Source organism: Cryptomeria japonica, chromosome 7 (genome assembly GCF_030272615.1).
Source record: "Cryptomeria japonica chromosome 7, Sugi_1.0, whole genome shotgun sequence".
NCBI classification, from domain to species: domain Eukaryota; kingdom Viridiplantae; phylum Streptophyta; class Pinopsida; order Cupressales; family Cupressaceae; genus Cryptomeria; species Cryptomeria japonica.
The window spans coordinates 20032095-20320452 of NC_081411.1; the positions used below are offsets into that span (position 1 = coordinate 20032095).

The following is a 288358-nucleotide window of genomic DNA, read 5'->3' on the forward strand; positions in this document are numbered from 1 at the left end:
GCTCAGGAGGTTATTCACTCAATACAAAACAACAAAGTACCAAGCATGTTGATTAAATTGGACATCAAGAAGGCATATGATAAAGTGGATTGGCACTTTCTTTGTAAATGTCTAGATGCTTTTGGGTTTAATAAGCAATGGATTAATTTAGTATTCGAATGTATCGCTACTCCGAGGATCTCAATCCTTGTCAACGGGGCTTCAGAGGGCTTCTTTGAAATTTCCAGAGGCCTCAGACAAGGGGATCCCCTCTCCCCCTTCCTCTTCATTATAATGGCTGAATCTCTTGTAAGAATGATTAACTGGGCCCGAGAAAAGGGTCAGCTTGTTGGTATCAAAATCACCTCTAACATGGAGCCTATAACCCATCAACAATTTGTGGATGATACCATGTTGTTTGGGTCAAGCAACCATATGGAGGCTAAAAGAATTAAAAAAATCTTGAATAACTACAATAGCATCTCTAGTCAAGAAATTAACACTATGAAGTCTAATATAACTTTCTTTAACACAAACAATGAACTTCGAACAAGAATTCTGAAAATCCTTAAATTTAGAGCAGGAGAATTGCCATGTAAATATTTGGGTCTCCCCATAGACAAAGGCACTAGATCATCCAGTCTCTGGAACCAGGTTGTGACCAAGATTACAAACAGAATATCCTCTTGGAAAGGTAAATGGCTTTCCTTTGCAGGGAAGGCCACTTTGATCAAGGCGGTCCTCTCGGCCATGCCTATTTACCAACTCTCATGTATGGACCTTCCTGCTTCCAAGAGGAAGGAAATTACTAGTCACGCAAGGACTTTTTCTGGCAAGGTTCAGAAGACAAGGCTAGACTTCTGTTGATTGCCTAGGACAAGATTTGCTTACCCAAGGAAATGGGTGGTTTAGGCATCAAAGACCTTCTTATCCAGAGCAAAGCGTTGGGTTCCAAGTTAGTTTGGCGGATGTATTCCAACCCCAATGCTAAATGGGCCCGTACCCTTTTTAACAAATATCTGCACAACCTAGATCCTATAAGCATCTTCAGGATCACTCACCCTCCTAAGGGCTCTAGAATCTGGAACTTCATGCTAGAATGCAGAAGCATCATATCTGACAAGTTAACTTGGTCCATTGGCAATGGGCAGGATGCCATGTTTTGGAGAGACTCCTGGGGAGCCTTCCCCCCCCCTCATCACTCTTCCTAATTTCAAGTCAATTATTCCCACCCTTGAAGGACTCTGGGGTTCTCATGTAAAAGATTACATTGAAGAATTCAGCGTAGGGCGTCTGAAAAAATGGAGATGGAAATCAATGAAGCATCTTGATATTCTAACCCAGGAGATATCCTTCCTATCTCAGATCCTAGCATCTAGAAATATTGCCCTTACTCCTGATTCTGACAAATTGATATGGGCTGGCTCTAAAAAGGGAAGATATGAATCAAAGGAGGGATACAAACAAATGCTTAATAAAAAACATATCCCTCGCTCCAACCTACCCTTATCTTTGTGTTGGGATAAAAGGTGCCTTCCGAAAGCAGGTCTGTTTGCATGGCTGGCTATTCAGAACTAAATCCTCACTTCTGAGACTTTTAAGAAACTTGGATATGAAGGGCCGAGTAGATGCCCTTTATGTGAGAAGGATGAGGAGTCCTCTAATCACCTTTTGGTGACATGCGATTATGCTCATAATTGCTGGGGCTGGTTAAGAAAGCAGATGATCTGGTATTCCCCCATTCCTAATAATATTTTGGATCTTTTTCACGCGTGGCCAATCCGGAATATTGGCTGCATGTTTGAACAGTTATAGATCATTGCCCCATCTATCATGATTTGGGAAATTTGGAAGGAGAGAAATAGGAGGATTTTCAAAGATAGCAAAATGCAATGGTATCAACTAGTCAATAAAATTGAAGCTACCATAGTTGAAATAGTAAATAACCAAACCCTAAATCTTTAGAAAGACATCAATATGTCATACTAGGATGAAAAAATGAGACTAAGATGGAAAGGTCTAAAAATTCCTCCCTTCATTGGTAAAGGTTCCCCAGCAAATGAGCTATCTCGCAAAGAATGTAAATGGATCCCTCCTATCAAGGGTTGGTTTAAATTGAACTTTGATGGTGCCTTGCGAGGTAACCCTGGGAGGGCAGGTCTGGGCTGTTGCCTCCACAATTCAAATGGGGTCGAGGTGGCCTTTATGCTCTCCCCTACGGATCATGTACAAATAATGTTGCAGAAATGCAAGCATTGGATGTAGGAATAAACTTAGGCATTTTACTTAATATTAAGAAGATTGTCATTGAAGGTGATTCGGCTATTATAATCAATGCCCTTAAAAAAGGGTCTATGCCTGATTGGAGACTAAATGCTTCCTTGACAAAATTTTTGACAAACATAAAAACATTTGATAGGGTCATCTTTAACCACATTTACAGGGAAGGCAATAGGAGAGCTGACTCCCTTGCCAATATGGGAGCTGATGGCAAGACATCGATTCATGTAGCTCCCAACAACAACCCTTAACCAATAAGTTGTTATATTAGTAGATACTGTATATAAGCCTCTATAACTAAGTTGAGTCATCAAAACACACCTATACAGCTCCACTTTTATATAGAATCACTAATATATATTGACACATAACTGAAATCATATATTCTTGTATCCACATATAAACATAACCCACATTAATATTAAGGATCGAATAACCCACAGTTATGGTTTAATTAATATTATAAAATGGCAAGATCCCCATGTTGTCTTAATAATCATGATATGTCAGAGCTTTAGAATGTTGCGTTCGCGCTTGCTCTTCTATCAAAATTATTTCGAGCTCCTCCACACGATTTTACCTCAGTCGGCGCATCATTCTAGGTTATGTGTTATCTTGCAACCAATGAAATCCTTCCAAAGTGGAGTTCCAGAATGCATGTTTTCAGAATGAGCTAACTTGGAGTGTTAAAATCACTTAGCTACCAACCTAAGCTTAAGGTCTTACAAGTTGATGCTCTACAATTTTCCTGAGATCCCGTGTTGTGAATTTTCAGGCGATGGACACCCCAATTAAACTTTGCAGTTCTAAGAGACAAATGGCCTTTGAAGGGGCCATCACTCGTGACCGCCTCAAGCGCATTATGCGTCTCCCTCGCACCTTGGTGTTTGATGCAATTAAGAACATCCTGGGCCCGAATTTCCTCACAAATTCGGATAGAACCAGGGCCAACACGGACGTGGCCGCAATGTTTCTCGTTGTTACTATGAGTTCCACCAAAAATCGTGAAGATACTAGTGCTCTGTGCAAAGAGGTCTTCACTGCCTCTATTCTGGGTGATCTTGAGAGGGTTTTAGTCAATATAGACAATGAAGGGACTATTTCGAGGCCGAGGAATTATGACATTCTCATTCAGAATAACAGGCCAGTGCCTCGATTCTCTATCATTTCCACGGATGGAATGCCTGTATCAGCGGAAAGGATCGAGGTAATTAACTGAAATGTTAACTTTCTACTTTTCTTATTCCATGTGAGACACCCCCCTAAGCCTACATGGTTTGAGGACTTCCTCAAAGCCGAGGGTCTGGTTCTGGAAGAGGAAAAGGCTTATTTTGCATCCTCTGGGGAGGATTGAGGTGGCACTGCTTTCAGGGGGAGCCTGGTTCCATTTTTTGATATTAATAAAGAGCTATAGGGGTTGGTTTAAACGTTAACTTGAGGTAAAATAGGATACAATTTACAGTTATCAGAAACTGGGGTTGAGATAGCAAACAGTATCGTAGCTTTAAAAAACAAACTCAAGTATCATATAAAATATTAAATTAGTATGATATCAATCCTACAAATTACTGTGACTTAATGGGCATGAAGGAATATCTACTATACAGATATACATCATCATTTTGCTATTAAAACAGTTAAATATATAATCTAGATAGTATCTGAATGCATAATACTTGGGGTATCTACTTTGATTTATTTCGAAGGACATCTGCTGAAGTTTTAATGCCATATGTTGATGTTTTCCATATTTTGATATCTCCATGTCATTTTTTAAGACGGTGAACTTTATGTGGCTAACATGCAAACTGTGAATAGACATCCATCCAGTCATCTCCTTTTGCTATAAAACTTCAGGGCAAGGCAGGATGGATTGACTGAATCTCCCCTTTCCTACTCTTGTTGTTGCAGCCTGGATTTTACCCTTATTAAGGATAACATCTAGGAGCATAAACAAGAGTTGGAAAACTAAGGTTTTATGGTTGGTAGGATCTCTGGGCAATCTTGTTCTATCCTAATCGTATTTGGTACTTCAAATTCTGTCTCTTAAATTTTATTATTTTATAACCTTAGGGGATATGTTTGCTTTGGAAATGACTCAAGGTTTTTTATCAAGCAATAAACTGTTGAATGATATAAATGGTAGGATGATACTAACAAAATTACCAAGTGTTTGAATAACTGACAATACAGGCCAATCAAGATGATACTAACAAAATTGCCAAGTGTTTGAGTAACTGACAATGCAGGCCAAACAGGTGATCATGGACAATTATGGAGCGACTCTAAATAACTAAAGAACTACTCCTGAATCAAAGAGGAAAATGATCATAAGGTTACTGAAAACATTTATTTTGGGCTTGTAAGGGAAGGAAATATAAAAATCCTTCCCACCTGATTACCCTGGCCCAGGGTTTTCATGTATCAATACTGTAATTTTTCAAGAGATATGCTGGACTTAGGTCCCGAGCAAGGCCGGAGGTTTTCTCGACTCCACTCTTTCCTACCGGCGCCCGCATGAGTGGAGTTATGTATAATTTCATAAATGAATAATAAAATTTTTGGCTTCGGCCTCTTACCGATAAAAAATAAATAAAAAATTTAATAAGACAAAAATACAAGTTAGATTAATTTTAATATCTTTTAATTATTATTTGTAATTCCATAAGAAGACATAAATAATTAAAATTAAATTTTAACTTAATAAATAAGTAATCTTGAAAAAAAAGAATTAGAAGAATTAAAATAAATTAAAAAATAGAATATCTAATAAAAGAAGGTAACATTAAAAATATTCTCATCAAATTAAGGAATATTTTAAATCAAATTAAGGAATATTTTAAGTCTAAATATGATACTAATGTTTTCATCTCTTCAAATTAATAGTATTAGTCTACTTTGAAAATTGTGTAAGAATGAAAAAGTTAAGTCTATCCAAAAGTTTTATTTTCTTTTTTATTAAACTGTTTTAAAATTCATTAATTTTCTTATCTATCATTGGATGATTGATTTTTTCCCGGGGTTTATTTTATTTTATTTTTATCAAAAAATATTTATAATTGTATGAGTGATGGGTACAAAATGTACAAAATGCTAAATTCGATATCTTTAAAAATGTTTATGCATTTATTAATTCGAGATGAACAGTTGTAAAATCCGTAAAAATCTTTTGGCATTTAATGCCATTGAATGAGTATTGTTCAAGTTGGCTTTATTTTAAGCTTTTTTACATTCTGGATTCTTCGGTGCGCCATCTCTTTCAGCCCTCTTGCATTTCGTTCAGTGCATCATATTCTATTATCCTTCTGGAAGACAGAGAAGGCAACATTTTGTTCAATGTATCATCGTCTATTATCCTCCTGGAATACGAAGAACGCAAAATTAGTGAGAAAGCGTGGTGAGTACATTTTCATCTTCGTAATACAATTATTCAAGTAACAAATTTCTATTTGTTTAGGTTAAACAGACATTAAACTTCCTATTTGAATAAATATTTGATACTGACAAATGTGTAGAGAAAACTCACGGTATACGCATCTGATGTGATTTATTTCCAGCATACATAGGAAAGCATTTTTTTCCATTGGCACGGACATTGGAATTCTGACAGGGAGCTTGTTTATGAGGTTTGGAACGCTACTCTTTTCCTATGGTAATGATTCCACATTAACACTCAACCAAACCCAATATTTTTGCATCAAATTTAAAATTAGTTTGATTTCCTTTTTCTGAAGCTATTTATATTTGTTTACAGACTTAAAGAACATAATCCTGAAACCCTAGAAACTATAATCTTTAACATTCCCTAAAAAAAATTACTTTCTTTATAACACAACTCATTTCATTAGATTGATAAAAAAAATTTCAAAGCCCTGAATCATACCCACATGAAGTAGAATATCTGCAACGGCTGTGAGAACCAACTCCTTGTCATTGTTTCTTTTCATTTCTCTAAGAACACTCCAGTTTTTTCCAACCCTAAATTCTGACACAACCAAATTTCGTGAAACTTTCGTGAATGAATTGCATAGAATTTAGTCAAGTTGTTATCTTGAATAACCCAACTTAGTCAATTACTTAACTAGGGTCATGCAATGGCTCTTATCAACTGTCCAGGGTATCAAATTTCTCATACTGTGATCCGAATGTCTGACCTTTCGTCCACCGTTAGCGTAATCAGCTAAATGGAGACATTAAACTTCTAGTAAAGGCATATACTCGTCCAATCAAGACAAGATAAGCTGTGTAGAATTAACTATCGAGTTTCGAAGCTTGAGGTAAATTTACTCAAACTAATCCACCTGTGCGAAGGAATAGTATTACACTTGTCATGTTGCATGTATTGACTTGTGTATTACTCAAATATGTATTCGCTTGTGTATTACATGTTTTTCTCCTCTCTTGCACGTGTTAATTACCCTGACAAAATTTATTCAGCAGATGTACAACTCATTCTTGAAGATTTTAAAATGCTGCTGATCTGTTTCATCCCCAATTGTTTTGCCATTCCCAATACTGAAATATTTTTGAATAGATATGATATGATATGCATATTTATTTTTCCTTTCTATACTTTTTCCGGTGGTTAAAAATATATCATTGGCTTTATCGATTGAAGTAAAATCTTTCACTTTATCAAAATATTTATTATAATTTTTTATACAAATTCTGTTAAATGCCAAAATATGTAGTAAGACTGTCATAATCTATATTTTATGATTTTTTTGTCATTTGAAATTATTTTAAAAATTTAGGTGAGCTGTCAATAGTGGTAAAAAATAAACATATTTTAATTTGTTGATGTTTTGTATTTTAGTTATAAATTATTTTAATACGAAAGAGTTTAATTACCCATATTCAAATTACTATATAAAAAAATATATTAATTTAATCAGTTTAATTGTTTAGAATTATCAGATTTCCACAATCCATAATGATAAATCTATTGTTACTTCTGGATTTGATTGTATGACTTTATTTGCATCAACGTTTGGGATCACACTCTCTGATCCATCATTAGGATGTTTAGAGAATGTACCAAACACGTGCACCAAGGACTGGGATAATAAAAATACAAAAAATAAAAAAGATAAAATACAATAAAAACAATGAAATAATAAGACAAGGAGACTAAGAACACTAAAAAGACAATAAAAACCAAATACAAAGGACAAACCAAAAAATAATAAGAAAATACCAAAAAGAGAAACCTATCACAAAATACATATTAGAATTCACTAAGTGGATTCTAAATTACAATAATAATAACAAGAATAATATTCGTAATTTTGAATTACTTAAATTATAAGTTGAAAATTGTACTTAGATTTCTTTTTTATTATTCTTTCTATAATATAAGGAGGATTCCAATCATAATTAAAGGTTAGAATTTTATTTTATATTACACGTATCTAATTTTCACAAAATAAGATTGATGTTTTTTACAATTTATTTTAAAGTAGATATTGTAAGGAATTGTTAAAATGAAAGTTAAATAAGAGACATCTAAAATTTTTGTTGAAACATTCACCTTATAGTAGATGAAGTGAATATTTTATGTTTATTTTATAGTACACATCTGATTTTCACAAAATAAGATTGATGTTTTTTACAATTTATTTTAAAGTAGATATTGTAAGGAATTGTTAAAATGAAAGTTAAATAAGAGACATCTGAATTTTTTGTTGAAACATTCACGTTATAGTATATTAAGTCAATATTTTATGTTTTGAAAATTATTTTCTTACATATGCTCAATTCATAGATATTTTTATTGAATGAAATAACTAATAAGTAAAACATATTTTTATGGAATGAAATAACTAATAAGTAAAACATTTAATCTTTGCAGGATTTCATTGACAAATATATCTATTTGAATTGACCATATTCCAGGTATGTGCATCATCCACGATTCTTCCAATTTGTTTTAAATAAAGTCTATGAGTTAAAACTTAAAAGAAAAAAATATGTTTACTAGTATCTAGAAACATTTATTATTTAATTATTATATAATTATAATTATATGCACTGTTTCTATTTATCAAGATTTCTCTCAAGTCATTTGCTTGTGTTTAACTCTTAATGTTCCTTCATAACCTTTTATTTTCCCTGTTTTGAGTGTTTTAGGATACCTTAGTTTTCATTGAACTACATTCCATGAAGTCCCCTGTTTCTCATTTAATGATAGCTCCATAAGCCCTTGACCCTTTTCCTCTGAGAATCCATCCAAAGTACCTGTACCTTTTTCGTTTTGCTGGACCGAAGGTGTCTGAGAATTGAACCTGTGCCTTTCATGTTGGTAAAAAGATAACAGAATAAAAGATGAAATTCGTAGTATGAAATAGAGATTCATTGACTTTAAAATAGATAAGATCAATTACCATTGAAATATTATCACTAATCAAGATATACGCAGAGACATTGAAGGAGAAGAAAGAAAACCATGTTGGCAATTTTTCCAATTTCTCTTTTTTGAAACAAAACCATAAGAAGAAAACACATTTTTACAAATATTTATTTGCATTAATTTGCATTAAGAAGAAAGAGGTCCATTCATAGCAGTTGCTTGAACCATCCTCTCAGTCTTCTATTTTAATCATGAAATAGATTTTTTTGGAAAAGTTAAAAATCAGAAGAGTAAAATTGTACATTTCTTTAGTTGTTAAACTATCATACCAAGTAAACATCATATCTAGAGAATGTAAATACCATAGTTGTAAGACTTGGACTGAGCTCAGATTCATTTGATTGATTTTTTATTCTGAACCAAACATAGAATAAAATTATGATATTTTAACTTTAAAGAATAGTGCTAATATTAGCACATAGACAAACTATCATGCCTTTTTATTTATGTTGGTTTTTTTAACATATTTGTCTTGTTGTTAGTTATTTACATATTGTTTACATCTGGTCAATAAACCTTAACTGACTTGATGCACGTTTTTAAAAATAAATTATTTCAATAAAACATGATTAATAAAACAAAATCCTCTTATGAACAAAGTTGTATTTCCGATTATGGGTGTTTGCAGCGATTGTAAAAGCTACAGTAAGAGTTCTAAAGATATAATTCAACATTTCTTTCCATCCATAGATATATTCTAAAACCCAAATAATTTTACAGACATGATAGTGAATTTCCGCCATTGTCTGTGTCTTTGAATGAACGGGATGTGTTAAGTTCCTTGGAAATGGAGAGTACATAGATTGTTGTATGGAAAGAGTTCTTGACAAAAATTTAGAGCTATTTTGACCTTTATCCATTCATACATTCTGAAGTTTGTAGCCTTACTGGTCCAGGACAAAGACTCCAGTTTGATTGGCATTGTTTTCTTTACAAAAAGATAACCTTTCCTTTGGAAATCTAAGCAAAGATTATACTTATAAAACATTATAGTACAACAGAAGTGTGCAACATGAACTAAGGGATGATACATGATTGACACTAAAAAGAAATCAATGTATTTTGTAATTGTTGTCTTCGATAGACCTGACTTGAAATTTTGGCCTTACCTTCTAATTCAGGCAAAGTTAAGAACGTGTTTTACTAGTGCTCAACATTTAGTTTTGTAGTTGCTTACTTCATTATTAGTTGATAGCATGCCTAAAAATACTTTTGAAACTTATGTCAAGTTTTTAATTTGCATTATCCTCCAGCACATCTATACTTGTTGTTTTCATTCTTTCATAGAGCTCATTATGATCGGGAGATATAGCTTCTCCTCTTGAGAGATTTTTCTTTACTCTTTATCAAATGTAATATGATATCAAATACAAGCAACATCTTAAGAATTCTCTAATGTTTCAGTTGGAAGGTTCTAGTCAGTGTTGTTTGGGCTTTAATATGTACAATAATGCAATCATGGCAAGGAAAATGAATACCTTGAATACCTCAAATGCTGCAACAATGCTCTCAAAAGTATGAATGATTTAGAAATTTTTCATAAAGAAGTTCATCTTGTGGTTTCTAAGGAATTATGACCATGGATCTATTTCTTTACCGTTCTCTAGGGTTTCGGGTTTCAATCTAATGGTTATTTCTTTACCATTCTCTAGGGTTCAGGTTTCAATCCAATGGTAAATCACCTTGGTTGGATACACAAATTGATTTTTTTTTTAAGCTACTACAAACAGAATGGCATTTCTTATCACACAAATATAACGAAAAGTTGCCCCATTACCGGTGTAGAGTGCAGAGTACACCATTAAAGGTACACAAATGACAACCCTAGAGCAAGTATAAATTACCGGCTAAAGATACCAAATTTAGTTCAGTAGGAGACCATAGAGTCTAGTAGAACACAGGCAAGTGTTTTTTCCTTTATTGGTTTTCTCTCTGTTTTCATTATCACTTTTGCCATTGTAGGGTTGGAGACGACAACACTATCAATGCCAAAAGTTTTTCAGAAAGTGAATGATTAATCTAAGCAAATTTCCTGAAAAGGGAGGTGGAGTAATGCCTAGTTGCGGTGCAAGTAATGCATGGTGGATAATCCCTTCTAAATCCTATAACTGGTATACAATTTCAATTAAAATAATACCATTTCAATTCATTCATTTTCACAATTTGAATTTAAATCTGCATCGTTTTCACACAGCCCAGTTCCCTCTATGATTTGTTACTAAAATTACATTACCCTCTGTACATTTGGAGGCCCCAAATCTTCTTCAGCACCATAGGCTCATTTTACTTTCTCCTCTTCCCATGCTCTAGAAGACGCAAATCTCCATTTTATCTCCTATTTGTCAATTGTTCATTCGTCTGTTTTCTAATCAAATACAAAACAATTCATGCATTCCATTCCTCTTTTTTGCAATGCTTTTCCCTCTTTTTCATCATGTCCTTCACTTTAACCCTTCCACACAGCCTCTCAAGAGGTATTTTTCTTTTCTTTATTCACCTCGTGAGCTTGAGCTTTTGCCTTCTCCACCCACTCTTCCTTTCTCTGGCACCTGAATTCTTTCTTAACGCTTGCTACCACTCCTAAAACTCTCATAAATATTAGTTCGAACTCTTCACCTTTTGGCATTAAAGAACGTCAAATGCCTATCTTAATTTCTGCTCTTTTATGTGCATTTTTCATCTTTTATCTTAACTTTGCACCCTTCTCATTTCTCTTCATTCTCCACGTATTCCCCTTTGGCTTTTTAATTTCCCCTCTTTTGTCTTCAGCTACCAAGCATATTCCTCTTGATTTCCTGGAGGATAATGATTTTCAAAATGCAATAAATGTTTATGCTAGACTAATTTTTAAGTAAGGGAGTTCCTTCACTATTCTCAAATCTTCGTCCTTTATATGAGCATCGACGTGAAGCAGATAGTTTGGAGAGCACAATAACTCATGGGAATGCTAAAAATTTAAGCATTTACAACCTTCCTAGTTGCTGCTTAATGTTCCATAAGTTTAAATACTCTGAGTTGCAAGCTTAATGTAGGACAAATAACCATGGACCTCGAACTTGACATGTACTAAACATCAAATTAAATCAAAAAAATATTGCTAGTATCCATGCTTTTCATGTAATTTCACACCTAGGCAATAATCTCCTAAGCCTTAACAACTTAACCTTCACAACTTAGCACAGAGAAGTGTATCTAACACTTTCAGGTCAGTTGAATGCTCTGTCCATATAATTTCTCAATGTTCAGCCTATTGCTTGTAGTCATATTCTAAGTAACCTTTTGTGTAAAATGATGGAATAGTGTTGTCCTCGATTTCGGTTTGGCCAAAATTATGAGGCAACCCTACGAAACTGGTCCGTTTCGTATCTTATGGTCTTCGGGAGAGCTTAATCGACTTGGTCGGTTAGTTCGTTTCGTTCTTCGCTTTTCTTTTTTGTTATTTTTCTTTGCTTTTTAAAGTTTGCATTTTAACCTGCAGTTCAAACTTTGAAGTCCGAACTGCAGGGGTCTTGGTAAATAATTACACTTCGGACTTGAAAGTCCGAAGTGTATTTGGGTTTTGTTGTAGTCAGTAGTTCGGACTTTAAAGTCCGAACTGCATTTGGTTTTGACTGCAGTTCGGACTTTAAAGTCCGAACTGCTGTTTGCTTAAGATTGCAGTTCGGACTTTAAAGTCCGAACTGCAGTTAGTTTTGGATTGCAGTTCGGACTTTTTTCTCCGAACTGCATTTGATTTTTATGTTAGTTGCATATCGGGTTTTAAAGTCCGATATGCAAGTACTCCTCGGTCGCATGTCTGACTTTAAAACCCGACATGCAACTACGAGTTGTATTAATTAGCATTTATTGCTAATTAGGGTTTTTGTTTAAAGTTGTTTTTAAATGATAATCTTGCTTCTTAATCCACATTCCTGGTTTTTATCATGCGCCTCCACATCCTTTTTCCTCGTTGCAACCCGGATTTATTCTCTTTGTTGTTTGATCAAATCACCCATATCCGGATTTCACAAATCTCCACGGCGAAATAGGTATGTGCTCGTTTTCGGGTTTTTATTGTTTAATGTTTTTACTTTCATTTTTTCATTTTTGTTTGTCTTTCTTTTTCGCTTTAGGAGAATAATCGGGTTTTGAACTTCGATTGCCTCCTTAGCTTTGGAGAAACAATCGGATTTCAAAACCCGATCGTTCTCCAAAACCTCCCCTTTTCTAAGCTGCATATTGGAGTTTAAACTCCGGTATACAGTTGAACAGTTGTATCCTCCGCATATCGGACTTTAAAGTCCGATATGTGACCTATTAACCTTCACATATCGGACTTTAAAGTCTGATATGCGGAGAGGTATAGGTTGGCATGTCGGGTTTTAAAACCCGACATGCAAACCTGGCTGTCCTTCCCCTTAGAAGCACATTGGACTTTAAAGTCCGATGTGCCTCTAATTTTTTCCAGTCAGCACATCGGACTTTAAAGTCCAATGTGCTCATGTGAAGTCTTTTCTTTTACATTTCGGACTTTAAAGTCCGATATGTAAATGTTTTTCCCCAAACTTGCACTTCGGACTTTAAAGTTCGATGTGCAAATTTTTGTTGGTAAAGAAGCAGGTCGGACTTTTTTCTTTGACCTGCTATTTTAGCAGTTTTTACTCCTTGGCTTGTTTTGAGTCCTGTTTTTCGATCCGTTTAAGAAAAAATTGATTTTCGATAATGATGAATGGCTAATCATTAGTGTTGAATGCAGTCATTGTGCACGAATGTCAAAACTCTCCCACAGAAAGCCTGAGTCTTCTTTAGGACAACCTTCTCCGAGTAAGGCATCATAAAAAAAGATGAAATACAAGTATGATAGGTACTTGAATATGTACCCTGAAAGTTTAGTGGATTCTAACATTAAAGAGATCAAGGACATTGAAATTGGCCACGTTGACATGCAAGAATTTCTTGATTGGGTTCAGAAGGCTCCTGCACACCTAACCAGTTTGATCAAATCTGAGCTGCATAAGTATGCATCCTTCCCAGTTGCGGCTCGTGATCCTGAATTTGTACTAGCAATGGCTGATCATTTCGATCCAAGCACAAGACAGGTAAGGGATGATGATCAGAAGGTCATAATGACTTTAGACAACGTATTTTTCAATAGTATCTTCAAAGGCTCATTGGCAGAAGAAGTGGCTGATATTTCTCAAGAGAGTGCTCAAGAGTACTACGAGAAACACGAAGATAAATGCAAAAAGGTGATCAATACTATTTATATTTCAACTGCTAGATCCTCCCTCACTTCTCAGTGGCCTAAGTCTTTTCATAGGAGTGATTTTAATGAAGAATATAATGACATGGTCACCATGTTATCCAGAGTGAGAGGATTAAAAGACTCTCATTATTTCCAAAGTTGGATGATTTACTATATGAATATAATCAGAAAGGGAGCTGCAAGAATTGATTGGGGAGAACAAATCAGTGATGCGCTTTACACCCAACTGAAAGAGGTCAAGGTAACACTAAAGTTTTATATGACCTCATACCTGGTTTACGTAGCTGCCTCTATGAGGCAATATCCAGGCTTGTCAACTAAGGGTGACAGAAGAATAGTGCCTGTTTGGGAATACTATGATCAACTCACTATCAAAAATCAAGGTAATCATTACAGGAGGGTTAATGATGCTTTCTTTTCTGTTTGGAAGTGTTAGTGTAGGTTTTTTTTTTCCTTATGTTAGGGGATATTTATTTTTTCCTACACATATATTATTTAAGCTTGCTTAGGTTAATAGGAGTGGTTTATATGAGGACATGTGGCGAAATACTTCAGCTACATGTGTAACTCTCCACCTCACATGGGTAGTTGAGTTACACACCCTTTTTTGGCTTGTTGTGCCACCTCTCATAACCACTATTTTGTCATTTCCTAAGTGGGTTATGGGGTAGTTGGGTTTCACACCCTCTTTTGGCCTTATGTGCCAACTTTCTCAACTCCTTTTTTGTCTTCATGTAAGGAGGTTATGCCACATGTTTTGGCATTTACCAAGAAGGTAAAACGTCCCACCTTTTATGGGGAATAGGAGTTAATGCACCCCTTGGATGTATATGTTTATATTTTTCTATATAATAAGCACTATACTCTCACCTTCACTAGTCAAGCAGGTGAAGTGATAGCTCGGTGAGAGTCTTCTCCAAATTCTCTTCTTTGTCTCTATTTCTCTCTCATATCGAAATTATCTTCGTTCAGCTATTTTGATCTTTGATCATCTGTTGCGTGAGGAGTTGCATGTGATCTACGACCGACATAAGATCTTGGCTCGGTTCTCACTTCTTGTAGAATCTCACAGGAAGTGCATTTTTGATAAAGGCCTGTATAAGAGAAGAATATCAGAGGCTTCTTACAACAGGGTTTCCCACTTTGGTTGTGTCTTCCTTCAATTCCCCACATTCACATATATCTGGATTGGATGCTTCTCAGGTGAGCCCTTTATTCTTCCAAGGTTTCCTTCAGATAAAATTATCCTTATGGAGTTGTACAGACAATTGATTAGTGTACATGAGAAACAATCACAAGCACACAAGACTGGGCTAAAATTCCTAGAGTCAATTGGTAGGTATTCCGTGCTAACTAACCCCAAAGCCAAAAATATGGAGGAGGAGATGTAGTGGAATACCATGTGAAGATTCAAAGCCCGAATCGATTTTGATTTTCGGGGCATAAAGAGCAAGCTCAAAAGGACATACACTCATGTCTATAGGTTTGAAGATGTTTGGGCAGACTGTCAGGATGAGGAAGATATAAGGAGGATGGACTTCAGCCGCCTTACTCTGGAACAAATTAAGAATCTGGATCTAGCTAAGATCCCAATGACTATGGAAGACACAAATGACATAGTGGATCCTATTTACTATGAGAAGAAGATTGCTGACTCCCCACTCCCACTTATGCAATGGTCGAAGAAGGAAAGCAAGTTCATTACTCAAAGGATCTCTCCTATTATAGCAAACACCAATGCTTGGTTGCTAAAGAATCATCTCAGGATGAAACAGTTTCTCACCAGTTCGGGAGATGATGACAACAGTGATGGTCCATTGGGCAAGACAGCGACAGCTGAAACTAGAACCAAAAATAGTGTAGATTCACAAGCACTATCTTCAGCTCCAGTGGTACAATCAAAAGGTAAAGGGCCTAAAATCAAATTTATAGTTAAAGGGTCAAAACAAGGTGAATCATCATCAGTATCACAAGAGGCAGCGACAAAAGAGCCAGAACAACCACCTATCAGTGAAGCTAGAAAGGGTAAAGAGGTCGAAGAAGGCGAAATTCCTCAACAAGAGGAAGTTTAGGTAGAAGAAGTACCACATTCAGTTGAGGTAGATACGAAAACTACTTCACAAGTAATCGTTCACTCTATTGATTCTGACTCTGATTATGATCAAGAAGATGAAGATGTTCATGAAGATGGAGATCTAAGTATGGGCATGCCGCAATCAGAGATTGCTGGTCAATTTTTTACAATAACCAACTTCTCTACTTTAGATGATATCCCTTCATCTACTTTTGAATCTACCATGATGGATTTTAATGAAACTTTGCAAGATGCACTTGCATAATAGGTGTCGGTGGATTTACTAGTCATTACTATCACCGTCACAACCATCCCTTCATTGGTGAGCTCTAAAGTTACACTGATGACACCCTCAACCCTTCCACCAATAATTGAAGAGGTACCAGCAAGATATGTTCCATTAGATGCTTCAATATCAGCACCATCAGTTACACTTGCAACTGCTCCAAGTTCTAGTCAACCTATTCTAGAATCTTCGACCCCAAGTCAGTAAGGAGCCACTACTCCATCATCCAATCCAGAACTACCCCCTTGGATGGAAGTAGTGGCCCCTAAAAGAAAGAAACAGGTAATATCTCCTGATGAATTTGATTTTGAACTTTTGGTTCCTCCAAAGCCTAAGGGAACAAAGAAGCCAAAGACAGTATCTCGGGTGGTAGTAGACCCGGCTTCCAAGAGAAAATATGCTGAAGTTATGGTGCCATCGTCAGATAAGGACAAAGGCAGCATACGATCAGAAGATTATACCATGCAGGTTGTGGAGCTCGGAGTAGAGACACATGAAAGTGTGAAATTAGATTCTCAAACAGCCCTTAATTCTTTGTTAAGAAGACTGGATTAGGAAAGGGATAAGAAAAATATCCTGAAGTAGAAGTGTGAGCAGTTGACCAGCATCCTCCTAAAGGTAACACAATCTTCTCAAGAGGTTGAACCTATAGGATCATCAATAGACACTTAAGCTATCAAAAAGATTGAGCAGGTAGGAGCTAAGGGCCGAGTGATGGACGAGTGGATCTCGCGGCTAAGGTTAGAAGGCTCTCATCTTCTGAGTTCAACGGTGGAGTTATTATCTGATTATGAAGTGATCCAAAGTCGGATGCAAGGACTCAAAACCTCTTTATCCCAGGAAATTGAGGAAGTTGTGAAAAGCACCACCCTTTGGAGCAAAATGGAGGATTTCAGGATAGATGTCCTGGTTGAAAACAAGGTAATTCCCACAAGAGAAAAGTATATTCAGATATTATCCTTATTGTCTCATAAACAAGAGACGATGAAATTAATGATTGCAGAACTGGATTGTGAAAAGAAAGAAGGTGATGATGAGGTTGACCTTATTTTTGCTAAAGTAGGCGATCTCCCTTGCTATTTGTATGATGGTGATCAAAATCTCGTCACTGCTGAGGTCATCACCCAAGAATTTCTTTCCTTAATTGACCAGTGCACGAGACAAGATTTCTCCCTTGATACATTTGACAAATTGTTGGAAATTCAAGTTAGCTTTGAAGTACTCGCATCCATGCTAAAGGATGTTAAGAAGAAGCAAGTGAAGATCCAAGATGCGATATCCTGCGTTCAAATCATCACGAGTTCTACCTTGATGCCGAATGAAGAAGAGGTCAAAGCTATCCTCGCCAAGCTCGAAGGTTTTCAGAAATCTAACGAAGAAGAAAATCAAGAATGAAGTTCCCCCTTTTGACACTCTTCCTTCATGTAGCTACACTAATAAATGTTGTAAATTTTTGTGCAGCTGCACGTTTTCTTTATGTAGTAGTTGTAGTAAAGAAAGACTGTGCGGTTGAATAAGTCAACTGTGCCCACCTTTTTCTCAACTTCTTTTCCTATATAAGGAGGACCTTTTTGTAAATATTTTATCATCTTTTTCATGCTTAGCAAAACTCTGTTGGATTTTTATCCCAATAAAGACTTTGAGCTTTTGTGATGAGAATTCAATCAAATAAATAAAGAAAACGGTTTTGTTGATTGCAAACTTTGTGTTGTATCAATAAATTTGTTTATATTATTTAATGTTCCTATGTCCATTGAATACATATTATCTTTACGTATTTGATCTTAAGATATTGCTACATGGTTAAAGAGCTCTCAAATCTTGCCAATAGACTTTGTGCTCTTAGCATGCTTGAGAAATTTGCTGATAAAGGAAGTAACTTGTAGTAAGCTTTGTATTGCTGCGGTTATTAGTAGTTTAATTGATTAGAAATTTACACTTAAAGACTTTGAGCTTTAAGCTAATTTTCTACTTGTTTAATTTGTAACGATCAGTGTAAATCAGTGTTACCATAAAGGAGACTTTGTGCTACTTAAAAGTAACTCTTAGTATAGTTTATTAGATTAATAGTTCTTTCCTTTGAATATCTGAAGAGGTAGAGAAATTGTAACTAGGCGAAGGGAGAATACATAAACTCTGAAAAAAGAGAGTTATATGCCCAACGCCAACCCACCATTTTAATTTCTTGATTAATTAGAGGAGAAATTTTATAGGGAACCTCCCCTTGATGAGAGGAGAGATTAATTTCTTAGCATAGCATTGTGTGAATTTTATGTTTTGTCATTAGTACGCTGGTGACAAAATATTCACCCAACAAATAGCTATTATTTTATAGCTTTTGGCATTACCACTACAGAAAATTCTTTAACAAAAAACACATCTTGCAAAGCAGTTAGCGTGTAGGTATTAGTTTTTCCTTTTGGCAAACAAAACTATTTCTGTGCTGTAGATTTCTGCCATGGTCTCTTTCCAGGACAAAAAAATGTTGAAACCTGTGACAAGCATAAAACAAAGTAAACACAAACAGGTCAGAAAAACTAGAAGAAGCCAAGCATAACATCTATTGTAATGTTTGTTTGCGACTCATGTACAATGTTTGAAGACTACTTAATAATAACTTTTTTGCACAAGTTCAATAGCAATTACTTTAAATTACAGGTACTTGCTTCTTATGTATCTGAATTCAAATTTAGTTTAGTAAAGGAATCAAGAATTCAGAGCTTTATCTTTGAATGTATTTAAATTGCAGAAGAAATAAGCCAGCTACAGGTTGTTTTTGATTGAATTTTTTTAATTTTAATTTTAATCGGAGTACTTTAATTGTATTTACTAGTTGTCAATTAAATGTCGTTCTTGTTTTTTTTAATTCTATTTTTCTTTTTCTAGATTTTTCCTCATCATTTCCTTACACTACTCTCAAACTTCTACAATTAACATTTTAATTTTCTTCATTCTACAGGTTCCTAAAAGAGAAGCTGAAAACAATCAAAAGCTGGTTCAACTACTTGACAACTCAAAATACTATTCACATACCTATAATTTTCAAAACAACATTGATTTTATTTTTGTTTTGTAAATAACTAATTAACTGTCTTTCAAACATTCGATATTATCCTTACTATTTGTAAATGTAAATTTTGTGCACTCTTCAGATACATTCAGAACACACATTATATTAGACATCATACTTTCCAAACTACCACTGTATACTAGTTTTGAAAATTTGTTCTTAGAACACTACAACTAGTTATCATTTTTGCAACGAGTTTCACTAATAAACTATTTTTTGAAATTATATTATATGAAAAGAAAAAGTTTATCATGTTTCTGTGCCGTGTTGAAAATGTATATTTGTTCACTGGACATTTATTGTGTTTGGCTGATCAAAATGTTTAAATTAGTCAATTATTTTACAAATGCTATAAAATTTTACTATCTACCTACTACAATGCATCATTCCTCGCATTCCTTGCACAAGGCAGGGACTCTTGCTCCAACAGAGCTCTTGTTCTACAACAACTAACATTAACTAACATTTTTTTTGGCTCAGAACAACAACTAACATTTTGATAAGACAAATAATTATAAATTAAATTAATTTTAATAATTCTTTAATTCTTATTTATAATTTCATAAAAAAAACATAAATAATTAAAATAAATTTTACACTTAATCAATAAAACAAAAAGGAAAAGATGAATTAGAACAAAGCTAATTACTTTTTTTAATATTATTTTTTTCTTTGTAGAAACTTAATAATATATTTATTTTTCTACTTTTAGCTTTACTTTTTTTTATTAATAATACATTTATTTTCCTACTTTTTCTTTTTTAGAAAATTAGAAAACAAGATAGAAAATCTTAATAAAATAAACAAGTGCATCTATATTATAGAAAAAAGTTGAAAATATAAAACAAAAAAAATATTTTGTTTTCATTGGTCTAAATAATTTTATTTAATAACCATTTAAACATGACAAATGAGTTTTCATTACAATAGTATTGCCTAAGTACTAAAAAGAGAAAAAAGAAATAACATATTAAATAAACCTCTCTTATTTAAAATGAAAGGTATGACTTTTTCCTTTTGTGAATATATAAGATTTTGATTATTATTAATAATTTGTATTATTTTTTTTATCAATAAAAGGCCGAAGCCAAATTTTATTTCTTTTGTAAATTTTTTACATCTCCATTCAGTGTGGGCACCGGTAGGAAAGAATGGAGATAAGAAAACCTCCGGTCTAGCCCAGATCCCTTAAGGGATCAGATAACAACTGAAAGATTTTTACAATTCCTCATCTGAGGGAGATGACTGTCTTAATAAGACATTTTAGTTTCTTTTTGTACATAAAAGCTTGCACCAATTTCTGGATGGACCCATCTTCACAAAAATGGAGAATCCATTAATACTTCGAGCTTTAACTTTAAGACCTGTATCCCGTATCTGCAAAAACCTTAATGCAACTTACATTGCCAAACTGTTAGTAGCATAGTAAACATGATAATTTGTAAAAAATCATTCAATGAATAATAACATCTTTCCTGTTTTGTGTAAGAGGATTGTAGCCTGGATATCCCTTAGCTTGAAACCAATTTTAACCTTTTAGGCTTCAATTTAAGAGATTATCCAGGCTACAATTCTGCCTACACTAATGGGAAGGATCAATTTCTAACAGTTCCTTAATCACTTTTATCTCAGCAAGCATCTGATACTCCATAGCATAAATGAATTCATATGTCTATGTATGCACATTAAAATGTCAATATGCGAGAATATCATAGAGTCTGCCAGGGTCATGAATATAAACAAATATCCACAGTAAAATATATGTCTGTATATAGGAGTAAAACAACAAAAGAGCAAAGGACCTGTACAGAGGCTAATTCAATAGGACCTACTACAGATCTGAAACAATGATTAAGTCTGGGCTGATCTCAACTTCCCTCCACAAAACCACTAAAAAACATTCCATTATTTTGCAAAAGATAGTAATAACCCGAATGAACCCCACTCGATAGAGAAAAGTCCAATACCACAACTTATACCACTATAACTGCAACAGATACCAGTGCAATCTGTCCCCTATATAAAACAGGGCTAGAGTCAATCACATCCGAAGCAATGAATCAAGATTATCAGAAAACAAAGCCAGAAACCTTAGCATGAATACACATAGCCTGGCAGACACAAATTGTCATAAGAAGACATCATATCTGCCATATTGAAGACTACACCCGTGCTGCCCAGGGCATACTAAACACAGATATCATGCAATGGAGTGGAAACCTGCATGTGCCAAAACATGAATAACCGGCATCAACCAATCTCCTTGCAACACTCCTGAAACACCCCTTTACCCACAAACAGGGTCAGGAGATGAGAGGATGATACAAGCATATGTGAAGGTTTGAATAAGGATATCTATGAGTTAATTTTTGAACTTATATACACATACTCATATATATATAGTCTCTGTATTTATATATATGTATATATGTGTGTATGTAATTTTATGAATATCTACTCACACACACACACACACACACACACACACACACACACACACACACACACACACACACACATATATATATATATATTTGTTAGATTGTATATATATTCATATATATGCAACACCACTGTTATCTAAAACCAAGGAAAGTCCAATACCACTGCATAACCACTATAAATGCAACAGAAACCATTTCTAATAGTCTCCAATATAACTCAAGGCTATCAATCGATGCAATGAATCAAGAATATCAGACAACAAAAAACCAGAAAGCCTTAGCTTGAATACACATAGCACGACAGACTCAAATTTGTCATAAAAGACATCAAATCTGCCATTGAAGACTATACCCACGCTGCCCAGGGCTTTCTATACACAGATAACATGCATTGGAGGGGAGACCTGCATATTCCTATCCCCAATTGTAATTGTATGAATATCTACTTACACCCACACACACACACACACACACACACACACACACACACACACACACACACACACATATATATATATATATATATATATTTGTTAGGTTGTATGTATATTCATATAAATGCAACACCACTGTAAACTAAAACCAAGAAAAGTCCAATACCACTGCTTTACCTCTATAAATGCAACAGAAACCAGTTCTAACTGTCCCCAATATAATTAATAATTTGTATTATTAAAATAATATATTTTTTTAATTTTATTTTTTAAGTTGTAAAAATAAACTTTGAATAATTTATTTGTTTGGAAAAAAAATTAAAAATAAACTAATATAATTTTTTTTTTAATAAATTAATAAATTAAAAAATGTCATTAAAATTTTTATAACTTATATTACATGTGAATAAACTCATGATTTATATTATTATATTATAATACAATGAATATTTTAGATCATTTTTTTTTGTTGCTTAAGATTTTTTAGTTTATTTTGATTATAAATTAAAGAACATTTTAAATATAATACATATTTTTAAAATATATATATATATATATATATATATATATATATATATATATATATATATATATATATTTTATCTTGTTCATAGGTTAACTTAAAAGAACTACTTATTAAAAGAACTACCTATTACAACAAACAAATAATGAAGTTAACTCAAATTAAAGAAAGTAAATAATTTTAAAATGCGTGGTGATTAATATATTTAAATGTGTATTTTCTAATTGTTTATCATATAATATATCCTTTTAAAATTTAATGTAAATTTAAATAAGTGGTTGTGATTAATTCTATAGTCTTGCGTCCTTATTCTCAAATTTCACAATATGAATAGAAAATTAATCTCCACATATTGAAAAATAAAATAAAATAAAATCTGAATATAATATTAAAAAGAAAAAATCTTAAAAAAGGACACGATCTCACCTATTTAAAAAAAAAAAAAACAACTGCACACCTTGATGCGTGCATAGACGTTGCACGTTTTGGGGTTCATTAAATTTCGGATCATTCATCCGAAAGAGTAGTCCGCGGGCCATATTGTCAAAAATAACTTCAAATTTCAACTTTCATTGGGTATCAGTCTAGGCAGTGCATTGTAGAAAATAAGGATCAAAGCAACGACCGAGTGAATTAGAAACATTGTAGGATTGATTTTTCAACATGCAAGCGAAAAGCACAAAAGCAATGTTCAGGGAAAAAAAGAAAGAAAAAGAAGAGAAGCCGATTGATTCTCCTCTCGTAAGGTAAATAATTGAGACCAATGTTTTCACTCTCAACAATAAATACAATTAATTTGTTTATTGATAAATTAGGTTATGGTTTGAGGTTAATGTCTTATAAAAAGATTTTTAGTCCCTGCCTCCTTAACCAGGGAACTAATGTTTTCAACTTCTTCCAAAAAAGACATTAGCACATTTTGATAATCGTGTACTAATGTTTTCAACTTCCCCCAAAAAAGACATTAGCACGTTTTGATAATCGTGTAAGGTAAAAAATTTAAGCTTATTATAAAGTTTCATTTTTGTTTCTATCAAAACTGTTTTGAAATTTATTAATTTTTTGACTTATGATTGGATGTTTGATTTTTCGGTGGGGTTTATTATTATTTTTTTTCAAAAAATAATTTATGATTTTGTAACTTGCGAAGACAGGCATTTGTACAGGTTTTTCAATGACTCCAGTTGGCATTCGTGGCAGTTTTAATATTTGTGTCATTCATTAAAAAAACTACACAGTGCGTTCATTGCTTCTACAATTTTGTTGCATTCTCATTTGGCAGGGGTGAAAGATTTAAGGAAGCAGAACATTTTGTTTGCAAAAAGTTTCCTAAGAAGACTGCATAAATTCAGATATGATTTGTCAGCAATTCTTAGTTGCAGAAAGCTACCATTATTTCTCGGTTTTTGTTAGTAAAAAATTTCATTATTTGTTTTTTAATTAAAACCCCAATTTTTTTATTGCTCAACTTCATTGTTATTACTAATGTGGGTATTTTACAGAATCGCTGATTATTGCCTGAGACTTTCATTCATTTTTTTATGCACTGACAGGGGTTTTAGAGAACAGTATCCAGACTTTTTTGCAGGAGCTTTGTTTACTGTGACTTAATTTGAAGAATTTTCATTTAGCTTCATTTTCATTTTCAAGACTTTTGGCTCTATGGCCAATGCATAGGCTAATGCTAATGATATCCTTCTGTACAGACACTTTGTCTTGAATGTCGTCCTTGTGTTGAGAAAAATTCTCCTTACAAAATCATAGATTTCTCGCTTGAAAAGAAGCAGAAGAGGGGGAATGTTTTTTTTTTAATATTCTGTTGTCCACAAAATTCGCCACAACAATGGCAGGAATTTAAGTCGTTTCTGTAATGCATATGAATATTTTTATCCAGCAAATCAACATCAGATTGGACAGTTTTGTTGTCCACTTGCATTAGGGATCTTTATGAATTTTGAAAGCCGCGATTAAGAGGAATTTTTTAAGTCTGCACACCACTACAGGCTGGTCTTGTTACCCATCAACTACTCTTTGATCCCAACAAACAATTTCGAGGGGCAAACCATCCTCCCACCAAGTCAGCCATTCGCCTATCAAATATTTGTAGGGAAAATTCTATAATCCTATTCAATTTGACCCTTCCATTGGTGTGCACTTAATAGGCTAAAGCTCGGGACTCTTTTTCGCAAATGTAGATAGAAATCTGCATAATACCAATTCCATTCTTATTTCCCTGCAACTGGTAGGGGTTTCACCTTCAAGGCTGTTTGTGCAGTTGCAACAAATAACTCAGACAAAATTTGTGTGTATATTACAACCATTGCATTTCATTGCAGTTACAAAACCTGGGCATGCTCCATTTTTTCCGTTTGCATAATAGTATTACAGTATCAGCATGGCCCGTAGCCTTCTTACATTGCCTATTGGTGCACTAGGCCTATCCTATGCATTCCCTGTTTATTTTTCAAATTCATTTTGTACTGACATTTTGCATTTCTAATTGAATTTGAGGTCTTGTATCGAATATTGAATGAAGTATTCTTTAAATGAAACCCGTGTGAATTTGATAGGGATAATAGCTATCCTTGTTGAATGGAATCATAGGATTATAAATTTATAAATTTAAGCAGAATACAAGGGCACTAGGGCTCATTTAGATTGAAGTTGTGTAATTATTTTGCAAGTGGGTATGATAAAAAATTCACAATGGATTAAAGTGGATTCTTGAACCTTCCTCTTTTTCCTTTTTCCTTTTTCCTTTTTCCAGCTTGCTAAAACTTGAGTGAGCATACATCTGGCTTTACCATTCATGGAATTTGATAGGGATATTCAGTATTTTAATAGTTTTATTATGCAACGCTTTTTGAATGGATTCGGGGGCATATAAATTTTAGCAGAATATAGGGAAACTGGGGTTCGCTTTCCTTGAAGTTGTGTTATTTTTTTTTTCTTTATTATTTGACAAGTGGGTTAGGTAAGAAACACCCAATAGAGAAAATGGATTCCCAAACTCAGCTTTTCTTCATTTTATTTCAAGCATTGTGAATTTTTCCATTCTTAGTAAAGGATAATATTATGATATGAATTGCCAATATAAATGTGTTTTTGTCTTGCACGGTATCCTTTGCACAACACAGTCTTCCAAATTTCACATGCTTACTGCTCAAGGTAAGTAACTATTTCTTAAAGTTGTTTCTTTTGATTTGTTCTTCAAACATATATGACCAAAATATTAGGCTTTGGTTGTTTTTCCATCTAGCCTAGGTAACAATTCACTGAGATGGAGTTTATTCATCTGTAAATCTTAGAGTTCTTGTATTCTGTAAGAGAGAGAGATTGTTGAACAAGTGTAGTGTAATTCTTTTAATTTTAATAAAGAAATAGATACAGTTTTTAAAGTGATATCTGAATAATAGTAAATTTCTCTATGTCTTTTGAAATTACCTTAAGGTCATATCTTTGCTTCTACCAGTGTTGATAAGTTAGAGAGATGTATTTTTCCATGCTAATTTGATAGGTGATGTGACACTTCTGAGGTATCAATAACAGTATACAATAGTTTTCTCCCTCAAAGATAGTTCAATATTAATGTGAGCTCTTCAACATTTAAAGTTGTTTGAAGACAATAACAATACACAATGGTTTGCTCTCTTAAAGATAGTTTAGTATTAATGTGAAGCTCTTCAACATTTAAAGATGCTTGAAGACAATTGTAGGCTTCAGCTAGCTCATCTTGTAGTGTACTCTAGTTCATTTCATGTCATGTTGCTTTCTTTGCCAAGTTAATTGGTTTAGATAAGAAACATTTTCTTATTTATATTTTACCTTTTGCTACGATTTTCACCAATTGAACGATTTCATTCAATCAAGAGCATTAGCATAATTTCAATGTTCTTTTCCAAATAAAAGATAAGATATTACATAGTTGTTAGACCATGTATCCCAAATTAGATTTCTAGGAATATATGGTTTTCCTTCTTTGTAAGCATCGAAATCACCTTAAGGTTCCATACACAATAGAACACTGACTAGTTGTACGTGTTGGTAGTATACATTTATTAGTTATACTTTTTATTTCTATGGCATTTGTATATAAATGTTGTCCCAAAAAATTGTAGCTTAGTACTTATACTTTTTATATCTATGAGATCCCTGTATAAATGTTCTTTGCAGCTATGTGCACATTCTCATGCTAGATTTCCCTAGTAACTATTCTTAATTATTATAGGACCAGCAACCATTTAGAGAAATTCATGGGACATATCTAAAGTACCTATTTGATGGTCTACATTCCATTGCTATTACTAGTTTAACCAAAAACCAAAAATTTTAATAGAAAAGAAGTTATTGTGATTTTTCTATTGTTTTTGAAATGAAACCATGTGGTATTGATTTATGAGATTATTCAGGTCTTATGGCACTGTTTAAAAACTGCATCATTGATTTAGATTTTAAAGATAAATGCAATGTTCATGTCTACAACCTATTGCTCATATTTTTAATCTTAGCAACTATGCTTTGAAAGTTAGTGTAAAAAATCCTTAACATTTAGGGGAACAAATGAAATCTAAGCAGTAAGCATTATTGATGTTCATGCCTATAATATAGTCTAGTTATTGTGATATATCTATTGCTTTTGAAATGAAATCAAATGGTATTGATTTATGAGATTATTGAAATCTTATGGTATTATTTGAAAAGTTCATAGTTAGCCAAATGAATCAGCACAACAACTTGTCATAGCTATATGTTCCTCCATAGAACTGAAAGTTTGGCAAATAAGTGCTTTTTAGAAACACTCTTGTTTTTGTTTTAAAAAATTCTGATTTTGATACGGATTGACAATGTGATTGTGGTTTTGTCTTGCAGAGTATCTTTTGCACGGGACAATCTTCTAGCTTCGACATGCTGGCTGCTCAAGGTCAGTAATGAGTTCTTAAAGTTGCTCCTTCTTCAGTTCTTCAAACATAAACTGCTTTCCTCTTTGTCTATATTCGATATTTCTAAGTGGGCACCACTATAGATAAAAATCTTCTTAGTCTAAGTAAGTAATCGAGTAAAATGGTTATAAACAGTAGTTCAAACAAACAAAATACATCAGAAAACCCAATTATAGTAGAAACATACAAATCACATGACCAACCACTTATGATATCAATTGATGAGGCTCTAGACAAGGTAAATTGTTTACGAACTGACTCATTCAACTACATAGTTGGTGATTGCTCATTTGACACAGTCCATGGTTTGCTCCATTGTAAATATACACCTAATGAACTACGTAATGGTCTTATAGATCATTTCTTACATTGTCTTCACAATGGTTGTCCTGCAGCATTGAGCTCTTTTGAACATGAATTACATCCAACAATATTTTATGATTTGCATAATATACATGATAAAAATATATATCTACGTGGAATGAGACTTTCAGCAACAAAAATCAATGCCAACGGTGAAGTTGGACTTTGGGGTGACATATTTTGCGTGCAATGGTTAGCACGCTGGTTATATATACCCATATTCATTTGGTCTCTGACATGCAAAAAAACATATTTGCATTTCAATAGAGATGCACGTCATCCTACAATATTAATTCTTTTCCATGATACAAATCCAACTACTGGATATTATGAACCTATCTTTTCAAGGATAAGCACATACAATTGCCTTCAAAGCATGTAATCACAATTGTCTATTGCATGTTACGAATACGACAACGTCTGGAGTACAGTTGCAAATGCATTTGATACACTTGGACTTTGCTGACTTGCTACATCTGTTACTCCATGTGGTGAAAGCATGTTTGCTATTATTGCTTTACTAACTGAAGAATGATTTGATGCAATTGCTTTACGATTGTATATGGCCCAATATTTAGCCAATGCATTGAAAGTGCAAAACAAATTTGCATTGGCATGTGTTGACATGTATGAGAAACCTACTATAACAAAGAACAATTGTCTATTGCAATTGCAATCACTCATTTCTAAGATTGGAATACCATATGCAGAAAGCAAACTTGAAGGTTCTGAATTTTGTTTGTTATAGCTTTCGCACATATTTCATGCAACTATATACGTATGGCAAGCAACTGAACAAGCCAAAGATAAGGTATATTGCAATCGCACATAACAGAAAAAAATATAAACTTGATTTGCTTTCAACACAACTCACGTCATTGTCATTATGAACCACTTTACAAAAACAACAACTAATAGCTAATATGCATAGGAGGCAACCTATTTTGATACAAGTTAATGCAGCTACATCTGCATCTACACTACCTCCTACACTTCAACGAAACCTAGACTTGTTACCGGATGCACCGACTTTTGAACCAAGTAATTATGGTCAACGAAATTGGATTGGTTCATAGAATGTTGCAACAAACAATACAGTTACTTTGCCTATGACAAGCTCAGCAGCCCAAAGAACTACATCTTTACCTAGCTCAAACTTGAAAACCGCTCGCTCATTGCGATGTCACAAAGTTGCAATACGTAATAAAGATAAGCCAAAACAAGACATAGCCAACAAACAAATGGTTGAAACAATAGACATTGCAAAGAAGAAGTCTACTGTTCCACCAGACCACCACTCTTACAATCTCATGGCACACTACTTCACTTAGCATTCAGCCACATTGATGTACTGTATATGACTGTTGACATGCTACCTCTTACTGGTAGATCACATTACCCATTGCCCATTGCACATAAATAAACTTTAATCTGTTCACTTGTTAGGAATTTCTATTTGTTCATATTTGCATAAAAGCAAGAGTTTCTACTTGTCCACCTACATTTAAATTCCATGCAGATATACTATGTTCAGACAATGCTTTCCTGGAAAAGTTGAGCAGTGGGCCAGAATTTGAACCTTATAGAAGAGATTGAAAATAGTTTCAAGTCATTGGGGTTTGGCAAAATACTGCATGCACTACATAAGTGATTGAAAAAGTTTTCCAGTCATTTGTGTTTAAGAAATAAATGCAATACTAGCTAAGTGATGATAAATAATATCCATTAGCTTATTAATACAAAATTGCAATTGGAAGGCTTCTTAGAATTTACAATAAAAAGTATTGGATGAAAACAATATTGTTGTAGTAAGGAGTTGAGGAGCTGAAATACAAAAAAAAATAGTTTCGGTAATATTTAGTCTATATTTTGGATCAAAATAAAAGTTTTTGTTTCTTTTTATTAGAAAATATATTAAGAAATGCGAGCAATTGTTGAAGATCAAACCTTTTTATTCAAGAATGCATGATTTTTTTTCAGAATGTTCGTTGATAGCTCTATATTATAATCTTTGCAAGTTATTGTCTTACGTATCTAAAAACCCGATTCACAAAAGTGTACGTTTTCATATTTCAACTACTGTCAAACTTCTTAATTAACATTTTAATTTGCTTAATTTCGCAAGTTCACAAAAGAGAAGTTGAAAACAATCAAAAGCCGCTTGCTTCAACTACTAGACGGCTCAAAATACTATTCACATACCTATAATATTCAAAGCAACATCTATCTTATTTTTGTTTTGTAAATAACTAGTTAATTGTCTTTCACAACAAACTTTTGATATTATGCTTAGTTTTTGTAAATCCAAATCTTTTGCACTATTCAGTTGCATTCAGAACCCGCATAGTATTAGACACCATACTTTCCAAACTGCCACTTTATACTAGTTTTGAAAACTAGTTCTTAGAACACTACAACCAGTTATCATTTTTGCACCAAATATCAGTTGTAAATTGTTCTTAAAATCATATTATATATGCATTTTTTCTAACAAAGATTCCTACAAGCAATAAAATGAGAAAAGTCATTACCTTTTCATATGTAGTATTATTTATTTTTATACATTTTTTACATGCTCAAAGTAAATACTAGAAAATTGTTCTTAACCTTTGACAGTTCTCATGACAACTTATATTTGGATATGATTTTTTTTGTTGTCCACTGATACATGTCTGTAGCTTTCTGTGACACATCACTACAACTAAAGTCAATAGCATTTTGTGCTATGCCTATTTATTTATTTATGCCTCAAAGACTATATAAAGATAGATTTCAGTAAGAGAATTAAAAATCTTTTCTTCTCGTATTCATACAGTTTTTCTTATTTTGATGCCTTCAGTTTAACACGTCAATCTTAATCCACCTAAGCACAAAAAATACGGAGTTGAATAATCTGGATGTTAAGCTCTAAATCATGAGAAAGTTTGAGCAATCTCAATTCGACTATGATTTTACAGCATAGTACTGATATTTCTTCATTTCCCATATTTCATTTTCTCCTAGTGACCACAATCTCTACCTTTCCCTCACCAGATTTAGCATAGGGCAGGGACTCTAGCTGTATATCACAGCTCTTGTTAAAATAATTTTTCTATTAGTTTTGGTAATTTATCATTGGCTGCTGACATTTTGCTGGGGTTTTAAAGGAATTTAAAGTAAAATAAAATAAAAGAATGACGAGACAATCTTCTGCATAACTTTAATTTGTTTTTAATATCATTTATTGCTAACAGCTGGCATTGGGAGCTGGCATTGGGATCGCAGGACATGGAGTAAATGCACAACACATATGTAATTGAAGGCTCTTTGCTGCTGCTCAGAAAACACATCCTGTTCTCTTCTAAATACCCACTTTTGCACTCTCCGATAAATGGTTGCAAGGGAAAATGGCTACCTCTCACACGATCTATGCTGGGTATTTTTTTCCTTGCTTTATCAAGTTTTGTGCATTCTCATTTCTTAGGGTTCAAAATTTTTTTCATGGTTTTGAGGTAAGTTTCTCGATTTTTCTTCAAGCTGCTACATAGATCAGAAAATATAGAACCAGCGGCTACTTTGCGATGCTTGATTCTTGGCCAGGTGACTTTTGACAAAATTCGAGGTTAGAAATTCAAATCGACCTAACTCTCTGCAAATTAAAATTTAGTCACAATTTCTATTGGAGGAGTTTTTATGTTCAGTGAGATTAGTGTTTCCCGTAGAGGCGGGAAATGTTCATATCAAACAATCAAATTTGTTAATTTTAGTAGCTTTTGCAGAGAAAAAATGGCTTTTTAGGGTTTTTCCATGGTGAAAAAGCACATTTGTTTTGATTTCATTTAGTTTTTGCAAAAATCATAGACAGAAGTTCCTTCCACTTGAATGGAACAGGCTCTTCAACATTTTAAATGTTTGGAATTGTTAATGATGGACCTGTTTTTTAAACAATTTTTGGACGTAGGATTTTCAAATTTCCACTAATTGATGTATTTTTTCCAAACAATTTATTTTGATATTTCGATTCAATTATGTCAGATTTGACCCTTATTGAGAGCAATAAGAAATAGTACTGTAATGGTATTTAGCTAAGAAATAAAAGACTGTGTACAACAAATATGTCTTGTCTTAGATCATTTGCAACATTCTTGGAGCTACGAGTACTTTTTGCACCATTTTAGATCAACCCACAAAGAAAATGCACAGAACTTAGGAATTGCAGAGGCCAAACTTATATTTTTGGGGGCAAGCACCCATTTTTAGTATCTGAATTTTTGGCATACATTGACGGAGATAGATATTTTCTCTTTCCAAGATCCTACTGACTCTGTGTTACAAGCTCACGAGGATAACAGTAAAGTAAAGTAAAGTAGCCTTCGAAAATTTTGTAGCAGATCATTTGCAATAACCTCATAAAATCTTTCAGTTGGATAACAGTCCCGAAACACAAAGGTTGATACATCAATTTGTTGCACATGGGCATTGGCACCAACATAGCCTGTATATAATTAAAAAAATGTACTTATGCCAATTTACAGCATTAAAAACCTATTTAAAAATTAACCAGTATTAATGAAGAGCTAAAAGTTTCTTCTAAATACGATTAAACCCATTTCCAAAATAGGCCTCACAGGACCCTGCTTTAGCTTTCATGGGGTTGTGCCAGGGCATATAGGTTGGTTTGGTACGATACAGATATTAAAACTTACATAATGCTTATTGAGTCTTTTTGCTAGGAAAATAAACTCACATTGCTTTTTCAAAGTTGATGAGACGACTGCTAAGTTGCCAGATTCTTCTGGAAAATCGCTGGGTCCTGGTTCTGTTCTGTCCAAATTCTGGTCCTCTAGAAATTCTCTCCAAATTTGTCTAGGGTCCTGAATTTGTCCTGTGGGTTCGCTGAGAAGGACCCGGGGTGAATTGTGGGGAATTTCCAGCGAATTTGAAATTCAGTGGCAGAACCCAGATCGAATTTTGGCAATTAAACATGTTTTTTCAAATTTTTCAAATTTTTTTATTGCCTATTTGGTCAACTTGACCCTCCAACCCTAAAATAGACCACTAAAAAGGCTGAAAAAGTAAAACATATTTCATTTGGTGATGAGACATTTGATTGTGGTGTATTATGAATTTATTTGCATATATGTATATATTTTTTATTTTTTATTTTTATATGTTATTGTAAGGACGAACCCAAAGCCCGAATCCATTCTGGAACAAGAATCCGAATCCGAACCGGGACAGGCCACAAGAGCAAAGGACTTGATTTAAAATGTCATTACTTATAACATATTCTTTTATGTTGCCTCTGCAATAAAGATGCATTAATAAAATCTTATTTGGCGATGGATCAAATGAAGGGAAAAATACTTTGCTTCAGATTTTACAAATGGTTGGCTAGTTGGCAATAGGCTGTTTGAGTCAATGGTTATTCTTTTATGATCTTCTAAGTTCTAATGAAGTTAGTTCTTATACCTGGTTATTGTTAGACATACACATAATTCACGAAAATGGATTCACTTATTCTACCAAATAGATTTTAAGTTGACATGTTATAGAGTGGTCACATCAATTTCGAGTCTTTATAGTTGACACATTATATTTAGATGCTTACTTCTCTTTGTTTTAATACTTTATACTTTCATAAATGCTTCTCATACATGATAGTTAGGAATGGAGCCTATTTGAATCCTTAATGAGTATTTTTTAAATTGGCTGCTGCTCTTGGTAAAGCGTCCCAAAGGCACGCAATACCAAGATCACATTAAAAAATGAAAATACAATAAGAATTATTTCCTTATCTTAATATATATTATAAAATAGTTCAGGTTCAGAATAACTAATACTGTTCTTTTTGTGTAGGTGTTTGTATAGGCATTAGATTATGTTCAGAAATGCCGCGTAAGGTGAATTCTAACTAAAAGTCTCTTGAAACAACGCTTGTTGTTTCTGCTTGAATTAACTTCAAATGGAATTGATTCAAAGGATTGTTTAGAGTAGTAGATTGTGAATTGTTGATTAAACAATAACAAAATAGTAAATAAGTAATAGGGAATAAGCAAACCATGCAAGGGATTTTACTTTAGGAACCTCAATGTTGGGAAAACCAGTTGGTAGTGTGAATTAATCACAACCTCCTTCCTTCAATGATGGGGCTTTTATAACTCAGTGGAGCATGAAATCCCTGTTATAATGCTAATTATTATCTCATCTCTTTTCTACCTCCTTTTCTTCCTTATTGGTGGTCTAAGGCAAGCTCAATGGAGTAATCAATTAGTATCATACTGCTGATTATTTCTGTCAACTCTCTACTTGCTAAATCTCTTACTAATCCATCCCACAATATCCTACACTCGATTTATTAACCTATGATGTTTGCCTTATATAAGTGTTAAGAGGTATCCACTTGTACACCAAAGGAGTTTGCGTTGTCCAGAAGTTTTAAGAGACAATGTTTTGCAATTATTATTGATTTATATTGTTGCATTTAGGTAGGTCACTGTTGACATTTGCACAAATGCAAGTGAAAATTGAGTGATTGCCATGGACAATTATGCATCATCTGCATTGTGCAGGACCACTGATGACTTGCTCGTTTGCAGAGCAGGACCTTCCTTGGTAGCCATGTCACTGTATTGACATTTTCCCTGTTTCAGTTAGAAAATGATGATTCAAGTATGACTGTTTTTCTGATCCCATACAGATTACGGAAATAGAAAAATGAACAAGCAAAATGTAAGTCTTTTCCACTTATCTCCTGTTAAATTACAAGCAATTTGAGAAAAGGGTACTTAAAAGTCAATGCCATAAATATATTTAAGCATTATAACACTATCCAATCTCTAGGTTGGGTTCCAAACATGTGAAATAATCAATTGAAATTCCCCAATGAGTTCACCATAATTTCAATAATGAATTTTTTATGGCACTTAGGATCAAATTTGGTAGGTAGGAGGACAAACTTCTAAAGTTGATGAGACAAGATGTACAACTAAATAGAGTTTGTGGCCTTATTTAATAGGCAATTTTGTTTATAGGAAAGAATGACAAGAATCCATATATGTTTAGTCATTGACCAGATTTAAAATTAGAACTAAGAATTTGATCAGGCCATTTGCAATCTAATATATCACTAACACTGCAGAAATGGAATTACTTTAGGCAAACCACCTGGAATAGATACCTGTTTCTTTGCTTACACCACTTAAATGTGCATGACAAAACCAAAATACTCACAGTGAAAAGACCAATTAAGGCTATCAGCTCTCAACAGACATCGCAGATAAGTGATAACATGGCCAGAGTTGGTCTATGATTTGTATCTTCATCATAAGGCTCCATGGTTTGTAACAATGTGAAAAGAGCTTTTGAAATATTATTTCATGTCTATTTTAGTGGCTCATAGTCTACTGAACAGATAGAGTCACAATATTTTACAACCATTACAAAACAAATCCCATTGATGCTATAGTTGGAAATCATCAAAATGTCCCTGTAACATAATGTCAGATAACAATGGCAGACTCTTAATAATCTTGGAATTATGGGAAAATGAACTCTATATGATCGAAATGCCCACGTCAGAAATACTAACTATTTTGTGCATAGCAAAAATTTCAACATTTGTATGATCCTACGAGGCTCTATCTGCAGCCACGCTTTCTGGTTGGATGCACTGTTTACTTCATTTAATCATAGTTTTAGTTAAGAGTTTGAAAAAAGATAACTTAATTGCATGTCAGGATGCTTTGAACTAGTGTAATTAGATCTACAGGACTGAATTATCTGCGAACCTTTAATTTTGTATGTTTGATGATGAAGTTTTTGTTTTGCATTTCAATTTTATAATTTAATTTCTTACAAGATTTTAGCTCTTCTAAAACGTTATTTTTATCATTTAGAGAAAATAATTAATGATCATCTGTACGAAAGTCATACCCAATCCAGTAAAGAAGCCTTGAAGAGGAATCAACAAGAATCAACATTAAAATCTTGTAAATGTTCACCGGGCCTTTGTTATAGCAAGGCAATGTTAGGTTGACTGATTACTAGTTGATTTATTTGTAGAAAGTTTTGTTTAGTTATTTATCGTAACGTACATACAAATTGTTTGTTCTTTACTGAAATCTATCATTTCAATTTTATAATTTAATTTCTAAGAAGATTCCAGCTATTTCAAAATGTTATTTTTATTATTTAGAGCAAATAATTAATGAATGTCTCTCTGAAATTCATACCCAATGCAGTAAATATGTTAGTTATTAACCATAATTTACATACAAAGTGTTTCTTCTTTACTGAAATAATTTACACACAAATCATTGCATAAAAAAAGGTGCAACTACTAGCTGAAAACCACTCTTTAAAAAAAGATTATTATTACAATCAATATTGACTTTGAATTTATTGTTTTGGGTAAATTGCAGTGTGTATTAAAGAAGGATGCCATTTGCACAAAATTTTTGCAGGACTGCATGCATCTCATCAAGGTAATCCAAACTTTTGAGAGAATTAATAAACCCAATTCAGCATGGAGATTAATTGCGACAATATCTTACTTTACATTAGAAAGCATCGTGCATTTTCTTAGCCATCTTTTAAATTGAAAAAAAGGATATCGGAATATTTTTTGCCCTTGAGATTGATAAATTCCTTCCTTGCTATTAATGGTTCTGGATGTGTTGTGATTGTAATCAAACTTTTGATATCCATAGTGTTTACTTGACTTTTGGTTTATTATTATTTTTCTAGTTGAAAAAATGACTTGGCAATAACTTGGCTGACCCAACAATTTTAGTCCATTGGGACTAGACAAAAACTTAGGGAGAAGTTAAATTGTTGGGATTAGATAAAAACTAAGGGAGAAGTTCTGCAGTAACCTGGAAATTTTTTTAAACATTGAAAACACATAATTTTATAAAAATATTCTTCAAAAACATGCATATGACTAAATTTAGGGAGCACACTATGAATGTGATTCTTCATATATAGATCAAAATTAGAGTTCTTTGTAAATTATAGACTAAAACAATGAACTCAATAGATATCAAATTTAAGTTTCAATACAAATAAAAATTAAAAATTATTGAATGTTTATAATTTACTTATAGATGACATTTACTTTTATGAAAAAAGGAAATTAACTAGAACCCCAGAAAAATGGAAAAAGAAGAAATAAATCAAACAAAAACCTAGTAGCCTGACAATAAATAAATTATTTAGAAACTCTAATAAAAAACTTATTACTAAAACCAACCCTTAGTTGTTGTGTGACAAGTTTTCTACTGCTACATAGCAGTCTTTAGTTGTCTCAGTTGTTGTGTAAGAAGTTGATTACAATTCTAATTGAAGTTATCAGCATGTCAAAGCAGTTCTTATGTATTTCAATAGTGATGGATTCTGGCTGGGGCAGACTTTCTAAGCATCCCTATACAAGGGTTGATGCTTAGATTGCTGATAATATTTTTTATTTTTTATACAAGGCAGTGGAACCCAGTCCACATTTAACATATCCACCAAAAGACCCTTATAAAACAAAAAATGAAAAAAAAATCTGAGACTTGAAAAAAAAAATAGTAAACAAAAAGAAAAAACTTACCAGGCTACTACCAAACTATTTCAAACTATGCTCTTTAACACTAGCAAACCTTAGAATGCCTAGAAAACCCTAGCCACATGCCTACATACCCTAAACCAACATAGAGCTCAAAAACATAGTATTTTTCAGGTGGACAGAGTTATAAATTTGCTGCATCAGAGTTTCTCTCCAAAAATTTTAAGTTTTTGCTAAGTAATCGGCAAGCAATTGGCAAGTCAACGTTGATTTAATAATGTCAAGAACATGAGGTCTAATAAATGTTTGCATTTTCCTTTGACAAATTTGTTGACAATTTGCAACTATGGCTGTGTTCATGTCCACAACATGAGATCTAATAAATGTTTAACTATCTTGGTTTGATAAACCTGCTGACACAAAACGTTCGCTAGCTACACTATGCTGGAGGGTCCCATCTTATTTGACGCATTTGCAAGAAGCACAAACTAGAAAAATGCATACTTAATTTTAATCACCTCTCTATAGGTTTCGAATAAAAAAAAATAGCAAAGGACAGATGCTATGGCTTGTTTCTATTCCTCATAATTATTTCTTGGAAGAGATAAAACAAAAAAGTTAAGAGCAATGCACATGCAACAAATCGAGTATAATGGTTCAACAAATGTCTAGTATTAAAAACCTCCAAGAGGCAGAAATGCTAGAGAAAAGCCCTGTGCTTATAGGGAAAGCAACTAAAAAAACCATTTGCAAATTTATCAAACAACACTGTTACAGACCAACGAATAGCAGCAACATCACATACATTATACATTATCTTTTGCATATTTAAAATTTAAAATTTATTTTATCCATTTATAATTGTCTTAATAATCAATTATATATTACCTTTTTTTTTTACGTTAAATTTACGTACTGTGATATGGCTACCTGAAACTCCCTCCTCCCAATTTCCAATTATTAATGTTCTTGAATCACTTAAAATCAAAATAACATTATCATTATACTAATATCAGTCTAGGCAGTGCATTGTAGAAAATAAGGATCAAAGCAACGACCGAGTGAATTAGAAACATTGCAGGATTGATTTTTCAACATGGACGCAAAAAGCAGAAAAGCTATGTTCAGGGAAAAAAAGAAAGAAAAAGGAGAGAAGCGGATCGATTCTCCTCTCGTAAGGTAAATAATTGTTATTTCAGTTTTCTAAGGTCTTAAGGTTCAGAAACCCTTTGGTTTATCAGGGTTTGAATTTTTGTGCAAATAGATGAATGTAAGCGTACAAACCTTTTTGATGAGTGCAGGTATAATGAGCTTGACCAGGCAGTGTGCAGGGTCTGCAATGTTGTTATAAAATCGGAACCCCTATGGCCTGCCCACCAGGCTTCACGCAAGCACAAAGAAGTATGCGTCAAATACTTTAAATCCTGTTTTTTTGGAGAAACATGGTACAGCAAAATTCAAACCTTAGCCTTCAAATCTTGGAAGATTTGGGAATTTTTTAGGACAATTCATGTAGAAAATATGGGCTCACTGTTCACGACTCATTTAATGGTGGGATTGGACTGTCAGTATTGTTACTTTACCCTTTTAAACAGTTTACTGCATGGGGTTATGCCAAAATAGATAAAATTAATTATGTACAGTATTTAAAAAAGAAAATCTTAAGGGCGGGACGTAACATATCACAGGCAATTGTGGACGCAGACACGCCTCAAACCCTGTGTTGATGCTATTAATATGGCTGATTCTTAGATCTGCACCAGGACATCACCATAGTTTTGTGTCCTTCACATGATTGTACTCAATACCAGTACCACACCTCTTTCGACTGCACACTATGTATTTCAGGCTATCTAATTAATCAGATGACAGAATACGAAAGTTATATAGAATGCATTTTTTTTTTTGGCAAACGATATATTGTATAAATTCTGGTATTACAAGTGGGTGTTCAGGATCCCAAAAAGTAGAGATTAGTGGCTTTTATCCAAGGTAACATTATCATGGGTTGAGGCAGGATGTAGAGTGGTGTGGGGCCCAGAACTTGCATATGGCGGTGAGAATACATGTAAATGTACATGTCACTTAATTAAAAATCGAAGGCACTGGAAAATTAAAAAATAATGGTAGCAATGATAATGAAGGTCATAGGAGATGCAAAATATTGATTTGTGAGCCTCTAGCAATGATTTGGCTTTATGGTGCTTACATTGTTAAAAACACATCATTTAACAAAAAAATGATAATATTATAAAGTAATTGTACTAAACGTAAAGAAAATTGTTGGAAAATTGAAGCAATGGACTTTTCAATCTTTAGTGATGATTTCAATTTATTTTTTGCATATATTGTTTATATAAATGAGGGTTAAATTGGGATCTTTCTCTTTAGTTTGACAAGAATGGAAAACCTGGCAGTACCCATTATAAAACAATGGCATGCAATCACATGTGTGTAATAGTCATGGCCATATTGGGCGTAGAAGCCAGGACAACGAGTCAACCATCTGAAATGCTCAAAGTTGTTTATATGAGAGCTTTTAATTGCAGAGCTCACCATCACCCAATGTATGGTCAAAAGGATTGGACGAGGATTTCAAGACATGGATTTCCAAAAGCAAAGATGAGGACTAGCTCAAACATGAAGAAAACTTCACCATGATGGTGAACAAATGAGGGAAAGACAAATCTAAGACATGAGCATAGGGGATTCCACATTATGAAGTAGGAATACATCAAGGGTATCTCAAAGTCAAAGAACGTTAAGGAGGAAATTGTTCAAGGAATTCCCTGACATCAAGATGAAATGCAAATTATGACAAGGAATTCCAAACATCATGAAGAATGTTCTAGAGTCAATCAAGTCTACAAGGCAAGATGAGGTGGCATCTCAGTCACCATTTGTTCAATCAAAGGGGTTCTGAGTCAACATTCAATCAAGGATGGAATAAGTGACACATGGTGCTACATCAAATATTATTTATCCTACCTATCCTCATCTCTCACTGGCCAATGTAATGGTGGTTGTAACAAACCCTAATTAGGGTTTTATCTTGTAATCTTGGCCATCGATTGTGAAGCAATCTCAGTCATTCATTGTAATGGGACTTCTATAAAAGGGCTCAACTCTCTCATTTATAAAGGTTAATGTTAGAAGAGTAGAAGAATAGTTGCTAGAGTAGAAGTAGATTAGGAAAGAAGGTAAAGATTGTTGTCAAGATCTTATTGCAAAAGACTTATTGCTCTTCATTGAAGTTATGGTGAATTTCGCTTGTTGATTCAACATGTTGCATGGTCTCTACTTCTCATTTGTTTTAATGTTGGTTGATTGAATGAAAGATCTTGTGGATGATTAATGGTGAAATTCACATATCCATACGACTAGCGGTTTGCTAATTGTAAACTTACCTTGCATGGTCAATTGGAATCCTTATTCAAGCTTAACTTCAATTGCTATTGACACATTGATATGCATTCTCTTGATGGTGTCTATGTTGTTGGTGGTAATTTGAACATCATATATTTACCTTAGAAGATTGCACTAGCTTTGTGGAGTTGTTCATTGATGCCAAAGCAAAGTCTATTAGAGTTTCACTAAGTCATTCACTATATCCTACATTCCTAGGATTAGATTAAACTCTCTAAACCCTTTCCTTTTGTTCTTTCTTTGTTAGATGAGTTAGTCCCAAGTTCAAACATTCAAGCATTCATGTACAATGCGAGTCCCCTTGGTTTACTAGCAAACACATTCCCAATTGAGTTGCCCACATGTCAAGACTTGACATTAGGAACCTTGGAGTCGTCTTGGTTGATCATATATTTAGCATCGAAGATGATTTTGTGCAAGAGGGGGTAAAATATTTTGGTATTTTATTTTGTGTTTGAGGTGTCTAAAAACACATCAACAAGTTCCCATTCAGCCATATGCTTGGAACTCAAAGCTTCTTCCTTCAAAAGCTCCATAGTTATGCCTTCCTCTTTGATCTGGAATGTGACCCTCTCAAGTTGCTTTTGAAGAGCCAACTTCTCCTCAAAAACAATTTCAAAAGAAGTTTAGTTCCATTTCTTGAGATTATATTTCACAAATTGAAACCTTTTAAAAAAGGAATACATTGTAGTCCCATAATCAGGCTTCTCTTCAAACCACCAATCCCTTGATTAGGTTAAAATGACTCGAGTCTCGAAAAACACATAAGTTGAAACTTGAAAGGACCATTCTTTGGGGGATGTTGGAAGATAGATCGGTCCTTATAAAATATTTATTAGTGTTAACTTTATTTGCTCGATTGATAAAGGCAAATGTTGGTGTTGGAAATAAGCCACACCCGGACCGACGATGGACTGGTCCAAGAGGGGCCAGTAGCTCAGTGGTAGAGCACTCTAGCACCGTATGGAAGGTCCTAGGTTCGAGCCCTAGCTGGTCTATGTCTCAACATGGTATTAGAGCCAGGTTCAGGCTAGGAGCCCCAAGCACACGAGATGTGTGGCTTAAGGGGGGGTGTTGGTGTTGGAAATAAGCCACACCCGGACTGACGATGGACTGGTCCAAGAGGGGCCAATAGCTCAGTGGTAGAGCACTCCAGCAGCATATGGAAGGTCCTAGGTTCGAGTCCTAGCTGGTCGATGTCTCAATAGCAAATGCCACCAACAATTGGGTAAGTTGAATTAGTTATCAACTTCCCTCTAATTATCAACACAAGGTTGATAACCAGAAATAAATTGAAGCACATAGACTCGTAATAGATTTCAATATATAAGCATTCAAACTTGCAAGCACACAGACTCACAATATCATCTCAAGGAAGGACCATTTTTTTTATATTATCTCTCTCTTAATCATTCATCAAAAACAATGATAATCAACCCTTCAATAGTCTTTTGGTTACATTGAAGAAAACTTACATAACCACTCAACCGAATCTTTTAAAAGTCTCATTTAAAATAATTACAAGTGCAACATAATAAAATATTAATGTTCCCAAATAACATCATTGAGCAAATAAAATCATGGTTGTGGTGGCACGTTTGATTGGTCCATGTTAACACCATCTCCTTGTGTTGACTGGGCTGCACACCTAGCTTTTTAGTCCTTTAGCACTTGTGTCATCATTGGAATCTTTGAATGTTGGGGAATAATAACATTCTTTGTTCTCAACTTCGACTATAACTTTGATGCTATCCAATTTGGCGGTGAAGGTTGTTGGGTGGCTTTCACATTGATCTAGAGTATAGTTGATCAGTGCCATTTTCCTCATATTCTCCATGCAAAATGATTGTTCATTGAATAGCTCTTCAATTATTTTTTCAAATACATCCTTCTATTCCTTTGTTGTTGCATCTTTGGAATTATCCTTGTTCCTCAAGTGGATGCCTATGCTAGAGAGCTCTTTTTGAATACCAGATTTGATCTGATTACATTTCTTTAGTAGTTTGTTTTGCTTTAAAAATGTGGCCCTTTGCTCTATTCTTTTTCTCCACATGGTACAACTTGTATCATTAGCAATAGGGAGAATTTGTTCAGCCATAGCTTTATCTGCCCCAAGGTCAAGGATCTCTTTTAGCTCGCTATCTGCTTGCTGTCATATGGACTCTTCTTGTTGGTTCTCACAAGTTCTTGTCAATGGCCTTCTTTAGTGGTCTATATCATCTTATACATTTGATAAATATTGCTTCTTTGATTTTAATATCTTTCACCCATTCTTTCGTGACTTTGCCATAAGCTCTATACTTATGCACTTTACCAATCATTTCTTTCCCAATAGTTGAGCTTGGGTCAAATGAGGAGCTAGCTTGACTCATTGGTTGAGATGGATCAATTAGACATTTCAAGCAATCAGTTAGAAATTGCACATATTTTTTTAGCTCATCTTTATCTTGCTTGTCCTTCACTATCCTCTCGACTAGCTTGGAGGTTATATCACTTGAAAGTGATGCATGTCTCCATCCTTGCTTGATGGCCCCAAGTTGATTATAGTTATGTTGTAGTCCCCTAGGGTATCTTGGCTTGGCTACCTTTTGTGCAGAGAGGTGAGCTACCCCTAGTGTTGCTATTTTCCATTAGTTTAGATCATAGTTGACAATCTCGGACTCGCCTCGGACTTGGCAAACCAAAAATTTGGACTCGGGCTCGGACTCGTGAAAGACTCGCAAAAGACTCGGCAAAAAAAAAAACCATAGTTTTACAAAAAAAACATAAAGAAATTAATGCATTTAGAGAACATAAGTGCCATAATTGAAACATTACACATGTCATATGATCTACAAACATGAAATATTTGAAATTTCATCATTCATGGCAGCATATTCAAGTTTTGCAGCATATTCAAGTTTCAAGTTTCAACTCTAAAATGTATAATGGCAGCATAAGTATATAAATGTTCACAAAATTACATATAATGATATGTCCAAGTCCAACTCCAAATGTGAAAAACAACAATGTGAATGAACAAACCAAAGAGAAGACTACATCTTCCTCTGTGTATTTTTCCTAATATAGCTCAATTTTTCAGGCCTTGAGCTAGAAGTAGTAGCAGTGGGTGTTGTGGTATCTAAATGGTGAGATGATTCTTCTTCAAAGTCAAAGTCCTCATCATCGTCCTCATCTTCGTCCTCCATTTCATCCAATCTTGCTCCTTTTGCATCTTGTGTTGCTCCTCTCTCTATTTCTGCAATTTCTTCTTCGGTAAGGAGGACATCGTCACCATCATTTTGTTCATGCATGGTCCAATCACCATATGGATCAATTTCATCCAAGTCAATGGCCTCATGTGAAACACCCTCCACCTGTCTAACTTGAAGGCGAAGGTTGTACCGAACAATACTAGATCATTGAGCTGCTTTTGTGACAATCTATTTCTCTTCTTTGTGTGAATGCTCTCAAATACACTCCAATTTCGTTCACACCCAGAAGCACTGCATGGCTAAGACAAAACACGGATAGCTATATTTTGAAGATTAGGCGTGCCAACACCATAATTCTCCCACCATAAATCTACAAAAAACATTTAGAAATATTAGAATTGAGAAAAAAATGTAACAATCAAGTTTGTAGGTTTTTTCTTGCACTATTGAAACTAAGCTACTAAATTTTTTACCTGGTTGTTGTGTTCCTCTCCTATCAATTGCTAGTTGTGATGAGAAGAGTATCCCCTTTGCACTTTTGTAGATCTTTAATAATGAACATTTCCAAATTTTGAAATAGATAGTCAAAGTGTCAAACTCAAATTCAATAAAGAACATTTCCGAATTCATAAATAAAGATAGAGCAATTGCAAATTTCAAATCTCACCTCCAACTCATCAAGAACCTTGTCTCTCAACTTAGGATCAGGTGTCATCTTATCAATGCATGTAATAACACCTGCCATGACCTCCTCATTAGCCCTAAATGAATCAGAGAAGTAGAATTTCGGGTTCAAAAAGTAGGCGAAGGCATGTATCGGTTGGTGGAGTTGGTTTGTCCACCTACGATCAATGATGTGCCAAAGGATTTCACATTTTCTTGTATTTCCACGATAGTAATGTGAAATGGCCTCTTTGGCCCTATCCATGGCCTCATAAATGAAACCCATTGGCATGCCCTCCATCCACCATATGAAGAACCCTTACCAAAGGTTTTGTCACCTAAAAAAATGAAAACAAATTTTAAATTAGTACAAAATCAACCCCTAAAAAATAAAATCAGCAAATAGACAAGATTGTATAAACTTTACTTTTGTGTTGGTTACTTACTGCAGTCAACTCCTCTCCACTTTTATTGAACCCTTCATCAAAAACAATGCTCACAATCTTCTCTGCTTCAGGTCTTTTGGAGTATGCAGACCCCAACCAAGCATTTGACACAAACATCTGCTTAAGATGAGGAATGGCACTAAGAATGCTCTGCAAAGTGATGAAGTGGCTAGCAAATCATGTCACTCCAGGTCACACAAGGTCCTTGCCGTTTGTGTGTTTTCTCATCAAAGCAAGCACCCAAGTATGGTTGTAGATGAATTTGGTGACACTTCTTGCATCTTCAACCACCTTCTTCACCCATCCAATCTTCCCAATGTCCTCTAGCACCAAGTCCAAGCAATGTGTAGCACAAGGACTCCATGTAATCGAAGGATGCCTCTACATAAGCATTCTACCTGCAGATACATATGCAACTGTGTTGTCCGTGATAATTTGGACAACATTCTGAACTCCAACTTCCTAAACCACACCATCCAACAGATTACACAAAGTCTCTGCATTTTTTATTTCATTTGAGGCATCAACAGACTTTATGAATACCATTGCACCATTTGAAGCCACCAAGAAGTTAAGAAGAGTCCTATTCCGTCCATCTGTCCATCCATCATATAAAATGCTGCATCCTTTTCTCTTCCAATACCTTTTTTTATCATCAACCACACCTTGTGTATTTTGCACAGCTTTCTCTAGCAATGGCCCACTGAAATCATGACCTGTTGGGGCCTTAAACCCCTTACCCGCAATTGTTACTGCATTAACAAAACCTTCCCAATACACACTATTTGCTGCATTGAAAGATAGATTATTGTAAAACCAAAAGTTTGAAGCTGCTATCTGTGCTTGTTCATGCTTCTCTTTGTTCCATCCTATACCTTCAAGTGAAGGTTGTGCACCTGGAACATTGCGTGGTACAAAAAAATTAGGGTCTGATATAACAAGAGTGCCACTAGCCTCACCCTCATTGTCACCAAAAGATGAAAGTGACTGACAACCCCGAGTGTGACCAATGGGACCCGAAGTGGACAATGTGGGATTCATTGCAGCTGCCATGACTTCTCTTGTTTTTTGCCTTTATTCCTTATGCATATCATTCTCAGCAAGAATGGCCTTCATCTCTCTAATAATTTTAGGAGTTGATTTGGGGCATGCCTCAACACCATATCCAGATATTTGTGCAAGGTGGTATTTTAATCTATTGATTCCACCAGTCATCCATTTTGTACATTCAGTGCAAGTGACCTTCCCCTTTTTGCTTCCTGCAATCCCATATTTCCATGCTTTATCTCTTTGTCTTCCTGACCTAGGGGTTGCCCTTGGAGTTGAACTTGCTATTGCTGATTTAACATGAAAAAAAAAAAATCAGCAGGGTTTTATGGAAAATCAACAAAAAAAATGACAATGAATCATTTGGGAAAAATAGCATTCAAAAACAAGAAAAAAAATTGAGGAAATAACTTAGGAAAGAAAATAGAAAAAAATCTGGCAGCATATCCCCTTGTTTTTCAAGATTTTTTTGAGTTTCAAAACATTGAAATGATTCAAATTAAAAAAAAAGAAAGAGAAAAAATCCTTACCTAGATCTCTCTTGCTGATTTTTTCTTCTTCCCTCTACTCCTTCAAACCCTACAAACCTGCTATAACCAAAGAAAAACAAAAATGAAGTGAAAAATTAAAAAAAACTCTGTTTTAACCCTTTACAGGCGTATTTTCATAGGGACTCGCCTCGAGAGTCCTTGGCGAGTCGACTCGCGGCTCCCAAGGACTCGCGAGTCCGTGGCGAGTCTGCGGCAAGTCCGCGAGTTTTAAAACTATGGTTTAGATGTAGTCTTCAACTTTTTGGCCTTGAGAGTCCTTTGCAACAATTTCCCTACAACATCTCTATTTGGTAAATTAACTTGCGCTGCTTTCCTCTTCTTAGAAATGGTCTCTTCAAGCTATAAGGAAGAGGAAGGGGTTTTCATTGTTTTTGTTGTAGACTTAGAGCTAGGGGAAAAACAAAGTACAAAGCTCTCCGATAAGGAGGTTTCCTAGTGACTTCATTTTTTGGAGAGGAGGGAGGAGTAGAACCAATGTTGGGCGGAGGCCTTTGTGGAGGGTTGGGAGAATCATGGGGAGGGAGACTCGCTTGTCTGAGACTTAGATGAATCATCTGCAACTTCTTCTACATCTATCTCTTTCTCCTTCTCCTTTCCTTTCTTTGCTTCTGTATCCTTTGGAGGGGCATCTCCATATGTCATTTTTGGAATTCTCTTATTCGGAGGCTCTTCACCATCACCACCTCCACCAGGGGAAGCCATTTGCTGGGGAACAGGGGGAGATGTGCTTGATGTAGAGGCAGTTTAAGTTTGGCCTTTGCTACACTACCCTAGGATCCTTGTGGCTGCACTTTAGATTTCTCTTCTTTCTTCTTGGCTACTCGCTCATGAGTTCTCTTCATCACAACAACAGTCTTGACCCCAATGTACTCTGCCTCCTTGACGCTCTAGTCCACGTGTATTAGTGGTTGCATTTGTATATGATTGATGAAGATTGGATCCACTAGGTCAGATTCATCATCATCTACTTCAGAGATATCCCAATCGAGTTTGAAAGTAATAATTTGTCTTATTGTCATCCTCATCCAACTCCTCCTTAGTTCATACTCATCTATAGTAACAACATAGCTAGTAGTCTTCTAGTTGTGGGATATGATAAAAGGTCGGGCCCAATTGCAAATTGTTTTTCACAAAATCTTTACCATCAAATGGGAACCCGTTGATGTGTTTTTTATGCACATGCCAACACAGAATAAAATACCAAGGTATCTTATCTTCTCTTGAACAAAGTTATTCAAATGCTGAAGATTTGCCTAAGGATCAATCGAAATAACTCCAAGGTTCTTATATGTAGGGTCTCTACATGTGGATAAGCTTTGTTGGTGTGATGTGATTTTGCTGGAATCACAAGGGGACTTACATTTGTATGCCTGAAAGCTTGATTTGCTGGAACTTGAGTCCTAACTACTCATCGGGATAATAAAGAAATAGCAAAAGGTGAAAGGCTCAGAAAGTCTACTCTTAAGGCCTAGAATGCAAGATGGATGAATGACTAGCTGGAGTCCTACTGGGCTAGGTCTCACCATTAAATTAAACAATTTGACATCGGCTCAGTGCAATATTCTAAGGGAATTTTGAAGATGTTCAAATCGTTGCACTATCAGACACTGATCACCATTCAAGTTAATGCATGAACAATAGACGCATAACAATTCGAAATTAAGCTCATTCAATGCCAGTTGACCACGTAGGGCACCCTTACAATCAGTAAGAGGCTAGTGGTTTGGACTAGGCGGATTCCAAGCGAGTGCATTCAACAATTTTTCTCCATTCAATCTAATTATCTACCATCTAATATGAAGACTCAACAAGAAACCATGCACATTGCAAAGAAACAACATATTTCACCATATCTTCAATGAAAATGGAGTCTTTTTACAACCAAGGCATCAATTTCTTGCCTTCTCTTCCTACTCTATTCTAATTACTATCTAAGCTTCTATTCTTCTATCTTATTCACAATTAACCACTATTAACTATTGACTCCCTATTAACCTTTACACATGAAGAGCTAGAGCCTTATATAGAGAGCTCCTTACATTTCAATGGCTCTGATTGATTTAGAATGAATGGCTAGGATTACAAGATAGAAAACCCTAATTAGGGTTTGTTACAATAAACTCCTTTAGTCAATGAGAAAATTACATTTAATGCATGAGAACCAATGGGAAACAGGGGTAGGTACATCGAAGTTTGTGCCTTCGTGTATAAGCGTGGTTCACTGAATCTGGACACTCTGATGTGGAGTCTTCTGATTGGAGGATTAGTGATTGGGATGCCACCTTGTTTGGTACTCGCTCTGTGATGACCTTGGTAGATCCTCCTTCGTCCTTGATGTGCTTGAGGAACGATGTACCTTTCCTTGGCTCTCCTGTGCTTGATGAGGCCTCTTCACGGTCAAGTCACTCCTCCTCTGGTGTTATTTCTCTCTTTGAAGTGTTTGTAGGATCCTTCTTTCGAGATCTTGCGATTTCTCCGTTTGAGGTCTTTGAGGATGGTTAGCTCCATTGCTTACAACTCCTTGAACACTTGAAGTCTTTAGCACTTTGAGTCTTCTTTTATGCGCTCAAGGGGTCCTTAATGTGAATGAAGCTTGAAGAAGTCCTTCTTGTCCTCAAGTGATCTTCCTCTAACTTGGTCTTGTTGATCTGCAAAACAAACAAAAGATGATTAAGTATACATAATATATTCATTCTAACATAGCATTTCTTACCTTAAATCATCAGCAAGAAGGCATTAGGATTAATTTCACTTTGGACCCTCTCCAAGGATAGGACTTATAATGAGATTTTTTCTCCGGACCCTCTCCAAGGACAGGACCTATAATGAGATTTTTGCTCTAGACCAGACCCTATAATGAAATTCGCTCTGGACCCTCTCCAAGGACATGCCCTATAATGAAATTCGCTCTGGACCCTCTCCAAAGACATGCCCTATAATGAAATTCGCTCTAGACCCTCTCCAAGGACAGGACCTATAATGAGATTTTCGCTCTAAACCCTCTCCAAGGACAGGCCCTATAATGAAATTCGCTCTGGACCCTCTCCAAGGACAAGCCCTATAATGAAATTTGCTCTGGATCCTCTGAGAGGTACAGGAGTGAATTTAGCAATTTCACTTAATTCCCTAATGATAACTCATTCTTCAAGGCATTTGACTTCATAATTGTGCTCCTTTTATGTATAGACAAGTCCCTTGCTCCCAAAAATTGCTTAGGAACGGGGTCACTCAAGGGCCTAGGCAAAACAAAAGACATCCTAGGAATTTTGCTTTGGACCCTCTGAGAGGTTCAGGAGCGAATTTGGCATTTTTGGACAAATTCTTCACATTTTGTGACCACAACTCACTCAAATTCATGCTTAAGGATGCCTCAAGTTCAGTCTGTTGGGTCTCAAATCAACAGATTGGATAGGTTCTAAGGAAATGCCAACTTCTATGCTCAAACCTTCCAATTGTCTTGGCCAACTTATAGAGTGAACCTATTTGGTTACTAACTCTCTCACTTCAGGCTCTGCAGGACCTAGGCGGGTATACCTACTCACTAGTTGTTTTCAATGACTAATGCTTTTTATGGCAGATTAAGTATTTTGATCTGATTTCCTCCTATCTTAGAATGGCGTAAATTCCTAGGATGGAGATATAGCAGATGAGTTCAAGATTGTTGTTGTAGAAGCTATTCGATCTTTGTGCTTGAAATTTATATGTATACACTATTTCTAGTTTACTCTATATTTCTTAGTCAGCTACTCCTATTACTTTTTAAAGTGAAATATGAATTGATGAGTGGTATCTTATAGATGACCAATGCCTTTCTTTGCTGTTTGGGCTACAGAGTCTTTATATTTCTTTGGGACTTATTGTGTAAACTTATGAGACAATTTTTAAACCCACCCCCTCTCGATGAGTCTGTCAGTTATTGTTTCTTATGAGGTCTACTTCAATGTCTATATTGTAAACTGCTTGAATGAATTTAACCCTAACTTTTAAGAGACCATCCAAGGAAGAAATACAGGGAACAATTACAATTCGCGAGTAAATCTTTTTGATCCAAATCTACAATATAAAACACAAAATTTTACTGGAAGAACACGAATAGCCTTATCTCCTTTAGATAATATCATAAGCAATTGCCTGCAGAAAATGCAATAATCCACAACACATACGCAAAGGAAAAATGACTGATTATATTATATATATTCACCAAAATAATACAATGGTAAGCCTGAGGCTATAATCTACTCCTTTTTCTAATAATTATTCTTCTATATTACAAAAGTTCCCTCATTTATATGAGAGTATACATCATCACCAAGCATCGCGGCTCTTCATTACATAACTATCAACTAATCACTTTTGTCAACAAACTGGAAGATAAACAAGTTCAGCACCCCTATGTGCTCAATGTACTTGTCGCCTTTATACATTATGATATCATTGTTCAACTTATTCATATCGTTCTCTGTCAGGAAATAGTTGGATAGGATACGATTCACACAAAGTGACAAGTCTTTGTCCCAATCTAGTTTCGCCACTGCTCGATCCTTATCATTAATGAACCCATGTTTCCATTGTTCTATCGACACCAATTCACCATCGCTGTAAAAAGAGGGCACCCTAGGGGTATTCCCATCATCCAATATCTGAAGCTCCTTTCTCAATTGGGTTGCAAACTCATCATGGGATTTCAAGTAAGTCTCAGCTTCAGCTTTCTTACTGGGAATCATCAAACTGTTATCATTCATTATTTCCTGCAACCGTGACTTGAGCCTTTCGTGCTCCCTCAATGCTTTAGTTGTCCTAGTATATGTCTTCCAGTAATTCTCTGCAACCTGCAACATACTTCTAAATCTATGGTCAATGATCTCAAGAATTAACTTTTCCATTTTTTGCTGTATCCTTTCTACTTGTCGAGATGTCTTTTCGGCCTTGTTCCTCCAATATATTGCATCTGTCAAAGCATCCATGGCATCTCTGTCAACACCATATGTCATCCCTGTTTGACTAGTGCTTGTATCAATCTGAAGTAGTCTCTCTTGCAGCCTCTGTTTTCCTTCATCAGCCTTTTCATACAGACTTATGTATGTAGAGTTCTCCCTGACAAGAAACTCTATTTGATCCATGTTCAGTTTAGCCACATCCAAGTTCAGTTTGGTAGTGATCCTAGGGTTAGTCTTCCCAACTTGTTGTACCATCAAATGCCCGAAAGCTTCTTCTGTGTCAACCAATATAGGTCTTTTATCTTTGGGATAAATAGCCCACTGTAGAAGAGCTTTTTGATCTAGATCATATCCTGACCCCCTGAAGAGTTTATCAATATCATTTGGCATCATCTGCTTATTTGGATTCTGTTTCTTAAGGAAGCCATCAAACAATAAGGCAGACTTCTTATCCCATCCAGAATACAATAACACACCAGCTTCCTTAATCAATTGTCTTCCCTTTTCAGGTGTCATTTCTGTCATTACAATATCCATCTCTTCTTGCAGCCTTTGAACTTGCTGCTCTTCACTGTTATCTTTCATGTTATTTCTGATTTGCGATCCTTTATGTTGATAGAGGAATGCAGTAAACTCTTTAGAAGTAATAAAGTCACTGTCAGCAATGAAATCCTCATGTTCCAGGAATCTGATATTAGCAACCTCTCGGACATTCAATTGTCCTGTTGACAAATCTATTTGTGTATCCTCTCTATAACCAGGAGGGTAATCCTCTCGAGGAGTGAATGGAACAATGCCAGATGTAGAAGCAGGAGACATATGAGCTAAAGGCTCTGTACTTCTAACAGTATCAATATACTCCCCAAAGATATGAGGTGGAACTCCTTCAAGTATTTCCAATTCATGCTCCATGAGTTTTTTGGCTAACTCCAAGGGGTCTTCAATCCTCTGTAATACATTCTTATCCATTTTCCTTCTGAAAAGATTCCATTTATAGGCCTGCATTACTTTCTCAAACTTTATTCTTTTTACTCTGGCCTCTTCTCTGCCAATGTTCTTAATGAGATCATCAGGCAAGTAAGATTTATGCTCTCCAGCCTTTAGCTTTTGTGATGACTGAGCTGTCCTTATGTATCCTTTAGGATCAAAGTTGGGCCTTGGATCCCCCATAGCCATGCCATAATAATCCATCTTTGACTGTAGCAAGCTATAGCTCTTGGAACTTTTCACAATGAAATCTGAAAAGACTAACAACCCAGGTACAATTGATTGTTTCCCATGGCTTTTCAGATGTTCTGTACTCACTATGGACAGTTGCCTCGCAATCTCCAGACAAGCTACTCTATTAGGGACTGTAAGTGGCAATAGGTATGGTCTCCCTTCAAACCCGTATACCCTCACTTGTGTGCAGTCTGAAAAACAATACCAATCTCCCCAATTGTGTTCAATTGAGGAATCTTAAGCAAAATCTTTTGGTCTCAAGAACCTTTGAATCTCTGGTGCAAGGGCATGATCACACGGGCAACCCAAGAGTTTATACAATGGCTTGACAAAGAATTCCTCAAAGTGCCAATATTGATTATTCGCATACCTCTGGTCCCATGAAGAAACCCATAGCTGCACTAGCTTTCTCATCCCAGCATTGTCATATGTCCTGACACATAACTCTTCTGGCCATAATCCTTCATCTTGGCCCACATATAATAGCATATGCATAAGCAAGGAATAATGCTTGAAATGCACATTAATGACATCCCCTTTTAACTTTTCTAACCCATGATTTAAAACTTAAACCAAATAAGAAGCAAAATCAAAGAAGTGGGGGTCCTTAGATTGCAAATCGGCACAAATGACCATGGCTGCAATATCCATCAAAGGATGGGCTTTTATCCCTAAAACCTAAGCAACACAGTAATAAGTATATTTGAAGTATGGATGGAAAGAGTTGACATCATAGGGGGCTTTGTCATCCTGACCTAGTGGCACTAAGGACCCTGCATTTCTAGGTCTGTGTATGGGGAGTCTCCATGTTTTGTAAATGTGCTCTAGGTTAAAATATTCACTTGTCAATTTCTTGAGGTCAATCAATTCCTCGAACCCCCAGTCCAATTCAAACACAGTGTCAATAACCTCTTTTGTAATTGCAAGAATTGACTCACCCATATAGTTATATATGGTCTTGGTTTTAGGGTCATAGTTGTTTGCCAATGCCTTCATGAGCTCCACATTTACAAAGACATTAGCCACAGGTAACTTGCCTAAGTTCAATCGCCATAGATTATTTATAGGCTGAGGGTCAACTCTTCTGTTGTATCTGTATATGAATAATTCATACCCTCTCAACTCGGTCCATGTGTCTCCAAGATCCTCAAACCGGTCCTCCAGGCCTTCCTCGTCAGCTCTGATTTTCTTGGACCTTAAACTCGATGATGGCCACTGGTCAATCAGGTCTTGGACCAAAGAACGCCCTTCCCTTTTCTGTCTCTTGGGTTTTTCTTCTGCAGCAAGAGGTTCCTTTCCCTTTCTGGTCTTACTAGTTTTAGAGGATGATTCCATTTGAATTCACAAAGGGGTTTGTGTGTAGATAACTTGGGATCATTGAGCTTTATCAGTGAATCCGCCCAATTTCTGCTTCTAGTTCGTCGCCTGTGAATTCCTTAATGCTGTGTCCGTTGGCGTCAATTCATTACTTATGGCATATTTAATCAGTTAATAATGGTGGTTCTAACAATGGTTACTTGGGCACACGTTTGAATTTAATGGCGATGTGACCTCCCCTGGGATTTGTTTCTGATGTTCGCGGCAATCAATAATCATTTCGATGCGAACATGTCTCTCGATCACTTATTTTTTAGTCCATCGATCTCTTTGTTTCTATCGACAACACTTTTGTTTCGAATATTACTTCGATTAGGTATTTTCTCCCTTCATCGAAATGCTGCATTGGGTCATTATGGCCACCTCCTCATCGATATATATTTGATGTCCATCGGATTTTATGTCGAAGAAACCTCGGGCTTCGGAGACTTCCTTCACCTTTCCATCGACATCATTGCACCCTGTTGATGAATGAGTCTATCGTCTCATCGAAGCCTTCTTTACTTTGATGGCTTGCTTCCGTTGTCATCTTTCATCGATGAGCTCATTAGTAATTTTTATCGATAAAGTTGTATCAGCAAAATCACACATATCGGTAACATGCCTTTTAGCTTCCTCGAAACTCATATCCTTATCGACATCTTTTATCAATGTAGCTTCATGGATATCATTCTTTCGATAAGAACGTGTCTTTCGGTAAGTCTTTCTTCTTGTTGCACCGATGGTATTGTTTTCTCGAAAGCCTTTTCCCGTCGATGAGAACCATCTTTGCTTTCTTCGATATCCTCTGTCGATGGAGTTATTGCTTTCGGTGGGTCCTTTCTAGAGTTCATCAGTGTTCCCTTTCTTCGATAGCCTTTCTATATCGATGAGATATCGCTGGGTCTCATCGATACCATCTGAATTCGGATATTTCTATAGGATGCCATTACACTTGCTCAATAACTTATGGGTATTTGTGGTATCAATGAAAATGATGATTTCTTCTAAAGATAAATGGCTTCTATGATTTAATTCCACAAATCGAGATATTTTACTTAACTCAGATTTAATGCTAAACACAGTCCACCTTAATCAATGCTAGGCTTGATACAAAATTGGGAGCAAAAGGAGGTTTCAAGAAAATTCGCTTTGGACCGTCTGGAAGGGTCAGGAGCAATCTTTGTCTTTTAGCCTCAAATTCATCATTTCCTTTGCTTCAAATCACTTCTCAAGGCAAGTATACATCAATCTTCTCTCAACCATGCCTTAGGAACCAAGATTTCGACACCAAACACGGAGCAAATAGAGGTTTAGGAAATTTCGCTCTGGACCCTTTGGAAGGGTCAAGAGCGAAATAGCTATTTTGCTCAATTTTCCTTCATAATACTTCATTTCTCATCCTTTTCTCATCAAAAACAAGTCTTTTGCCCTAAAAAATGCTTAGGAATAGGTTACTTCAAAGGTTTGAGCAAAGTACAAGGCTTCTTGAAGAAATTTGCTTTGGACCCTTTGGAAGGGTCAGTAGTGAATTTTGCATTTTTAGGCTTAATTCACATCCCTTTTCACTTAGCTTTGTCTTAGACTTGAACTTTGATCCTTTTCTCTCCACGATCTTGCAAATTTGCCCTTACTTTTGCTCAAAATGACAACCATTCAATGACTTTCTTGAAGAATTATGTCTCCTCAAGGATTTCGCTTTGGTACCTTTGGAAGGTACATGACCCTTTGAGAAAATTCGCTCTGGACCCTTTGGAAGGGTCAGAAGTGAAATTTGCTTCTCCAAACTCAACTTGCCTTGGACTTGTCTTTTCCACCTTTCTTCTATCACAACTAAGTCAATTCACCCTCAAATCTACTTGAAATGGAATTCATTCAATTGTTTGAGTGAGATAGGAGGTCCCTTGAAGGATTTCGCTCTGGACCCTTTGGAAGGGTTAGGAGCTTAGATGAAATTCGCTCTGGACCCTTTGGAAGGGTTAGGAGTGAAATTCATATTTTCACTCAATTTATCCTTCAGTTTACTTTTGTTTTGACCTTGGTCTATGCTAGGAAGGCATCCTAAGGGTTTTCCTTGCTCAAATTTGGGATCAAAGCACAATCCTTGGCAAATTCGCTTAGGTACATTTGGAAGGTACATGATCTCAAGAGGAATTCGCTCTAGACCCTTTGGAAGGGTCAGGAGCGAAATTTGACATGTTAGTCTCTCCGTCAGGATTCATGTATGGAATATAACATTTAAGTATAAGTTCTTATACTTTAAGTTATATTCCATATATATTGTCAGGATGTTTGAAAGTGGTTTGGGACCTCCAGGAGTTATAATGCAAAATCTAGTTTTTGGAGGATTCTTCAATTTTCCAGATAGTCAAATTTCAGGATCAGGATGACATTCCAGACTTTTAGCCAAATTTCTGGACATTAGAGGATCAGGATGACATTCCAGACTCCTTAAGGCGAATTCGCTCTGTCCTTGATGTAAGGGATGGGACCTAGGAGGACATTATGCATTCAACCAAGGTTTGATTTAGCAACTTGAAGTGCGACCAGATAGTACACAAAAAAACACCCTAGGAACGATCTAAATAACCCCTAATAACTCAATTGACCTGACCTCTTGAGGAGATCCACCATACTCAATCCCTTCAATGCAAAGGCTAAGACACTAAAACGACTAACAACCAAACCAAAAGGGCTAACCCCAGAAAGCAAAAAGTGGGGGTCCCCATTTGCAATGGGGCGATGTGTGAATACGTCACAACAGAACCTCATCTCATAAAACTCCATGGAATATTTAACCAAGTCTCTCTCAATGTTGGGAGCATCAGATTGTGACTTTTAAGAATAGTAACCTAGGCCAATGGGGAATTGTATGCCTGCTTTCTTTCTCTCTTGCAATCTCTTATTTACTTCAGCCACTCGTCTACATATCCCTGTGAGAACAAACTTATCTTTTGCATACTTTTGGTAGCTTGTATGGTAAGCCATCAAAATCTCCTACTTTGATGTAGGTGTACCTTTGGAATTCAGTAAAGTGGCTACCATAATTATTTATCAGCTGAATGGCCTCATGAGAGATCCTTGAACTCATATCACCTTGTATCTCGCTCACCAGCTTCACTGTACATGTATCATTCACCCTTGTGCACCTTTTGTAGCTGTTCTGCAATTGTAGCCGGTTCTAGTAATGATATGTCTGAATGGTGTCATCATATGCCTTTGAAGGGCATAGAATTGGCCATTGCCTTCTACAAGATAGTGCATAGAATGAATAGGATGACATATAAAAGAATTTATTCAAAGGGAAATTATCATTGATTGTAATTGTTCAGTGATTTTATTTGCCCGATTAATGTATTGTTCTCCAACTATGATTACTTGAATGAAAAAGTACATCCAATCCTCAAAGTCATGGGCATTCTGGTTGCCTTTCAATCTATTATGTAGGGGGACTATCATATCATAGATTTATTCCACAAAATGAGACTTGTGCAACCTCTTAGGCAATTGTGACTTTCCCTTTTTAGGGGTAGCAAACCATTATGTGGCAATTACATTTATTTATAGACTCTTCTTCTCATGGAAATGTTGGTAAGAGATCAGGAAATTGAAGTCTGTATATTTCTCTCTCAAGCAGACACAAAAGCCACTAATTGTGTCCCTGTTGATGGTGATGAGCAAATTGTTCTCATTTGTTCTAATCTCCATGGTCTCTGAGTCACAATGTTTTATGAATTTCAATAGCAGGTCTGTGCATTGAAAAACTCCTGGGAAACCAACTGCTTGTAAAAGCCCATTTCTGTCATTCCCTGAGTGATCAGAGGTCGATTGTCTTTATTAATGTGCTCCTAGGAGTCATCTAAATTTATATCCCCAAATTTAGTCTCTGATTTCAGGCATGGTGCTACTTAGACTAGACAAATGTTCATATGCCAAATACTTATACTTCATGATGATTGAATTTGATTGAAAACATGATAATTTGAATCCTAAAGAAAAGTCGCTAGAGTTTTGGCACAACAGACACGTTTTCCTCCCTTGGAAATGATAAAACCCTTATTAATTGGTTTATTGCAATAAACCAAACTTGAGAGACTATAACTTACTATGTTTTATCTAAATTGTTGTGCTAGTGCTTCAAATTTTCTCCTTCAACTACTGCCCATTAAATTGCCCTCTTGTGCTCCATGAATTCCACTAAGAATGCTCGTTACAATGAATAACTTTTGAATGCTTTTGGTCTTTTAATTGTAGTAGGTGAGATCTCTTTTGATACCAAGCTTTTGAAAACTTATAGTCCGATAATGATGGGTGGTGTTTTCATAGGTTTTGAAAATTTTGTTGGGCTTCGAAAGGGGTTTTAAAAGTTCTCTCCATTGCCGCTGTTAATCTTTACATGTCTTCGAGAATGATTTTTGTAAAAAGATAGGCACTTTTGAAGTTATGGGTTTCATGTTGGACTTTGACAATTTTTTGAAAGTCTAATCGGGGCCAAAGGTGGTTTTGAAACTCATTCACATCCCTGATGACAAGTTTGGCAAATCTCTTGAGAAATTCCTCAATGAAAAGTTGAGCACCTTTTCAAGTTGTATTTTCTAAGTCAAGATCCAACAAGATTGTGGAAATCTTGTCGAGCCTTGACAATAGTTTCAAAACCATTTGCAAAAACGAATCTTGACATTTTGAGAACCTTGTCAGAGGCTGACGGGGTTGTGAAAACCAAGTTGGGTCTTGACATGGTTTTGAGAACTAATTTAAAAGCCAACACAAAGGGTCAGACTTAAAAAGTTCTCAAAGGCAAAGGTTTTGGCTGAGCTTATGGTAGTTTTGATTACCTTGTTGGAGGCCAAAGGGGATATGGCAACCTAATTGACTCTCGACAATGGTTTCAAAACCAAAGGGGAATGTTGGATAAAGGCAAAGGAATAAAATTCCTAAGTGTGAGAAGTATGTAGGGGTTTAAGGGAGTTTTGAGAACTTAGTTGTAGGTTGACATTGTTTTGAGCACCTTAGGAATGCCCACTTTGACCAATAAACACATTTTATAAATGGGACAACAAAACATATTTAGTCCTAAATGTATAGTTGGTGAATAATCAGATAACACAGTAGTTCCTACACGTACCAAGCATTCATGGAACAGAACAATTGTACATCATAACATAAATGACAAATGATAATAATTAGACCAGAAAGTTGTATCTTTATTCCAATGTCCAGAATTGTCCATACATCCTCTCCCCCTGCCAAGGTTCCAACCAAACAATATATAGACCTGATGGTTGGCCAAGATGTCAATCGTCACCAACTCCCAACTACCCGACAGGAACCTCTCGGCAACAACAAAACATTACCACACATAACACACTTATAATTATTATTCATACTAACATACAATTTTACCCCTAACATTAGCCCCCCCCAAAACATAGTTGTCTTCCAGATGACTCAGACAAGAGAAACTGAAATGAAAAACATAGCTAAGACTGAGAAGAGGGAGGAGGCGTCCTTGTAGTGTTTGCTGTGGGAGGCTGCTGACCGGCTTGGAGTTTTAGGTTCTTTTCTGCCATCAATTGCCGTTTGCGAGATTTCTTTACCATGTGAGCAGCTTCCAGTAGCTTTTTGTCCTTTTGTTCCAGCTGTGAAGTGAGTGTTGCCACCTGGGTTGCTAATGCCTGTGCCTCCTTCTCCTGTATGCTGCAACAGGGCTCAAAAGTAGTCATCTTCATTTCCATCTCCTTCCTCAAACTCCTCTCTACTGTGGCCAACTCTGCCTGTTTCTTACCCTCCTTTTCCTGGGTTGTTATGTACATTTGTTGAGCCTCTTTCTCCACTTGATGCTGCCGCATCTATAAGTACACCTCTCGGAAAGACCCCTCCATGCTGCAGAAGGTGGTGTTTAAGGTGCCTGTACCTCCTATCAGGTGCCTGTGGGTCCAATGCCGAACCATCTCGGGCGTACTATGGTCCGGCCACCCCTGCTGCCCAAAGTGCTGTGTGAACTCATCCTTGCACCCCTCGGTCATGAAGTGACACAGCTGTGTAGCGTCGGCTGAATTGACGGCCTCCATTTGTCTAGTAAACTGAGCCATGTTGCGTGCAACGTCAGAGAGCCCTTGTAGCTCCTCTAAGAATCGTCCGAGTGAGCTTGCTGGGTCATTTAGGTCGAGTGGTGTGATATGAAGTCCCGTGAAAGCTCCTGCCGTTCCTGATTAGTGGACTTCTCTCCTGCCAGGTCTGGGATAGAGGTCTCTCTATTTGTGGTCATGCTTGGCCCAATGGCCATGTTATGTGGTGCAGGGGAGGGGGGAAGGTGTGGGGCGAGTGCGAACTGCCGTAGCCATCCATCCAGCGAGGCATCTATATCCCCATCTGTCATAGTATCCAAGGCAGCCTCTAAGGTAGTTGACACTGTACCGGTTCCTGCTGACACCGTACCCGTTTCTACTACCGCTGTACCAGTTCCTGTCGCCGCCATACCAGTTTCTATTCCTGCTGCCAGTATGGCCAAACTGATCTGTGGCAACAATACTCGTCGCTGTGCCGGCGGTTCCCCCTCTCCAATCTTCTGGAATAGTACCCCCACTAGTCATACATATCCGACTGGGCTAGCTACTGCAAGCGCATCTTGAGGTACCAGGTGTGCCGAGGCTAGTTTCGAGGGTGTAAATTTTACCCTCGTACTCTTCCATTGCACCCTCAATCCTCCTTGTTGCTCCTCTTCTTCATCTTCTTGTTGTTGCCATGACTCTGTTTCCTCTTCCTCCTCTACCGCAGTGTGTCCTGACAGGTGGAAACCCTTCTGTTGATGTGTTTTTTATGACCGCGTCTAACACAGAATAAAGTCACCAACGGTCACCTTATCCTCTCTTGATCAAGATTAGTCCGTATGCTAGGATCACTTAAAGTTCAAACGGCTAATTCCCAAGGTTCCTTCAGTGTGTGGATGTGACTCAGTTGTTTGATGGGTTTGCGGATAACCCAAGGGGCCTTACGTATGTTGAAGAAACTTATGCAAGCTCAAGGATTTTTTATACGGATGATTTGCAATAAAAGCTCTTAGTTTTGGATCTTTCGGATTTTGAATTATGCGGAAAGTAAATAGGAATAGGGCAGAGAAAAACTAGACTAGAAGTAATCTAATCCTATGAACAAGGAGACAGGGTAACTTGCGCAAAATCCAACCACGCTTCGCTTTGCCAGCAATGCACAACTACATGAAGGCGGTGCAATCTTCAGAGGGTGTGTTAAATATTTTCAATTCATCAAGAGAAACCATCAAATCGAACAATCTCTTCTGATAATCGAAGTTAAACATACACATATAACGGAGGCTCAGGCTAACTTTGCATGGTATGCAACGATCAGCTGCACACCAAAAGTATGAGCATGAATTTTGCAACAAGCAATCCTATCAAATCCAGTTCGTCTAACAGCATGAAAGCAAATCTAATCTATGAAGAGAATGAGACCATGCGAGCTTCGAAACAACACAAGAACACACCAACAATTGAACAATGTATTAAGTGTTTGCTTCAAAAACTCTTAGCAACAATCTCTGACGATAGTCTCTCCTGATTACAAATGAGGGGGTCACCCCCTTTTATAGGCCTCAAGCCGTGATTACATGCAAAAACCCTAATTAGGGTTTGCCCTAAAGATTCCCCACTCAAGGTGTAACAAGGTGGGAATCGGCAATTAATAACCCATTATGCCCATTTACAGTAAATTTAAAAGAGCCTAAGATAGCACCCATTAGCACATTAAATGTGCCCCATGATGATGATTATGCCTAGAATATAATTGATGCCATCATAAATGCCCATCATTCTCCAAGTGACGGCGACATGCACGAAGAATCTGTTATAAAACCATAATGAGAATGCGACATCCAAGAAGATTCCCAATCCGGTGGTGGCATGTGTTGACTGGTCCCATGCCTAGTCAATATTCCTTCAGCAATAAGTTCACCATCACTATTCAGTCAAAAGACTTTCGTCCAAAAATGGATGACCATTATCTCGTTCATTTATGGCATATGCAATGAATCTACCGACGACAGCCTCTAGTTCTTCGATGGAGACACTTGGCACATTCTCAATGTTGAACTCCATCAAGGCGATTTCTTCTTCGCTTTTGGAAAAGAAGCTTTCCCACTCTGCCATGACTTCCTACGCTTTCTTCATCATACCATAGAATGAAGAAACATTTGCAAAATGTTCCTTAGGGAACGAGTCGACGAAGAAGAAATCGTGCAACTGGGATTTCAGGGAGTTCACCGTTATTCCTTCATCACTGAATTTCCTTGCAAACAAAGCTTCCATGGCAGTAAGGATTTCTTCCTGTATCCCCCTTATAGACTCCTTCAAGGTGACAGAGTCAATGCTGAATTTGTCATGGTGTTCTTTCCTGAACAGATAGCGTAGAACCATTGGGGGAAATCATAAGCTTCATTCTCTTGGATCACTTTCCCGTCCACTAGAGTTTGCCTTGGAGTCTTCGTCAGAGCCCTGAGTCGGGAAATGGTTAAGTCTTGGTAAACATATACATCCTCCCATAGTCCTTTTGTAGTCTCTAATCTGCTTAGGAGGGCCACGAACTTCGAATGAAGCTGAGCTAGATCCTCAACAAATTTTCCTGCCTCAGCATAGACATCCTCTACCCATTCTCGGGAATTTTGTGCCATTGCTCTAATAAGTTCTGCATCATCAACTACTTCCTTGGGAAGAAAGGGAGGAGGAGTGGATGAAGGACCTACTTCCCTGAGGGGTCTTTTGAAACTCCTGACATATTCGCATAGGAATCTATTTTCCTCCCTCAGCCGCTTACATTTTGCCTTTGATTTCAGCAACTTCTCCTTCATGGCTAAGGAGGAATCCTCAAAATCTCCCACAACTTGACTGATGGAAGCATGGCCAAGATCAACTTGTCTGATGACGTAATCCTCTTGTCTAATCTCACTCCTATCCTTATCCATTGCAGGTTCAGCAATGTGCAAGGTCCGGGATCCAGATTCTTCCTTGACCACCTTGGAAAACTTCCGGGGGGCCTTTCTTTCCGGAGGCCGATCCATCCTCTTCAATAATTCTTCTAACTCCTGAGACAGATTGGTTCCTCCTTCTGCTTCATTCCCCAATCTGCCTATCAACCAATTTGGCGCGGGGATGGAATGGCTATGATCGTCTGCATGCTCCTGTTCCTGAGATTCCTCCTCCATTTCACCAAGGATAGTCTCCACGAAGCTATCCTGGTGAACTTCTTCCTGGTGTGAGGGACTTTCTTGCCTCTGACTTCTTGGTTGATGATGGCCCTACGAAGCATTGATGCTGAGTATATCAGGCATTGGAACGTTCCCTGGAAGTGGGCCTGTGGGATGTGGGAACATCTCCACTTCTCGTACGCTCGAGGAGCTAACTAGTGAATGCTCCCTTCCTGTCCTTGTTCTCTTTTGTGGAGGTTCCTCTTGCTGGGCTTCCTGTTGAACCTTGTGTGGGATTTCCTGCTGGATATCCTTCATCTTTGTTGCCCTTGGCCTCTTTGGGGCATTTTTTCCTTTGTCCATCCGAGCTTCTCTTCCTGCCTGAACCTGTGAAGAGCCTTTAGTTGCCTCACTGTGGGAATCCAGATTTCCCATTAGCTGGTATGTCAGATGGACATTGTCTTCCACCAACTTTCTTGTCTGCCTGTCAATCCAGTGCTTAGTGAATTTTAGCACTGGTCTAGCTAAGATGTTCAAATCATCTACCTGAGGCTCTGACCAATCTGGCAACTAGATAGGTTGATCCTTTACCCTCTCGAATTCGAGTTGCGTCAAATTTGAATCTTCCTTCACCTGATCCGATACCTGATGAATTTCACTTATTCTGATGGTGTCGAGGGGCAGCCTGTAGTGCATCCTTCTCCAGACCTCAAGGTCATCCTCGACACTTGCCTGGTAATCCTCCAAGTGAAATCTGTGTATGAATTTGACACCGACAACCTTCCTAATCTGGTTGTAAGGATCATATTGGGCCCTAGATGTGTAAAATGGTAGGCGATAGAATGCCAATTCCCTTGCTACACTTTCAGCGACCTCCGAACCTGGGCATATCTCCATGAAATCCCCCAAGACAATTGGAAATTCAATAGATTGCTTCTTCTTCTTCTTCTGCAGCTGATCATAGGCAGTTAACTGCCTCATGAGCTCGAGCAATATAAGCTTGTCTGACGGATATCTGGGCAATTTGTAAGACTGGAAGGAGAACACTTGCGTCCTTATGTAGGTGAATTTGGGGAATTGCAGGAATGCAGCGCCATACCTCTGTACCAAGGCACTTGCTTGTGGAGACAACCTCATGTGTAACTTATTTTGCATAAGTCGTGTCAGGTACATACTAAAGGTGTCATTCGCCAACCTGTAAGAGCTAACATTGGAGAGATGTAACTGAGGATGACACTCATGCACTTTTAACTGAGCTGGTCCGCAGCCCATGATTCCTCTTGCTGGCAGCCCATCGAATCCTCCCCTTCGTGCAAGCATATAGAACAGGTAGGAGCTCATGAAAAAGGACTGAGACCTTTTCTCTTTCAGGTTCTTCAATTGTTCATGCAAGTAGTGGCTGATCAATCTAGCCCAGTCGATCAGTGTATTTGAATTCATGATCTTGCCTATGTAGAAGAACATCCAGGCCTCGAAGTTCACCGAATGTGGGCATCCCATTACTCTGCTCAACATCTTTATCAGGTCCACATACTCCTACTTGAACTCAAAGACTGTGAGAGTTTTGGGCATCTTGGAAGTGTGCACTCTAGGCTTCAACAACCACTGCTCATTGATCAAATCAGCACACCTGGCGGGGCCTACTTCATATACTGCCTGAGCTCCGCTGCTGGTCCTGTACGTCATGGAATAATGTGAAGGGATTCCGAAAGCTTCACCAATTGACTCTAGAGTCAATGTTGCCAGTAACTTGCCATCTGGCGTTGAGATTGTTTTCCGCTTGAGATTGTAATGTGCTACATATTCCAAGACCAGATCTGGGCATTGAATAGTGGGAGGAAAACCAGCTACTGCAACTATTCCGCTTCTCACAATTCTGATAGCTGTTGGGGATGGATTATGCCCTGCTATTCCGAACATTGGGATCTTGAATGCAGCCAAGTTGAACGTGCCAAGGTTAGTATCGCTGATTTCATCCCATCTTGAATTCAACCGAGAATGAGGAAGAAAACCCTTCATCTCCGCTTTGATCAATGCTTGCCTGGAGATAGTAGCTGCCTTGCTTGGTTCCGCCATCTTGGAAGCACTTCAAAATGATGAAAATAGAGGCTAAGTATGAATATTCTTCACTTCTCCACTTCTTCTTTCCTGAATCTTGCACGTGAGAAATGAAATGCCTTTCTCAAGTTATATAGAACTCTCACGAGGCATTAATTTAGTAATTGCATTCATGATGCGTCATACTTTCCTCAATTACTACGCCATGCAAAGACAACTTCCCATGCGTATGAGTTCAAATTTTGAATGTTCCTTAAATACTCCAAGTCATGCGTCATACTTGGAAGATTCCTTCTGCCAACTCATTGATTTCATTCTTTCCAATTTTGGAGGGAAATCAAAGGACTTTTCTCAGGATTTGCTCGATTCCACTCCAACTTGTCGTCTCCTGCTTTCGAAGGAATTTTCACCCCTTTTCTCTACATCCCTATTTTTTAGGGATCTTCCTAAAATTTAGGAGTCAGGTTCATTGGATGGGGAATTTCATCCCGATTCTGAATCTATAAAAATTTTCCACACTTGGTCAAGATTTGGTGTCTAAGAATAGCATATTCGAAAATTAGCCAGAGGGTAATTTTGCTTTTTATTCCTCCTTGACTCCTTGGATTCCATGCCTTAAGCAAAATTTCAATTTTTTAGCTTGGGTGAAATTTTCACCATGCGAAGGATTCATGGATTTTCCTTCTCTCCTTGGGAATCCTATTTTAGCGCCTGACTCCAGACTTGGGCGCATTTTGGCTCTGTTCGTGGACTCATGGATTTTTCCTCCTGTGAATGCCTTATTCATTTTGGCGCCCTAGTCCAGTCTTGGGTGCATTTTGGCCATGTCCATGGATTTTTCCTCTTGTGAATGCCTTCTTCATTTTGGCGCCCCAGTCTAGTCTTGGGCGCATTTTGGCCATGTCCATGGATTCATGGATTTTCAGTACTTGACCTATTTCTTGCCTTCTCTGTCGACTCTCGGACTTTCTGGAATTAGAATTGTCTGTGAATGCCCGATCCTTGTCGCCATGTTTGACTGACCCTGCCAGTACTGACTTTCCAAAAATAGAAACTTTCCAGGTGTCAGCTTTAGATCCCTAAACAGGGTGCAATAATGACTTACTATAAATAGAAACTTACTAAAAATAGAAATTACTAAAAATAGTAAGTTTGATTTTTGGCAAAATGGCGACATTCCGAGACTCGAAAAAATCCATAAAAAATAGGGACTTTCTAAATATAGAAAGTTTCTCCGTTTGGGCTCAAATTTTACTGGGAGGTCCCTTGAAGGGTCTTGATTCCAGTCGTATGCTTAGTTTTCCCGAAACCCTAACAGGAACCCCTAAAATCTAGGACAAAAGGCTAAACCCTAGAAAAAGGACAAAATAGGCCCTAGACTTCATAGAATTCGCTCGACAAAGAAGCATATTAACTCTAACTGAGCCTCGAACATCCGCAACACAGAGAGATTGAAGAGACTGCTACCAACACACACAAAAACCAAGACCAAGCGACCAAAAGGGCCTAAAAGCTAAGGGGTCCTTATCTGGGATGGGGTGATGTGTGATTAGGTCACAACACCTTCATCCGCACTTTCCTGTTCTTCTGTTTCTTCCACCTCCTCCGAATCCTCGACATTGCTAACCTCTTCGATTTCTACAGATGTGTCTAGTTTCCTCCTCTTCCGTGTGGGTTGCGCTGTGTCGCCAAGGATGTCCAGGTGAATGTAGTAGTATATGGGTTTATTTGGTTCAACCCGTCTGCAAGGTTCAAATGTCCCTCAAACCTCTAGCGGTACCTGCAAGCATACGACATCTAGGAACAAGCTGATAGCATGATGACATAGGAGAACGCTTTGTGTTCCAATCTCAAGAAGTCGTGGATGCATTCTGCCAGGAGTTGCCCCCAATTGTACACCTTCCCGCATCTGATCCCGTTCATTAATCCAATCATCCATATGGCGATGTCAGAGGCGCGGTTGGCCCCTGTAAGGTGGCTTTTGACTAGGTCCATTAACATCCTCCATTCTCCCGGTGCGATAAAAGTACGCTTCATTCCTCTGCTGTCAGCCCAGGCGCTCTTCCACTGTTCTTTTGTGAGGTCATCTCTGCACACCAAGTCCATCACCATTTTTTCTTTTCTCTGGTGAGTTTTTTGGTTGGCTTGGTAGCAGATGCTCCTTTCTCCGGTATGCCAAATACTCGCTTGAAATCCTCAGGTTTGAATGAAACCCACACTGTGTGCCCTTGAAACTAGATGATAGAAGCTCGTTCGTGCAGATTATAGCCGGATACCATGGTCTGCAGGACTGGCTCGAACTCTTTAATGTTAAATGTAGACATTTGCACAGCGTGGTCAACTTGTGCCCTCCTGAGAGATTCCTTCATCACATGGTCTGGAGGGTTTTCCTCCCACCAGGTACGACATTCATTGCCAGTCACACTCTCGAATGCTACATTTGCTGCCGTGAGTTTCTTTGAGTCCTTTGTTGCCTTCGGTCTGCTCTTGGTTTTCTTGCTGCTGGCGGGCTCTGTGGTAGCCTTGTCTGTGGCTGCACTGCAGCTGCCTTTCTTCGTTCTTCTTCCCATACTCCTTCCCGAGTCGTTATTATAACTGCCTGACAGATTGTCTCGCCAGTTTGTACGACCCATTATATCCTACTCAGTTTTCCTGCTGTATGGCTTCTTGCTTGTGTTGTGCCAAACAAGCCCTTTACCTTTTATACTTGCGTGCTGTCTGTTCCCGCCGTACGGATATCCCTAATTGCCTTTCTGGAACCGTACGCTGTACAAATTTCACCCTTTTTTTTCCCTTGCGTGGACTCCGCTGCACGTGCTCGTACGGTTATGCTGTACAACGTACGACGTTGTTACCGTGCCTTGCTTCGTATGGTAATGCCGTACGCTGCATGCTGGAATTCACCCGCCTGGTTCCGTACGGTGATCTCTTCCCGTTGTAATCCATACGTGCCTCGTACAGATTTTGTCCTCTTGAGTCCATATGCAGTACGGTGCAGGCTGTTGCCAGTCCATACGCCGTACGGTGTAATTGCCAGACACTTTGTATGCCGTACAGTGGGGTTTGCTACCAATCCGTACGATGTACGGTATCATGTTATGCCTCCCTGTGATCCGTACGTCGTACAGTAAGACTTTGACGCACTTTCCCTTTTGTTCGATCTGTACACCGTACGGAATTATCTGCGTGTCTGTCCGTACGGTATGTGCCTTCCTTTTCTTCGCTCAGTTCCGACTGGCTGCCAGGTTCATCCTCCTGAGTTGTGTCTAATGGGGTCTCGTGGGGGTTTTTATAAGCCTTTTCTTTTGCCAGGGTTAGGAAAAAATACTTTATCAACTTAACATAAAACAATTGTTTCCTCAATAGTCTTAACTTTTTCTTTATTGTTTTTACTTGTACTTGCCTGATATTTTAATTTTTTAATACCTGCCGATTCGGACGGACTTGCTTTTTCCAGTATTTCTCCTCCTCGCCCCTTAGGACCCCTTGTTTTGCCAGTCATCTTACTTCTTTTGTCTAGCACAGCTTTTTCAATATTAGTTTCCTTGCCTTTAATTTACCCCGGTACCCCTTGGCCTGATTGTGCCCTCTAGCTGGCCTTCTGTAGGCCACTGGCGAGTTTATTGTGTTTGTTTTTGCACGCAAGAATTTTCTCTGTCTCCTTTGTTTTCTTCTCACTGGCCTTTTACTTTGCTTCTTCCTCCATTTCTTCTCAGGTTTGTCGTTCCTTGCCTTGTCCTCCTTCCATTTCTTGTTTGGTTCCTGTTCAGAGTCTCCATCCCCATTGCTCCTCCTTTTTACTCCTGAGGTATTGTTGGGTGTCCTCATTCTTATTTCCGAGTCGTGCAACCACATACACACATGTGGTAGTCTTCTGTAGCATTCTTGTGCACAACACGTCCCTATGTATTCCAGGTCCCATATCTTGTCCACCAGTGGGGCGGGTCCCACACCCTTGTAGTGGTTGTCAATGTACCGGTCCTCGTATTGGTGGTACCATTTTACTCTTTCTCCGTCGATGATCTCCAATGGTCGAGGTGGGTTGGGGATAACCTGATACAATGAGTTAGGTCCGGCCTCTACTTCGCCTGCTTCAGAAGCGATGACGAATAGGTCCTCTGTCTTCAGTACCATTTTTAAACATGGGCCTAGGGTTGCCCCATATTCTTCCAGGTTGAGCTCTTCCTCCAGGTCCACCGGTTCCTCCTCTTTAATTATGTTCTCAACTCTCCTCCTGGCTTTTGCTTCTTCATCAATGTCATATGCTACGTATCCCTCCCAAGCTCCTTCGTATGGGGCCTGTTTTTTCCAATATCCGGAAACTTGTACGCACATAGCTGGGTCCCCGAAGTACGCATTCGTAAGATGTTTGTGAATCCTAGGAACCGCCACACCTTCCACCCTTTTTGGTACAAGTCATTCTTCCATGGCCGCCCAGGGCTTTGCCCAGTCGTCATCCCTTCGATAGGGTTCTCCCTTTACCACCAGGTCTTCTTCGACCTCCTTGCTTCGACTAATGGTCCAGTGCCCTTTCATGGTGTATCATAGCATGTTGATCCCAATCACAGGTTTATTTCTTTCCTTGTAGATTTTTAGCTTGGAACTGTTCACGGGGTCCCTGATCGGATTGTTATCCAACGTCGCGAGCTTTACTGCTCCGTTCCTACCGACTTTTCTGATTTTATAGGGTCCAAGCCCATGGACCTTGAACTTCCTTGGTCGAAGTTCGTTCCGACCATTATACTTCAAAACTAATTGTCCCGGCCGGAAGTTGGCCTTCCGCAGATGTTGAACGTGCCAATGCTTTCGCTGGCGTTGTGCCACCTTAGTTGCCCATTGTGCCATCAGCGTTCGTTCATCCAACTTTATCAAATCATCAAGCCTTGCATTCATGCTTTCTATGCCGCCCAGTCGATTTTCCACCGCCACTCGAAGACTTGGTACAGTGTACTCTGTTGGTACCATTGCCTTCTGTCCGTACATGAGCTGAAACGGTGCATGCCCGGTAGTGACTTTGTATGTTGTTCGGTAGGCCCATAGCATGGCTGGTAGTCTTTCCTCCCAGTCTTCGTGTTCCACCCCACACGATTTGTAGATTATTGATACCAACACCTTGTTGGTTGCTTCTGCCTGACCATTGGCACGGGGATAGTATGGACTGGATAGGTTATGGAATATTTTAAATTCCACGCTCATGGTACGGATTACCTAATTGACAAAGTGCACTCCTCTGTCCCTGGTTATTTGGAGTGGTATCCCGTACCTGGTGACAATCTGTTCGTACAGGAACCATGCCGTACTCAGAGCCTTGTTATCTGGCAAGGCCCTAGCTTCTCCCCACTTGGTGAGATATTCTGTGGCAACTACAATATATTTGCATCGGTGTAGGTTACTTGGCTTGAGAGGTCCCACAAAGTCCAAACCCCATCGTTCGAATAGTTCCTGTGGCTGCGAAGGAAAGAGAGGCATGAAGTCCCTTTTGAGAGGTTTTCTCGCTCGTTGGCAAGTGTCGCATCCGATCACCCACTCTCAGGCGTCGGTGTGTAGGGTTGGCCACCATAGACCTGCCAGAAGCACTTTGCTGGCAGTTGCATCTGGTCCCATATGTCCGCTTGCCAATCCGTCGTGTGCCTCCTTTAGTACACCGCGAATTTCCTCCTCCATGACACACCTCCTCAAGATCTGGTTAGGACCCATCTTATATAAAAGCCCATTGATTAGTTGGAAGGTTTTGCTCTTTAGTGCCAACTTTCTCCGTTCACCTGAAGGCATCTCGCTTGGAAATGTGGAGGTAGATAGGTACTGGCCTATCTTTTCATACCAGGTTGGTAGTATTGCAATTTGAAACAAGTGTGCATTTGGAAAGTCTTCATTTACCCCCTCAGCCGGTTCCCCTGATCTGATCCTTGATAGTTGGTCGGCTATTACATGGGACTTCCGCGACCGTACGACAATGGTGAAGGTGATTTCCTATAAGAGCAGTAGCCACCGGCTTACCCTCCCTTGAATGATTGGTTTATTCACTAGGTACATTAGTGCCTGATGGTCCACATAAAATGTGAACGGCGTAGCCAACAAGTAGTGCCGGAACTCCTATACTGCGTACACCATCCCCAGTGCTTCTCACTCCATTGTGCTATAGTTCCATTTGGCCTTTGACAGAAGTCGGCTTGCAAAGAAGATGAAATGGTCTAGTCCTTGTGCCCCTACCTGGGCGAGAGTAGAACCAATTGCAAAGTTGGAGGCGTCGACATGTACGTGAAATTCTTTGTTTCAGTCTGGGTACACTAATATCGGTGCACTCACCAGCCGGTCTTTCAATTCCTTGAAGGCTTCTTCTTGCTCCCTATCCCACACAAACGGCTCTCCCTTCCTTGTCAACTTATCTAATGGCCAAGACACCTGTGCAAAGCCTTTGATGAATCTCTGGTAGTAGCCAACATGGCCGAGGAATGATTTCACCCCTGTTACATTCGTTGGGCTTTCCATGTTGACGATTACTCCTATCTTGTCTGGGTCTGTCTCCAATCCTTCTTTATAGATGATGTAGCCTAGGAGTTTCCCTTGTGGTACCATAAACCTGCACTTCTTTGGATTCAGGGCTAACCTAGCCTTTCGACATCTTTCCATACATTCTCCCAAAGGCTTCAAATGGGTGTCTTGATCGCTAAAAATCGACCAATCATCTAGAAATGCTCTGAAATTTCCTACTGACATCTTGTCAAAAATATGCAAAATTATTCGTTGGAAGGTCGCGAGCGCACCGCATAGCCCAAAGGGCATGTGATTATAGGCATACACTCCTTTCCTCCAACACGAATGTGGTCTTCAACTTATCTTCTTCCGCAATACTTATCTGGTTGTACTCGGAGAATCCATCCAGAAATATGTATATTTCATGCCCGATGACTTCTTCGAGGATACTGTTAGTGAATAGGATCGGAAATGGATCCTTGATGGTTACTGCATTTAGGTACCTGAAATCCACACATATCCTTATCTGATTAGCCTCTTTTTTAAGGGAGATGACTATTGGAGAAACCCAGTCACTTGTTTCCACTTTGAATATAATCCCTGCTTCCAACATTTTATTGATCTCCTCATTTACTTTGCCTTCATAGTTTTTGTTCATCCTCTACGGCCTCCTTTGTATGAGTTGGGCTCCTAGTACGAGGGTTATGCGATGCACGCATAGCTCCGACGGTACCCCCTTCAAGTCTTTGTAGGTCTAGGCAAAGACATCTTTATATTCCAGAAATATCTTGAAGGTTGGTGCCTTCAGCACAAGGTTCCAGTCATCTACTAGTATCACCTGTGGTTTTGCTTCGTTGCCCAGATTAATATTCTCCACATCTCGTTCCTCGTACTTGATGGGTTTATCCCTTTCGAATTGGTGTGTTGGCGTGTCATCCACTCTTTCCATTCCCTCTTGATATCTACCGTACTCTAGGGGAAAGGATTGTTCTTTCGTCTCGCCACTTGATTCTCCTATCTCACATATTTGTAGCATGTGACATTCTGGGTGGAAGACCTCATAGTCCTCCATTTGCCAATGAAAAAGTCCCGCCAGTGAACTAGCTCCATCCTGCAAATACCCGTCCAATTCCAACACTCCTTCCTCGTCGGGCTCTTTCCCTCCTCTGTCTCCTTCAGAGCTCCACTCCTATCGATTGGAATCTTCTGAGTCTTAGTTCGATGATGCGAGCTCTTCGTTGACGGACTAGTTCTTGAGATCAATTACATACTTATGGCCGTCATTCTCGATTGAGAGCGTATTCCTTTTCTAGTTGTGGTTAGCTTTGGCCATGATCAGCCACCCCCTTCCTAGAAGAGTGTCGTACGCTTTCCTTTCCAGAGGAATGACCACAAAATCGATAAGGAATTGCTACGTCCCAATTATCACTTTTTTTGCCATGGGGGTGCCAAGGGGTTTGATAACGTGCTGATCCACCCCGACCAGGTGGAAGGTTGGTGGCCATAGTGTTGGTTTGCCGAGGCTTCCCCAAGTTTCCTTCGACAGTATGTTGACTCTGGACCCACCATCAACAATGGTGTTTTCAGCTTTTGTCCCAATATATCCATCTCTACCACTGCGGGTTTTTGTCCGACGCCCACTGCTAGTAGCATAGGGTTCATGGCATCTGTACTAGGTCCCTTCACCGGGTCTGTACCAGGCTTTGTCATCGTTTGGTGTTCCTGGCCGATGGTAGTGTCCTTGGTTACATTTGTTAGAGCCATCCTTAACTGTGGCATGGTCTATAGAAGGTCAGACACTCGTACGGGTATTGTGGTTTGTAACATCTGCTTGATGATAGTCTTCTCTGGTTCCAACCGGAGTGGTGTATCGGCAGCCAGGTGCGAGGCCCTCCGCTCTCCAGCCATCGCCCGCTGGATATCCGCACTTGCCTCCTAGAGTCTTTCTTTTTCTGTGCTAGGGTCTGGGTACATGGCTTTCTTGTTTTGCAACCTTGTGATTGCCAATACGTCTTCTCTTGATCCCTCCACATCGAGCATGTTCACCCCTTTTTGTTTTGGACAATCTATGTCCTCTGTGATTTCTTGGACCGCACCATTTGCACAACAAACTTCCTACATCACCTCCGTTTTGGCATTCTTGGGCAAAGTGATCCCATTCATTGCACTTCCTGCACTGAATCATGGGTCGCCCCTTCCCGTCGTATTGAATTCTGCTCCTCGGTGTGTTATTATTGGATCTGTTGTTACCCTGCCGATTGTTTTTGTACCCTCCAGGTGAGGCGTCAGAGTTTGCTGTTGGCTTCGGCGGTGTGGCTTGGTCGGGTTGGGCATAGAGCACTTGTTTGCTCCATGCCTTCAAGTTGTACGGGCATTCCTTAGTGGAATGTCCCATTACTTGGCAAGATGTCACAGAAAACTTTACGGGTACAACTTCCTTTAGTGTGTCCTTCAGTCTTGCAGTCAGTACACCAAAGTTCTTTTCCTTCCCTACCACTTTCTTTGTCACCTTTTAACTCCATCATCCTCATCATATCCTTCTGGAGTGCTTGCACGGTTTTGGATCCCCCGTCATTGTCTTCGTTCATGCTGTCACCATTATTGGGCCATCGCTTCCCCCAAGATGTCTTGTTTTCACTTTCAATATCCATGGCGCGGTTGTATGATTCATTGTACGATGGTGGAGGGACTACTTTCATCGTCCTTCTCAGGGATGGTACCAATCCTTCCACGAACCACCGCTTCTTGAGGCCATCTGTCGGCTGGTTCTCCATTTTGTTAAGCAGTTCCCTCAGCCTTCTGTTATATGCTCACACACTTCTGTTTTTTCCTTGTTTGGTGTTGTAACTTTCCGCCACAATCTCGTTGTCATCCTGTAGGAGTTTGAATTCTTCCTCGAAGGCCTTCTTCAGATTGCTCCAGGATGTTTTATGCTGAGCATCAAGGTCTGTGTACTAGTCAATAGATATTCCTCGCAGAGTGGCCGGAAATGCCTTCACCCAATAGTCCCGATCGTCTTGGCCATTTGCTTCCCAGATGGTGACGCATGTCTTGCAATGCCGTACAGGGTCCTCTGACCCATCGCCCATGAATTTTGGAAGTTTTTGTTTCTCCGGGGTGTGTGCCATCATTCTTTTCTTTGCGGTTTTATGCAATGCCTGGAAATGGCTATATGCCGGGAAGGTACTATGTGTCCGGAGGGTACTGCATGCTCCTGGTCTAGTTGGGCCCCTGCTAACCGGGCTTTGGTCACCTTCACTTCTATAGTCCCTCCTTTTCGGGGTTTCCGGATCCGATCTTCCTATTTTGATGCCCTTTGACAAGGACAAGTTTTTAATGCCGGACAACGTTGCTTTGAAAATAGTGGCGATTTCCTCGTGCAGGTCTCGTACCGCCTCCTATCCTTAAAATTCCGATTGGGTGCTTTGTGATTCGGTTCTGGATTCTTCTTCACTTGACATTGAGTGTGGGGCCTGGTTGGCGAGATCTTCCTCCACTACGTCTGGAAGTGGTAGGTTCCTGGCGACCTCGGCCAACTCCTTCCACGTACACGGTTTTTGCCTCTCTCGACTATGACTCCGACTCTCACTCCAACTTCTGCTATGTTTATCCAGACTCCTCGAGTCGGCAACCTCTCTTAGTCGCTGTCTCCTGTCAGCCTGTTCTTTTATGCGGAAAGATCTCCGTACAGTTCCTTCGTTTACCTCTTCAGTAGCAGCGGTATGTCTGTCTTTGTTCGGCCGTAGGGGCATCAAGTTCCAGAGGTACAACGCCGACTGGCCTCCCTCTCCCCTTCCTCCCTATGACTCCGTTCCTCCTATCATCGGAGAACTTGTTGCCGCCGAAGTTCCTTTGCCGTTTCCTCCCTTTGGTCTTGGTGTGCAATCAAATTTCTGGCGAGTAACTTTGGAATACTCTCAAGTAGGTCAAAGATGAGGGTGCTGACAGTGAGTTCACCACGTACTGTGCCTTCCGAGACAACTCTCTCCTGAGCCTATCGCTACACATACTGCGTGACCGACACATCCCACAACTCCAACAAGTCTGCCGTCAACTGAGCCTCTCGTTCCTCTTCCGTGGTACTCTCTTCGTGCATGTCGCTGTCCACGACAATTAATTGCTAGTTAAATGGTCGGCCCATTAATTGCTTTTGCTTGCCGCCATAGTTATCTCCAGGTTTGTTCAGGCAACGATGCCAAAATGTTTAGTCCTAAATGTATAGTTGGTGAATAATCAGATAACACAGTAGTTCCTGCACGTACCAAGCATTCATGGAACATAACAATTGTACATCATAACATAAATGACAAATGATAATAATTAGACCAGAAAGTTATATCTTTATTCCAATGTCCAGAATTGTCCATACATCCTCTCCCCCTGCTGAGGTTCCAACCAAACAATATATAGACCCGACGGTTGGCCAAGCTGCCAACCGTCACCAACTCCCAACTACCCAACAGGAACCTCTCGGCAACAGCAAAACATAACCACACATAACACACATAATTATTATTCATACTAACATACGCTTTTACCCCTAACAATAGGCAACAAGGGACAAAAAGTTGAAGAGGAGAATTTAATTGGCTAATGGTCTTAACCCTTCTACCCTAAAATTTCAAAGAAAGAAGCTCTTCTATCACCACTCCATTGAGCAGACACGAGGAGTCTATCTAGATTTTCAGAAATTGAGTTTGATCCATATTTTTTGTTAATCCATGTGAAATTACCATTCCTTGGAACCACATCAACCAAGTCAAGAAAATAAATATTCTCTCTTAGTAGGGAAGATGAAGGTCCAAGACAATCAATACCTTCTTTTTCTCATTCAAGATGGCTATAGCATGAAAGTTTCTAGCTAAAATCCAAGGAAAGGATGGAACAAGAGATCTAACAAATCTAACACGAGTCTAAAGTAAAGACTTACTGACAAGCTGAAAGTATGCATAAACTTTTGAGACTAAAATTGTTTCCCTAAGTCAAAAGAGGAACCTGTTGTGACCTTTTTCACACATTGCCCCATTGCAAATGGGGACCCTCTCCTTTCCTGTTTTCTAGGATTTTTGTTAGTGTCCCGTGGCCTTCTGCTTCAATTTTGCCAAGCCTTGCTTAGTTTTGAACAGTGTGATTCCTAAGGATTGAAAGTCAGTTTTTTGCGAGCCAAGTAATAATAGAGTCCGGATACTGTCAAAGTGCCTAGAAAGGCCAAAGGACGAAGATTGCAATTGATTTGGATGAATTTGAACAAAGTTTTCTTTTTTGCTTTTTCCTATTTTTTAGGAAGTTCTGTTTTTGGCATTTTTAGCCCAATTCCCGATATGGCTATTTTTAGAAAGTTTTCCCTATTTTTTAGGGATGCTTGCTTTTTGCTTTTTTGGAGTGGGGACTTAGGGTTTGCACTGATACCACTAACCTGCTTCGATTGCGATTGAAAATTTTCAAGTTTTGACCTAAAAAGCTAAGTTCCTACATTTTAGGTGTCATGATGCTTCAGATGGTTTGCTTGAGTATGGATTTCAAATTTCAAGTTAATCTGGTTAAAATTGGAGAAGTTGTGGAATTTGGAAAATTTTCCAAATATTTTTGTAAGTCTAGCTAATGAGTGATGTTGAGTGTTATGGCAGGTGATAAAAACTCCGCCCAAGGTGCTAATGATGGAGGTGATTTCAAACTTTGCCAACCTTGGTGAAGGCACAAAAACTCCACCCTATGCTTCAAGATGATAGCTCAAAAGTCCGCCATGCTTGATAATGCTTCAAAAGTCCGCCTTGGGAAGCCTTTCAAAGTCCGCCCTCCAACCAAGGTCAAGTCATGAAAGTTCGCCCTTGCAACAAGCCTCCAAAGGTCCGCCCATGGTGAAGTGAAGAAAGTCCGCCTTCTTGAGGTTTTCCAAAAGTCCGCCATACTCAAACATGAAAGAGGTAGCCTAAAACTCTGCCCAAGCATGCTGATTGGAGAGGCTCAAAAGTCCGCCTAGCCAAGGTATGATGGTGCCATGCTTCCAAACTCCACCTTGAGGGAAATGAATAAAGTCCACCCTACTTGGCACCCAAGTTAAAGAAAAGTCCGCCCTCCATGGAGATGCTTCAAAAGTCCGCCTTGGTGAAGTCCTCAACCTTTGCTCTCTTGGTGAAGTCTCAAAAGTCTGCCCAAGGTCACTAGAAAAGTCCGCCTTGATGACCTCTCAAAGCTTTGCCTCAGAAGACATGCAAAGTGAAGAAACTCCGCCATACTTGGACATGCAAGATGATTTATAAGTAAAGAAAGTCCACCCATGATGCCAAGTCTACAAAGTCTGCCTTGGTAGTGCTTTCAAAGCAACACTTAAACTTTGCCCTTGGTGGTACTTCAAAAGTCCGCCTTGAAAAGTATGATGATGGAAGTTCGTCCAACATTGCAACAAGTTAGATCCATGATCTAGAAAGCCTGCCCTACACTTGGAGGTCAAGCCATGTCAACAGCAAGTTCGAATATTCCTTGGTGATGTCATCCAAATCTTCATGAAATTCGAACCAAGTTCCAAACTAGAAAGTTTTAGAAAGAGATATTTGAAGATCAAGTTCGAATATGAGCTGGAAAATCAAAATAGAAACTTGAGTTTGTGAGAGATTCGAACCATGAATCAAAATTAGAAAGAGGATACTACAGATTGAGGAAATTTTGTCTTCAATCCTACTATTCAAATTTTCAATTTCCCCCCTTTTACCCAAAATTCAAATTGTAAAATTAAGTGGTTAGGTCATAAAACCTTAATTTTTCAGATTTAATTCGATTTTGTGCAAATTTCAAATCAATTTCATTTTCAATTTAGATTTCTAAACATTGTCTAAGGTGTCCCTATCCATTAGGTTTGACCTTTTTCAAAATTGCAATTCAATTCCTCTTTTTTTTCAAAACCCAAATAGGGTCCTATTTTTACATTTGCGCCCTCATTTCGCCCATCTAGAGGTCGTAAAATTCATCATTTTTTTGGGGGTTAGCTTTAAAATCATCGTAATATCCATCCTTGAAAATTTTGAAAAAAGTTGGTTGGACCATGTGCGTTCCCACCACGGTCCCTGACTCTTTTCCCCAAAATTTTGGGAGACTGTTATGACTGTATTTAATAGCCTAAATCTAGAAGATTGGCTGATTTTGTCGATTTTTGATCCCTCTAGAATTAGAAATACCTTCAAAATTCAACATTTCAAATTTCAAGAATTTTTTTAAAATTAGGAGGTTAATTATAGTTTGCCCTGATTTTAAAATTAAGTGGTATTCACTTGGCCCTAATTTGAAAATTTCAATTTCCTTTCATTTGTGGAAATTGTGTCATCCTCTTCCCCCAACAAAGTTCAAAATTGTGTAATCATTATTTCCTTAAATTTTGCATTAATCAATTTTGTAAGGTTTGTTCCAAAATTCAAAATTCAAATTTTTACTCTAGTGCATGAGTTTTATCACTATTAGTCCTACTTATCCTATCCCCATTAGACGAAGCATTAGAATTAAGGCTTCCAAGGTTTAATTACCGATGAGATGGAGCCTAATTTGGGTGACTTCTTTAATGAGGATCATGCTAATTCTTCCCATCCTAATCATGTCCCTATTCACCCCATTGATGAATCCCATGATGAAGAAGAAGCTTTAACTAGGGTTTCTTTAGATCAACTTTCCACATTGGACAATCAATTTGATAACTATCAACAATGGATGTCCCAAGAATACCCTAATAATGAAGCTCTCCCATTAATTGAAGGCCTTAAGCGAATTATTCAAAGTGATAAGAATGGAATTGATATATTGCGTGGCATTGCACATATTGTTGATTTTAATATCATGCCTATCAAGAGTTGTGCCAAAACCCTAGGTTATTCACAACCTTCGACACAAGTCAATCCTTCTATTCCTGCGACTACTCTTATGACTAGTATTCCTACCTTCACCTCCAACATCATGGCTACTTCAACTCAAAATGTTATTCCTACAAACATTGGACATGGGGGCAATCTCTCTTCTTCATTTAATCCTCCATCTTTACCTATGTCTTCCATGAGTGTTGCTATTATTTCTCAACGAATCAGTGTGACACAAGGGGACAATTCCTTCAACAACTTTGTTCCTCCTTTAAGTGTCCCTTTTCCTACCCAATCATCACCCATGGCTACTTATCATAATGTCCCACCACCTTATTCTCAGTCCATGCCTTCTTTCAATAACATCACACCACCTTCTCAATCAACTGTCTAACATTAATTCTTCTACCGAAATGACAATTAATAATCTTGCTCAAACCGTGTCTTCCTTACAACAACAAATTGCTTCTATGAGGCAATCCAAGTTTAGTGTGCCCACCTTTGATGTCGTGAGCCCACTTTCTCTTGATGTTGTTAAAGCCGTGCCACCTAAACATGTTGAGATCCCTCAATTAGAACTCTATAATAGAAAAAGTGATCCTCTTACGCATGTCAAAACATTTCAAACCTTGTGTATTGATTTTGCTTATGATCAAAGATTGCTTGCAAAATTGTTTACAAGAACCCATAGAGAAAAGGATTTACAATGGTATTGCTCTTTTCCTTCTTATTCTATCACTTCTTTTCAACAATTGGCAAATGCTTTCATCCAACACTTTCAAAACAACATTCATCCAAAAATCACTTTGACTGATTTAGTGCATTGTAAACAAGGTGTTAAAAAAAAGTGACTGATTTCATTGGTAGATATAAGCATTTGTATGCTCAAATTTCTTTTCATGTACCTAATAATGATATTCAAAGAATTTTTCATTTCTAATTTACAAAAAGATATCAGGGAAAAGCTCCTTTTGTCTGAGTTTACTTCCTCTCCGCATTTGTGCGACACTCCACAATTATCAACTGGCTGTGAGTCAAATGGAGCAATCCACTCTTATGGCTCCGAGTGATAAGGGGGAGAGTGTTCAACAACCGTTTACGAAGTTCAAACCAACAAAAAGCTTCATCAAGTACAATGATACAATCAACAACCACAATGTGAATGCTACAACAGGTGTGCCTCCTATTTCTAAATTTTTTTCTAAAGAGAAAGATAGTTTACTTCTTTGAATGAATCTTTACATAGTATTATGTCTCAGTTGTTGCATAGAATTGTTATCAAACTTCCTCCTATAAAACAAATTGATCCTTCTAAACTTGCATCCCCTTATTTTGATAACAATTCTTTTTTGCCAATTTCATCGTCAGCCTAGTCAGGATACTGAGAAATGTTTCGCATTGAAGAATAAGATTCAATATTTGATTGATAATAATACTATATCTGTGGCAGGTTTGAATGATAAAGGGGATAAATCAATAGCTTCTCCTAATCAAAATCTTAAGATTTTCACTGATCCCTTACTTTCTCATACCTCTAATGTTATTGAGATTGTGCCTAATTCTTTCTCTTCTGAAGAATTCACCTCTATGGCTCCAAAATTGGTTAATATGGTAGAAACACAAGATACGCCCAAGGATCCTTCTATTACATTTGACCCTAGAGAGACCATTAGAGCACCCGATGGCCCTTTATACATAGTTGCGAAGGTTAAGGATATTCTTTGCCGTGGTGCTCTTATTGATCCCTCTTGCATGGTTAATGTCATAACAGAAGAGTATCTTTTCACTTTATGATTGCATAAACCAATATTTGATGTTTCTAATGTGGTTGTGAAGTTATTTGATGGCTTCTCTTGTCCTACCATTGACTCTATCACCCTTCCTGTTGAAGTTCATGCTAAATCCATGGATGTTGACTTTGTTATCATACCATCTTTTGAGCAATTCCGTGTGAAGTTGGGCTATCCTTGGCTATCTTCCATGAAGGCTATTGCTTCTCCAATCCACAAGTATCTTGAATTTCCTCACAATGGAAAAATCATAACCGTGAAGCATAGCTTATTTCGTCCATCCGAAAGAAGCCCTGGTGTTCCTATTGATCTCTTTTGGGCTAACCAATTTTAATCTCTCTTCCATCAAGGAGCGATGCTCTTTTTCAATCTTATAAAAAATGGAAGAATGATATGATTTTATCCTTAAGTCAACCTAGATCCCCAACACTTGACATTCCTATTATTCTTCAAGATAAGGTTCTTCCCCTCACAAACAAAACTAATCTCCCTCCTAAGGAAGATCGTCAACCTATAGCTTCTCTTAAGGAGAACAACAATATTCTTCCTAAGGTAAGACCTATACCTCCTCCTCATGAGGGACCCGGTCTCCTTCCTACACCTAATATTCCTCCTTTCTATGGCTTCTCCTATTGTTCAACCAAAAAGATCTCAACCTAAACCTTCCACTACCAAGGAGAAAAACATTCCTACTTTTTCAAGTATTCCTCCTCCTTCTCAACCTTCTACTAAGACTGGACGGAATCATTGTGCGAGAGAACGCCAACGAAGACGTCGTGTTCGAGCTCATGAAGCTATCCCTCAAATTACTCAATCTCCTCAGACTTCGACAATTGACATGATTCCCTTTTCTCCTAAGCAAGATGTTCAACCTACATCTCCAAATCATAAGTTGCACAAAACATGTGATGGTTTTACTTCTATTTGTGTTCTTGCTCCTCTTTCTCTAAACTTTGATGAAGAAATGGGTGAAAATGTTATTCATGATGGCAATACAACTTCTAATGCTTCTGATAGTGAGTATGAGTATGTTGATGTGGACAAGCATTTATCAGATGAATTTTCACAAACCCTAATCCTAGCTCTTAGAATCAAACAAAGTGACTTACCACATGAGCATAGTCCTTGTTTGGATCATGTGATAGCTCCATCTGCTGTTCTCGATGTCGCTTGTTTGCCATGTTGCTCACCTTCCCGAAATAGTGATCAGCAAGATTGGGAGGCGGATGTCGTGCTAGATTAGCAATATTAGCACTGCAGATCTTTCCCCCTCTCCTTTCTTTCTCTTTTGTAACTATTCTTCTATGTGTCTCCCTGTTCTTCTATTATTCCCTTAATGTCTACTTGGGGACGATGCAAAGCATTGAGATATTTTCTTGGTCTCTTTTATGTTGACTCAAAAGACATCATCTCTTCCCTTTCTTCTAAGGTAGTGTCCTTCTTTGGGGAATGAATATTATTATATGTACATACATATATGATATACATGAGTTATCATACAACATACTGACCTCGAGGAAAGCGACACTGCCTCGTGTTTTGTGTTTATTATCCTTGGGTTTATTCCTCGATTGGGGGCTAAATTATTGTGATAACGTGCTCCCTCCTCTCTCTTTTGGGTGTATCCTACCTTAAAGCAATCACTCTCGATAAGGCGCGCGCGATCGCTAGCGATTGCTTTAACGTGGGGGCATACACTTCGCTCATATTTTTCTTCTTGGATACTTAGAATTACTTAGTGAACCTTGTTTTGCTTTGTAATCTTTGGTATCCTTTCTTTCATGACTCATAGTGAAGGGAACTTTGCTACTTGCAGTCATGATTCTCCCCTTCTCAATCTTCCATTTTACTTTGTCAATCGAAGTTGTAAGATCCTAAGTCCACTGGGGGCTTGGCGCATCTTGCCTCCTTGACATGCTAAAAGTCTTTCAATCTTATTTCCTTGTACTTTAGCGCCAGTATTGGCGTACGCTTATACTCCTGCTAAAGTGGGGGCTAAATGTAGTGTCATAAAATTGCAATCCTAGCAATTTTCCACTGCATTAGGGTCCTCCCGCACGCGAGATCGAATCCTCTAGCCTTATCGGAGACCGGAGATTGCTCAGCCCTTAGGACAACTTCTTTCTTGGCCTCTACATCACCCCGTCCACACTCTACCCTAGAGAAAGGGGTAGGACAGGGGCGTGGCGCCACTGTCCCCCCTTAGACAGGGGTGTGGCACCCTTGTCCTCCTAGGACAGGGGCGTGCCCTATTTTTGGGCAAGGCCCATCCTAGGGTTGCATTGTTGGTTGTGCATCGGGCGGGAAACTCCCCCGATGTCGGCCCGTGACGAAAATCAAATCCACTAACATGTATTTAAGGGGCATCCGTCCTCTCATTTGCATAAGTTGGAAAAGTTGAAGTGGGACGAGTGGGAAGTTTACATGAGATCAAGCATTCAAGAGCATTCAAGCATTCCTTTCCAGCATTGAGCATTCTCAAGTCTCCCTTCAAGGCTAGGTGTTGCATTCAAGTCAAGGATTCAACCATTGAAGAGGAGATTGATTCCAACATTCAATTCCACACAAGCATTTCTATCAACATTGCTATCACAACCTCCCTTGAGGTGATTTATAATTCAGTCTTTCATTTATAGCTACTTGCAAGTACTTTCTTTCATTACTTGGTTAACTCCAAAATTGGTGTTTGACCTAAAGGCAAACCCCCAATCCTAACCCATTTGCCTCTCTTTTTTGTGTGTAGGTTGCAGGTGCGTAACTGTACTTTTGGATTCGGGCTCCGTTTGCAGAGGCGGAAAAACCCTTTTCGTTTCGCGGATTTTTCGGAGGACCGTGTACGTTCCTACTAGGGTCCGGATAACTTTTCCTCAAATTCGCAGGGCAACTTTGTCTCGACATATTACTACCAGATCCAGGCGCACAATTTCATCCCATATTCCGATCTCAAGTTATAATCAGTTCTTTGTCACTTTTTGCACTACATAATTCAATCAATTCCTTTACATTTCAAATAAGGAAGAGGGGATCAATTTATCATTCCCATTTCATTCAAAATTCAATCTTCTTCTTGTTGAGAGGTTGAATCTAGTGAATTCTCCTCTCCTCTTCCAAATGTAATTTGGTGAAAAGTGTTTGAAGGGTAATCAATAGTGAAACTCTCATCTCTCTTTGAAGGAAAGGGTAGTTTTCCTCTTGATCTCATCATTCACCATTTTCCCACATCACAATATATATATATATATATATATATATATATATATATATATATATATATATATATATATATATCAAAGAACAAGTTTACGATTTAAATTAAATCAAATATTAAATAAAGAGTTAATCTATGGCTAAAGAATAAATAGATAATAAGATAAACAAATAAATTGATAATTTCTGAAACATAAATAAGAATGACTTTAAACCGTCTAAATCATAATGAGTTCTGTATTTTCTATTCCCCAAGGGAGATGGGTACTGTGCTAGGGAAGGGTGGAGTAAAACCATCCAATAGAAGGCCCCAAGGGTGAAAGATTCCTCCTGAAATCTGGGCTGTAGGCCCTGTTGTGACCATTTCACACATCGCCCCATTAAAATGGGGACCCCCTCTTTTTGCTTTCGTTTTGCCTGCTTCTCTCTCTGTTTTTAGGGTTTTGAGTAAGTGAGTGAGTCGCCTGGACTAGGGTTTAAGCCTTAGGGTTTTCCTTTTGATATTTTCAAGCCGAAGTCCAGTCAAATTTTGGAAGATTATTAAGCCTCCTCCCGAAGGTTGCAATTTTGAAATAAGATGAGCTTGCTAGGAAGTCAAAGTGTGTCTCAGGATAGGTCTAGTCAAGATCTTGGGGTAAATTCAAAGTTTTGTCTAAGTGCTAGTATTTCAAAGGGCAAATTCAAGTTGGGTCTAAGTGTTAGCATTTTAATGATTAAATTGTGCAATTTTGTCTGAGTAATTTTGACCAAATTTTGGAAGCAAGGTAATCGATTCTTGGACTTGGAGACGACCTAACTTTGCATGAGGAAGTGATCTGAAGACCTAAATTTTTGATATTTTGGCTTCTAAGGGCAAAATCGCTCCTATCCCTCTCTCAGGGACCAGGGCGAAAATGATATTTAATGCATCTTGGTTATTGACTTGTTTCAATTGTCTTGTGCAGGGTCGCCAAGGGATGCAATTGGACATAATTTGAAGGTTTTGAAGATTTTGGAAACTCAAAATGACAAGTTTTTTAAAGTTTAAAGCCAAATCGCTCTTGTCCCTCTCTGAAGGACCAGGGCGAAATGGCCTACTTAGGACGTTTTGGGCCTCATTTGATCAAACTGAAGCATCAAAGACACAATGAAAGGTGAAATGAGCACAATCAAGTATCCAGACTTGGTCGTTGGCGATGAATTTTTGAAATTTTGGCCTAGCAGGACAAGTTCACTCCTGTCCCTCTCCCAGGGACCAGGGCGATTTTCTTCAATCACACCTTCTTGGACATTTTTTGGATTTGGGCTTTTTGTTCATAGCTTGCGAAATGATGGTATCTTCCCCAGCAAAAGAAATTTGAGATGAAAATTGTAAAGATCTGACCCTGAGGACCAAAATCACTCCCGTCCCTCACTCAAGGACCGGAGCTTGATCTTCAAATTTGCATTGTCCTTGCAGGATCAGGATGATTTTATGGTTTGAGAAGACCAAGGAAAGCATGACTTATCCATCGAATATAATTTGGAAAGTTGACAAAGGATGGATAGGCTTGGATTTACAAAATCGCTCCTGTCCCTCACTGAAGGATCGGAGCTTGAATTCCAAATTTGCATTGTCTTCACAAGATTTAAATGATTTCGCGATTTGAGAAGAACAAGGAAAGTGTGTTTTATCTGTTGAATATAACTTGAATGGACCAAAATGAAGAAAATCGATCCAAATTGGCTAAGGCGCTCCTGTCCCTCTCTCAGGGACCAAGGCGATTTTAAAGGAAGCTCCTGTCCCTCTCCCATGGACCAGAGCGATTTTTTTCATAAGGCAAATTTCTTGCAGAGATAAGGCGAGTTTTACGTTTGGGATGAGTAAAGGAAGGCATAATAGTTCCATTGAAGATAATTTCGAAAGTTTGCAAAACATAAGTGGAGCCTATTTTGGCCAAGGCGCTCCTGTCCCTCTCCAAGGGACTAGAGCGAAACATTCAACTATGCCTAATTTTAAAATGCCAATTTCGTTTCCAACATTCGAGATGGAGTAAGCAATGACGTTTTTCACCTTGAAGGCAATTGGAAGTTGACACGATCAAGGGTTTGTACCAAGGACTAAATGGCGCTCTTGTCCTTCAGTCAAGGACCAAGGCAATATTCATTAAAGAGGTCATTTCCTTTTAAAACCATGTCTAGGCAAGAATTGTGCAAAGTGAGGAATGCCTTTCGAAGATGATAAACAAAGAATTGACCCCAAGACTCGACGAATTTTTGCTAAAATGGTAAAGTCGCTCCTGTCCTTCATTGAAGGACCAGGGCAAAAATCCCTAGAATATCGAGTTTGCCTTGCAAAGGACAAGTTAAGCATGTATGGAATGGATGGATGAAATCATCACTTGCCCTGTAACATGATTTAGCGATTGAAAAAACAAGGATCAAGGATAAAAGACAAGTTCGCTCTTGTCCCTCACCAAGGGACCAGGGCAAAAATGGTTCTAAGGGGCATTCATTCCAAAAATTGAATAGATCAAACTCCAAGTTATGAATGAAAATCCCATTTTGGACGTAAAGGAAGAGACTTTGAACGTAAAAAATGAGAAATACAAGGCTAAAATGCATAAGGCGCTCCTGTCCCTCTCCCAGGGACCAGAGCGATGTGGTTAGATGTCCCCTATATCTCCTATGCCTAGGCGCCAATAATTTTTTTTGTTACATTAAATGCCAAATTTGCTAAATCGTGAGATATTTAATTAAATGGGCATTTAATAAGTTCGCATAAGGCATTTAATAATTAATTTAGCCTTTTAAAAATTTGAAACTTTAATTGCAAAGGCATTCCAATTAATTAAATGAAGGGAGTGCGCTTGGGGTTCTATTTTAATGTTTTTACAAAGGTCGGCCTCCTCTTTTTATTTAAATTTTGTTTATTATTGGCCTTATTTCCAAAAGTCGGCCTATGGGAGAGTATAATGGTGAGCGCCTATATAAGAGAGGTATTTTGAAGCATTTTAAATCATCATTTAATCATTCATCCATATGCGATTTGGAGAAGAACAACAAGGAGCGAAATCTCATCCAAGGAGAAGTGCGAATTTTGTTGGAAGTGGAGCGAATTCTCCCTCAAAGCGTTGAAGACCCCAAGGGTGGTGAAGTTAATAAAGAAGACGCATTTTTCTAGGGGAAGCTCACGTTGAAGACTTCGATCTTTATTTTGTCTAGCGAATTTCCTAATTTTGCATCCTTTTCTTTGAGTTAGTTCTCAAGTGAGGTATGGCGAGATCTCCCTTGTCCAAATTTTGAAATTTTGAAATTTTGAATTTCCAATAGCTCAATCGTATTTAGGCAATGATAATTCAAAGACTCATCATGAAGTTTCCTAAATTTTAAAACTTAAATCCTCTTTCTAATCTATATTTCTACATTGCAAAATCTATTACTCATAATGAAATGTTGTGTAGGTGTCACAATGGCGACCCCAAAGGCGGGAGCATCCACCAGTCGTCCAGCCCTCATGAAGGAAGATCAGAAGAACGAAGAATTGGAGACCAAGATCGTGTCAAAATGGAGCAACATTGGAGATACTAACTTGGGAAACTTCAGTGTGAAGAAGTTTCGAGAGGTCCCTTATATTGGAAAGCCATCACCTGTCGCAAGGAGAATAATTGAAAGTGGCATTATCAAGGCAGCCGGCTTCCCTCTAGCAATCCAGTGCCATGAGTTGATGATCGAGTGTGCCCGCCATTATGATCCATAGTCAAGATCGATCGTGTCCAAGGAGGGAAACACTTTGGCCTATCTTTCAAAGGAGGCTATAAGTGAGGTTCTCCATCTTCCGGAGCACAGAGATATGATTTACAAAAGCCTAGAAGGAGCAAGGTCCATGTACGAAGATGATCCAGACACTTGCCTAAGCATCATCAATAAGAATTGGTTACTCAAGAGTCGTCCTCGCCTGAGCAAGATTCCAAACACACCACATAGGATTGACTTCCAGGAGGAGTACAGAGATTTGATAACATTACTCAACCGAGTTATAGGAGCTCCTTAAGCCTTCTATTTTGAGAAGTGGATGTTCTACTTCATCCAAGTGATAGTTCAGGGAAAAGGAACAATTCATTGGGCTAGAATGATTAGCCATTGCTTGGACGTGCAGTTAAGAAGATTGAAGGCTACCAAGTCTTTCCACATGAGTTCATACATCATATATGCCTTGATCAGGAGCTTTGAATATGCAGGACTACTTGTTGACGTGTATTTTGTACACAATCATACACAGAATAAAATACCCATAGGCATCTTATCCTCTCTTGAATAAAGTCGCTAACTGCTGAAGATTTCGCAAGAAGGATCAGTTAGGATGACTCCAATGTTCTTTTTAGTAGGGTCTCTACGTGTGGATTAGCACCAGTGGTCGTTGTGATTGCTGTGTCATCAAGGGGCCTTACGTTGCCGAAGATTTTGCTAAACTAAACAAGCTTTTTCAAAAAATAACAAAAGGATAGGGTTTGCAAGAGATCTAATCTAGTCTAACCTGAAGAATGACTCAATGTGGACAAGGTTTGGTGAGATTCTACCAACGTCAATATTGCCATAAACTAACAACTCAATTGAAATTGATGCGATCTTCTAAGGTAACAAATGATTTTCAATACATCAAAGATCAAAGACACTACCACGAAGGTACATATCCAAGATACAACAACGATTGAAAGTTAAGTGATTTAAGTATTCTCCAGTCGACCACGCAAGGCGTTCCTACAATCAGCAAGAAGCTAGTGGTTTGGAAAGCGAATCCTACCAAAGATCAAGTCCAACACTTTGTCCTTCGAATTAACACACTACTTTGATTGAGAATGATTCAAGTAAAATTGAACAACCATGAAGATAACCAAGAGAATTGCAACAAAACACCATAACTTCAATATTTCATTGTTCTCAAAGTCATCATGTACAACAATTGTTTGAATTCTTTCCTCAAAACTCAATCTTGCTACAAAAGTAAATTGCTTCTAAACTCTAATCTCTCTAATACATCAAACTCTCTCTCTTTCTTCTAATTTCTAATAAAATGAAATGAGGGTATAAATAGCATCCTCAATTACAATGAATGGTCCAGATCAAAAGCAGATCAACAGTCAAGATCATGACACCTAAACCCTAATTAGGGTTTGTTACAAATAGCCTCCTTTTTACTGATCATAATGACGAGCACACTCGATCATCAACTCATGGCACTATACTGCTAGAGGGAAGCCGGCCGCCTTAATGATGCCACTTTCGATTATCCTCCGGGCGACAGGTGATGGCTTGCCAATGTAAGGGACCTCTCGAAACTTCTTCGTGCTGAAGTTGCCCAAGTTGGTATCTCCAATGTTGCTCCACTTAGACACGATCTTGGTCTCCAGTTCTTTGGTCTTTTGATCTTCCTTCATGAGAGCTGGACGACCGGTGGATGCTCCCGCCTTCGGGGTCGCCATTGTAACACCTACACAACATTTCATAATAAGTGACTAGATTTTACCATGTATAACAATAGATTAGAGATTAAATTTAAGACACTTCATGATAAGTCCTTGAGTTATCATTTCCTAAATAACGATTGAGCTATTGCAATTCAAAATTTCAAAATTCAAACTTTAAGGCTATGATGATCAAAATCGAAAATTAAAACAAGGGATCATCGCCATACCTCACTTGAGAGCTAACTCTAAAATGCAAAATAAAGAGAATCGCCTAGGCAAAAATCGATGCTTGAAGCTTTTCCACGTGATCCTTTTCAAACGAACGTCCACCTTAGCAATTTTGCCACCCTTGGGGTCTTTGAAGTAGTCTTTGGCAAGTTCGCTCAACTTGAAACTAACACGCACTCTCCTTTTGATGATGCTCGCACCACTTCCTTTGCTAAATTCGCACTTCTTCTTTGAATACAATTCACACACCTCTAAATCGCATGTGAATGAAGTTTGAATGATGATGTGAAAATGAAAATTTTCACCTTCCTTTATAGGCGCTTACCTCTCATTTACCTCTAGGCCGACTTTGTAATTTAAAACAAATTTTAAATAAATTTAAAGGCCGACTTTTAACAAATAAACCCCAAGCGCCCCATTTTTTATTAATAATTAATTAATTTAATGCCTTTATAATTAATTTTTTTGATTTTTTAATAGGCAAAATTAATTAATAAATGTCCATGCGCTATTTTTAAATGCTATTAGTTGAATATTCAAATTTATCGATTTTTAGCATTTAATAAAATTCAAAAAATGTGTTAGCGCCAAAATTTGGAGAGGTAAGGGTACAAACCATATCGCTCTGGTCCCTGGGAGAGGGACAGGAGCGAATTGTCATTTTAGCCTGGATTCTCGCCTTCGACGTTCAAAATCACCATCTCCACGTTGAAACTGGCATTTTTGCTAGGAACCTCAAGCTTGATCGACTTGATTTTGTGGATTAGTGCCTCCCAAGGTTAATATCGCCCTGGTCCCTTGGTGAGGGACAGGAGCGAACTTTGTGTTTTCTCCTTGACCTTGCTTCTTTGATTGCCAATCTTCATCATTAGGCAAGTAACAACGTTACCCTTTCACTTCATGCATATTCTACTTGTCGTTAACAAGGCATATTCGATGTTTAAATGGTTTTCGCCCTGGTCCCTTGGTGAGGGACAGGAGCGAACTTTGTATTCTAGCTCAAATTTGCTATCTTTCAACCTTTGCTTCTTGTTTATTGCCTTCCAAATGATATCTTCGACCTTGTGTACCCTGGCTTGATGTGATCTTGTGGAACGAAAGATAGATTTAGTGAAAATCGCTCTGGTCCTTGCCTGAAGGACAGGAGCGATTTTGTCTCCTTGTTCAAATTGATCACCATTTGACGTTTGGTTTCTTTGCACATCATCTTCTTAAGATCACTTTAACCCTTTGCAACCTTGCACGACCTTGGTTTGACGTAGTTTTCGAAAGAAATGGCCAATATAATGAATATCGCCCTGGTCCTTGCCTGAAGGACAGGAGCGATTTTTGGTATCCTGGGCTCATCTTTGTTTTTATCAATTTGCAATCGCCTTCACAATGTAGAATGAGGTCTTTTGATCCTTACTGAACACTTGAAACGTGATCAACATTCAAAACTTAAGCATGTTTAGAAATTTCGCTCTGGTCCCTGACTGAGGGACAGGAGCGAATTTGGGCATTTAGTGCAAATCGTTCATCATATTAACTTGTAATTGTCTTCAAAGTGCAAAACAATGTTCTTTACTCCCTTTCAAACATTTAAAAATGTGAATGGCAACTTAAATTTGGCCTTATTTGAACATTTCGCTCTGGTCCCTGACTGAGGGACAGGAGCGAACTTGAGCATATAGTGCAATTCCTTCATCTTTGGCGGTCTTTGTAACTTCGTTCTTCATTGAGACACCCCAAAACATCATTGCCACCTTACACCTTGACTTGGAGTGACTTGAATTTGGTGGAAGGCAAGATAACAAATACTTCGCCCTGGTCCCTAGCTGAGGGACAGGAGCGAACTTGATGTTCTAGGCTCAATCACACTTTGCTAACTTCCAAAATTATCTTCAATGGACTCGTTGTGTCCCCTTTCATTCATCCTTGGCCTGGAGTTCGTTCTAACTTGGTGAGAATTTGGCCTAAGGCAAAAATCGCTCTGGTCCCTGACTGAGGGACAGGAGCGCCTAGGCCAATATGGAGTTCATTAGGCGTCTTGCAATCTTCAATTTGTCTTCAACAGGTTCATTACACTTTCTTTGTTTGCCTCAAACTCAAAACTTGCTTGCTTTTTGTCCAAATTTTGCCCTATGAGGAAATTCACTCTGGTCCCTGGGAGAGGGACGAGAGCTATCATTAAGTTCGCCCTGGTCCCTGGCTAAGGGACAGGAGCGATTTAGCTTCTAAGTCATGTTTTCCTCATATTTGCACTTTCAAATTATATTCAACTGATAAAACATATCTCCTTTGATCTCCTCAAATCATCAAATTGTTCAAATCCTGCAAGGACAAGGCAATGTTTGATTTTGAGCTCCGGTCCTCCACTGAGGGACAGGAGCGATTTTTACTCCTGGCACATTTCTGTCTTTGCGAAATTCTTCAAATTATATTCAATGGAAAGATCATGCCTCCCTTTATCACTTCCAATTCAAAATTTGTCTTGATCCTGCAGAGACAGTAAAATTTTGAAAAACAGGCTCCGGTCCTTCATTGAGGGACAGGAGCGATTTTGCTCCCACAGGCCAAAATATCAAGATTTTACGAGTTTAGTCACTTCACAAGGCAAAAACAAGTCATTTCCAATGCCCGGGATCAATCATCAAAATTCTCAAAATTTGGTCAAAATCACTCAATCGGACAAAAATCAAAAATCTCATCATCAACACTTAGACAAATTTGGACTTTCATTCAAAATTCCGACTGAAACTAGAACAACTCACTTAGCCTCTGGCGAATTCACTTTATTCAAAAATTGCATCCTACGAGAGGAAGCTCAAAAAGCTCTCAAGATTGACTGGACTCTGGCCTGAAAACATCAAAATGGAAATCCTAAGGCTTGACCCTAATCCAGACAACTGGCACACTAAACCAAAACCCTAAAAAGGCGGAGAGAAAGGCGAGCAAGACAAGCAAAAAGAGGGGGTCCCCATTTTAATGGGGCGATGTGTGAAATGGTCACAACACTACCTCACAGAGGAGTGATTGGAAGAGGGCCTGGGGAGGTCAGAGTTTGTGATTCCTATGTTCATTTGCATCATCCACCAGGAAGTGACTACAAGTTAGTTAATGATACCTTCACGATGAACATCACCAGGACATTGCAAGGCGGGATTCACAATTGGCTATCTCAAGATGCACAAGAGCTTATAAAGAGGTATGGTGCTTGGTTCATCCAATTTCAGAAATTTACATATATTAGAGTTCATGGATGTCCTTCACCTTCATACATGTTGCCGAGATATCCGACAGACAAAATAGTGTTACTTGAGGTAACTAGGCAATTGGCAGCTTATGCGAAGGCATTCAGACATCGGCATGGAAATGGAATTCCTGTACCTATCATACTAGGAAATTCAGTTGAGGTATGCCCTAATGCTCTAGCCATGGATGACGCAGAGAAGGAGTTGGCCTTATATTCATTTTCATTCTTTGCCTCGAGAGAAAATTTTGATCTTTATGGGTATATGGAGGAGACACTTGGTAAAAAGTACAAGCATGAATTTTAGATGGAAGACTTTTTGATGAATCTCTCAGATGATTTTGAAGTAAAAAGAAAGATGCATTCCAGGTTGCCTTTGGATTTCATCAGGAAATGCAAAATTTATAGAGTGGCCGATCAAGCTCAGGCTAGTGGCAGACATTTCCAATCATCCTATGCCGAAGAAAGCAAAGCAGTGAGGATAGATTGGAATGAACCTGAGATTTTGGATCTAGATGCTTTGATGGCTCCAATTTTGTCTTGTACTCGCAGATGGGTTGATGTGCAACATCAGAAGTTGAGAGAGCAGAAAATATCTATGACTTTTACTTTGGAGGAAAGATCGACAGAAGGAGGAACAAGTATAAGTGAAGGTAATCCTCATCCTAGAAGCACAAGCGAAGGCAACCTTCGAAGCACAAGTGAAGGTAATCCTCATCCTAGAGGCTCAAAGAGAAAAGAAAGACCTGAGAAAAGGGAATCCTCCAAGAAGAAGCAAGAGGCTAATCGAGATCGCTCATCCGACACATCTTCTCGACAAGAGAAAAGAACACTTGAGATGGAGGAATCTATGGAATCAATGGTACAGAACGATAAACATGAAGAAGGACAGGTACCTCAACGTTCATCAAGTCAATCTCTCCCAGTCAATGAGCTACATGAAGACAAGAATGGTGATGAAGTGATATCTCCTCTCCGAGAAGAAGAGACATTGCCTAAAGAGATAGAAGTTAGAGAGACAAGGTCTGCCATTCCAGATTGGTTGAAGGAGAGACTAACAAGGGTGATTGTGATTGAGGACGAAGATAATGTGATTGATTTAGAGAGCCTTGTTGGAAATTCTTAGGAAATGACAGAAAGGAGGAAGGCCACTAAGATGTCCAAGATGATCAGAGATGAGACAGGATCCAGGAAATTGCAGATAGCTACACCGGCTGTAGACAAGTACGAAGGTGAGATCCTCGCAGAGGAATATGATATAGAAACATTTGAACTTGGTCCACCCACTGCTGAGCAAACATTAGATGAGGCAACCGATTCATTTGAGGCACTAAAAGACAAGCTTAGGGAAGAAATGGAAAAAAATAGAAAGCTTGAGAGAGAGGTCGGTGCATGGAGAGGCTACTTTAGCCATCTCAATCAGCCTTTGGGACGTCAGGATCCAGCGGTATCTCCTGTGCAGGCACTTCCCATTGAATTAGTTGGTGAGGCAGAGAGAGTTAAGAGTTTGGTCCAACTTATGAGCTCTTGGATTGACAAATCCCATACAGTTGCAATTGAATTTGCAACAAGAATGATGCAGACCATCCACCGAGCTATCTAGGTTCTTGAGATCATCCACAACTTAATGATAACTGTAGCCGCCTTTGCCCATACTAAGGATGTTATCATTCCTGTCCTGCAAGTAATCAGACAAACATCAAGGAAGATCCTAGCACAAGAAAAAATAATGGATGGAGGACCTCATAGTTTACTCCAATGGTCAACTTTACTCCAGATGAAGGAAGTTCTTTTCAAGGACATCAGTACCAAATGCAATCATGTTGAAGAGGTCGTCCACCTGATCTAGGATAGAGTGTTTGAAGTGTTATGTACTATCCTTGGCAGGAGGATCGAAGTTGAGACAGATGTGGATTTGCAAGAATTAGAAGAAAGAGTCAAGGTCATCTTTTGCAAAGATGAAAATGTTATCACAGATGAGCAACAGGACCAAATGTTTGTTACCATGCTCCTGATTGAGAAGATCAAAGAACTTGAACCTGAATGGGACACTGCTCTTCTCAAGGCTTTCGATCAGGTCATCCACTTGGAGGAACGAATGAGGAATCTTCCCGAGATTCCAATTGCTAAGATTGAAGGAATCGTGTCCAGATTCATTTCATATGCTAAGAAAGAGCATTGGAAAGGGAACAAGATTCTAGAAGATAGGTTGTTATAGATGACTTGGCACCTTAATTATCATTGGTCTATGTTTCCTAGATTTTTGTGCCAAATTAAATATTTGGCTATGGATTTAATATTGTTCAATAAAAGGGGGACTATTTGTAATAAACCCTAATTAGGGTTTAGGTGTCAGAATCTCAGTCGTTGATATTCTTTTGATTTGGGCCATTCATTGTAATTGAGGATTCTATTTATACCCTCACTCATTTTCATTTTGTCATTAAAAATAAGTTAGCAATAAGAATAGTTAGAAGTTTAGAGCTTTTGGAGAAGCAAGTTATTTTGTAGCAAGATTGAGCTTTGAAGAAAGAATTTCAAGCAATTGTTGTTTATGATGGCTTTGAGATCAATAAAATGTTGAAGTTATGGTGTTTTATTGCAATTCTTGTGGCTATCTTCATGGTTGTTTACTTTCTTGAATCGTTCTCAGTTGAAGTAGTGTTTAAATTTGAAGGACTAAGTGTTGGGCTTGATCTTTGGTGAGATTCACGTTCCAAACCACTAGTTTCTTACTGATTATAGGAACGCCTTGCGTGGTCAACTGGAGAAACTTGAATTACTTAAACCTTCAATCGTCATTGAGCTTTGGATATGTGCCTTTGTGGTAGTGTCCATGGTCCTTGATGAATTGAAAGATCATTTGTTACCTTAGAAGATTGCATCAATTTCAGTTGAGTTGTTATTTCATGGCACTATTGAAGTTGGTAGGATCTTACCAAATCCAGCCTACATTGAGTCATTCTTAGGATTAGATTAGAATTTATCCCTTGCAAACTCTACCTTTTGATCTTTTTTGAGAACTTGTTAGTTTAGAGAAATCTTGTTCCTACAGCTTGGAAGACGTAAGGCCCCTTGATGAAACAGCAATCACAACGACCACTGGTGCTTATCCACACATAGAGACCCTACATAAAAGAACATTGGAGTCACCCTGATTGATCCTTTTTTGTGACATCTTCAGCAATCAGAGACTTTATTCAAGAGAGGATAAGGTACCCTTGGGTATTTTATTATGATTGTGTATAAAATACACGTCAACAGGCCCCAAGGGTGAATGGATTGAGTTTGGTAATTTGGGCTACCTTAAAGAGGTGGTGTCAAGTGCCCTAGGCAGCCATACCCACTTCTGGGAATGGGGTCAGATTGGTTTGAATTTAGGCATGGTTTTAATGGCATCATAAATTATATTATAGAGAATATGTTAGCTATGCTTAAGTAATCATGATAGAAGGTAGTAACATAGATGTTGCTCTTGGGAATTGACAGCCTACAAATAGGGGACATTACAGCAAGCCTCCTTATAAAGATCTCCAGGAACTTTCTAGAAGATAAGGCCGACTTAAATAATGGAAACTTTATTCAATAAAGTGACAGTATAATATTTTATTATTTAATTAAATTAATTAATATTAAGTCATCAATGAATATTTTATTTATGTTTTGATGACTTAATAAGAATCAATTTAACTAAACGTCACCTTAAAAATTGGGGACATTAGAAACTATTAAAAGTATAGCTTTATGGTTATCTATGATTTTAGCCAAAAAGTGGCCATCCTAGTTGAGTTGGGATTTTGGTCATCATGGTGAAAATTTAGATAGAGTTGGCTTGCCATAGTGAAGTGTTGCTTTGTCATCAAGGTGGTTCTTGTTTGCTAGCCTTGGGTCCATTAGAGTGGTTTTTTTCTACCTAGACAATGTCTTGAATGTAATTATGATTTGAATTTTTGAGACGTTTATGTGTGCATGTGTGCTAGTTATCTAGTGAGATTGAGGCTTGAATTGTTCAAGTGGTGGAATGCCATGCATGTTGGGTTAGGCCGATAGTAAGAGAGTTCGACAATGGTGGGTTTAATTAGAAATTCCGTATTATCAAGTTTGATGTAGAGATTGTTACTTCTTATGCACTGCATTGACACTTGAGCAAAGCTGATTTACATGTCGTGAGAGTGGTTGGGTGGAAAAGCAAGTTGAATACTTGATTGGACTTAAAGCAACAAAATCCACATTCAGAGAGAGTTTGGTGAAGTCTAACACACTGCTCAATTTGTTTAATTCGAGATTGGAGGAATGATTTTTACATTGTATGCATTAGTCATGAGCCTATTTTATTTGGTGTTGGTATGAGAGGAAGTTGACTATTTAAAATTGATATTCAAAGGTTCCAAGGAATGCCATAAGGTTATCCAGTTTAGGAGGGATGATGTATGATCTTCAAATTCTTGTTAAAAATGTGAAACTAGCCTAAGGGTCGGGAGCATTAAATCTTTTAGTTAGATATTGTTGAACATAAAATTTCAGCTAAAGCTTTTAGCACTTGCATGTATCTTACGCTAGTGTTATCTTTTAGAAGAATCTACTATTTTAATATTTAATTCATGACATTAGAACATTTTTTACTTGTGTATGTCATAATTGGTTTAAGGCCGTATCTAAATCTCATTGGAAGACTTGGCAAGTTAGTCTTTAAACTAAGACAAGATCTTAATGTGCTAATTTAATTGGTAAATCTAAGCTTAACCCTAAGTTCCTTTATGTATGCAAATGAAAATGTGGAAGCCAATTTAAATCTAAGTTCTTGATGTTTTTTGTGAAGTAGCACTACATGCTTTCCTTTGGTTTATTCGTAAACTCTTAGCTAGGTGACATGAACTTTTGATAATAAACCATGATAATCTCTTAATCCATGCTAATGTTATGCCTAACGAAAGGGCTTAGGTTTGATATCCTTGGCCAAACTCTTAGAAGTTTATTGGAAAATGGTAGAGATTTCAAGGATCGGAAATGTTGCTGATAACTTTTTCAACCCAAATCCAATTTTCATTGTCACCAACTGCATGGTGACTTAGCTTTCTTCTTGATCAAAGGTGCAATTCCTTGCCAACACCCTTACAAATTCCTTCTCGAGAGTGCTAAATTCATTGAATGAGTGATGATTATATGGCTTGTGCAAGCCTTAAGAGTTCAATAGTCTCTTAACAACATTAGGGATTACGGGAAACAAATAAGGCTCATTAGATCCAACAATAGCACAATCGCAAGGGCTTATAAGTTTTGACATCTTCTAGGAGAGCATGGGTTTGACATGTCTCTTGGTAGATATTGTAATATTTATAGAGCTCATTACAAAATAATCAAGATGGGTGGTGTGGCAAAGAAGATATCGACTCCCTTGACAAGAGTGCAACAATAGTCTAACTACTACAAGTAAACCTTTAGTAGATGCATGAGTTATTATTGATTTTGATCAGATGACTAGTACAAATTCATGAGTTGAAGGCTCTAACAGCTCCTTGTGAGTGTAGGGGCTTTCCACATGGCATCCCAATGATATCGTACAATGATGAGGAGTTTACCTTGAGAATCATTTGGGAATTAATCTTAGCATTGGATAAGTTGTTGGATGTTGAGTCCCTTAGAGGTCCCATGTGTCGCCAATTGGAATTGTGCTAATTCATGTTGCCTAATGATTGGGTCTCATTTGTTGCAGCCATGCACCCTCATTAGATTATGTCTAGTTGTCAATATTGCACTATGACCATGTGGAACTCATCGAGGACCTTGTGTCTTGGCTACCAATGTGCATTTGTTGGTGAATTATATTGAACTCACTCTCGTGTCTGTTAGAACATCACTTTGTCATGCAAAGGTTTTTTTGGACTTGCCTTTCTCATTATAATTTAGTTGAGTAGTGAGATCAAGTTTGCAGCAAATTTGATGTTTGTGTACTTGTTTGGGCCGCAGTCCCTCTTGTTGTGCATGGGACTCAGAGTTTGTGTGCAGCTACTAAAAAATGATTTTTTTGGTCCCTTGGACTAATCCACATTAAAATAGTGGCGTTTGATGTAGCGATTGTGATAATAGATAATTTGCCAAATTTTCTCTTTCTTGAAGTTGTAGGGGTTTGACTAATCTTGTCGAAGTTAGCCATGTTATAAAAAAATACTTGACGCCATTGTTATAATTTGTGCTTGGTTCCGCCCTATGCTGGAACTTCACCCTCCAAGTATGGTGCTTCATGATGTGGGCAATTCTTATGGCTTGCAGTCTAGAGCATCAAATTTGACCTTCAGTGATTTGTTGTGGGACTGTCAATAGTGTCTGATTTCAGTTTGGTCAAATTTAAGCTAGCCTTGATTAGTGTGCCGCAATTGTGAGTGTATTTTGCCAAGAAAGGATAGGATTTTCATCCTAAACATGAGGCTGCTACCAAGAGTTTTTGTCCATCAAGTTTTGAGATGTTGAACTCAAGTAGGAAATTACTAGAATAGGAAAATCAGTGTAGCCGAAAGAACAAAAAGCTACTAAATATACCTTCCATGAAGGGTCACATGGGCCCAATCTTAGCACCAAAATTTAAAATTACTCCCTTTTTTAAGTTATATATTAAAATAATGATATTAATTGTGGTTGGGAAAAGGGCATTTGGCATGGCCATATAGGTACTTGAGCATTGGACACACATAAAAACTTGTAAAATCCTTTTTTATTGATGCTTGTGATTACAACATCCTACCTAATCCTAGGCCTTCATCACCTAGCATAGATTTTATAAACTCTGGTGTTGTTGCATTCTGAAAAGAAAAATGTCCTCTACATGCTTGTTTCAAACTACCCGTGTACTTGGGATTCCTCATAGGTGTGCAAGCCTTTTTTGTCTGATGTGAACAATGCAATTTATATAGATAAGAATCCCACCAGTCCATTCCCACAAAAAATGCCTTTCTGCCAAGTAACGTTGCAACCACAATGCCATACCAGAATTCTCAACTGTCAATAAAATGCTCTCAGCCAATTCTTGCCAGACATAACTAATAGCTCACCATAAATCTTCGCACATCTAGCTCATATGAGACACTTATTTCTCACGCCTGATGCAACCTCCTCATATCACATCTAATAGCTTTCCACTACATCTTGTTACCTTTATGCCTCCAATTATTATAAATTTAAAAATTTTAAATGTTCATACAATCCTTCCCACGTATTAACTAGGTGACTGTAAGTTGCCTTTAAAAGAGATTGATCAACACGAGATTGATTACCTTATTCTCCCTTCTACGATGCTGGAATCTCATCTGGTGAAAACTTTGTCCCAATTCCTTTACTTCATCTACATATGGTTTTTATTTCCAATTCTTAGCAACACTTCTCTATAGATTATTTCTTAACCCCATAGATTTGCCTTTGACTATTATCTTTTTTATGTTTTGAGAGGCTGCAGTAGCCAATTCTGCCTCATTGTTAGTCGTAAACCCTAAGAATAGAGATACTGTAATGTCCCCTATTTATTAAGTGCTTTAATTGTGGTTCTTTCCCAGTTCTTAAGTTAAAGGTCTAGAGAAGTACCTTAGCGTCTGCTGTAGATAACCTCCAAAACAGGGTCAGATAGATACATACAAATTACATAAAGAAATAACCATGTCAATGCTATATGCAGAAATGGCTAAGTAAAGCATAAAAGAGATTTATGTAACAGAATCAGTGGTAATTTATGATTGAGATAACCTCAACACTGTATGCTATCATATAGGGCTGATAGGATGTCTTGTTTAACTGTTCAAGCACACTCATGCAGGGTGTCTTGTACAACATTTCCCCTACTCATTATGATCATGTAGGGCGTCTTTCATAATAGTTCCCCTACTCACATGATCATGTAGGGTGTCTTTCATAACAGTTTCCCTACTCATATGATCATGTAGGGTGCCCTTGTACAGCAGTTCCCCCTATCACAATTCCAATCAATGGTAAAACGTACAAATTATGATAGTAATTGATATTTGCCAAGCCCATTCCTCAGATTGATATTCACAGTGTCATTAAGAACATTATATTGTGTTGTATTGTTAGTCACTATTTTATGTTATTTATATTTTATTATATGTCATTTCAATATTGTATTGCATTGATACTATTTAACCATATTGTATCAGATTCTATTATCATTATCTTGTATCACATTAATAATATTAACAGTGTATCATATCAACCGTATCATATTATCACATTGTAATATACTAACTGTATTATTGTATTAATCATATTAATTTTGTATTAGTAGTATTAATTGCATTAACCAAAATCAAGTTGTATTAATAATGTGAAACACCAACATATGAATTCACCCTTATACCCATACCGTAATGTTTCCTGGGCAGTATGACTAGAGACTACCTTTTTCTCTGCCCGTCTTTCAATCACCTTCTCTCCCATATTCCTCTTATTTCTTTCCATGTGTTCCATGTCCCCTACGTAGGAGAGGGGGTCATTGGCATTTATGACCATTGACTGGCTGCGTCTACTCCCAAAGGGACCCGATCCTATTAGATGCCTCACTAAGATTTATGGGTCATGTCTATTCCTTCTAAATACAGATCGGTGCAAGAAAATTAATTAGAGCATTAATAACAAACATGGACATTGGTAACAAATAAACAAGGATATTAATTAATAAATTGTGGATAAATTTGTAAGTAATATAATATCAATAATAAACTTTGTAAATTTATAATATATATTTAGTTAATGATAAATTGTGGATAATTCCTTAACATTAAGTTGAGAATAATAATCATCTTTTCAATAATAATAATGTATGGAAATGATTAAAGTAGTTCATAAAATGAACAAATATATATATATATATATATAAATATATAAATGAACAAAATATACGAGACATTACAGTCCTTCCCACTCAAGATTGCGTGTCCTCAAGCAATGATTGAATGATCATAGAGACCTATTCGTAATCCTCCTTCTGCTGTGCTACTTAAGACAAGTTCTCCTTCATGAGAGATATCTCTTACATTAAGGCAAGAACTCATGCATGAGAATTAGAAACATGGCACACATCCATGACCTCAAATGCAATGTTCTCTAAATAAATTCATATCCTTTTTTATTTCTTCTTGTTATTCACATATTCTATATGAACTTAAAAACATAGAGCCAAACACAAAGCATACACATGAATATATGCAAACACAGAGAATACACTTGAAAACATGGAGTATACACTTGAATTTATGAGGGTACGGAGCATACATGTGTATACACAGAATACACATTCTTAGATTCTTTCTTATTGACTAGGATGATTCTTTGTTTCATTTTTATTTTTATTTCTTGTTTGAAAATATAGCAACTATGCTCTCACACCCTTTTTCCTCTCCATTAGTTTCAATAGTTCCTATGTTAAGAGTATGAGACTCATTTTACAAAGGGGGATCTTGGTTATTATACCACCCTGTTTAGAGTATAGTCCTTGAACATTGATAAGTATTCATTAAGCATACTAAGCATATTCAAGGAAGGCACACCCACACATGATATAATCACGTCGAAACATGTAAGAAGCATCCATACAAGACCCAAAAATTACTTATGCTAAAAAATACCGGAAGCAATCTCATAAGATACAAAGCATATCCATGGGTACACAATAAACACATGGAAGGCATGGAAAACAAAAAGATGTAGGACATGAAGCATCCAAGTAGGGTATGAAGTAATACACATAATTGCACATTAAGTCATTCACTCAAGGCTTGTAGTATACATGCACAAAACAATACCTATAAATACACATAAGGTATGAAACATACACATCACATAGGGGCACAAATCATACAAATGAAACACTATATGCATAAATTCAATACATTAAATACATGTAAAGCATGAAGCCTTCACACGAATACACATAATGCATGAAGTATGAAGTATGCCCATGAACTTACTTAAGGTATGTGAATACACATTGCATAAGGTATACATATGAGGCATGAAGTAACACATAAATTCCATAAGACATGGAGTGTATATGTAAAACATGAAATAATGCACATAAGGCATGAAGCAACTATGTAAAGAATAATTCATACATATACATAAGGTATAAAGCATGAAGTAAACATATAAGTACACTTAAGACAAACACTCGTACAAAGCATGATTCATACACCCAAATACATGGTAGAGCATGAATACATGTATGAAGCACATACATTAAGCGTGTAGTATGCACACATAAGGCATGAATTATTTTCACGAATACAGCAAGAATGCACACAAGGTATAAATTGCTCACTTGAATACACACAAGGCATGAATAACAGATTTGAATATATGTAAGATATGAATACATAATCATACACACGTGATGCACAAAGCATAGAGTATACATCTGAATATACTTATGGCTTGTAATGAATTGACTTAAGTCATGAAGCGTACACATAGAACATAGAACATGAAGTACACCCATGAGTTCATTTAAGTTATGGAGCATAGAGTATGAACTATACTTATAACGCATATAAGGGAATACATTTGAAGTATGAAGCATACAAATGAATACACTTGAGGAATGAGGTATACAATTAATACACTTGAAGCATGGAGCATGCCAGTGAATGCACTTGAAGGATTAAGTGTACAGTTAATACACTTGAAGCATGAAGTATACACATGAACATACATAAAGAATGAATCATACACATGAATACATCTAAGACATGAATTAAACACATTAATACACATAAGGCATGAATCACGGACTTGGAAGACATGTAAAGCATAAAGCATACATTTGAAAGGTACTCAGGAGTAAACATGCTGAAGACACATCAATTGCAAGGCGAACACATAAATACATGTAAGTCACAAGGCATACATATAAAACACATATATGAAAACATTTCAGATCTGAAGCAACACAAATCATACATGGCAAAAGAATTCATATAAAATACACATGGAGTAAGCATACTCAACACATATTACACATATAGGAATGCATTGTTGCTCTTAAGAGAATGATTGTCAAAATAGATTTGCCCTGTAAGCTGGCAGAATCATGCTCTGATACCACTTGTGGTTTTTCCCCAGTTCTTAAGTTAAGGGTTTAGAGAAGTACCTTAGCCTCTGCTGTTGATAACCTGCAAAACAGGGTCAGATAGATACATACAAATTACATAAAGAAATAACCATGTCAATGCTATATGCAGAAATGGCTAAGTAAAGCATAAAAGAGATTTATGTAACAGAATCAGTGGTAATTTATGATTGAGACAACCTCAACACTGTATGCTATCATACAGGGATGATAGGATGTCTCGTTTAATTGTTCAAGCATAACCATTCATGGTGTCTTGTACAACAGTTCCTCTACTCACTATGATCATGTAGGGTGTCTTTCATAACAGTTCCCCTACACATATGATCATGTAGGATGTCTTTCATAACAGTTTTCCTACTCACATGATCATGTAGGGTGTCTTTCATAACAATTCCCCTACTCATATGATCACGTAGGGTGTCTTTCATAGCAGTTCTGTTGATGTATATTTTACGCACATACGAACACAGAATAAAATACCAAAGTATTTTACCCTCTTGAGCAAAATCACCTCAGCTGCTAAAGGATTGATCAACTAAAATGATTCCAAGGTTTCTACGGTCAGTTCTTGACATGTGGGTAACTCAATGGCTTGATGTGATAATGTTGTTTTCACTCGGGGACTTACATAATTGTTCAATATGGAATCTTCTCATGAATTGGATTTGGAATAGGTATGCCAATGACTTAGGATTTTGCAATTCAGCCCTTGGTCTAATCTAACAAGGATTTAAAAAAAAAAAAAGAGGGCAAAAGGAATAGGGTTTAGGAATTCTATTCTAAAGCCTAGAATGCAAGAAAAGGGTGAATGATTCCTTGGAATCCTACTAGGCAAGGTCTCACCATCAAATCGAACAATTTGGCATAAGCTTAGTGCAATCATTAAGGTGTATGTCATAGATTCTCAAATCATTACCATCAAACATTGATACCATTGAAGTTAATGCATAACAATGGACGTATAACAATTGAACTTAAGTTCATGAAATTCCAGTTGACCACGCAAGGCACACTTACCTCTTGCAAGAAAAAAAAAATTAATCTAACTTGGAGGGAATGAGAAACTCAAATGCACACAACACTTGAAACAAAAATCACCATCAAGTCGAACAATGATTTGTATTTAAATTTGCAGTATATACTAACAGTTGTCAAAAATCACTCTCTTACAAATGAGACGCAATGGGGTTTATATAGAGCCTCAAAAGAAATGAATGGCTCAGATTGATTCAAAATCAAGGGCCAAGATTATTCCAACAATGCCCTAAAGTTGCCATGGCTCAATGAAATAATGCCTAATCATCAAGTAAGGAATCTTCTAGAAGATTCTGACCTGCATCTCTTTCATCCTGCTGCACATCAATCATCCAACGCATCGGAACAAGCATCTAAAGTGTTCTCCCAATCTGGCATAAGCTTCTATGAATTGTGGACATGAATCAACAAGGAAACCAAATAATCCATTTGATTCTTCTTCAAAGAAACTCAATTGACTGAAGTACATGAACTTCATTTTATCTCTCAACTCTGCTAAGTGTAAACCGCTCGCATCACTGACATCTATCCCCAATAACTCTTCAATTGATGTAAGGATCTTTGATTGTATCTCTTGGATTGATCCTTCCATCTCTGCACAATCCTTGCACGCGTGGTCATAAGTGGATTTTTTCATGGCCAATGAACAATACCATCCATGGAACTCGTATCTGTCTCCATCATACACAACTCCTTCCCTGATCAATGTGGACATGAATCCTCTTTGAAACTCTGAGGCGGGGAATAGTCTTCTCCTGGATAGGCTGGAATTCATCCCAAACTCCTTCCAAATATTGTATCCTGAATATAATCACCGTTGTCCTATCAAATGCCTGGACAAACTGAGTAAGGAAATCATCTGCCCATCTCTTCACATCTTCAATCCATTTTACCAGTTCCGAGAGTGTAGCCCTCGTTGCCTCATAATCAGTATGAAGTCCACAATCAACTGTAATAGGGGAAACAAAGGCGCGATTCTCACGCCTTATCCTTGCAATATACTTCCTAAGTTTGATATTCTCTTCTTTATACTTTTCTTTCTCTTCAATATCCCTATCCACTCTTGCATTGATCACCTGAGCTGTATCATTGAGTTCCTAGAAATCTTGCTCTTTTGTAGTTTGTCCAAGAGGAATTGAAGTGATCTGAAAATCCATAGGTGTAGCCGCATCCATAATCACATCACCAATAGGGACGACCACCTATGCAATCTGCAATCTAGTTTCATCATCAATATCATCAATAGGTTGCACCTCTATCATCTTCTTACTTTTCTCCATGCTCTTCATTAGCCAATCGGGAATGGCAGTCATCTCCATCTCGTCATCAAGATAACATCATCATCATCATAACTTATAAGTTCCTTCAATGCCGAGATAACATTATCATCATCATCATTGTCCTTAGTCAAATCATACACGTTCTTTCGCAAGCTAACCTCCAAAAGGATAGTTGGAGACCTTGACTGATTATCATCCTCATAAGGTGGTGTGGATGTGGCTGTGGCATGCAACTCCAGAGTATTATCTGGTATAATCACCATGTTGGAACATTGTTCAAATGCTTCAGTCTATTCGGGCATATCAATTTCTTTGATTAATGAGAAATTGATGGGAGATAAAGGATCGCTTGGCTTTTGCTTCTTCTTCTTTACTTCTTCAATCTTCTTCCCCTTAGCCTTAGTTTCTCCTAGTCTATTCTCGCTTCATCTGCATGAATCCTTATATCACTAACTATCCTTTGATCATCTTCGGAAGAAGAATTCTCCTGTCTCATCTTCTCTTATGTGAAGATGACACCCACATCTACTAATTTGTTCATCTGCTTGTCTACCCATCTTGGAAAAACTTATGACTGCTCTCATCAATTCATTCAAAACTGTCACCTGTTGCTCCGACCAACTAGGCAATAGGATAGACCTCTTCATTTCATTTTCATATTATGGATGAGTATGATCCTTATCATCCAATAGTTGATTAGGAATGAGAAAGGGTTCACACTTTCTCATGAAACCCTTTCTCATGAAATCCACAGACATCCTTGACCACATTCTTCTCTTCATCACTTACTCGTCCATCAGGTTTGCCCAATAATCTTCAATGTATTGCTTGTGTATGAATCTATCTCCCTTGATCTTTCCAACCTTCTTGTGCGGATCAAATCTTTCTCTTTTCTTGTATGTTCCAAGGTGATAGAATGTAATCTCTTCAATCATCGTACTAGCTACAACAGCGGATTGGCACACTTCCAATGTTTTCCCTATGGAAATAGGTGAAGTCATCTCAGTTTAATGCTTCTCCTTCTGGATGAAATCATATTCCAGAAGATGTCTCACCACTTCCAATAGGATCATTCTGTTTGTAGGATACCTAGGAAGCTTGTAAGGTTCGAATTGTAATCCTTGAATCCTTAGGTATGTGAAAGTGGGAAACTGTATGTACCATGATCCATATTGTTCAATTAATTTTGTTGCCTCCTTGGAAAAACTTTTGTGGATTCCGCCTTGCAACATCCTCGTAATATACATGGTGAATGCATCATTCACCCTCTTGCAATCTTCAATTCTATACATGCTCAACTGTGGACAACATTCATAGCTTCTGTATTGTCCTTGTCCATTCCCGACTTCACCTTTGCATATTAATCCTTTGTATGTGACAAATCATGCAAGTATATACACAAGGTAAGAAGTCATGGTAAATGACTTGGATCTCTCCACATTTCTCAGTAGGAAATCCATTTTGTTACTGATGATTTTTGACCAATTGATCATCGTTCCTCTTAGACAATCTTGGATAAAATAGAACATCCATCCGCATCCCCATCACTTGGTTCAATAGGAATACCAAATTGCTATATTCCTCCTTCAAATCTGTGCACATGAGTGTCTTGGGTGCCTTGGAATGATAAGGTCTCGGCTCAATCATCCACTCTTTGTTTACAATGGTCTTGCATGCATCGGCCTTCAATTTATACTTTGCCTCATACTCATCCTTTGTCTTATCCTTCATTTCTGCATTGCGTGGGATTCCAAACACTTCGACAATGGCATCCTCAACAAGGTAGGCAATGGTTACCCCTTTGGGAGTCTTGATCATTTTGGAGAGAGGATCGTAATGCCTTGTGCATACCAGGATCAACTCATTGCACTGTAGGGATTGTGGAAATCTAGCAGCATGATAGATACCACTCCTCATGATATTCACATAGGTAGGAGAGGGAATCTAGTTCCTTGTTCCGTACATCCTTTGCCGCATCCGCTCCATATTCAGGAAGTGCATGTTCGTTTCTGTCATCCCCTTCCATCTAGATGACAAGTTGGATTCTAGATAGAATCCCTCTTGGACAATCTTCAATTGCTCCTTCCGAACTCCAATTCCGGATTTCTACATTGTACCTATATGAAGCTAGAAGTCAGTAACTTAGGAAAATCTTCCTGATTGCTATTTTCAGAATTAGATAAGTTCCGATTTCTAATTATTTAGACATTTTGTAGGAATCGAAATCATGAATTTCATCTACATTTCTAACGAATTCTAAAAATGGAACATAAATTGATAAGAATAGGGTCAAAACCCTCATAAAATCTCAAGAAATCATCATTTTCAGACATAACTAAGTCTCTAAACATTAGTATACTCAGAAAATTTATCAAAATTAAGGTTCAAAGGAGTATACCAAATGTTGAAATGTCTTAGGAAAGGTGTGAAAAGTCTGATTTTTACTTAAAAAATGTTTGAAGACACCTTTCCAAGCTCACTAAGGGCTGCCAATAAGTCTGAAGACAGTCTGCAACACCTAAAATCGATCACTTAAACAATGTTGCAGCCAAATGCAAATGTATGATGAAAACTATCTTCCCAAGGTCAAAACAATCACATCTGGGCAAGAATGTAGGGCTGATAAAAGAAATCAGTCTGAAGACAAGTCTGAAAAATGAGATTTTAGACTTACCAGAACCTCAAACAATGATGATAAACCCAGAAAATGACCATAAAATGTCTTCCCAATGAAATCACCCAAATAAGAAGGTGGCTGGAAATGAACTCCAAGTCTGAGGACAGCCTGTAACAATGGTGTATCAGACCTTCAACATCAATGGTGAGGTCCGAAAATGCACTTAAAACTCCTCAAGACAAGTCTGAAAAATGAGATTTTAGACTTACCAGCACCTCAAACAACGATGATAAACCTAGAAAATGACCATAAAATGTCATAAAAATGTCTTCCCAATGAAATCGCCCAAATAAGGAGGTGGCTGGAAATGAACTCCAAGTCTGAGGACAGCCTGTAACAATGGTGTATCAGACCTTCAACATCAATGGTGAGCTCTGAAAATGCACTTAAAACTCCTCAAAATAGTATTCATCCAAAATCGTGTGGAATAAGTTTGAAAATTGTGTCACCAGCCAGCAATGGAGGTTCAATCAGCTTCAACAATGGTGGAAAATGCAGGTCTGAAACAAATCATAGCCAACTCCTAGCAATGGTGCCTCCCAAATGCAAATGTTTCACTCCAAAATGGAGGGAATTCACTAAAACAAAAATTGCCCAGCTATCGGAGTGGCGCCACCCAAGGAAAAATCGCCCAAGTATGAAAATTGCCCTCTAAACTTGCTCTAATGGGCTTCAAAAAATATCGCCCTGGTCTGATTGGGCAGAAAATGATCTTCAATTTGCAAACTTCAGCTCCAATGGTGTGTCATAATGACGCTTCACAAAAAAAATCGCCTAACTAGAAATGTTGCCCAAATCAGCCACTTAGACATAACACTCGACAAATATAATAATATTTTAATGCTGGCCACCCTCTTTTAAACTTGTTTTCTCCTTGAGTTTTTACCACACAAGCAATGTGGGATAAAATTTGTGCTTTTTAATTAATTATTATTGCAAGTCATTTAATAATTGTTTTTGATTTTTTAAATAATCTTTAATCATTGCAAAAACAATTAAATTTGGGGCCCATTTATTTAAAATTTTCAAAATTTAATCAACTTTTGACACTGGGTGAAAATTGCCCCACTCTTGGATTAAAAAATCCAAATGAAACTTATTAAAAATGTTAAATTTGCTCTCTAGGGGAAAATCGCCCCACTTTGGGATGAAAATCCCAATCAAAATTCTACACATCTGCACAAAAAATTCTCCAAGGGAAAATTGCCATCCATCTGGAATCAATTCGATTCATTTTCATTACTTAAGTCTCAAAAATCATCTTGGGGGAAAATGGAACCCCTATTTGGGAAAATGGAACCCCTATTTGGATAGTCATCCAGATCAAAATCTCATTAAAACTGCTTTGGGGAAATTTGCCTTACATTAGGAATAGTTATCCACATAAAAATCCTCAAAATTTATCATTAACTACCTTGGTGGAAAATCGATCTGTATCAAGAACATGAATTTTGAAGTCATCTGCACTGCAAGGGAAAAATGTGGGTCGTTAGGAGGATTTCCCGACACGAAGTCAAATTTTACCCTCCCTGGTGGAAAATCATCCTGCATCAGGAATCAGAATGAGGGAAAAATGGGGTCCATCGGAAATCTAGTGGAAATTCATATCCCATCGGAATTTTGAGTGGGGGAAAATCATGGGTCATCGGAAATATGGGGGGAAAGCACCTCCCATCAGGAATTTTGATGTTTAGACCCTAAAAACATGGATTTTAATCAAGAATTTAATGATTTAACCACTCAAAACCATCTGGACACTTCAAATTTTCAATAAAACACATCGGGACTTAAGCAAATTCACCGAAATTTGAGCAAGACAAAAGGAATTTTATTGAGATAGAGTGCAAACTTAACTTGAATAACCTCCTAGGAGCGGGAAAACAGCCCCTAAAGGACCTTGAAACTCTCAAAGACCAAAATATTACCAACTTAAACATTTAAAACTCGTCTACACTCAAAGGGAGTCTATACTTAGACAAAATTTAAGATCTCTACAACATCTAACATTTCTACGCACTTGATCCTATACAAAATTTCAAAACCCTAATAGCAATTAGGCATGATCGCATTTCAAAACTTGAGTCTCGGGCACTGAAAGCTCAAAATTGCCAGCCAAGCTGCCATATGTTGATTTTCTTACAATACTAGGATCACAAGAAGATGACCATGCACAGTAATCATAGGGTGTGCTCGATTAACCACGGGCAATGATTCAGATCATGGTTTCCCTCTCAACCATAGACGATATACTGCTATCATCTCCCTTGAGCACGCAATATGTAATCGATCTCTACACAATGAGATGTGACCGATCTGCTCCTTTAGACGAATTAAATACCAATCCACAAACTAAAAATGATGATGCTCGAACAACTAATGATAAACACAATATTCGAACTGCAGATGGAGGCGAATTGATTTCACACGAACTGAGAATGTACGAGTTGGAGATGAAGCCAATTTTCTTGCACAAGATAATGCACGAACTGTAGATGCCAATGCAAGGTATGGAAGACACCATACAAACTGCTGGATCTTCTAATAAGATCATCAATCAGTATATGTTCACGGATTGCAGTATATCAATTTCCCACGATCTATATATTCACAGATACTTGTGTGTTATTCGTTTGTCGCCAAGTGAGGGAGAGACGTATAATTATATATTGAATTCGAATGGCATCTTTCTAGAGATCGTGACCCTTCATAACATAAGACATCTTTCTATAATCATGATTGGCTATACAAACCGATCCATACAAATCCGATAATAATGATTAATACTGATCACCAACACAAACCCGATAATGATAATAATCTATTAGAATAATATCTTTCTCTCTGTGTTATTAATGGTCATTTAAGTTGTTTCTAATTTCCCCTCTAGTTAACAATTTTTTCTTTTAGAAACATCGTCTTTGTAATTCTATTTAAAGGAGCTTTGTCTCCTTGATTAATTGAACAACATCGATTCTTTGAAATCCATATGCTTTTGCATCTGTATTATGGTATCAGAGCAAAGAATTAAAATTTTTTGAAATTTTTTTGTAATTCCAAAAATTTTCGTAAGGAATTTTTTAGAAAAAATTTCAAAAGTTTTTCGAAGTGGTTTGCTTCCAGTCCATGGATTTTTTTGCTGCAAATCGTGTCGCGTGTCTTTGCCCTTGATCCGTGTCTATTCTCCGCATGTTTTTGCTCGATCTGGTTCATTCATGGCCGCTTAGGGTTTCTGCAATTTTCGACCAAGGTTTTGACCTTTTAGTTCAAGTCGAAATTTTATTTTGGTTGCAGATTCTTGGTGGGTTTTTCGAGACCTCAACTAGGTCATTGTCAGATTTTCTGGGTGCATCGTTTTCCATGCCTCAGTTTTTGAGCCATCAAATCTGCATTCTGATTGCAAATTCTTGGTGGGTTTTTTGAGAGCTTTTTTGCGTTGGTCTCAAATTTTTTTGGGTGCCTCATTTTCTGTGCCTCAAATTTACCTTGAAATTTGTGCTTTTACTTGTCTCAGTGCATTGAACTTTGTACCTCGGGTTTTGTGCATTCAACATCTTCTCAGTATCTCATTTTTGTGCCTCGAAAAGTGTGTAGATGGCTTATGGGCATTGCTGTTTGTTTCGGTTTTTAATATATTTTTACCTAAAAAATTTTGATGGGTTTTAATATTTTTTTCCCTTAAAAAAATCTATGGGTTTTAATAATTTTGTCCTCAAAAATTATCTGTAGGTTTTTAAATATTTTTTGAACTCGAAAAAAATCGTGGGAGGGTTTATGATTTTTTTCTCAAAAATTGTACTTTGTTGCAGTCTGTTTTTAGTCACACCTGGAGTTGTGCAAACATTTGCACTAGTCTCTTGTTTGCAGTCTATTTTCGGGCATCTTGCTCATTTGTAATAGTTTGGAGGGTTTGCCGATTTTTTCCTCAAAATTGCGACAACTGTTCTTGGTGTGTCTCTAGTTATAGGGAGGGATAGTTCTCCAACATCAGGTTGGACGGTTGGTGTTGTTTTGGGTATCTCTAGAAGTTCTGCAGTTTCTAGGAGGGTTGGTGGCAGACTCATCTCAAGTGGCAGAGTCAGTGGCAGGCTCTTGTCTTCTATTGCAGCATGTTCTAAGAAGAAGGGGGCAACCTTCTCTGTTATTTCTCTTGGTAGTTAGAACAATGACCATTAAGGGAGGGTATTAGAATAATATCTTTCTCTTTTTGTTATTAATGGTCTTTTAAGTTGTTTCTAATTTCGCCTCTAGTTAACAATTGTTTCTTTAAGAAACATCGTCTTTGTAACTCTATTTAAAGGAGCTTTGTTTCCTTGATTAATTTTACAACATTGATTCTTTGAAATCCATATGCTTTTGCATCTGTATTATAATCAACCCGATAAATAACATACCCAATAATTGTAAGTTTCGGTTAAGGCAAATTTAATCATAGAAACCCCAATAATATATAATCGGATTTAATAATAATATCAAGGGTGAATGTAGATTGATTGATATAATCAAATGTTTAAGGCCGATAGGCCACTTACACATTTGATCTGCATAGTTGGTCTTATTGGATTCTGACTGAAGCTATATAATCAACACCAAAACCCTAAACTAATAGGACGCGGAAAGCAGGTTGAGGGGGTCCCTGTTTGCAATGGAGCGATGTGTGAAAAGGTCACAACAAGTTCCCCTACTCATATGATCATGTAGGGTGCCCCTGTACAACAGTTCCCCCTGTCATGTAGGGTGCCCTCGTACAACAGTTCCCCCTAGCACAATTCCAATCAATGATAAAACGTACAAATTATGATAGTAATTGATATTTGCCAATCCCATTCCTCAGATTGATTTTCAGTGTCATTAAGAACATTGTATTGTGTTGTATTGTTAGTCACTATTTTATGTTATTTATATTTTATCATATGTCATTTCAATATTGTATTGCATTGATACGATTTAACCATATTGTATCAGATTCTATTATCGTTATCTTGTATCACATTAATAATATTAACTGTGTATCATATTATATTAGCAGCACCTTATTATATTAACATATGTAATATACTAACTGTATTATTGTATCAACCATATCAATTTTGTATTAGTAGTATTAATTGCATTAACCAAAATCAAGTTGTATTAATAATGTGAAACACCAACGTATGAATTCACCCTTATACCCATACCGTAATGTTTCCTGGGCAGTATGACTGCAGACTACCTTTTTCTCTGCCCATCTTCCAATCACCTTCTCTCCCGTATTCCTCTTATTTTATTTCCATTTGTTCCATCTCCCCTATGTAGGAGAGGGGGTCATTGGTATTTATTACCATTGACTGGCTGCGTCTACTCCCAAAGGGATCCGATCCTATTACGTGCCTCACTAAGATTTATGGGTCATGTCTATTCCTTCTAAATATAGATTGGTGCAAGAATATTAATTAGAACATTAATAACAAACATGGACATTGGTAACAACTAAACAAGGATGTTAGTTAATAAATTGTGGATAAATTTGTAAGTAATATAAAATTAATAATAAACTTTGTAAATTTATAATATATATTTAGTTAATAATAAATTGTGGATAATTCCTTAACATTAATTTCAGAATAATAATAATAATCTTTTCAATAATAATAATAATGTATTGAAATGATTAAAGTAATTCATAACATGAACAAATATATATATAAAATATATAAATGAACAAAATATACGGGACATTACAGATACTCCATAGACTGATGTATTGTCTGCATCTCAAAGACTAAATCCCCACTTGTATCATCTCGGTTTCCTTGAGAAGCATTGTCAAAATTCAGTTTTATGAAAATCTCTTAATGGGGAACACAGATTGCTTTGGGTATCACCAGCATACTGTCTTGCTTTTTACCCTAACACTTGAATGAGGTGACGAGGGTTTTATTCTATTGTCAATGACATTTAAATTTATTTGAGACTTCTCAGATTTTATTCATTCTATATTTTTGATGAACGATTCTTTTTTATATTGCACAATGTCTTTCAATAAATCAATAAAATGATTTGGTTTTTTTGTAATTTTGGACAATAGATAGAAGAATTACTGAGAACATTTACATTTTGATGGTCTCAGCCCTTTTGGTAAGCCTTCCTATTCTTCTTTTTCAAAAGGCTTTCTTTGTTATTTATATTTTCATAGTTGTTGATAGCAAGTGGTGGGTGCAGAAGAGGTTAAAAATCCAAGCAGGTGATTTTCTATTCTTAAAACGGTTTTTCTTTCTATTCTATACTTTTTTCATAAAATATTTCATTACACTTGCAATATTGTTTTCACTTATCTGGTGAATACAGTTTTTTTGAAGAAAACGCATGTTATTCTGACCCAATCAGTAGGATTTTCTTGTGGCGTAGAAGTCTAAAAATGAGTTCCTGCATGTTGACTCAAGCTGGAAAATATTTATTCAGTTTGAATTAGCACACATCCAAGAGACCCACTGCATGTCTTGACAATGCAGGTACTAGTTAAATAGGCCCTGGTAAGCCCTTCTCGAAGCAGTCAACTACGATGAGAGCTAAAAATTGTGAACATATAAACTGAATCTGTTGTCTCTTGAATAATATAATGAGTCTATAATCTGTTCTTTTTTCCTTGGAATGATATTAAACCATTATTTTTAATATTCACAAGGTGATGTAATGCTTGCTAGCTTGAGCTTAAAAACAAAACCTTGGCAAACAAAAGAATCCAATCTTGTAAGCACCTTGATGGATTAACACAAATTGAAATGGGTTATATGGTCAAGGAAACCATGATGAAGGATTATTGATTTTAATTGCCAATTAGTTTAGTGTAATGAAAAATGGTTTCTTGTGAATAGCATTAGATTGGTTAGTTAATTATTGTAGATGCAAATAAAGAACTATTATTATATCTGTTCTTTTGGAGCCTGGGTATGGAATGTGTATAAAAGACTGTCACCAATTGGTGTTTCATGACATAATGTTTAATCAGTAAGGTTGTGAACTTTTTACCTTCATGTGCAGGTGAGCTGATAGAACGTGTTGTACACATTGCAGGCTGTGGAAGACATTAAAGCCCGTGCTGCAAAATCTAAAACTGTCAATAATTCAAAGTCCACAAAAATTGATGCTTCCAATATTGAGACTCAGCTGTTGTCCTCTGTTCCTGCACAGACTCGGCCAGCATCATCTCTTCCTACCAGCTTTTTTGATGAACCTGATGCCAAACGTCAAAATCGAAGTGAGCAACTTGCTTTCATAGCTTTTTATGAATTTCTATGTTTTCAGTGCTTACTATTTAATACCGAGAGGCATTCTACAATGGCAGCAAGGGTTGGAGTATAATGGCATGAGCGTGTTAATGTTAACTTCTACCTTTGAGCTTAAATTAGACAACCATTCACATGTCAAAATATTAATAATAATTATAAACTTAATATTTTTTAAATAGACACCATATAAAACAAAATATACCCTCATTAAAATTATAAGTTTTAGATAGATATCTAAATATAAAATAAAAATAAAGATATTTAAAAAAAAAACTACCATTTCATAATTACAATATTTAAAAAAAAAAAAAATATTTTATAAATTTTATTTTTAATAATTGTTTTAATAATGACAAGCAATTTAAAATTTAAATATAAACTAAAATAAAATAATTCTAAGATAAATAAAATAGTTTCAATTGATATCTCTTGAAATTTCTTTAGATAGATGCATAAAATATCTGTACTTGTTTTAACAACTTGTTGCACTGTATGACTGATGACATATGCAGCGGTTTTTACACGACACGATATAGTTTTCAAGCATAGGTTAGAATCATAACTGATTGTATCAGTCTGTCTATAACCATAATCATAACTTGTTTGTTTACAGAACTATAACCTATAATGCTTTACTGTACTCTGATTCATTGAGTACTATAACATATATTACTTCTATGTTTGGTAGCTGTCTTTTTCTTCCGGCATTTTTGTTATCTTCAGTCTTGGTTGGTTTCTGAACTTCAGAAGAGATAATATTCAGTAGAATATGTTACACTTCTCTTGGCTTGTCATTCTTTTAGATTTTACTTTGTAGAACTGAGAATTTTTAAAATCTTTTGCTTAAAGTATATTCTAGCCATAGTACTTTCCTCAAAATGAATGAACATTTGCAAGTATTTTCATATTATCCTATTGCTCTTTTGAGAATTATTCTTACTTTAGAAACAGTATTTATAAATTCATATTTTAATATCCTGTATTGGGCTTTGATAGTTTGAAAGTCTGCCAGGTTCTACATATACCGGAGATATTAAGACTGACAACAGGATTTTGGCAACTGCAGTATCACAGGAAGAGGCTAGGAATTCTACTACCTTGGCAAAGAATTTGAAGGAAACGACATCAGAAACAGTTCCATCTAAGACAACAATTGTCTCAACCAAGGAGAAGAAACATCCTTCAGATGTGTCAGATATGAAGGAAAAAGAAATTGAAAATTTTCCATCTGTTCATCCGGTGCATGCTTCCAATCTAACAGAAGAATCAGCAGCGAATCAAGTGAAAGGGTCTCTTCCAGAAGGATTTTTTGACAACAAGGATGCAGATCTGCGTGCAAGAGGATTGGAGCCTGTTAAATATGATATCAAGTAAGGTCTTTTTGCTTTCTTCAACTTCTTGAATTCAGTATATAATCTCATTTCTTGTAAAAAACATAATTTTTGTTATGCTTGTAACTTTTTTAATTTAAAAAAAAAATATGGAGTACAAATTAGCAAGTCCCATAAAAATTAGTGCAATGTGCCAATAAAGGCAAAATCTGCACATTGTACATTGCTCATCACATATTTTTGGAATTTTGCGGGAAAATCTTTTATTGAGTACTAGTGTTAAAGAATATTGAGTACAAATTAGCAAGCCCCATAAAAAATAGTGCGATGTTTCAATAAAGGCAAAATCTGCACATTGCACATCTGTGCGGAATTACTCTTCTTTAGTATTGACCTATTAAAGAATGTTTGACATAGCAATCATACACATGTTTCTGTTAACATTTTTAAATGTACTGTCTTTTCTACATACCTTCAATTTTGCCCGCATGGGGTATCTTTTTTGTTTGATTGGTTAATGGGGAATTTAATTGGGGGCCTCATCCTTGAGGAAGGATAACAATGATGGACATTGCTCTGATTGTCCTCGGTTCAGCCAAACAAACAAATAAAAGAAAATTATCTAACACTTCAGCTAATCAGCCCTACCTTCTTATGAGATCTGTGAACCATCTTAGACAAAGCAGACTTCTTTGAAGAAGATTTCCTGTACTCCATTGTACTCATCCGAGGGCCAACAATGGGCTTTGAATTCACAATTTTTTCTCCATCCGAAGAAAGTGAAGGCCACCTCTCGTTCTGAGAGGCAAGTAACCAAGGGTATGCAGGTGCACCAGCTGAAGAAGGTACACAAGCTGGTGGGGAGACAAATGCAGGACGCTTCTCTAGGGAAGCCAAAGAGGCTGCATGAGAAGGCTCACATGGGGCCACTACAAACCACTTGATGGCGAGATTTGCCATTTTTCCACTAGGAAGCCTAACTCAGAGTCTAATGCTTGAATTCAATATAAGGATCTTCCATATGATTGAATCCAAAACAATTTTGGCATCTACAGGCTATCTTCTTGTAGTTCAACTGTTATTTCCAAATGAGGTTTTTTGTCATAACCCTTTTTTAGAATTAAAATAATTGGGAGACCCGTACAGTATATTCTATTTCCTATAGGCCAAGGGATAAAGTTAGGTAAATAGTTTAATAATAATAGTTTAAGTTGTCCTAGTAACTATATTTTTTATAACATTGTAAAAGGAAGATTTATGTATTATTACTATTTTGATAAAGTGGGCCTAATGTAATATTTTATTAAGAAGTGTTTTTGAACACTTTGAAGGGGATTTTAGGAGGGAAAATGAACTTAAATTAATAGGTGGTTATAAAAAGAAGAGCTTGGCACTAAAGAAGATAATTCATTGTCATTGTTATTGAGCCTATTGCTCAGAGCTTGAGCACTTGTGTTCATCTTCACATCCAAGGATGAACACTTTTGGTGTAATGAGTTTGGAGGATGAAAAATCTTGGTTTTCATTGTTAGATTGGAGGACGGAAATTCTCATATCCATTTGAGTTGATTCCATCCAGGGATTACCATTTCGCTCAAAGGGTTGAAGGTTTTTTCCTGTTTTAGGAGCATTTTGAAGATTTCAGCTGTGCTAAAGAATTATGTGAAAGATTTCAATTCTTATTTCTATTTGTTGCTGTGCGACAAATCACATTTGTTATTGGAGGATTATTACTTGGCTGTATCATCTGCAGGGCTGTATTTTGTTGGGGACTGCCATTCATATTTGATTATTGCAGGGTTTTCGTTTTAGGTTGCTGCACTCCATAATTTGGTGATGTATCATTTCCAAATCAGCTGTACTACTTTGGTGCCCATCTCACCACATCCATAGTCAGCCGTACTTATGTACTTCCTTTGTGGGGGTTTATTGTGGCCATACAATCGTCAGTTTGGTATATTACCACCTGGAAAGTTTATTTAGCTTAGTCGCTGGAAACTGTGAGTGCCTTCATGATTCTGGATATGTCAGTTGGTCTTTGCATAAGTTTCTGCTATATGTGTTTATTATTCTGGTATTGGCCATAAAATTTCTTTCTATATCAGCATTTATTAATTTCCCAGATTTGCTGCAATATTAATATTATCAGTGTGGAGTTAAGAAGTTTTCAATAGTTTAATTTTGCTGTGATTTTCCATAATGTTCAAGTTTTCACTTTGAGCTAGATCTCTGCTGGGAGACCCTTGAAAAAATCCATTTCAATCTGAAGCCAAACAAAGATGTGATGGAAATGTGCAGCCATTCTCAGAGAGAGATAGACTTTCCAAGAGTATTTCCAATAGCCTCCAATAGGCTGTGATTGTCCCATTATGGGTTAGTTATTCTTTTGCTCTTCCTCTTTTTTGAGATTGTCATTTCCTTTGGGTGGATCTGTTCTATTTTGGTTCCCCTCACAATTGGCAATTTTTGTTGCCTTTTGGGAGTTCATCAGATTCAAATTTTTTCAAAGTGGACCAATTTTAAGTGGCATTATTTGATGCTTTTTCAGATCAACGACCTTCACAATCCATTGGAGTTTGTCAGAATGGTAGGGTAGAGGGTTGTGCCATTGGTAGAAGTTGCCAACTCATGTGTTTGGCAGGTCTTGCCCTGTGGGAAGGTAGCGAGTAACCAAAGCTTAGCTGTGCCTTTGATTCAATATTAGAAAGCCACATGGCAACATCTTGTGGCATGTGATTGTTGTTAGTTTGACAATTTTACATTGTCGCACTATTGGGTAGAAAAATATAGCTTGGCATTCGTGGTGGGCACTTGTAGCTTTTGAAAAAGGGTTCAATGAAATAAGGCAGTGATGTCACAAAAGCTACATGGTGTTACCATGCAAGGTTTCAAGGTTGTTAGTTTGGTAGGTCCGTATGTTGCACTATTGCTCACAATGAGCCCAATTGTTAAGAGTGGGTCTCTCTTCCCTGAATGTTTCTAATAATTATAGGATCAAATGGAATCATCGATCATTTCTTGGATCAATGGTTTGCATGGCATGAGAATTGATAGGCTAACAATTTTATTTCAACTTGCCATTGGTTGAAAGGCTAGCTAAGCTCTTCATGTCGGGCCGTCATAGAAATGAAGCGTTTATGCCTTTGGGTGGCACATGGCGACATTGCACTCTTCATATAATGTGCTAGTTTGGTAGCTATTTCTGAGTGCACTTGGTCAATTATTCACACATCAGCAATGTTGGGGACCACACCCAGAACATGATGCTTGGGGGAACTTTTAGCAAAACATTTCTCCAATGGGAAGGATCCATAACTAGAGTAGTTGAGGTAATAATCCTTGGCAGCTACCAAAGACAAATTTTGAGGAGCTCATTCCCTTTTCAATATGACTTCAGATTTCAACTACCATTAGTATTTCACACTGCACCAAGCACCAAAATGCATGGATTTAGCATGATGGCTCCATGCCCTGCATGCCACTTTGCCAACGCTAATCATCACAACTGACATTTGCTAAATTGCTTCTGTTGAAGGGATTGCTCAGGGCAATCTGATTTGGGGGCGATGGTCCTTCTCTATATAAGGCAATGCCCTTTCTCATAGTAAATAAAGGGACCACAGGAAATAGAAAGGCAGAATTGCCCACTAGTTTTTGTATTCATGCCTTAGAAGTACTAGACTCTTCCTTTCAGATTCAGTTCATTGAACTCTCTCTCTCTCTCTCTCTATATATATATATATTGATATATTGGCTTGTGCCTATTCGTGTGTGCTATGATATTACTGCTAATTGTCCACTCAATTTGTCATTAAGTGCTTTAACTTGTTCCTTGAACTTCTATGTTTTCTGATAATGATGCTGTGCATGATCATGCCCTTTTTTATTCAAATTGTTGTCTTTTAAGATGAACAAGCTTTGTGCGAAGTTCGATGTTCATAACTCTTTCGGTGAATCACTCAAGTAGTTTTGTTTTGTTTTCAAGTAATTGTTTCACTTTTCCCCTTTACAGATTAATAAGCTGTGATATCCCCCCGTATAGCCAAATAATAATTTATATCTCAAATTTCAATTATTTAATTATGAGTATGGATTTGAATAAACCAGTCATGCCTAAATGCAACAGTTGATTTATTCATAAATTGCTAATTAATAATATTTAATTTGAATATGAAATAAATATAACAATAAATAATAATTATCTAATTATATTTATTAATAAATATTTATATTATTATCAATTAATTAATATTTATTAAATATTTATTATGCTAATAGAAGTGTTGGAGTGGGCCCGATCCCTTTCCTCAAAAGGGGTCACTTCCATTCACATGGGGTTACTCACCCCTATTAGTATCGAATGTCATACACGATGTTAGGGGAGATAACAAGTAATAAATAAGATAATATGTGACATGAATGGAGGGACATGATTTCTGTCCAGGCGGCAATATTTAGAGCCTTAGGAATAGTATCTAAACCATATTAGTGAAGAGCCGTGTTTTAAGATAAACAAGGTCAGTGATCATATACATAACTAAAGACAGCAGATGTTACTTAGAGTAATTTATATATTTAACGGAGGATTGATTTATAAAGGTGCATCGATTAAATATGGATCAAACATTAAACTAAATAGAAAATAAGAATCAAATAAAATAATATGTTTAGGGATTAGTATTACTGCCACGTTAATTATTTCTATTTTGGAAAGAGACCGTTCACCAAGGGATATGGTGAAAAGATGTGAAACTCATAACCGATGACCATTTCATGAACCGATGCCTCCAAACCAAAGAACACGATTCACGACGAATATGCAACAGCTATTCCTAATGAATAGGTATATTGAGGAATATTTGTTTGTTGAATAAAGATTAGTAATTGAAAAGGTATATCCCTCTTAAAAGAGATATCTATTCTAAAAGCTACGTCTCTTTGAGACAAGAAATACATAATGGGATTTGATTATTTTGACTGAAGGGAAGGAAGGGTAGAAAGGTAAGGGTTATTTTTTTTTGAGTTTGGAGCAGACTTTGGGGAATAAGACAAGGGAGGACAGCAAGGATAAAGTGCTGACAGAATCAGAAATGTGGGATGCACTTAATTGTTATGTTTAATTTAAAAAGCTTGATAATGTTCTTATGCAGAATTTAATAAATAAAATATTAATAAATTATAATAAACAAATAAATAAATACTGATAATAATATAATAATTATAATAAATAAATAAATACTGATAATAGTATAATACTTAATAGTTATTATTAATATAATATTGACTGAGAAATGTTTTGTTTTGTTTTGTATTGTCGAGTTGGTAGGTGGTTTGAGTCAGTCGAATATACTATGTAATCTTTTTTTTGATTAATATAGGGCGCTATCCCCACCTTGATAGCACTTGCTTAAAACAAAAATAAAAATAAATAAATATATAAAACAATGTTTGATTAGGCAAATAAATATTAGAATATAAATCAGAAGAATTCTTAAGTTAATATTAGGAAGAAGGATATGTTTTTCTGTTACAACTGTCTGTGTTTAAGAAGTTGGGAAAGGAGATGTTCCTAATAGGGGACATTACAATTGGTTTGATACTTACATTAAGAGCAATGGATGTTTGAGAGATGAACAATTTATTTATTAATATTTATTTGATTGAACTATGGACTATAACTGATTTGATGCATGTTAAGGTGGAATTGTCTCCTTATATATTTAGTTTGAGTCATAAGTCTATTGAAATTGATTAATTATGGCTAAAGCGTGCCTAGACCCATGAGCGGACATTACATAAGCCTATTGAAAATCACATGAAGAGCTGGCCTTTAAGATCTTGGAGGTCATCTTGCAAGTCATGTCCTGCATTTGCAAGATTTCCCATGTTGATACAGGGGTATATGAAAATACAAACTTGAATATCAACAAAATGTTCTCTCTTTCAATGTGGTTTTGTGCTTTTTCAATGTTAGCTTTTTCATTTTGTAGTGTGCACAATTTGGTGCCCTTGCGAAACTAGGATTAGCAGCACTTAACAACAACAAAAAACAGATTACAGCCCTTAGCCAATTGAGATTATTAGGCCGACCAAGGATAAATATATCGGCAATTCATTATAGAGGCTGACTTAGATTAATTATTAGGCTGACTAATATTAATAATAGTGATTTGCTTATAGAGGCCGACTAGATGGCATGTCTTATCGTTGACTTTTAGCAATCAGACTGAAAGTAAATAACTGAAACTGAAAGTGCAACACATAACAACCCAAAACAACACAAGAACAACACAACAGTACCCTGGGAAAACCTCCCTCTTGGATGTGAAAAACCCAGCAACAATTCTCAGATCTTGATTAGTCAAATTGAATTTACAATTAGCTTCACACTTGAAGCTGTCAGCAATTATGCACAGAACCTTAGGGTAAATAGCACTAACAAACTTATCTGCAATACAAGGAGAATGGCAGATTGAGGTCACTATCTACAAGATCGATCTACTGTCACAAAGATGATGTTCGTTGACCCTAAGACGATGTTCAGTGCCCCCTTAGACCAGTTCGCAGTCCTTCAAGAGAGTTCGCTGTGCCTTGATGAGGTTTGCTGACTGCAAAAGGTGTTTACTGTGCATCTGCTGATGTTCACTGGCTTCTAATACTGATTCACTGTCTTCTGATTATGTTCGCAATGCTCTTAATGATATTCGCTGATTGCTGAAGGTGATTCGCTGATTACTGAAGACAATTCACTTCTCGAGGACAGATAGAAGGTATTCGTTGGATATGTGTTTGAGCAATGAGATAGGCTTCACATATATAGGAGACTCTATCCTTCACTTCACCTTAGGTCAGCTAGGTTTAATTCCCGCCAAAATATAAACAAATAATTTGATTTTACAAGTTACAAGTATAGGTCGTGACCTATTTACAAGTTACATAATTTTGGTGCCAAGCCATATTATACATAATGTTTAAACATTATACATGCAAGTCACAACACGTTACATATGTATTTAACATAAATCGCCCAAATAGGGCCCAGTCAACACGATGACAAATTGCTAAGGCTAAAATGCCAATTTAGAGAGCTAGGCTGGCCCAAGCTAGGAATCTGACCTAGCTATAAATCAACACTCCCTCTTAGCTAGGGAGGATTCCTTGAATAATCAAGTTACATTGTGATCATGCTTCATGGACTCTTTCCATGATATTCATCATGCATTCCCATAGAGGATGGTTCCAAGATACATCATGGATTCCTTGCATGATATTCACCATGCATCCCCGCAGAGGGTGAATTCAATATACATCATGGACTCCTTCCATGATACCCATCATTCATACCCGCAGAGGATGGATCCACCTTGCATTGCCCGCAGAGGGTGGAAGAGGGCTTTCACCTCAACTTCTCCTAGAGAAGAATACAACACCACCTTGCATTGCCAGCAGAGGGTGGAGAGAGTTCTTTCACCTCAACTTCTCCTAGAGAAGAATAGAATGTCACCTTGCATTGTCCGCAGAGGGTGGAAGATGCAACTTAGTGCATCACTGGGACTGAGACTCCTCAGCCAAAGTTGTGTTCTTAAAACTCCAAGTCTCTCTCTGAAATATTCAAACTTCACACCAGTTAGAGGCTTTGGTGAGAACATCTGCACTCTGTTCATTAGTGCTGACAAATTTAAGCTGAATGGCACCTCTTTGTACCATATCACAAATGTAGTGATTATGAGTTTCCACATGTTTTGACCTTTCATGAACATGAGATTAGTAGACATCTTAATACAACTCTGATTATCACAATAAATGACAGTGGGTTCCCAAGGTTGTCCGAACAACCTAGGAAGAAGCTTGTGAAGCCACATTGCTTCTCTTGACGCCACACTTGACGCAATGTACTCAGCTTTTGCAGTACTTAATGCAACTGAGGACTTTTTCCTATTGGCCCAGGAGATAACAGTAGAACCCAAACTGAAACAAATTCCTGAAGTGTTCTTCCTATCGGATACACTTCTTGCCCAATCAGAATTAGAGTAGACTTCCAAGGTGATGACAGTGTTGATTGGATACTTCAACCCGTAGCCAACTGTGCCTCGCAAATATCTTAGAATATGCTTGGCTGCAACAAGATGAACATGCTTCGGTTTGTTCATGAACTGGCTAAGGGCACTCGCTGCATAACAAATGTTTGGTCTATGTTAACTAGATATATCAAGGATCCAATCAGCTGTCTGTACTCCGATGGATTTGCAAAATCAGAGTTAACTGTAGAACACTGCAATCCATTATTCAAGATATCAATTCATTTGATCCTTGGCATACTTCTAATTCTAGGGAGTAATGCATTAGGCCTAGTTTTATTGCAAATTCTGAAACTAACTCTTTCTAGTTAGAAATCATATGTAAATCAGATTTAGCATTTCAACATTAAACCGATAGGATCAGCATCATGCTTACAAAATAAGTTTATAGAATATTGTCAATTCTTTCATCAAAGTATTTTACTGAGGATTGTAGGGAACATAGAACTCCCTCTTAATCCTTAATATAAACTGCGACGACCAAATCTTATGAAGATTACATAATATAAGAATCCAATAAGAAAAACAACCATCATAAGTTTTCATAAATCAGAATGAGAAATGCTAATTTCCTTTTCCCTTACTTTCACTATCCACGAAGCACAATCATTATGAACATGGCACACCTTCAGCCATCTTCTCAAGTGAAGGAATGAGCTGAAAGCTTTTATAGTCTCTCATGTCTATTCCCAAGCTCCCTTTGAAGCTTGAAGCATAATAGTTCAAGACTATCTCAAAGAGAAACATCAATGTTAGAATCAAACATGATTCAACATTCCAATAGAATGAATTAATAATAACATGAAAATTCATGAGCATGATTCAAATATAAAAGAACTTATTTCTTTATTGGCTAGACTCCCACACAATCCACCAACGTTCTTAAGTTGTTTCATTTTCAAGCCCATGGATCTCTGATGGCTGCATGGCCTTCGGCCCTTGCCATCACATATTATCTACTTCAGCTCAACGACGACATATTGAAGTTACACGCAAGGGTCGCTTGGAACTTCACCCTTCAACCCTGTGAATTGCCTTAATTCAAATTTGGTGGCCCTCTAGTCATCAATCGCTCTTCCTAAATGAGGTTGCTGGATTCTAAGATGGTCAATTCAAATACCTTCAATCATAGTATAAAACTACACAACATTTTGGAAATTGTTGAACAAATAACAATAAGATAACCATGTTTGTGCAAGAACTGAAAAATGTCATATGTTGATCACATATGATCATATTATTATTGTATTGCAAAAATAATGATTGATCAAAAGAACTAAAACAATTTTATGTCTTCAGAAAAACAATGTACATAAGCTAAGTTGTCTTTCCAGCCAATGCGTAAAACTAATAAGAAGTAATACAGGATAATCATGTAAGCACCAACCACTCAATTGAAGAGACACATTGTATAGTATGAGCACACACATATGATTGATAAATACCAAAAAGAACTGAGGCCACAAAATCTCCATGGTGGGAGCGCCCATATCATTCTAACTGAATAATGTCGGTTCAATAGGTTAGATACTTTTATTCTGCATTGTTCTTAGGTTTCATCATCAAGAAATTGAACAAAGTCTTAAGCATTACTATAAAATGTTTACTTCAAAATGTAATAGGGAGTGTTCCCATACAAACTAAATACCAAGCATATGAGCCACAATGAGTGAAGAAGAATAGACCACTATATATTATATATTTCCAACTTTATGATATATTTAGATCACCGCATCAAAGCATCATCAGTATTGAGATCAATAACATCATTGATATTTGGATCATTGCATATTCCTCATAGCAATCATGAATTTGGGTTAAGAATAATGTTGAGGTATGCATACTCAGAATAGAGAATAACTGAATACCAACTTCCATAACTCGAACTCGGGTTGGAACAAATTTTGTTTGGTTTACAAGCTGTCAGATTATTTCCTTGATTTATGTATTTGGTTAATGGAACTTTTATTCTCCAAACTGTTTGATGCATTTGAAATTTTAGATGACTAGTTTTCTTGTTGATAAGTTTGTATTTCTCTGGCCAGCCATTCTCTTTATTGTTATATATGAGTTATCAGATGTATTGCACTAATGGGATGAAGCTTTGTTTACAGTTTGATGCTGCTGAGGTGAGAGAGGAGATGGAACTTATAGAGCAGAGGTTTGCTACTTAACATTCTGTCTCATCTTCCTCAACTTATTTGTTCTTCTTTCATGCTTTCTATGATGTTTGTAACTTGAAGGTGTTATTCTTCTGCTCTGCCTTAAAAGGAGGAATTTTGAATATTGATTTTGCAGGGCATATGTGGAGCGTGTAGAAATGTTGAAAAAGAAGCAGCAGGAACTATCCATGTCGAAAGTTTCCACACAAGTGAAATCTCCCTCATACATAGGGGCAGAAAGTAGTGATGTTTCTTCGAGTGATGATGATGGTGAAAATGAAGATAACTACTTGATTGATTGGAGAGCTAAGCTCTTCTAGAACATAGATTAAAGTGAACAGTTTAAGTTTGTTGGGGGTAGATGTTTGTAACTTGATGCATAGATAGAATTACACGACTAATTTTATTTTGTAATTCTTTTTACTTTTTTTGTTTAAATAATTTGTCCATGCTTTCCTTTGTTAGATTCAATTGTTCAATTTTATAAAGGATTAATTAATGTAGTTGTTTGTCCTGTTGTCGTCATTGTTCTTGTTCTCATTTGCATTGCTGTCATCCTTCTTGTTATTTGCTGTTGTGTATTGAGGACAATTCTCTACCTACAGTGGTGAAGACATCTCCGCAATTTAAATTAACTAGGACCACTAAAAACCAGTTTATGGAATCTCTACTTAAGCACATGAGTATTTTTGTATTCCATTTTCGTCCGGTGCCAGCTAATCAAGTATTATTCAAATATGAAATGAATTTCGAATTGCTTGAGCTATTGTTAACCTAGAATAAGTCTCTTTTTGAGTGAGATGAAGCAAAAGAAACCAGGATAGAAAATATTCCAAAGAAGCCGATATTCCATGTTTACATCTTTGCTCATCTGAATAAAACACATCTGGTTTCTGCCAGAGTTCAATCGTGTATTCTCATACCCTTTTTGGCCTAAGAAATAGAAGAGGTCGGTAAAATCCCGACAAAACCATTTTGTACAGATTTTGCTCAAAGGATGTTTTTAGACTTCAGCTTTTTAACTTCATCGAAATTGAAAAATCCAAGCCAATTTGGATATTTCAATTTTATTCTCATACAAAATAGTCTGGTCATGGGAATGATGCTATACATTGCGTTGTTTGGAAGTAGAGGATCTACAGGAATGAAAATATTTTAATATTGATAACCGACCGTGTTTTTGTATTTTGCTAAGTGGAGAGGGCACTTGCACAAGATCTTATGCACCTCAGAACAAGTATATGAACTAGTGTATATACCATTAACCTATAGGACAGCTAGTGTTAGATTAAAAAATGACTAATCTCTCTAGAAACAAAGTAACATTACGATAACATAAATTAAAAAGCAAAGAAAAGAGAGGAATTTGACAGAATTCTGATATTTATATTTGTACTCAAAAAGTTGCAATGAAAGAATTGACTTCACATATATAGGTTCTGACATGCATGAGCTAAGATGATATGTGCTCGTATTTTCAATTTTACATTAAATAAATAAATAGAAATTACTTTAAGTAAATTAAATAAATATAAATTACTTAAGTAAATTTAAATACAAGGTGCAATAAATAATTAATTACATCAATGCCTCAAGTGTAGTTAAGGAAAATGAAAAAATGTCTTTGACAAAATAAGCTGGATGATATGCTCATGCAATTTGATAGAACCCCAAGGTGTACTGCACTCTTCACCTCTTCTTCCTAAAAGAAGACAAGGAGAAAACATGAAGTAATATTAGCGCAAGGAGTGGAAGAGGGAGTACTAAATAGCCCTCTAGAAGTGAGCCACTTGCACCACGAGAAGAGTTTGAAGGTGAACACGTGGTTTTTGTTAAGGGTTTGGTGAACATGTTTACAATTTGCTTTGTTGTAGGACAATGTTGAAGATCAATGATTTTCTCTTAGCTAAGATTTTTGATGGTAGTTCATAATGATCATAATATGTTTAGTCGGTGATAAACTAGATTCTTGGAGATTGCAAAAGAACTTTGGTTATTGTTGGTAAACAAATTTGCCTTTTGTTATCCAAGCCTTGTGCTCTTTTTACTTTTCGGGTTTTTGTGTGCCCCCGCATCGCGAATCTTATTGTTTGCTTGATAATATAAGTCTCTTATCATGTCTTTTACGTGTTTTAAAACCTAGTCGCTTGTCCCTTGTATTTCATAATTGTCGCGGGGTTGTGAGTTTCTATAAGTTCCCAGCACACTGACTTGTTTCCTTGGGCTCTTTGTTTTGATCGTTTGGGCTAAAGTTTATGAAAAACTCGAAGTCCTAGTCATTGGTTGTAGAGTTCTAATTTCTCACGACTATGCAATTTAAAGATCTTGCCTCGATTCTTGGGCGCCACCACCTTGTAAAGCGACCCGCATGGACTAACCTTATTTGCTTTCTCTTCTGCACAGTTTTATGGTATATGATATTGAATTTATGAACTTATATTTTGATATGGAAGGAATTATGAAGATGTTTTTGAATCTTTGAATTTTGAAACTTTTTCGTTAAATTGTAATGAACTGTGTTTTTTTGCAATTGCTTTCAATCCTGCTATAACAGACTGCGTATATATTTAATTCTGAAACTTTGATTTTAGATTAAATCATTTGTTAAAGGGTTCTGCTATTCTTTCTTTCCCTAGATATCATTTTATAGTTTTCTCTTATGCATAGTTTTATGGTATATGATATTGAATCTATGAACTCATATTTTGATATGGAAGGAATTATGAAGATGTTTTTGAATCTTTGAATTTTCAAACTTTTTCGTTAAATTGTAACGAACTGTGTTTCTTTGCAATTGCTTTTAGTGTCACTGTGTACACATTTAATTTTGAAACCTTGAGTTTAGATTAAATCATTTGTTAAAGGGTTCTGCCACTCTTTCTTTCCTTGGATATCATTTTTTGGTGTGGAATAAGTAAACTTCGTGTCATTTATCTACATTCACTTCATTATAAAATTAATCTTCACGTCTACTTTCATGGTTGTGGGTAGGTGTTGGTTTGCCTTTTCTGCTTTCTGGTGAAAAACATACCCTTTGTATATCATCCGAAGGTAGTTGTGCCTTGTAAAACAAACAGAGAGAACTTGTAAATACCATTGCAAGCGACTCAACTGTTGGTCAGATTGTCATTGACATGGGAAAAAGAGTATAAAATAGAAGTGGTAAATCTGTTTTTGATAAAAAAGCAGTGTTAACAAGGGCGCTGACCCAATACAAAGAGACCTCAATCCTTCAATGATTAGCGTAAACAATGCTAATTGTTTTTGAAACAAAGCAAAGTTAAGAAGGGTGCTGACCCAACACAAAGCCAAAGGCTATCAAAATTAAAGACCAAGCAGGGGTGCAAACCCCAAAAGGACAAAGTCGGACCGGTTAAACCAACCAGTTAAACAATCAACACCCAAACCAAATCAAGAGGGGGGAGATAACCCCGACTCTTGAGAAAGGAGGGCTTGGGAAAGGTGGTTAGAATTTCCTTTCCGCCTACGACAAACCACCGTCCAGGCAACACTATCAGTAGGAACTTTCGCAGCAGAAACAGGCGAAGAGAACCCTGCACAGTCACTACCAGACTATTGTTGCAGAGCGGCAACAGGCTGTTGCAGAGCAGCAACAGATTGTTGCAGCGGAGCAACAACAAGATAAGGAACGCCAAGAGCAAAGTGAAAGTGAGAAGCAGGAGCAACAGGAGGAGGATCCAAGGGGCGGAAGGGGCCGCAACAACAGTAACATCAACCAGGGCTTCATCAGTTGTAAGGGGCATCTCATCTGAAATAGAATCTGAAGCATTAATCGTCAAGTGGTCCTCCGTAGCATCTTTCCACCAAGTAGCAACACCTTTGCGGTGAGAGAGAGAACAGTCATAAGCAAGGTGACCCGTTGAGAAACACCTTCGACAGCGAAACGGGAGGCAAATGCCACCAATAGTTGGAGAGATCATCATTGTATTGGCAATTTTTCTTTGTGTTTAAGGCTTATAATTTGGGTTTTAGGTGTATGCTTTCGACTAGGAAGGAGGAAAGGCAAAGCTAACATTTGTGCATAGCCATGACACAAATGTGATTGTAAACTTATAATAAAAGGATTAAAGACAAACAACATACAAATCTTTCACTCTGTACCCACTAATGATAATCAAGAGAATGAAGAATAATTCCTTTCTAATAAATGAATAAATCAGAACTCACATAATATGATATTATAGAGAAGGCATCAAAGAATAATTGTAAAAACACAGGAAAATCTGCAATCAAAATGAAATATAAATAAACACACAAATTTAATGAAATATTCTTACTCGAAATTTTCAAGGAACAAATGTTTGGTTGATTTGGTTTTAATGATTTATAGCAAACACGACATATGTAATACCCATAAATTCTTATTATGACAAGAACAAATTCATAGATTTAGTTTTTCTAAGATTGCAACTATTATTATTTCTAGACACCATTACCATCCTTCTTCTGGTTAACATTATTCTAAACTAACCACAAAATGTTAACTACTAGGGATGCTACCTCCATCTAATGTTGATTTACATATTGCCTTGATTGTATTTGGCGCCCAATCCTTCATACATGACACAATAATTATGAAGGGGCAAAACTACGATTTTGAAGACAAAAATCAAATTGGTAATTCATTGCTACAATATGGCAGAATAATCGTTCAATGCTCCCAAAACCCCACGCATGTTGTCTGTAGACTTAGAATGAAGTTCTGAATCACGTGGTAGAAATCCTTCTCACAACAATAGGAATGTTGTTGACCAATGAAACCTGGGGTCATGTCCTGGGTGCAGATGACAAGGTTTTCGTCCTGTGTATATGCTGCTTGTAGAGCTCATAATTCAATAAGAGAAGACAAAACATAATAATCCTCTCAATCATCGACCTCCCTTTAAATAATAGCTTCAACAAAAAGTATCGATCCATCTAGAAACCTCCTTAAGAAACTTGGGCACAATTTCCAGTGATGTGTAAATTATTAAATTGATCCCCATAATGATTCGCATAGGAGAAATACCGTTGTAACTTAAATATTGCCCCAACTTAAATCATAACGATGAGTTCATTTAATCTCCAATCATTAGCTTTTTGGGCTAGAAATAAAATTATTCACTTATTCCCTTGTTAAATTTATTAATCCTAGCTTGGGGAATACTGCAGGCTAGAATTTGATTCCTTGTAGCATGCCATTGAAGAGGGGACATGATAGTCCTCCCTTCTTGAGATTGATGGCCCTCCATCAATTGCAAATTGGGGTGTTTTAGGATCTCTTCTCCTTCTCAGACATCATCTTCAATTGGTAAGTCTTTCCATTTTATCAGATATTCACGAACCACCTTATTCCTCAACCTCCTTTCCCTCCAATCAACAATGCCTTCAGGAACTAGTACTAAATTAACTTCTTCATCCAAAGGTGGCAACTCTGGTGACGACACAATATGCTAGCCCAATGCTCTTTTCAAATAGGAGACATGAAATACATTGTGAATCTTACTACCTTCAGGAAGTTCTAGCTCATATGCAACTTCACCTATCCTCCTAAGAATCCTATAGGGGCTGAAGAATCACAGTTTCAATTTTTTTGCTCTGGTCTTCTTTAAAGATGTTTGTCTGTAAGGTTGAAGGCGTAAGAAAATTAGATCTCCAACCTCGAAAGTTCTTTCAACACGATGTCTATTTGTGAACATCTTCTACTGATTCTGTGTGTGTTGAATGTTGTACTTCAATGCTTGGAGAATATCCTGGTAAGTTTGAACTGTCTCCTTAGCTTGGGGTACTTTGCTATCTTCAAATGCCAAATCTATGAATGCAAGTGCATCATATCCGTATAGTGCTTTGAAAGGTGGCATGCTTATAGACATGTGATAGGTAGTATTGTAGCAATACTCACCTAGATAGAGCCATCTCACCCATGCACACTATTGTCCCGTTATAGAATTGCGTAGGTACACTTCTAACCACTTGTTCACTACTTTTGTTCAGCCATCCGTTTGAGGATGGTAGCTGGTACTGGGTGTCAATTCAGTTCCCACTAACTTGAACAAATCCTGCCAAAACATGCTCATGAATCTACTGTCTTTGTCGCTGACAATGGTTTTGGGGAGTCTGCGCAATCTAAAGACTTCTCTAAAGAATAGTTATGCAATCTGTAGGAACTGCAAAGAAGTGGGCATATTTTGTGTTTATCGACTACCACAAATATGCAATCCTTTCACTAGACATGAGGAAGTCCGGTAATGAAATCCATCGAGAATCCTGTCCACTTTTGCTCAGGAATAGGAAGTGGCAAAGAAGGCTTGCTGGAAACGTGTGCTCAGACTTGTTCTGTTGACAAGTCAAACACTCTCGAACATGCCGCAAGACATCACCTTTTAACCCTTTCCATGTAAATCTCTCATGTACCTAGCGATAGGTCTTGAAGAAGCCTTGATGACCTACCATGGGTGCATCATGTAGTGCTTTCAAAATTTTGGCCTTCAATTTAGAGCCAGATACAAGGAAAATTTTGTTCTTGTAGTAGATGACATTGTCTATCATTGAATATCTGTCATCTTGTACCTTTCCATCCAACAAATCTGAAGCAAAAGAATTCTTCACATATTCTGTAATTAACTGGGATTTCCAATCAGAGGAAATCTCTGTGAGAGAGCACAATGTCGGTTTCCTGGATAATGCATCAACAACTATATCATTTTTTCTCTTAACATATTCAACATCAAAATCATAAGCTTGTACTTTACTCACCCATTTTTGTTGCCGTTCAGTCAAGTCTTTCTGCTCCAGGAAATATTTGAGGCTGTTATGATCAGTGTGTACCACAAATTTCGCCCCCACTAGGTACTGTTTAAATTTTGCTAGCGCGTGCATGATGGCCAACATTTTCTTATCATAAGTTGAATGAAGCCTCTCAACATCATTAAGCTTCCTGGTCTCATAAGTAATCGGGTGTCAGTTTTGCATAAACACAACTCCTATACCCTATCTCGAAACATCATATTTCAGGACGAATGACTATGTGAAGTCTGGTAAAGCTAGAATTGGACAAGTGGTCATAGCATCCTTAAGCTGATCAAAAAGCTTTCTGTGCTTCTTCTAACCACAAGAAGGCCCCCTTCTTGGTCAAGTCCGTCAAAGGAGATGCTAGCTATGAAAATCCTTTAACAAAACGCCTGTAATATGAACATAAGCCAAGAAAGCCACACAACTCCATTATGATTGTTGGTGGTAGCCAGTCCAAGATCGCTTGAATTTTATCCTGGTGCACTTTGACTCCTTCAACACTGATGACATGTCCTAGATACAAAATTTTTGTCATTCCAAATTCGCATTTGGAAGCCTTTGCATACAATGATTGTGTTTTTTATGATGCCCAAGACAACATCAAGATGATGTAGATGATCACCCCATGTCCTGCTATAAATCAAGATATCATCGAAGAAAACTAGAACAAATCTCCTCAACTATTCTCAAAACACATGATTCATACAAGACTGAAATGTTGCCGACGCATTTGTGAGTCCAAAGGGCATGACCAGGAACTCAAAATTCCCATAATGGCAACATAAAATGGTCTTGTGAATGTCCTCCTCTTTAACCCGTATCTGATGATATCTAGAGCGAAGATCGATTTTGGAAAAGTACACGACCTCATGTAACTCATTGATCTTGGGTATGTGATATCTGTTTTTAATAGTCTTCTTCTCCAACGCCCTATAGTCTATGCACATGCGCATAGTCCCATCTTTTTTCTTTACCAGAACTACCAATGAGGCAAATGGGATCGAACTAGGCCGTATATGACCCATGCTGAGAAGCTCCTTAATTGTCTTCTCAATTTTCTCCTTGAAGTGCTGATGACAATAGGGTGTGGTAATTATTGATTTCGTGCCTTGGTTTACTATTGGAGGTAGGCTTGATGGTTACAAAACACTGGGCTGCCCAATCAACATCACCAAATATAGCCTGCATCCTCTTGGCTGATACAACTCGTGGACCACCATCGGACATTGCCTTAAGCACCATCTTCTTACTATCCACCATAAATTCTAGTTGCATCTGTTTGAAATCTTGAACATAATGTTCAAATGGCTCAAACCACTCCAATCCCAAAACAACATCTATGTTATCAAGCCTAAGAACATAAAAATCACTTGTCAATGTGTAGTCACCAATCTGTATACTTATCTGAGGTACTACCCTGGTGCAAGTCAATGGGAAGCCATTTGCAACTATAACATTAAATTTGGGAAACTCCTCAGCTAGAAGTCCATGTTTCAGTACTAGTCCCTCATCTATGAAGTTGTGTGTGGCTCCATTGTCCACTAAACACACCATTCATTGCCCTTTAAGTACACCTTTCAATCGGAAAGACCGACTGCGAGGAACTCCTGAAAGAGCTGCAATGCATGGGGTTTCTTTTGTTGGAGTGTCTTCCAGTTCTATTTGTGGCTGATCCTCCTGTGCAGTATCCTCATCAATACTAATCTCTTGCTCATCCTGCTCTTCATCTTCAAATATTACCTCAATCAGCTGCACTTTGCCTTTACCAAGGCAACGATGGCCGAGCTCCCATGGTCCCTTACAATTAAAACATAACTTTTTCCTGCGCAATTCATTTCTAGATTCCTATTTTGATTTTGGTGGAATCTTCCTTTGCTGTTTGAAACCTTTTTGTTTTGTTTGAAATCCACCAAAGGTCTTCTTTTGTGGCTGGAAGAGATGTGTGGTCTCTAAGTCAAGTGCTAGGCCAATGGCATCATGAAGTGTGCTAGGCTTACAAGCCTTCACCAAACCCCACAATCTATCACTCAGACCCTCAACAAATAGCATGGTAACACACTTCTTGGACATGTTGGGAACCATAATTGTTATTTTTTGAAATTCGTTGATATACGATTCAACATGACCAACCTGCTTCAACTATGCCAACTCCCTATAATAAACCTCAACATCCTTCTTATCAAACCGTACAATTAATTTATTAACAAATTCCTCATATGAATGAATTAATGCATGATCCTACGTAACTAGTCCATTGTGCCACTAGTCATACGCAACACCATCCAAATGCATCGTGGCAAATTGTATGGCATTGTCTTCTTCCATCGGTTTGAGTGACATGAATGTGTCAAGTTTGTGGACCCAAGATCTGACACTCAACTATCCATTGCCATCAAAAGTTGGTAAGGGTATTTTATTCAATGCATCTTTATATTCCACCAGTTGAGCACCTTGTCTAACCTATCCCCTAGGCCTCCCATCTTGCTTGTTTAAGCGGTACCTATCCTTATCCTTCAGTTGGTCCATAAATTGATTTAAATTCATTAATCCCCCAACCTACTCTGGAAGTTCCATGTAGTCATCATATGCAGCCATCACATCATCCGTGATATGAGTTTCTTCAGGTACTTCCTCAGGTATCGCTTCCTCTTCAGTTTGTCTAGGTAGAAAAGTAGGGCGAAGAGGTCTGTCAGGCCGTCTGATTGCTGTCCTAACAACATTAGAATTTGTCTTGTCTTGATTTTCATGTCCAACATTGACTCTACTAGGAACACTACTTGATCTTCTTGACCTAGACCGGTCCATTCTCATTTGTCCCATAGAAGTGATCAAACGATCCTGAAGCTGCTGCATCATTTGCTGCTACTATTGCTGCTGAGCAAATGCTGTCAGAAAGTCATTAATTTGATTGTTTAATTGCGTTGGTGGACTTTCAGCTCTTCTATCACCGATTACTGTTTCTGCTGGTCTGATTTCCGCTCCTTCTTGGTAACCTGACTTACTTCTTGTGTTATATCTGTGTGTTACATACTCTCTAGAATGCATATAACCACTTTACACCAACTGCATTGGTTCAGGAGCAAAATGCACACACAATTTTTGACACGCAACCACACAAATCACTCTTAGACTGACATGCACAAAAAATTTCCACACAGGTCGACATAAACAGTGGCTCTGATACCACTGAAATATTCTTGAAATTTTCAAAGAATAGATGCTTGCTTGATTTGGTTTTAATAATTTATAACAAACAACACATATGTAATACCCAAAAATTCTTATTATGATAAGAACAAATTCACAGAATGAGTTTTTCTGAGATTGTAGCTATCATTATTTCCCAACACCATTACCATCCTTCTTCTGGTTAACATTATTCTAAACTAACCACAACATGTTAACTAATAGGGATGTTACCTCCATCTGATGCTGATTTACATATTGCCTTGACTGTGTTTGGCTCCCAATCCTTCATGCATGGCACAATAATTATTAAGGGGAAAAACTGCAATTCTGAAGACAAAAATCAGATTGGTAATTCGCTGCTACAGTATGGCAGAATAATCGTTCAATGCTCCCAAAACCCCACACATGCTGTCTATAGGCCGAGGATAAAGTTCTGAATCACATGGTAGAAATCCTTCTGTCACAACAATAGGAATGCTGTTGACCAATTAGACCTGGGGTTACGTCTAGGGTGCAGATGACAGGGTTTTCGTCATGTGTGTATGCTTCTTGTAGAGCTCATAATTCAATAAGAGAAGACAAAACATAATAATCCTCTCGAGCATCGACCTCCCTTTAAATAATAGCTTCAACAAAAAACATCGATCTATCTAGAAACATCCTTAAGAAACATAGGCACAATTTCCAATGATGTGTAAATTATTAAATTGACCCCCATAATGGTTCTCCTAGGAAAAATTACGTTGTAACTTAAATATGGCCCCAAATTAAGTCATAATGATTAGTTATAACATTTAATCTCCAATCATTAGCTTTTTGGGCTACAAATAAAGTTATTCTTATTCCGTTGTTAAAAAATATTAATCCTAGCTTGGGGAATACTCTAGGCCCAAATTTGACTCACTGTAGCTTGTCATTGAAGAGGGGATATGACATTCAAAATATCTCCTCCATTTCTTTGATAAAAACAAAGAAATCACAGGCTCATATGTCCCTGTACAAAAGAAAAAAACTCATAAGAAAATAAAACATATGGTCTTCAACTTATCTCGTGGGCATTATACCATTCAACTCTACGTAATAAAGAAGCTTGATAATGAAATTGCCAACTTAGAGAGTAATTTGCTTCTGATATAGAGCTTGGACTTTTAAGTCTATCTACATCCATTCAGGGATCAACATTTTTCATCTTTCTTTTGGATATTCTACCACTGCTTATCTCCACATGATCACCGAAATCAATCTTAATATTCTTTTTATTATCTCCTTTAATTCTAGCAAAATTTTAGCTTTTGTTAAGACTTTGGCTCTTCCATAGAGATCATGACTGAACAATTCTGGGCCAGATTCCACATCATTTTTTATTCTTGCAATGCCAAAATTTGCGAGTATTAAACCTCCTTATCTTGCATGTCATGGTCATCAATATTGTGGCTGTAAATTGATTATTTTTCCACATCAACAAAATACATGGTATCTGTCTTTTGATTAAGAAAAATGGATAGTGCCTCAGAAGCATTAGGAAATAAGTCCACCCTTGCACTATTATCGACCAAAATATGTAAGAGTTTCTTATTTGAGTTTGACATTGGCAGAGGAAGTACTTGAGATATGGAATAAGGTAGCCTATATGACTTCCGTTTAGTGCATCTTTCATCATGATCATGTACAACCATAGCAAACATTTATTACCATATAAAGAGGATCAACAAATGAAGATACTGTACTGTGTTGGGCTAACAGATTAGTGGGTAAGTGTGCCAAGATGGTGAACAAAAAAGGGGGTACAAGTGGCCCTTTTTTTTTTCTTCTAAAAATAGGTAAACTTAAACTTCAAAGAGATATTTGAAAGTCATGCACTCAAAACTAGGAGTTGAGAAAAGAATAAGAATTGTATTATTCTGAATCTAGTTTCTAAATTACTAAAGTTTTTTAAAATTGGATAAGATTAAGAGGGTCAAACCTCTCGCGTATGAAAAACTGTTTCTGAAATTTTCAGAAAAACATAACATAGTTGTTTTTGTGCGTTGCACAAAATATATAGCTTGATTTAGTATTTTGCAAAACCCTTTGGTAGGATGATAGGTAAGAGTGAGATCTAGAAGTTGTGTATTTTTTGTAATTTTTCGTTGAGTATTTTTTTAATGATTTTTTTAAGTGACTGCAACCTGAAAATTTGGTACCTGTTCGTGTGTCGAGCATAACTTGCATCAAAATATTCGAAAATGCAAACTTCTTTTTTAAAAGTGTATAGAATCTAGTGTAGAACAATAATACGTAATTTATTTTGAATTTGGTCAAGTATATCAAAGTTGTTAAAAAAAATGGTAGACATATGTTTGTGAGGACTGTCAAGGCATTGGTAAAGAAAATTAAAGTTTACTATGCTAATGTTGTCCAAAAATAGAAAAAATTATATGGTCATAAAATTGAGAAGATGTGTGAGATTATGGTGGTAATTTTGGAGATACCCACTTGATCATTAGTAAACCTGATGACGACGAAATTGATAAATCATGTTGGAAGATGAAAAAACATGTAAAGGGACAAAAATGGAGGGAAAATGGGTTTGCAAGGCTTATGGTCGTTTTCCAACCCTCTTACCAAGTCAAAACACACACGGGTTTTGATGTGCAAGATAACCCGCTTGGGTTTTGAAAAACAAAAAGTACCATTCATAGTTCTACATAACCCATACTGGTTATGTAAAAGTAAAACCATCATTTTGAGTTTCACAAAACCCGTATGGATTATGAAGACATCAAAATGTATGCTTGTAAAATTAGTATTTACTACACATATGTATAGACATACATATATAATATGTGTTTATGTATGTATATATGCATATCTATAGTTATATATACATATATTTATATAGATATATGTATATATGTTTGTATACATGCATGTCTCTCTTCTTTTCCTCTCTCTCGTCTTGCTTCCCCCATCATCGCCTCTATCTATTCTGAGTCCTAATTATCCTCCTTTAGTTCTATTTGTTGGTGTAAATAATTATTCATCTTGGATATTATTACACCTTACTTAAATTTACTTAGGAAATGCATTTCATAGTAGTTTGGGTATGAGACACTTGGATGTTTGTGCCACATTGGGACAATGTGTGTAGGAGAATTTCCACCTTTTATGGTGTGATCTTGTTACTACTCTATCATATCCACTTATTGTGGAGTGATAATTCCAACTTCGGTGGGTGATCCACCTCATGTGAAATATTTTATTGTTTCTCCTACCTACCACACCTATTTTCTACCTACCCTTGTTTCTTATTGAACCACATGTCATGTTTGTGTACTCACATATCCCTATAGCCTTGCCTATATAAGCAGGCTCATATTCATTGTATGTAGCGATTGATTGATGATCCAGTTGATCAGTATTTTCTTGATTGAATACAGTTTATTCCTATCATCTATTTTGTTCTCTCTTATTTATGTTTTCCATTGCCTCTAGATCTTGGAAAAATCTCACATGGTATCAGCGACATTAGAGTGTCATTGGTTTGCCAATTGAGAGAAATTTGATGCTATTTGGGGTTGTGTATTTTGGAGCTTTCTATTGTAGGTTATTATTAAAGCTTGATGGGTCAAATCTGAGGTTACCAGTGGATTGAGGAGGTCCAAGAAAGTTAGTTTTTCCTTTTGTTTCATCCAAATCGGACTTCAGAGGCCAAATCTAGAGGCATTTGAAGTTTGAAGCTACGATGGAAATTTTTCAGAAATTATAATTTTGCAAAAAATTTTCAAATAGTTGTATCTCACTCATCCGTACTCTTTTTTTCGAGAATTTGTTTTTGTTTTGGGGTGCAATTTCGTGATTTGTATAATGGTGCATGAGTTTTCTGATTTTCGGATACAAGTTTTTCTGAAATTGTGAAATCCTGATTTTTACAATTTTGGAGGCTTCGTTTGGGCTCATATGGGCTCCTTTTCAGGTGCCATTTTTTTTGAAAGTGCATAATTTTTTGTCTACTTTCATAATCTACCATTTATTTGTAGTGATCTTGAGTAGAAATTGTAATTTCAGTATTTGGTCATTTTTTGGCATATTTGGTACTTGTATTTTGCTGGGAACTCAGTTTAGATCACTAGCAGTATTTGTTGAAGTCTCTTATATCTCATTTTGATAAATTGTAAAATTTAAATCAGAAGTCCACTTTGCCTTATTTCGCAAGGTGCCCATTGTATATGTACTAAGTGTAAAGTGCCAAATCATGATCTTAAGGGGGGGGGGGTTTCTTGATTGAGTAATTTGGGGGGGTGTCTTGTGTGATTGTGCCTCTCTCTATCTTGTGTTTTTTCCTTTTTGCTGATATGGGTTCTCTTAAGTTTCCTCTCTTAACTCCTCATAATTATTCTACTTGAAAAATTGATGCATGGAGTAAACTTATGAAAAAAAGGACTAACTCATTATATTGATGGAACTATTGTTGCTCCCGCTGATCCTAAGGCTGATCCTGTTGGTCACTTGAATTGGATCACTAAAAATATCATGACAATTGGTACCTTAAGAAAGTATGTATCAAAGGATCTCATTTTTCATATTGAGAAATGTACTCTAATCAAGGATGCTTGGTAGAAGTTTCAAGACTTGTATGGTCAAGTTGATGAGATTAGGGGATATCAAATTGATAGTGATCTCACCATGTTAGATCCCAAGAACTTTGATACTATACAAGATTATGTCACTAAGGCAAAAGAGTTGTGGGCACAACTCAAGGATTGTGGCATTGATAAGAAGGATACTCAATTGATCTTCAACTTGATGGGAAAGCTTCCATAAGAATATGCATCATTTGTTTCTAGTTTCCAAACCCATAGGATGACAATGGGTTCAAACTACACAATGCTTACATTTGATGCTTTCGCCGAAATGTTGATGATGGAACAAACTAAGTTGATAAGCATGGGCATTCTTAAGACTTCTAAGTCTCAAACATTAGTGGTAAATCAAGGGAACAAAGGAAATCAAGGAAAGGACAACTCCAACAAGAAGAAATGGCAACCAAAGCCTAAGGACAAAGCACCATCTTCTCCACAACAAGGAGATTCATCCTCTTCCAAGAGGGACAATTCACCAAAGAGAGAGAGACCTACTTGTGCCTATTGTAAAAATTTTGGTCATGAGGAGCGCCATTCTAAGAAGATTGATGAGCTCACACACATCCTCAAAAAGCATAACATTGATTTGTCTAATGTCTACAAGAAGGATGATTCATCAACTTCTACTTCCTCACAATCAAAAGGGAAAGGGCAAGCATTCATGGCTTCTACAAGTGGGAAGATTCACTCTTTTGGGACAAGAAAAGGAAAAGCTCTTTGTGTTACTACAAGTCATGATTCAGGGGCTTCTCATCATATGGCATCTTCGTAGTCTATATTTTTTACATTTGAGCCTTGCACCATGCCGCAGATTTTGATGGGCAATTATACATACATGGATGTGATTGGGAAAGGATCTATTGCCATTGGGGATAACTCCTTCAATGACGTGTTGTGTGTACCCCACTTGACAAACAATCTCCTTTCCATCTATCAAATCACACATGGTGCAACAAAGAGAATTGTGGAGTTCACACCCGAGTCAGTTTTCATTAGAGACTTGGAGACTAGAGGTATCATTGCATCTAGGGTGGTTGATCATGCATCTCGGTTATACTCCTTTTCATATTTTGTTTGATGATAATGATTTCACATATGATGATTCTTCACATGATGATCACACTTCTTGTGATGGTTCACATTTTGAGGAGAACTTTGGGTACTTGAACTTAGGTGTTCTCACATGTGGCCCCGTTCTTAAGCCTTGTGCTTCATCTCCTCGTATTGATATCACATCACCTATTGCACCTGATGATGTAGATAGTGCGACAGTTTTTCATTCATGTGATTCAGTGCTGCAGGATATATCTTGTCTTGCAGCTTCAACTTATTGGGATGATTACTTGACAGACATTGTAGGTTTGTTTGTGGAATCCTACATTACAGATTTGGGAGACATCATTGATGATATTCATCTTCTCTTTGATGAAGATGACCCTTCTTCAATTTTTGCGAGGGAACACTCTGACCCTCTTGCTCATTCTCTACATGATCATTCTTTCGAGGTTGATATGATTGTGGATACTTATGTACAACAGTTGGAGAAGGTCTCTTTATGTTTAGAGGAGACATGTGAGTCTTTGAGAGTTTTCTACTTTCATCTCCACTAGATCTTGGAGTGCCTTTTTCAGCAGTGTGGGGCAGTATACCACCTTTGGAGGGGGCATCTTTCATCATTGATATGGGGACACTTGAGCAGGTTTCAGAGATTCCATTCATCATAATTTTCTTTCATACATCTTCCCTTCATGATTGGGGAGACTTCATGGATACACATTTGGTTTTGTTTCTTCCTAAGGGGAGGAATGTTGTTCAACATTCATGAAGCAGTTTCTTCATTCATCATTGAGCTTCTACCATTGGTGCAGATTCTATATTGAGGGGGGGCTTCCTAGCTTCTCTTCTCTTGTATGGGGGGGGACTTTTTCCTCACATGGGGTTTTGTTCCTTATATAATTCTATGAGAGTTTTCTTTTATAGCTTTCATCTCTCTTTTGGGGGAGGGTTTTTTCTCATTGGGTTTTTCTCTCTTTCCCCGCTTTGTGAGAGATTTCATTGCATTGGTTTGCATGCATTTGTATTTGTACATGGGTACCTAACATGGCCTTGTAGCCGGGACCCATCTTGAATTGGTTAGTTGCATTTTAGACTAAGTGCATTCCCCTAAGTTATACTTAAGGGGGGGTGTTGGTGTAAATAATTATTCATCTTGGATATTATTACACCTTACTTAAGTTTACTTAGGAAATGCATTTCATAGTAGTTTGGGTATGAGACACTTGGATGTTTGTTCCACATTGGGATAGTGTGTGTAGGAGAATTTTCACCTTTTATGGTGTGAGCTTGTTACTACTCTATCATATCCACTTATTGTGGAGTGATAATTCCACCTTCGGTGGGTGATCCACCTCATGTGAAATACTTTATTGTTTCTCCTACCTACCACACCTATTTCCTTCTTAGCTTTGTTTCTTATTGAGCCACATGTCATGTTTGTGTGCTCACATATCCATATAGCCTTGCCTATATAAGAAGACTCATTTTCATTGTATGTAGCGATTGATTGATGATCCAGTTGATTAGTATTTTCTTGATAGAATACAGTTTATTCCTATCATCTATTTTGTTCTCTCTTATTTATGCTTTCCATTGCCTCTAGATTTTGGCCAAATATCACACTATTTCATCTCTCTCCCCCTCACACTTCTCTCTACTGAGTCTCTCACCCTCTTCTCCTTCTTTTTCTCTCTCTATCTCACATCTCTCACCCTCTCCTCCTCCTGCTCTCTCTCCCTATCCTATTCTCTCTCTCTCTCTCTCTCTCTCGCGTTATCCTATCCTATTCTCACCCTCTCCCCCTTATCTCTCTTTCTCTCCCCCTCCCTCTCCCTCTCCCCCCTCTCCCCCCCTCTTGTTATTTTATCCTATTCTCTCTCTCCCTCCCCCCCTCTCTCTCTCTCTTTATCTTATTCTCCCTATCTCTGCCGCCCCTCTCTGTCTCTCTCTCTCTTACTCTCCCTCTCCCTCTCTCCCAATATCCTCTCTCCCTCCCCCCTCATCCTATTCTCTCCCTCTCTTCCTATCCCCTATTCTCTCTCTTACCCTCTCTCCTCCCTACTCTCTCTCTCTAACACTCTCTCTCTCTCTCTCTCTCTCTCTCTCTCTCTCTCTCTCTCTCTCCTTTTCCCAATCTCCCTCTCCCTCACTCCTCCTCTCCTTATCCTATTCTCTCTCTCTCTCTCTCTCTCCCCCCCCCTCTCCTTTTCCCAATCTCCCTTTCTCTCCCTGTCCCCCTCTCCTTTTCCCAATCTCTCTCTCCCTCCCTCCTCTCCTTATCCTACTCTCTCTTTCTCTCTCTCTTAATCCTATTCTCACCCTCTCTCCTTTCTCTTTCTTTCCCTATCCATCTCCCTCTCTTCGTATCCCCTTCTCTCTCTGTCTCTAATTCTCTCTCCCTCCCCAACTCTTTATCCTATTCTATCCCTCTATTCCTACCCCCTACTCTCTCTCTCTCTCTCTCTCTCTCTCTCTCTCTCTCTCTCTCTCTCTCTCTCTCTCTCTCTCTCTCTCTCTCTCCTTTTCCCAATCTACCTCTCTCTCCCTCTCCCCTCTCCTTTTCCCAATCTCCCTCTCTCTCCCTCCATCCCCCTCTCCTTATCCTATTCTCTCTCTCTCTCTCTCTTAATCCTATTCTCACCCTCTTTCCCTTCTCTTTCTTTTCCTATCTCTCTCCCTCTCTTCTTATCCCCTTCTCTCTCCGTCTCTAACTCTCTCCCCCCCTCTCCTTATCCTATTCCATCCCTCTCTCTCTCTCTCTCTCTCTCTCTCTCTCTCTCCACTTCCTCTTTGGTTCCTAGTTCTGCATAACTCATAGGGTTATGCAGAACTAAGGCCAAAACTTCTAGTTTTGCGTAACCCATATGGGTTATGAGAAATTGGGAAAATCTTCATATTTTATTCCCAACGGCCTAAAAACAAGTATTGAAATTTGTTTGAAGGTCCCACTGCTGTTGCACGTGATTTTCTGCGACAGTAACAGTCAGGTTTTCATTTTTTTTTGTCAATTTTGTTTTGAAATGATTGATTTGTCTTGTATTTTGGATTGTTTTTGAAGTTAATTTATCATTGTTACTTTAGATTATAAAAAAATGATGATCATTTTTTTTTTTTTCTATTTGATTGTGGATTGTCATCATGATGTTATGTGTAGGACAAACAATATCAACAATGGGAAAGAACAAGAGAGGAACAAATGAACAAAGGGAGCGTATGAGGAGATTACGTGAAAGTATGTCATCTAATGCACCTAATGAAAGTGATGAACATTCAATAGTTAAAATTGATATGATGAAATTGGATCGAATATCAAGTTAAATATATATCAAAATGAACAATAATCGTGTACATATCAAAAAATGGCATGGATGCCAAATCAATAATAGTGATGAAAATGTGGCATGTGCCATGTCTGTCAAAGTCGATATATACATATACAAATGTCGAATATATACAAACATTGGTTCTTCAATGACCATAACTAGAACTATATGTCTCTATTGGTATCTATGACTGTGGCGGATCATCAAAATCGAGCCTCTTCGAAGTAGTACGTGGCTCTTTAGGTGGCTGCACAAGGACAATTCAAATGTCGAATCAGATATATTTTCTCAATATAACATCAAAATAACTAAATACTAAACTGAATTGTTTGAAGTTGAAATGTTGATTAAATCATCTCTTTCTTCTGCAATTGGGTGAGGCTGAGGATCCATGGGAAGTCCTGAAGGGGGCTATAACTGGTAAAACAACATTAATACAAGTTAATGTCGAAAAAACCAAAAATCTAAAAATGAATAGACTAAAAACAAAAAGCATATCAGAGCTTCAGATGGATGTCCTATGGTCGTAGGAGGCAAAGTCACAAATGAATCAGTTATGATCATTTCCTATATCCATGGTAAGTGATCCAAAAGGAGTTAACAAGAGGGTTTCAACTCTGTTGTGCACTTAGTGAAAATGAGTTGATCTAAGACAAACATACCTCTTCCATCTTTGTTGGACCCCATCTTTGACGTGTAGGACTTCTAATGTAATGGAATGGTAGAGAATCAATAGGAAGTTTGGAAGGAGGCTGTAATAGGTTAAAGATAATTAATACAAGTTAATAACCCAAAGTTGTTGACAAACTAGATAAAAAACTAAAAATGAGTGTACTTATTTCTAAACAGACATGTTTAACATATGTAGAACAAATGCACACCGAAGCCTCAGATAGTTCTCCTATAACCTTAGGATGCATAGTCGAATCTAATGCAACTATTACCATTTCTTGTATGAAAAATGATAACATATATATACACATAAAAGGATTTAGATATTTCAAACAAGCAAGAATGCAATCCAAAGTGAATATGAAGATATTACCTTTGAATGTCGTGTTGGACCCCATGTTTGACGTGTAGGACTTCTAACAAAATGGAATGGTAGAGCATCAGTAGGAAGTTTGGAAGGGGGTTGTAATAGGTTAAAGATAATTAATACAAGTTAATAACCCAAAGTTGCTGACAAACTAGATAAAAAACTAAAAAATGAGTGTACTTATTTCTAAACAGATATGTTTAACATATGTAGAACAAATGCACACCAAATCCTCAGATAGTTCTCCTGTAACCTTAGGAGGCATAGTCGAATTTGATGCAGCTATTACCATTTCCTGTATGAAAAATGATAACATATGATATAGACATAAAATGATTTAGATATTTCAAACAAGTAAGAATGCAATCCAAAGTGAATATGAAGATATTACCTCTTCCCTCTGCTGAATCTCATTGATATCAGGTGCATTCATTAATTCTGTAAACCCCATTTGTTTCTGTATATAGAAAAAATAAGTTAAGTGCATTTATCAATATCTACATATACATGTTTAATCATAATACATTTCAACAAATAATTTAAATTGTACCAAATTACCTTCTGTCGTTTGGGTGTCCGGGAGGATATCTTTTTCTGTCTCGGAGTGCTAGAGGATGGCTTTCTCACACAAGATGTCCTCGAGGCAAGTGGGGTAAACTAACTAAAAACAATTAACATAAGGGAAAAGAGCATATATTTAATATATCACCTAACTAAAAAATATCTAAATCTAAATGGTATTGCAAAGCTATCTAGGCCAAAGTCAATGGACGAAAGCGTGATCATCAAGTTGGGATATCTCAGCCCTTGATAAGCTCTTTAAAACACCAAGTAATGATACAAATAAATTAACAAAAGATATTTTGAAACCAATGTATTATTATATTTTCAACAAATTTATAAGTCTTTACCTCCAGTGGCGAAACTACTCGTTACCATAAGTCGATTGAAAAGTACGTTGTGTACTCCCACCACCTGCTGCACCTTGCAATGCATTTTATTTATATGTCACTTTAAATTGTTCTAAAAATAAATAAAAAAAATCTTTTTATAATATTTAGTCACTTAATTGATAACATGTCATAAATAAAATTAAACTCACCTGTGTCTTATCGTGAGAGAACAACATACTCAACATGTCATCGGTGAGGGTCATATCCTTTGTAGTGGAAGCATGACATCTACTCCCACAACATGTACACAAATGAGATGTCAAACCATCCTCATTCGCGTCAATGTCTACATCAGAACATACACCTTGGCAGGTGGCGCACATATGCTGAATGGGTTGGCCCATGCCAAATGATGCATGAGGTGAAGCTGATGAAGGAGGTGCCACGGGTGCTAGTACGTCCTCTACTTTGACTAATTGTGTGCCATGCTGAACAATGACATCAATAAATGATGCGACTGCCTGAAGAGTCTATAACTCCATAGACTCCTTCAAGGATATAGGGATAGTGACATGAACCATGGGTTTAGGAGCTGTATGCCTCCTATGCTGTGGCTGTGCCACCCTATGGGCCTGTTGACGTGTATTTTGTACACAATCATACACAGAATAAAATACCGACAGGCATCTTATCCTCTCTTGAGAAAATAGTCTCTAACTGCTGAAGATCTGCAAAAAGGATCAGTTAGGTGGACTCCAAGGTTCTTTTAGTGGGGTCTCCACGTGTGGACAAGCTTTTAGTGGTATGATGTGATTTGCTGTTTCCTTCAAGGCTTCTTACGGATTCAAAAGTTCGAAGGTTTTACTAATCTAAAAGGAACTTTCAAAAAAAAATGGGAAAAAGGACAGGGTTTAAGGAAGTCTAATCTAGCCCTATGAACGACTTAGCATGAATGAGATTTGGCAAGACTCAACCAATTTCAATTTTGCCATAAGATAACAACTCAATTGAAATTAGTGCGATCTTCTAAGGTAATAATGGTATTCAATGCATCAAAGACCAAGGACACTACCACGAAGGTACATATCCTAGATGCGAAAATGCTTGAAGGTTAAGAACTCAAAGTGTTTTCCAGTCGACCACGCAAGGCGTTCCTACAATCAGCAAGAAGCTAGTGGTTTGGATTGCGAATCCTACCAAATATCAAATCTCACACTTAGCCTTTCAAATTAACAAACTACTTTGATTGAGCGAGATTCAAGTACATCCAACAACCATGAAGACAACTTAAGAAATTTGCAACAAAACACCATAACTTCAATATTTTATTGATTTCCAAGTCATCATATACAACAATTGCTTGAACTTCTCTCTTCAAGACTCAATCTTGCTATAAAATAAAAATTGCTTACAACTCTTAAACTCTCAACTCTATTCTCTATTTTCTATTGACTATTCTATTATAAATGAAATGAAAAATGGGGGTATAAATAGCATCCCCAATTACAATGAAAGGTCCAGATTGAAAGTAAATCAATGGACAAGATCATGACACCTAAACCCTAATTAGGGTTTGTTACAAATGACCTCCTTTTTACTGAACAACATTAAATACATAACCAAATATTAAATTTGGCACAAAAATCTAGGAGGTATTAGCCAATGAGAAATAAGATGTCATGTCATCTGTAACAACCTTTCATCTAGAATCTTATTCCCTTTCCAATTCTCTTTCTTAGCATATGCAATGAATTTTGTCACGATTCCTTCGATTTCTGTGCTTGGAATCTCGGGAAGATTCTTGATACTCTCTTCTAAGTGGATAACCTGATCAAATGCATCTAGAAGAGCTGTGTCCCAAGTGGGTTCAAGTTCCTTAGTTCTATCAATTAGGAGCATGGTGGCATACATCTGATCATACTGCTCATCTGTAACATCTGCGTCCTTGCGAAAGATGATCTTGATTCTATCTTCAAATTCTTGTAAATCCACATCTGTCTCGACCTCGATCCTTCTGCCAAGAATGGTACGAAGTACCTCAAATACTCTGTCCTGGATCGGATTGATCACCTCCTCAACTTGACTACATCTAATACTGATGTCCTCAAAGAGAACACTCTTTATATGGAGTAAGGTTGACCACTGAAACAAACTGTGAGAATCGCCTTCCAAGATCTTCTCTTGTGCTAAAATTCTTCTGGATGTATGTCTTATAACTTTCAAGACAGGAATGACAACGTCCTTGGTATGGGCAAATGCAGCTACTGTTGCCATCAATTTGTGGATTATCTCAAGAACTTGGATAGCCTGGTGGGTGATCTTCGACATCCTTGTAATAAACTCAATGGCCACCGTGTGAGATCTATCCATCCAATTACATGTACGCTGGACCATATTCCTGAATCTTTCTGCTTCATTGATTGATTGAAGGGGCAATGCCTGCAATGGTGATCTAACTGGATCCTGATGTCCCAAAGGTTCATTGATGTGACTGAAATATGTCCTCCATGCACCGACCTCTTTCTCAAGCTTTCTATTCTTTTCTACTTCTTCTCTAAATTTATCCTTCAATGCCTCAAATGTGTCGGTGGCATCATCTAAAGTCTGCTCTGCTGTGGATGGTCCTAACTCAATAGTCTGTATATGATAATCTTCTGCTAGGATCTCACCCTCATATTTGTCTGCTGCCGGTGTAGCTATCTGCAGTTTTCTAGATCCAGTCTCATCTCGAATCATCTTGGACATCTTTGTAGCCTTCTTCTTCTCTGTTGTCATATGTGAACGTCCAACAAGGCTCTCTAGATCGATTGCACTGTCCTCGTCCTCAATTACGATCACCTTAGTCAATCTTTCCTTCAACCAATCTGGGATATTTGATCTTGTCTCTTGAACTTGAATTTCTTTGTGTACTACTTCTTCTTGTCTGGGAGGAGATGTTACTTCATTATCATTATCTAAATCATAGTCTTGAAGAGATCCATCGGATGAAACATGCTGTGCCTGTTCTTCCTCCTGTCTGTCATTCTGTACCATCGATTCCATGGATTCTTCCACTCGAACTGTTCTATCTTCTGGCCTGGAAGAAGTACCTGGTGTTTGATCTTTGTTAGCACCTTGCTTTTTCTTGGAAGGCTCTTTCTTTTCTGATCTTTCCTTTCTCTTTGAACCTCTCGAATGGAGATTGCCCTCACTGGCACATCGAAGGTTACCTTCTCCTGAATTCCTAGGATTAGGATTGCCTTCACTAACACTGGCTCCACCTTCGGTTGGCTTTTCTTCCAAAGTAAAAGACATGGCTATGCCTTGTTCTCTCAACTTCTGATGTTGAATGTCTACCCATCTGCGAGTACAAGACAAGACTGGTGCCATCAATTCATCTAAATCCACGGCCTCGGGCTCATTCCAATTCAAACTAATTGTTTTGCTCTCTCTATCATATGAAGATTGGATGTGCCTGCCGTTGTCCTGAGCTTGGTCAGCTACTCTGTAAATCTTACATTTCCTGATGAAATCCAAAGGCAATCTAGAATGTATCTTACGTTTCACTTCGAGATCATCTAGGAGATTCATCATAAAATCTTCAATCTGGTACTCATGTCTAAATCTTCTACCGACCGTCTCCTCTAAATGTCCATGTGGATCAAAACTATTCCTCCAAGCAAAAGATGAAAAAGGATACAAGGCTAACTCCCTCTCTGCGTCATCCATGGCTGAGACATTGGGACATACCTCAACTGAATTACCCAAAATAATAGGTACCTGAACTCCATTCTGATGTCTGTGTCTGAATGCCTTCACATATGCTGCCAACTGCCTTGTTACTTCAAGTAACACAATCCTGTCTGTCGGGTACCTCGGCAACATGTATGGAGGTAAAGGACATCCATACACTCTAATGTAAGTGAACTTGGGAAACTGAATGAACCAAGCACCGTACCTCTTGATTAACTCCTGGGCATCCTGAGATAATCTGTTGTGAATCCCTCCTTGCAGCGTCCTGGTGATGTTCATCGTGAAAGTATCATTGATTAACTTGTAGTTCTTCCCTGGTGGATGATGCAAGTGAGTATAGGATTCACACACTCTGACCTCGCCGGGTCCTCTTCCAATCACTCCTCTGTGAGGTAGTCCTGCGTACTCAACGCTCCTGATTAAGGCATAGATGACATATGAACTCATGTGGAAGGACTTAGTAGCCCTGAGTCTTCTCAACTGTACGTCTAAGCAATGGCTAATTATTCTAGCCCAATGTATTGTACCCTTTCCTTGAACAATCACCTGGATGAAATAAAACATCCATTTCTCAAAATAGAAGGCATGAGGTGCTCCTGTAACTCTGTTGAGCATGGTAATCAAATCTCTGTACTCCTCTTGGAAATCGATCCGGTGTGGTGTGTTCGGTACTTTGCTCAGACGGGGACGACTCTTGAGTAGCCAGTTCTTGTTGATTATGCTTAAGCAAGCATCTGGATCATCATCGTACACTGATCTGGCTCCTTCAATGCTCTTGTATATCATGTCCTTGTGTTCTGGAAGATGGAAGGCTTCACTTATGGCCTCCTCTGAAAGGTACGCCAAAATGTTTCCCTCATTGGACACAATTGTCCTGGACTGTGGATTGTAATGACGGGCACACTCGATCATCAACTCGTGACACTGAATGGCTGGAGGAAAACTGGCCGCCTTAATGATGCCACTTTCTATTATTCTCCGGGCGACAGGTGATGGCTTGCCGATGTAAGGGACCTCTCGGAACTTCTTCGTGCTAAAGTTCCCCAAGTTTGTATCTCCAATGTTGCTCCACTTGGACACGATCTTGGTCTCCACTTCTTCAGTCTTCTGATCTTCTTTCATGAGAGCCGAGCGACTGGTGGATGCTCCCGCCTTTGGGGTCGCCATACCTACACAACATTTCATTATAAGAAATAGATTTTGCAATAAATAACGTAGATAAGAGAGATAGATTTTAGGAAACCTCATGATAAGTCCCTAGAGTTATCATTTCCTAAAATACAACGATTGAGCTAAGAGATTTAAAATTCAAAATTTGAAATATGACGATGAATGAATAAAACAATAATAATTAAATCGCCATACCTCGATAGAGAGCTATCTCTAGAATGCAAAAACAAAATTTGCCTAGGCAAAATTGAGGTATAAGGATAATCTTCAATATGATCCCCTCAAATTTGATTTCGCCACCTCTGGAGAGAATGTGATCTTCAATTTCGCACAAATAAATCACCAAGTCCTTAGCAAATTCGCCTTAGGCGTGGTCTTGGATGGATCTTCAAATTCGCTCTTGGTGTGGTCTTCGAATTCGCACCACCTTTGATCTTCAATGCAATTCGCACCTCTTTAAACACACCTCGCACGCCTCACACCACCTTGGGAATGTCTACGCCACCTTTGGTTTGAAGTCGCACCACCTTTGGAATGTCTAAGCGCGCCACCCTTGGTCTTCAATGCAATTCGCACCACCTTTGGAGTGTCTTCGCCACCTTGGATAAATGAAACTCACACTATATTCGCCTCTTGTCAACTCGCATAAAGGAAGGTAAAATAATGATGTAGAAATGATAACTTTTACCCCTTTATATAGCGCTTGCATCCTTTACCCCCTTAGGCCGACTTAATAAAAATAAAACCATTTTTTAAATGATTTGCAATGACATAACAAGGCCGACCTCTATATATGAGCGCTCAAATCGATTTTCTTATTAATTAATTAATTAATTACTAATGCCTTGCGTTTTTTAATTGCAAATTTCAATTTTTAAATAAGGCAAAAATAATTAATAAATGTTAACGCCATATTAAATGCCAATAACAAATGGATTTTCAATTTTTTAAATTGATTTAGCATTTAAAGAAAATTTGAATTGTTTTAATTTGGCGCCCAAAATAAGAAAATAAAGGGACGTACCTCATCGCTCTGGTCCCTTGGAGAGGGACAGGAGCGATCCATGATTTTGGCATGATTCTTGCGTTTTTAACGTTCAACTCCTTCACTTCCACGTCCCAAATCGATCATCTGGTGGTCCTTTGAACTTGAATTTCTTCCTTGTGCGAGCAAGTGCATCCCATGACCATTATCGCCCTGGTCCCCTGGAGAGGGACAGGAGCGATCTCCATGTTTTTATGTTCATCTTGTATCTTTGACCTTCGAAATATCATTGCTCGTGTCCTTTGCGCTTATTTCCATTGGCTTTCATTATGTGTTTGGATGCATCAAAGGGACCATCGCCCTTGTCCCTTGGAGAGGGACAGGAGCGATCCATTATTTCTCCTTGATCTTGGCAACTTTTAAACTTCGATCCTCTTTGCAATGTCCTCCAAATGTCGTCCTTCGCATTTCCTATCCTCATTTCGCCTTGATCTTTGAAGGAACGTGAGTGTTTTGATAGGATCGCCTTGGTCCTTGTCCAAAGGACAGGAGCGATGGGGGACTTTTACCTCGATTAGCAATGTTTGGACGTTAAAAACTCTTGCAAATTGTCTTCAAACGATGTCCTGGAGCATATATAACCTTGTGTATCTTTGTCTTTACGTAAATCTTGCATGGATTAATCTAATATATCAATATCGCTCTAGTCCCTTCCTGAGGGACAGGAGCGAAGTTCATCATAACATGCTTGTTCTTGTTTGTACCGACTTGCAATTATCTTCATTGTGTGGAATGATGTCCTTTCGACCCCCTTGGTAACTTGAAACTTGTTTGCCTTTTGAAATTTACGCCATTATGTAGATATCGCTCTGGTCCCTTGGAGAGGGACAGGAGCGATCTAGGTCTTTAGAGTGCAAATCCTTCCATGTGATGACCTTTGCAACGTTGCGCTTGATGGAAATGCCTTGAAATGTCCTCGCCACCCTTCGTCCTGACTTGGATCGGCCTTGAACCTTGGAGGGACGCCCTTGAACTTTGGAGGGACGCATCATCACCATTGTATCGCCCTGGTCCCTTGGAGAGGGACAAGAGCGATCCTTCCCTTGTGGCTTTCATCTCACTTGGCCATGCGCTAAGTTTATATTCAACGGATTCGTCCCTCTTTACTCTATCCGCCCATGCCTTGACATCATTTGTAATTTTGCAAAAAAGGCGATTATATCAAAAATCGCTCTGGTCCCTTCCTGAGGGACAGGAGCGAACTAGGCATTTAGCATTGGTATGGACGTCCCAAAAATCTTCAATTTATATTCAATGCATTCATCTCATGTTCTCCTTCGTTTTTGAACGTAAACTTGCCTTGACCCTTGTCTGGATTTTGCAAAATGGAGGAAATCGCTCTGGTCCCTTGGAGAGGGACGAGAGCTACAAGGTACCTCGCCCTGGTCCCTTGGAGAGGGACAGGAGCGATTTAGTCAATATAGGTCATTTTCCTTCATTTTTTGCATCTCAAATTATATTCATTTGGCAAAGTATCTTCCTTCGGACGTCCTCAAATCATTAAGTTTTCAAAATCTTGCAAGGACAAGGCGAAATTTGAATTGTAGCTCCAGTCCTTCACTGAGGGACAGGGGCGATTTTGCTCCTGGAGGCATTTCTGTGCTCATGAAAATCTTCAATTTATATTCAAATGAAAGATCTTGTCGTTCTCTATCACTTCAAACGTAAAATTTGTCTGGACTCTGCAAGGACAATGAGATATTTGAAATTGAGCTCCCGTCCTTCACTGAGGTACAGGAGCGATTTTGCTCCTATAGGCCAAAATAACAAGATTTTTCACATTTTAACACTTCACGAGGCGAAAACAAATCAATTCCAATGCCCAGGATCAAACTTCAAAAAAGTCAAAATTTGGTCAAAATATTCAGTCAGACAAAAATTCATATTGACGGTCATCATTTAGACAAGTTTAAGCTCTACATGAACATTCCAATTGAAAATTAGACCATTTTGGCGAATTCATTGCATTCAAAATTTGCATTCTAGACAAGAAGCTCAAAAAGCTCTCAAAAGTGACTGGATTTTGGCTTGAAAAGGCAATATTTAAAACCCTAAGGCTTGGCCCTAAATCCAGACGACTAACGGACTAACAAAACCCTAAAAATGAAAGCGAAAACAAGCGAAAAAACAGGCAAAAAGAGGGGGTCCCCATTTGCGATGGGGCGATGTGTGAAATGGTCACAACATCTGGCGACACCACTGAGAAATGTTGCAAAACATTTGGGAATCAATCTTTCTAAAGGAAGACTCAGAAAACCTCCCTCAACAAAACCAGGAGTTAAGAAACACTTACAAGAAGAGACCATCATATTGAGACAAAGTATCAAGTCCACAGTTACCCATGTGTGTGCAAATGCGTTAATTCCCCTCAACAAGACAATCATGATCTCCAGGTTCCCCTGTGATAAGCTACATAGTTCGTCTAAACTCCAAAAGCATCCTGGATAGAGCCTCGCTGCCAGTCAGACGTCCATAGTCCCGACGAGGTTATTGCCGCAAGCTCACGAACATTGCTCCACTGCCAGTCAGGCGTCTATAGCCCCGATGGAGTTACTCGCATATTCCCTTTAGCCAATTTGATATTTCCTCTTAGCTCATTTCTTTTCTTTTGATTTTTCTCATTTTTTCATCTTTTCTTTTGATACTGCTTTTCAGTTCTGTCAATTCTTTGGCTCGTGAGTAGTGAAACTCACTAGGGTTTGAGGATTGCGGTGGCGCTGAAGCTAGACTTTAGATTTTTCACTGATCACAGCTTTGCCTGTAAACCATAATGACTCGGAGATTATAAATATGTGAAAATATAATAACTGAAGGACAGAATACGTGAATTCAATAAGCTAACCTACTTCAATGCAAATATGTCCTGACTCAAAGCTTCATTAAAAGAAACTCCCTTAGTAATTCCAAAAGACCTCATGATTTTCCAAATGCATCCAACAATCCAGCAGGAAGTCAGAGCGTTATATAACAAAATCACCCAATGTCAAATGGATACCCCTCAGGACAAAAACAACTAACCTAAAAAAAACAAAAGCACCTAAACTAAGAAAAACAAAAGGCAAACCAACGCGAGAAAAACAAACAAAGGGAAAATGACGAAAGCAAACTAAACTAGCTATGTACAAGGGAAGGTCTTGGCACTTTAGGATTGAAAATAATGTTTGAGATATCTCCCATTGACAGGCAACGGGATGTCCTCTCCAGTTAAAGTCTGCAATCTAAATGCGTTCTCTCCTAATATCTCTGAAATTTGATAAGGACCTTTCCAAAGCTTATCAAACTTATCATGTTCTCCTCTTTTCTCATGCGCTTTGTCCCAATACAGGACGAGATCCGAAATTCGGAACGCCTTGACTCTTGCTTGTCGATCAAACCATCTCTTCACCACTCCTTGGTGTTTAGCAAAGTTATCCAGTGCTTGATCTCTTTTCTCTTCTAGGTTCATCAATTGTGTCAACCTGGCCTGTACTGCATCTGTGTCTTCCATGTACTCCTGAATGAATCTCAAGGTTGGAATCCTGAGTTGCATGGGGAAGACTGGGTCTTGGCCATAAACTAGAAAATAAGGCGAAATGCCTAATGCGTTCTTTGTTCTGATTCTGTCTGCCCATAAAGCAAATCTCAACTGGGTGTGCCATTCTCTGGGGCTTCTCTCTAATAATTTCTTGATAACACTGAGCAAATTTTTGTTTGTAGATTCTGCTAATCCATTACCCTGAGGATAATAATTTGATGAAAACTTGAGGGTTATCTCGTACTCAAAAGCCCAATTTGAGAATCTCAATGATGTGAATGCCGATCCATTGTCGCAAACCAACGCATAGGGACATCCAAACCTTGTGATTATGTTCTCTTCTAGAAACTTGATTACAACTTCCGTGGAACAAACCTTAAGTGCCTGTGCCTCTGACCATCTGGTACAATAATCTGTAGCTGTAATGATGTACTTGTGTTGTGCTGAGGATGCGGGGTTAATAACACCAATAAAGTCCATTCCCCATTTAGCAAATGGTCTGGCTTCCATCACCGGATTCAGTGGCATGGCAGGATTTCTCTCTCTTATAGCTGCGACTTGACATGTGTGGCAAGTCTTAATGTGATTGAACGTATCTTTAAAAAGCGTAGGCCAGTAATATCCTGCTCTTAGGATCTGGTGAGCTGTGGCGAGGTTGGCTCCATGTCCGGTTCCAAACTTGGAATGGAAATGTTCAATTATCTGCTTTGCTTCGTCTTTGCCAACACATCTCAGGTATACTCCTTCATAATTTTTCCGGTATAGGACAGATCCTTGAAGCACGTAATGTTGACACTTTAATCTTAATGCTCTCTTTTGTGTAGGTGTCATATGAGTGGGACATCTGTGATTGAGCAAATATGTCACAATATCTTTGTACCATTCATCAGATGTGACATCCTCTAATTCATAAATTTGTTGGACTAATCCTGGCCCATCTATTGCCAATGTCTGCGCCAAAGCTTGTCCTCGGACAAGTTTCATGGGCTGAATCTCAATGTCAAATTCTTGGATAATGGCGACCCACTTTCCTCTTCTTTCACCTAATTCATTTTGCATGAGAAGAGTCTTGACTGCCGCATCAGGTACTATTGCATAAATCTTGGCTCTCAGGAGGTAATGTCTGAACTTCTTTACTGCCTTTACTAATGCGTATGCTTGCTTTTCAATGTTTGGATATCTCAATTCTGCATCCTTCAATGGGGTACTCATGAAAGCAATGGGATTTTCATCCCTCTCTTCACTTCTTTGGGTGAGAATGGCGGCACAAGTGTATTCGGAAGCGAAGGAATATAAATAAAATGGTTTGAGATAATCAGGACTAATCAAAACTGGCGCTTCCATGATTGCGGTCTTTATTTCTTCAAATGCCCTTCTGGCTTGTGGAGTCCACTCGACCTTTGCATCTTTCTTTAACATTTCATTCAATGGTCTGACAATCTCGGCAAATCCGGTAATGAATTTTCGGACGAAGTTGATTTTGCCGAAAAATGATTTGAGCTCTTTCTTGCTTGCTGGCAAATTGATAGTAGATATGGCTTTCACCCTTTCAGGATCAATAGATATTCCTTTCTCTGAAATGACATGTCCTAAAAGCTTTCCTTCTGTGACTCCAAATATGCATTTCTTCGGATTAAGGGAGACACTGTATCTTCTACATCTTTGGAAGACTCTTCTCAAATCGTCCACATGATCTTCTCTCTGCCTAGAGAAAACTGTGATATCATCCATATATATAATAATGCTTTTACCAATTAAATCTCTGAAAGCGATATCCATAGCTCTCTGGAATGTGGCCCCGGCGTTTATGAGTCCAAAAGGCATTCTCTTATAGGCAAATGTTCCCCATTTGGTGGTGAAAGCAGTCTTTATTCGATCTTCAGGTTCGACTAGGACTTGATTGTATCCTGAATATCCGTCTAGGAAGGACATCATCTGCAATCCATTGACGATCTGCAATACTTCATCTAATGATGGGAGCGGATAGTTATCTTTCTCTGACGCTCTATTAAGATTTCTGAAATCAACACACAATCTGATCTCTCCATTTTTCTTTCTAACCGGCACCAAGTTGGCGACCCACGTCGAATGTCTTACTGGGAAGATGATTTTAGCTGTGAGTAACTTTTTCACTTCTTGGTATATCAGCGGTTCCAACAAAGGATTGACGGGTCTTTGTCTTTGCCTGAATGGCTTGCTTCCTGGTTTCAACGGGATTGTGTGAGTGATAATTGCGGTGTCGTAGGTCTTGAGATCTTCATAGCTCCATGCAATGACATCTGGGAAGTCCCTCATGTTCTTTAGGATTCCATCTTTTTCAGTTGCTGTGCAGGACTTTCCAATGAAAACATTTTTAACTTGTGTCTCATCACCTAGATTGATCGCGTCACACATATTGCCTTCTACACTGTGATTCTTCTTTTCTTTCAACTTGTCGGGATCAAAAATCCTTTCTAATTCAACCATTCCTTTCGGAATAGTGTTTGTCTTTAAGTTCAGGACTCCTTCGGCATCGAACTCAGCTTCACCCACTTCATCTTCATCTATGATCTGTGTTAAGAAGACGTCCGTGCTGGTTAGGAAGTCTAGAATGTGCTTGTCGTCTTCGAAAACTTGGAAATTGGTGATGTTATCTGGGACTGAAGGAACTGATATTAACTCGATTGTAAACTTCTTTAATCCTTCCATTGCTAATGGAATCAATGAGCTCGCGGCCTGTGCAAGTGAATTGGCCACTTGATTCTGATGTCTATAAATTGAATTGATATTGAAAGCATCAAAACTTTCAATTAGATCCCAGACTCGATTTCTATACTTGGTTAGCCTTTTGTCATGGCAAACATATTGCTTCCTGATTTGCCTTATTGCAATTTCTGAGTCTCCGTATACTTGCAGTATCTTTGCCCCCTTTTGGATGGCTAACAGTAATCCATGGACCAAAGATTCATATTCTGCTACGTTGTTGGTGCAAGGGAACTGCAATCTGTGAGCGGCAAGGTATGTTTCTCCCTTAGGACTAATTAATTCATATCCGGCTCCGGATCCTTGTTTGGACTTAGATCCGTCGAACCTTAGTGTCCATATCTGATTTTCTTGATTGTCTGTTTCTGGACTTTCATGACTTTCATTTGTTGTATCGGACGAAACTTCATCTTCTACAGAACTCTCGGTGTCTGTAGAGCTTTCATTCTCTGAATCTTGAGCTTCCTCTACAATTAGTGTCCGCGGGATTCTTTTGTTTACTTGCTCCAATGCGGTCTGGCATAAAGCACAAGATAATTCTGAGTGGACGGCATTGTGAATTCTACACCAATTCGGAAGGAGCAACTCTCGAACAGATGCTAGATTGCCAAGTTGCACACTTTGCTGGATGTTTCTTTGTACAAACCTTCTGAAGTTTTCAAACATCCCTTCGTCCTCTTGGTCGGATCCTTGATCGCTCTCAATGACGATCTCGGTTGACTCCATGACCTCTTGTTGGGTATTTTCATCTTGTATATCTTGTATCATCAAGATTTCCTCCACTTTGGGTTTATATGTTCCTAGGTCGGACTCTAAAAATAGGACTTCATTGTCCTCTCCATATTCAGTTATCATCAATCTCAACCTTGGGGTGCTATCAATTTTAATCTGGTTTGGAACTCCCCTCCATGGTAGCCACATGTGTGCGAAATCGGTCGATACATATCCATTCAACTTTCGGGACCAATCTCGACTCAGGAGCATTCCATATGAATCTGGAATATCTACTACTGATATATCTATAAAATTCTGGACTCTTGGGTCTGCGGCCAATTGCATGTGAATGTTGTTCAATTCCCCCATGACTGGAACTTCTGTCTTGTCAAGCTGAGTGACTTTTCTCTTGGTAGGTGCAGGAGTTATTCCAAGTCTTTGACAAACGGCTAAGGGCATGACATTGCTTGAGGCTCCGGAATCATAAAGGCAATTGTGCAATAGCTTTCCAAATATTCTGACTGATAGCAGGAACGGAGCCGGTTCGTCCTTTCCTTGAGAAGGCACTGAATTCTCTTCACTTGGTTCTTGATGTTTAATTTGATTGATCTTTGAGTGATCTTCCTTCGCTGGGCTCTCCTCTTTTGATTGACTGGCTTGGCTTGCAGATTTTCCTTTTTTAACCACATCTTTCTTGATTGTAACTTCCTTCTCGGGTAGAACCAAGTTAGTGGTGAGGTTCTCTTTAACTGTAGGCTGAGCTTTCTTGGTTTCGCCTCTTTTGAGTAATACTTTTCCTTCCAACATATCTTCCTTTTTAGCTGGGAAGGTTATAGTTTGAACCATGCACTCATTTTGCTCGGGTTGTTCTTGAGAATCGGCTTCCTCTTGAGTCACATTGATAGTGGCTTGAACATTTGACCTTGTTGCACTAGGTTCACTCAAACTGTTGATCACCACCGTTTTAATTTCAGACACTTTGAGCAACTCATAGAGTGGTAAACTCACCTTGACTTTCTTGAGTTCATCTAACACCAAGGCGGCCAATCTTTTCATTTCATTTCCCGCAGGAGGTGAAATATTTCTTTGTCTGTATTCTTGAGTGTTTTGTGGATATTCAGGGACGTTGCTAGCTTGGGGATCTGGCGGAGTTGAAAAATTGTTTGGAGGAATCGATGTTGTTAATGGTTCGGGATTTCTCTGATTCCTGTGATAAACTCTTTGGTTTGCACCTCCTGACGATTGGTGGAATACTTCCTTGATTCCTTCTACTAAAACACTGTCGTTCAATGGTGGGAAATAGTATTCTGAATCCTCTACAGGTCCATTTGCAGATGCTGGCGGAAACTGAGATCCTGGTGGTACCATCGGTCCATTGGCTGATTCTGGAGGAAATCTCCCATTTTGTTCTTGACTAGTTTCTTCTTGTGAATACCTGCAGGTTTCAACGATCATGGCTTGACCATACTGCGTGGTTGGAACAATTTCGTACCCTGTGGTGGGAGGGTTTTCAGGCGGATTGGTAGTACGCATCTCTTGTTGGAAAATGTCGGCCGCAATCTTGAACTCAGGACACTGCAACTCGGAATGTTGGTTCGTGTTGTGGAGTCTGCACCAACTGGACAAGGCCGCTTCGGCTAAAAACACTTTGCCCGAAGAGGGGTTCTCTTGACTTTGCGCATTTGGTGGATTGTCCAAAGGCGTCACCACATTTCCATTGTTCGGAGCTGTATTCCATGGTCTTCTTTGGAAGCCTTGATTGTTATTTCCTTGATAATTGTTTCTGAATCCTTGATTATTATTGCCTTGGAAATTCTGGTTGTTCGCGTGTTGGCCGTGGTTGGCCCTCTGCATGCTCTGGAGTTGATTATTCTGGTTCCTCAGGTGGGTGACCTCAGTTGATAACTTCTTGACTTGCTCAATCAGCTCTTTCATTTCATCTTTCTCTTCTTGTGTCCTTGACGAATTTGTAGCATTTTGCAGGTACACAGGTTGAGCGGGTGGGGCTTGAGAAATTGGAGCTCCTGGGTGAAGGACCAACTGATTCGCCGGCTGTACGTTGGGATATGTCGCTTGCGGAATTGGATTCATGACTGGAGTTTGGTTGGCCAAAGCGGTGCCAACTGCCTGCATCTGGTTAGGTGCTGCGACGGGTCCCATATGTAGTAGTGGTCCAGTGATGTTTTGTCCCATGTGCTTACTCACTTCAATGGCTCTTGTATATGCCGCATTTAGATCATTCGGAGTTGGATGTGTCCTTACGAACATGGTTGTGAGATGATCTAAGGCTCCATAGTAAATTTCCCTTGGATCTGCAATAAGATAAGGAGGACGTAGCATTGTGTATGCTCGGTGAAATCTGTCGTTGAAGGAAGTAATAGGTTCATGTTCTCTCCTTCGAACCTCAACAAATTGTCTATATAACTCTGCTGGCATAGTTGGGATGCCAAATTTAGCAATGAACGCGTCTTTCATCGCGTCCCAAGTCCTGATGGACCCTGTAGGCAAATGAATAAACCAAAAGTATGCCTCTTCTCCCAATGAGTAGGGAAAAAGCCTACATGCCACATCTCCATATTCAATTTGTCTGTTACGAAGAAGGTCCTCGAACATCTTGATGTGATCTTCTACCGTGCGATGGAAATCACTAACATTGAACTTGGAACAAAAGTGTTCTGGATTCTTCGGCATATCATGATAAACTGCAAATTCCAACGGTGATGGATTGTTGACTAGCCACGTCGCACCATTAAGTACATGAGGAGGAGGAGGTGGTGGTGGAGCACGATGAGCCATTGTATTCCTTGAAACTGAACTTGATGAACTAGCTTGGCTCTTTGTTTGTGAAATTGCTTGGATACTAGATTGGATCGCCGCTTGGACTTGTTCTTGGAGAACTTGTGATGACTCAGGAGATCCTTCCAATCTTAGTTCGAACTCTTTGGGGGTGTCCTCTCCTTAACTCGCTTTGCTTTGGAAGTGAACTGAAGTTCACTTAGATCTTTGATGCCTGGTGTGGACCTCAACAACCTTTGATGTTTCTCGGGCGAGAATGAACCAATGCGATCCAGCGTGAAGTCTCTGCAGGGATTATTGTGGATTCCTTTGATTGCGAAGATTCCTAGCTATGACCCTTTGATGTTCTTCGGCTATATCTTCCTCTTGCTCTAAGATGATTCTGACTCTGTTATATTCGACTTGACTTCTCCTTGCGTTCCAAGCTACTTGATTCAATTCGGAAATGATGTCTTCTTGGGTATTGCCTATTTGCAAATTGGGTTGCACTACTTGATTCCGTCTTTCATTCGGCAACACCATCGTACTTCATGATCATGTTTGCAATATTTCTTTCTAAAATCTTCGGACTTCGAACTTTGAAACCAAAGAGAGCCCTCCTTCTAGCGCCAATTCTGTTGACGTGGGAGGAGGGTGAAAAGGTCCTTAAGATTGCTCTTTGTAAATTATGAATTGATAGAATCTGGATTTTCAGGTGTTAGGCATTCATCGCGATCAAGCCCTCCTTCTAGCGCCAATTCTGTTGACGTGTATTTTGTACACAATCATACACAGAATAAAATACCGACAGGCATCTTATCCTCTCTTGAGAAAATAGTCTCTAACTGCTGAAGATCTGCAAAAAGGATCAGTTAGGTGGACTCCAAGGTTCTTTTAGTGGGGTCTCCACGTGTGGACAAGCTTTTAGTGGTATGATGTGATTTGCTGTTTCCTTCAAGGCTTCTTACGGATTCAAAAGTTTGAAGGTTTTACTAATCTAAAAGGAACTTTCAAAAAAAAATGGGAAAAAGGACAGGGTTTAAGGAAGTCTAATCTAGCCCTATGAACGACTTAGCATGAATGAGATTTGGCAAGACTCAACCAATTTCAATTTTGCCATAAGATAACAACTCAATTGAAATTAGTGCGATCTTCTAAGGTAATAATGGTATTCAATGCATCAAAGACCAAGGACACTACCACGAAGGTACATATCCTAGATGCGAAAATGCTTGAAGGTTAAGGACTCAAAGTGTTTTCCAGTCGACCACGCAAGGCGTTCCTACAATCAGCAAGAAGCTAGTGGTTTGGATTGCGAATCCTACCAAATATCAAATCTCACACTTAGCCTTTCAAATTAACAAACTACTTTGATTGAGCGAGATTCAAGTACATCCAACAACCATGAAGACAACTTAAGAAATTTGCAACAAAACACCATAACTTCAATATTTTATTGATTTCCAAGTCATCATATACAACAATTGCTTGAACTTCTCTCTTCAAGACTCAATCTTGCTATAAAATAAAAATTGCTTACAACTCTTAAACTCTCAACTCTATTCTCTATTTTCTATTGACTATTCTATTATAAATGAAATGAAAAATGGGGGTATAAATAGCATCCCCAATTACAATGAAAGGTCCAGATTGAAAGTAAATCAATGGACAAGATCATGACACCTAAACCCTAATTAGGGTTTGTTACAAATGACCTCCTTTTTACTGAACAACATTAAATACATAACCAAATATTAAATTTGGCACAAAAATCTAGGAGGTATTAGCCAATGAGAAATAAGATGTCATGTCATCTGTAACAACCTTTCATCTAGAATCTTATTCCCTTTCCAATTCTCTTTCTTAGCATATGCAATGAATTTTGTCACGATTCCTTCGATTTCTGTGCTTGGAATCTCGGGAAGATTCTTGATACTCTCTTCTAAGTGGATAACCTGATCAAATGCATCTAGAAGAGCTGTGTCCCAAGTGGGTTCAAGTTCCTTAGTTCTATCAATTAGGAGCATGGTGGCATACATCTGATCATACTGCTCATCTGTAACATCTGCGTCCTTGCGAAAGATGATCTTGATTCTATCTTCAAATTCTTGTAAATCCACATCTGTCTCGACCTCGATCCTTCTGCCAAGAATGGTATGAAGTACCTCAAATACTCTGTCCTGGATCGGATTGATCACCTCCTCAACTTGACTACATCTAATACTGATGTCCTCAAAGAGAACACTCTTTATATGGAGTAAGGTTGACCACTGAAACAAACTGTGAGAATCGCCTTCCAAGATCTTCTCTTGTGCTAAAATTCTTCTGGATGTATGTCTTATAACTTTCAAGACAGGAATGACAACGTCCTTGGTATGGGCAAATGCAGCTACTGTTGCCATCAATCTGTGGATTATCTCAAGAACTTGGATAGCCTGGTGGGTGATCTTCGACATCCTTGTAATAAACTCAATGGCCACCGTGTGAGATCTATCCATCCAATTACATGTACGCTGGACCATATTCCTGAATCTTTCTGCTTCTTGCTGATTGTAGGAACGCCTTGCGTGGTCGACTGGAAAACACTTTGAGTCCTTAACCTTCAAGCATTTTCGCATCTAGGATATGTACCTTCGTGGTAGTGTCCTTGGTCTTTGATGCATTGAATACCATTATTACCTTAGAAGATCGCACTAATTTCAATTGAGTTGTTATCTTATGGCAAAATTGAAATTGGTTGAGTCTTGCCAAATCTCATTCATGCTAAGTCGTTCATAGGGCTAGATTAGACTTCCTTAAACCCTGTCCTTTTTCCCATTTTTTTTTTGAAAGTTCCTTTTAGATTAGTAAAACCTTCGAACTTTTGAATCCGTAAGAAGCCTTGAAGGAAACAGCAAATCACATCATACCACTAAAAGCTTGTCCACACGTGGAGACCCCACTAAAAGAACCTTGGAGTCCACCTAACTGATCCTTTTTGCAGATCTTCAGCAGTTAGAGACTATTTTCTCAAGAGAGGATAAGATGCCTAATGGTATTTTATTCTGTGTATGATTGTGTACAAAATACACGTCAACAGGGCCCCAGGTCTATCCTGTGCAGAGCCTCTCCCTCTACCCTAAAACTGTTGGATGTCAAAGTAATTCAACTTCTCGCCGAGGATAAACTCACAATACAACTTTCTCAAAAAATATAGAGGCACCTCCTAATTTAACAAGGTGGTTGGTCAAAGACCATATACCACCTATCCCAAAAAGCTACTTTCAACCTAGCATGAACACACCAATGTATAGGAATTCGACACGTATTTTCTTCTAGGTTGTTACTAGTAATAAGATTAGTGAAAAGAGCACATATGTCACCTTTAAGTATGCCTTTTTTTTCATTGATCATATGACAACCCATCCACATAAAATGTTCGACATTTATCCCTCCATGAACCCCATTTCGTAACCTCCCTAGATACCTCATTTGCACTTTTGGCCATTCTTTCTAGCGTTGTGGTGAGGGTTGAGTGGTGCTCAAGACTAGAGGACCTCAACCTATTTACCAATATAGAAATCTGGGCACTATTTTGTGTAAGGCGATTGATGAGATCCTCTTGTGTGGCATCTACACGATCTAATGGAGGACGTGGAGGGTTTAGGGGTGGCGGTGGTTGTTGAGGAGCAACATTTTTAGGATTTTGCGGTTGTGGAGCAACGTCTTGAGGGTTTTCTTGTTGCTCATGTGCAATGTTTACATAGTATGCTTGTGCACGATGAGGTCTTTGTTGTCTATTTCATTTTTGGGAATTGCTTGTAGAATCTGACATCAAATTAATAAAAAAAACTTAAATCAATTAAAAAACCCCACTTCAATTAAAATGCAAACAAAAATAATCAAAACAATGAAATCTTACTTGTTCGATGGGGTGGCATTGTTGGAAATTTCTCTAAATGCCAAAAAAAATGCAAAATGATGCAAAACACACGCAAGTTCTAATTTTTTTTTGCTTCTTTGGGTTGCTGTCCCATGGGTTTTGGCGTTGAAAATGACCAAAACCTGTGGGTGTGAGGAAATATAATGTTCCTCATAACGCGTAATGGTTTTGAGGAGCTTTTTGTTTTTTTAATTATTTTTTGCTACCAAGCCTAGCACGTTTTTGAATTTCATAGAACACGCATGGGTTATGAAAAATTTCATTTTTTTTTTTGCATGTGGCCACTTTTCTGTTCACTATCTTGATGCACTTACCTTAGTAAAACACAACATTCCTTGAAGACCACCAATTATAAACCAAAGATTTCAATTTTGCATCATAGCTGTGAATCTTTAGTTGCTGGGTTCAATTGCATCATCATTCTTATGATCTCAATCTGTGTTGAAAATACGACCCTTAACATGCTTTCTTACATTAGCTTGATCCTTTCTTGATTGATAATTAATATTTTTTTCATGTTTCCTTGTCCTTTTCTTCTCTTTGTACAACAACATTGCATTACCTTTAACTCGAGCTAATTCTTAATTGTTGAGATTGGTTGGATTTTGTTCCCTTTAAACAACAAGAAGAGTTCATTATACTGGTTAGTTTCTATCCCATCCTTTGTTGAATTGGACCCCAAACCTGAGTTGTCTACCTTTACAGAAAGTCTTGCACGGTGTGCATTCAGGTCCACTGAAGATCTTTCCAAACAAGTAGTTTGTAGTGGAACCTTAGGCAACCCTGGGACCTGAACTCCTTGCCCAACAAAATTGTCATGAAATTATCGAGATGGATGTATCCCACTAGCCTCTTTTTCAATGTTGTGAATAACAATAGTTGATTTCTAATGTTGATTTCAGTTTCCTCTCACTTTTGGCAAAAAAAATCTCGTCATAGTCCATGCTTAACATAACATTCAACCTCTCTCTATTATAAACAAGAACCATTAAGTGATCTGTATTATTGTCAAATTTCTACAGTGTCTCCTCGAATGTTCATTATGTTGGCTTGATGCTTCCCAATTTGGCGCATGGAATGAAAAATTGGCACGAGTTGTTGGATTTAGTTTTACACATGTTAAGTTCATTTGCTTGAAAGTTACCAAGACTTTCTCAGTAAATCCATTTTGTGAGTATCCAACGCTGTGTGACCACATCTCCTGGGATATACTTCAAACAATTAAGTTGTCTTATCTACATTAATGCCATTTCTTGAGCCATTCCGATTGATACATCTTGTACATTTTGTAACTGTTCCATGAAATGTCATCTCAAGCACAACTCGCACGCCTATTTATGCCTCTGTATTTTACAGTCATATCTATTGGAGAAGCCTATGTATGTTTTCTATGCTTTCAACGTAGTAGGAAACTTTTAGTTTTTTGAGTGCTTGTTGCAACCATTTAGCTAATTGATGAGAATTTTGAAATCGGTCCAAAGTGAAGGAGGCCTTTGAAAATTTATTTCCACCTTCCTTTCATGTGTCTTAATGGTATTTTGGTGTTTTTTGTGGTTTCCACAACCTTAATGGGTGTCGATTGGAGTTTTGAGACCTCCTCAACCCTCTGACATGTTAAGAAAAACAATTATTTTTGCTTTTAAAAGGCGTGTCAGATTTTTTAATTGTTGTGACTACCTTGTCAGTATCCAACTAGGTTCTTACAAAGTTGTTGAGATCCCATAAATCTCCTCCAACTTAATTAAAATTTGAACACTTAATCAATTGTTTGAAGCCAAAAATAATTTTTGGAAGATTTTGTGATCAAAACTAAGCTTTTAAATTCCATACTTTAGAATTTGAGTAGGAAAATGAAAAATTGAATATCTTTCAGCTACGAGGAAATCTTTCCATGAAATTTTTATTGGATAATGCACATTGACCTTAGAGCGTAACCTGTAATCTGTTTTTCTTTCAGACACTCAAAATTTAAATTTTGAAATTTTTCATAACCTGCCTTATGAAAAATTATAACTTAAAAATTTGCCAAAGGATATGCAGTTCTATCATGAAAACTGGGTACATGGGACAAAACAAATTTATGGTCATCAATGTAAAAGGATTTAATACTAAACATCATGGATTTTAAGAATTAATTGATTTGTGATTTGTTAGGTTAAGCTGCTCGAATGATCACTAGGGGATGACGAGCCTGAGAAAGTTTAAATTTGACCAGGTACAAAAAGTAGGCCAATAATTATCAGAGTAGATGATTAATGGTTGTTGATATGACATGACAAATATAATCAAGATATGTTGAAGCCAAATGACCTTTGTAGCAACTTTCACAACCCCTCTATACTTTTTCTCTGTAGATAAAAGAGCAATAGCATGTTTTTTCTCAACATACAAATAGGATTGGATATGAGGTGAAATTATGAGGTAGACTCGTGATTCTAAGAATCACTTGCCCAATCAAAATATGTACATCATGCCAAATGTATTTGCCTTCTACATTATGTATACCAAATGTATGTGTCCTTTGTACATGGTGTATTATATGATAGATAGATTTTTAATGAAGGTGATGGATTTCTTGCATAAGACAAGAGACATGCCAATAATCTAGGAAATACAGGGAAGAGTAAGCGGTTCTCCATAAGTTATCAACACAAGGTTGCATCAACAAGAGGAGTCAAACTATGTGGCTTGATCTTGACTCTTGATAAATAAGAAGTTGATGTTGGCTACAAGTAACCATTTGAATTCGAGAGATGATCTATACCATACTTGGGCTGCAAAAGACTCACTAGAAATCAATTTGTTATCTCAATTCAAAGGAATTAATGTAATAATCTTGAGTAAGTCATACATAATGTGTCATGTAGAACAAACTATATCCAAATCTACTGAGGGATTAAAAACTCTTAGTGATTATTAGGTCATTGTTGTATTATACTAAGTAGAAGCTCATAATCTTGCTACAAAATATAGACAATAGGGTTAGAGTGAAACTGGGTGAAACCATAAGGAGCCCATTTTTGTATATAAGGGCTTTTTTGAGGCCATAAAGAACTTTTCAAGTTTGCATACCAAGAGTCATGAATGCACACTTGTAGTTGTGCCATATATCTCTTCCCATAGATCATTGCGAAGAATTTTTTTTAATGTCCATTTCATTTATGAGTGAATAGTAAGAAGCAACAATGACTAGTTGAGGTGTATAGAATTTACTTTGGTGACAAGTGCAAATCTCACAATATGGTCAATGGTAGACATTTGTGATAATATTTTGGTGACAAGTTATGACTAAAAGGATGGGTAAAGAATTATTCAATTAGAGAAAGAAATACAAAGATACTGTTGGCAAGAGACACTGTTTTAGTGAATATTTATGCATGAGAAATGTTTAGGAGTTGTCTTTGATGGCAACTTAGTTCAGAAATTATATTCGATATACGTAGATTTGATTTACTAGAAGTTGTATTATTCATTAGGCATAAGTGTGGAAGGTGGAATAGAGTATCCAAAATACTATGAGTACATTATGCAGATCTTGATTTTGGTTGCATAAATTTGGTTGTGATAATAAAGACACATGACTTGAGGTTCGGGGAAGCTAATTTGTAATTCTAGTATTTGGTGTTGATTCATGAGCGAGAATGAAGGTCCGGTATTTGTTAATTTAGGTAGAACATAGTCATTTTGATGTTAAGTGATGTAACATGTGATCTAAAATCTTTGGGATGATTTTGGTGGTTGTTGTTGAGTTTGAGGTAATTGTGCCGATGCGTGAGAAGCTTGTTATCATCTTGTTTAGGTCCGCATATGAATTTTTGGATAAATTGAGCCGACTTGTTGGTACACATTTCATATTTTGCAATATTATGAAGCCGAAATATCGAAGATCTATTTTGGCAGTGCAGGTATATAAGATTGACTTGTATAGCCATTTTGGCATGGTAGATGTGCGAATGTTGATGTGTGGTGTGATAATGCGCATCGGTATGCAGATTTGGTGCTTCAGTATATGATTGTGCAGTAGAACAAAGCAGACAAGCAGAACATATGAAGACAATCAAATTGTGCTTAATCGGAACTGCTTTTGGTATTTGTAGATGTTATATGTTAGTTCAGTTATTGTTATTTATTTTGTAATTCATTTGTAGGACAGTGAGTCCTTCGGGGTTGTAGCCCTCTTTTGTATTTGAGCAATGAGCTTTAGGCAGTGTGCCTGAATGCAAGTGCATCCCCGTTTTTGTAACATTATCATACTCCCGATCAAAGTATAATAATATTGTGGGTCTCAATCCCACCATGTTTTTCTCTTTCTGGGTTTCCACGTAAAAATATTGGTGTTATGGTTTGTGGCTGATTGGTTTATGTTTCTGCACTTTACTGTCATTTTTATGCATCTGGTGGTTTAAGAATCAGTTTAATAATTTTATGAATTGTAGAACATTGATTCACCCCCCTCTCTCAGTTTTCATTGATTCCATCAATTGGTATCAGAGCTTAGTTCCTCGGAAGAAGCCTAAAAACTTGAGAAAGATCTGAAAGAGTAAATCAATGGACTCCAGCTTGCAGAAGCAACTTACTATGGCACTTTAAGACCTTGATGCAATGATGAAAGAAAAAGGTAGCCTAAGGAGAAGTTTGGATGCTGCCGAATTTTTTATTGAATCTTTGAAAGAACAAGTGAACACATGTAGAGAGAAGAGAAATGAACTAATGGATAAACTCAAGGAGAAAGAAGAACAAAGAATTGACAATCAAACCCTATAGAACAAGACAGATGAATGTGAGAAGCTTGCTAGAGATAATGCAGTCCTGAAGAATGAGATGAAATCCATTGTAATGAAGTTGACAAAGGATATTGAAGACAAGAAGAAGAATGAGAAAAATATGACTCAGTCATTGAAGGATAGATCTGATTAATGTTGTAGATTGAACTATGAGAATAATCAGTTGAGACTTGAATTGGTACAATCCAAGAATGATGGGCAAGAACTTGAAAGGAAGATCATAATTCTAAGAGATGAAATTTTCACAGCTAATGAGTACAAAGAAAAATTCAAAGCTAGCTCAGCCAAGCTAGATGAGATGCTAGAAAGTCAGAGAAGTGAAAAAGACATGTGAGGACTTGGATATGAGAAAGGAGAATCCTTCAGTTCTCGACAAAGAAATCATCAGAAGAACAAGAGACCTTCGATAAGACAACCTAATGCTTATAAATTCAATGGTAAATGTTTTGTTTGCAATAAATTCGGTCATATGGAAAGTCAATGTAGAAATATGATGATGAGTAATGGTCCTACCTTTATCGGTCAATGTTTCAAATGCAACAAATTTGGTCATAAGTCAAACATGTGCAGAGAAGTTATGAATAATTTTCAAAATAAGAGATGCTATGCTTTTGGAATGTTTGGACAAATTTCTAATCAATGCAGGATGAGACCAAATCAGATGAACTTGAGGCCTATGCAAGGAAATGTTGTTTTCTATGCATGCAACAAATCTTGTCACACTGCAAAATATTGTAGAAGCAAGAATGTGAGAAAGAATGCTCTGGTAGACAAGAACAAATCAGATGAAAAGGGCAAAAAAAATGTTGAAGAGGTCAAATTGAAGCATAAGAAGATGTGGGTTAAGAAGGAAGATTCAAATGCACAAATGGCTCCACACCTGTTTCCAGTGTTGGAACCTCAACAAGTCACTAAGGCCAAATGCCTTAGGGGGAAGCTTTTCATACAGATCCTTAAAACCCCCTCTTGAGATCTGTAATTGGCTGCGGAAGGCTGCAGAAGATTCTAAGTAATAGTACTATATGCGGGAAAATGCGGTGATGAAAACAAATAACTCAAATCTAAAAGACCCACACATCAATGAGACTCTTGGTGCAAGTATATGAACTAATTCAATTAGTTCAAACTCCCAAGGGGTGTCCCATTGTTCTCTATCTCACAGGATCCCTAAAGTCAATTTTTTTCTCTTAGATCATCGATAAAGTGACTTAGGAATGACAGCTCCAAGAATGAGTGATATTTGAATTATATGAATGAATGCATTCTAAGATATATATATGATGTTAAAATTATGATGATTAAGGTAGTATGTAGATGATGATATGATAAAATATTAGCAAATTATCCTAGCATGATATACTATCCTAGCATGAATATCTTATGATATTAAAAATATTCCTAAATGATATGATGATGTTCTAACAAAGAGAGGCTAAAATGCCTAGTAAATTAGACTATAATGTAGATGCATGAAACTTGAATTCTTAAAAATGAAGAATGAGAGCTCTATTTATATGGAAAATAGGGCAATGAATGGTTAAGATTAAATAATCTTAACAAGGGCTAGGACTGAAAGTTAATCAATCCATGTTTACAATTCTCACCAATGAAATGGTGACAATTGTCAACAAAGGGTTTCTTGAGAGGAGATACAAGAAGCATTAAATGCCTGAGAAGACATGAATGTTACCCTTGGAGGTAAGGGTTAAGGTTAGGTTAGGGTTATCCAATGGATAAAGCTTTTACCCAAGGGGTAAACTCTTGTGCAAGGGTTAATAGGACAGCCAAGGTTAAAGCCACGAATGCTTGATGAGACCCTTGGGTTAGCTAAGGGTTAAGTTAGAGAGAAAGTCTCTAACCATGCAAGAAGGTTGAGTTAACCATAAATGGTTATGTAAGAGTCTTTAATGGTTTGGAAGACTTTTAGAGGTTAACCATTTGAAGACACAAAGCCTTTAATGGTTATTGAAGACTTTGGAGGCTTTGAGAAGTGACTTCTCTTTGCTTAGGAATGTGACAATAGTTAGGAGATGAATTAGGCTAAATTGGAAGTGATTAGAAGAATCTAGAAGGGGTTTAGGAGGCAAGTGGGAGATGTAGGAAAATGCAAGAGGGGGGAAAAGGATTTTAATTGAAATAAAATTACTTTATTTCAACTTAAATAGATGCAACTTGCATAAATACAAGTGGCAGGATTTAATAAATAAATAAGATTTTATTTATTTTCAAGGATCAATTTAATTAAAAAGGGAGAAAGGGGAATTAATTAAATAAAGTGATTTATTTAATTAAAAGCTAGAAAAGGTTTAGGTTGATTTAATTAAATAAATTGAGTAATTCATTTAATCAAATAGATGAATGTGAAGAAATTAATTAAATATAATTTAATTAATAGGAGGAATGATGTTAAAATAAATATTAAATATTCATTTAGGAAAGTGGTCAGATTTATACGTCTACATTTTGCCCCTCTTTGAAGTGACGTGTGTGCACATGTTGATTCAAAGAAAATTTGCTGGATATGCGGCCAAAGTTTGATCGATATGATGTGTGTCAAAATGTCAATATGATGCCCTAGATGTAGATTTGATGAACAATATTGATGATGTCCCCTCGGGAGATGAATCAATGATTTAGTGAAAAATTGTCAAGTTGATGAGTGTTTTTGAATTAATTGCAATATGAGATATTTGACTGTGTTGAATGCACATTATTGATTCATCTCCCAAAAAATGATATTGATAAGGTTTAAAATGAAAAAGTAGGAGTAAAATACATGTCCCACTTATTATCCCTTTTGATTTTACCCTATTAAAAGGTAAAAAGTGACTTTGAAAAATTATTTGCACACTTGTCTCTTTGTGATCGTGACATTTGGAGCTTTGACGATGATGTCGATCCCATAATCCTCGCACTGATTTGAGTGTTTCAGGCAATACCAGAGACCCACCGCCTATGGCCTACCAGTGAGTGACCAAAATCCATCCTTGTTTTTTATTAATTTATCTATTTTCGTCACATTTTTCAATTTTGGGTCGGATTTTGCTAGTTTAGCGTGTCAGGCAGGTTGTCTAGTGCATACGATAGGAAGGTTAGCACGTAGAAAACCCTAGGTAGGTTTAGCATCTGAGGGTTAAATGGTAGCGTGGTTGGTGGGTAGGTTAGCGCATAGGATGGCTTTAGCTCATAGGCTATGCATAGAAGTGCAATGGGTAGGTCAGTTAGCGCATGTGATAACTTAACGTGTTGGGTAAACATGGTAGCGCAAATGGTGTGTCAGTTAGCGCACATGATAGGTTTAGCGCATTGATGGAAAAGATTAGTGCATAGGTGGTAGCTTAGCACTGCGGGGCCCTAATTTAGCGCATAGGGTCCAAAGATGGAAAAAAGGTATTGTGAAGAATGCATTGTGAGTCAAACAGATTAGATAGGTTGTGTAGATGTCGATATGGGTCCATCGATTACTCTGATATGGTTCATGATCCAATGTGAGTCCTTTTTTGTGATGATGTTTGATTTTGATATGTTGCTATATTACGATATGACTCTGTGTTCGATATGGATCTTGTTGCTTTTGATATGAATTGCTTTCGATATGAGTTCTTGAGTTGATTTGAGTCTTGATTTCGATATGGGTCTGATTTTGATTTTGATATGGGTCCTGGAGTTTGGTTTTGATATGGGTCTTTGTTTTTTGATGAGTCCTGATTTCGGTATGGATTTTGATTTTCGATATGGGTCCTTGATTTTTGATATGGATTTTTGAGTTCGATATAGATCTATGATTTTTGATATGGATCTTTGATTTTCGATATGGGTTTTTGATTGATTCACTGATTGATGTGAATATGTTTCTGATGTGTTCTTGATATGCTTCGCTGTTTCAAGTTGATTTGATTTGATTGCTGATAGATTGGATGGAATTGAGAACTGATGATGGATACTTATTGATTTGTAGGCAGAGCTTGGTGTGCTCCAGTCTCAAGAGCGATTTTAGAGGCCATGGACACTTATCCCACTTTTCTCATAGGCTGACAGAGATGTGATTGAGAGATGTGGGTTATCATCTTTGTTAGACATGCCCCGATATATCATTAACCAGGGGTTATTGACAACTTTGGTCGAGAGGTGACACAATGATACAAACACCTTTCCCTTGGCAACTGGTGAGATGATAGTCACACCAGAGGACTGTTATCGGATTCTGTGGATTCCTGTGGTTGGGGCTTTGTTACCTTACAAGCAGATCGAGGAGGGTGGCACAGAGGCTCTCCGTTGTATTTTTCAGGATGATGAAATTAGTGGCTATGAGATCCTGTGGCAGGAGTTTTTGGATTTATGTTACGTTCCGTTGCCATTAGTATTAGCAGGTTTCATTGGTGGGTTCCTGTGTCCTGACCGTAGGTTGAAGGGACTAGCTGTTGGATGGGGATTGGTGCTGGAGGACATGGTGACATAGGGACACAGGTTTGCATGGGGACCCTGTATGTTGGCCCATCTATACAGAGAGCTTCACCAGGTAGTATAGCTGGGATATACTAGTTTATCAGTCGAGGTGACATTGTTATAGGTGTGGGCCTGAGAGCATATACCAATGTCAAGACCACTTGCAGATAGGGATAGGCCAGTTAGTTAGACCTATGCTTATGGGTATATAGGTGTTGTTGTCCAGTAAAAGATAAGCAAACTAGAGCATTGGCAGAGGGAGTTGGATGATATTGATACAGTCATATGTAGACTGTATATGGATTGTGAGGTGTGGGCAAAGGATGAGCTAGATATTCCCTATGTATATATTTCAAGGTACCTAATTGGGTGAATGCCTTTTATTATTGAGTGATTCTTGCACAGATGCGTTCATTGACAATATAGTAGACAATAGGGGATGCCCCAGGGGGCTTATATGTATGCTCGTTGGCGACACGATGTGCCTGAGTGGGGACTGACCCTAGATAGAAGAGCAACTGTAGATGAGTACATGTCCCTGATGGGACAGATCTGGGATTATGGGCCCGAGGTAGTGGATGCTGGGATGACAGAGGAGTTCTCCACTTACTTCGTGGCACATGTAGTGCTACGCATATTTGATCTGGTAGAGTTGTTGCCCGCTTTTGATGATGATGAGGAGGAGTAGCGATAAAGGCGACAAGGAGCTAGACAGAGAGATTTGGATGAGGGAGAGGAGGTAGGACAGGGATGCGGAGGTGGTGGTGGAGGAGATGGGGTGGAGGTGGTGGAGGAGGTAGAGGGGCTGGAGAAGATAGAGGTGGAGAAGGAGCTAGAGGAGATAGAGGTAGAGGGGGTGGAGGAGGAGGAGGTCTTGTTCTTGGTGCTGGTGGGGGTGGTAGGGTAGGTGCACTACTAGCTATTGTGGGAGGGATAGAGGATGATAGGTGACTTGCCCAGAGGAGAAGATCTGATGTTCTACCTCCACTGGCACCTCTGGACAGGGAGAGGTGTGGGTGGGACCATGACGCAGGTACCCATTCAGATCAGGGTGCCCACCCATTGACATGATTCTCAGATTAGAGCGCTACAGGTCTCGGTGTAGGAGCTACAGGCATAGGTGCTAGCATAGAAGCGATAGATTACACAAGTTATCGCAGAGTGGGATACAAAGATAGAGTGTCGGGGTTGGGCAGAGTCCCTTGTTGACAGGTTAGAGAGAGCCATGATCAGTGCCCCAGTTCAGGACACACTGAGAGAGATACAATACTCGACAAGGAGGCTAAGTATTATAGGCATTTATACGAGGAGGTGGTCCCTCAAGATCATAGAGTTCCTAGCTATGCTACAGTGATGTCCAGTCGATCTAGCCCTAGCCGTACAAGGACAGAGAGAAGAGGTGTTATGGGGCTTGCCTAATGTGATCCACCTGGTGGAGATCCGGTAGATGGGACATCTGCTGTTAGACTGTTCGCCTCAGGAGATAGTCATACCTGAGAGACCTGTCTCTATTGTTTTTGATCACTTGTTGTATTTTGACATACATGATATCCCTTGTACATTTTGACCATTTTATATATATATATATATATATATATATATATATATATATATATATATATATATATATATATATATATATATATATATATATATATATATATATATATATGGCACTGATTTTCTTTGATCCTTATTGATGATGATTGATTTATGATGTGCATCATGTTTTGATATGATGATACTACGAGGATGATGCTCTTGATCTTTTGATTTTGATTATTATATGATGATGTGAATGCATGATTCATGATGGAATCAGTGATAATGTGATGATGTATTGCTGAAATTACTTTGATATGAGATGTAATGTTATCTGAATGTTATGATTTGTGAGATGTATCTTAAGAATGAGATGAATGATAATGATAATGATGTGAGATATATCTTAAAAATGAGATGTATGATAATGATAATGATGTGATATGTATCTTGATAATGAGATGTATGATAATGATAATGATGTGAGATGTATCTTGAAAATGAGATGTATGATAATGATAATGAGATGAGACTAATGCAAGATTTAAAATGATATGCAGCTAAATGCAATATTTAAGAATGATATGCAAGTAAATGACCACTCTAATTTTGTCCTTGTCATTCTCGTTCAGTCACTTGTTTGTGCTCTTTTTGTCATCATTGAGCTTTTGATATGTTGAAAGTTAATACAAGCATCATGGTATAATTGAACCATAATGACCTGAGTAAAACTTACATGGATGTTTGATTTTGTAAGATGACATAAGTGTCGAGGTATAATTGAACCAAGATGACCTGAATGTTGCTTGCATAAAATAAACAAGAGTTAACCATTTTTATGTGCTAAGTGGAAAATGTCTTCGATGATATGTTTCCAATCATGTCTCGAGACAAATTTGCACCATACAAATGATCGCCTCATAGATAGAAAACCAAAGAAAATATCAGATTCCTTTGTTGCTTCTCTAGCTCAATGCATTCTTGAGTAGCTCAGGAGATCTTAATGATTCAGAAATCAAGATACAAATAGTAAAAACTTCATGTTGAATGTAATTAAATCATAATTTAGAAAAATCATCCATCGTGTGTGTTTAAAGTTGTAGTTGGAAAATGATCCTGTTTTCTAGCCTGATGAGCAATTTTGACATTGGTTCCCTAGTATGCTGCGATCCTTCTTTGTTGTCTGAATACCAAAGTGAGAGGAATGCTGCCCCCAATTATGGATACTCATTGATGAGGATATATACATTGATCACCAAGCTATGGTGGGATATGATATGGATAACAGTTTTTAGATAATCAAAGACAGTGACTACGCTAAGTATGTCCGGGATAATGCTGCGTGTATAAGTGTTTGGCGATGGCTATTAGTTGAGACTAGATGGATCAAAGATATTAGTACTGATAGATAGAGGAGATATTCTCTCACAAATAGCTCCCATTACCAAGCTTTCACCACTTGCTTTTATTACACTTTTTGATTTGTTTTTGTATTTTTCTTGCTTTTTTTCTTTTTTTGCTTGATCCATGCATTGGACGACTCAAGTGTAGAACTTCTGCAGATGGATGCTGTTGGTTGGTTCATCAAGCACGTCCCCTTTTGAAGTTGACAACTGATATGCTCCTGATCTATAGGCTAATATGATGACAAAGGGTCCCAACCAGTTAGGTTCAAACTTCCCCTTCTTTTCTCGATCTTGTTGATTTCTGGGAGTTTCCTTCAGGACAAGATCATCGACTTTGAAATACCTCGAGATGACTTTATGATCATAGCTTCTACACATTAGTTTCTGATATGCCTTGAGATGGTCATAGGCACGTTGTCATTTTTCTTCAAGAAGTTCTGGTTCCCGCAACCTGTTTACTCGATATTCCTCATCTGGTATGAGGCCCTTCAAAGATACTTAGAGAGATGGGATTTCAACCTCAAGAGGTAGAATTTCTTCTAAACCTTACACCAATGAATATGGTGTAGCCCCTGTAGGTGTGCGAATACTAATGTTGTAGGCCTAGAGTGCTGGATTGAGTTGCACTTGCCAATCCTTGCCAGCATCATTTACTGTTTTCTTGAGGATTTTCAAGATTGTGCACTAGAAATGTATGTGGGAAAATGCGGTGACGAAAATGAATAACTCGAATCTAAAAGACCCACACACCAATGAGACTCTTGGTGCAAGTATATGAACTAATTCAATTAGTTCATCTTCCCAAGGGGTGTCCCATTGTTCTCTATCTCACAGGATCCCTAAAGTCAATCTTTTACTCTCAGATCATCGAGCAAGTGACTTAGGAATGACAACACCAAGAACAAGTGATATTTGATTTATATGCATGAATGCATATATATATATATATATGATGTTAAAACTATGATGATTAAGCTAGTATGAAGATGATGATTTGATAAAAGATTAGCAAATTATCCTAGCATGATATACTATCCTAGCATGAATATCTTATGATATTAAAAATATTCTTAAATTCTATGATGGTGTTTTAACAAAGAGAGGCTAAAATTCTTAGTAAATTAGACTATAATGTAGATGCATGAAACTTGGATTCTTAAAAATGAAGGATGAGAGCTTTATTTATAGGGAAAATACAACAATGAATGGTTAAGATTGAATAATCTTAACAAGGGCTAGGTTTGAAAGTTAATCAATCCATGTTTACAATTCTCACCAATGAAATGGTGACAATTGCAAACAAAGGGTTACTTGAGAGGAGATGCAAGAAGAATTAAATGCCTGAGAAGACATGAAGGTTACCCTAGGAGGTAAGGGTTAAAGTTAGGTTAGGGTTATCCAATGAATAAAGCTTTTACCCAAGGGGTAAACTCTTGTGCAAGGGTTAATAGGATAACCAGGGTTAAAGCCATGAATGGTTGATGAGACCCTTGGGTTAGCTAAGGGTTAAGTTAGAGAGAAAGTCTCTAACCATGTAAGAAAGTCTATATATATATATATATATGATGTTAAAACTATGATGATTAAGCTAGTATGAAGATGATGATTTGATAAAAGATTAGCAAATTATCCTAGCATAATATACTATCCTAGCATGAATATCTTATGATATTAAAAATATTCTTAAATTCTATGATGATGTTCTAACAAAGAGAGGCTAAAATTCTTAGTAAATTAGACTATAATGTAGATGCATGAAACTTGGATTCTTAAAAATGAAGGATGAGAGATTTATTTATAGGGAAAATATGACAATGAATGGTTAAGATTGAATAATCTTAACAAGGGCTAGGATTGAAAGTTAATCAATCCATGTTTACAATTCTCACCAATGAAATGGTGTTGCAAACAAAGGGTTACTTAAGAGGAGATGCAAGAAGAATTAAATGCCTGAGAAGACATGAAGGTTACCCTAGGAGGTAAGGGTTTAGGTTAGGTTAGGGTTATCCAATGGATAAAGCTTTTACCCAAGGGGTAAACTCTTGTGCAAGGGTTAATAGGATAACCAGGGTTAAAGCCATGAATGGTTGATGAGACCCTTGGGTTAGCTAAGGGTTAAGTTAGAGAGAAAGTCTCTAACCATGTAAGAAGGTTGAGTTAACCATAAATGGTTATGTAAGAGTCTTTAATGGTTTGAAAGACTTTTAGAGGTTAACCATTTGAAGACACAAAACCTTTAATGGTTATTGAAGACTTTGGAGGCTTTGAGAAGTGACTTCTCTTTGCTTAGGAATGTGACAATAATTAGGAGATGAATTAGGCTAAATTGGAAGTGATTAGAAGAATCTAGAAGGAGTTAAGGAGGCAAGTGGGAGATGTAGGAAAATGCAAGTGGGGGGAAAAGGATTTTAATTAAAATAAAATTACTTTATTTTAGCTAAAATAGATACAACTTGCATTAATACAAGTGGGGGGATTTAATAAATAAATTAGATTTATTTGCAAGGATCAATTTAATTAAAAAGGGATAAAGCAGAATTAATTAAATAAAGTGATTTATTTAATTAAAAGCTAGAAAAGGTTTAGGTGAATTTAATTAAATAAATTGAGTACTTCATTTAATGAAATATATGAATGTAAAGAAATTAATTAAATATAATTTAATTAATAGGAGGAAAGGTGTTAAAATAAATATTAAATATTTATTTAGGAAAGTGGTCAGATTTATACGTCGACAAGTACAATTGATGTTGAATAATATTTGAAAGATTTCATGGCAATCTGAGAATCTAGTGATGAATTCTTGGGAAGTAGAGTATCCGGGAAACCTTGAGGGTTGTGCATTTATTGCAACTTTAAGTTACGTTTTTGGTGAATAAAAGGGCATTCTATCATTCATTCTTCACATTGCGAACAAAGAGAAAGAGCAGAGGAGTGAGGAAAAAGAGACCGAGAAACGAAAAAATAGCTTAAAGCTATTCAATAGAGATTCCTAGCATCTGGTTGAAGTTGAAAAAGTATTTACCCATGTTCGAGCTATCTATTTATAACCCTATTTCAAAATGACATCATCATCCGGTGTGGCAACTCCTTTGGTAGTAGAGATTACTGATAGGGCAAGGCCAATATTCAAGAAACACCCGTTCAAATTGGTAGAAGATGATCCCCTGGAGCACAAAAATGGAATCAAGAGGCTAAAACCTAATCCCACTCTCATGTACACACAATGGAATACGAAAGAGCCTAGGGAGATATCTCGCTTTGACTACTTCTTGTAGGGAAGAGAGAGTCAAGGAATATCTCTTAGTGTTTATATTCCTTTGCTGTAAATGATGAGTAGATATGAAAATTATAATCTAAAAATCAACTAAGCTAGGAGATGAGAAACAAAGTACACTTAAACTAAAAATGCAGATTCTGTGCACATTGAAACTGAGATACAAAAAGCAAGAGTGGAAAAGAGGCCCAAAGGTGCACCTGATGGTGAAAAAATGAACTAGAATTGGCAAGACCAAGGCATTGGGTGCCTTGGCCCTTGTGTTGATAGAAAGTTAGATTTAATAAATCTAAGGTCTTGAGGGTCTGAGATACAAACCTGGCACAAAAACCTACAAAAACCTAGGGACTAGGACCCCACACCCCCGTCTCTGTGATCAAATTTTGGCACTAAGACTTCTTTTGTGTCTTTCATTCATCCTGAAATTCTTGCATCCGTCGGATTCTTGTACCTACACCTGCAACTTGAAAAAGGGTGTCTGGGTGGCTATATAGGGTTTTGCCTTAGTCAAACCACTTGTTTTGGTGATTTCCACCTCCACAAATAGCCGATAATGTACCAAAAATGTGTGTGCAAGAATCTTGTGTGCATGCAAGATCCTAAATGAGAGAAATAAAGAGTAGCGTTGTACCCTACACTCTAGAGAGCAAACCCTAAATGCTTGTAAATGTAAATGCAAATGCTTCAAATCACAAATAAACTAGATATCTAAAGCATGTATGTAGATTTGAAAATTAAGCTCATAAAAAGACATGAAAACAACATGAAACCATACGAAACCCTAAGGGAGAAGTATGAGCCAATCATCGGTCAATGATCTATTGTTCTTCAATGTCTTTAAAACTCCTAAGTGATGTTGAAAATGCTTGATGTAGACTTGGTCAATGCTTGATTTGTTGTTGTATACTTCATAAAACCAACACTTTCACTTCATAAGAGGCTCTTTTAATCGCTAGATATTAGGTCCTTCAAATGAGTAAAGAAAGGATTTATGTATGAGACCCCAACTTTGTTTTGAGTCAAAGGCCGACCTAGAAATAATATTTTCCACCAATTTATTAGATTTGAATATTAAAACACAAACAAAACATGCTCCCGAAATTTTGGGGAGAAAAAGTCAGGACCAAGTAGGTACCAACTTGGTCCGAACACATGGTCCAACCAACTTTTCATCAAATTTTCGGGGAAGCAGGCAAGATATTGTGATTTTAGAGCAAATTCCAAAAGTATATGGGAATTTCAGATGTCTAGATATATGAAATCGAGCCTTGAAGGTCGAAATAAGACATAATTAGGGTATTTGATGAAATGATTAATTGGGAGAATAAAATAAAAATGGGCACACTTAAGGTAAAGGGGCCGAATTTTATAATGTGTAGAGGGATGAAAGAAGACATTAGATTTACTTAAATCAATTAATTAAATGCTTAAAGGGAATTTAAAATGCAAGATGCAAACACACTAAGGTGGGTGTTAATCTAAGCATGGAATTGTACCACCCAATTAAGGGTCTACAATTTACGACACTACAAATCCGAATGGAGCATTTTCTTCTGTGCCGTATGGAATGTTGCATAATGAGGACATTAGGGAATAAATTCACTGCAATATTGAAGAGCTTGGCAATGCAAATATGTTATCATTATACACCAAGCATATGATGGATGAGACGGGGAGCCTGAAGCCCGATTTCAAATCACTGCAAGACAAGGGTTTTATCTAGTTTGTTCACTTTCTAGTTTTCGATGAACTTGAATGGGTCAGGTATGTCTTGAGCCAAATTCATGATGAGTTTATATGGCTAGATAGACCACATAAGATCACAAAGAAATCCATTCAATAAGTAACTTGTTTAAATGTAACTAGTGAGATCCCTAGTTTGAGGCATGGAAAGAACACAACTATGACTATGGTAACCGGATCCCAGGATGACAATCGGTCGATGACAATCATTGATATAGTCAAATATGATGTGAGATTTGCATGAATGGTGATAGGGTATAAGGTGTATCAATATAGCAGACAAAATTCAGTATCCGATACTGCAATATATGCAGCCTATCAAAAACTCAAGGAGGATAAATTGTATGACTTATGTGGAGTACTTCTCAATGAGCTTATGAGCAACCTGAAGAAGATTAAACAAGATAAGAAACATGTTTTCAAGTTTGGTTCTTTGATTGTCTGTTTGAAATTTTACTTTATGAATGAGATCCCTAGTGTAGGAAAGGTACAGTGGGAATATGACAAACTGGTGGCAGTTCAAATCAAAGAAGGTTTGTAGGGATTGGGAGATGTTCAAGCTCAGAAAGTTACTCTTTGGGGCTATTTAAAATCATTCCAAGGTATGATGTAGAGTAGAGAGAAGATTCCTAAAGAAATTATTTAAAAATATGAGGATACCATTTGTTTCATGGTAGATAAAGACCAATGCCTTATGGAGGCAATAGAACCTTGAGTAGTATGGATCATGCCCATGGGGTATGAAGTGGATGGAAACTCTCTTGATGCATATGCTCAACACCTTCTGAGTAGACCGGTTGATGAGAAAGAAGAAAGGTCTGACACTTACAAGGAGAAATGTCTAGACCTGCATATGAAATTCAATAAGCTTGAAAGAAAGAGGAAGGCTAGAAAAGAAGTAGAAGAGCTTGCAAAGAAAATGAGTATAACAAAGGAAGCTGTTCAAGGGGCTAGAGAGCAGAATATTCTGAAAGAGGAGGACAAAGTAAAACCAAAGACAAAACCGGTCTCCACTCCTTCCAAGCAAACCAAGACAAGGCAAACCAAGTCAACACCTACCTCCGATGCTCAGAAGCCTATCCCTCCAGCCAAGCCCCAAACCAAGTCAACTGGTGGAGTTGAGAAGAGAAAGAAATGAAAGCCAGAAAGGCAATATGTAGCAGTCACTGCAGAGGAAGAGACAAAGTCTGATGAAGCAGTGAGAGAGGTGAAGAACATAGATTCCTATATTGGGGTAGTGAATACACCTCAATCCGATGAAGCCCAATCGAGAAAGGAACAAAGAACTAAAGTTGAGCCATCCGGAAGAGCCAGATCAAGCATGCAACCTAAGTCTGAGCTTGATGAAACTCTAAAATCTAGTAAAGTAGAAGGTACTTATACCGTTGTGCCCCCAATGACATTAAGTGAAATAGTTGATGAAGTGGCAAAGGAAGGTAATTTAAAGAATATATCTATATATTATGAGAATTGTGCTGAAAATGACCAAAGAGCATTAGAGGAAACCATTGTACAATATATGATTGTATATAGCAAAGACCTGATAGAACTATCATCTATGATTCTGAAGGGTTTGTATGATATTTTTGATACCAGGAGGCATACAACCAGCTTAGAGGATGAGAGAATAAAATAATATGTATTAGTTAATTTGTGTTCTTCCATTTCTAAGGCCGAAGTTGACAAATTGCTTAAGATTGCAAAAGACAAATTCAGAAGAAAAAAGAGAGTGAACAAGATTATGCTTGGGAAGATAGATGAAATTGCCAAGGAGACTAAACAATTTTGAAACAATTTTTGGAAGAGAACAAGTATGAAGTAAATATGGAAAAAGCTAACACCCCTCCAGAAGTGCATGTACATGAAGATACCTCCATTATGGAAGTGAAAACAATGGTTTTTGATGTGCAGAAAGATCAGTTAACTGAGAAAGCCATTTCGATAGAGCAGACAAATGAACAAACTGCAGTTGCTGATGATCAGAATGATATAATCTCTGGTGAAGCTGAACAAATCCTTCGGTGATAGAGGTTGATTCAGAAAAGGTAGCTGAGGAGATTGGAGATGGTAAAGGAGAAGTTGATGATAGAAAGGGAGTAGATGATGAAAATGAAGAAGTTGCAGAGGAATATGCAGATGCAGAAGTGGCAGAGAAGGAGAAGGGATAAAAGAAAAGTGAACAGGTTCCAGTGACACTGGTAAGAGACACTGTAGAAGACAAGGGAAAACAAATTTTCACTGACTTTGATGATTTCACTCAATGGCCAATAGATCTGAGTTCACTATCTCCCATGCAAGAATTGAAGCTAGCAACTCTTTCTCAAGAAAAAGCAAGGGAGCACTTACTCAAGTCTCACATCGAAGACAAAGAGTTGATAACCTTGGCCACAAATGTATTGGAGAAAATTTTGCCATCCTTTAAGCATTATTTAGGTGATACTCCCTCTAGTAAGCTTAGAAGCATGCTTAATGAAATAGACTCTCATTTTCTGTCTTTGGAGAGAGTGGAAGATGCTAAAGTTTTGACTCAATTTAATGCTATGAAATTGAGGACAATTTTGAAGATGATTGAAGGAGATAGGGCCAGTTTGATAACCTCTATGAAGAGCATACAAGATGTATTAGATGAAGGCGGTCAAATATATAAGTCATGTCTAATTTTGCCTAAGTTTACTATTGACATTGATAAGAAAATAAGAGTGTGAAGGGCAATTAGCTAGCATATCTCAATCCTATGCACCTCAATCAATCTTTGCTAGCAATTTTGAAGCCCAAGTTATGGGTATACTTGATAAGATAAAGAGATTAAATCAAGAGAAGGACAATATGTTAGGCGGAGTGGGAGAATTAAGAGGCCTTATCACTTCCCAAATAGATACATTGATTAGTAGTAAGAAAGATGCAATGGATACTCTTAATAAGAGTGTTCCAGTAGACCGTACATGAGCAGAGATGCATGCTTACTTGTTTAGTGCTCTGATCAACATTTTGGAGAATTTGAAGAAAGGATGGGATGATCACCTATAGTCCCCGAAGATAATTTTTGTTGATATATTCAAATTTTTGTAAGCCACCATATATATCCCCGTACATGAATTTTGGTGGATATCCACCTTTACCATTGATGTCAAAGGGGGAGAGAGAAAAGTGAAAAATGGTGTATATTCTCAAGGGGAGCTTGTTGAGCTTGTTGAGTGCTGGAGATTTTTGGGTTTTGAAATTTTGCACTCATTTTTCACAATGTTGCCATCAATGCCAAAGGGGGAGATTGTTAGCAAGAGACACTATTTAGGTGAAAATTGATGCATGCGAAATATTTAGGAGTTCTCATTGATGACAACTCAATTCATAAATCATATCTAGTATACGTAGATTTGATTTATCAGAAGTTGCATCTGGAAGGTCGAATATAGTATCCGACAAAGTATGAGTACATTGGGTAGATCTTTATTTTGGTTGCATAACTTTGGTTGTGGTAATCAAGAAAGACCATTTGAGGTTTGAGGCAACTTATTTTGTAATTATAGTATCTGGTGTTGATTCATGAGCGAGAATGAAGATCCAGTATCGATTAATTCAGGTAGAACAAAGTCATTTTGATGTTAAGTGATGTAAAGTATGATTCAAAATCTTTGGGATTATTTCGGTGGTTGTTGTTGAATTCGAGGTAATTGTGCCAACACGTGAGAAACTTGTTACCATCTTGTTTAGGTCTGCATATGAATTTGTGGAGGAATTGAGACAACTTGTTGGTACACATTTCATATTTTGCGATATTATGAAGTTGACATATTGGAGATCTATTTTGGCAGTGCAGATATATAAGATCAAATTGTATAACCATTTTGGCATTGCTAGATGTGCGAATATTGATGTGTGGTGTGCTAATGAGCATCCGTATGTAGATTTGGTGCTCCAGTTTGGGTAAAAGTACACACCTATGTCACACTTTTATAAAGGAAAAGGTTAACACAACAATAACTGTTCAATTTCGATGCCATAAAAGTGGCATTTGTATTTTGAATTTGAAGATGATGTAAACTGATGAAATGTGTAAAATTTGATGAAGTTTAAGTCTATTATTTTAATATTTTTTTTGTCAAGAATTGATGTGTTTTTTACTTTTAAAGTCAAAAATTTTATTGCTGAAAAATGTTGAAAATCAAGGGGTTTAGTTCCCACACACAAAAAATATAAATCAACTTATTTTTTTCCGATTTTGATTTCCGTAATAGATGACATACATATACAGTGCATAAAAAAAATTAAAATTTTCAATGTATATTTTTTTCGTTATAACATTTTAAACTTGAATATACCTGAATTTAATAGGTTTTTTCTCCCACCACATTTTGTCTATTAAATTTATGGTAATAAAAAATAAAAAACCCTTTTGGAGAAGACTCTCTCTTCTAGTGAACCATATTTTTTTCAATATTTTTTGAGGTGATTTAATATTTTTAAAATTTTTCAAACCATCCTCTTACTGAACATTAGAATACCTACTTGTAGTATTTTTAAAATAATATATATTAAATCTAATCAAAACATCATAAAAATTATATGAGTAGATTCTTTACTTTGATCTCTACAAAGGGTATTTTTTGTTTTTTTTAATAAATTGAATTTACCTATTTTAATTTTGTTGTAGAAGTTGCAAAAATTTGTCGAATTTGGTGATGTGGCTGCCACTTAGGACGTTGGCCGGAACCCTTCTGGTCGGATCGTTTGAGGCTGGCACGATCGGTCGTTTGAGTAACCATGCCTCTTCAACTCCTTACAAATAATGACTTTTTTTTGTTTTAAAATATGAAAATAAAGGCGTGTGAAATATTAAAATTGATTTTTGAATTAAATCAATTGTTTGTGCGAATCAAAGTGGCATTTTGATATAAAGTGACGAAGATTTCCAAATTTTTTTAAGATTTTGGTAGAAGGCTTCAAATTTTCTTCAGTATGTTATATTAATTTTTTTTTTCAATTAAATAAATATCTAATATTGGAAGGCTTCAATTTTTTTTAAGTATGTTATATTAAACTAAATATTATTTAGATTTTATTAAACCTTATTTTAAAGATTTTTTTAATTATTTGTAGTTTTTGTACTTTTTTTTAATAATTGAAATTAAGGGGTCGTTAAGGTCTTATTAACTCCTAGGATGTACTAGGGGGTATGTTGTACCTACTAGGACTTTAAAAGGGGTCATATGGGGTCCTAACGGATCACACATATATGGCCCCTTAAGACCCCATATGAAACCTTAAGACGATATATGATACTATGGGGTCATATGGTGTCCTAAGGGGTATGTTGTACTTACTAGGACTTAAAAATGGGTCATATATAGTCATAAGGGGTCACACATGTGCTAGACTAGATGTGTGGCTCCTTAGGACCCCTTATCACCCCTTAGGATACTATATGATCCTATGGGGTCATATAGTGTTCTAAGGGGTCATTAGAGGTCATAAGGGGTCTTATGTTATACATGCTAAGATGCTAAAAGAGGTCAATAGATATCATAGGATGTATTAAGGGGTCATCCATTTCTTAATAGCTCTTAGAATGTACTAGGGGGTATGTTGTACTGACTATGACTTTCAAAGGGGTCATATGGGCTCCCAAGGGGTTACACATGTGTTAGAACACATGTATGGCCCCTTAAGGCCCCATACATGACCCCTTAGAACACCATATGACCCTATGGTTTCCTAAGGGGTCACACCTGTGTTAGAACACATGTGTGGCCCCTTAGGACTCCATATGACCCCTTAGGACACTATATGACCCTATGGTGTCCTATGGGGTCATATGGGGTCCTAAGGGGTAAAATGTGTTAGAACACATATGTGGTCCCTAAGGATCCCCACATGACCCCTTAGAACACCATATGACCCTATGGTGTCCTAAGGGGTCATATGGAGTCTTAAGGGGTCATATGGTGTCCATATGACCCTATGTTGTACCTACAAGGACTTTAAAAGGGTCATATGGGGTCACACATATGTTAGAACATGTGTGGCCCCTATATGACCCCTTTTAAAGTCCTAGTAAGTACAACATACCCCTTAGGACACCATATGACTCCATATGACCCCTTAGGACACTATATGACCCTGTGGGGTCATATGGTGTCCTAAGGGGTATGTTGTACTTACTAGGACTTTAAAAGGGGTCATATGGGGTCCTAAGGGGTGACACATGTGTCACCCCTTAGGATGCCATATGACCCCATATGACACTATATGAACCTATGGGGTCATATGGTCTCCTAAAAGGTATGTTGTACCTACTAGAACTTTAAAAGAGGTCATATGGGGTCCTAAGGGGTCACACATGTGTGACCCCTTATTACCCCATATGACCCCTTAGGATACTATATGACCCTATTGGGTCATATGGTGTCCTTAGAGGTATGTTGCACCTACTAGGATGTTAAAAGGGGCCATATGGGGTTTTAAGGGGTCACACATGTTAAAAAACATCCGTGGCCCCTTTGGACCCCATATGATCCCTTAGGACACTATATGATCCTATGGGTTTGAATATGGTGTCCTAAGGAGTCATATGGGGTCCTAAGGGGTTCCTTAGGACCCCATATGACCTATAACAACACCATATAACCCCTTATGTCACTATATTATTCTATGGGGTTATATGGGGTTAGCAGGGGTCATTAAGGATCATAAGGGGTCTTAAGGGGTCATTAAAGTTCATAAGGGGTCATTAGAGTCATAAGGGGTCTTAAGGGGACTCATGGTGTCGTATGGAGTCTTATGTTATACATGCTAGGATATATTAAGGGGTCGTTCATGTCTTAATAGCTCATAGGATGTACGAAGGGGTATGGTGTACCTACCAGGAATTTAAAAGGGATTATATGGGGTCCTAAGGGGTCACACATGTGTGACCACTTAGGATCCCATATGACTCCTTAGGACACCATATGACACTATGGTGTCCTAAGAGGTCATATGGGGTCCTGAGGGGTCACACATTTGTGGCCCCTTAGGACCCCATATGACCCCTTAGAACACTATATGACCCTATGGGGTCATATGGTGTCCTAATGGGTATGTTGTACCTACTAGAACTTTAAAAGGGGTCATATGGGTCCTAAGGGGTCACACATATATTATAACACATGTGCGACCCCATATGACCCTGTATGACACTATATGACCCTAAGAGGTCATATGGTTTCCTAAGAGGTATGTTGTACCTACTAGTACTTTAAAAGGCACCGTATGGGGTATTAAGGGGTCACACATGTGTTAGAACACATCTGTGGCCCCTTAGCACCCCATATGACCCCTTAGGACACTATGGGGTCATATGGTGTCCTAAGAGTTATGTTGCACCTACTAGGCCATTAAAAGGGGTCATATGGGGTCACACGTGTTAAAACATATGTGTGGCCCCTTAGGACCCCATATGGTCCTTTAAGACACTATATGATCCTATGGGGTCATATGGTGCCATGAGGGGTCATATGGGGTCCTAAGGGGCCACACATGTGTAGCCCTTTAGGACCACATATGACCCCTTATAACACTAAATGATCTGATGGGGTCATATGGGGTCAGTAGGGGTCATAAGGGGTCATAAGGGGTCTTAATGAGTCATTAAAGGTCATAAGGGGTTGTTACAGACATAAGGGGTGTTATGGTGTCATATGGGGTCTTATGTTATACATGCTAGGATGCTAAAAGGGGTTTATGGTGTCATATGGGGACGTAAAAATTCTGGTGTTATGGTGTTATGGTGTTGTATGGGGACGTAAAAATTTTGGTGTTATGGTTTTGTGTTTTTATGGTTTATGTTTTTGCACTTTACTTTCATTCTTATGCATCCAATGGTTTAAAATCAGTTTAAAAAATTTGTGAATTGCAGAATACTGAATCACCTCCCCTCTCTCAATGTTCATTGATTCCAACAGATAGAAGGGCCACACGCCTAGAAAAGGAAAATAATTACACAACTCTATCATTGTCCACTAAGTGATTTAACATCTGAGACAAATCCAAAGATAATTGCTCCCTATTTATAATGTTCCAACCTTGCATATGCTCAGAAGCCCATTTAGCCAAATAGTCACCAACTCCATTCCACTCCCTAGGGATATGAGTAAGAAATCCATGGAGCCACTTAACCACAAAATTTGTCTAATAATCACAACTAAATGCCAACTAACATCATCTAACTATTGTTCAATCAACAAAGGCACCACCACCTAAGAATCTGATTCACAAATAATCCTCCTCCAGCCAAGAGCACAACTACATTCTAGAACATACAAAATGGAAAGAGCCTCCATAAAATTATTGGTATGAAGACCCTTATAAATTGAAAAGATAAACTGAATATCTTCAGAACTATCATGACCTACTCCACTAATTCTAGCATGACCAGGTCTCCCATGGGAAGAGCCATCGGTGTTTATTTTCAAGACTACCAAAGGAGGAGGGGACCAACGACCCTCACTATTTATCATCCACAATAAATGACGACATATATTTCTCATGATTTATTCTATCTATTATGTACTAGGTATGAAAGATTTGGTTGCATCGATCATCTTTGCTTAGGAAGCAAGACTAAATCTTGTGTTATTTATCAAAGAAGAATATTCTTCCTCCATGGCTAAATCCCATTCATCAATACCTATTGCTTCATCAAATTCTTTTGGATTTTATGCTTGGGATATGTATGCATGCCATATATCTTAATATTTTGATCAAGTTCTAGTTCCTAATGGGTTCTTAATTGATATAAATGTTGCCTATAATGTTTGACATTGTTAAAGTGGAATCATAGGTGCTATATGGGTTAGGCCTTTGTGTTCGAGAGTCAAGACTAGAGGGTGTAGAGGGAGGATGAGGTTCCTTTATCTTAGAATCATAATCTTTTTCTAGAAGACTTGTGTGAAAGATAAATGAGAAATCTTAGTAGTACAAATAATTTTCTCAAACTTGACACTTCATTAGTTCATCACATCATGAGTCATGTTGCTTATGTTGTCATTGATGTCAACCTATCTCATGTTGTCATTAATGTCACTATTTGTGGTGTAGATGTTCTAGATGGTCTAGAAATTAGTGTTCAGATGTTTCTATCCTATTTGGTGGTGGTGTTTACTAAGAGGTGTTTGTAGAAGGCTAGTACAGTGGAGGTTTCGATATGTAGGAAAGAGTATTTAAATGTCTTTCTATAAGAATTATCTACATTCCTCGAGTTCTTGATGTTCATGGCATGTGGTTTTGGATATGGTGTCTATATTTTGTGGATGTTGTACTATCATGTTTAGAGGTTATCAGTTGCTTTGTTCTTGAATTTGGTTGTGGTAGTTTGCTCGTAGTGAGCTTGTCTGTCAGATTTAGTTCAAAGAATGCTCTACATTGCTCCACTATCATGATTCAAGTGTTGTGTCATGGATAACATGTTCATATGGTTCATGTAGTGTTCGAGTTCATATTTCTAGTGTTGGTTTGATCGACAAGTGAAGTTATGTTGTTTTGTGTTTAGTACTGTTAGCTGTGCTGGTCTTTGGCTGAATTAGGTGGTGTATTTTATTTGGACCATGTTCTTTTTATATGGATATGAATTAGAGGTTGACTAATAATGGTGATGTGGGTCTCATTTTGGTGTGTGTAGATCTGCATTGAGTATTTTACAATGGGTGACATTTCTCGATTGTTTAGTCAATGTGTTTCATTATTGTTCTACTTATTACGGTTGATGCTGACTTTGGTGGATGTTCTAGTCTAAGCAGTTTGTTGGAATCGACTTTGGAATATGTGTTGTGATATATTTGAGTCCTCTTCATCTCCTGGAGTGGAGTTCATTATGTAATTTTGGTTCAGATGGCTAACTTTCGTAATGCTTGTATACTTTCTCTATTGCCAACCTAGTTAAGCATTTCGCTGTATAATCTTTGTAAAAATGGAAGCGCGGATGTGTGATTTGGTGTGTGGATTGTGGTGAAATGGATGTGAATGATATGCAAGCAATAGAAGTGTAAATTTTAGTTTGTGATGAACTTTGATGATCATATTTTCAGTGCGACAAAGTGTCGAGACAATAAATGAAGTTAGAGATGTTTGCCATGATATTGTTCACTTGACACAGTGGTTCAAAGATAGTTTCTCGATCTAGAAATCTTGTTAATTTCAATTCATTATTCCCTATAATCATCAAAAGATAGTAAGTTCTTTGGTAGAATGTGTAGCTCTTTGTATCTTTCCTTGAGATTGTGTGTTTGAGTATTGCAAGTTCTTTGTATCTTTCCCTATGGTTGTGCACCTTAGCTTTGCAAGTCCAATTAGGTGCAGTGAAATCCTTAGAATTGAGCCTAAAATGTTGTAATCAATTATTCATATTGTTAGTATGATTCTCACCATAGTTTTTTGATTCTTGGGTTTTCTAAGTAAATATGGTGCTCTTGTGTGTTGTTCTTTGTGATTTCATGTTTCATGTTTGCAGAGAAGTTAATTGTGGCTTGAAATTTAAAATATTATGAGTTGTTTTAGGGTCTATACTGATTCACCCCCCCTCTTAGTCTTGTGGTGTGTTCAACAATTGATATTAGAGTGAGGTTCTTATGAGATAAGATTAACAGTTTGAGGAAGGTCCAAGATGACACAATAAGTCTATCTGAAGGCATCAAGCTTTTATGGAAGAAACTACTCTGCATGGAAGTCACAAATGGAATATCATTTGAATTTTCTATCGCTTAGTATATGAGACATTATTAAGATTGGTTATAGTGGTCCACAAGGTGGTCTTACTACTCTGTATGGAGTCAAGAATCATGACAATAATGCTAAGGAAAGACATATACTTGTTATTAGTTTGAGTGACTCAATTTGTTTTTAGATCAATGGATGCACCAATGCAAAGAAAATTTGGGACAAATTGAGAAGCATTTATGAAGGAGATGAGAAGACCAAGCAGGTCAGATTGCAGAGTCTAAAGTACAAGTTTGAGACACTGAGGATGTCTGAAGATGAGAACATTAAAATTTACATGTAGCATGTGTTAGGATTCCCAAAGATACTGAGAGGGGAGGGGGGTGTGAATCAGTATCTTGCCGGTTACTGGATTTTCTTAACTTATTAAACAAATTGCATTCCAAAACATTCAAATGATTTTGAATAATTTCTTCATTGGCCCTCAAAAGATGAAATTCCAAATAATATTAAGAAGAAAAAATATTCTTAAACAAATGAGAGTCTCACTCTTGAATCCATGATTTTAGAAACTGGAGGTTTTTACACAACTGACACATTCTTGACCCAAATTCAAAGGGAGAATTCTTCCACCAACTTATAAGAAGGGGGAGAAAGGATGGATCATGGATAATCCGGAAGAGATAAGGAAGAAACACTTTCCTACATTTTAAAATTAAATTCCACATTTGGGAGCCTAAATGAGGGTTCTGGACCATGAATATTCTCTCAAGATCCTATGAGGCAAGGTACTTAGCTACAATAATTGATGCCCATTTAAATTTTTTTTTTGAAAACAACTTCCAAACCAAATTACCTCCTAACTCCATGTTAATATATTCCATATTATGAATCCCTGCACCCCCACCTTGCTTAATAATACAAAATTTATCCCAAGCCAAAAGATGTTTTTTTTGTGAGCTCTCCTTGTTCCTTTTCCAAAGAATTTTTTTTAGGTTAGGCTCTAGCTTAGTAGTGACCCCCTTTAGAATAGGAAATATGACATGACATAGTTAGGAATTGTTACCGAGATGATTTTGATCTCCAATACTCTACCTGCTAAAGATAGCCAAGAATTCTTCTATGAAGATATTCTATTTTGAATTGAGAAAAATACAATTGACCAAAATGAACTCTTACTACTCCCTGCAATAGGAGGAATGCCAAGATATTTGCAAGGAAGAGTTCCTTGTTTGAAACCCAAATACACTAAGAGTCTTGTGGAGACATTTGCAAACAATTTATAAAAATACTTTAGATTTAACTACATTGATATTTTGACCAAAAATAGCAAAATACTTATCCAAAACAGGCTTGATGACCCTCGCCTCACTCATTGAAACTTCACTCAACAAAACTGTATTATTCACAAATATAATAGTGGCCACTAAAATATCTGGGTGAGGAATTTTGATGCCTTTCCATAGACCCAACTGATGGTCGATAGCAATTTTTTGACTACGAGCCTCATCCACAATGATGAAAAGAAGAGGATATAAGAGATCTCCTTGTTTAACTCCCTAGGAAGAAGAAAAAAACCAAAGACATTTCCATTTACCCAGACTGAGAATTTGGCTTCACAATTGCATGACATCACCCACCTACACCATTTTCGAGCAAACCCCAATTTTAGCGAAAAATGTTCTAGAAATTTCCAACTAACTATATCATAGGCCTTCATCATGTCCAACTTGACTAACATAACTTCATATCTATGAGATCTCATAAAGTGTCAAATCTCATCTATTATCAAGGAACCTTTAGCAGTGTCCTTACCATGTATGTTCTTAAGAAACTGTGAATACTGTGTATCATATTAAAAAATCAATAAAACTGCATAGTCTCATGAAACAAAAAAAATTATATAGGTTCAGCAAACAACTATACATATACACCCCTAACCAAAAATAAATAAACCAAAGAAGTAGGTATGGAAAAAAAAAATAATAACGACAATCTTCCTATCTAACAAATGCAATATTCATGTACAATATGATAGTTTGTCTCAATAAAATATTTTTGGGAGACCAAAATTTCTATTGTACAAGAAGAATCTATAGTCTTAATGCATGTAGAATCTAGTACATCATAAAAGGAGATGAGTCCATCACTAAATTAGAAATGTAAATTTTAAGAGTAATAAATTGTTTAAGATAGTAACTCTCTGACTGTCTCCATGTAAATTGGAAATAATCTTTAAAAATTCAATATAAATATTTATATCTATTGAAATACCTTATCCTTTTTCTTCCATTGAAGAAACCAAAATATGTATCTGAAAACTCTAAAACCTGATGACACAATAATATTAAAATTAATCAAATGCAATATTTTGAATACTTGTGCAACAGATTAAAATTTGCGGTCATCCTCTAGCCCTTTGTCTCAGATATCTAAGAGCTCATGTCTACTCATGAATTATCCTTATTTAGTCATTTTGATCTCTGAGCTGCATATATTCCTGTTTTTCCATAGAAATCTTTAATTTTGCAAGCAAGCAGCCTCAAATGTGTCATTAGCCTCTGATTCACCATGTATGTATTTGTCTAAATACAGGGTGGATCATATGACCGAGGTATTATAGGCCTTGGCCACATGTCGAGAAACCTCTGACTATGTTATTAACTTCAGTCCCTAAGAATTTGTTTGAAACCTGAACTTGCTTGAGGGCCTTGCGTCTGAGAGAAGTTTTCCTGAGATTCTTGTTCTAATCGAAGTGAACTGAGTAATTCAAATGCAGGTTATTTGTTTATTTGAGAGAAACTTTAGAAAGAAATTGAGCCTGCTTTCCTAGTTTGATCTTCTTTATGAATTTAGATACAAACAGAATTACTGAAATTAAAAACACAAATGAGAGAACTAGGATGGCTATTGGAGATGAGCTTTTATACTAAAAAAAAAATGTTTTAATTCTACTAGTTTTAAAAATCATCAATTCGGATTCAAATGCTAATTTTTTAGTGTCCATCCAAATACATTTTTCCCTCTTTCTTAAAACATATTAAGATTTTTTGTGATTCTTATAAATAATTAAGAACAATTCCTTGTATCATATGAAAATGTTCCTAAGACCCGATATACCCTGCTTTACCATTTCACAGTTACCTTTGAGGGCAAACATATTGCTACCAAAGATTGCAAGAAAGACAGTACTAATTGCATATTAGGAGACCTTAAATTTGTATATTTACTCATAAATAGAAAAGAAAAGGTTAAGCACTTCCTTCAATTACATGACATTCAGACTGAGGGCCTTATGTCCGAGGAATCTTAATTTCAGGATATTTGATAAAGATCTTTCTCAGTTACATAAGTTTTAAATTCAGACTGATCATAACATAGTTCAAACCTAAGATATGTATCTGTAGGCATATTTGTCGAACCACGATAAATCGTGTGTTGTTTGCTTTTTCTGTTTTTTGTTATCATTTTCTCTGCTCGTTCTAATCCTTACAATTGGTATCAGAGCCATGTTGGCTTGAGCAGAGATGGAGGAAGAAGGAGAAGGTAAAACTTATAACTTTTATGACAGTTTTACGTTCCATGTAAAACTATGCTTCAAGCGCCGCGTACATTGGTTGGATGGCTAGAAGAAAGAGGGGGACTCAGTTGAAGAGAAGAATCCAGCGAAGGAAAAGGATGTTGGGATTCTTATTTGCTCTCCCCTTGAGCCAGCCTTGGCACTTATTGGCCAAACTGTTAATGGCCAGGAAGTTATTGGCATTTGTGTGGTGAAGGTTGAACGCCATGATAGTCCATGTATAGACGCTGAAATTTCTGAGCAGAACGATGCTGGAAAAGAGGTTGTTGTTGAAGAGAATGAACTCAAGAGATTGCGGGATGAAGAGTGTATGCCGTCGAAGACCCAAGTTGACTCTGTTGTTGACTCCTGGGATGAGGAGGGTGCAGATTGGAGTGAGGTAGTAGGGCAAGGAAGCTTGGCAGAAATTTTGGCTTCGGAGAGCTCTGCAGATGGCATGGTCTTGGCAAAAATAAAGAGGCACTCCCGTGATGCTGACGACAACCTTTGCATAGATAATTTCATAGAAGCCTATGAACCTATAGACTTGTATGAAGAAGTGCAAGATAAAAGACGGTTTTCTGGTTTAAAGCAAAAGCGGCAATTGACAGAAGCAAAGGACCATGGGCATCGCTCCAAACGATTTCAAACATCACAAGGAGAGAAGGGAGATATGGTTCATCAACCAGATTGGATGGATATTATGGATATTGATGATTGTGTTGAGGACTTTGAGAAGAATAACGAGAAGCCTTTGCACGTTTTTGTGGAGTCGAGAGAGATTTTGATGAATCCGCCCCTCTTAATGGATCTGGATGCTGCTCTGGAAAAGGTCGAGCCTAGGGTCATGAACGTATTTGTAGAGGAGTTTTTGAAATTGTCCTATAGCATCGAGTCTGAAGAAAATTCTCCTGGGAATGGCGTTGTCACATCCCATCTCCATTGTGGCGCTTCCCCTATGCCAAATCCGGGTAAAAATACATGTTGGCCCTCAGCTTCTCCCACGGTACAGTTTGATTCTACTGTTCAGAGAGGTTTCCCTGTCTATGAAGGCGAGCCTCGATATAGTCCTAAGGTAATTTTTAAAGAGAGAGGTAACAGAGAGAGCGAGCAACAAAAATCTAGAATCGGTAAAGTGATGGGATGTTCGGATTCTGCCAAATTGCAGAAGTTTTTCGAGCACTTGGAGATAGAAAATGGTAAATATTGTGAAAACAGGGTTTGGTTACTGGAGGAAGGGATAGATAATCAGTGCAACAACCTACCGGCATTGACAAACCAGTTTCTTTGATCACCAATCTGATAAGCCTCCGCTAAAGTGCGTCTTGTTTGGCATCACCGACATGGAAACGGCCAGGCAGATTGTGGCCAGTGATTTGCGGGACCTAGAATGGAGCCAAAGGGTCAGGGCAGTTGAAGAGGCGTTAGAAGCTTTGTCGGTGGTGAAGATTATAACATTATTTTTCTTATTCTGTGAGGCGTTTTTTGAGAAGGAAATGAGGTGTTGCGAGGATAACAGATATAGTTTCCTAGGCGTTCTTGCCACCTCTCGTCCATTTCCTATTGATTTCTTATCATTATTTGAAACTGTTGAGTCTGCAGTGTTAGAAGTGTCCATAGGTGACAAGCCGGACCGAGCCTATGAAACCGCACGTATTCAGAATTACATAGTTTGTGGTCTTTTCGAGGCCTGGACATTTGACCACGTGGCTGGAATGAATTCTTTTCTGCAAAGTAATTCACGTATATGGAATTTTCTGCAAAATAAGGGGCAAGGCCGCCAGGGTGTGAATGCTTGCTGGAATGTTTTTCCCGCCCTCTTTCGCATTCCCTTTTATCCGCTGAGAGGCTTGGATGCAGATGGCATGGATGAACAAGCCCGTAAGAAGACAAGAACTGCAATTGACGCCCCCATAGATATCTCAAACTTGAATAGAGATTTGCCGGTAGAGGTCAGCCATAGTGGGTCTGGGGCAACAGATGATGATTCCTTAGACAGCACAAAAGTCTTCGAGGCAGTGCTCAAGGTTACAGAGCACATATTGAAGACGGTAGCGATTAGGTGGCAGGTTTCACAAATTAATTTTTCCTGTAGCCATAGTATCTTCTGGAATATTTTATGCTCCTTTGGTGTTGAAGAGCATGAAAGGGAGAGACAACGTTGTTTGGAACCACAAAGATTACTTGATCTTTTTCTTACGAATGCAGGGCATCTCCCAAGCGATGGTGTTTCGGGCATCAGATTTCCTAAATTCAAGAACATTATAGAGGAAGAAACCAAAATGAAGGTAGAGAGGTGCTTTGATGTTGATGCATATTTTGATGTGTTTTGGAAAGCTCTTGATGCACATTTTCAAAATGATGGGTTTGAACAAGTTCACGGACTTAATGTTGACAATACAGTTGATTTTCCAGACTACCTAGAAGAGGGCCAGTGGACCCAACTATCCGGTTACTAGAAAGAGGTAATGTTTCAGAGAATTGATGATTACTTGTGTGTGAAACTGCAGGAAAAGGAGGAAACAGTCGATGTTTTGTGTGTCTTTCACATGAGCGTTGGGAATCTAGTGGAGTTGTTTGATTATGAAAATAATGCCATAGTTTTGTTTTCCCTTAGGCCTGAGTTTTGTGTTCGGATATTAGAATCTGGTAATGGCGATTCTTTAGATGTTTTGTTATGGGGGAGCTCAGGAGCAGGAGACTCTGTTGAAAGTGTGTATTTTGCACTTATTGGAAATCTTAATCTTCAATATAGATTAATGGGTGTAGTAATCAAAGAAGATGTTTTTAACTTCGATTTGATTTGGAGTAGGCATATCCGTAGTGTGCGTGAACAAGAATTTGCACAATTAAAATCTTGTAGATTGGGTGCAATGTGAGTTTAGATGTGGAAGCAGGGGATGCCAGTGCATGGCTGTGCCAGTTGGTCTTCACGGGGGAGATTGTTGGGAATGTGAAGTCCAATGGTCACATGACCCTTCGCGTTCTCCCAACTGTTCATTTCATATCTGAATATGATTATATAATGGCTGTGTGCAGCCCATGTATTAGATGAGTTGATTAATACAAGTTATTCCCTGCTTTGAGTGTGGCTGTAGGCATATTTGCCGAACCACGATAAATTGTGTGTTGTTTGCTTTTTCTGTTTTTTGTTATCATTTTCTCTGCTTGTTCTAATCCTTACAGTATCAAACTGAGTTAAAGCTTAAGTCTGCATGTATCAGATGGAATTTTGAGAGCGATCCCTGCAAACATCGAAAATGCTTGCATTCAGCTAGACAAGGTTTCTGAGTTCAGTATTCCAGACATGTCAAAGACACCCATAAAAGCATTCTACATATTAAAGTTGTATCCGAAGAGTTGAAACTTTCAGTATGGGAGAGATCCCAAAACTGTTTTGAGCATAGGTTTAGGTCATGAATTAGTAAATTCTTTATTTTGAATGAAGGAATAAACATCTTTATTTCAACAAGTGCAAAAGACTAAATAAGATTAGAATGATTAAATATAGTAGAGATATTGGTTGAATAAAATAGACAAAAGGAATAAATATAATAATGAATAAATAAGATTAATGACATGCACATTAGAAGAAATGGATAAAGATATAATTATATTAATTGCATAAATGCATGCACTGAAATAAATATAAAGATAAAGTGTATTATATCTAAATTTGTGTTAAAATCAGAAAATAATAAAATTTAAAGATATATGTGTAGAAGGAGTAAATAGTGTATAAGATATGTGTGAAAGAAGAAATCAACAAATACAAAGAAGAAATTTTACCTCATAGATATTTATAGAGAAATAAATACGATGAACATAAAAATCCAATAATGATACAATATTCTAAATTTTAGATTTATGTAGAGAATAAATATAATTGACATAAAATCATGTGTTGAAATAGATGAATAAGAGAAAATATGATTAAAGACGCAATGTGTGTAATGAGTAAATAAGATATGTAAGATATGTGTTAGGAAGAAATCGATAATCATAAAATATTCTAAATTTTATGTTATAGATATATCTAGAAAAGTAAATATTATGCAATGGATCTATTCATATAAATAAATAAATATATATATTGACATGAACGTTGCCTACATAAAAATTAATGTAATCTTATGAATGTGTATGAAGAAATAAATATAAGACATAGATGGTTCAGTATAACTATTGTTACATTATAGATTTTTGTTCACATTTTATTATGAGAAGTTTTATGTCTTGCTCTATTGTTTAATCTATTTGACTAATTATGACAACATTGTTATGGCTTCTCATGCAACTATTATAATCCAATATTTACTTGTGAAGAATTCATAGCTTTGACATGTCTAGGTTTAGAACGGTTGAAGAGTCTTCATACTCTAAATAAGCCTATTGCAAATGAATATGCTTCCTGATAAAGGAGGCAAAACATCTGAAATAGGTAAACTTGATTTTTTCTTTAATGGAGTCAGAAGTAGAGGATGGAAAACCAAAATCAAGGAGCTGGATTGGACATTAAAGGTAAGCTTCCATCTCAAGAAACAGTTTTTGATCAAAAAAATAAAAAATAAAATCTAGAAAAATTGTTTTATCATTTTATGAATGTTCATCCTCTTACTGAAAATAAAAATACAATTTAGGAAGATGGAATTACTATTGGAAGTGAGCTTCCATACTAAAGAATGTTTTAATTCTACTGAATTACTATTGGAAGTGAGCTTGCATACTAAAGAATGTTTTAATTCTACTATTTTTAAAACCCATGAATACTGATTCAAACGCTGATTTTGAATGTCATCCAAATAATTTTCACCTTTTGAAAAGATTTCAGCATATTTTACGGTTCCTTAACACTTCCTTGTATCATATGGAAATGTTCTTAAGGCTTGATATGCCCTGCTTTTATATTTCACAGTTACCTATGAAGAGAAGACGTTACTACCAAAGATTGCAAGAAAGGACGTGCTAATTGCATATTAGAAGACTTAAAATTTGCACATTCACCCATCAATAGGGAAGCAAAAGTTTACGATTTAGTTCAATTATTTGAAATTCTGACTGAGGGCTTTATGTCTTGGATTCATTTAAATTAATATAATCTTTCTCAGTTAGAGAAGTTCGTGATCATGGCATCATTCAAACCTAAGATATATAGCAAACTGAGTTAAAACTTAAGATTCATTCAATCAGATAGAATTTTGAGTGTGATCCCTACAAAGTTCCAAGATGTTTGGATTCAATTAGACAAGGTTTCTAAGTTCAGTAACCCAGGGATGTCAAAGACACCCATAAAAGTAAGGTTGCATCTGAAAAGCTGAAACGCTCAGTAATGGTAGGTCTAAGTGTCTTACAGATTTCATAACTGTTTTAAGCATAGGTTTAAGTCATAAATTAGTAAAATTTCAATTTTAAATGAAGGAAGAAACATATGTATTTGAATAATTGAAAAAGCTTAAATATGGTTAAATAGATGAAATATAGTAGACATATTGATTGAATAAAATAGATAAAAGGATAACAATATGAACATAACTGCGAGTAAATACAATTAATGATATATGCAATAGGAGAAATGGATGAAGACATAGCTATATTAGTCTCATGGAAGCATGTATTGAAATTTATATAAAGGAAAGGCATGTTAAACTTAGCTTGTGGTGTATATATATATTCTATATACAAGTATTAAAGTATGTGTGTTCAAATAAATACGTAAATCGGACTATATATGTCGGGAAGAAATAGATAACCGTAAAATATTGTAAGTTTGATCTTATAGATGTATCTAGAGAAGTAAATATTATGCAATAGATGTGTTTATATAAACAAATAAATATACTGACATGGATGTTGTATACACAAAAATGAATGCAATGCCTCAGTATAGTTATTGTACATTAAGATTTTGGTTCACTTTTTATTATAAACGGTATTATGACCTTCTCTACCATATGATGTATTTGACTAAGTATTGTTATAGTTATGAAAACATTGTTGTGACTGCTGGTGCAACTATTGTACTTGAATCATTCTATTTTGAGGTGTGATAGTGAAAAAATTATATAACTAAATGTATGATAGGGAGAAAATGATATAAAAAAAATGGACATGTATATACAGAAATCTGACCTAAAATTGTAGATACAGATTTATTTGTCCTCGAACTAGAATTTCTTAATGACTGCGTATTTTATCAATAAAACGTGTTTATGATATTTTTCCATTACTAAGATATAACATTTTTTAAAAACGGCAAATCCAGTTTATTATATTCAATATTTTCTAATACAATGTTTAATTATACAGCAAATACAATCTATTATATAGAGCAAATACAATCTATCATATACATGTATGAAAAATAAGACTTTTATAAGTACCATTTTCAACATAGATGTTTTAAAGGAGGCCGAATGATATTGTAGCTATGAATTTCTGTTCACAATCTCTCTTGCCTACCAAGAGGACGGTATTGGCAGCAGGAAAGTTTGATAATCTATTATTGTGCATTTGCAGGGGGAATAAGGCATTGGTGTATGAAGCATAGAAATGTCATGCCAGCATGGTCATGGTGATGGTACCGTGTATGAGGCATAGGCAGGCATAGACATGCCATTCTGTGAATGTGGGCTGGATAGCAAGATGCAAAGTAAGGTCTGGGTCTGGGTCTCCCATATTCCATCATTGAGGGAAGGTAAGGGAGTTTTAAATGGCCGACCCGACCGGAGTTTGCGAGTATCTAACCACCCTAGTTATCTGTCAGAGGCACAGACCTGACAGATCACATATGAACTCGCAAAGCAACATATGAACATTAACCATCACATAAAAGATTTGTTAAAAGCATTTACATTAAAAATAAGGGACAATGTATGTAGATCTATATACGAATACCCATCACATAAAAGATTTGTTAAAAACAAAAACATCTTAACTGAATACCCATCAGCTGCAAATTCTGTCACGCAATGCAATGTACAGAAACAAATTGCAGGAAATAAAGTTGGCCTACCTCGCCATTGATAAACGATTATGCGATTTTATCCGATATCTTCAAATTCCAGTGTAAACCCTGCAATACTGAAAAATGCTTGAGATAGTTTAGTGACAATTGCTCCGTTTTGTACCAATCAAAACCAAAGTGCTTCGTTTTGTATACAATGTATTCTCCTAGGGCTTTTTTAGGAGCCCAAATTAAATGTAAGATATAGAGTGAAGTAACTGATAGTTTGTTTTGTAGAACAAGCTAATCCATGGTGTAATTGTGATTTTGGAAATTGATATCCAGTCAATTCCGAGAAAAAATAAAGATGGGTTGTTGTGTTACTCCGTCCGATTTGTATTTTTGGTTTCTTGTGTTCATTATTGTAAAGATTGGGTTTGAATTTCAAAAAGGGTTCGTAGGGATATGTATTTTTCGTTTCTTGAGTTTTGAAAAGGGTTAGTTTCAGTGGATCCATTGATAGACTATATCAAACGGAATCCAGCTGAGAAGACGAGTCGTAGTAGTGAGCATCTCGGGACTGAACAATAACAGAGCCGTAGTTTCGGTGGATCCATTGATAGACTGCGGCAAAATTTGATGAATTACGTTTTGACAAGTGTGTAGAATTTGAATTTCCCAAGATATGTTGGAAATGGTTGTCCACCTCTGTAACCTAAAACGTTGAAACCTTATTGGCTGTGCTCAATCATGTTTGATTTGTAAATTAAATATATACTATTTTCAAGTTTCTTTTAAATTAGTCTTATATAATCAAATGATAGCAATTATTAAATTTGTATTTCTTTTATTTGAAAGTTAATTATTATTCTTAAAGCCACATTGAAAATCTAACAATCTATTTTAAATCTATATTCATATACATTTTTTGTTTGTTTTGCATTTAAATTTGTAAGAGAGAAAATAAAATATGTACATGATTTTAAACAATAAGATAACTATATGAATTAAGGTAATGTTAAACTTTATCAATTATGGTTGGATGAATTCTAAAAAATAAACTTAGTTTTAAAAATGATCATAATGTAATATTGAATTACTATAATATCAAAATTTTGAAATTAAAATGTATTTATTTTACAACATTCTTTTCTCTAATGTGAGTTATACTACGTGGATTATTTCAACTATTTTTTTTATATAGTTTTTTTTTTAAAGTTAAATTGTTGGAAGGGCCAGCACCCATTTATCGCTTTTGACTAGAGCTTTGAACCAGCGAGGTCACAATGGGGGACCCCATCCCCATTGTGAACATGTTAAGGCATTAACACATCTCAGATTTGTCAATGATTTGCTTGCTTGCTAGTTTTTGTGGGTGATCGAGTGCCTCCTTATCACTTTGTACCTCCTTATCCCTCCATGGCTCCTTATCACTCCATTTCTTGCATCATCATGGATCCTTATCACTCCAGTTCTCTCCTTATGACTCCACATGGAACCGTTATTTCTCCACAACATCCTTATCTCTCCACTACATCCTCTACAGCTGGCACCTCCTAACTTCGTCTCTCATCTCCCCTCTCCCTCCTTTGCTCCTCCTTATCTCTTCCTACCATCTCTTCTTCATAGATTCTTGTCCTTTGTGCAACCTTTGTTGTCTCTCTTCTTGGAAACAATGCAACGAAATGAGAGGGGGGGAGGGGGGTGAATCAGTTTGCACAAAAACTTACTGCAACTTAAACCATAAAACATATCTGATAATTAGCAGTTAAAGCATGAAACAACACCATGTCAAAAACACACATAACACCAATATTTTTGAAATGGAAAAACCGGTTAAAGGAAAAACCATGATGGGAACCTACCCACAATGAGATAATACCCTATCAGGAGTAAATGTGAATATTACAATGGAGAATGCACATGCATTCAGGAATACTGCCTAGAGCTCACTGCTCAAAATAAGAAACCCAGAAAGGCTACAACTTTAAGGGAAGGATCACTACCTTACAGGAAGTCTCACTGACTTACAAAAACATTTAGACTACACTCTAGATCACATTAACTGTGAAAGTAGCATCTCCATATGCTTGAGTACAGTTTCGGTGAAAGTAGTATTTTTTTTTTTTGAATTTTTACGATTTTTAGAATTTCTTCAAGACTTTTTATGATTTTTAGAATTTCTTCAGGACTTTTTAGTTGTTCAGGTTGCTGGAGCAGAGAATACTAAGTGAAGAATTTCTTCAAGTGGATGGTATTGATTGGTTCACAGAGCTATTCTCCTTCTTAGTAGAACATAAGATAGCATCTGATCATCAAGTCAATACAAACTGACTGAAACATACTTCAAAAGCATATGAACCATCCATACAAACTTATTCCATCAACCAGATCATACGGGTAAAAATAAACTGATTATCTTCCCAGTCCAAACCTCCTACCAGAAGCTGGTAAACAACCAAAACAACAAGTGTTGACATCAATGACAAAACATGAATGCAACACATAATCAATTTCAACATATGGCCAACAATCTCCCCCTTTGGCATTGATGGCAACACTAGATGTGAAAAACATCCAAGTGCCAAAAAAATGCCAAACAAGTCTCCCCCAATGGAAGAACGCCAACGATCTCCCATGAAATGATATAGCAATGAATCTCTGAACAAAATCTAAAACAAACAGACCAAATACCACCAAACTACCCCTAAGGAGTACAATCAACAACCAAACTCCCCCTAAGGAGTGCAATCAATAAATAGCAATGGTTTTTCACATATATTCCTCCCCCTTTGACAACAATGCTAAAGAATCAAATAGAATATGAAAAATCTAAATTTCAAGGTTGATTACTCCCCCTGAGTAGGAGCACTAATTAATCAATCTGGAGAAAAAGATGGCTCTGATAATGCATATTGGTCTAATGCACATCTGCATCAATTAAGTCTCTACCGGAGGGGTAGAAATCCCCAATCTATCTCTCAAATACTCAAATGAGTCCCGAGACAAAGGTTTAGTGAAGATGTCTTCTATCTTCTCTTTAGTGTTCACATTAACCAATCAGACTTCTTTTGCTTCCACCTTTTCCTTCAAAAAGTTATACTTGATTGATATGTGCTTAGTCTTGGAGTGAAATATAAGATTCTTTGATATGTCAATAGCTACAGAGTCATCACAATGGATAACAACCAGATCATTACAACTCACTTGTATATCTTTCAACATCTGCTTCACCCATAGAACTTGAGTACAATTGTTTGCGACTGCGACATATTCAACTTCAACGGTAGATAAAGAAATGCATGACTACTTCTTTCTGATCCATGAAACCAACTTCTTCCCAAGGAAGAATGCTCCACCGGATGTGCTCTTCTGGTCATCAACATCACCTGCCCAATCTGCATCTGTATATGCACATAAAGTAAATTCATCATCTTTAGGGTACCATAAACCATATTCCGTTGTTCCTTGCAAATACCAGAATATCCTTTTTATTGCACTTTCATGATTTTCTCTTGGATTACTTTGAAATCTTGATGCTATCTTATGTTCTACTAAGCTTGCTTTATTGATTTTATAATTTTCTCCTTGTCATAACTCCCATGTTTTTGTCTCCAATGATCTGATTTTTAGAATGATTTAGCCTTACATACCTTGGTGTGTTCCGATTTTCAGGTTCTTTGTGGTGCTCTTGAGTTACAGTTGAGTTTTCTGATGATGTCGGGGTAACTGGTTCAGTATTTTGTTCTGGTACATATACTACTAGTTCAGTTATGATCATTTCCACTGTCAGTTCATTGTCATAAGATTTAGCTTGGTCTTTGTATTGTTCATCCACTTTCACATTACCACTCTCCACAATTCTCTGCAATATATTGTTATAACGTCTATTTGCTTTTCTTTTAGTTTAATAACCAATAAATATTCCTTCATCACATCTAGGGTCAAACTTTCCAATGGAATCATCTCTTTTGATATAACACTTACTTTCAAAGATTCTGGAATATTTAAGAGTAGGAGAATGACCAAACCATAATTCATAAGGTGTCTTACCAATATCTCCCTTGATATGAAATCTTTTGAATGTATAAACTTTTGTACTTATTGCTTCTCTCTAGTAGATATGAGGTAAATTAGCTTCCATCATCATGCTTCTGGCTCCATCCAAAATGGTTATGTTCTTTCTTTCCACAATGCGAATCTGCTGAGGTGTCCAGGGAGCAGATATTTGTCTCCTAATGCCATTTTTCTCACAATAACTATTAAATTCACCAGATGTGAATTCACCACCTTGATCTGATCTCATGCTTGATTTTCATCCTCGTCTCTATCTCAACCATATCTTTAAAGATCTTGAATTTCTCAAAGGCTTCATATTTCTCCCTTAAAAAAGCAACCCACATCATTCTAGAATAGTCATCAATGATTAACATGAAATATCTATCACCTTTTAAGCTTCTTGTATTAGTAGGACCACATATGTCAGTATGAATCAAATCAAGAATATCGTTAGATTTATTAGGTATGCTCTTAAAAGAAGTTCCGATTTTCTTACCCATTTGACATTCTCTACATATCGGATTGTTAGGCTTCAGTATCTTAGGTAAATCTTTAACTGTCTTAGTTGAACTTATCTTTACAATGCAATCACAATTTACATGACACAACCTCTTATGTCATAGCCAACTTTCATTAATATGTGCAATAAAACATGTCTTTTCACTGGATTTCAAATGAAAGATGTTACATTTTGTCTGTGTACCGGTTGCAATTTCCAATCCTCGTTTGCTAATGATTTCGCACTTTCCATCCTTGAATTGTAATTGAAACCCTCTGTCTACCAAATGTCCTACACTCAAAATATTATGCTTAAGACCTTCAATATAATATACATTATCAGTGTTATGCTTACCATCCAATGAAATGGTTCCTCTTCCTTTGATCATGCATGCCTTGGTATTACCAAATCTGACTTGGCCACCATCAAATTCTTGTAGGGTTAGAAACTTCCCTTTGTCACCTGTCATACGATGAGAACATCCACTGTCTATTAACCATTCATCTGTGTCTTCAACTTTTTCTGCAAGGGCCTTTTCCTCATTTTTGATAATTGGTTCCAAATCATCTTCCTTCATAGCATGAAATACCCAGTCTTTACCATTGACGAATCCACTAGTTGAATCTTCTGTCGATTCTTCTTCTGAGTCATCAGTTACTCCTTCCTCATCAGCATAGTAGAATGATTTATTCTTGTATTACCTGTACTTATGCTTGATCTCATATTCATGGTTAGGCTTAAAAGATCTTTTTGTACTTTCTTCCAATCTTGAATTCCTTTTAGGACATCTAGATGCAAAATGACCTATCTTATTGCATGTAAAACATTTGAAAGGATATTTTCCTTCATACTTACTTCCTGACGGACCTTTAGGTATCCTTCTAGAAAATAGGGCTTCAAGTTGCTCAATCTCTTCATCTTCTTTTCCAATCTCTTCCAATTTCTTTGCATACAAAACTTTTCAATCTTGCTTGTTAGTTGATGATGTAGATGTCTTAAATGTAGTATCAATCTTTGTTTCTCCAGGAGGACCAAATTCCTCAAGCTCAAAAGCAGATATCTTCCCATCAAGAGTATCTCTATTGATAGAAGAATTAGGCATGGTAATTAGCTCATTAATTGCAATTACCATCATTTGATATGCTGGTGGAAAAATCCTTAACATTTTTGAAACAATCTCTTCCTCGCTCAAAGATCCACCACAACACTGAATTCCCAATACAATTTTATTTACCCTTTCCATGAAAGCAAAGATTCTTTCATCTTCCTCCATCTTCAAGCCTTCATATCTTGTCCAGTAACATTCAAGTTTTGCAATTTTAATAGTAGAATCATCTTCATTTAGAGTCTCCAACTTATCACATATAGCTTTTGTCAATGATTTATCTGATAGTCCCATGATTTGCTAATCCATTGAGGTGCTTAAGAGGGCTTCTCTAGCTCTGCAGTCATTCTTAATTTTCTTATCCAAGCCCATCGGTGCAGGAATGCCAGATGCCGGATTGTAAGGAGTGTAACCATTCTGAGTTATTTCCCAAATTTCCTTTCCAATGCATCTTAAATGAGTCTCCATCCGAATCTTCCGTACTTCATAGTTTGTTCCATCAAGCCTAGGGTTGTTGTTCAAGAAAACAGGAGTTGAACTATTAGTTTCCATAGGATCTTCCTTAAGCAGTTAAGCTTTTGCAAAAAGAGGACCAAGCTCTGGTACCAATTGTTATGATATCTAGTGAACAACTGAGAGAGGGGGTGAATCAGTTGTTAACAGATTATGTGGATTAAAGCACTTAAAACCATATACTAGAATAATTGATTAAGCATTAAAGCATAAATGGAAACCAGAGAATCAATACCATGCAACCATAACACATAACACCATTATTTCTACATGGAAAACCTAGAAAGAGAAAAAACACGGTGGGAAACCCTACACATAGTCAGATGATACTTTTGCAACAAGTATATGATTACAATAGGGGCCTGCACATGCAGGAAGGCACACTGCCTAGAGCGCACTACTCATCACAATGGAGTCTCACTGAATATAGAGATGTCAACCACCTCAAAATGATTGGACTACAATCCAGAGAGAAGAAATGTCGGTGGTAGTATCAAACATGCCAGATTAAAGTTTCGGTTAAGCTCTATACCAAAGGTCTAAAACCTCTTACATAAACCCAAATCGATCACCTATGATTGACCAAATCCTCTGCACAAATGATTATTACATTATTCACTCCTTTCCCATTCCCATATATCCACATACGATCTACAATGAGATCTTACATGTATTTATACTAACCCGGGACCTAACCAATTAGGCCAGCCACACAAATGATAATACAATAGATCCATTACATAATCCTGAAATAGAATCATAAAACATGTCTTCCTAAGGCCAAACAAATATCATCCAGTCAATAAAACATCTCAGAAATGCATCGAAGGATCCACCAACACGTTTCATAAAAAATCGGTCCATGACCTAGATAGCTCCAGACCTAATCAGATCCACACACACCAAAGAAATGACACCAATCAGTCAAGAAATGAACACAATCATCATTAGCATCCTAAATCCCTTCTAGAAGCCGCACAAACACCACTTATGCATTACATCAAAGAACTTCAATAAAGCTCCACCGGTGAAACCCTTACAAGACCAATAAAGCAAGCTTACTAGAACATAAGATAACATTCAATCATCAAGTTAATACCAACTTACTGAAACATACTTCAAAAGCATATGAACTATCCATGTAAACTTATTCCATCAACTAGATCATACCGGTGACAATCAACTGATTATCTTCCCAATCCAATCCTCCTACCGGAAGTCGGTAAACAACCAAAATAGAAAGTGTTGACATCAATGACAAAACATCAATGCAACACATAATCAATTCCATCATATGGCCTACAGAAAGAGGGAGACCAAGGGTGAAGCAATAGAGGATGTGAATCTCACATCCACTCTCTAATATCTAGAATAGCATTCCTATTAGCATAATAATCAAAGCCAGCAACAATGAAGCCTCTAGCATAGGGCTAGATCTAAAACTTACTTGCAACTAAAGAAAACCAATATTATGAAATCTAGTAGTTTAGGTCAAACATTGAGGCCATAGGAAAGAAAACTATAGATCAAGACTTTTCTAGAGAGTAAAACCTCTTTATCTAACACCTCTTGACCCAAAAGAACCCAAGAAAAGACTGGGGTGCAAGGGAAAGGTATAGAATTAGAGAATTAGTTTCATCCTAAGATGAGGCAAGTGGGATTTAACTTAACAACTAAACATATAAAGGATGAGAGGGAGCATGGAAAGTAGCAACCCCAATAGAGTGAAAAACTAGATTGCTAAGAATCACCCTACTAGCACTATGCTAATCAATATCACTAGCATCAATCTTAAATCCATCACTAGGAAAATAAAGGTCTACCACCAAATCACATATAGGGAATGTAGAGTCATTATCATTACTAAGTGAGAAAATAGAATTTGAATTTTTATGGATGTTAGAACAAGAGCATGTAATAGCCATTATAATTAATTAATCTTAATTTGGTTATGCATAATAATTTATTTTATTTCTTATCATGTGCATGTGTAAAAATAAATTCATTTGTGTTCATGTAGTGAATCTCTCATCAATTTAGGGGACTTATCAAACTACCTAATCTTGAAGCCTTTACATATTGTCTCTCACATTTACAAAACTATTGCAACGAAGAAAAAGAAAACTACCCTTGGGGAAATTGGTGGAGGAATCAAGAAAGAAAAAAACTATCCTTGGGGAAATTAATCATACATTGTTAGCTTTGATTTCGAAAAAGGAGGTCCACAAAATAACTGACTTTAGGATAATTGATCTATGTAATACGACATATAAAATCATCTCTAAAATCATTGCAAATACATTAAAATTAGTTTTAAATTCCATTATTTCAGAAGAAAAAAGTATATTTTCTTTGGAAATATCAATTGTGGAAGGTATTATAATTTCCCATAAAGCAGAACATTCAGCTAGGAAGACGAGATAGGTAAGTACAATTTTCCAATTAGATATCTTGAAGGCATATGACTCAGTGGACAAAGATTTTTTAAAAGATGTTTTGATGAAATTTTGGTTTAATAAAGATTGGACAAAGTGGATCAATAGTTGCATCATTTCCCCAAAATTATCATGAATGGAGATGCCCATGGTTTCTTGGTACTCATGAAATGATTTTCTCATGGTTTCTTTACCATGCAAATGGGAATTAGGAAAGGTTACCCAATCTCCCCCTTTGTTTTTATCATAATGACAAAAAAATTAGGAAGACTTATTAGTAAGATCAAAGGTGAGGGAGTATAGAATGGAATAAAAGTAGTTGTAGGGATGGATCCAGTAATGCATCAGCAATTTATAGATGATATAATTCTCTTTGGAAAATAAAGTAGAAGAGAAGCTACGATGATAAAAATCCTCTAAGTCAATAGATATTGTGTTGCTTCAGGTCAACAAATTAATTGAAATAAATATGGAGTTAGCATTTGGCAATGAAAATCACTAGATGAAATAGAGGCTCCAAGACAACAAAAAGAATTATTCAGAGATCTCCTAAAAGAGAGGTGTATGGTTCCTTCCAACAAAATGGATAGGATTTGATGGTGTGGATCTAAAACAAGTTCTTAAAAACTTAAATTTGGACATTAAATTAAAGAAGCAGCAAAAGCTAAAGAAGAATGGCCATATAAAATATTATGGAACAAACATTGTCTTGCAAAAGCAAGGGCTTTTTCTTCTATGGCCATTCAAGGAAAGGTGCTTACCTAGGATCGATTGAAAAAAAGGGGATCCAAGGAGAAAGTAGACTTGTCTTATGTAAAATGCAAAATGAAACTATGGACCATATCTTTTTAGAATGCTCCTATGCAAGGAAATGTTGGGAGAAATTTTTAGAAAAAGAATTTCAATGCTGCAAACTGCAACAATTATTGGATTGGTTCAAAATATGGGATGGCTTGAGAAAGAAAGGTATGTTTGTCAGCCTTTGAAAATTAATTCCCTCAACAATGGTTTGACAAGTTTGGAAGGAAAGAAATTGTAGAATCTTTAAGGATAAGGAAATGTAAGAGAAAATTATTACACAAAAAATTGAAGAACAAATGGTGGATTTGGTCAATACATTAGCAAGTAAATAAGTTTTAAAGGAAAATTCCTTCGCTCTAAGGGATGAGGAAATGACTAGAAAATTTAAAGGTTTGATTATCCCCAAATTCAAGGTGAAAGTCAAAATAAGGATTCAATAATAACCAGATACAAAGTCAAATGGACTCCCCCTTGAGTAGGATGAATAAAAATTAACTTTGACGGAGCAGCTAAATGAAATCCAAGTGAAAGAGGTATGAGATATATTGCTAGGGATGAATAAGGTGTAACAATTCAAGAAGAATTAGAATCTTTAAGAGAAACTACAATTAATATATCAGAAATTACCGCTACATTGCTTGGGCTACAACTTGGTTTCAAATTAGGAGCAAAGAAGATTCACCTAGAAGGTGATTCTCAAATTGTAATTAATGTTATTCGAAAAAATAGCTCACCTAATTGGTTTATGGTGAGATGGCTAAATCCAATCCAAGAATTAATTATGAAACTAGATTTAGAATTAGCCATATCTATAGAGAGGTGAATGTTGAGGTAGACAGGCTGGCCAAAAATGCAATTAGAAATTACTAAATAATAGAGGTTGAAATTTTTAATGCCAAGATAAGGGTTGTTGAGTTGAGAAGATTTAAAATTGTCTAATTGATGTTTTAAAAAGGTGACCATTTTTTAAATTTGAATAAACTTTTTGAATTAATGCAAATCTGGAAAGAAATCTCAAGTAAGACAATGAGATCTTGTTAGAAATGATGGGATGGAATATCCAAAGCGATCAAGGATTATTATTCATTATTACAACTGCTAACGGAAGGCTAGAGTTTATGTTTAGAAGAAATTGTAAGAACAACATTTAATGATTAATAAATGAGTTTGTTAGAAGGCCGAACACATATCTAAGAAGACAGTGGTTTGGGATATTGGTGAGAGGAGGGATTTAATTAGCTCAAAATAAATTTTCTTGGAAGAGGAGAGTTTGCTAGTAATCCGTTATATGAAAAGTGCCAACCTAGAGAACATGACCTGTCAAGAGATAATCCTCGAAGTTTGAGGGATCAAACAATCATGATTGAAGATGTGATAGCAATATCATTAATTGATGCTATGGAAGGAAATAAATACAACCCAAGTCGAGAAATAATTTAAGATGGATTTAAAGCTTTATTAAATATAACAGAGTATTGGAAACATCCAAAAAAAATTCTTAAGTCTTAACCTGCCCTTTTTTGACATTTGGTAAATATTTGAGGAATACACTGAAATGGAGACTCCAATACCTTTGTTGGAAACCATAAGGAAGATGACCTTTTTAGGAGAAATAGATGATAAGAAATTGAGCACTATCTTGAGGTATAAACACCCATTAGTTCTATATGCATTGAAATCTTTGTTAGGGGAGGATTTTATAATGGTAAATCATAGATATCGTGTAAATACAGTTATTTCGTCAATGTTTTTGGCCATTTATTTAGACAAAGAACTTAGGAATTCAATGGCTAAGAATATTACCAAAGTAGTGTTTAGGAAATAGTTATTGGGTGGGTTAGATGATGTTCTAAGAAACTATGATAATTTTTGGATTCCTTTGCCAAAGCATTTTGACAAGAAGAATGAAGAAGTTTCAAAACTCCCAATAATTATGATGGATGATGAGGAAGATTACTAGGACAACAAAGAGGCAATAATTAGGAGCTTCAACTTCTTAAAGAATTGGATGAATATAGAGGAAAATGTAGCTTCGGATTGGATTTAAATTTAATTCGCAAGGAAGGTCTAGAGGAGTATATTCAAGTAGTGGAGGTGCAAAGATAGAGGACCATGGATGATGACAAGATGGGAATAAAAGATGAAGGTTAGAAGGAATAGGTGATATTCTAGGCTTGCAATTAGTTATTATATAATTAATATAAATGTTTTGGTATATTATAATTGAGTAGCTAGAATAGTATGGAGTCCTATGAGGGTAGAGAAAAATATTTTTTGTGTATAGAACATTCTAGTATTTTTCTAATAGAGATTATCAAAATGTTGTTTTATGTATTAGAAGGGTTTAATTTATTGTATGAACTACTTAATTCAATCTTTGAAGACCAGGGGAAAGATGTTATGTCTCTCATTTAATAATGCAAACCTATATGTAAATTTGTATATTGTCTATAATTAAATGGGTACTAGCCCTTACCAGTTGTTTAATTATATATATATATATAACTATTAAAACAAAATGTGAAACATATCTTTATAATTAAGTTTATATGTATGTTTATACAATAAAATACTTAAAGAATAATTACATGTATGGAAGATTTACACAATACACAAAATTTAGATATATTACAACATTTCTAGGCACAACCTGGCTACTAACGTATACAATACTAATTTCTCCACACCTTCTTGACTTTAATAATATTTTGAAACTATTTTTTCTTTTCATATTAGATCTCTTGCACGAATACCTTGAATAGATCGAACACATTTGTTGGTTCCTTTTTCCTTTCTTCATTTCTTTTGGAGCCTTTCCAAACTGACCTCCTACACTCTTTTTTATGTAATACTTTGGAGTAACTTGGAATTTCTCTCCCCAACCTTGTTTCTATTGACTGTTACTTATTAACAACATTTAATTTTGAGAAATAATACATATTAGAACCATTGTGATGCATCAAATAGACAAACTCAAATGTGCGCTTTCATTTCCCTCCAATTATCTTTTGAAATTCCTATGTATATGTTTAAATTCATCATCAAATGCTTACAAATAGAGAACCCAAGATTGCTAAAATATACCAAATGGATTTATATTGTAAATGAATTTGAATAATTAAAAACCCTATAAACAAAGTCATCATCATTTATAAAATGAAGATTTTTTAATTATATTCTCAAAAATAACTAGCATTTCCCTCCTTTTTAGGTACCTAAAATGAAATAATACAACATGAATGGAATGACAAAGGTCATTTTCCTTATGAAAAACTTCCATAAGAATCTAAATCGAGAAAAATAATTCATTTTGAATTTATAATATGCCAATGAATCCCTTCAACCAATGAAAGCTTTAAATTGTGCAATATAACAATTTCAAAATCACATAAAACACCCTATTTGCCTCTGATATTTGAAGTGAAATCCTTTTGATGAAAAAAAATGTTTTATCATTCAAAAAACTAAAATATCCTTTTGAAGCTTCAACCTATACCAAAACGAAAAAAACATAACATGGAAATAAAATATTTTTTATTGTGATGTAGGATTGCCTGAGCTTGAAAGCTCCTACATCAAACACGGTAATTGAAGTTAGTGAGCATAGATCACAAATATATTTGAGTATCTAGACTATGATCTCAAGTTGAAGATAATATTGCAACCTATATATAGTGAAAATGGAATGACTAAGTTGGGTCACCCCGTAGCATGACAATAATGTCATGAGCCCTAGAATAGGGAGGTGATATGTTTGAATCACATACTTTGTAGAAAACCCATTTGGAGGCACATTTCCCATGGTTACCCTAGCCCACATGCTGGAAGAGAGAACATGGTATGTAGAGAAAAAATTAAAGGAGGATGTTGATGGTGTAAGGTCCCACGTGATGTTGTAGGATGAAGGTCGTTTGTGGGCAGGTTGCCAATCAACAAAATCACAACAAGAAGAATTGGGGAAGCAGAAGGAGGTAGGTAATGAGGAGACGAACATAGGTAGCAAGGAGATGAAAGATGATAGAGTAATAAGGAGGCTGCGTACGCCTGCAAATGTTTGACTATACCATCCTATGCCTAACACAGTGGAGTGATAAAGTGGAGATGGTGTTGGCATTGAACAAAAAAGTGGAGAGATAAGGAGAACAAGGAGATATAAGACAGATGGAGTGATAAGGGGTCTAATCAATTGGTCAAACATATTCAAAGTTAGAAAATAGATAGGATGATGCAAGGACAAATAATGATGTTAATGCCAAACAAATATGAGGATGAGGCCCCTTAAAATGTGGCCTCACTGGTTCATAGCTCTAGTCAAAAGTGACTCAGCTCCAGCCCAATGTAAGGGTACTAACCCTATCTAGTAGTTCAACTATAAAAAAAAATAAAAAATAGAATGACTAAAACTATTGTAAAATCAACAAATATTCAACCACATAAAAACCCTAGTTCTATAATTAAAATCCACCATAGACCAATGAAGAACCTAAACCATGCAAAACATGAATATATAAAAGATTATACTATTCACATGCTTAGTAGGCTTTGATCTCCATTTTTTCCTCTCTCCATTGATCTTGTTTGATATGGTTGCTCTCATATTTTGTATTGTGCATAAGAGCTCAACAAAGAATGGATTGTGGTTGTGTAGACGTGTGAGTGATTGATTGCATATGAAGTTATTAGGATAGCTAGGGTTATGAAAGGATGAAAGGATACCTTTATAGAGAGAAAACCTTAGAAATGGAGGGCTAGGATTAAAAGGCAAAAGGATAAATGGTCATTTCATATTAGAGGGTAGGTAGAGAAAATAAGAAAATATTAGAGGTAATTAAAGACAAATTAAGTGATGAATGACAAGTTTCATGGGGAAAGAGATAATGAATCAATTAAACAAATAAATCTTTATCTATTTAATAAGATAAGTGAGAATAATTAAATAAATAAAATATTTATTTAGTTTAAGGAAAGGCTAATTTAAATTAAATAAAAAAAATTATTTAAATTGGGAAAGGATAGAAGAAGATTAATGAATTAATTAAATAAATAAAAATATTTATTTAATTAGGGTAGGACAATTTTAGGTGTCTACACAACCTACTCCAATAATGTGAATATGTACCCTATCATAGTATTCTTCTTTTTCTCCATAGCTTTCTAATAATATTTGTCATCCTTCTTTGTGTTGAATCATCTTTCCACTACCCTTATTTTTCATGGGATTTAGCCCACCACAATTTGGCCTACTATTTCAAAACTCCTCAAGAACATATACACTATTCTTCATACTTACAAATGGATATTAAAAATATCATCGAAATGAAATATTTCAATCTTCTTCTCAATACAACATATTCTTCTTTATTCTCAACTAAAAGTTTATCTTACATCACTTAAGTGCCCTTTTAAGGACATATTACATGAAGGATTGGATGTGAAGATTCTAGACGATTTGCTAAATGCTACTATGGAACATTTGGATGTATCCCTAGTAGGAAAATTCCTAGCTTATATAACTAATGTTTATCAAGTTGGAAATTGGGATGGTGAAGTTTGAAAGCTTAAAAGTAGCATCAATATCAACACTATTGTCAATGGTTTTCTATTATTTTGTTTTTTTGCCTAAAGAGGACCTCATAAAAATTATAAGATGGGGTCAATGGGATTTTGATAAGGGTTTTATAAACATTCTCTCCTTATGTAAGTAGAAGAAAATATTTGACCTTTCCACAAACTTGGGATTTGTAGCTCCGACTGGATCTACCTCTTATATTTTCCATTAGAATTTTTGAGTCGTTAAATTTTTTATAGTATTGCTAACTCTTTAGTCACCTTTTAGCAATCAAAAAAATCATACAACATAAATCTCATTTGGTTGTTTCTATAATGTATGTGAATATTGTTAACTCAATGTCGCCCTCCTTCATCAATATAAATTATGATTTTGGGAGAGGGAATCAACCTATTGAATTTGAAAATTCTATGGATTTATGTTACTTAAGTTGTAAATATGGTCACCTAAGTGATTAGTACAAAAAAACACAAAAAAAAATAAAAATAGGAAATGGAAAAAGGACATCTAATTTAAAGGCTAAAATAGAAGAGACTACAGTTTAAAAATTCCCTATCTCAAAGTGTCTTAAGGAAGGATTTGTGCAAAATATTAGAAATGATCGCTTAGATAAAGGAATAGATAATACTCTTTCCCTAAAAAAATCCATAGCTAAGAGACTGAAAAAATAGAGCTCATATTGACATGGTGGAAAATGAAGCTATTACAAATTAGGGAGTAATAGACAATAATATTTAAACACAATAGTTTGAATAAGTTGAAAAAGAAAAATCAAAGGAGATGTTATATTAAGATATTCTCATAAAGTCTTCTCAAATTAAAGAAACTAAAATTACTACTTCTCAGATCTTGGAGGAAGACTTATTAGTAAGATCAGAGGCGAGGGAGTATAGAATGGAATAAAAGTATTTGTAGGGATGGATCTAGTAATGCATCAACAACTTATAGATGATATAATTCTCTTTGGAAAATCAAGTAGAAGAGAAGCCTCTAAGTCAATAGATATTTTGTTTCTTTAGGTCAAAAAATTAATTGAAATAAATATGGAGTTAGGATTTGGCAATGAAAATCACTAGATGAAATAGAGGCTCCAAGACAACAGAAATAATTATTCAGGGATCTCCTAAAAGAGAGGTGCATGGTTCCTTCCAAAAAAATGGATAGGATTTGATGGTGTGGAACTAAAACAAGTTCTTACAAACTTAAATTTGGATATTAAATTAAAGAAGCAACATAAGCTAAAAAAGAATGGCCACATAAAATATTCTAAAATTAACATTGTCTTCCAAAAGAAAAGGCTTTTCCTTGTGTGGCCATTCAAGGAAAGGTGCTTACCTAGGATCGATTGGAAAAAATGGGGATCCAAGGAGAATGTAGATGTGTCTTATGTAAAATGCAAAATGAAACTATGGACCATATCTTTTTAGAATGCTCCTATGCAAGGAAATGTTGGGAGAACTTTTTCGAAAAGTTAGAATTTCAATGCGGCAAATTGCAACACTTATTGGATTGGCTCAAAATATGGGATGGCTTGAGAAAGAAAGGTATGTTTATCAACCTTTGGAAATTAATTCCCTCAATGGTGGTTTGGCAAGTTTGGAAGGAAATAAATTGTAGAATCTTTAAGGATAAGGAAATGTAAGAGAAAATTCTTACACAAAAAATTGAAGAACAAATAATGGATTTGGTCAATACATTAGCAAGGAATCAAGTTTTAGAGGAAAATTCCTTCACTCTAAGGGACGATGAAATGACTAGAAAATTTAAAGGTTTAATTATCCCCAAAATATAAGGTGGAAGTAAAAATAAGGATTCAATAATAACCAGATACACCCCTCGGGTGGGATGAATAAAAATTAACTTTGACGAAGAAGCTAAATGAAATCCAAGTGAAGGGGGTATGGGCTATATTGCTAGGGATGAATAAGGAGTAACAATTGCAGAAGAATTAGAATCTTTAGGAGAAACTACAATTAATATAGCAGAAATTAGAGCTACATTGTTTGGGCTACAACTTGGTTTCAAATTAGGAGCAAAGAAGATTCAGCAGGAAGGTGATTAGGTGATTCTCAAATTGTAATTAATATTATTGCAAAAAATAGTTCACCTAATTGGTTGATGATGAGATGGATAAATCCAATCCAAGAATTGATTATGAAACTAGATTTTAGAATTAGTCATATCTATAGAGAGGTTAATGTTGAGGTAGAAAGGTTGGTCAAAAATGTAATTAGAAACTACTAAATAATAGAGGTTGAAAATTTTAATGCCAAGATAAGGGTAGTTGAGTTGAGAAGATTTCATATTGTCTAATTGATGTTTAAAAAAGGTGACCATTTTTTAAATTTGAATAAGCTTTTTGAATTAATGCAAATCTGGAAAGAAATCTCAAGTAAGATAGAGAGATCTTGTTAGAAATGATGGGATGGAATATCCAAAGAGATCAAGGATTCTTAATCATTATTACAACTGCTAATGTAAGGCTAGAGTTTTTTTTTAGAAGAAATTGTAAGAATAACCTTTAATGATTAATAAATGAGTTTGTTAGAAGGCCAAACACATATCTAAGAAGATAGTGGTTAGGGATATTGATGAGAGGAGAAACAGATGATAAGAAATTGAGAACTATATTGAGGTATAAACACCCATTAGTTCTATATGCATTGAAATCTTTGTTAGGGGAGGATTTTATAATGGCAAATTATAGATATCGTGTAAATACAATTATTTCATCAATGTTTTTGGCCATTTCTTTAGACAAAGAACTTAGAAAGTCAATGGCTAATAATATTACCAGAGTAGTGTTTAGGAATTAGGTATTGGGTGGTTTAGATGATGTTCTAAGAAACTATGATAATTTTTCGATTCCTTTGCACAAGAATTTTGATAAGATGAAGGAAGAAGTTCTAAAACTCCCAATAATTATGATGGATGATGAGGAAGATTACTAGGACAAAAAATGAGGCGATAATTAGGAGCTTGAACTTCCTAGAGAATTGGATGAATATAGATGAAAATGTAGCTTTAGATTGGATTTAAATTTCATTCGCAAGGAAGGTCTACAGGAGTAGATTCAAGTAGTGGAGTTGCAAAGATAGAGGCCCATGATGATGACAAGATGGGAATAAAAGATGAAGGTTAGAAGGAACAGGTGATCTTCTGGGCTTGCATTTAGTTATTATATAACTAATATAAATGGTTTGGTATATTAGAATTGAGTAGCTGGAATAGTATGGAGTCCTATGAGGGTAGAGAAAAAGATTCTTTGTGTATAGAACAATCTGGTATTTTTCTATTAGAAATTATCAAAATGTTGTTTTATGTATTAGAAAGGTTCAATTTATTATATGAACTACTTAACTAAATCTTTGAAGACCAGGGGAAAGATGTTATGTCTCTCATTTAATAATGTAAACCTATATGTAAATTTGTATATTGTCTATAATTAAATGGGTACTAGCCCTTATGAATTGTTTAATTATATATATATATATATATATATATATATATATATATATATATATATATATATATATATATATATATATATATATATATATATATATATATATATATATATATATATATATTTAAAAAAATTAAAAAATCTATTACAACAAAATGTGAAACATATCTTTATAATTAAGTTTATATGTTTGTTTATACAACAAAATACTTCAAGAATAATTACATGTATGGAAGATTTACATGATACACAAAATTTAAATATATTACAACATTTCTAGGCACAACCTGGCTACTAACGTACAAAATACTAATTTCTCAACACATTCTTGACTTTATTAATATTTTGAAACTATTTTTCCCCTTCATATTAGATCTCTTGCATGGATACCTTGAATAGATCGAACACATCTATGGATTTCTTTTTCCTTTCTTCTTTTCTTTTGGACCCTTTGCAAGATGACCTCCTGGCCTCTTCTTTATGTAATACTTTGAAGTAACTTGTAATTTCTCTCCCCAACCTTGTTTCTATTGATTGTTACTTACTAACACCATTTAATTTTGATAAATAATAAAGATTATAACCATTGTGATGCATCAAAAAGACAAACTCAACTATGCCCTTTCATTTCCATCCAATTGTCTTTTGAAATTCCTATGTATATGTTTAAATTAATCATCAAATGCTTACAAATATAGCACCCAAGCTTGCTAAAATATGCCCAATTTATTTGTATTGTAATTTAATCTGAATAATTAAAAACCCTATAAACAAAGTCGTCATCATTAATAAAATGGAGATTTTTTAATTATACTCTTAAAAATCACTAGCATTTCCCTCCTTTTTAGGTACCTAAAATGAAATAATACAACATGAATGGAATGCCAATGGTCATTTTCCTTATGAAACACTTACACAAGAATCTAAACTGAGAAAAATAATTTGTTTTCAATTTATAATATGCCAATGAATCTCTTCAACCTGTGAAAGCATTAAATTTTGCAATATAACAATTTAAAAATCACATAAAACACCATGTTTTCCTCTGATGTTTGAAGTGAAATCCTATTGATACAAAAAAAATATTTCATCATTAAAAAATCCAAAATATCTTTTTGAAGCTTCAACCTATACCCAAAATTAAAAAAACATAACATGGAAATAAAGTAATCTTTTTGGTGATGTAGGATTGTCTGAGCTTGAAAGCTCCTACATCAAACATGGTAATTGAAGTTAGTGAGCATAGCTCACAAATATATTTTAGTAGTTGGACTGTGATCTCAAGTTGAAGATAATATTGCAACTTATATACAATGAAAATGGAATGACTAAGGTGGGTCACCCCGTAGCGTGACAGTAATGTCATGAGCCCTAGAATATGGATTAAATATGTTTGAATTGCATGCCTTGTAGGAAGACCATTTGAAGGCATATTTCCCGTGGTTACCCTGGCCCACACTAGAAGAGAGAACACGATATGTAGAGAAAAAATGAAAGGAGGATGTTGATGATGTAAGGTGACATGTGATGCTGCCAGATGAAGGTCATTGGTGGGCAGGCTGCCAAGTCACAAGATCACAACAAGGAGAATTGGGGAAGCAGAAGGAGGTAGGTAATAAGAAGATGAACATAGGTAGGAAGGAGGTGGTAGGCGATGGAGTAATAAGGAGGCTACGTACGCCTGCAAATTTTTGACTAGACTGTCCTATGCCCAACACAGTGGAGTGATAAGGTGGAGATGATGTTGGCATTGAAAAAAAAAATGGAGAGATAAGCAGAACATGGAGATATAAGGCAGATGGAGTGATAAGGGGTCTCATCAGTTGGTCAAAATATTCAAAGTTGGAAAATAGATAGGATGACATAAGGGGAGATAAGGATGTTAATGTCAAACAAATCTGAGAATGACGCCCCTAAAAAATGTGGCCTAAGTGGTTCATAGCTTTGGTTAAAAGTGACTCGGCTCCTGCCCAATGTAAAGGTACTGACCCTATCAAGTAGTTCAACTATCAAAAAAAAGAAAATAGAATGACAAACTATTATAAAATCAACAAAGATCCAACCACATAAAAACCCTAGTTCTATAATGAAAATTCACCATACACCAATGAAGAACGCGTGAGTGATTGATCACATATGAAGTCATTAGGGTAGCTAGGGTTATGGAAGGATACCTTTATATAGATAAAACCTTAGAAATGGAGGGCTAGGATTAAAAGGTAAATGGATAAATGGCCAGCTCACATTTGAGGGTAGGTAGAGAAAATAGGAAAATATTAGAGGTAATTAAATACAAATTAAGTGATGAATGACAAGTGTCATTGTGGAAAGGATAATGAATCAATTAAATAAATAAAAATTTATCTAATTAATAAAATAAGTGAGAATAATTAAATAAATAAAAATTTATCTAATTAATAAAATAAGTGAGAATAATTAAATAAAGAAAATATTTATTTAATTTAGGGAAAGGCTAATTTAAAAAATTATTTAAATTGGGAAAGGCTAGAAGAAGATTAATGAATTAATTAAATAAATAAAAATATTTATTTAATTAGGGTAGGAAAATTTTAGGTGTCTACACAACCTACTCCAATAATTTGAATATGTACCCTATAATAGTATTCTTCTTTTTTCCCATAGCTTTCTAATAATATTTGTCATCATTCTTTGTGTTGAATAATCTTTCCACTACCCTTATTTTCATGGGATTTAGCCCACCACAATTTGGCCTACTACTTCAAAACTCCTCAAGAACATATACACTATTCTTCATACTTACAAATCGTTCTTACAGATATCATGGAAATGAAATATTTCAATTTTCTTCTCAACATTCAGCTCTTCATCCATTCTCACCACCTCATTTGTATGCATATCATTATCATTGCTAAAATTAGAAAATAAAAATATTTATCCTATGATTTATTTCTGAATTACAATTGTGGTATTTTACTCTTTCTGGCCATGTACAACATATTATTCTTTATTCTCAACTAAAAGTTTATCTTACATCACTTATGTGCCCTTTTAAGGACATATTACATGAAGGATTGGATGTGAATATTCTAGACGATTTATGTATTTATGTTTCTATGGATTTATCTTACTTAAGTTGTAAATATGGTCACCTAAGTGATTAGTACAAAAAAATCACAAAAAAAGGAAAAATAGGAAATGGGAAAATGAAAAAAACTCCCTATCTCAAAGTGTCTTAAGGAAGGAGTTGTGCAAAATCTTAGAAATGATAGCTTAGATAAAGGAACAGATAATACTCTTTCCCTAAAAAAATCCATAGCTAAGAGACTACTCAGAGGAAAAAATAGAGCTCATATTGACATGGTGGAAAATGAAGCTATTACAAATAAGGGATTAATAGATAATAATATTTAAACACAATAGTTTGAAGAAGTTGAAAAATAAAAATCAAAGGAGATGTTATATCAAGATATTCTCATAAACTATTCTCAAATTAAAATCACTGTAGAAATGTTAAGATCAGAATGTGCCACATCTAAGGTTTATTTCATTATCAACCCAAAACATTCTTTTGAAAAAGCTAAAAATACTACTTCTCAGATCTTGGAGGATGGATAAATGTGTTAGTAAAATGGTGTCTCGAACTTGAATTTACATAAGATTACTATTTATTGTAAGTTTTTGACTGACGATGAATTGGTTCAAAAATTTTCCTAATGCTTTAGATTGGATCTATGAGCTTCAGAATAGGGTTCTTATTGGTAAGTTTTGGAAATTTTCACTTGATCATTTTGAGTTATATTCTTGGGCTTTTGATTCCTGGTCTGGGGTTAATGATTTTTCTAACATAGATCATGGTAATGGCTTTTTTATTGTTATTTTTCCAATATACTTGATAGAGATAGAGCGCATACTGTCAAATATTGGTACCTTAAGGGTTTTGGTCTCCATACTCAAATTTGGACTCCAAATTTTGATCCTCATTCTATTACTATTAAGTTTTCCCCTTTCTAGATTAGCTTCCCCTCTAATATGTTGGGTTCTAGAGACTTGGATTTGATTGAGATCTTGGCTTACCAATTGGGGATTTTTCTTAAGCAAGATCTCAAGGCTTTTAAACACACTCATCCATTCAAGTTTGGATGCTTTTAGATATACAAAAATATTATCCTAATTATTTATTTATATAGTTAAAGTTTAGTGTGTGTTCTCAAAAGATAGTCATACAAACTTTAGAACAAGTAGTGGATCAAGGTTCCAATTGTTTGTGTCATTTTACTTTTAAACTATCAGTCTTCTCGTGATGGAGAAATAAGTGTGTGTGAGGATCTAGTGTCAAATATTATTCTTTGCTAAAAAATGACAAGATTGGAGGTGGTTCTGGTAGCCCTTGTTTTACATTAATCTTTTCCTCATTAACCCTATCTAAGCCCATGAGGTCCTTTGTTATCAACATTCTACATCAATTTGCCCCCCCTCTATTTTTAATCACCACTCTAATCTAGAGTGGAATGGTTTGTTGAGTAGATTATTTTAAGAAATTAACATGTTGAGGGTTCATAATCCATAGTAGGGGTTTATCGTGGGTAGGGGTTAAAATGACCCATGGCATAATTTTTTATTGTCTTCTTCAACTGTATAATTATTCCCAAGTTTGAGTGAGCTTGGTTTAACATAGATAGAGGATGATGGATTGTACTTATATGACTATGTTCAAAGCTCCTTTCCTGGTAGGTGATTTAGACCATATTTTGAATGAAATGCTTTTAAAGTCTCACTATCAAAAAATAAAGGATATTGTAGATCAATTATTATTAAAATATTTTCAGTCTGCAGAACATGGTGTCGACTGTGTTGTTGAAAATTTGCAATTATTTTAGTTTTTCTCGAGTTTCTCATCCCTAGGATTTTGATTCACATTTTTTTCTTGAGGCCAATGATTATGTTGTTGTATATTTGGACCTTCCTATTGCAAATTTGGTAAACATAGTGTTCTTTGGGTGAGGTAATTAATTGTTTGCAAGTTGATTGGAATAATCAAGAGGGGAAGGAGGTCTCAGTTGGTGGGTTGTCACACAACTAGGGTGTATTAGTCATTATAGAGTATCTTATCACCACGTAGATAATTGTCTAAGCCACAACATATTTTTTCGTTCTTCTTATGTCATGGTTGATAATTCACATGTGATTCACAAGGATTGGAATAATCAAGAGGAGAAAGAAGCCTAAAGGTGTGGGATGCCTAAGAAAAAAATTGTATCTACTAATATAGAGACTCGTATTAAAGCCTCCATCATCCAACCTCTATTGATCTCAAATAAGCCTAATCTAGTCAAAAAGACTGATGGAAAAGGTAGGAGAACCCTCAATGGTAGGAAGATGAAATAATAAATTAAAGTAGGGATACAAACTACTCTAGATGAGAATATCATATCGCGAAGAGCCTGGACTATTCGTGCAACAAATGAAGAATATTACGTGAAATGTTAGGGGCCTCAATACCCATAGAAAAAACTCACCTTGTTAAGTACCAAATTCAAGCAAATGGTGTAGATATAGTTTTGTTTTAAGAGACTAAATTTTCAGAGAATGAGGACTTACAACCTTTTAGAAAATGGGATAATTAGAAGTACACAGCCTCAGCTTCACAAGGTACCACAAGAGGGTTGGCTATTTTGGGGAAGAGCAACAATATCCAAATTAATAAAATATCAATTAGAGAAAACTTTATCCAAGTCCAAGTTACTTACTTCAATCATAGTTTTCATCTTATTAATGTTTATGGTCTTGCATCCACGATGAGGAAAAAAATGGTTTGGGAATCTTTGTCAATGGTTTTCGCATCTTATCTGGGGGATCCCTTTATTATTGGAGGTGATTTTAATGTAGTCTTATCTCTTAAGGATAAGAGAGGAGGAATTATTCCTCTTTTGAAAATAATGCAAGATTGTAGTGAAATTTTTCTTAACAATGGTATTGATGATTATGTGCCTTCCAATGATAACATGACATGAACCAATAGAAGGAAATTTTTTATGTTGTATTGTAGAAAGGTTAGACAAATTATTCTTTAACCCTCTATCGTATTATCAAGTTGGTCCCTATGTGTTATAAATATTGTCTTTATCTGGGCCAGACCATTTCCCCTTGGTTCTATCAGTTTCTTTTGCAACTCATCAAATTCAGAGAAAGGCATCATTTAAGTTTGAAAAAATATGGTTCAAAGATCCATCCTTTCTCCCCCTTCTTATAAGTTTGTGGAAGAATTATCCCTTTGAATTTGGGTCAAGAATGTATCAGTTGTGTAAAATAATTCCATAAATCCTTGGATTACCCTTAGCTGCAACATCAAAATTTAACTAATAAATTCCTTCTATGGAGGTTTCCATCTGATTACTTTCCTACATTTTTAGGTTAGGCTCTAGCTTAGTAGTGACCCCCTTTAGAATAGGAAATATGACATGACATAATTAGGAATTGTTATCGAGATGATTTTGATCTCCAATACTCTACCTGCTAAAGATATCCAATAATTCTTCTATGAAGATATTCTATTTTGAATTGAGAAAAATACAATTGACCAAAATGAACTCTTACTACTCCCTACAAAGGGAGGAATGCCATGATATTTGCAAGGAAGAGTTCCTTGTTGGAAACCCAAATAAACTAAGAGTCTTGTGGAGACATTTGCAAACAATTTGTAAAAATACTTTAGATTTACCTACATTGATATTTTGACCAAAAATAGCACAATACTTTTGCAAAACAGGCTTGATGACCCTCGCCTCCCTCATTGAAGCTTCACTCAACAGAACTGTATCATTCACAAATAGAATAGTGGCCACTAAAATATATGGTTGAGGAATCTTGATGCCTTTCCATAGACCCAACTAATGGCCAATAGCAATTTTTTGACTACGAGCCTCATCAACAATGATGAAATGAAGAGGATATAAGAGATCTCCTTATATAAGGAAGAAACACTTTCCTACATTTTAAAATTAAGGGTCATCAAGGCTGGTATTATGCTATTTTTAGATTTAACTACATTAATATTTTGACCAAAAATAGCACAATACTTATCCAAAACAGGCTTGATGACCCTCGCCTCCCTCATTGAAGCTTCACTCAGCAAAACTGTATCATTCACAAATAGAATAGTGGCCACTAAAATATCTGGGTGAGGAATCTTGATGCCTTTCCATAGACCCAACTGATGGTCACTAGCAATTTTTTGACTACAAGCCTCATCCACAATGATGAAAAGAAGAGGATATAAGAGATCTCCTTGTTTAAGGAAGAAACACTTTCCTACATTTTACAATTAAGGGTCATCAAGCCTGGTATTATGCTCATAGGATCTTGAGAGAATATTCATGGTCTAGAACCCTCATTTAGGCTCCCAAATGTGGAATTTAATTTTAAAATGTAGGAAAGTGTTTCTTCCTTATCTCTACCGGATTATCCAAGATCCATCCTTTCTCCCCCTTCTTATAAGTGGGTGGAAGAATTCTCCCTTTGAATTTGGGTCATGAATGTATCAGTTGTGTAAAAACCTCCATTTTCTAAAATCACGGATTCAAGAGTGAGACTCTCATTTGTTTAAGAATATTTTTTCTTCTAAATATTATTTGGAATTTAATATTTTGAGGGCCAATGAAGAAATTATTCAAAATCATTTGAATGATTAATCATATGTAACTCAATATCTTCTTCAAACATAGCTAGAGGAAGTATTAAATATTAAAGGAGTTTTATTAGAGATAGAAATGCAGAGAACTATGGATCGAAGAAGGGAATAGAAATACCAAGATTTTTTATTCATCTACAAAAATGAGAAGCATTTCAAATAGAATCTCTCATATAAAAAATATTCCAGGTGATATGTTGAGAGATAAAGACAAGATTCAGTATGAAGTAGTTCGATTCTTCTCCATTATTTTGACAACTCCATTGGAGGAAGATAGTGGATCTATAAAAGATTGTCATTCCCTCTTTCATCATATTCCCTAATTGATTTCAAACCAAGATAATTTGGATCTATAAGCCCCTTTCTCTATATATTAAATCAAATTTGTCTTTACAATGTCCCCAAACAAATCTTGGGTCTAGATTGGTTTGTTGCTTTGTTTTTTTTAGAAATGTTGAGACTTTGTGGGATTTTATGTTTGAAGGGCTATGGAGGGGTGAAGGAGGAATATAATTAAATACTTAAAAGAATTTAAAACTACATCTATTGCCCTCATACCAAAGTCAACTTCTACATCTTTGTTTGTAGATATAAGCCCTATATCTTTGTGCAATACTATTTATAAAATTTTCACCAAGGCAATTTTACTAAGACTTGCAAAATTGATCCCTAAATTCATTGTTGAAGGACAAGGGAATTTTGTGCTAGGTAAGGACACTGCTAAAGGTGCCTTGATAATAGATGAGATTTGACACTCTATGAGATCTCATAGATATGAATTTATGCTAGTCAAGTTGGACATGATGAAGGCCTATGATAGAGTTAGTTGGAAATTTCTAGAACATTTTTTGCTAAAATTGGGATTTGCTTGAAAATGGTGTAGGTGGGTGATGTCATGCAATTATGAAGCCAAATTCCCAGTCTAGGTAAATGGAAATGTCTTTGGTTTTTTTCTTTTTCCTAGGGAGTTAAACAAGGAGATCTCTTATATCCTCTTCTTTTCATCATTGCGGATGAGGCTCGTAGTCAAAAAATTGCCATTGACCATCAGTTGGGTCTATGGAAAGGCATCAAGATTCCTCACCGAGATATTTTAGTTGCCACTATTCTATTTGTGAATGATACAATTTTGCTGAGTGAAGCTTCAATGAGGGAGGCGAGGGTCATCAAGCCTGTTTTGGATAAGTATTGTGCTATTTTTGGTCAAAATATAAATGTAGTTAAATCTAAAGTATTTTTATAAATTGTTTGCAAATGTCTCCACAAGACTCTTAGTTTATTTGGGTTTCAAACAAGGAGCTCTTCCTTACAAATATCTTGGCATTCCTCCCTTTGCAGGGAGTAGTAAGAGTTCGTTTGGTTAGTTGTATTTTTCTCAATTCAAAATAGAATATCTTCATAGAAGAATTCTTGGCTATCTTTAGTAGGTAGAGTATTGGAGATCAAAATCATCTCAGTAACAATTCCTAACTATGTCATGTAATATTTCCTATTCTAAAGGGGGTCACTACTAAGCTAGAGCCTAAACTAAAAAAAATTCTTTGGAAAAGGAACAAGGAGAGCTCACAAAAAAAACATCTTTTGGCTTGGGATAAATTTTGTATTATTAAGCAAGGTGGGGGTGCAGGGATTCATAATATGGAATATATTAACATGGAGTTAGGAGGTAATTTGGTTTGGAAGTTGTTTTTACACAAAAATTTAAAATGGGCATCAATTATTGTAGCTAAGTACCGTGGCTCATAGGATCTTGAGAGAATATTCATGGTCCAAAACCCTCATTTAGGCTCCCAAATGTGGAATTTAATTTTAAAATGTAGGAAAGTGTTTCTTCCTTATTTCTACTGGATTATCCATGATGTCAAAAAAATACTTTTTTGGGAAGATTCTTGGAATGGTCTTCCTCCATTGGATAGCTTAGAGAATAAGAAAGAGTTTAAAAATATTATTCAAGGCATCTTGGCTAGACAAGATTTCTAATTATCTCTATATCACTAGTGCATATGGTGCTTTCAAAATACTGTGGAGAGACTTTGGAGATGTGGTTGCTCCAACTAGTAAAAATAAGTTGTTTCTTCAGGAGCTGAACAATAGGGTAGTTCATTATAAATTCATTCAAGACAAAATTATTTGGACCCCCTCTCAATCTTGTCACTACATATTGAAGCAAGGGAACTATGTGCTTAGGGATCAACATCATGTTCAAAAGTTGAGATGCTTTTGCTTTTATTGGATGACACCAGGTCTCTCATAAGTTAGGTCATTTGTTTGGATTTATCTTAAGGTAAATATTATTACTAGTGATAGATTATACTCATTGGGATTTTCTCCATTTTTTAATTGTATGTCACGCGGAAAAGAAGTTGAACCAGTGGTGTAGGAGCACCCAAGGCACCATCAGGCCTCTAAGAGGCAAATTATGATTGTTTTGTGTTTTGAAGGATAAATTTTATAAATAATTTCTTTTAATACCATATTTTATGTAATAAGTTCATTGAGACCATTGGATATCATGTAAGTCCTAGTAGGGTCATATTGTTGATATTGCTCAAGAATTGTGAAAATTGTAAAAATTATCATTTTGTGGCAAATATGTATTAATGGGGTCATATATGGTATTTTATGATGTATGAAGGTATTTTAGTCCTATTTTGACCTATTCATATTGGTTTTGAATCATTAAAGTCTTGGTTTGAGTCTAGGTTGCATTTTTGGATAAAATTGTCAATGTTGCCAAAATGTTGTAAGGCACTTTTTGCATTGTAAGAGCAATTAGGAGTTGGTTAATTGAAAAATGGCCAAAAATTTGTTGGAATTTAGTCAGGATAGTGTAAAAATATTTAAATATTCCTCCCCTTGGTCGAGGAAAAGTTGTTGACACTTTGGATGGTGAAAATTCAATAAAATAACTCTGATTTTTGTAATTTTCTCATATTTTTCTCCAGAACAATCAATTTGTATGGAGTTGTAGAGATCCCCATGACCCTAACATGACATTTTTGGAAAGAGGGGAGATTTAACTTTCATTTGGCTTTGTTTTGGGCTCATTTCATTGAGTTTGGAGTGAGATATTGATTTTTTTGTAAAAACAGTCCAAAAACTCTCCTTACCTAGGGCTTGGACACAAAAATTTAAATAATTCCCATGTCCATTGTGGGAAAATTGTGATTTTTGGTTAAATGTTATTTTTTTATATTCACTTTTATATTAATTTGGTTGTGAAGCAGAATGAGGAGTTGGCAAGAAGTTATTTGATGCCCTAGGCTTAGCATCTGTATGTGATAGGCCTAAGAAAGTGACTTAAGGCTGCCACCATAACTAGAACAACGAAATAAATAGACCCCTTGGATGCCTAAATATGATGTAAAGGGAATTTATTTGGCCGAATATAATTTTTAAATCTCTTAGTTGGATAATGGGGTGGTCATTAGAGTGGAACTTGTGTGGGGAAAGGTTGTTTGCGAAGCCTAAAATTGTCACTGTTTTAGGACAGTCATAGAAGTCCTATGTAAAACCTTCTAAAAATATTTGTGTTTCTTTTTTTTGGTTGAAACCAACCCTAATTGGTGTCCTTGGAGGGTTCTCAGTTGGTTAAGACCTTGGTTGTTTGCAAAACTCCATTGGGAAGGCTTCTAGACCTAGTCACTCGAGTAGGTGCAAGACACCATTTTTCTTGTCTCTCAAGAATTTTCAAGTCAATATAGGCTATTTTTGGGGTTTTATAAGTGTCTCAAACATTCCCAATTCATTAGTTCCATGGGGTAAGGTGACAAGTCTTTGTTTCTCCAATAGTGCATTTTCTTATCAATTAGGAGTCTGGGTCTAACAGGGGTTGAAGGGGTTATAAGTGTAGATGATCTCATAATCTTATAGGGTTGTGGTGAATGGTTTGATTTGTTCTATTTCCCTCTACAAAAGAAATATGAGCATCTTCTCCTCAATTATTAATTTGAAAATACATGTTGGACATGGCTCCTTAAGAAAATGCATTGGTCTACTACCCCTCATTCTAAATTGATTATGGTGTTTGAATCATGGCCCAAATTGTATCAAGAATATTTTTTTGTAGCCCTTTGGAAAGTTTACCCTTCTATTTTAATCTAGGAAATTTGGTGGAAAAGAAATGGGAGGATTTTCATAAAAAACAATGTAGTAATGTTGAAGAGGTCATCTGAAAAGATTGTCGTTTAAATGGAGCCTCATTAATAATTCCATTAACAAGGTGGACAAAAAAGTAATCAAATGGAAACCTCCACAGAAGGGTAATCCAAGGATTTATGGAGTAGGGTTATTTTTAAGAGATTACATAGCTAAATCCCTTACTATAGGGGTAGCCAGAATCCCATATGGGACTAAAAATGTAGCAGAAGCATCAACTTTATTGTTTGGGCTTAGATTGGCTTTCAAAGTTGGGGATAAGAATCTTGTCGTTAAAGGAGATTCAATAAACATTATCTCTGTATTTAAAAACTTTAAAACACTAGATTGAAAGGTGAAGTATATCCTTCAAGAGGCATGGATCTTGCTGAAAAATCTTGGATCTTGCTACAAAATCTTTATCATTTTCAAGTTACCCACTGATTTAGAGAAACCAACAAGATTGCAAAGATTTTACAAAATGGAGGGTTTCATTTGCTAGAATGGGAGGTTTTGTTCAAAGAATGTGATTTCAAGAATGATGTATAGTTAGAGGCAACAAAATTGCAAAGATTTTAGAAAATGGAGGGTTTCATTTGCTAGAAGGGGATGTTTTGTTCAAAGAATGTGATTCCAAGAATGATGTATAGTTAGAGGCAACAGTACAAGATGATGCCATTTTGTAATTTCTCCCTCTATTCCTTTTTCAGATGCCTTGTTCATATGGGTATGGTTAGTTATGATGCCATTTTGTAATTTCTCCTTCTATTCCTTTGTCAGATGCCGTGTTCATATGGGTATGGTTAGTTTAGTTGTTGTATATTCTCGTATTGTTGGTGTTGAGATCTTCTCTCCTTCATGTTGGGCTTTTAATTTTCTTCATAATTTTTTTTTAAAGTTTTATATTGTACTTTTCATATCAAATTAATATAAATATGCTTATGCTTTTATAAAAAAATATTATAAAGATAAATGTAAAAATAATAGATAAAGTATAATATATAAATATAATTATAAGTATGGTTAATGATATATGAAGGAAAAAATGATGAAATAAATTAGAATGGGGATAGGGTATCTGTAAGACTAAAATCCCCTTTGGCTATGTAATCATTTTTATAATATTAATATAAACGAAGCTTCCCCTTACTCCCGCTACTTACCTATTAAAAATAAATGCTATATGAAGGAAAAATAATTATATCCATGTTTGAGTTATAAATAAATATTCTATATATAGTCATAAAAGTCATGCTCAAATAGATGAATAAGAGAAAATATGGTAGTGTCTCTGGGGCAAGAGTAAATATTGTATCAAGAAAGAAATGGATAAAGATACCAAAGTACAATATTCTAAATTTAATCTTATTGAATTATGTAGATAAATAAACATAATTAAATTGGTGTAATTACATACAGAAATAAATATAGTGACATGAATGTTGTACATACACAAAATAAAGATAGTCATATGAATGCCTGCAGAGAAAAAATTACAAGGATGATGTGACAAGACCAATGCAACAATATACTTATTGTGACATGAGAAATCTTAAATTCAAATCTCAAAAAAATTGTTGTGCTGGAAAACTAAACCAAAGAGAAAACAGACTATATTTACTAATAAATAAAAAAGAAAAGGTTAAGCACTTCCTTCAATTACATGACATTCAGACTGAGGGCCTTATGTCTGAGGAATCTTAATTTCAGGATATTTGATAAAGATCTTTCTCAGTTACAGAATTTTTAAATTCAGACTGATCATAACATAGTTCAAACCTAAGATATGTTTCAAACTGAGTTAAAGCTTAAGTCTGCATGTATCAGATGGAATTTTGAGAGCGATCCCTGGAAACATCGAAAATGCTTGCATTCAGTTAGACAAGGTTTCTGAGTTCAGTATTCCAGACATGTGAAAGACACCCATAAAAGCATTCTACATATTAAAGTTGCATCCAAAGAATTGAAACTTTCAAGTATGGGAGAGATCCCAAAACTGTTTTGAGCATAGGTTTAGGTCATGAATTAGTAAATTCTTTATTTTGAATGAAGGAATAAACATCTTTATTTCAACAAATATAAAGAAGAAATTTTATCTCATAGATATTTATAGAGAAATAAATACGATGAATATAAATTATGTGTGTCAAAATAGATGAATAAAAGAACATATAATTAAAGACAAGTGTATGGAATAAATAAATATTGCTCAAAGACCCGATAATGGTACAATATTCTAAATTTTAGATTTATGTAGAGAATAAATATAATTGACATAAAATCATGTGTTGAAATAGATGAATAAGAGAAAATATGATTAAAGACGCAATGTGTGGAATGAGTAAATAACATATGTGCTAGGAAGAAATCGATAATCATAAAATATTCTAAATTTTATGTTATAGATATATCTAGAAAAGTAAATATTATGCAATGGATCTGTTCATATGAATAAATATATATATATATATTGACATAAACGTTGCCTACATAAAAATTAATGTAATCTTATGAATGTGTATGAAGAAATAAATACAAGGCATAGATGGTTCAGTATAACTATTGTTACATTATAGATTTTGTTCACATTTTATTATGAGAAGTTTTATGTCTTGCTCTATTGTTTAATCTATTTGAATAATTATAACAACATTGTTATGGCTTCTCATGCAACTATTATAATCCAATATTTACTGCTGAAGAATTCATAGCTTTGACATATCTAGGTTTAGAACGGTTGAAGAGTCTTCATACTCTAAATAAGGCTATTGCAAATGAATATGCTTGCTGATAAAGGAGGCAAAACATCTGAAGTAGGTAAACTTGATTTTTTCTTTAATGGAGTTAGAAGTAGAGGATGGAAAACCAAAATCAATGAGCTGGATTGGACATTAAAGGTAAGCTTCCATCTCAAGAAACAATTTTTGATTAAAAAATAAAAAAATAAAAAAAAGTTAGAGAAGTTCTTTTATCATTTTATGAATGTTCATCCTCTTACTAAAAATAAAAATACAAGTTAGGAAGATGGAATTAGTATTGGAAGTGAGCTTCCATACTAAAGAATGTTTTAATTCTACTATTTTTTTTGGTCGGTATTAATTCTACTATTTTTAAAATCCATGAATACTGATTCAAACACTGATTTTGAATGTCATCCAAATAATTTTCATCTTTTGAAAAGATTTCAGCATATTTTACGGTTCCTTAACACTTCCTTGTATCATATGGAAATGTTCTTAAGGCCTGATATGCCCTGCTTTTATATTTCACAGTTACCTATGAAGAGAAGATGTTGCTACCAAAGATTGTAAGAAAGGACGTGCTAATTGCATATTAGAAGACATAAAATTTGCACATTCGCCCATCAATAAGGAAGCAAAAGTTTACGATTTCGTTCAATTATTTGAAATTCTGACAAGGGGCTTTATGTCTTAGATTCATTTAAATTAATATAATCTTTCTCAGTTAGAGAAGTTCGTGATCATGGCATCATTCAAACCTAAGATATATAGCAAACTGAGTTAAAACTTAAGATTCATTCAATAAGATGGAATTTTGAGTGTGATCCTTACAAACTTCCAAGATGTTTGGATTCAATTAGACAAGGTTTCTAAGTTTAGTAACCCAGGGATGTCAAAGACACCCATAAAAGTAAGGTTGCATCTGAAAAGTTGAAACTCTCAGTAATGGTAGGTCAGGGATGTCAAAGACACCCATATATTTAGTGAGACTCCATTGTGATGAGTAGAGCGCTCTGGGCAGTGTGCCTTCCTGCATGTGCAGGCCCCTATTGTAATCATATACTTGCTGCAAAAGTATCAACTAATTGTGTGTAGGGTTTCCCACTGTGGTTTTTCTCTTTCTGGGTTTTCCACGTAGAAATCATAGTGTTTTGTGTTATGGTTGCATGGTATTGATTCTCTCGTTTTCATTTATGCTTTCATGCTTAATCAATTATTCCAATATATGGTTTTAAGTTCTTTAATCCACATAATCTGTTAACAAATGATTCACCCCCCTCTCAGTTGTTCACCAGTTATCATAACAATTGGTATACGAGCTTGGTCCTCTTTTTGCAGAAGCTTAACTGCTTGAGGAAGATCCTATGACGACTAATAGTTCAACTCCTATTTTCTGGAATGACATCCCTAGGCTTGATGGAACAAACTATGAAGTATGGAAGATTCAGATGGAGACTCATTTAAGATGCATTGGAAAGGAAATTTGGGAAATAACTAAGAATGGTTATGCTCAGAATCTGGCATTTGGCATTGTTGCACTGATAGGCTTGGATAATAAAATTGAGAATGATTGCAGAGCTAGAGAAGCCCTCTTAAGCATGTTATTGGATTAGAAAATCATGGGACTATCAGATAAATCATTGATAATTTAACTATATGTGATAAGTTGGAGACTCTAAATGAAGATGATTCTACAATTAAAATTGAAAAACTTGAATGTTACTGGGTAAGATATTAAAGCTTGAAGATGGAGGAAGATGAAAGAATCTTTGCATTCATGGAAAGGGTAAATGAAATTGTATTAGGAATTCAGTGTTGTGGTGGATCTTTGAGTGAGGAAGTGATTGTTTCAAAAGTGTTAAGAGTTTTTCTACCAGCATATCAAATGATGGTAACTGCAATTAATGAGCTAAGTACCATGCCTAATTCTTCTATCAATAGAGATGCTCTTGATGGGAAGATATCTGCTTTTGAGCTTGAGGAATTTGGTCCTCCTAGAGCAAAAAAGATTCATACTACATTTAAGGCATCTACATCATCAACTGACAAGCAAGATTGGAAAGTTTTGTATGCAAAGGAATTGGAAGAGATTAGGAAAGAAGATGAAGAGATTGAGCAACTTGAAGCCCTATTTTCTAGAAAGATACCTAAAGGTCTGCCAGGAAGTAAGTATGAAGAAAAATCTCCTTTCAAATGTTTTAAATGTAATAAGATAGGTCATTTTGCATCTAGATATCCTTAAAGGAATTCAAAATTGGAAGAAAGAGCAAGAAGATCTTTTAAGCCTAACCCTGGATATGAGATCAAGCATAAGTACAGGTAATACAAAAAAAAATCATGCTACTATGCTGATGAGGAAGGAGTAACTGATGACTCAGAAGAAGAACCGACAAAAGATTCAACTAGTGGATCCATCAGCGGTAAATATTGGGTATTATCAAGGAAGATGATTCAGAACCAATTATCAAAAATGAGGGAAAGGCCCTTGCAGAAAAATTCAAAGACATAGATGAATGGGTAATAGACAGTGGATGTTCTCATCATATGACTGGTGACAAAGGGAAGTTTCTAACCTTGCAATAATTTGATGGTGGCCAAGGCAGATTTGGTAATACCAAGGCATGCATGATCAAAGGAAGAGGAACCATTTCATTGGATGGTAAGCATAACACTGATAATGTATATCATGTTGAATGTCTGAAGCATAATCTTTTGAGTGTAGCACATTTGGTAGACAGAGGATTTCAACTACAATTCAAGGATGGAAAGTGCAAAATCATTAGCAAATCAATATTGGAAATTGCAACCGGTACACAAACAAAATGTAACATCTTTCATTTGAAATCAGTGAAAAGACATGTTTTATTGCACATATTAATGAAAGATGGCTATGACATAAGAGGTTGTGTCATGTAAATTGTGATTGCATTGTAAAGATCAATTCAAGTAAGGCAGTTAGAGATTTACCTAAGATAGTGAAGCCTCACAATCCGATATGTAGAGAATGTCAAATGGCCAAGAAAATCAAAACTTATTTTAAGAGAATACCTAATAAATCTAATGACGTTCTTGATTTGATTCATACTGACCTATGTTGTGTTGCTAATACAAGAAGCTTTCAAGGTGATAGATATTTCATATTAATCATTGATGACTATTCGAGAATGACGTGGGTTGCTTTTTTAAGGGAGAAATATGAAGCCTTTGAGAAATTCAAGATCTTTAAAGATATGGTTGAGACAGAGACAGGAATGAAAATCAAGTGTGAGATCAGATTAAGGTGGTGAATTCACATCCAGTGAATTTAACAGTTATTGTGAGAAAAATGTCATTAGGAGACAATTATCTGCTTCCTGGACACCTCACCATAGTGGCATTGTGGAAAGAAAGAACATAACCATTTTGGATGTAGCCAGAAGCATGATGATGGAAGCTAATTTGCCTCATATCTACTAGAGAGAAGCAATAGGTACAAAAGTTTATATATTCAAAAGAGTTCATATCAAGGGAGATATCGGTAAGACACCTTATGACTTATGGTTTGGTCATTCTCTTACTCTTAAATATTTCATAATCTTTGGAAGTAAGTGTTATATCTAATGAGATGATTCCATTGGAAAGTTTGACCTAAGTGTTATATCTAATGAGATGATTCCATTGAAAAGTTTGACCCTAGATGTGATGAAGGAATATTTCTTGGTTATTCAACTAAAAGCTAATTATATAGATGTTATAACAATAGATTGCAGATAATTATGGAGAGTGGTAATGTGAAAGTGGATGAACAGTACAAAGACCAAGCTAAATCTTATGACAATGAACCGACATTGGAAATGATCATAACTAAACTAGTAGTACATGTACTGGAACAAAAAACTGAACCAGTTACCCCTACATCATCAAAAATCTCAACTGTAACTCAAGAGCACCACAAAGAACCTAAAAATCAGAAAACACCAAGTTATGTAAGGCTAAATCATTCTAAAAGTCAAATCATTGGAGACAAAAACATGGGAGTTATGACAAGGAGAAAATTATAAAATCAATAGGTATGTTTCTTTTCTCAGATTGAATCGGCATCTATAATTGAAGCTTGTAAAGACGAATGTTCGATGAAAGCTATGGAAGATGAATTAGATCAGATAGAAAAGAACAATACTTGGACTTTAGTTCCCCGACCTAAAAAATAAGAATGTTTTTGGAACTAAATGTTTTTTAGAAACAAACTAAATGAGGATGGATAAGTTGTAAGAAACAATGCTAGATTGGTTTGCAAAGGATATTCTCAGAAGGAAGGAATTGATTATGGTGAAACTTTTGCACCGGTAGCTAGAATTGAAGCTGTTAGACTATATCTTGCTTATGAAGCCTATGAGAACTACAAGGTCTATTAGATGGATGTTATGTGTGCATTTATAAATGGGGAACTTGAAGAGGAAGTCTTTATTGAGCAACCAGATGGATTAAGGAAAGTCCTATATGGACTAAAACAGGCTCCTAGAGCTTGGTATGTAAGGCTAAATAAGTATCTTTTGAAGATTGATTTATAAAAGGTAATGTTGAAAGTAGCCTATATTATAAGATCAATAATTATGATATTCTGATTATTAAAGTATTTATTGATGATATCATTTTTGGAGGTGAATAAAAATTATGCATAGAATTTTTTGATAATATGCAGAGTGAATTTGAAATGTCTATGACTGGAGAAATAAGATTTTTTCTAGGTTTTCAGATTACTCGGACTGACAAAGGCATATTTATCTGTCAAACTAAGTATCTAAGGGAATTGTTGAAGAAATTTGGTATGGAAAATTCTAAAGCGGATAGTACTCTTATGGTTACAAGTGAAAAATTGTCAATTAAGGATGTATCCCCTCTAGTAAATTCTAAAAGATATAAATCCATGATTGGTGGTTTTCTATATTTAACTCAGACTAGATCAGATATAATGAATGCAGTCTGTATTGTATCAATATTTCAAAGTAATCCAAGAGAAAATCATGAAAGTGCAATAAAAAGGATATTCCAGTATTTGCAAGGAACAACTGAATATGGTTTATGGTACCCTAAAGATGATGAATTTACTTTATGTGCATATACAGATGCAGATTGTGTTAGGGTTTCAATCAAATCTGAAGCAAATATGAACTAACAATTATATGCAAATTTAAATACAAAAGATAAAGAAATAAAATAGGACTCAGATAACATAGAGATTTAACGTGGCTCACCCAGAATGGGTTACGCCCACCACATACAACCATCTAATCTTTCTTATTATCTAGCAAAAATAGTACATCAACCTTACAAGGCCTTAAGCATCCCATCCGCTTATAACATACGTTTTTAGGGCAACAAACAAAGTCGGCCTTTTTAGGGTTTTATTACAATGTCAGTTTTAATACGTGCTTAGTGTATAGTACTTTGTTGATCAGTCACCACATATCAACAATCTCCCACTTGGAGACTGATCAGGCTCCACACCAAACAATCTCCCACTTGGAGACTGATACAAGACAACACCACTGTACTTGCAACATCCACTAGATAAAACATTTGGACTTGACTGGTATAAATTCCACACTTATCAATAAAGAAGACCAACAGAAACTGATGAAGAAGTCAGCTTCTCATGTGGAACTACCTTCATGAACATATCAGCAGGATTCTCACTTGTGTGAATCTTCTCAAGCCGCAACTGACCCTCCTCCAAATAGTTCAGATGAAATGGTACCTGAGCTGAATGTGCTTTGTCCTTGAATGAAAATCAGAGTTCTTTGCAAGATGAAAGACACTCTAGCTATCGGTATACAATGGGTGATCCTCCTATGTCTGACCCAATTCCTCCAGAAAACATTGTAACCTAATCATCTCCTTGCTAGATTTTGTAGAAGCAACATACTCAACTTCAGTGGTTGGAAGTGCAACAACCTTTTGCAGCCTAGAAATCCAACTGACTGTAGTTCCCCCTATAGTAAAAACATACCCTGTAGTACTCCTCCGTGAATCAATATCACCTGCCAGATCAAAGTCAACGAATCCACTCAGAGCAGCATTAGATCCTTTGAAATATAATGCCTTCGTAGTAGTTCCTTTCAAATACCGAAGAATCCATTTTATAGCATTCCAATGTTCCATACCTGGATTACTCATAAACCTGCTCACAACTCCCACTGCATGTACAATATATGGCCTTGTGCAAACCATTGCATACATCAGACTACCAATAACTGATGAATAAGGGATGTTATACATTTTGTTTACCTCTTCCCGTGCCTTTGGGCACATCTCCTTAGTCAATTTGAAATGACTAGCCAAAGGTGTACTAACTGCTTTTGCATCCTACATGTTAAATCTTTTCAACACCTTCTTTATATATTCGCTTTGGGACAAATTCAAGGTTCTATTTTTCCTATCTCTTGTAATCCTCATATCGAGAATTTGCTTAGCTACACCCAAATCCTTCATAGCAAATGAGCTAGCTAATTTCTATTTAAGATCATTTATATGTTGCATGTTAGACCTAGCAACAAGCATGTCATCAACATAAAGCAATAGGATAATATAACTGCCATTATCCAATCTCTTAAAATATACACAATGATGAGAATGACATCTATGATAACCGTGTTCAACCATGAAACTTTCAAATTTTAAATACCATTGTTGGGGTGCTTGCTTTAGGCCATACAAACTTTTCTTCAACTTGCACACCAAGTTCTCCTTACCTTTGACCTCATATCCCTGTGGTTGCAACATGTAAATTTCCTCCTCCAAATCTCCATGGAGAAAAGTTGTTTTGACATCTAATTGTTCAAGATGTAAATCATTTGCAGCCACAAGACTAAGTATAGTTCTAATTGAAGTCATTTTTACAATGGGAGAAAATATTTCATCATAATCTATACCCTTTTTCTGTGCAAAGCCTTTTACCACAAGTCTAGCCTTATATCTTTTTTGACCTCCTTCCTCATCCTTTAGCCAATAAACCCATTTGTTAGGCAAGGCTCTTTTTTCTGCAGGTAAAGGGACTAAGTCCCAAGTCTTATTTTTCATCAAGGAGTCCATCTCCTCTTTCATGCCTAGCTCCCACTGTTGTTTGGCATCCACCTACATTGCTTCTTCATATTCTTCTGGTTCACTAGAATCAGTTAATAAAATAGAATATAAAGAAGGAGAAAATCTTTCAGGGGGTCTACTTGACCTCGTAGAATGTCTAACACTTGCAGGAGTTTGTGGGACAATCTGTTGTTGCTGAGCATCATGTACCTATGGCATTTCATTTTCAGGAATCTCATCCAACACCACATATTCTTGTTTTTCTTGTTCATGCTTCTTTTCCTGCATCTGTTCTTTATACATAACCTTCTCATTGAATATAACATCTCTACTTCTAATTATTTTCTTATTTTCAAAATCCCATAACCGATAGCCATATTCATCTATCCCATATCCAATGAAGATACATTTATGAGATTTAACATCAAGCTTGGTTATGTTTTCTTTATCAATATGGATAAAAGCTTCACAACCAAAGGTTTTCAGAAAAGAATAATTTAACTTTTTACCAGTTCATGCCTCCTCTAGAATACCACCATTCAAAGGGGTTGAAGGTCCTCTATTTATCAAATAGACAATAGTATGTACAACATCTGCACTAAAATGTAAGGGCAATCCAACATGCAATCTCATGCTCCTTGCGCGTTCCATGATAGTCCTATTCATTCTCTATGACATACCATTTTCCTGTGGAGTTCCTGGAACTATCTTCTGCTTTCGAATCCCATTTAAGGAGCAGTAATCTTCAAATTCTTTGCTGCAATACTCACCTCCATTATCGGATCTGAGACACTTCAAATTTTTTCCTGTCTCATTCTCAACCAAAGCTTTCCATTTCTTAAAAGTTTCAAAAACATCTGATTTTTGTTTTAGGAAATATACCCATGTTTTTCTGGTTGAGTCATCAATAAAAATAACATAATAACAAGAGCCACCAAGAGATGATACCTGAGCCAGTCCCCACACATCTGAATGCACAAGCTCTAACTTCTCACTCTTCTTCTCTTTCCCAACCTTGAGAAATCTGACTCTTTTCTATTTACCATAAACACAGTTTTCACAAAACTCTAAATCAGTCCTCTTTAGTCTCGGCAACATACTTTTGGAGTGAAGCATTTTCATCCCTTTCTCACTCATGTGCCCAAGCCTATGGTGCCACATTATCGAATCTGTTCTTACAACATCTATTGTTGTTGTCCCTGCAATAACTTTATCTATAGAAGCTAGGGTAGAGTAAGTGTTACCAGTACACAGATATAATGTGCCTACCTTTGCACCTTTAGCTACTACTAATGATCCTTTAGTGACCTTCCACATACTATCTGAGAAGGTAACTATGCAACCTTCAATACCTAGTTGCCCTACAGAAATTAAATTTCTTCTTAAATTAGGAACATGTCTTACCTCCTGTAGAAACTAGTCATTTGAATTTTGCAACTTGATCTTTATCTTTCCTTTTCCAACAATTTGACAGGGCTCATCATCACCCAAATATACCTGTCCAAAATCACCTTGAATATAATCTAGAAAATATTTTCTATGGGGTGTAGCATGAAATGAAGCCCCAAAATCTATTACCCATGAATCATTCACATTATCCAAATATAATATTAAAGCATCTTGTAAAGTATTACTTGCAATATTAGCTTCCTTACTGTCATTTTCATTTTTTTCTCCTTCTTTGTTTTTCCGAGACCAACAATCTTTCTTTAGATGACTAGGCTTTCCATAGTACCAGCAATCTTTCTTTCCTCTAGATTGAGAGCTTCCTTTCTTTGACTTCCCTCGTGACTTCTCATTCCCAAGGCCTTTTCCTCTTTCCTTTGATCTTCCTCTGTTCTCCACATTCAAAACACTACCCGATGATGTTGGAGTCTCACCTGTGCTTTTCCTTCACATTTCTTCACTTAGGATAACACCAACAATATCATCAAATACCAAAGTATTTTTACTAGAGACAGAGTTACTTACTACCATAACCAAGTTATTCCATCTTTCTGGCAAAGAACATAAAATCAAGAGAGCCCTAACCCCTTTTGCAAAGGTAATTTTTATCGAAAACAATTGAGTGGTAATTGTATTAAATTCATTTAATTTCTCCGCTATAGATCTTCCCTCACTCATTTTAAAATTAAACAAACGCTTGATAATAAATATCTTATTCAAAGCTGAGGGTTTCTCATACAACTTAGCCATTGTCGCCATCAATTCTACAGTCATTTTTTCTTCTATTATATTGAGTGCTATAGACCGTGCAAGGCACAATCGAATGGATCCTAGTGCCTTTCTATCTAAAATGTCCCACTCTTCATCTGATATTGTGGTCACTTTCTTTGCCTTTCCTTCCAATGGCCGCCACAAATCCTTTTGATATAGGTAATCCTCCATCTGCATTTTCCATAACTGATAGTTCTGGTCGTTAAACTTTTCGACCTTGAATTTGGAATCCTCCATTTCTCCCACTCAAATCTGAGAGTCCTGCCAATTTACAGAACCTCGCTCTGATACCAATTGTTAGGGTTTCAATCAGATCCAAAGAAAATATGAACTAACGATTATATGCAGATTTAAATACAAAAGATAAAGACATAAAATTGGACATAGATAACACAAAGATTTAACGTGGTTCACCTAGAATGGGCTACGTGCAGCATACACAGCCATCCAATCTTTCTTATTATCTAGCAAAACTAGTACACCAACCTTACAATGCCTTAAGCATCCCAACCGCTTATAACATGCATTTTTAGGGCAACAAACAAAGTCGGCCTTTTTAGGGTTTTATTACAATGTCCGGTGAGGATACATGCTGAGTGTACAATACTTTGCTGATCAGTCGCCACATATCAACAGATTGGGCAGGTGATATTGGTGACCAGAAGAGCACATCTGGTGGAGCATTCTTCCTTGGGAAGAAGTTGGTTTCATGGATCGGAAAGAAGTGGTCATGCATTTCTTTATCTTGTTGGAATATGTGCCTCTAATTCACTTGACAATAGTCCATACTGATCGGGTTAAGTCTTGCCGATGAAACAGTATGAAGAACTTTGTGAGCTCTATCGGCATGACTCTTGCCAATGTATTCTTTTCTATTGGGTTTTGGAATAGCAGGTTTGAAGTCATCCCGATGACCCTATGAAGTCGACTTCGGTCATCAGGGTAACTTCAGCTATCGGAATAACTTGTGTAGTGGTATGCCGATCCCTCGATGAGCTCGCTCTACCGGTCTCGGTTCGGGTCACCTATCAGCTATCGGGTTGACATTCTAAATGTCATGCTAATGTCCCGATGAGCTCTTTTTACCAGTCTTAGTCTTTTTGCTTATCGGCATAGTGTTATTCTTTGTGTTCCGATGACCCGATGAAGTCATCTTATCGGATTGGCAATGCAGATCGGGATAACAGTTTTGGACTTGGTCCGATGAGCCGATGAGTTCGTGTTCTTGGTATCGGCGGTCGGGATAGTAGTTATGCTCTCGTTCTGATGTCCCGGTGAAGACCACTCCTTGTCATTAGAGATCAGAGTATCTTTTGGAAAGATATACCGGTGACCCGATGGAGTTGCCTTAGGTGATCGGGTATCATCGGGCCATTGGCTTTACCATTTGAATGTTGTGCCGATAGTCGATGGAGCAGGACCAACTATAGGAGCGAGGTTGAACTGAGTTCCAAAAGGTTGACTCTTGGACACTAAGTATGTGACCATCAGTGTAAATGAATACGAACCGTCTCGGTTCTCTACTGCATGTGGGATAGTTGTTTTCTCATGAATGCAAACCGACGTAGGCAAACAGTTAGTCTTCGGGCCGTTGGGTCAGTTGCTCGTGTGAACCATCCTGGTATAAGCAACCGACTGTAATCTGAATGAATGGTTGTGAAACCTAAAAGCTATAGTGTGTTCAGAAAAGAGTGTGATCCGAGTGTTGTATGTCAATCTGGAATGATTGTATAATAGAGTATTGGATATCTGCAGATGAGACTGTATTGTAATGTTTTTAACATACTGATAATAAAGTCGATCATTTGCTGGTGGTGGGTTTTTCTCCCAAAAGGGTTTTCCCATGTTAACTCTTGTGTTATCTCTCTGTGTTGTTTTTGTGTATGTTTTACTTGTGCCATATTCAATAAACATTGAAGTTTTGTCTACATCTAGTCTGTTTCTCCTCCGTGGAATTGACATTAGGGAAGTGAATTCTGCACTTGCTTTCCTTACAAGTGGTATTAGAGCTTGTCCCGTTTTGTTATCCTTGTTGGGTTGGGTTGGTGTTTTGTGTCAGTTCTATCTCAGTGGGAGTCTTGCAGAGCATCTACTTTGTTTTACATATTGAAATGGCGAGTACTTCAGGACGCTTAGACATGGAGAAGTTTAATGGTTCCAGTTTTGAACTTTGGAAACTCAAGGTAGAAGACTTGCTGGTCGACAAAGATCTTTGGGGTGCTGTAACTGCAACTTCTAAGCCTTCAGGCATGAAGCAAGAAGATTGGGATTTAGCCGACCGGAAGGCAAGGGGTCTACTCAGGTTATGTCTGGCTGATTCTGTTTTGTTGAACGTCTATGGGGAGAAGACTGCACATCTTCTTTGGGAGAAGTTGGGTGACATTTATTAGGGCAAATCCTTGGTGAATAAACTTTTCTTGAGGAAGAAATTGTACTCTCTAAAGATGGACACAGGGACATCCTTGGCAGACCATTTGAATGCATTCAACATGGTTCTTACACAGTTAACTTCTGTTGGTGTGTCCATTCAAGAAGAAGAATGTTGCATGTTGTTGTTGTGTTCATTGCTTGACTCTTGGGAACACTTAGTGATGGTTATTGGTAGTACCACGACCCAGCTCAAGTTGGATATTGTGGTTAATACTCTTTTGTCAGAAGAAATGAGAAAGAAGTCTTCTGAGATGACAAAGGATGTACTCTCTGCTCAAGGCAGATCGAAGGACAAGGACAAGAAGAAAGGAAGGAAGTCCAAGTCTCAAGAGAGTTTTAAATCTCCAGGAAAGAAGTCAAAGGTGAAGTGCTGGAACTGTGGGGAGAAAGGGCATATCCGAAAGGATTGCAAGAAGGAGAAGAAGAAGAAGAATATTCTGACACTAAGTCTTCTCAAAGTGATGCTGATGCTTTTGTATCAGCTCTGGCAGTGTCTACCTCAGATGACACCTGGTTAGTAGATTTTGGCACATCTTTCCATATGACGTCCCACAAGGAATGGTTCTCAAAGTATGAAATGTATGCTGGTCGAAAGGTATATCTAGCTAGTGATTCTACATTGGATATTGTAGGGAGAGGCAGAATCAAAATTCAGTTTCCAAATGGTAGAGTGAAGGGGATCAATGAAGTTCTTCGTATACCAAGTCTGGCAATAAACCTTCTCTCTGTAAGTAAATTTAATGATGCTAGAATGCAAGTTACATTTGTGTCTGGTGGTTGCAAGATGACTAGGGGTTCCAATGTATTGGCAAAGGGTGATCACATTGGTACACTGTATAAGTTAAATGCTGAACCTATATGTTGTAATGTAACTTCTGAAAAGTCTGATAAGACAATTGTAAGGATACATAATGCAAAACTCATTGGAAGCTAAACTTCCTGCTGAGAAAACAATGCTTTGGCATAACAGGTTAGGCCACATAGGTGAAAAAGGTTTAAAAGCCTTGAAGAATAAGAATTTGGTTGAAGGTCTTGATGATTGTAGTTTTGAGTTTGATTTCTGTGAACACTGCATTTATGGAAAACATAATCGAGTTCGGTTTTATTCTAGTTCTCATAAATCTTCTGCTATTCTGGATTATGTTCACTCTGATGTGTTTGGTCCTGTGTGGGGGGAAAAGCGAGACTAGGTCAACATACCCTAATCCTACTCTTTGACACACATTACGGAATACGAAAGAGCCTAGAGATATCGCACGATTGGCTACTTCTTTTAGTGAAAGAGAGAGCCACGGGATATCTATTAGGATTCCTATTCCCTTGTTGAAATTGTAAGATCAAGTAATGCAAGTTCAAACCCTAATCCCAAAATGCAAGTATGAACCAATAACAAGATTGCAGAATTGAGATTAAACAATGAACAGCTATAAATGTAAGGATAAAATAAGAATCCAGATATGTACCCGGAGTCAAAATCGGGCTGAAAATATTCGGGACGGGGGCGCGGGTGCCACTATCCTGAAAATTGCACCGGAAACCACTGTTCTGCACTCTAAAACACTGTCTGGAAACTGTCTGCAAACTATCTGTCCGGAGGACCAGGGCGCCCAGCGCCTCTGTCCCAGGGACCAGGGCACCCAGCGCCCCTATCCTGGCAGGACCAGGGCGCCCAGTGCCCCTGTCCTGGTCTCCTGCTCTGCAATTTCACACAGAGTGCTGTCCCAACTTTCTCTCTCCGGATCTGTATCCCGCGGCGTCGTCCAAATCTCGAAACCTGTAATAATATCTGAAAAGGGGGAGGGGCGGCTATATAGGGTTTTGCCTTAGTCAAACCCCCGCTTCGGTGATTTCCACCTCCACGAATAGCCAAGTTGTTTTGTAAAGTATATTGTGTGTGCAGACCTAGTGTGTGTGCAAGGTCCAAAAATGCAAGAAAGCAAACTAGAGCAACCTAGAAAGTAAACCCTAATTGCTTGCAAATGATAATGTAAATACTCTAAATCAAGATGCAATGTGATCTAAAGCATGAATACATGATGTATCAAAGCTTATGCAAAGACATGAAAACAATACGAAATCATACCCAACCCTCAAGGGAGGAGTACAAGCCAATCTTCAGTTGGTAATCTCCTATTGTTCTTCAATGTCTTCCAAGCCCTAAGTGGATGAATGAATTGGATAGATGCTTGATAGAATGATGTTGAATGTTGTTGAAGTCCTCAAAGATCTGCTCTTTCGCTGCATATGAAATTCCTGGAAACCAAAAATCTCCCCTTTCAAATGAGGAAAGAGAGCTTTTATGTATGAAACCCTAGATCGTAAATTCGTATTTTGGCCGACCTAGAGATTGAATATCCCGCCAATTTCTTGGGGTTAAGCTTTATTTTATGATTGGATTGTGCTCCTAAAATTTTGGGAAAAATGTCCGGGACCATGTGCACCGGGCGCCACGGTCCCGACAACTTTTCACCAAATTTTCAGGGCCGTCGGATATGATGATTTTAGAGAGAATCCCGAAGTTACAGGTGATTTCGAGATCTTTTGACCCCGAAACCAAGCCCCCAAATTCAGAATAGGACTTAATTAGGGTTTTTGATTAAGTGATGTATTAGAGGAATACAATGCGAAGGGCGCGCTTTAGTGAAAGGGCCCAACTTTGTGATGTAGAGAATGATGAAATGGAACCTTAGACCTAATTACTTTGATTAATTAAGTGCTTAAGGAGAAATGCAATGCAAAATGCCAAATGCACTAGGCGGGTGCTAAACTAGGTGTGAAATTGTACCACCCTAGCGAGTGCGTACAATTTACGATGCTACATTTAGCCCCCACTTTAGCGGTCATATGAGTACTACGTGCATATGCAAGCTAAAGTACAGAAAAGTAAACATCATTTGAAAAAAGGATATATCCATAAGTTGTCGGATGAAGCCCCCAGCGGTATCTGCAGTACACAGTTAGGAACCGCACCCTACAAAACAAACATTAGATCACAAAATCACCTAATGCTTACTAGGGAAAGTGATGAAATCTGTGAGTAGCTATATGCCCCCCCCTGTTTCGACTTGCTTATTAGGGAGGTGAAACAGGGTAGCATGTTTACTTGCGACAAATTGTGTAAGAGAGTGTTGATGAGGGGTGTTCGCGAAATAGGCTTCATTAGAGCACTTTTTTGGAACATCCCGAGAGTAAGAGAAGGAAAATACGATTCCAACACAACGAACGGCTCGAAAATCGCATCTCCCAAACTCAAGTTATGATAAAATGAATGACAGAGGAAAAATTAGGGTTTCACAAAGTAAGAATAAACGAACCAGAGTATATACTTCGAAAGTGACACTTGTATTCGTCACTTTGTCGATTTCAGGATACTATTCAGTGTAGCGGAGCCCACCTAGCCATCATCATGCCTTCACGACGACCGGAGCGTCCTACGAGGATTGAGAGCCTGTGCCAAGCCGTGATCGATGACGAGCCACTGGACGAGGTGAGTTGACTGAACGTTTGACTTTTGATTTTTCACATGTTTGACTTTTTCGTGATCGTATGCGGGCCTCGAAGGCTGACTGGGGCCCACCCAGGGCGCCATGGTCCCTCCAGGGCTCCATGGTCCCTGACAGGGGCGCCATGGTCCCCTCAGGGCACCATGGTCCCTGACAGGGCGCCATGGTCCCCATCAGGGCGCCATGGTCCCCATCAGGGCGCCATGGTCCCCATCAGGGCGCCATGGTCCCCAATCAGGGCCTGGCGAGAGGTTCGGGGCTTGCATACGATGTGCGATGGTTTGCATTTGCGATTTCGATGATCGAGTACTGATTATCATCATGTTTTCGTGTTGCAGGGTCTCCCGTACATGAGAGAGCACATAGTGGGGCATATTCTTCGCACTTTGCGAGATCAGATTCTGCGGCTGACTCAGTCAGAGAGAGACACTCTATCTATTGTAGGATTGTGGTACGTGATTCTGATGCCGGCCATTCGATTTCATCTTGTGATGCTGATGGCCTTGATGGAGCGATGGGATCCTGACACATGCACCTTTCACCTTCCAGTAGGAGAGCTGACGGTCACACTCGAGGATGTGTACCGTATACTTCGTCTTCCTATCAGAGGAGCGATAGTTACATACGCGACCGATCGGTCAGCGGAGGATCATCAGAGAGAGCAGGTGTATTGCATAGGGAGAGTCATGCCGAGCGAGATGAGAGGTCGCATCATGGTCAGCTGGCTCTTACATCCTACAGGGGAGGTACCACTTCTGAGACGCCTTATGATAGCCATCATAGCACTAGCCGTCTGCCCTAATGGGCGAGGGACACACATGCATGGGGGCCTCACATGGTGTATCAGAGCGATGGAGAGACACAGGAGAGTGTATGCATGGGGTCGGAGTATGCTTGCGCATCTCTATCACGACCTTGAGGAGTATGTATTCAGACAAGGTTGCAGTTTGATGACATGCACACTTCTACAGGTGTGGATTTTAGAGCATTTCACATGCACCAGGCCCGTCGGCTTTCTACTGAGTACAGCGAGCAAGCGACCTAGGGTGTTCGCTTATCCACTTACCAGAGAGTGGAGATTTGGCGATTTGTTGTATTGGAGAGTGATTGTTGACAGACTGACATCCGAGGTGATAGTGTGGAGACCTTACCTACTGATGCACAGATGGGATGGTATGGAGAGACAGTTAGCATGTCTACAGAGGAACCGCCTACTACGAGGACGATATGCACACATCATAGTCCCCTTCTACTTTGACCGAGTACGGAGGTAGTTCGGACTAGAGCAGTGTGTTCCAGCCGATGTGCCCATCTATACTCGACACTCATGGGTCCTTCCCAGACCTGGAGCAGTAGTGAGACCGATGGTAGATGATATTGAGATGACAGACTTAGAGGGATCTGATCAGGATGTAGTCACCGACTATTCTGCAGAGCCTGGAGCACAGCGTAGATATGTTTCATGGTTCATGAGATCATATCCAGGTCCTATCTTTCCACCAGATCATCCGACAGGCTATCCAGGCCCATGGAGACATGGAGACCGAGACGAGGATGAGGGATCCAGGTCAGAGGAGCCAGAGGAGGGAGAGGGTCATGAGGAGGCGGGAGATCCTGATCCACCTACAGGCGATCAGCCCAGTGACGAGGAGGAGGAGGATGAGGATGCAGATAGAGAGGAGGACGAGGAGGATGTAGGTGATGATGCGGATGAGGACGAGGATGATGATGATGAGGAGGATGAGGAGGAGGAGGATAGAGATGACGAGGAGGAGTCGGATGCAGCTCCCCACCATTCAGGAGACGATACCATAGCTCTGGATCCACCTCTTATTCCCCAACAGGAGGAATAGGAGGCGATACAGAGACCTGTCACCAGTACCGTCCAGCCTACACCCATCGTGGATAGAGTATACGAGCGAGGGGAGCCTAGCGGTTCTCAGTCATAGATACTACCATATCATGATCCCTACTGGCGCGAGGGAGATCCAGGTATAGTAGGTTTATATTGATTGATTAATGTTTTGATGATAAAGAATGGTACTAACAAAAATATATTCTACTTCCACAGCTAATGTGCAGGAATGGCGTTCCTTGATTCAGCAGGCAATGACAGACATTTCCACGATAGCACAGATCCCCAGTTCCTCACAGATTGCCTATAGGCCTCAGGGGAACGCGGGTCGGCATGAGGATTTGTTTTTCCCATTCCGAGTACAGGTAGATATATGGAGGGAGAGAGAGAGAGTCCTATCAGAGGACCTTCAGCAGGCACGACAGAGAGAGAGAGTCCTATCAGAGGACCTTCAGCAGGCACGACAGAGAGAGAGAGTCCTATCAGAGGACCTCCAGCAGGCACAGCGAGATCTAGAAGCGGCTCAGACCGAGGCTACCACCTATCGTGCGATCCTTATGGATAGGGATCGTAGGAGTTCCTCGCGGAGTCACTCACGATCTGTATCGCGCTACACACCCATGGGTCCACCTTCACGACCAGATCAGGAGGGAGCGTCCAGTCGACACTCTCCAGCCACTAGCCCTAGGGATAGGAGATGATTTTATGATGTAAAAGAGAGGTCACATTTTGGATATACAGTGACCTAGATTTGTATACGATCCACACATATATATGTATATATACATGCTTCTCTTTTGTCTCAAATGTGTTATCTTTAATGCTTAAAACAATGTATATTTTGTTTTGATTAAATCTAATACATTTGGTAAATGTACATGTATGTTCAGAATTTAATTTCCATGTGATTGACTTCTCAATGCTCCATGATTAAATTGATACATGTGTGACTTAATTAAAATGTTTAATCAAGTACTACATTGATGATAAGGAAGAAATATGCATTAAGCCTAAGAATCATATAACTAATGTGATTTAATTCTGAATTTAAACACAACATGATACGATTCTACTTAATACATAAAGACATTGTATAATATGCTAGCATAATGAGAAATGTAAACCTTTTACAATTTACATTAATGAATTCAAGACAAACTATAAAGTAAGAAGACACGCTTGTCAGGAACGAAGCAATATAGATTAAACAACATAACATTTAATTCTATTTTGCTTTAATTAAGAGATACTACCATATTATCCAATGTTGAAGAATTGAAAAAGAAGATAGATGAAGAATGAAGAATTAAGCATAATATCTACGCAAGTGCATAGCATTTATAGGTTCTTTAAGAGGCGTACCCTCTACATCCGCTATTTTGTAAGCACCTGATCCATAATCCTCCATAACGATGTATGGTCCAAGCCAATTAGGACTGAATTTTCCCTTTTCTGTAGGCAAGGCATTCACATTGTGCTGATTCTCATAAAGGACTAAGTCACCTACTGAGAAGGAACGTTGAATAACCTTGTCATTATAGCTTCGTTGTAGAGTTTTGTGATACGCTTGAATATGCTCAAGAGCGTTTATGCGCTGTTCATCAAGCATCTCAAGCTATTGAAGTTGTTGTTCCCTATAAGAGTCATCATCTACTATACCTTTGAGAGAAACCCTAAGTGATGGAATCTCTAATTCTAAGGGCATAATAGCATCAGCACCATAAACAATATTATAAGGAGTAGTTCCCGTAGCAATTCGCACACTCGTTCGGTAGGCCCAAAGAGCATAGATCAGCTGGTTACTCCAATCCTTACCATGCTTATTCGCAGTTTTACGAAGAATTTGTTCAATCATCTTATTGGATGATTCGGATTGGCCATTTGATTGAGGATAATATGGTGTAGAAAATCGATGTTTGATATGATACTTCTCGAGGAATTTCTTCACATCCTTGTTTTTAAACGATGTCCCATTATCTGAGATAATAGTGGAAGGTATCCCAAATCGAGAAATGATGTTTTCTAGAAGAAATTGACAAATCACTTCAGCAGTAGTAGAGCAAAGAGGAATAGCTTCTACCCACTTCGTAAAGTAATCTGTTGCAGTTATAATGAAGGTGTGTCCTTGAGATGAAGGAGGAGAAATTTTTCCAATAAGATCCAAACCCCATGCAGAGAAAGGCCAAGAAGCTACTTGAGAACGAAGTTCTTGGGCAGGAGCATGAATCAGATTATTGTGTTGTTGACATTGATGACATTTTTTAAGAAATGAAAAGGAATCCTTCTGCATAGTTTGCCAATAGTATCCCATACGAAGCAACCTATGAACCAGGGATTTGCCCCCAAAATGCCCCCCACAGGCACCTGAATGTGCCTCTTCAAGAGCAACGGGGATTTCTGACTTGTTAAGACAACGAAGGAGAAGACCATCATAACCCCTTCGATAAAGGACATTAGAAAGGATGATATATCTAGCAGACAGCTTGCGGATTCTAGCCCTAGTGTTCCTATTAGCGGAATCAGGAAAGGTACCATCGGTCAAATATCTTACGATATGCGAGAACCATTCATCTGAGTCTACAAAGTCACAACATGTTATCAAGCTAGAATCATCTTCAATAGCCGGAGAAATAAGATTGTGAATAATGAAATTAAGATCGACCATAGGGTCCTCTAAAGATACTAGAGAAGCCACACATGCCATTGCATCCGCATGTCGATTATCTTTTCGAGGAACGGGTTCCATGGTATAAGAATCGAAATTTTGTAATAAAGAGATAGCAAGATCTTTATATTGTGATAATTTGTCTTGTTTTGCTTGATATATTCCTGTTACTTGTCTTATAATTAATTATGAATTTCCATAGATATGTATGTGTTTTATATTCAGAGCTAAGGCTGCTTTTATTCCCACTATAAGAGCCTCATACTCAGCAATGTTATTGGTACACAGGAAATTTAGATGATATGATAAAGGAATGGACTTCTTTGTAGGAGAAATCAGAACAACACCTGCCCCCGATCCCGTACGACACTTAGAGCCATCAAAGTATAACTCCCAAGTTTCATCTTTCTCTATAGAAAGAATGAAGTCATCAGGAAAGGACTCAGGGTTAGGGAAGGAGAAAGGTGAAGGGGCCTCAACTAAGTGATTGGTCAACGCTTGTCCTTTAATTGCTCTTTGTGAAACAAATTTAAGGTCAAATTCAGTTAACATCATAACCCACTTAGCTAGGCGTCCTGATAAATCAGTTTTAGAGAAAAGATGCTTCAAAGGATCAAACTTTACCATGACATGGACTTCTGAATTTAAAAGATAATGTCTCAATTTCTGAGTCGCAAATACCAAGGCCAAGCATTGTCTTTCTATTGCAGAATATCGGGTCTCATAATCGAGTAAGGTATGACTTATGTAATAAACCAGACATTCCTTACCATCTTTATCATGTTGTGCCAACAATGCTGCGAGAGCATGAGAGGAAGCAGCTGTATACAGAAGGAAGAGTTTAGAAGGTTTGGCAGGTTGAAGAATAGGAGGACTAGCCAAATACACTTTTAAATCTTCAAATGCTTGCTGACAAACCTCATTCCATTGAAAAGTGATATCCTTTTTAAGAAGTTGAGTAAAAGGAAAGGTACGATCCGCAAGTTGAGACACAAACCTACGAATAGCTTGAATCTTTCCTTGTAAGCTTTTAAGTTGAGACACATTTAGAGGAGGTGACATGTTAACAATAGCATCTATTTTCTTAGTATCCACCTCAATCCCACGATGCGAAACTATGAACCCTAATAGTTTTCCACTATCCACACCAAAAACACATTTTCGGGGATTCAAGCGCATGTGATATTTACAAATTCTTTCAAAGATTTGATGAAGGACTTTAACATGATCCATGCGAAGAAAGGATTTGGCCAAAATATCATCAACATAATCCTCTAAAATCTTATGCATATAATCATGAAAGATAAGGGTCATCGCTCATTGATAAGTTGCACCGGCATTTTTAAGTCCAAAAGGCATCATTATCCAACAAAACGTACCCCAAGGAGTAGTGAAAGCAGTTTTGAATTGATCTTGAGGGTTTATGAAAATTTAATTGTAGCCTGAAAAACCATCCATGAAGGATAGCAAGGCATGTCCTGCCGTAGAGTCAACTATCATGTCAATGTTTGGAAGAGGGAAATCGTCTTTTAAAGAAGCCTTATTCAGATCCCGAAAGTCGGTACACATCCTTATTTTGTTATCTGGTTTAGCCACAGCGACAATATTTGAAATCCATGGGGAATAGTCAATAGGGCGGATAAATCCAGCCTCCAATAGTTTTTCAATCTCAGCTTTAACAAGCAGAGCCACCTTAGGATTCATTTTTTGAATCTTTTGTTTCACGGGCTTAGCATCAGGAACTAAGACAATATTATGAGTAACAATCTTAGGATCTATACCAGGCATGTCAGAATATGCCCAAGCAAAGATCTCAGGGAATTCATGCAATAATTCTTCATATTGTTTCTGTTCCTCTTCATCCAAACATTTCCCAATTTTAATAACTTTCTCTTTGTTGCAAGGATCCATCTTAACATCAATGGTGTCACTTATGAGAAGATTACTTTGTTGAAGAGTATCCTTTAACTGAGGGAATTCTTTCACAATCTCATCATTATCAATCTCTTTTCCAAAATAAGCTTCGGTGTTCAAACAATAAGGGAGTCCCCTATTGTGATGATAACGAGGAAGAGTGTCATAAGCTCCCAAGAACTCAGCTAAAGCATCGTCGGTAGGGAAGATATCCAAAGCACAGGCACACGAAGGATCCCCATCAATATACTCAGGATGTTGTATTGATAAAGATGTAGAGATAGCATTAACACTAATGCATGGTCTTTTAGAAGGTTTAGTACGTCTGCAGGGATTAAAGCCAAGTCCAAAGGCATAATTGTGAAAATTAGTCTCTAGAGGAACTCTTATCCCTTGTTCATGAGCACCACAACCTTTTCCATGATACCCATGCTTAGCAAAAATGTGAAAACCACGACCATAACGATCAGCCATTTCAGGAAGAGAAGGTGGTTTTTCATAAGACAAAGAATCAAACTCTTCATAATTATAGATGTGAGGAGAAGAAGTTTGAGAAGCAGCGACAAAATTATTACTCATAGATTCAGGTAAGGTTGATTGATTTTTAGTTTCTTCTTTCTTTTCAACTTGATGATTTTCAGCTTCTTCCTTCTTTTCAATTTTAATTTCTCTAGAAGGAACCTTATACTCACCCACAAAGGTAGGGTTAAAATCAAGAGATCCCCAATCATCTTCTACGAGGACCTTCTCAGGATCAAAATCCTTTTTATGTGTATTTTCAAGTCGAGAAAGATCTTCTTTAGGAGTTCCAGACTCATCCAAAGGATTTTGATCATCAGAGAGCGAAGACTCAACAATAGGTTTCTTGTTTAAAGAGTCATTACTAGACGAGGATGGCTTAGAAGACTCTCCTTTGGAATTAGATGTTTGTAGACAAGCTTGAAAATTAGTATCACCCATCAAAGTGTATGTCTTATTGTTATAAACGAATTTAACTTGTCTATGCAACGTAGAGGGGACAGCTTGCATGCTGTGAATCCAAGGCCTCCCTAATAACAAGTTATATGTTAAATTTCCCGGCATAACATGGATAGGAGTAGGCAAAGTAACAGGTCCCACTGTGAGAGGTAAGGTGATGATACCTAATGAAGTCTTAGCCACATTGTCAAAGCCACGAATGGGACGAGAGTCAGGCTCCATAAGAGACGTATCCACATTCATCTTATGCAATAGATTAATGCTACATACATTAAGGCCGGAGCCATTATCTACCAGTGTTCGTCTTATAGCCGTGTCTTTCATGACAACCACAATCATCAAGGGATCGTATTGTTGTTGAATTTCACTAGGAGGCAACTCATCTTGAGAAAACACAATTTGAGCTTTAGGATTCATCATGGAGTTAACAAAAGATGCTATATTACTAGACGTATTCGGTGGAGGAACATTCAAATCTTTCAAGGCATCTTGTAACATTCCATGATAAGCGGAAGAAGTTTGAATCAAATCCCAAAGGGATATCTTAGTAGGGGTAGCTTTAAGTTGTTCTATGAGATCATATTCCTTACCCATAACTTGTGAAATACGGGGAGCTTGAGGAAGAATTGGTTGAGGATTAGGAAGGGGAACTGGAATAACAGGAGGAGGATTAGGTTGCCTATTATTTCTGGTATGATAAGTATGGGCAACCGCATGATAACTCTCTCTAGTTATTTGTTTAGCATAATTGTAAGGACTTATAGGTTTTCTTCCTTGTACAGTGATGATTGGTTTATTCGGGGTACGAAAGGAATCATGATCATACCTCCCTTGGACAGTAAGGAGGGGTGATTTAGGAATTTGAAAGGTAGGAGAAGGATAAGCACCTTGGACTTCAAAGAGAGGCTTATTATGTTCATTCAAGTTTATCATGTTAACCAATTTAGAGGTCTTGTTTTTGTTTATAGGTTTCGACAAAGCCACAAAGTCATCAAGAGCATCATCCAACAAAGCATGATCATATCGGTTAAAAGGTTTGTCTTTTGATTCAAAAGGAGACATCTCCTCATATAGGGGATTATTGAAAACAACCATGTTACTAGATTCAGGGGAAGAGTTGATAGGAATGTATCCTTGAGAGGAAGCATTCGACTTATCTTTCTCATCACACCTAAATGGCCTAGTAACAAGGTTTATGAGTTTTTGGTAAAATGAAGGTTTAGCATCCTTAGGGTTTAAAAACTCATCTAAAGCTTCATCTAATTCATCTTGGCTATACTCATAATAATCATCAAAAGCATGAACATTTTGTAAATAAAAATCTGACATTTTGAAAAGATTGCATAAAATTTAAACACACAATGCAAAGAAACACACTCTTTTTTTTTTTTCTTTTTCTCTTTTAATGAAAATGAAATGAAAACACACTAAATCTAGATCTAGATCTAACAAATGTAATGCAAGAGGAAGCAATAATGGATTCACGTCGGGTTCACCAAAATGTGTGGGGGGAAAAGCGAGACTAGGTCAACATACCCTAATCCTACAGTTTGACACACATTACGGAATACGAAAGAGCCTAGAGATATCGCACGATTGGCTACTTCTTTTGGTGAAAGAGAGAGCCACGGGATATCTATTAGGATTCCTATTCCCTTGTTGAAATTGTAAGATCAAGTAATGCAAGTTCAAACCCTAATCCCAAAATGCAAGTATGAACCAATAACAAGATTGCAGAATTGAGATTAAACAATGAACAGCTGTAAATGTAAGGATAAAATAAGAGTGCAGATATGTACCCGGAGTCAAAATCGGACTGAAAATATTCGGGACGGGGGCGCGGGCACCATTGTCCTGAAAATTGCACCGGAAACCACTGTTCTGCACTCTAAAACACTGTCTGGAAACTGTCTGCAAACTATCTGTCCGGAGGACCAGGGTGCCCAGCGCCTCTGTCCCAGGGACCAGGGCGCCCAGCGCCCCTGTCCTGGCAGGACCAGGGTGCCCAGCACCCCTGTCCCGGTCTCCTGCTCTGCAATTTCACACAGAGTGCTGTCCCAACTTTCTCTCTCCGGATCTGTATCCCGCGGCGTCGTCCGAATCTCGAAACCTGCAATAATATCTGAAAAGGGGGAGGGGCGGCTATATAGGGTTTTGCCTTAGTCAAACCCCCGCTTCGGTGATTTCCACCTCCACGAATAGCCAAGTTGTTTTGTAAAGTATATTGTGTGTGCAGACCTAGTGTGTGTGCAAGGTCCAAAAATGCAAGAAAGCAAACTAGAGCAACCTAGAAAGTAAACCCTAATTGCTTGCAAATGATAATGTAAATGCTCTAAATCAAGATGCAATGTGATCTGAAGCATGAATACATGATGTATCAAAGCTTATGCAAAGACATGAAAACAATACGAAATCATACCCAACCCTCAAGGGAGGAGTACAAGCCAATCTTCAGTCGGTAATCTCCTATTGTTCTTCAATGTCTTCCAAGCCCTAAGTGGATGAATGAATTGAATAGATGCTTGATAGAATGATGTTGAATGTTGTTGAAGTCCTCAAAGATCTGCTCTTTCGCTGCATATGAAATTCCTGGAAACCAAAAATCTCCCCTTTCAAATGAGGAAAGAGAGCTTTTATGTATGAAACCCTAGATCGTAAATTCATATTTTGGCCGACCTAGAGATTGAATATCCCGCCAATTTCTTGGGGTTAAGCTTTATTTTATGATTGGATCGCGCTCCTAAAATTTTGGGAAAAATTTCCGGGACCATGTGCACCGGTCGCCACGGTCCCGGCAACTTTTCACCAAATTTTCAGGGCCGTCGGATATGATGATTTTAGAGAGAATCCGAAAGTTACAGGTGATTTCGAGATGTTTTGACCCTGAAACCAAGCCCCCAAATTCGGAATAGGACTTAATTAGGGTTTTTGATTAAGTGATGTATTAGAGGAATAAAATGCGAAGGGTGCGCTTTAGTGAAAGGGCCCAACTTTGTGATGTAGAGAATGATGAAATGGAACCTTAGACCTAATTACTTTGATTAATTAAGTGCTTAAGGAGAAATGCAATGCAAAATGCCAAATGCACTAGGCGGGTGCTAAAATAGGTGTGAAATTGTACCACCCTAGCGAGTGCGTACAATTTATGACGCTACAGGTCCAGTGGATGTACCTTCTTTGTCTAAGTCTAAATACTATGTATCCTTTGTAGGCGATTATTCAAGAAGGGCATTTGTATAGTTTCTTAAAAGTAAAATAGAAGTGTTCAGTTAGTTTAAGGAGTTTAAGAACCTTGTTGAAAATCAGACTGGGAGAAGGATTAAATGTTTAAGAACAGACAATGGTGGTGAATTTTGTAGTGCAGATTTCGACAAGTACTGTGTTGATCATGAAATTAAAAGACATAAGACTGTACCTTACACTCCACAGCAAAATGGAGTCGCTGAAAGGTTGAATTGGTCTCTAATGGAGAAAGCAAGGAGTATGTTGAGTGGAGCTGGGCTAGAACAATCATTCTGGGCTGAAACAGTTGCTACATCATGTTACCTACTGAATCATTCTCCTACTTCAGCATTGGTTGACAAAACACCTATGGAAGCGTGGTCTGGTAAGAAACCTTCTTTAAGGAACCTACGTGTTTTTGGTGCAGAGGCATATGCTCATGTGCCTGACATGAATAGATCTAAGTTGGATAACAAAGCAGTATAATGTATCTTCATTGGCTATGAAGTTGGTGTGAAAGGATACAAACTTTGGAATCCAGTGATTGGTAAGGTTTTATTCAGCAGAAGTGTGATTTTTCATGAGATGAAGCCTATGTCATTAGATCATAAAATTGAAAAGAAAGGAGAAGTTGAGGTTGAAGTACCTCCAGTCAAAGAAGAATCTCTAGAGATACCTAAAGATGAGGAGTGTTCAAGCAGTTCAAGTAGTTCTGAAGAAGAACATGATAATGAGCCTATTGGTGAACCTCAAGAAGCCCCAACACCAAAGTTGAGAAGATCTACTCGAGAGAGGCGGCAACCTGAAAGGTATACACCTAATAAGTACAGTCACTCTATGTTGAATGTTAATTGTGCTTATGCATTACTTGCAGATATTGATGAGCCTAGGACTGTAAAAGAAGCAATTGAAATTCTTGATTCAGATTCCTGGTTGGAAGCCATGAATGATGAAATGTCATCATTGGATAAAAATGGAACTTGGAATTTGGTGCCATTGCCTAAAGACAGAAAGCCTGTAGGCTGTAAGTGGGTATTCAAAAAGAAGTATGGTCCAGATGGCAAAATTGACAAGTATAAGGCAAGACTAGTTGCAAAGGGGTATTCACAAAAGGAAGGTATTGACTACGGGGAAATCTTTTGTTTTGTAGCTAAGCTGACATCTATTAGATTTCTCTTGTCACTTTCAATAGCATATGATTGGGAGATTGAACAAATAGATGTGAAGACAACATTTCTTCATGGTGATCTTGAAGAAGAAATTTAAATGTCCCAGCTTGAGCACTTTGTGGCAAAAGGTAAAGAATGTCTGGTATGCAAACTCAAGAAGTCTCTGTATGGTTTGAAACAGTCTCCCAGAATGTGGTATCAGAAGTATGATACATTTGTTTTGTCCTTGGGATTTGTGAGGTCCAAAGCTGATCATTGTGTTTACTACAAAACTGATGGTGATAGGATTCTTATCATAGCTTTGTATGTAGATGACATGTTGTTCATAGGAAACACAAAAAGTATGATCTAAGATTTAAAATCTCAGCTTTGTATGAAATTTGAAATGAAGGATTTAGGACCAGCAAATTACATTCTGGGAATGGAGATCAAAAGAGATAGGTCTAAGAGGAATCTTTGGCTCAGCTAGAGAAAATATATAACCAATGTTCTTGACAGGTTTCATATGTCTGACTGTAAGCCACAGGTTGTTCCCATCTTCCAGGGAACTAAGTTGTCTGTGCTGGACAGTCCAAAATCTCCAAAAGAGATTGAAGACATGAAAGGTGTACCTTATACAAGTGCTATAGGTAGTCTGATGTATGCTATGGTCTGTACAAGACCAGACATTGCCCAACTAGTGGGAGTACTTAGCAGGTTTATGTCGAATCCAGGGAGATCACTCTGGGATGCTATAAAGAGAGTGTTTAGATACCTGAAGGATACTTCAGATTATGCATTATGTTATCATGGTAATCTAAGGGATTCAAAAAGAACACTCAGCATTTGTGGTTACACGGATTCTGATTGGGCAAGGGATATTGACAGCAGGAGATCTACCAGTGGGTATGTTTTTGTCCTGAATGGTGGAGCAGTTAGTTGGATGAGCAAGCGGCAAGCTGTAGTCGCTTTGTCCACCACAGAGCAGAATACATGGCAGCCACACATGCTTGCAAAGAAGCAGTTTGGCTTAGACGTTTGAGTTCTGACATTGGTTTTGATGCAGGGCAGATTGAAATCTGGAGTGACAGTCAGAGTGCCATATGTTTGGCAAAGAATCCTACTTTCCATGCTAGGTCAAAGCATGTTGATGTTCAGTATCATTTCGTACGTGACATGGTGGAAGATGGAAAAGTCTATCTTAACAAGGTAGACACTCTGAAAAATGTTGCAGATGCCTTGACGAAACCAGTGAACACGCACAAGTTCAGGTGGTGTTCAAACTCTATGGGTCTTCATACCCATGTCTGTCAGTAACATCTGGAATGGTATCTCGGTCCAATGAATTCCTCGTCAAGTGGGAGTTTGTTGGAATATGTGCCTCTAATTCACTTGACAATAGTCCATACTGATCAGGTTGAGTCTTGCTGATGAAACAATATGAAGAACTTTGTGAGCTCTATTGGCATGACTCTTGCCGATGTATTCTTTTCTATCGGGTTTCAGAATAGCAGGTTTGAAGTCATCCCGATGACCCGACGAAGTTGACTTCGGTCATCAGGTAACTTCGGCTATCGGAATAAATTTTGTAGCGGTATGTCGATCCCCCAATGAGCCTGCTCTACCGGTCTCGATTCAGGTCACCTATCGGCTATCGGATTGACATTCTGAATGTCATGCCGATGTCCCGATGAGCTCGTTTTATCAGTCTCGATCATTTCGCTTATCGGCATAGTGTTATTCTTTGTGTTCCAATGACCCGATGAAGTCATCTTACCGGATTGGCAATGCAAATCGGGATAACAGTTTTGGACTTGGTCCGATGAGCCAATGAGTCCGTGTTCTTGGTATCGATGGTCGGGATAGTAGTTATGCTCTTGTTTCGATGTCCCGGTGAAGACCACTCCTTGTCATTGGAGATCGGAGTATCTTTTGGAAAGATATACCGGTGACCTGATGGAGTCTCCTTAAGTGATCGGGTATCATTGGGCCATCGGCTTTACCGTTTGAATGTTGTGCTGATAGTCGATGGAGCGGGACCGACTATAGGAGCGAGGTCAAACTGAGTTCCAAAAGGTTGACTCTCAGACACTAAGTATGTGACCATCGGTGTAAATGAATACGAACCGACTCGGTTCTCTGCTGCATGTGGGATAGTTGTTTTCTCATAAATGCAAACTGACGTAGGCAAACGATTAGTCTTCGGGCCGTTGGGTCAGTTTCTCATGTGAATCGTCCTAGTATAAGCAACCGACTGTAATCCGAATGAATGGTTGTGAAACCTGAAAGCTATAGTGTGTTCGGAAAAGAGTGTGATCCAAGTGTTGTATGTCAATCTAGAATGATTGTTTGTATAACAAAGTATTGGATATCTGTAGATGAGACTGTATTGTAATGTTTTTAACATACTGATAATAAAGTTGATCATTTGTTGGTGGTGGGTTTTTCTCCCAAAAGGGTTTTCCCACGTTAACTCTTGTGTTATCTCTCTGTGTTGTTTTTGTGTATGTTTTACTTGTGCCATATTCAGTAAACGTTGAAGTTTTGTCTACATAGTCTGTTTCTTCTCTATGGAATTGACATTAGGGAAGCGAATTCCGCACTTGCTTTCCTTACGTATCTACTGTTGAAGTTGAATATGTCGTAGTCGCAACCAATTGTACTCAAGTTCTATGGATGAAGCAGATGTTGAAAATATACAAGTGAGTTGTAATGATCCAGTTGTTATCCATTGTGATGACTCTGCAGTTGTTGACATATCAAAGAATTTGCTATTTCACTCCAAGACTAAGCACATATCAATCAAGTATAACTTTTTGAAGGAAAAGGTGGAAGAAAAATAAGTCTGATTGGTTTATGTGAACACTAAAGAGAAGATAGAAGACATATCCACTAAACCTTTGTCTCAGGAATTAGTTGAGTATTTGAGAGATAGATTGGGGGTTTCTACCCCTCTGGTAGAGACTTAATCGATGCAGATGTGCATCAAACCGATATGCATTATTAGAGCCATCTTCTACTCCAGATTGATTAATTAATGCTACTACTCAAGGGGAGTAATCAACCTTGAGATTAAGAGTTTTCATATTATGTTTAATTCTTTGGCATTGTTGTCAAAGGGGGAGGAATATATGTGAAAAAACATTGCTATTTATTAATTGCACTCCTTAGGGGGAGTTTGGTTGTTGATTGCACTCCTTAGGGGTAGTTTGGTGGTATTTGGTCTGTTTGTTTTAGATTTTTTTCAGTCCCTCATTGCTATATCATTTCATGGGAGATTGTTGGTGGTCTTCCATTGGGGGAGACTTGTTTGGCATTTTTTTGGCACTTGGATGTTTTTCACATCTAGTGTTGCCATCAATGCCAAAGGGAGAGATTGTTGGCCATATGATGGAATTGATTATGTGTTGCATTGATGTTTTTTAATTGATGTCAACACTTGTTGTTTTGGTTGTTTACCGACTTCCGGTAGGAGGATTGGATTGGGAAGATAATCAGTTGCTTTTTACCGGTATGATATAGTTGATGGAATAAGTTTGTATGGATGGTTCATATGCTTATGAAGTATGTTTCAGTTAGTTTGTATTGACTTGATGATCAGATGCTATCTTATGTTATACTAAGCTTGCTTTATTGGTCCGGTAAGGGTTTCATCGGCAAAGCTTTATTGAAGATCTTTTATGTAATGCATAAGTGGTGTTGGTACAGCTTCTAGAAGAGATTCAGGATGCTGATGGTGATTGTGTTTGTACCTTGACTGATTGGTGTCATTACTTTGGCATGTGTGGATATAATTAGGTCGAGTGCTATCTATGTTATGGACCGGTTTGCATGAAATATGTTGGTGGATCCTCTGATGCACTTTTGAGATGTTTTATTGATTGGATTATATTTGTTTGGACTTAGGCCGACATGTGTTATGATTTTATTTCAAGATTATATAATGGATCTATTATATTATCATTTGTGTGGCCGACCTAATTGGTTAGGTCCCGAGTTTGTATAAATACATGTAAGATCTCATTGTAGATCATATGCAGATATATGAGAATGGGCAAGGAGAAAATAATGTAATAATCATTTGTGCAAATGATTTGGTCGATCATAGGTGATCGAGTTGGGTTAATGTAAGAGTTCTTAGACCTCTGGTATTGAGCTTAACCGTAACTTTAATTTTGCATGTTTGATGCTATCACTGGCAGTTCTTCTCTCTAGATTGTAGTCCAAACATCCTGAGGTGGTTGACATCTCTATAATTAGTGAGACTCCATTGTGATGAGCAGTGCGCTCTAGGCAATGTGCCTTCTTGCATGTGTAGGCCCCTATTGTAATCATATACTTACTGCAGAAATATCATTTGATTGTGGGTAGGGTTTCCCACCCTGGTTTTTCCCTTTCCATATTTTTCACATATAAATCAAGGTGTTATGTGTTATGGTTGCATGGTATTGATTCTTTGGATTTCATTTATACTTTAATGCTTAATCATTTAGTTTGGTATAAGGTTTTAAGTTCTTTAATTCACATAATCTGTTAACAACTGATTCACCCCCCCTCTCCCCCTCTCAGTTGTTCACTAGTTATCCTAACACTTTCAACCCTTTTAAGAAATTGATTGATATTTTACTACTTGGGTTATCTTTCCATAGCTCCCTTTGCAGTTCTAGCTTAAATATGCATCTGGGGTGATTGAGAATGCCTTAGGGATTTTTTTGTAGGTGGATGGTGATACTACTAATTCCTTACACATGTCCTTTTCCTATATTTTAGTAGAGATAGATCTGTTAAAGGATCTTAAAGGTGAAATTATTTTATAGGTAGAAGACCATCCTAGGAATCACCTAGTTGATTATGAGGGAATTCAATATTGATGTAGATATTATTTTTTATGACACATCTTGCCTTAGATTGTTCTTATAATTCTTGCAATTCATACTCCTCTCGATGAACTAATTCTCTTCCTCAACAATTTTCGCTAATGAATATAGTGATTAAGAGGATTCTAAATCATTTTATCATATTTTGGTGTTATTTGATTCTAAGTGTTGCCCTTGTGTTCAAGATATTTGTAAGACTCGTGTTTATTTTGTTGTTTCCCAGATAGTAAAGTTGATTATTACTGTGTTTTAATTTTTTCTCATAATATTTCTTGAGTCTAACCTTCTTCAATTAGTGGTGGGCCCACAGTTGGGAGTTTTGGAGGGGTTTCTTCTTCCCCTTCTCTTGGGTTATTGAGTTTAGATAATATCTCTAATTGGACAATTAATTATAGGAAGAAAAATATATGTAAATCTTATAAATCTTAAGATTGATTCTATGTTGTTCAGTTTTATTTTCAATTACTTTTTAGGTAATATTGTTATTTTCATTTTAACAGGGTTTGGGTTTTATAAAATCCCTACTTATGTTAATAAAAAAATCACTTAAGTTAGAAGAGCTAAAGGAGATCAATTCAATAAAGCTACAACTATTATTTTGAATTTATGCGGATCTAGGCTTACACATGTGAAGTTGAACTCATGGCTAAAAAAGTAGCTTAGAATTATATAGACAAATTGGATCATGCAATCGTAGTAATATTTTGTGATCAATGACGGATTAACATGAGTATTTGGACAAATAGGTCATATCCATGAACCATGTGCAAATACAATAAAGATATTTTTTATGATCAAGTGATCAAGTATATGTACAAGAATTAGATCAAAAAAGGTAAATTTGGTCCTGTTTCCATAAGAGGATGTTGTTAATCATCATGTACGTGTAATATAAAATTCCCTAACATGTACTTTTAATATTACAAAAATAGATAACACAATAAATTATTAAAGAAAAGAAAAAAACCTAATAAATTAAAAGGAATAGATAACAAATATAATAAGCAGTATAAATGAAATTCTACAAATTAATAGGTTTTTTTACAAGAATTAAAACAATTCACCTAGTTTAACTCACATCAAATAATAGAATGTTGTAAAATAAATACATTTTGATTCTAAATTTTTTATCAATGAAGACAATGTTGTAAAATAACAGAATATTGTAAAATAATCCACCTAGTGTAATTCACCATTCATGTAATATCTGAAAGTAAAAATGAAGACAATCTTAGCAACACTAATAAATATAGTAGTCTATTCATGAACTAATTGAAAAACTACTAAAAGAAAGTGTACAATCTTTCACCATGAAACCATCCTACACACTAGACAAGACAAAGCCCCATTTCTATTCTTGGTGGAAGAGTTACATTATCCTGCCTATGATTCTCCTAAGTACCAGATGGTCTGTACTATTATTGGACATGACTCATCTCTCTATAGCCACATTTACTCTTACTTGCATGACCAAATTATCCCTGCTAATCTTACCTGTAATGAGAAAAGGAACCTAATACAAAATGCTTCATGGTACGTCATCATCGCTAACGATCTATTTAGGCGAGGTTTGGATTGTACTTTTCTTAGGTATCTAGAAACTGAAGAGTCCCAACGCACATTATCTGAAGTCCATGAAGGTATTTGTGGATCTCATTCAAACGGTCTAACTTTAGCTCGAAAACTAGTAAGTGTTGGCTACTACTGGCCAGATATGGAAAAAAATGCTATCGCATATGGTAAAACTTGTTAGAAGTGTCAGCTACATGGGAACCTCATACATTCTCCAGCAAGGGATCTCATACCTTTCATCACACATTGGCCTTTTTAACAATGGGCATTTGACCTGATTGGCCAAATATATCCTACATCATCTAATGGACACAAGTTTATTATAACTTCCACTGAGTACTTCACTAAGTGGTTAGAAGCGGTTTGGCTAATAAAAGCAACTGGTAGAAAAATAGATTTGTTCATCCTTAAATATATCATTTGCATATATGGAATACCTTCTTCAATTGTAACTGACAATGGAGGGCAGTTCAAAAACAAAGATCTAGACGAACTCTATAAAAAATTCAAAATCAAACAACACTGGTCATCCATATACTACCCTCAAAGTAATGGACAAGATGAAGCATTTAACAAAACATTGCTAACTATCTTTCACAGAATAGTAAATAAATCTGGAAAAGATTGGCATCTGTAGCTCAATCCTACAATATGGGCTTATAGAATAAGTATCGGAACACATACTAGGGATACACCTTTTTCTTTGGTGTATGGGTCCGAAGCAGTCTTTCCTATTGAGGTGGAAATACCATCTTTGATATTGTCTTTGCAAGGTCTTGTTACTGATGAAGACTACAAAATATCTAGATTACAAGAACTCAAGTTGCTGGACAAACATCGGCAAGTGGCATTTAACCATCTGAGAGCCTATCAAAAGAGATTGTCTAGAGGTTATAACAAGAAATTTTGACAAAGAGAATTTCAAGTTGGTGACCTTGTTTTGAGATAAAATCCTAAAAATCAATAGTTTCAAGACAACAAAGGGAAGTTTGAACCCAACTGGCTAGGTCCCTACATCGTCACTACATTCTTTGGCTCTAGTGCCTATCAACTCTCAACATTGGAAGGAGAATAGCTCTGTGAACCAATCAACACCTTCCACTTGAAGAAATTCTTCACTTAGTATTCTCTACTCCAGCAACCTGAACAACTAAAAAGTCCTAAAGAAATTCTAAAAATCGGAAAAAGTCTTGAAGAAATTCTAAAAATCGTAAAAAGTCAAAAAAAAAAAAAGGAGAAAAGAGAAAACAACAAAAAAATCAAAATATGAAAGAGAAAATGCCTTGGTGAAAACCTGGTATATAGGCACCTTGGTTAAAAAAAAAGAGAGAAAGAATCTTTGCCAAGCAGGTGAAAACCTGGTAAACAGGTGCCTCTTGTACTCAAGATCTCCATCTATCAATGCAAATTTGGCATTTCTGATTTCCATTCCCGCTTTCCTGCATCTTTGATTTAGTTTGTACATATCTTTTAGTCACTTTTGTGACATCCAGGTTCTTTTGGAACCCTCATGGCTTGAAACCGATTACTATCCTAGTCTTAGGGTAATCAACTGATCAATCTAAATGTCCTAAGCAGAATCAACCAAATCATCTTTTTGTCGGTAGTACCAGGTCATCCAATCTAAGTCAGTCACCTCTCTCCTAACTACTAAAGAGTTTTATCACCAGGTAAAGAAGCAAAACAAGACTACTAAAAACAATCACTAAATTGTTTGATATATGATTGACATTTTGTTTGTGTGTTTTCTTTTAAATTGGTTTCCGATTATTATTCCCTCTGAGTAACTCGAGGAAGTCTATCTTGACTAAGAGGAGCAAGGATTGGGGGCATAATACGTTTCTTTGTTTTCTACTTGTAGGAATGAATCCAATGATCTGGAAACATCTAATTAGCTAGGTGTTTGTGATAAGTGCCTTCACATCAAGGTGAAATCGCCACACATACCTGACTCCACTTATTTGTATGCTACAGGGAGGTTGGAGTCATTTCTTTGACTGTTTTGAAGGAATTTCTTTAATGTGCAATCCAGATAAATGTGTAATCTATCCAAGGATATGAACAAAAAAAAAAGGGTCATTACGGACAAGATAATTAATATTGTATATATAAAGGAAGGAACTCTATTTTTCTTGCTATGTTCGTAAACGCTTAGTGATGAAAATTAAGCATTCCAAATCCATTGACTAGGTTTAGGTTGCATTCATTCTTAATTTTATGCATTTAAAGTGATTTTGGCATGATAACAATGATCTCTTTATCTTTTGAATGAGAGTCTGAAGCAGTCATCATTTCTTCGCTAAGTGGTCTCTTTTTCATCATCATTTCTCCGATTGAGTACTTGTGTATTGAGAAGTTAGCTGCATACATGAGTATCTTATATAGATCCATACATTTCATATACTTATTTGCATTCATATTATTGCATGAAAAAAATAAACATTTGCATTACTAGTTACTCATTTTCATCATTTATTTGCATAAAAACAAACAAAAACAAACATTCATATTACATGCATTACATACATCCATACTGAAAAGATATGTATATATATAGAATAAAGCATATAGAAAGACATCTCATAATCGATCAACACAAGTACGATGAAAGAAAATCAAGATCATGTATATATCATCATAATCTCAGTGTCTCAGAGTATAAATGATATCAACTGTCATATACAATGTCTCATCCGAGCAAGAATCATATATGCTACAAAAATGGGGTATATAACAAAATCTAGGAGATAAAACAAAGCTAGCTCTCTGCCTCTCCCTCATCGCCAGGTGGAGGACGTGGTGCCTACTTGTCATTTGATTTTATAACAAAATATAGGAGATAAAACAAAACTTGCTATGCTACTGGGACCGGTAAGCTATAAGCTATGACATAATAGGTTGCCTGACTTATCTGATGTAACACCACTCGTTGAAGACCATCACACTCTGCTATGACCTCTGCAAGTTGTCGGTCTCACTCTGCCAGCTGCATCTGTGCCACTATCAACTGTGACTGCAAAGATTTCAACCTCGATCTCAAGGACTATATTATGTCTGGTACCCCGTGCTCTCTCCCAGCATCTCTTCCTCCCTCTCCACTTCCTAACTTTCCTAGGAGCTACTCTCTCCTCCTCTCCTCCACCCTCTACTACCCTAGCATTGCCAGCCTCAACCCCAACACCTCCTAGGGATCCACCCTCCCCTCTCTATCGCTGTCTAGCTCCAGTTGGTACCTTGCTGCTACTAGCCCTAGGATCACCTCCTCCTCGCCTAGGTACCTCCATTCTTTGTCCCTATACCTTCCCTCATCCCTATACCTAACCTGGTACTCATGCCTATCCTGGTGCCTCATCCTCAACCTCCTCTATACGAGGTGCATGCTATCCAGGATCTGTAAACTGAGGATAAGGATGTCTCTAGAACAAATCTTTGTACTAGGGCAATACCCCCGCATCTGTTACATTCTCTAAGTAATCCCATCTCTATCATTGTAAACCCACTAACTCTTGCATGCTCAATGCATATGACAGTCTCGGTTCCCATCCTCTTCTCTCCTCCTCTCCATATCGAGCATAGGCTGTAAACTCCTGGGATATACCCTGCGGTCTCCCATATTGCCTCATCACCCTAGATACTACAAACCACTCAATGATAGAGACAAATATGCCAATGAGAGGTTGAGTCATAAACAAGTTCTTCCTCTAAGCTCTCCAATCGTCCCATAGTTATAGACCCCTATATGGTCTCCATACTACCGCAATCAGATCATCCAACTACCTCCTACAATAGTCAGTCTTGCCTAGGTGGGGCTGAGTAACATAACCTGAATAACAACAAACAATAGGTTGGTGTGCCTCCCGCGAATCATCTACAATAGGTCTGCATACTGGGATGTGCTCCCATGCCCATAGTTGTAGAACCAAAACACCTGCTGCCAAGCTCTTCCCCTCTAGATACACAATCTCATGGATCTCATGATACATATGAGCAAGTAAACATGATCCCCAGCCTAATCTTGCCTAATGAGTCAGCAACCTCTCAAGCATTCTGCCCCAACCAAATAGAAAACCTTGTTTTCCTCTGTCAGACATCACAAAACAACTGATCATACCTGCCAAAATGTATGCCAGAGGGTACTGCTCACCATATCTACTCATCAAATCATCCCAAGTAATGGAGCGCTCAAGAATAGTCTTATCATTGAATATATGTCCCAATGCTAAAACAACTGTTCACTGAGTAGAATCATAATCAACCTTGTCTCCAGCAAACGAAATCCTTAGAATCCAGTATACATCCTCTGGTGTAATTTTCATCTCTCCAACTGGTAGATGGAAGGTGTTATGCTCTGAATGAAAATGCTCTACTAATGCAGTCAACATCTGATGATTCACACAGATATCAGGCATATGTATATAGTATCCAAATCCACACAAATTAATATGTTCTCTCTCTGCATCTGATAACCCATAGACTAGCCTCATCATCGACGGATATACACACAGAAACAGGATATCTGGCAACCGAATCTGCAAAATCAAACATACAAATTGTTAGCACGTGATCCAAATTGCGCTAAAAATATGTTAAAAATACTCACGAAACCAAATACACAAAATGCAAAATAAAAAATTGATGTTTAGACCCTAAAATGCTTGTTGTTTTTGATACGAGTTTCCATAGACAAGAAGAAACTCGTAAGAGTAAATCTTACCCCCCGCATGAGTAAACATGCCTATACGATAAAAGATAACTTATCTCATGATACAATGGTCAACCAAGAACAATCTTGTATGAGTCATGGGACCAAACCAAATGCCAAACCCTCTATGACCATATGACAAAACAAAGGGAGGACAGTTTGTAGTACAAGAAACATATTCAACCGTAGGACAAAATGATGTAAATGACTTCAAATGAAAAATAAATTGCAAAAAATAACAAGAATTCAAAATTTAAGAAATGCACAGGCTAAACATCGATCACTTACTGTCAGGTCATAGTTTTGTGGTCGATTATGTCATCTCTAGTGCTCGAATAGATGCTCATGAATCAAAATGGCCATTTTTTTGTCGCAGAGGGTTTTTCAAATTTCAAACTTCGAGAGGTAACAATGAATTAAAAATGATACACTGAACCCCTTATATAGCCCAAACCCCAATTTTCAACTTGCTCCGATGGACATAAAACTTGTACCCTAAGCTAAATTGACTATCTTGAGTCTATTTTTGGGATCAAAATCGAAATATGACGTCAATTCTCTAGTCAAAATTTCACGATGTTGACCACTTAGCACTTTCATCCTCAAGTCAATTTTTGAATCTTTTTGCGCTCAATTCAATTCTAAATCTCAATTTCATTCTCAAATTAACTTTGATTTTAATCTTCAACATCAATCTTGGTGCTCAAATAATTATCATCCCCCAAAATTGCCTAAAATCATTGTACCCTCACTATCTTTCGATTTCGCTCCTGAGGGGGCATACTCATGACCTCATCACCTTTTCAGTGATCATCATCATGAAAAGTCGACAATTTTTTTCAAATCTTCATCTAAAGTCGAGCAAAACTGTTTTCAAATCAATTAAACCTTGTTACTAGGGTCATCTTAACTAAATCACGTTGTATCAATTTGATATTCTTCGATGTCAAAAAAAGCAATCTCTAAGGGCATATCAATCTTTGTCCTTATCTGAATCAATCTTCAAATCGATGTTCAGCTTTCAATCACATCAAATCAAGCTCGACATTTTCTCTTTCCAATCGATTTTGGTTCAATCAAGTTCGGAATCGGTTTTATCGCTTTGCTCAGTCGATTCTTCTTCAATCATGTTCGAAATCGGTTACGTCTCTCTCTCTCTCTCTCTCTCTCTAGTTCAATCAAGTTCTAGATTGATGCTTGTTTTTTAATCAATCAAGTTCAATAATGGTATCTCACTCTTTGTCGGTCCTTGTTCAATGAAGTTCAGGATTGGTATCATTTTAATTGACTCTGTCCAGTTTCAGTGCTTCAATCAAGCTGAACATCTCGCTCTTCATCGGTTTGTGATCAATCAAGTTCAGAACTGATTTTTCTCTTTAACATCAATTTTTTTTTGAATCGATGCGCTACTTGCACATTAATTCAAAGAGGGGAAAATGTAATACCCTAAAAATGGTCACCTAAACCATGGGCCCCTAATCTCGACAACATCACCAAGCTCCTAACCAAAGGTAATTAAATCAACCTTGAGCACCTAATTAATTAATTCTTCAATCATTAATGATTCATGACAAGTTAATCACTCAATATTAATTAAATAATTATTTAATAAATTAAATCATTCCAAGTAAATCATTTTGATCAATAATCCTATCTATTTAATTAAACATCCTAGTATATTTAATTGAATAAACTAATTTTCCATTAAATCATCACAAAGGAATTAATTGGAAAAAAAAAATTAAAATTTGAGAAAAGAAATCAAATGGAGATAATCTTGAAAATCAAATTAAAAAAATCTTAGAAAAGCAATTAAAACAATTAAATCTCAAAATTGAACAAAATAGAGAATAAATCATTTTTTTCTGATTTTATTTTAATTTTAGTTCAATTTCCTTTAAAACTAAGAAGAGCAGCCAATCACATCAATTCACCTAGATTGTGATTCTTCTTGGAAAATATTGACTGCTCATCATCATTTGATCTCTGTCGTTGGTTTCTTCCTAAATTTTCAATAAATTCAGGCTTTCATCCCCTAATCAAGGATCCTGGAGAACATATTGTCATTATTCTGTTTTTGCTCTAGGTTCATTAAGATTTTATATTGATAATATTTTCATATTAGTTATTGCATATTTGTTAAATCATTTAGCTTAATATTTATTCATAGCTTAATCATGTTAGTCTAATATTCATTAATCTTTCATATCCTGCATTTATCTAGCTTAATCTTGTATCCATTTAACTCAATTTCATACTCATATAGATTAAATCCTCCATTTAGGTGTTGTCTACTCATTGGTATTGCATATATAAATCTAAGAGAAATACTAAACTCACATCTACTAGAAGGATATAGGTTGCTTTGTGATGGTTTATTGTTCATCGTTGATTGATTTACTATCCATGCATCTAATGACTTATTGAAGTGTTGTGTATTCCAGATACAGATACGATCCACATTTTCACACACATAGGAGGATCTTCCTCCTCTTCTAAAGATTTAGAGCTAGATTATCACTCCTCAACTTCTTGCCTATCAAGGGGTCTCAATTCAACTCTCTCAGACATAGAAGGGAATTGAATCGCACCTTCCTGCTTAGTTTATTGTGATTGTAATGTAACATAAGGAGACTTAATTTCTCTAAAAATAATACTTCTACTATGAATTACCTTTTGTGCAATAGGGTCCCAAAGCTTGTATCCTTTATGGGAATTCATGTGTACACAAAGAGATCTAAGATAAAATATCACCATAGATCATGAATAAATTTTCATAGGTAGTCAAAGACTAGAGGATGAGTAGAAACTTTAAAAAATGGATTCTATGATGTCTCTTAGAAAATAACGTTTGTTGTGCAAGAACTAATGTAGGGTTTCTGGTATGTTGTCTATAGATGGTTCATTCCCATTTGTAGAGGTCCACAAGATGATTTGATCAAGTTATGAGATCCGGTATTGGGGATGTTATGCAGTTGTTCATGTTATTCAGTATTTTGGTTTATGCTATTTATTGCTTCGAAATCGCTATATCTTTAGTTGTGGATGTGTGGGATGTGTTATGGATATTGATATGTGTCCTTAGTTTATTTGGTTAATCATTTGGAAATCCACAAGAAAATCTTTCAGGTTAATAGTCAATTATGTTGATGTTCTTGAGCTCCGGTAGAAAGATGATGATGATTCTGTAATGCAAAGTTGTTGCAGTTGTTGTGATGCAATTCACATTTCTTGTGAATGTCTCTAGATCATGTTCTATGCATATTGGTGGTCCGTATATATTATTGTGTGCGTTATTGAATATTTTCCTTGTCCGATGATGTTCTTCATGTTACACGACATTCTTGGTGGTTGTAGCATGTTGCGGATGATCGGTGCATAAGTGTTAGAGGTGTTACATGTGTGCAGTATTGATTTGGGTCTAGACTATGTCTTAGCTAACATCATTTTAGTCTACATGTATTGTTGTAGTGTGTGATGATATTATTTTGTAACTTGTATTGAGGGTTTGTATAAATAAATGTAATAATCATGCAAGATGTATGTCTACAAGTGTCTGCGTTGTATATGCGAGTGTATTATCGAGCTGTATGTGTGAATAAGTGATTTGATCTTTCGTAAGTGTGAAGGAGAAGAGAAGTGTTGCAAAGTAGACTATGTGCTTAACCAAAACTATACTCAAGAATATGGAGATGCTACTTTCATAGTTAATGTGATCTGGATTGTAATCTGAATGTTTTTGTAAGTCAGTGAGACTTCCTGTAAGGCAGTGAACCTTTCCTTAAGCTTGTAGCCTTTTTGGGTTTCTCATTTTGAGCAATGAGCTCTAGGTAGTATTCCTAAATGCATGTGCATTCCCCATTGTAATATTCACATTTACTCCTGACAAGGTATTATCTCATTGTGGGTAGGTTCCCATCATGGTTTTTCCTTTAACCGGTTCCATTTGAAAAATATTGGTGTTATGTGTGTTATTGATGTGGTGTTTTTTCATGCTTTAACTACGAATTATTAGATATGTTTTGTGGTTTAAGTTACAGTAAGTTTTTGTACAAACTAATTCACCCCCCTCCCCCCTCTCATTTTGTTGCATTATTTCCAAGAAGAGAGACAACAGTGGTGGAACAAAGGACAACAATCTATGAAGAAGAGATGGTAGGAAGAGATAAGGAGGAGCAAAGGAGGGAGAGGGGAGATGAGAGACGAAGTGGAGGATTTAGGAGGAAGTTAGGAGATGCCAGGTGTGGAGGATGTTGTGGAGAAATAAGGGTTCCATGTGGAGTAATAAGGAGAGAACTGGAGTGATAAGGATCCATGATGATGCAAGCAATGAAGTGATAAGGAGCCATGGAGGGATAAGGAGATACAAAGTGATAAGGAGGCGCTCGATCACCCATAAAAACTAGCAAGCAAGTAAATCATTGACAAATCTAAGATGTGTTAATTCCTTAACATGTTCACAATGGGGATGGGATCCCCCATTGTGACCTCACTGGTTCAAAGCTTTAGTCAAAAGCGATAAATGGGTGCTGGCCCTTCCAACAATTTAACTTTAAAAAAAAAACTATATAAAAAAAATAGTTGAAATAATCCACATAGTATAACTCACATTAGCAAAAATAATCTTGTAAAATAAATACATTTTAATTCCAAAATTTTGATATTACAGTAATTCAATATTACATTATGATCATTTTTAAAACTAAGTTTATTTTTTAGAATTCATCCAACCATAATTGATAAAGTTTAACATTACCTTAATTCATATAGTTATCTTATTGTTTAAAATCATGTACATATTTTATTTTCTCTCTTACAAATTTAAATGCAAAACAAACAAAAAATATATATGAATATAGATTTAAAATAGATTGTTAGATTTTCAATGTGGCTTTAAGAATAATAATTAACTTTCAAATAAAAGAAATACAAATTTAATAATTGCTATCATTTGATTATATAAGACTAATTTAAAAGAAACTTGAAAATAGTATATATTTAATTTACAAATCAAACATGATTGAGCACAGCCAATAAGGTTTCAACGTTTTAGGTTACAGAGGTGGACAACCATTTCAAACATATCTTGGGAAATTCAAATTCTACACACTTGTCAAAGCGTAATTCATCAAATTTTTCCGCAGTCTATCAATGGATCCACCGAAAATACGGCTCTGTTATTGTTCAGTCCAGAGATGCTCACTACTACGACTCGTCTTCTCAGCTGGATTCCGTTTGATATAGTCTATCAATGGATCCACTGAAACTAACCCTTTTCAAAACTCAAGAAACGAAAAATACATATCCCTACGAACCCTTTTTGAAATTCAAACCCAATCTTTACAATAATGCACACAAGAAACCAAAAATACATATCGGACGAAGTAACACAACAACCCATCTTTATTTTTTCTCGGAATTGACTGGATATCAATTTCCAAAATCACAATTACACCATGGATTAGCTTGTTCTACAAAACAAATTATCAGTTACTTCACTCTAAATCTTACATTTAATTTGGGCTCCTAAAAAAGCCCTAGGAGAATACATTGTATACAAAACGAAGCACTTTGTTTTTGATCGGTACAAAATGGAGCAATTGTCACTAAACTATCTCATGCATTTTTCAGTATTGCAAGGTTTACACTGGAATTTGAAGATATCGGATAAAATTGCATAATCGTTTATCAATGGCGAGGTAGGCCAACTTTATTTCCTGCAATTCGTTTCTGTACATTGCATTACATGACAGAATTTGCAGCTGATGGGTATTCAGTTAAGATGTTTTTGTTTTTAACAAATCTTTTATGTGATGGGTATTCGTATATAGATCTACATACATTGTCCCTTATTTTTTATGTAAATTCTTTTAACAAATCTTTTATGTGATGGTTAATGTTCATATGTTACTTTGTGAGTTCATATGTTATCTGTCAGGTCTGTGCCTCTGACAGATAACTAGGGTAGGTAGATACTCGCAAACTCCGGTCGGGTCGGCCATTTAAAACTCCCTTACCTTCCCTCAATGATGGAATATGGGAGACCCAGACCCAGACCTTACTTTGCATCTTGCTATCCAGCCCACATTCACAGAATGGCATGTCTATACCTGCCTATGCCTCATACATGGTACCATGACCATGACCATGCTGGCATGACATTTCTATGCCTCATACACCAATGCCTTATTCCCCCTGCAAATGCACAATAATAGATTATCAAACTTTCCTGCTGCCAATACCATCCTCTTGGTAGGCAAGAGAGATTGTGAACAGAAATTCATAGCTACAATATCATTCGGCCTCCTTTAGAACATCTATGTTGAAAAAGGTACTTATAAAAGTCTTATTTTTCTGTGTCTATACATGTATATTATAGATTGTATTTGTTCTATATAATAGATTGTATTTGTTGTATAATTAAACATTGTATTAGAAAATATTGAATATAATAAACTGGATTTGCCATTTTAAAAAAATGTTACATCTTAGTAATGGAAAAATATCATAAACACGTTTTATTGATAAAATATGTAGTCATTAAGAAATTCTAGTTCGAGGACAAATAAATCTGTATCTACAATTTTAGGTCAGATTTCTGTATATACATGTCCATTTTTTTATATCATTTTCTCCCTATCATACATTTAATTATATAATTTTTTCACTATCACACCTGAAAATAGAATGATTCAATTACAATAGTTGCACCAGCAGTCACAACAATGTTTTCATAACTATAACAATAATTAGTCAAATACATCATATGGTAGAGAAGGTCATAATACCATTTATAATAAAAAGTGAACCAAAATCTTAATGTACAATAACTAGACTGAGGCGTTGCATTCATTTTTGTGTATACAACATCCATGTCAGTATATTTATTTGTTTATATGAACACATCTATTGCATAATATTTACTTCTCTAGATACATCCATAAGATCAAACTTAGAATATTTTACTGTTATCTATTTCTTCCCGACATATATTATCTGATTTATGTATTTATTTGAACGCACATACTTTAATACTTGTATATAGAATATATATATACACCACAAGCTAAGTTTAACATGCTTTTCCTTTATATATATTTCAATACATGCTTCCATGATCCATTTCTCCTACTGCATATATCATTAATTGTATTTACTCGCAGTTATGTTCATATTGTTATCGTTTTATCTATTTTATTCAATAAATATGTCTACTATATTTCATCTATTTAACCATATTTAAGCTTTTTCAATTATTCAAATACATATGTTTCTTCCTTCATTTAAAATTGAAATTTTACTAATTTATGACTTCAACCTATGCTTAAAATAGTTATGAGATCTGTAAAACACTTAGACCTACCACTACTGAGAGTTTCAACTTTTCAGATGCAACCTTACTTTTATGGGTGTCTTTGACATCCCTGGGTTACTGAACTTAGAAACCTTGTCTAACTGAATCCAAACATCTTGGAAGTTTGTAGGGATCACACTCAAAATTCCATCTGATTGAATGAATCTTAAGTTTTAACTTAGTTTGCTATATATCTTAGGTTTGAATGATGCCATGATCACGAACTTCTCTAACTGAGAAAGATTATATTAATTTAAATGAATCTAAGACATAAAGCCCTTAGTCAGAATTTCAAATAATTGAACAAAATCGTAAACTTTTTCTTCCTTATTGATGGGTGAATGTGCAAACTTTATGTCTTCTAATATGCAATTAGTACGTCCTTTCTTACAATCTTTGGTAGCAACGTCTTCTCTTCATAGGTAACTGTGAAATATAAAAGCAGGGCATATCAGGCCTTAAGAACATTTCCATATGATACAAGGAAGTGTTAGGGAACCGTAAAATATGCTGAAATCTTTTCAAAAGGTGAAAATTATTTGGATGACATTCAAAATCAGCGTTTGAATCAGTATTCATGGGTTTTAAAAATAGTAGAATTAAAACATTCTTTAGTATGGAAGCTCACTTCCAATAGTAATTCCATCTTCCTAACTTGTATTTTTATTTTCAATAGTTCTGTTTGTATATAGATTTATAAATAAGAGAAAAGTATGAAATAAGGTTCAATTAAAACTACTTTATAAAAGAGCGGAGAAAAAAAATTCAGTAAGAGGATGAACATTCATAAAATGATAAAACAAGTTCTTATAATTTTTTTTTTTTTTGATCAAAAATTGTTTCTTGAGATGGAAGCTTACCTTTAATGTCCAATCCAGCTCCTTGATTTTGGTTTTCCATCCTTTACTTCTGACTCCATTAAAGAAAAAATCAAGTTTACCTACTTCAGATGTTTTGCCTCCTTTATCAGCAAGCATATTCATTTGCAATAGGCTTATTTAGAGTATGAAGACTCTTCAACCGTTCTAAACCTAGACATGTCAAAGCTATGAATTCCTCAGCAGTAAATATTGGATTATAATAGTTGCATGAGAAGCCATAACAATGTTGTCATAATTAGTCAAATATATTAAACAATAGAGCAAGATATAAAACTTCTCATAATAAAAAGTGAACAAAAATCTATAATGTAACAATAGTTATACTAAACCATCTATGTCTTGTATTTATTTCTTCATACACATTCATAAGATTACATTAATTTTTGTGTAGGCAACATTCATGTCTATATATATATATATATATATATATATATGAACAGATCCATTGCATAATATTTACTTTTCTAGATATATCTATAACTTAAAATTTAGAATATTTTATGATTATCGATTTCTTCCTAACACATATCCTACATATCTTATTTACTCATTCCACACATTGCATCTTTAATCATATTTTCTCTTATTCATCTATTTCAACACATGATTTTATGTCAATTATATTTATTCTCTACATAAATTTATACTTTAGAATATTGTACCATTATTGGGTTCGTGAGCAATATTTATTTATTCCATACACTTGTCTTTAATTTATGTTCATTCTATTTATTTCTCTATAAATATCTATGAGGTAAAATTTCTTCTTTGTATTTGTCCATTTCTTCTTTCACACACATCTTAGACACTATTTACTCCTTCTACACATATATCTTTAAATTTTATTATTTTCTGATTTTAACACAAATTTAGATATAATACACTTTATCTTTATATTTATTTCAGTGCAAGCATTTATGCAATTAATATAATTATATCTTTATCCATTTCTTCTAATGTGCATGTCATTAATCTTATTTATTCATTATTATATTTATATTGTTATCCTTTTGTCTATTTTATTCAACCAATATCTCTACTATATTTGATCATTCTAATCTTATTTAGTCTTTTTCACTTGTTGAAATAAAGATGTTTATTCCTTCATTCAACATAAAGATTTTAATAATTCATGACCTAAACCTATGCTCAAAATAGTTTTGGGATCTCTCCCATACTTGAAAGTTTCAACTCTTCGGATGCAACTTTAATATGTAACATACTTTTATGGGTGTCTTT

At 36.8% G+C, this 288358-nt stretch overlaps 1 protein-coding gene and 1 long non-coding RNA gene across 2 annotated transcripts; both read left to right on the forward strand.

Moving 5' to 3' along the window:
- Nucleotides 1-26749: 26749 nt before the first annotated feature.
- LOC131032038 (uncharacterized) lies at nucleotides 26750-31648 on the forward strand. Its single transcript, XR_009358570.1, has 3 exons — nucleotides 26750-27665; nucleotides 31281-31462; nucleotides 31564-31648. It is a non-coding gene; the product is annotated as an uncharacterized LOC131032038 (long non-coding RNA).
- Nucleotides 31649-38640: 6992 nt separating this feature from the next.
- LOC131053208 (protein ABA AND ROS SENSITIVE 1) lies at nucleotides 38641-129292 on the forward strand. Its single transcript, XM_059208121.1, has 7 exons — nucleotides 38641-38755; nucleotides 38878-38977; nucleotides 117043-117226; nucleotides 118324-118627; nucleotides 120342-120345; nucleotides 128745-128827; nucleotides 128965-129292. Exons 1-7 carry the CDS (start codon nucleotides 38673-38675, stop codon nucleotides 129146-129148), a joined length of 942 nt encoding a protein of 313 aa, XP_059064104.1. The 5' UTR covers nucleotides 38641-38672; the 3' UTR covers nucleotides 129149-129292.
- Nucleotides 129293-288358: the final 159066 nt, after the last annotated feature.

What these genes read in the sequence shown, in the direction of transcription:
- LOC131053208 (XM_059208121.1), top strand. Translation starts at nt 38,673, where the DNA reads ATGGACGCAAAAAGCAGAAAAGCTATGTTCAGGGAAAAAAAGAAAGAA. An exon ending in ATCGATTCTCCTCTCGTAAG is followed by an intron (nt 38,756 to 38,877) that starts GTAAATAATTGT and finishes TGATGAGTGCAG; the next exon opens with GTATAATGAGCTTGACCAGG. An exon ending in ATGGAACTTATAGAGCAGAG is followed by an intron (nt 128,828 to 128,964) that starts GTTTGCTACTTA and finishes TTGATTTTGCAG; the next exon opens with GGCATATGTGGAGCGTGTAG.